Source organism: Mobula hypostoma, chromosome 18 (genome assembly GCF_963921235.1).
Source record: "Mobula hypostoma chromosome 18, sMobHyp1.1, whole genome shotgun sequence".
NCBI classification, from domain to species: domain Eukaryota; kingdom Metazoa; phylum Chordata; class Chondrichthyes; order Myliobatiformes; family Myliobatidae; genus Mobula; species Mobula hypostoma.
In genome coordinates this window covers 60,256,195-60,544,552 of record NC_086114.1, presented here as the reverse complement: position 1 = coordinate 60,544,552, position 288,358 = coordinate 60,256,195, and the positions used below count along the sequence as shown (strand labels likewise).

The 288,358-nt window shown below is 47.3% G+C and overlaps 1 protein-coding gene across 2 annotated transcripts; it reads left to right on the top strand.

Annotated features, from left to right (window-relative positions):
• Positions 1-141,600: 141,600 nt before the first annotated feature.
• roraa (RAR-related orphan receptor A, paralog a) lies at positions 141,601-271,986 on the top strand. 2 transcript variants are annotated; one of them, XM_063070971.1, is made up of 11 exons: positions 141,601-141,754; positions 185,748-185,825; positions 234,594-234,679; positions 247,918-248,059; positions 254,681-255,067; positions 262,257-262,378; positions 262,459-262,591; positions 263,164-263,271; positions 264,817-264,927; positions 266,672-266,784; positions 271,794-271,986. In XM_063070971.1, the coding sequence occupies exons 1-11, from the start codon at positions 141,724-141,726 to the stop codon at positions 271,956-271,958; spliced, it is 1,476 nt and encodes a 491-aa protein (XP_062927041.1). In that variant the 5' UTR covers positions 141,601-141,723; the 3' UTR covers positions 271,959-271,986. The 2 variants fall into 2 exon arrangements, with proteins under 2 accessions (XP_062927041.1, XP_062927042.1); XM_063070972.1 differs by lacking the exon at positions 185,748-185,825.
• The last annotated feature ends 16,372 nt before the right edge of the window (positions 271,987-288,358 follow it).

Below are 288,358 nucleotides of genomic sequence, written 5' to 3'. Positions count from 1 at the left end.
ATATGATATAATTCACCCTACAGTTTGCGAAGGAGAAACTGAAATTAGATGTGTCATGATTACAATGGAGTAAAGGGAATTACAGAGCCATGACAGAGGCGCTGGCCAAAGTTAATGGGAAGTGGAGACTATCAGGGATGACGACAGAACAGCAATGGCTAGAGTTTTGGGGGGAAATTCGGAAGGTGCAGGATAAATACTATACATCCAAAAGATGAAGAAGTATTCCAAAGGGAGAATGAGGCAACTGTGGCTGACAAGGGAAATCAAAGACAGCATAAAACCAAAAGAGAGGGCATAGAATGTACAAAAATTAGTGGGAAGTTAATGGAATGGGAAGCTTTTAAAAACCACGTTATATATATATATATTTCTGGAACTAGCAGCGTACCAGAAATTTGACGATAGATAAATCACCTGGTCCAGATGGACTACACCGCAGGTTTCTGAAAGAGGTAATTGAAGAGATTGTGGAGTCGTTGGTAATGAGCCTTCAAGAATCACTAGATTCTGGAATGATTCTGGAGGACTGGAAAATTACAAATGTCACTCCATTTCTTAAGAAGGATAGGAGGCAGAAGAAAGGAAATTACATGTCTGTTAGCCTGACTTCTGTGGTTGTGAAGATGTTGGAGTCCATTATTAAGGATGAAGTTTCGGGGTTCTTGGAGTGACATGACAATATAGACCAAAGTCGGCATGATTTCCTTAATGAGAAATCTTGTCTGACAAATCTGTTGGAATTCTTCAAGGAAATAACAGGCAGGATAGACAAAGGAAAGTCAGTGAATATTGCTTACTTGGATTTTCAGAAGGCCTTTGATAAGGCGGCATCAGTGAAGCTACTCAACAAGGCAAGAGCCCATGTTTTTGCAGGGAAGATAGTAACATGGATAGAAGATTGGCTGACTGGCAGGAGACAAAGTGTGGGAATAAAGGGAGCCTTTTCTGGATGGCTGCTGATGACCAGTGATGTGCTGCGGGAATTGGTATTGGGACCAACTCTTTCCACATTATCTGTCAACAATTTGGAAGATCGAATTTGTGGCCAAGTATGCAGAAGATACAAAGATAGGTGGAGGGACAGGTAATACTGAGGAATCAGAGAGTCTGCAGTTGGACTTCAACAGATTGGGAGAATGGGCACAGAACTGGCAGATGGAATACAGTGTCAAGAAGAGTGAATTGCCATGCCACTTGGTAGAAGGAATAAAAGCATAAAATATTTTCTCAGTTGGAAGAAAATTGAAAAATCAGAGGTGCAAAGGGACGTAGGAGTCCCTGTGCAGGATTCCCTAACGGTTAACTTACAGGTTGAGTCAGTGGTAAGGAAGGCAAATGCAATGTTAGCATTCATTTCGAGAGGACTAGAATATAAGAGCAAGGATGTAATGCTAAAGATTTGTAAGACATTGGTCAGCCCACACCTGGAGCATTGTGAGCAGTTTTGGGCTCCTTATCTAAGGAACAGTGTGTTGACATGGAGAGGGCACAGAGGAGGTTCATGAGAACGATTCCGGGAATGAACGGTAAATGTATGAGGAGTGTTTGTAGGTTTGAGCCTGTACTCACTGGAGTTTAGAAGAATGGGAGGGAGGTTCAAATATTGAAAGGGCTGGATACTGTGGATGTGGAGAGAATGTTTCCTCTAGTGGGCGAGTGTAGAACCAAACAGCATAGCCTCAGAATAACAGGATGGTATTTTCGGATAGAGATAAGTAGGACTTTCTTTAGCCAGTGGGTGGTAAATCTGTGGAATTCATTGTCACAGACAGCTGTAGAGGCCAAGTCATTGAGTATATTTAAAGCAAAGGTTGCTGGTTCTTGATTTGTCAGGGTGACAAAGGTTAGGGGGAGAAAGCAGAGGAATGGGGTTGAGCGGGATAATAAATCAGCCATGATGGAACAGTGGAGCAGACTCAATGGGCCAAATGACCTAATTCTGCTCCTATGTCTTATGGTCTAATGATCTCAATCTGAATCAACAATTTTACCTCCATAGATGCTGCATAACCCTCTGAGTTCATACAGCTTTTCTCTGTTAATCCAGAATCAATCCAATGCGACAGCATTCTTTCCACGTCCCTTGATCCCTGCAGCCCCAAGAACAATATCTAACTTCTTGCAAATATTTAATGATTTGGTTTCAACTGCTCCCTGTGGGAGAGAATTCCACAGCTTCATCATTCTTTTGGAGAAGGAACTTCTTCCCTTCTCGGTCTCAAACAGCTGACTCCTGACCTTTGATCTGTGACCCCTGGTCCTGAACTCCCTGGTCATATGGAACATACAAACATCCTTCCTGTATCCAGTCTGTGCAGTCCTGAAAGAATCCTGCATGTTTCAAAACTTCAGTGAATATTCATCGAATCAACCCAATCTCTTATGCATCAACCCTGCTTTCCCTGTACCAGTCTGGTGACCCCCCATTGAACTCGCTCCATGGCAAGTACATCCTTCCTCAAATGACAGAACCCAAACTTCATACCCTCCTCAAGGTGTGTCCTCACCAAGGCCCTGAACAATGGCAGACACCCTTACTCCTGTACTTGAAACAGCTCACTGTGAAGGCCAACACCCCATGAACCATACTAATCACCTGCTGTACCTGCATGCTCACCTTCGGTGACTCGTGTACATATACACCCAGATCTCCTCTTTCCCATCTGCCACCATCCAGCTATTGTACTGTGGTACTGTGTTTACACCTTAGCCCCAGAGAAACAAATGGTCAAAGGCCTTGATAGAGTGGATGTAGAGAGGATGGTTCCTGTGGTGGGAGAGTCCAAGACCAGAGGACACAGCCTCAGAATAGAGGGGCATCCTTTTAGAACGGAGGTGAGGAGGAATTTCTTTAGCCAGAGAGTGGTGAATCTGTGGAATTTATTGCCACAGGCAGCTGTGGAGGCCAAGTATTTAAGTATATTTAAGGCAGAGGTTGATAGATTCTTGATTAGTGAAGGCATAAAGGGATACGGGGAGAAGGCAAGAGTTTGGGGCTGAGAGGAAAACTGGATCAGCCATGATTGAATGGCAGAACAGACTTGATGGGCCAAATGGCCTACTTCAGCTCCTATATCTTATGGTCTTATGGTCTAACGTGTTTCGTTTGGCTGTATTCATGGGTATTCATCTGCGGTTGAATCACAATTAAACTTGAACCTTCCTTTTTGTGGTTCTCACTCTTATCCACATTATTCTACATCTCCCACTTCCTCAGTCTGGAGCTGTCCTCCAACCTCAAGGTCCATCCTCCACTCTCCATCTTCTTTCCAGCTGTAAACATGGAGATCTAAAATTTAATTCCCTCATCTGAATCACGAGCATATACATTGTGAACAGGTGGGGTCCCAGCACTGGTTTTCCTCATTGCCACATTGGGGAAAAAAAATCTTTTATTTGTGTTCTTTTCTATTCTATTCTCCTGTTCCAGCTCTTTAGTTTTGCTGATGTTGAGCAAGAGCTTATTATCGTGGATACACTCAACAAAGTGTCCAGCCTTGCTCCAGTAAGCTGATTCCTCACCATCTGGGATTTGTCCAGCAACAGTGGAGTCACTGGCAAATTTGAAGATGGCATTAGAGCCGTGCTTGGCCAAACAGTTGTGTGTGTACAGAGTAGAATGGGGGAGCTAAGCCCGCTGCCTTGATGTGCACCTGTGCTGATGGTGTGCGAGGAGGAGATGTTGTTACCAGTCTTTAGATTGAGCTTTTCTGATGAGGAAATCAAGCATCCAATCGCAGAAGGAGGTACGGAGGCCCAGGTTGTAAAGTTTGATGATGAGTTTGGCTGGGGTGATTTGTGTTGAATGCCAAGCTATCGTTGATGAACAGCAGCCTAAGAGTTATTTTAGTGCAGATGGTCCAGGGCAGAGTGAAGAGACAGAGCAATTGAATCTGCCTGTATAAACACCTTTTGTGGCAGTAGTCAGTCTGGATCTGATCCAGGTCATCTCTGAGACACGCGTTAGTTCATGCCATAAACAACATCTCAAAGCAATTCATTGCAGTTAATGTAAACACCATTGGATGGTGGTCATTAAAGCCGGTGCCCTGTGCTTTAAATTTGTTGCTAATCTCTTACTTGGGACGTTAACAAAAGCCTCCCAGATACACCATATCCACTGAATATTCTTCATCTGTTAGCTAGTCGCATCCTCCAAAAACTCCAGCTGATGTATTCATCGTGATTCGTGTTGACTTTGCCAACACTGCTACTGTCTACAAGAGCTGGCAGAATGTATGGTTATGGCCCAAGTGTGGAGAGAAAGACATTGGAGCGGATCAACAGTTCTCTGACCTGAATGGGAACTGTGCAGAAATAAAAGAAAAACAATAAATGCTTCACCAGCAGGGCCGTTAACTAGAACTGTTGATCTAAAGCTAACACTGTTACAGCAGCTCGTCAGTAGTCGGCAGGTTGAGCTGGGAAACATGGAACACTGTATGAATCGTCATCTTCATTGATGATGGTAGGCACACTCTAACTTGTTGATAGCCTTCTCCACCATGAATGGTCTCACGTAACATGGGGCCAACTTGTGGTTCTCGGCTTTCAAGGGAAGATACTTTGATGCCAGCCAGACTTTCTCCCATAGCTTGAGAGGCCTCACCTGTCAGTGGAGCCAATCAATCTGGGCATGTTGTTTCTGTGCCCGCAGCAGAGCAGCTCTGGTCCATCTCCACAAGCACTTGTAGTGTTGGACCAACTGTTCAGCAGCAGGAGCCATCATGTCAATCTCCCGGGCAAGGAAGACCAGTAGCTGGAATCCCTCTTGGCATTTGAAGCGGCACATGCCAGTGGAAAACAACTGGAGGTTATTGTGGGCAATCTCTGCGCAAATCAGTTGGGAGCTCCAGGATGAGGCAAGGCAGCACAAGGTTGTCTCCTGCTCCTGATTCACTCTCTCAGTCTGCCCGTTAGATTGGGGATGCAAACCAGATGAAAGGCTGGCTATGGCTCCCACAAGAGACAGAAGGCCTTCTGAAAAAAGGGGATGTAAACCGTGGTCCTCAATCAGCCACTGTTCTGAGCAAAGCCATGCAGTCTGAACGTGTGCTAAATCATGAGGGTGGCAGCCTCATGAGGGTGGCGGGAGCTTAGGGAGAGCAATGAGGTGGGCAGCCTTGGAAAATCGACCCACAACTACCAGAATGGTATTGTTTCCATTAGACAGGGGCAGACCAGTGAGGAAATCCACTAAGAGTTGGGGTGGTGAAGCACAGGCAGCAGACATAACAGTGTAGGACACTGGCATGATATCTTGTCCTGGGCACAAAAAGGACAGGCAGAATCAAAGTTGTGGGTGTCCTGGGACATAGATAGCCACCAGGATCATCTCTTGATAAATTCCAGGATTCGTTGAATTCCTGAATGGCCAAACAGGAGGAGTGACCCCATTCCAACACGGTGGGGTGCACCATGGCAGGGATAAGCAGCTGGTTTGAATCTCCACTACCCGGGCCTGGATCCGACTGTTGGATGGCCCTCAACTCTGCCTCTATTCCCCAAAATTACCAGATCAGCAATGCACAAGAGAGGAAGGTTGGCCTCTCGATCAGCATTGTCTTTAGATATGTCAAACTGCTGGGAGAGAGCATCGGCCCCTGTATTCTGGCTGCCGGGACAGTAGGTGGGGGTGAAATTAAACCGGGTGAAAAAGATACCTCTACGGGCTTGATGGGAGTTGAGTCCGTTTGAGTCCCGAATGGAGGAGAAGTTCTTGTGATCTGTCTAATCCTAAAGGGGGTGCTCTTCACCCTCTGGCTAGTGTCATCATGTTTCTAGGACCCCCTTGAAAGCCAGAAGTTCTCAGTTCCTGACGAGGTAGCTACACTCAGTTAGAGTCAAACGATGGGAAAGAAAGGCACAGGTGTGAAGCACCTATCCACAGAAGAGCACTGGGAGAGTCGAGCTCCAACGCCAACCATCCACCTTGACAACTAGTGGCCAGGATGGGTCTGGATGTTGCAGCACTGGGGCAGTGGCAGAGTATAACGTTAGTTCTGAGAATGTTTGGCCTGCTTCACTCGTCCAAAGGAATCCTGCAGATCGCAGCTTAGTGAGTGCATTAATGTGTGCACCATAGCACTGAAGTTTCTGATGAAGTGATGAGAAAAGTTTGCAAAACCCATGAAGCGCTACATCTATTTGACCATAGATGGTTTGTGCCACTCTGTGACTGCCTGAACTTTACACGGGCCCATTTGGACACTATGGGTGAGGACATAGCCCAAAAACGACAGCTGCTCTTTATGGAACTCACACTTCTCAGGCTTGGTGTAGAGGTTATTCTCGAGGAGCCGTCTGAGAACTCTCCAGACATGCTGGACGTGTTCCTGGTGAGAGCAGGAGTAGATGAGAATGTTGTCCAAGTACATGAAAGCAAACCGATTCTACATGTTCCTGAGCACAGCAGGGGCATTGGCCAGACCAAAGGGCATCACAAGATACTCACAGTGGCCAGCGGAAATGCTGAAGGCTATCTTCCACTCATTCCCTTCTCGGATACAAACCAGGGTATAAGCATTGCACAGATCTATCTTGGACAATATGGTTGTCCCTGGAGATGTTCAAATGCAGAGGCAAGCAACAGAAGAGGGGAGAGTTTCTTCACTGTGATGTTGTTCCAGGGCTGATAACCAATGCAGGGACAAAGCTTGCCTTCGTTCTTGCTATCAGAAAAGAAGCCCACCCCTGCTGGAGAGATTGATGGATGGATAAACACCAAAGCCAATGCCTCCTTGATGTATTCTTCCATGGCCACCATTTCAGAATGGGTGAGGGAAAAGAGCTGACCTTGGGGAGGATGAGTACCAGGTAAGGGGTCAATGGGTCAGTGGTATGGCCAGAATGGAGGCAAGAATGTGGCCTTCTTTTTACTGAAGGCCTCAAAAAGACTAGCACACTCAGCTGGAATGCCAGACAGGTCACATTAGCAGTTGACACAGGAGGGGATTCACGGACTGAAGCTTGAACTGGACCCAGACAGGTAGAAGGGCATGCTGGTCCCCACTCTTAGAGTGTCTTTAGGGTCCAGTCAACTCGTGGGTTGTTTCGAGGTAACCAGGGAAAGCCAAGCACCAGCAGCAGTTCGGGCAAATCAACCAGGATGAAGGAGAGCTGTTCCCTATGGCTCCTATTGGCCAGCACAAGCTGGAAGGGTTCTACTGAAAGGCGGACCTTGTCAGTGCCCAGAGGTCGACCACCCAGAGCCTTGATGTCACTATTTTCTCTTTGCTGGGCCCTTTCTCGTGGTTGAGATTTGCTGACAGGATGTGTGGTTATGGCCCAAGTGCGGAGAGAGACACTGAAGTACATCAGTAGTTCCCTGACTTTAATGGGAACTACGCAGAAATAAAGGAAAAACAATAAACACCAGGCCAACAGGGCTGTTAACATGGCATTGCGAGGGGTAGGATGTGTCTTACCAACTTGATTGAGTTTCTTGACAAGGTGTTGAAAGAGATTGATGAGGAAAGGGCAGTGGATGTTGTCAAAATGGATATTAATAAGCTGTTTGACAAAATCCCTCATGGGAGGCTAATCCAAAGGATTAAGTTGCATGGGGTCCATGGCCAATTGGCTGTCTAAATTCAGAATTAGCTTGCCCATAGAAGGCAAAGGGACTTATTCAAGCTGGAAGTCTGTGATTAGTGATGTTCTGCAGGGATCGGTACTGAGACCTCTGCTGTTTGTGATATATATAAATGACCTGGATGAAAATGTCGATGGGTGGGTTAGTAAGTTTGTGGATGATACCAAGATTGGTGGAGTTGTGGATAGTGTAAGACTGGCAAAGAATACAGCACAATATAGATCAGTTGCAGATATGGGGCAGAGAAATGATTGATGAGCTTAACGCAGGTAAATGTGAGGTGTTGCACCTTGGTAAGGCAGATGCAAGGAGACAGTAGTGAGCAATTGCTAAGCAGAGAGATCTTGGGATCCAAGTTCATAGCTTTTTTAAAGTGGCTACACAGATTGATAGAGGTGATTAAGGCTTATGGAATACTTACTTTTATTAGTTGAGGCACTGAGTTCAAAAGTCAGGAGGTTATGTTGCAACTTGACACTGGTTAGGCCACATCTGGAGTATTGCACACAGTTCTGGTCGCCCCATTATAGGAAGAATGTAGAGGCTTCAGAGAGGGTGCAGAAGAGGTTTACCAGGGCAGGTGCTCTCATGAGAGGCTGGATAAACTTGGGCTGTTTTCTCTGGAGCAATGGAGGCTGAGGGGAGATCTGATAGAGGTTTATAAGACTATGAGAGGCATAGATAGAATAGACAAGGAATATCCATTTCCAGGGTTGAAATGTCTAATATCAGAGGGCATGCATTGAAGGTGAGGGAGGGTAGGGTCAAGGGGAATGTGAGGGGTAAATTTTTTTTACTCAGGAAGTCATGGATGTCTAGAATGCGCTGCCTGATGTGATGGTAGAAGCAAATACACTGGAGGCTTTTAAGAGACGTTTGGATAGGCACATAGATGTAAGGGAGGTGGAGAGATATGGACATTGCGTAGGTTGGCGGGATTAGTGTTAGTATGTTTTTGATTTGGTTTTTAGTTGGTTCGGCCCAACATCGTGAGCCGAAGGGTGTGTTCTGTACTGCGTTATGCTCCTGTTCTAACTGTCAAATTAAAGCTAACGCTGATACAGTGATAGTAGTATCTTAATACTGAATAAATACCTCTCCTTAGTAGCGTTAGTTCCACCTAGTCTTCTTTCCTGGAACCAGGACAGTGGTAAGCAGGGAGTGATGACATTTCTCTGCTTTTGGTCAAGTCTGGAATGAGAGGAAGGGAGTTAAGTACCACCACAATGGAACACTAATTGGCTGTAACATGCATACTCACGAACATCTTTCCTGAACCTGTACTGCAGCTCGCCTACGAGGTCACGCAGACCCCCACGACAGAGTCTGTCATCCTGACAAGGGCTCTGCTATCACATCTGTCATAATACTCCAGCCTTTCCCCCACCATTGATGCCCGAATTTTACAGTCTGTCATGCGCCTTGTGGCCCACCTTATGCCGGTTTCCATGGCGTGAAGCGACTGAGAGTGTGAGACTGCCCCCCCCCCCGATAGGACACCAGTCTATCGTGAGGGTGACCCCCAGCATTTTTGCCAGTAGCCATTCTCAGCTGGGTAGACTGGAGCCTTGCTCAAGGACACACATGCTGCCCCGGCCGAGGCTCGAACCCACGACCTTCAGATCGCTAGTCCAATGCCCTAACCACTTGGCCACGCGACACACTATTGATGCCCGGATAACCTGTCTGTAATTCCTTATTTTATTCTCCATCGCCTTGCTTAAATAGTGGGAACACTTTGAAGGAGGCCATTTGGCCCATTAAGCATACTGGCTCTGTGTGGGTGTAATCTAACTCGTCACATTCCCATCCTTGTCTCACTGCCCTGCCAAACCTTTCTTGTCAGAAAATTACCCAGCTGCACTTTGAACATTGCAATGGAACATTCCTCCATTAATCCCCCATCGGTGCATTCCCACCACCACTTGCTGTGGACAAAGTTGTTCTTGATGTCACTTTTGCTTCATTAGTCAGCATGTTTGTTCCCTGTGTCCTGGTTTTTCACTATTTTGCAAATGGCAACAGTTTCGCTTCTATTTCTACATGCTTCATTATTTTAAGTCCCTCCATAAGATCCCCGACAATCTCCTCAGTTCCATGGAGAACAATCTTAGCTTCTCCAGCTGTCTACGGAGCTAAAAGCCCTCATCCCTGGAACCATTTTGCTGAGTTGCTTCTGCACTCCTCCAAAGCTAACCTGAGGCGTATGGAACTGGAGTCAGTTCACTAGCTGAACCAGTGTTTGAAAAGGTTCAGCATGTCTTGCTGACTTCTTTAATCAGTGCCTCTAGTTATACACCCCGTGATCCCAAAAGTTTTTTTAAACACCTTCCCCACCTGCTCACCACTTTCATCTATCCACATGCCCCCAGATCTCTCAGTTCTCGCAGCTCTTTTAGAACCATGCCATTCGGTTAATACTGTCACTTCTCATTCTTCCCTCTGAAGTGTACTTCTCAGCATTGAACTTGATCTGCCACCTTCTCATCCCACGAGCTTCTCCTTTATAAATCCTCCCTGATTCACCACACCCCAAGTTTTCTGTCATCTGGAGGAAATTGCAAAGAGTTGTGGACACCGTTCAATACATGAGGGAAATGAATCACCCTTCTATGTACTCTGTCTACACTTCTCGCTGCCTCAGTACAGCAGACAGCAGAATCAAAGAGGCCACCCAACCCAGACATTCTCTCTTCTACCCCTCTTGAATCAGGCAGAGGAGACTAAAGCCTGAAAACACACAACACCAGGCTCAAGGACAGCTGCTATCCCACTGTTATCAGACTCGTGAATGGACCTCTTGTACAATAAGATGGACTCTTGACCTCACAATCTATCTGGTTATGATCTTGCACTTTATTGTTTACCTGCACTGAGTTTTCTCTGTAGCTTTTACTCTCCATTCTGCATTGTTATTGTTTTACCACGTTCTTCCCCAATGCACTGTGTAATGATTTGATCTCTATGAACACAGTGTAAGAAAAGAAACCGTGCCTTTGCACATACGACACAATTCCATAATCTGGATACACAAGAGCAACATGCAGACTCCACACTGCCGCATCGCAGGCACACGAGGACAGGCTGCACACAGAATGTAAATTTTTATATGTAAATTATACAATAAAGAGTGAAAAAAAAAACAACAGCAAAAACTAGACAGTGCACAAACATGCTACAATCAGATACCTGTCTTTGCACGTCAATGGGAGTGCAAGAGGTGGTCCATAATGTTCCACAGCTAAGGTAAAGTTATGGTTGTGCAGAACATCAACCTGACGGGATGGAGAAATAGCTCATCCTGTTCCTGGCGGGATGGGGAAGTAACTGATCCTGTACCCAGTGGGATGGGGAAGTAACTGATCCTGTATCTGACAGGGTGAGGAAGTATCTGATCCTGTAGCTGGTGGGATGGGTAAGTAGCTGATCCTGTTCCTGGTGGGATGGGGAAGTAGCTGATCCTGATCCTGGCGGGATGGGGAAGTAGCTGATCTTGTACCTGGTGGGGTGGGGAAGTAGCTGATCCTGTATCTGGTGGAATGGGGAAGTAGTTGATCCTGTATCTGACGGTGTGAGGAAGTAGCTAATCCTGTACCTGGCTGGATGGGGAAGTAGCTGATTCTGTACCTGGTGGGGTAGGGAAGTAGCTGATCCTGTATCTGACGGGATGGGGAAGTAGCTGATTCTGTATCTGTCGGGATGGGGAAGTTGCTGATCCTGTACCTGGCAGGATGGGGAAGTAGAAGATCCTGTATCTGACGGGATAGGGAAGTAACTGATCCTGTAGCTAGTGGGATGAGGAAGTAGCTGATCCTGTACCTGGCGGGTTGGGAAGTAGCTGATCCTGTATCTGACGGGGTGGGGAAGAAGCTAATCCTGAATCTGGTGGGATGGGGAAGTAGCTGATCCTGTATCTGGTGGGATGAGGAAGTAGCTGATCCTGTTCCTGTTGGCATGGGTAAGTAGCTGATCCTGTTCCTGGTGGGATGGGGAAGTAGCTGATCCTGATCCTGGCGTAATGGGGAAGTAGCTGATCTTGTACCCGGTGGGATGGGGAAGTAGCTGATCCTGTATTGGGTGGAATGGGGAAGTAGTTGATCCTGTATCTAACGAGGTGGGGAAGTAGCTGATTCTGAAACTGATGGGGTGGGGAAGTAGCTGATCCTGTGGTTGGTGTGATGGAGAAGTAGCTGATCCTGTATTGGATGGGATGAGGCAGTAGCAGATCCTGTATCTAACGAGGTGGGGAAGTAGCTGATCCTGTAGCTGGTGGGATGGAGAAGTAACTGATCCTGTATCTGGTGGGATGGTTAAGTAGCTGATTCTGTATCTGACGAGATGGAGAATTAGCTGATCCTGTATCTGATGGGATGAGGCAGTAGCAGATCCTGTATCTAACGAGGTGGGGAAGCATCTGATCCTGTAGCTGGTGGGATGGGGAAGTAGCTGATCCTGTATCTGGTGGGTTTGGAAAGTAGCTGATCCTGTATCTGACGCGATGGGGAAGTAGCTGATCCTGTTCCTGGTGTGGTTGGGAAGTAGCTGATACTGTACCTGGCGGTGTTGGAAGTAGCTAATCCTGTACCTGGCGGGATGGGGAAGTAGCTGATGCTGTGGCTGCTGCAATGGGGAAGTAGATAATCCTGTTCTTGGCAGGATGGGGAAGTAGCTGATCATGTACCCAGTGGGATGGGAAAGTAGCTGATCCTGTATCTGACAGGATGAGGAAGTAGCTGATCCTGTTCCTGGTGGGATGGGGAATTACCTGGTCCTGCAGCCAGTGGGATGGGGAAGCAGCTGATCCTGTACCTGACAGGATGGAGAAGTAGCTCATCCTGTATCTGATGGGATGAAGCAGTAGCAGATCCTGTATCTGACGGGGTGGGGAAGTAGCTGACCCTGTCGATGGAGGGATTGGGAAGTAGCTGATCCTGTATCTGGTCGGATGGGGAAGTAGCTGATCCTGTATCTGATGAGATGGGGAATTAGCTGATCCTGTATCTGATGGGATGAGGCAGTAGCAGATCCTGTATCTAACGAGGTGGGGAAGTAGCTGATCCTGTAGCTGGTGGGATGGGGAAGTAGCTGATCCTGTAGCTGGTGGGTGAGGGAAGTAGCTGATCCTGTATCTGACGGGACACAGAAGCAGCTGATCTTGTACCTGGTGGGTTTGGGAAGCAGCTGATCCTGTATCTGATGGGATGGGGAAGTAGCTGATCCTGTTCCTGGCGGAGTTGGGAAGTAGCTGATGTTGTACCTGGCGAGATGGGGAAGTAGCTAATCCTGTATCTGACGGTATGAGGAAGTAGCTGATCCTGTTCCTGGTGGGATGGGGAAGTATTTGATCTTGTAGCCAGTGGGATGGGGAAGCAGCTGATCCTGTACCTGACAGAATGGGGAAGTAGCTGATCCTGTATCTGATGGGATCAGGAAGTAGCAGATCCTGTATCTGACGGAGTGGGGAAGTAGCTGATCCTGTAGCTGGTGGGAGAGAGAAGTAGCTGATCGTGTATCTGACGGGATGGGGAAGTTGCTGGTCTTGTACGTGGCAGGATGGGGAAGTAGCTGATCCTGTATCTGACGGGATGGGGAAATAGCTGATTCTGTATCTGGAGGGATGGGGAAGTAGCTGATCCTGTCGCTGGTGCAATGGGGAAGTAGATAATCCTGTTCTTGGCAGGATGGAGAAGTAGCTGATCATGTACCCAGTGGGATGGGGAAGTAGCTGATCCTGTATCTGACGATATGGAGAAGTAGCTGATCTTGTACATTGTGGGGTGGGGAAGTAGCTGATCCTGTATCTGGTGGAATGGGGAAGTAGTTGATCCTGTATCTGACGGTGTGAGGAAGTAGCTAATCCTGTACCTGGCTGGATGGGGAAGTAGCTGATTCTGTACCTGCTGGGGTAGGGAAGTAGCTGATCCTGTAACTGACGGGGTGGGGAAGTAGCTGAACCAGTTGCCGGTGGGATGGGGAAGTAGCTGATCCTGTATCTGACGGCATGAGGAAGTAGCTGATCCTGTTCCTGGTGGGATGGGGAATTACCTGGTCCTGCAGCCAGTGGGATGGGGAAGCAGCTGATCCTGTACCTGACAGGATGGAGAAGTAGCTCATCCTGTATCTGATGGGATGAAGCAGTAGCAGATCCTGTATCTGACGGGGTGGGGAAGTAGCTGATCCTGTACCTGACAGGATGGAGAAGTAACTCATCCTGTATCTGATGGGATGAAGCAGTAGCAGATCCTGTATCTGACGGGGTGGGGAAGTAGCTGACCCTGTCGATGGAGGGATTGGGAAGTAGCTGATCCTGTATCTGATGAGATGGGGAATTAGCTGATCCTGTATCTGATGGGATGAGGCAGTAGCAGATCCTGTATCTAACGAGGTGGGGAAGTAGCTGATCCTGTAGCTGGTGGGATGGGGAAGTAGCTGATCCTGTAGCTGGTGGGTGAGGGAAGTAGCTGATCCTGTATCTGACGGGATGGGGAAGTTGCTGGTCTTGTATGTGGCGGGATGGGGAAGTAGTTGATCCTGTATCTGACTGGATGGGGAAGTAGCTGATCCTGTATCTGACGGGATGGGGAAATATCTGATTCTTTATCTGGAGGGATGGGGAAGTAGCTGATCCTGTGGCTGGTGCAATGGGGAAGTAGATAATACTGTTCTTGGCAGGATGGGGAAGTAGCTGATCATGTACCAGTGGGATGGGAAAGTAGCTGATCCTGTATCTGATGGGATGGGGAAGTAGCTGATCTTGTACATGGTGGGGTGGAGAAGTAGCTGATCCTGTATCTGGTGGAATGGGGAAGTAGTTGATCCTGTATCTGAGGTGTGAGGAAGTAGCTAATCTTGTACCTGGCTGGATGGGGAAGTAGCTGATTCTGTACCTGGTGGTGTAGGGAAGTAGCTGATCCTGTATGTGACGGGATGAGGAAGTAGCTGATCCTGTTCCTGGTGGGATGGGGAATTACCTGGTCCTGCAGCCAGTGGGATGGGGAAGCAGCTGATCCTGTACCTGACAGGATGGAGAAGTAGCTCATCCTGTATCTGATGGAATGAGGCAGTAGCAGATCCTGTATCTGACGGGGTGGGGAAGTAGCTGATCCTGTCGATGGAGTGATTGGGAAGTAGCTGATCCTGTATCTGACGGGATGGGGAAGCAGCTGATCCTGTATCTGGAGGGATGGGAAAGTAGCTGATCCTGTGGCTGGTGCAATGGGGAAGTAGATAATCCTGTTCTTGGCAGGATGGAGAAGTAGCTGATCATGTACCCAGTGCGATGGGGAAGTAGCTGATCCTGTATCTGACGGGATGGGGAAGTAGCTGATCTTGTACATTGTGGGGTGGGGAAGTAGCTGATCCTGTATCTGGTGGAATGGGGAAGTAGGTGATCCTGTATCTGACGGTGTGAGGAAGTAGCTAATCCTGTACCTGGCTGGATGGGGAAGTAGCTGATTCTGTACCTGGTGGGGTAGGGAAGTAGCTGATCCTGTAACTGATGGAGTGGGGAAATAGCTGAACCAGTTGCCGGTGGGATGGGGAAGTAGCTGATCCTATATCTGACGGCATGAGGAAGTAGCTGATCCTGTTCCTGGTGGGATGGGGAATTACCTGGTCCTGCAGCCAGTGGGATGGGGAAGCAGCTGATCCTGTACCTGACAGGATGGAGAAGTAGCTCATCCTGTATCTGATGGGATGAAGCAGTAGCAGATCCTGTTCCTGTTGGCATGGGTAAGTAGCTGATCTTGTACCCGGTGGGATGGGGAAGTAGCTGATCCTGATCCTGGCGGGATGGGGAAGTAGCTGATCTTGTACCTGGTGGGGTGGGGAAGTAGCTGATTCTGTATCTGGTGGAATGGGGAAGTAGTTGATCCTGTATCTGACGGTGTGAGGAAGTAGCTGATCCTGTTCCTGTTGGCATGGGTAAGTAGCTGATCCTGTTCCTGGTGGGATGGGGAAGTAGCTGATCCTGATCCTGGCGGAATGGGGAAGTAGCTGATCTTGTACCCGGTGGGATGGGAAAGTAGCTGATCCTGTATCGGGTGGAATGGGGAAGTAGTTGATCCTGTATCTGACGGTGTGAGGGAGTAGCTGATTCTGAAACTAACGGGGTGGGGAAGTAGCTGATCCTGATCCTGGCGGAATGGGGAAGTAGCTGATCCTGTATTGGATGGGATGAGGCAGTAGCAGATCCTGTATCTAACGAGGTGGGGAAGTAGCTGATCCTGTAGCTGGTGGGATGGAGAAGTAACTGATCCTGTATCTGGTGGGATGGTTAAGTAGCTGATTCTGTATCTGACGAGATGGAGAATTAGCTGATCCTGTATCTGATGGGATGAGGCAGTAGCAGATCCTGTATCTAACGAGGTGGGGAAGTAGCTGATCCTGTAGCTGGTGGGATGGGGAAGTAGCTGATCCTGTATCTGGTGGGTTTGGAAAGTAGCTGATCCTGTATCTGACGCGATGGGGAAGTAGCTGATCCTGTTCCTGGTGTGGTTGGGAAGTAGCTGATACTGTACCTGGCGGTGTTGGAAGTAGCTAATCCTGTACCTGGCGGGATGGGGAAGTAGCTGATGCTGTAACTGACGGGGTGGGGAAGTAGCTGATCCTGTGGCTGCTGCAATGGGGAAGTAGATAATCCTGTTCTTGGCAGGATGGGGAAGTAGCTGATCATGTACCCAGTGGGATGGGAAAGTAGCTGATCCTGTATCTGACGGGACACGGAAGCAGCTGATCTTGTACCTGGTGGGTTTGGGAAGCAGCTGATCCTGTATCTGATGGGATGGGGAAGTAGCTGATCCTGTTCCTGGCGGAGTTGGGAAGTAGCTGATGTTGTACCTGGCGAGATGGGGAAGTAGCTAATCCTGTATCTGACGGTATGAGGAAGTAGCTGATCCTGTTCCTGGTGGGATGGGGAAGTATTTGATCTTGTAGCCAGTGGGATGGGGAAGCAGCTGATCCTGTACCTGACAGAATGGGGAAGTAGCTGATCCTGTATCTGATGGGATCAGGAAGTAGCAGATCCTGTATCTGACGGAGTGGGGAAGTAGCTGATCCTGTAGCTGGTGGGAGAGGGAAGTAGCTGATCGTGTATCTGACGGGATGGGGAAGTTGCTGGTCTTGTACGTGGCAGGATGAGGAAGTAGCTGATCCTGTATCTGACGGGATGGGGAAATAGCTGATTCTGTATCTGGAGGGATGGAGAAGTAGCTGATCCTGTGGCTGGTGCAATGGGGAAGTAGATAATCCTGTTCTTGGCAGGATGGAGAAGTAGCTGATCATGTACCCAGTGGGATGGGGAAGTAGCTGATCCTGTATCTGACGGGATGGGGAAGTAGCTGATCTTGTACATTGTGGGGTGGGGAAGTAGCTGATCCTGTATCTGGTGGAATGGGGAAGTAGTTGATCCTGTATCTGACGGTGTGAGGAAGTAGCTAATCCTGTACCTGGCTGGATGGGGAAGTAGCTGATTCTGTACCTGCTGGGGTAGGGAAGTAGCTGATCCTGTAACTGACGGGGTGGGGAAGTAGCTGAACCAGTTGCCGGTGGGATGGGGAAGTAGCTGATCCTGTATCTGACGGCATGAGGAAGTAGCTGATCCTGTTCCTGGTGGGATGGGGAATTACCTGGTCCTGCAGCCAGTGGGATGGGGAAGCAGCTGATCCTGTACCTGACAGGATGGAGAAGTAGCTCATCCTGTATCTGATGGGATGAAGCAGTAGCATATCCTGTATCTGACGGGGTGGGGAAGTAGCTGATCCTGTACCTGACAGGATGGAGAAGTAGCTCATCCTGTATCTGATGGGATGAAGCAGTAGCAGATCCTGTATCTGACGGGGTGGGGAAGTAGCTGACCCTGTCGATGGAGGGATTGGGAAGTAGCTGATCCTGTATCTGGTCGGATGGGGAAGTAGCTGATCCTGTATCTGATGAGATGGGGAATTAGCTGATCCTGTATCTGATGGGATGAGGCAGTAGCAGATCCTGTATCTAACGAGGTGGGGAAGTAGCTGATCCTGTAGCTGGTGGGATGGGGAAGTAGCTGATCCTGTAGCTGGTGGGTGAGGGAAGTAGCTGATCCTGTATCTGACGGGATGGGGAAGTTGCTGGTCTTGTATGTGGCGGGATGGGGAATGAGCTGATCCTGTGGCTGGTGCAATGGGGAAGTAGATAATCCTGTTCTTGGCAGGATGGGGAAGTAGCTGATCATGTACCCAGTGGGATGGGAAAGTAGCTGATCCTGTATCTGACGGGACACGGAAGCAGCTGATCTTGTACCTGGTGGGTTTGGGAAACAGCTGATCCTGTATCTGATGGGATGGGGAAGTAGCTTATCCTGTTCCTGGCGGAGTTGGGAAGTAGCTGATGTTGTACCTGGCGGGATGGGGAAGTAGCTAATCCTGTATCTGACGGTATGAGGAAGTAGCTGATCCTGTTCCTGGTGGGATGGGGAAGTATTTGATCTTGTAGCCAGTGGGATGGGGAAGCAGCTGATCCTGTACCTGACGGAATGGGGAAGTAGCTGATCCTGTATCTGATGGGATCAGGAAGTAGCAGATCCTGTATCTGACAGAGTGGGGAAGTAGCTGATCCTGTAGCTGGTGGGAGAGGGAAGTAGCTGATCGTGTATCTGACGGGATGGGGAAGTTGCTGGTCTTGTACGTGGCAGGATGGGGAAGTGGCTGATCCTGTATCTGACGGGATGGGGAAATAGCTGATTCTGTATCTGGAGGGATGGGGAAGTAGCTGATCCTGTGGCTGGTGCAATGGGGAAGTAGATAATCCTGTTCTTGGCAGGATGGAGAAGTAGCTGATCATGTACCCAGTGGGATGGGGAAGTAGCTGATCCTGTATCTGACGGGATGCGGAAGTAGCTGATCTTGTACATTGTGGGGTGGGGAAGTAGCTGATCCTGTATCTGGTGGAATGGGGAAGTAGTTGATCCTGTATCTGACGGTGTGAGGAAGTAGCTAATCCTGTACCTGGCTGGATGGGGAAGTAGCTGATTCTGTACCTGGTGGGGTAGGGAAGTAGCTGATCCTGTAACTGACGGGGTGGGGAAGTAGCTGAACCAGTTGCCGGTGGGATGGGGAAGTAGCTGATCCTGTATCTGACAGGATGAGGAAGTAGCTGATCCTGTTCCTGGTGGGATGGGGAATTACCTGGTCCTGCAGCCAGTGGGATGGGGAAGCAGCTGATCCTGTACCTGACAGGATGGAGAAGTAGCTCATCCTGTATCTGATGGGATGAAGCAGTAGCAGATCCTGTATCTGACGGGGTGGGGAAGTAGCTGACCCTGTCGATGGAGGGATTGGGAAGTAGCTGATCCTGTATCTGGTCGGATGGGGAAGTAGCTGATCCTGTATCTGATGAGATGGGGAATTAGCTGATCCTGTATCTGATGGGATGAGGCAGTAGCAGATCCTGTATCTAACGAGGTGGGGAAGTAGCTGATCCTGTAGCTGGTGGGATGGGGAAGTAGCTGATCCTGTAGCTGGTGGGTGAGGGAAGTAGCTGATCCTGTATCTGACGGGACACGGAAGCAGCTGATCTTGTACCTGGTGGGTTTGGGAAGCAGCTGATCCTGTATCTGATGGGATGGGGAAGTAGCTGATCCTGTTCCTGGCGGAGTTGGGAAGTAGCTGATGTTGTACCTGGCGAGATGGGGAAGTAGCTAATCCTGTATCTGACGGTATGAGGAAGTAGCTGATCCTGTTCCTGGTGGGATGGGGAAGTATTTGATCTTGTAGCCAGTGGGATGGGGAAGCAGCTGATCCTGTACCTGACAGAATGGGGAAGTAGCTGATCCTGTATCTGATGGGATCAGGAAGTAGCAGATCCTGTATCTGACGGAGTGGGGAAGTAGCTGATCCTGTAGCTGGTGGGAGAGAGAAGTAGCTGATCGTGTATCTGACGGGATGGGGAAGTTGCTGGTCTTGTACGTGGCAGGATGGGGAAGTAGCTGATCCTGTATCTGACGGGATGGGGAAATAGCTGATTCTGTATCTGGAGGGATGGGGAAGTAGCTGATCCTGTCGCTGGTGCAATGGGGAAGTAGATAATCCTGTTCTTGGCAGGATGGAGAAGTAGCTGATCATGTACCCAGTGGGATGGGGAAGTAGCTGATCCTGTATCTGACGATATGGGGAAGTAGCTGATCTTGTACATTGTGGGGTGGGGAAGTAGCTGATCCTGTATCTGGTGGAATGGGGAAGTAGTTGATCCTGTATCTGACGGTGTGAGGAAGTAGCTAATCCTGTACCTGGCTGGATGGGGAAGTAGCTGATTCTGTACCTGCTGGGGTAGGGAAGTAGCTGATCCTGTAACTGACGGGGTGGGGAAGTAGCTGAACCAGTTGCCGGTGGGATGGGGAAGTAGCTGATCCTGTATCTGACGGCATGAGGAAGTAGCTGATCCTGTTCCTGGTGGGATGGGGAATTACCTGGTCCTGCAGCCAGTGGGATGGGGAAGCAGCTGATCCTGTACCTGACAGGATGGAGAAGTAGCTCATCCTGTATCTGATGGGATGAAGCAGTAGCAGATCCTGTATCTGACGGGGTGGGGAAGTAGCTGATCCTGTACCTGACAGGATGGAGAAGTAACTCATCCTGTATCTGATGGGATGAAGCAGTAGCAGATCCTGTATCTGACGGGGTGGGGAAGTAGCTGACCCTGTCGATGGAGGGATTGGGAAGTAGCTGATCCTGTATCTGATGAGATGGGGAATTAGCTGATCCTGTATCTGATGGGATGAGGCAGTAGCAGATCCTGTATCTAACGAGGTGGGGAAGTAGCTCATCCTGTAGCTGGTGGGATGGGGAAGTAGCTGATCCTGTAGCTGGTGGGTGAGGGAAGTAGCTGATCCTGTATCTGACGGGATGGGGAAGTTGCTGGTCTTGTATGTGGCGGGATGGGGAAGTAGTTGATCCTGTATCTGACTGGATGGGGAAGTAGCTGATCCTGTATCTGACGGGATGGGGAAATATCTGATTCTTTATCTGGAGGGATGGGGAAGTAGCTGATCCTGTGGCTGGTGCAATGGGGAAGTAGATAATACTGTTCTTGGCAGGATGGGGAAGTAGCTGATCATGTACCAGTGGGATGGGAAAGTAGCTGATCCTGTATCTGATGGGATGGGGAAGTAGCTGATCTTGTACATGGTGGGGTGGAGAAGTAGCTGATCCTGTATCTGGTGGAATGGGGAAGTAGTTGATCCTGTATCTGAGGTGTGAGGAAGTAGCTAATCTTGTACCTGGCTGGATGGGGAAGTAGCTGATTCTGTACCTGGTGGTGTAGGGAAGTAGCTGATCCTGTATGTGACGGGATGAGGAAGTAGCTGATCCTGTTCCTGGTGGGATGGGGAATTACCTGGTCCTGCAGCCAGTGGGATGGGGAAGCAGCTGATCCTGTACCTGACAGGATGGAGAAGTAGCTCATCCTGTATCTGATGGAATGAGGCAGTAGCAGATCCTGTATCTGACGGGGTGGGGAAGTAGCTGATCCTGTCGATGGAGTGATTGGGAAGTAGCTGATCCTGTATCTGACGGGATGGGGAAGCAGCTGATCCTGTATCTGGAGGGATGGGAAAGTAGCTGATCCTGTGGCTGGTGCAATGGGGAAGTAGATAATCCTGTTCTTGGCAGGATGGAGAAGTAGCTGATCATGTACCCAGTGCGATGGGGAAGTAGCTGATCCTGTATCTGACGGGATGGGGAAGTAGCTGATCTTGTACATTGTGGGGTGGGGAAGTAGCTGATCCTGTATCTGGTGGAATGGGGAAGTAGCTGATCCTGTATCTGACAGTGTGAGGAAGTAGCTAATCCTGTACCTGGCTGGATGGGGAAGTAGCTGATTCTGTACCTGGTGGGGTAGGGAAGTAGCTGATCCTGTAACTGATGGAGTGGGGAAATAGCTGAACCAGTTGCCGGTGGGATGGGGAAGTAGCTGATCCTATATCTTACGGCATGAGGAAGTAGCTGATCCTGTTCCTGGTGGGATGGGGAATTACCTGGTCCTGCAGCCAGTGGGATGGGGAAGCAGCTGATCCTGTACCTGACAGGATGGAGAAGTAGCTCATCCTGTATCTGATGGGATGAAGCAGTAGCAGATCCTGTTCCTGTTGGCATGGGTAAGTAGCTGATCTTGTACCCGGTGGGATGGGGAAGTAGCTGATCCTGTATCTGACGGGACACGGAAGCAGCTGATCTTGTACCTGGTGGGTTTGGGAAGCAGCTGATCCTGTATCTGATGGGATGGGGAAGTAGCTGATCCTGTTCCTGGCGGAGTTGGGAAGTAGCTGATGTTGTACCTGGCGAGATGGGGAAGTAGCTAATCCTGTATCTGACGGTATGAGGAAGTAGCTGATCCTGTTCCTGGTGGGATGGGGAAGTATTTGATCTTGTAGCCAGTGGGATGGGGAAGCAGCTGATCCTGTACCTGACAGAATGGGGAAGTAGCTGATCCTGTATCTGATGGGATCAGGAAGTAGCAGATCCTGTATCTGACGGAGTGGGGAAGTAGCTGATCCTGTAGCTGGTGGGAGAGGGAAGTAGCTGATCGTGTATCTGACGGGATGGGGAAGTTGCTGGTCTTGTACGTGGCAGGATGAGGAAGTAGCTGATCCTGTATCTGACGGGATGGGGAAATAGCTGATTCTGTATCTGGAGGGATGGAGAAGTAGCTGATCCTGTGGCTGGTGCAATGGGGAAGTAGATAATCCTGTTCTTGGCAGGATGGAGAAGTAGCTGATCATGTACCCAGTGGGATGGGGAAGTAGCTGATCCTGTATCTGACGGGATGGGGAAGTAGCTGATCTTGTACATTGTGGGGTGGGGAAGTAGCTGATCCTGTATCTGGTGGAATGGGGAAGTAGTTGATCCTGTATCTGATGGTGTGAGGAAGTAGCTAATCCTGTACCTGGCTGGATGGGGAAGTAGCTGATTCTGTACCTGCTGGGGTAGGGAAGTAGCTGATCCTGTAACTGACGGGGTGGGGAAGTAGCTGAACCAGTTGCCGGTGGGATGGGGAAGTAGCTGATCCTGTATCTGACGGCATGAGGAAGTAGCTGATCCTGTTCCTGGTGGGATGGGGAATTACCTGGTCCTGCAGCCAGTGGGATGGGGAAGCAGCTGATCCTGTACCTGACAGGATGGAGAAGTAGCTCATCCTGTATCTGATGGGATGAAGCAGTAGCATATCCTGTATCTGACGGGGTGGGGAAGTAGCTGATCCTGTACCTGACAGGATGGAGAAGTAGCTCATCCTGTATCTGATGGGATGAAGCAGTAGCAGATCCTGTATCTGACGGGGTGGGGAAGTAGCTGACCCTGTCGATGGAGGGATTGGGAAGTAGCTGATCCTGTATCTGGTCGGATGGGGAAGTAGCTGATCCTGTATCTGATGAGATGGGGAATTAGCTGATCCTGTATCTGATGGGATGAGGCAGTAGCAGATCCTGTATCTAACGAGGTGGGGAAGTAGCTGATCCTGTAGCTGGTGGGATGGGGAAGTAGCTGATCCTGTAGCTGGTGGGTGAGGGAAGTAGCTGATCCTGTATCTGACGGGATGGGGAAGTTGCTGGTCTTGTATGTGGCGGGATGGGGAATGAGCTGATCCTGTGGCTGGTGCAATGGGGAAGTAGATAATCCTGTTCTTGCAGGATGGGGAAGTAGCTGATCATGTACCCAGTGGGATGGGAAAGTAGCTGATCCTGTATCTGACGGGACACGGAAGCAGCTGATCTTGTACCTGGTGGGTTTGGGAAGCAGCTGATCCTGTATCTGATGGGATGGGGAAGTAGCTTATCCTGTTCCTGGCGGAGTTGGGAAGTAGCTGATGTTGTACCTGGCGGGATGGGGAAGTAGCTAATCCTGTATCTGACGGTATGAGGAAGTAGCTGATCCTGTTCCTGGTGGGATGGGGAAGTATTTGATCTTGTAGCCAGTGGGATGGGGAAGCAGCTGATCCTGTACCTGACGGAATGGGGAAGTAGCTGATCCTGTATCTCATGGGATCAGGAAGTAGCAGATCCTGTATCTGACGGAGTGGGGAAGTAGCTGATCCTGTAGCTGGTGGGAGAGGGAAGTAGCTGATCGTGTATCTGACGGGATGGGGAAGTTGCTGGTCTTGTACGTGGCAGGATGGGGAAGTGGCTGATCCTGTATCTGACGAGATGGGGAAATAGCTGATTCTGTATCTGGAGGGATGGGGAAGTAGCTGATCCTGTGGCTGGTGCAATGGGGAAGTAGATAATCCTGTTCTTGGCAGGATGGAGAAGTAGCTGATCATGTACCCAGTGGGATGGGGAAGTAGCTGATCCTGTATCTGACGGGATGCGGAAGTAGCTGATCTTGTACATTGTGGGGTGGGGAAGTAGCTGATCCTGTATCTGGTGGAATGGGGAAGTAGTTGATCCTGTATCTGACGGTGTGAGGAAGTAGCTAATCCTGTACCTGGCTGGATGGGGAAGTAGCTGATTCTGTACCTGGTGGGGTAGGGAAGTAGCTGATCCTGTAACTGACGGGGTGGGGAAGTAGCTGAACCAGTTGCCGGTGGGATGGGGAAGTAGCTGATCCTGTATCTGACAGGATGAGGAAGTAGCTGATCCTGTTCCTGGTGGGATGGGGAATTACCTGGTCCTGCAGCCAGTGGGATGGGGAAGCAGCTGATCCTGTACCTGACAGGATGGAGAAGTAGCTCATCCTGTATCTGATGGGATGAAGCAGTAGCAGATCCTGTATCTGACGGGGTGGGGAAGTAGCTGACCCTGTCGATGGAGGGATTGGGAAGTAGCTGATCCTGTATCTGGTCGGATGGGGAAGTAGCTGATCCTGTATCTGATGAGATGGGGAATTAGCTGATCCTGTATCTGATGGGATGAGGCAGTAGCAGATCCTGTATCTAACGAGGTGGGGAAGTAGCTGATCCTGTAGCTGGTGGGATGGGGAAGTAGCTGATCCTGTAGCTGGTGGGTGAGGGAAGTAGCTGATCCTGTATCTGACGGGACACGGAAGCAGCTGATCTTGTACCTGGTGGGTTTGGGAAGCAGCTGATCCTGTATCTGATGGGATGGGGAAGTAGCTGATCCTGTTCCTGGCGGAGTTGGGAAGTAGCTGATGTTGTACCTGGCGAGATGGGGAAGTAGCTAATCCTGTATCTGACGGTATGAGGAAGTAGCTGATCCTGTTCCTGGTGGGATGGGGAAGTATTTGATCTTGTAGCCAGTGGGATGGGGAAGCAGCTGATCCTGTACCTGACAGAATGGGGAAGTAGCTGATCCTGTATCTGATGGGATCAGGAAGTAGCAGATCCTGTATCTGACGGAGTGGGGAAGTAGCTGATCCTGTAGCTGGTGGGAGAGAGAAGTAGCTGATCGTGTATCTGACGGGATGGGGAAGTTGCTGGTCTTGTACGTGGCAGGATGGGGAAGTAGCTGATCCTGTATCTGACGGGATGGGGAAATAGCTGATTCTGTATCTGGAGGGATGGGGAAGTAGCTGATCCTGTCGCTGGTGCAATGGGGAAGTAGATAATCCTGTTCTTGGCAGGATGGAGAAGTAGCTGATCATGTACCCAGTGGGATGGGGAAGTAGCTGATCCTGTATCTGACGATATGGGGAAGTAGCTGATCTTGTACATTGTGGGGTGGGGAAGTAGCTGATCCTGTATCTGGTGGAATGGGGAAGTAGTTGATCCTGTATCTGACGGTGTGAGGAAGTAGCTAATCCTGTACCTGGCTGGATGGGGAAGTAGCTGATTCTGTACCTGCTGGGGTAGGGAAGTAGCTGATCCTGTAACTGACGGGGTGGGGAAGTAGCTGAACCAGTTGCCGGTGGGATGGGGAAGTAGCTGATCCTGTATCTGACGGCATGAGGAAGTAGCTGATCCTGTTCCTGGTGGGATGGGGAATTACCTGGTCCTGCAGCCAGTGGGATGGGGAAGCAGCTGATCCTGTACCTGACAGGATGGAGAAGTAGCTCATCCTGTATCTGATGGGATGAAGCAGTAGCAGATCCTGTATCTGACGGGGTGGGGAAGTAGCTGATCCTGTACCTGACAGGATGGAGAAGTAACTCATCCTGTATCTGATGGGATGAAGCAGTAGCAGATCCTGTATCTGACGGGGTGGGGAAGTAGCTGACCCTGTCGATGGAGGGATTGGGAAGTAGCTGATCCTGTATCTGATGAGATGGGGAATTAGCTGATCCTGTATCTGATGGGATGAGGCAGTAGCAGATCCTGTATCTAACGAGGTGGGGAAGTAGCTGATCCTGTAGCTGGTGGGATGGGGAAGTAGCTGATCCTGTAGCTGGTGGGTGAGGGAAGTAGCTGATCCTGTATCTGACGGGATGGGGAAGTTGCTGGTCTTGTATGTGGCGGGATGGGGAAGTAGTTGATCCTGTATCTGACTGGATGGGGAAGTAGCTGATCCTGTGGCTGGTGCAATGGGGAAGTAGATAATACTGTTCTTGGCAGGATGGGGAAGTAGCTGATCATGTACCAGTGGGATGGGAAAGTAGCTGATCCTGTATCTGATGGGATGGGGAAGTAGCTGATCTTGTACATGGTGGGGTGGAGAAGTAGCTGATCCTGTATCTGGTGGAATGGGGAAGTAGTTGATCCTGTATCTGAGGTGTGAGGAAGTAGCTAATCTTGTACCTGGCTGGATGGGGAAGTAGCTGATTCTGTACCTGGTGGTGTAGGGAAGTAGCTGATCCTGTATGTGACGGGATGAGGAAGTAGCTGATCCTGTTCCTGGTGGGATGGGGAATTACCTGGTCCTGCAGCCAGTGGGATGGGGAAGCAGCTGATCCTGTACCTGACAGGATGGAGAAGTAGCTCATCCTGTATCTGATGGAATGAGGCAGTAGCAGATCCTGTATCTGACGGGGTGGGGAAGTAGCTGATCCTGTCGATGGAGTGATTGGGAAGTAGCTGATCCTGTATCTAACGAGGTGGGGAAGTAGCTGATCCTGTAGCTGGTGGGATGGGGAAGTAGCTGATCCTGTATCTGGTGGGTTTGGAAAGTAGCTGATCCCATATCTGACGGGATGGGGAAGTAGCTGATTCTGTACCTGGTGGGTTTGGGAAGCAGCTGATCCTGTATCTGGTGGGATGGGGAAGTAGCAGATCCTGTATCTGACGGTGTGAGGAAGTAGCTAATCCTGTACCTGGCTGGATGGGGAAGTAGCTGGTTCTGTACCTGGTGGTGTAGGGAAGTAGCTGATCCTGTATCTGACTGGATGAGGAAGTAGCTGATACTGTACCTGATGGGATGGGGAAGCAGATAATCCTGCTCTTGGCGGGATGGGGAAGTAGCTGATCATGTACCCAGTGGGGTGGGAAAGTAGCTGATCCTGTATCTGACGGGATGAGGAAGTAGCTGATCCTGTTCCTGTTGGCATGGGTAAGTAGCTGATCTTGTACCCGGTGGGATGGGGAAGTAGCTGATCCTGTATCGGGTGGAATGGGGAAATAGTTGATCCTGTATCTGACGGTGTGAGGGAGTAGCTGATTCTGAAACTGATGGGGTGGGGAAGTAGCTGATCCTGTGGTTGGTGTGATGGAGAAGTAGCTGATCCTGTATTGGATGGGATGAGGCAGTAGCAGATCCTGTATCTAACGAGGTGGGGAAGTAGCTGATCCTGTAACTGGTGGGATGGAGAAGTAACTGATCCTGTATCTGGTGGGATGGTGAAGTAGCTGATCCTGTATCTGACAAGATGGGGAATTAGTTGATCCTGTATCTGATGGGATGAGGCAGTAGCAGATCCTATATCTAACTAGGTGGGGAAGTAGCTGATCCTGTAGCTGGTGGGATGGGGAAGTAGCTGATCCTGTATCTGGTGGGTTTGGAAAGTAGCTGATCCTGTATCTGAAGCGATGGGGAAGTAGCTGATCCTGTTCCTGGTGTGGTTGGGAAGTAGCTGATACTGTACCTGGCAGTGTTGGGAAGTAGCTAATCCTGTACCTGGCGGGATGGGGAAGTAGCTGATGCTGTAACTGACGGGGTGGGGAAGTAGCTGATCCTGTGGCTGGTGCAATGGGGAAGTAGATAATCCTGTTCTTGGCAGGATGGGGAAGTAGCTGATCATGTACCCAGTGGGATGGGAAAGTAGCTGATCCTGTATCTGACGGGACAGGGAAGCAGCTGATCTTGTACCTGGTGGGTTTGGGAAGCAGCTGATCCTGTATCTGATGGGATGGGGAAGTAGCTAATCCTGTACCTGGTGGGATGGGGAAGTAGCTGATCCTGATCCTGGCGGGATGGGGAAGTAGCTGATCTTGTGCCTGGTGGGGTGGGGAAGTAGCTGATCCTGTATCTGGTGGAATGGGGAAGTAGTTGATCCTGTATCTGACGGTGTGAGGAAGTAGCTAATCCTGTACCTGGCTGGATGGGGAAGTAGCTGATTCTGTACCTGGTGGGGTAGGGAAGTAGCTGATCCTGTATCTGACGGGATGGGGAAGTAGATGATTCTGTATCTGTCGGGATGGGGAAGTTGCTGATCCTGTACCTGGCAGGATGGGGAAGTAGAAGATCCTGTATCTGACGGGATAGGGAAGTAACTGATCCTGTAGCTAGTGGGATGAGGAAGTAGCTGATTCTGTACCTGGTGGGTTTGGGAAGCAGCTGATCCTGTATCTGGTGGGATGAGGAAGTAGCAGATCCTGTATCTGACGGGGTGGGGAAGTAGCTGATCCTGTCGATGGAGGGATTGGGAAGTAGCTGATCCTGTTTCTGGTGGGATAGGGTAGTAGCTGATCCTATTCCTTGTGGGATGGGGAAGTAGCTGATCCTGTTCCTGGCGGGGTTGGGAAGCAGCTGATACTGTACCTGACATGATGGGGAGTAGATGATACTGTACTTGGCGGGGTTGGGTAGTAGCTGATACTGTACCTGGCAGGGTTGGGAAGTAGCTGATCCTATATCTGACAGGATGAGGAAGTAGCTAATCCTGTTCCTGTTGGCATGGGTAAGTAGCTGATCCTGTTCCTGGTGGGATGGGGAAGTAGCTGATCCTGATCCTGGCGGGATGGGGAAGTAGCTGATCTTGTACCTGGTGGGGTGGGGAAGTAGCTGATCCTGTATCTGGTGGAATGGGGAAGTAGTTGATCCTGTATCTTACGGTGTGAGGAAGTAGCTAATCCTGTACCTGGCTGGATGGGGAAGTAGCTGATTCTGTACCTGGTCGGGTAGGGAAGTAGCTGATCCTGTATCTGACGGGATGGGGAAGTAGCTGATTCTGTATCTGTCGGGATGGGGAAGTTGCTGATCCTGTACCTGGCAGGATGGGGAAGTAGAAGATCCTGTATCTGACGGGATAGGGAAGTAACTGATCCTGTAGCTAGTGGGATGAGGACGTAGCTGATCCTGTTCCTGGTGGGGTTGGGAAGTAGCCGATCCTGTTCCTGGCGGGGTTGGGAAGTAGCTGATACTGTACCTGGCAGGGTTGGGATGTAGCTGATCCTGTACCTGGTGGGATGGGGAAGTAGCTGATCCTGTTCCTGGTGTGATGGGGAACTAGCTGATCCTGTACCTGATATGATGGGTAAGTAGCTGATCCTGTTCCTGGTGGTGTTGGGAAGTAGCTGATACTGTACCTGACATGATGGGGAATAGCTGATACTGTACTTGGCGGGGTTGGGTAGTAGCTGATACTGTACCTGGCCGGGTTGGGAAGTAGCTGATCCTGTTCCTGGTGGGATGGGGAAGTAGCTGATGCTGTACAGGGTGGGATGGGGAAGTAGCTGATCCTGTGGCTGTTGCGATGGGGAAGTAGCTGATCCTGTATCTGACGGTATAAGGAAGTAGCTGATCCTGTTCCTGGTGGGATGGGGAAGTATTTCATCTTGTAGCCAGTGGGATGGGGAAGCAGCTGATCCTGTATCTGACGGGATGGGGAAGTAGCTGATCCTGTGTCTGATGGGATCAGGAAGTAGCAGATCCTGTATCTGACGGGGTGGGGAAGTAGCTGATCCTGTAGCTGGTGGGAGAGGGAAGTAGCTGATCCTGTATCTGACGGGATGGAGAAGTAGCTGATCCTGTACCTGACAGGATGGGGAAGTTGCTGGTCTTGTACGTGGCGGGATGGGGAAGTAGCTGATCCTGTAGCTGGTGGGATTGGGAAGTAGCTGATCCTGTATCTGACGGGATGGGGAAGTAGCTGATCCTGTATCTGACGGGATGGAGAAATAGCTGATTCTGTATCTGGTGGGATGGGGATGTAGCTGATCATGTACCCGGTGGGATGGGGTAGTAGCTGTTCCTGTACCCAGTGGGATGGGGAAGTAACTGATCCTGTATCTTACGGGATGAGGAAGTAGCTGATCCTGTTCCTGTTGGGATGGGTAACTAGCTCATCCTGTTTCCTGGTGGTATGGAGAAGTACCTGATCCTGTTCCTGGTGGGGTTGGGAAGTAGCTGATCCTGTTCCTGGTGGAGTTGGGAAGTAGCTGATACTGTACCTGGCAGGGTTGGGAAGTAGCTGATCCTGAACCTGGCGGGAAGGGGAAGTAGCTGATGCTGTACAGGGTGGGATGGGGAAGTAGCTGAGCCTGTATCTGACGGGATGGGGAAGTAGCTGATCCTGTATCTAACGGGATGGGGAAGTAGCTGATCCTGTATCTGACGGGGTGGGAAAGAAGCTGATCCTGTATCTGACGGGATGGGGAAGTAGCTGATTCTGTATCTGATGGGATGGGGAAGTTGCTGATCCTGTACCTGGCAGGATGGGGAAGTGGCTGATCCTGTATCTGACGAGATGGGGAATTAGCTGATCCTGTTCCTGCTGGGATGGGGAAGTAGCTGATTCTGTTCCTGGTGGGATGGGGAAGTAGCTTATCCTATTCCTGGTGGGGTTGGGAAGTAGCTGATACTGTACCTGGCGGGATAGTGATGTTGCTGATTCTGTACCTGGTGGGATGGGGAACTAGCTGGTCCTGTACCTGATAGGATGGGGAAGTAGCTGATACTGTACCTGGTGGGGTTGGGAAGTAGTTGATACTGTACCTGGCGGGATGGGGAAGTAGCTGATCCTGTATCTGACTGGTTGGGGAAGTAGCTGATCCTGTATCTGACGGGATTGGAAAGTAGCTGATCCTGTACCCAGTGGAATGGGCAAGTAGCTGATCAAGTATCTAACGGGATGGGGAAGTATCTGATCCTGTTCCTGCTGGGATGGGCAAGTAGCTGATTCTGTTCCTGGTGGGATGGGGAAGTAGCTTATCCTATTCCTGGTGAGGTCGGGAAGTAGCTGATCCTGTATCTGGTGGGATGGGGAAGTAGCAGATCCTGTATCTGACGGGGTGGGGAAGTAGCTGATCCTGTTCCTGCTGGGATGGGGAAGTAGCTGATTCTGTTCCTGGTGGGATGGGGAAGTAGCTTATCCTATTCCTGGTGAGGTTGGGAAGTAGCTGATACTGTACCTGGCGGGATAGTGATGTTGCTGATTCTGTACCTGATGGGATGGGGAACTAGCTGGTCCTGTACTTGATAGGATGGGGAAGTAGCTGATACTGTACCTGGCGGGGTTGGGAAGTAGTTGATACTGTACCTGGCGGGATGGGGAAGTAGCTGATCCTGTAGCTGGTGGGATGGGGAAGTAGCTGATCTTGTAACTGGCAGGTTGGGGAAGTAGCTGATGCTGTTCCTGGTGGGATGGCAAGTAGCTGACCCTGTACCAGGTGGGATGGGGAAGTAGCTGAACCTGTACCTGTGCGATAGGGAAGTAGCTAATCCTGTTATTGGTGGGATGTGGAGGTAACTGATACTGTACCTGGTGGGATGAGGAAGTAGCTGATCCTGTATCTGACGGGATCGGGAAGTAGCTGATTCTGTATCTAACGGGATAGGGAAGTTGCTGATCTTGTGTACCTGGTGGGAAGGGGAAGTAGCTGATCCTGTATCTAATGGGATGGGAAAGTAGCTGATCCTGTTCCTGCTGGGATGGGGAAGTAGCTGATTCTGTTCCTGGTGGGATGGGGAAGTAGCTTATCCTGTTCCTGGTGGGGTTGGGAAGTAGCTGATACTGTACCTGGCGGGAAGTGATGTTGATGATTCTGTACCTGATGGGATGGGGAAGTAGCTGATCCTGTAGATGGTGGGATGGGGAAGAAGCTGATCCTGTTCCTGGTGGGATGGGGAAGTAGCTGATCCTCTTCCTGGTGGGATGGGGAAGTAGCTGATCCTGTTCCTGGTGTGATGGGGAACTAGCTGGTCCTGTACCTGATAGGATGGGGAAGTAGCTGATACTGTCCCTGGCGGGGTTGGGAAGTAGTTGAAACTGTACCTGGCGGGATGGGGAAGTAGCTGATCTTGTAACTGGAAGGTTGGGGAAGTAGCTGATGCTGTTCCTGGTGGGATGGCAAGTAGCTGACCCTGTACCTGGTGGGATGGGGAAGTAGCTCATCCTGTATCTGGCAGGATGGAAGGAAGCTGATCCTGTATCTGGTGCGATGGGGTAGTTGCTGATCCTGTACCTGACAGGGTGAGGAAGTAGATGATCCTGAATCTGATAGAGTGGGGAAGTAGCTGATGCTGATCCTGTTCCTGGTGGGAGTGGGAAGTAGCTGATCCTGTACCTGGTTTGATGGGAAAGTAGCTGAACCTGTATCTGTGCGATAGGGAAGTAGCTAGTCCTGTTATTGGTGGGATGTGGAGGTACCTGATACTGTACATGGTGGGATGAGGAAGTAGCTGATCCTGTTGCCTGTGGGATGGGGAAGTAGCTGAGCCTGTACCTGGTGGGGTTGGGAAGTAGCTGAGCCTGTACCTGGTGGGGTTGGGAAGTAGCCGATCCTGTACCTGGTGGGGTTGGGAAGTAGCTGATACTGTACATGGCGGGGTTGGGAAGTAGCTGATCCTGTACCTGGAGGGATGGGTAAGTAGCTGATCCTGTTCCTGGTGGGATGGGGAAGTAGCTGATCCTGTTCCTGGTGTGATGGGGAACTAGCTGATCTTGTGCCTGACAGGATGGCGAAGTAGCTGATCCTGTACCTGGTTTGATGGGGAAGTAGCTGAACCTGTACCTGTGTGATAGGGAAGTAGCTAATCCTGTTATTGGTGGGATGTGGAGGTACCTGATACTGTACCTGGTGGGATGAGGAAGTAGCTGATCCTGTATCTGACGGGATCGGGAAGTAGCTGATTCTGTATCTAACGGGATAGGGAAGTTGCTGATCTTGTACCTGGTGGGAAGGGGAAGTAGCTGATCCTGTATCTGACGGGATTGGAAAGCAGCTGATCCTGTACCCAGTGGAATGGGCAAGTAGCTGATCAAGTATCTAACGGGATGGGAAAGTAGCTGATCCTGTTCCTGCTGGGATGGGGAGGTAGCTGATTCAGTTCCTGGTGGGATGGGGAAGTAGCTTATCCTATTCCTGGTGGGGTTGGGAAGTAGCTGATACTGTACCTGGCGGGATAGTGATGTTGCTGATTCTGTACCTGATGGGTGGGGAAGTAGCTGATCCTGTAGATGGTGGGATGGGGAAGAAGCTGATCCTGTTCCTGGTGGGATGGGGAAGTAGCTGATCCTGTTCCTGGTGGGATGGGGAAGTAGCTGATCCTGTTCCTGGTGTGATGGGGAACTAGTTGGTCCTGTACCTGATAGGATGGGGAAGTAGCTAATACTGTCCCTGGCGGGGTTGGGAAGTAGTTGATACTGTACCTGGCGGGATGGGGAAGTAGCTGATCCTTTTCCTGGTGGGATGGGGAAGTAGCTGATCCTGTTCCTGCTGGGATGGGGAAGTAGCTGATCCTGTACTGTTGGGATGGGAAAGTAGCTGATCCTGTTCCTGGTGGGATGGGGAAGTAGCTGATCCTGTACTGTTGGGATGGGAAAGTAGCTGATCCTGTTCCTGGTGGGATGGGGAAGTAGCTGATCCTGTTCCTGGTGGGATGGGGAAGTAGCTGATCCTGTTTCTGGTGTGATGGGGAACTAGTTGGTCCTGTACCTGATAGGATGGGGAAGTAGCTAATACTGTCCCTGGCGGGGTTGGGAAGTAGTTGATACTGTATCTGTCGGGATGGGGAAGTAGCTGATCCTGTACTTGATGGGATGGGGAAGTAGCTGAACCTGTACACATTGGGATAGGGAAGTAGCCGATCCTGTATCTGACGGGATGAGGAAGTAGCTGATCCTGTTCCTGTTGGGATAGGTAAGTAGCAGATCCTGCAGCTGGTGGGATGGGGAAGTAGCTGAACCTGTTCCTGGCAGGATGGGGAAGTAGCTGATCCTGTACCTGCTAGGGTGGGGATGTAGCTAATCCTGTATCTGTCAGGATGGGGAAGTAGCTGATTCTGTACCTGGTGGGGTAGGGAGTAGCTGATCCTGTATCTGATGGGATGGGGAAGTAGCTGATCCTGTTCCTGCTGAGATGGGAAGTAGCTGATCCTGTTCCTGGTGGGATGGGGAAGTAGCTGATCCTGTTCCTGGTGTGATTGGGAAGTAGCCAATCCTGTATCTGTCGGGATGGGGAAGTAGCTGATTCTGTACCTGGTGGGGTAGGGAGTAGCTGATCCTGTATCTGATGGGATGGGGAAGTAGCTGATCCTGTTCCTAGTGGAATGGGGAAGTAGCTGATCCTGTTCCTGCTGAGATGGGAAGTAGCTGATCCTGTTCCTGGTGGGATGGGGAAGTAGCTGATCCTGTTCCTGGTGTGATTGGGAAGTAGCTGATCCTGCACCTGATGGGATGGGGAAGTAGCTGATCCTGTAGCTGGTGAGGTTGGGAAGTAGCTGATCCTGTACCTGGCGGGATGGGTAAGTAGATGATACTGTTCCTCGTGGGATGGGGAAGTAGCTGATCCTGTTCCTGGTGCGATGGGGAAGTAGCTGATCCTGTACCTGGTGGGGTGGGGAAGTAGCTGATCCTGTACCTGGTGGGATGGGGAGGTAGCTCATCCTGTATCTGGCAGGATGGAAGGAAGCTGATCCTGTATTTGGTGCGATGGGGTAGTTGCTGATCCTGTACCTGACAGGGTGAGGAAGTAGATGATCCTGAATCTGATAGGGTGGGGAAGTAGCTGATGCTGATCCTATTCCTGGTGGGAGTGGGAAGTAGCTGATCCTGTACCTGGTTTGATGGGGAAGTAGCTGAACCTGTACCTGTGTGATAGGGAAGTAGCTAATCCTGTTATTGGTGGGATGTGGAGGTACCTGATACTGTACCTGGTGGGATGAGGAAGCAGCTGATCCTGTATCTGACGGGATCGGGAAGTAGCTGATTCTGTATCTAACGGGATAGGGAAGTTGCTGATCTTGTACCTGGTGGGAAGGGGAAGTAGCTGATCCTGTATCTGACGGGATTGGAAAGCAGCTGATCCTGTACCCAGTGGAATGGGCAAGTAGCTGATCAAGTATCTAACGGGATGGGGAAGTAGCTGATCCTGTTCCTGCTGGGATGGGGAAGTAGCTGATTCAGTTCCTGGTGGGATGGGGAAGTAGCTTATCCTATTCCTGGTGGGGTTGGGAAGTAGCTGATACTGTACCTGGCGGGATAGTGATGTTGCTGATTCTGTACCTGATGGGATGGGGAAGTAGCTGATCCTGTAGATGGTGGGATGGGGAAGAAGCTGATCCTGTTCCTGGTGGGATGGGGAAGTAGCTGATCCTGTTCCTGGTGGGATGGGGAAGTAGCTGATCCTGTTCCTGGTGTGATGGGGAACTAGCTGGTCCTGTACCTGATAGGATGGGGAAGTAGCTGATACTGTCCCTGGCGGGGTTGGGAAGTAGTTGATACTGTACCTGGCGGGATGGGGAAGTAGTTGATCCTGTAGCTGGTGGGATGGGGAAGTAGCTGATCTTGTAACTGGAAGGTTGGGGAAGTAGCTGATGCTGCTCCTGGTGGGGTGGCAAGTAGCTGACCCTGTACCTGGTGGGATGGGGAAGTAGCTCATCCTGTATCTGGCAGGATGGAAGGAAGCTGATCCTGTATCTGGTGCGATGGGGTAGTTGCTGATCCTGTACCTGACAGGGTGAGGAAGTAGATGATCCTGAATCTGATAAGGTGGGGAAGTAGCTGATGCTGATCCTGTTCCTGGTGGGAGTGGGAAGTAGCTGATCCTGTACCTGGTTTGATGGGGAAGTAGCTGAACCTGTAGCTGGTGGGGTTGGGAAGGAGCTAATCCTGCCTTGGCGGGATGGGGAAGTAGCTGATCATGTAACCGGAGGGATGGGGAAGTAGCTGACCCTTTTCCTGGTGGGATGGGGAAGTAGCTGATCCTGTTCCTGCTGGGATGGGGAAGTAGCTGATCCTGTACTGTTGGGATGGGAAAGTAGCTGATCCTGTTCCTGGTGGGATGGGGAAGTAGCTGATCCTGTTCCTGGTGGGATGGGGAAGAAGCTGATCCTGTACCTGGTGGGGTGAGGATGTAGCTCATCCTGTATCTGGTGGGATGGGGAGGTAGTTGATCCTGTATCAGACATGTTTGGGGAAGTAGCTAATCCTGTAATTGACGGGATGGGGAAGTAGCTGAACCTGTACACATTCGGATCGGGAAGTAGCCGATCCTGTATCTGACGGGATAAGGAAGTAGCTGATCCTGTTCCTGTTGGGATAGGTAAGTAGCCAATCCTGCAGCTGGTTGGATTGGGAAGTAGCTGATCCTGTTCCTGGCAGGATGGGGAAGTAGCTGATCCTGTACCTGGTGGGGTAGGGAGTAGCTGATCCTGTATCTGATGGGATGGGGAAGTAGCTGATCCTGTTCCTAGTGGAATGGGGAAGTAGCTGATCCTGTTCCTGCTGAGATGGGAAGTAGCTGATCCTGTTCCTGGTGGGATGGGGAAGTAGCTGATCCTGTTCCTGGTGTGATTGGGAAGTAGCTGATCCTGTAGCTGGTGAGGTTGGGAAGTAGCTGATCCTGTACCTGGCGGGATGGGTAAGTAGATGATACTGTTCCTCGTGGGATGGGGAAGTAGCTGATCCTGTTCCTGGCGCGATGGGGAAGTAGCTGATCCTGTACCTGGTGGGGTGGGGAAGAGGCTGATCCTGTATCTGGTGGGATGGGGAGGTAGTTAATACTGTTTCTGGCTGGATGGAGAAGTTGCTAATCCTGTATCTGACGGTGTGGGAGGAAGCTAATCCTGTACCTGTCGGGATGGCTAAGTAGCTGTTCCTGTACCTGATGGGATAGGAAAGTAACTGATACTGTACCTGGCGGGGTTGGGAACTAGTTGATACTGTACCTGGTGGGATGGGGAAGTAGCTGATCCTGTTCCTGCTGGGATGGGGAAGTAGCTGATCCTGTACTGTTGGGATGGGAAAGTAGCTGATCCTGTTCCTGGTGGGATGGGGAAGTAGCTGATCCTGTTCCTGGTGGGATGGGGAAGAAGCTGATCCTGTACCTGGTGGGGTGAGGATGTAGCTCATCCTGTATCTAGTGGGATGGGGAGGTAGTTGATCCTGTATCAGACATGTTTGGGGAAGTAGCTAATCCTGTAATTGACGGGATGGGGAAGTAGCTGAACCTGTACACATTGGGATCGGGAAGTAGCCGATCCTGTATCTGACGGGATAAGGAAGTAGCTGATCCTGTTCCTGTTGGGATAGGTAAGTAGCCAATCCTGCAGCTGGTGGGATTGGGAAGTAGCTGATCCTGTTCCTGGCAGGATGGGGAAGTAGCTGATCCTGTACCTGGTGGGGTAGGGAGTAGCTGATCCTGTATCTGATGGGATGGGGAAGTAGCTGATCCTGTTCCTAGTGGAATGGGGAAGTAGCTGATCCTGTTCCTGCTGAGATGGGAAGTAGCTGATCCTGTTCCTGGTGGGATGGGGAAGTAGCTGATCCTGTTCCTGGTGTGATTGGGAAGTAGCTGATCCTGTAGCTGGTGAGGTTGGGAAGTAGCTGATCCTGTACCTGGCGGGATGGGTAAGTAGATGATACTGTTCCTCGTGGGATGGGGAAGTAGCTGATCCTGTTCCTGGCGCGATGGGGAAGTAGCTGATCCTGTACCTGGTGGGGTGGGGAAGAGGCTGATCCTGTATCTGGTGGGATGGGGAGGTAGTTAATACTGTATCTGGCTGGATGGAGAAGTTGCTAATTCTGTATCTGACGGTGTGGGAGGAAGCTAATCCTGTACCTGTCGGGATGGCTAAGTAGCTGTTCCTGTACCTGATGGGATAGGAAAGTAACTGATACTGTACCTGGCGGGGTTGGAAAGTAGTTGATACTGTACCTGGTGGGATGGGGAAGTAGCTGATCCTGTTCCTGGTGGGATGAGGAAGTAGCTGATCCTGTACCTGGTGGGATGGGGAAGTAGCTGATCCTGTTCCTGGCTGGTTTGGGAAGTAGCTGATCCTGTTCCTGGCAGGGTTGGGAAGTAGCTGATACTGTACCTGGCAGGATAGTGATGTTGCTGATTCCGTACCTGACGGGATGGGGAAGTAGCTGATCCTGTACCTGGTGGGATGGGGAAGTAGCTGATCCTGTTCCTGGCTGGGTTGGGAAGTAGCTGATCCTGTTCCTGGCGGGGTTGGGAAGTAGCTGATACTGTATCTGTCGGGATGGGGATGTAGCTGATTCTGTACCTGGTGTGATTGGGAAGTAGCTGATCCTGCACCTGATGGGATGGGGAAGTAGCTGATCCTGTAGCTGGTGGGGTTGGGAAGTAGCTGATCCTGTACCTGGCGGGATGGGTAAGTAGCTGATACTGTTCCTCCTGGGATGGGGAAGTAGCTGATCCTGTTCCTGGCGCGATGGGGAAGTAGCTGATACTGTACCTGGTGGGATTGGGAAGTAGCTGATCCTGTATCTGGTGGGATGGGGAGGTAGTTAATACTGTTTCTGGCTGGATGGAGAAGTTGCTAATCCTGTATCTGACGGTGTGGGAGGAAGCTAATCCTGTACCTGTCGGGATGGCTAAGTAGCTGTTCCTGTACCTGATGGGATAGGAAAGTAACTGATACTGTACCTGGCGGGGTTGGGAAGTAGTTGATCCGATATCTGATGGGGTGGGGATGTAGGTGATCCTGTTCCTAGTGGAATGGTGAAGTAGCTGATCCTGTTCCTGCTGAGATGGGGAAGTAGCTGATCCTGTTCCTGGTGTGATTGGGAAGTAGCTGATCCTGCACCTGATGGGATGGGGCAGTAGCTGATCCTGTAGCTGGTGGGGTTGGGAAGTAGCTGATCCTGTACCTGGCGGGATGGGTAAGTAGCTGATACTGTTCCTCGTGGGATGGGGAGGTAGCTGATCCTGTTCCTGGCGCGATGGGGAAGTAGCTGATCCTGTACCTGGTGGGATGGGGAAGTAGCTGATCCTGTTCCTGGTGGGATGAGGAAGTAGGTGATCCTGTACCTGGTGGGATGGGGAAGTAGCTGATCCTGTTCCTGGCTGGGTTGGGAAGTAGCTGATCCTGTTCCTGGTGGGGTTGGGAAGTAGCTGATACTGTACCTGGCAGGATAGTGATGTTGCTGATTCCGTACCTGACGGGATGGGGAAGTAGCTGATCCTTTACCTGGTGGGATGGGGAAGGAGCTAATCTTGTTCTTGGTGGGATGGGGAAGTAGTTGATATTATACCTGGCTGGATGGGGAAGTAGCTGATCCCGTATCTAACAAGATAGAGAAGTAACTGATCCTGTATCTGGTGGGATGGGGAAGTAGCTGATACTGTACCTGGTGGGATGGGGAAGGAGCTGATCCTGATCCTGGCGGGGTTGGGAAGTAGCTGATACTGTACCTGGCAGGATAGTGATGTTGCTGATTCCGTACCTGACGGGATGGGGAAGTAGCTGATCCTCTACCTGGTGGGATGGGGAGGAGCTAATCTTGTTCTTGGCGGGATGGGGAAGTAGCTGATATTATACCTGGCAGGATGGGGAAGTAGCTGATCCCGTATCTAACAAGATAGAGAAGTAACGGATCCTGTATCTGGTGGTATGGGGAAGTAGCTGATACTGTACCTGGTGGGATGGGGAGGTAGTTGATCCTGTATCAGACATGTGTGGGGAAGTAGCTAATCCTGTATCTGTCGGGATGGGGAAGTAGCTGATCCTGTATCTGGTGGGATGAGGAAGTAGATGATCCTGTATCTGGTGGGATGGGGATGTAACTGATCCTGTACTTGACGGGATGGGGAAGTAGCTGATCCTGTATCTGGTGGAATGGGCAAGTAGCTGATACTGTACCTGGTGGGATGGGGAAGGAGCTAATCCTGTTCTTGGCGGGATGGGGACATAGCTGATCATGTACCCGGTTGGATAGGGACATAGCTGATCATGAACCCAGTGGGATGGAGAAGTAGCTGACCCTGTACCTGGTGGGGTTGGGAAGTAGCTGAGCCTGTACCTGGTGGGGGTGGGAAGTAGCCGATCCTGTACCTGGTGGGGTCGGGAAGTAGCTGATACTGTACCGGGCGGGTATGGGAAGTAGCTGATCCTGTACCTGGAGGGATGGGTAAGTAGCTGATCCTGTTCCTGGTGGGATGGGGAACTAGCTGATTTTGTTCCTGGTGTGATGGGGAACTAGCTGATCTTGTGCCTGTCAGGATGGGGAAGTAGCTGATCCTGTTCCTGGCGGGATAGTGATAATGCTGATTCCGTACCTGACGGGATGGGGAAGTAGCTGATCCTGTACCTGGTGGGATGGGGAAGGAGCTAATCCTGCCTTGGCTGGATGGGGAAGTAGCTGATCCTGTTCCTGCTGGGATGGGGAAGTAGCTGATCCTTTTCCTGGTGGGATGGGGAAGTAGCTGATCCTGTTCCTGCTGGGATGGGTAAGTAGCTGATCCTGTACTGTTAGGATGGGAAAGTAGTTGATCCTTTTACTGCTGGGATGGGAAGTAGCTGATCCTTTTCCTGGTGGGATGGGGAAGTAGCATATCCTGTTCCTGCTGGGATGGGGAAGTAGTTGATCCTGTACTGTTGGGATGGGAAAGTAGCTGATCCTGTTCCTGGTGGGATGGGGAAGAAGCTGATCCTGTACCTGGTGGGGTGAGGATGTAGCTCATCCTGTATCTGGTGGGATGGGGAGGTAGTTGATCCTGTATCAGACATGTGTGGGGAAGTAGCTCATCCTGTATCTGTCGGGACGGGGAAGTAGCTGATCCTGTACTTGACGGGATGGGGAAGTAGCTGAACCTGTACACATTGGGATAGGGAAGTAGCCGATCCTGTATCTGACAGGATGAGGAAGTAGCTGATCCTGTATCTGATGGGGTGGGGAAGTAGCTGATCCTGTTCCTAGTGAAATGGGGAAGTAGCTGATCCTGTTCCTGCTGAGATGGGGAAGTAGCTGATCCTGTTCCTAGTGAAATGGGGAAGTAGCTGATCCTGTTCCTGGTGTGATTGGGAAGTAGCTGATCCTGTATCTGTCGGGATGGGGAAGTAGCTCATTCTGTACCTGGTGGGGTAGGGAGTAGCTGATCCTGTATCTGATGGGATGGGGAAGTAGCTGATCCTGTTCCTAGTGAAATGGGGAAGTAGCTGATCCTGTTCCTGCTGAGATGGGGAAGTAGCTGATCCTGTTCCTGGTGGGATGGGGAAGTAGCTGATCCTGTTCCTGGTGTGATTGGGAAGTAGCTGATCCTGTATCTGTCGGGATGGGGAAGTAGCTCATTCTGTACCTGGTGGGGTAGGGAGTAGCTGATCCTGTATCTGATGGGATGGGGAAGTAGCTGATCCTGTTCCTAGTGGAATGGGGAAGTAGCTGATCCTGTTCCTGGTGGGATGGGGAAGTAGCTGATTCTGTACCTGGTGGGGTAGGGAGTAGCTGATCCGATATCTGATGGAGTGGGGAAGTAGCTGATCCTGTTCCTAGTGGAATGGTGAAGTAGCTGATCCTGTTCCTGCTGAGATGGGGAAGTAGCTGATCCTGTTCCTGGTGTGATTGGGAAGTAGCTGATCCTGCACCTGATGGGATGGGGAAGTAGCTGATCCTGTAGCTGGTGGGGTTGGGAAGTAGCTGATCCTGTACCTGTCGGGATGGGTAAGTAGCTGATACTGTTCCTCGTGGGATGGGGAGGTAGCTGATCCTGTTCCTGGCGTGATGGGGAAGTAGCTGATCCTGTACCTGGTGGGATTGGGAAGTAGCTGATCCTGTACCTGGTGGGATTGGGAAGTAGCTGATCCTGTATCTGGTGGGATGGGGAGGTAGTTAATACTGTATCTGGCAGGATGGAGAAGTTGCTAATCCTGTATCTGACGGTGTGGGAGGAAGCTAATCATGTACCTGTCGGGATGGCTAAGTAGCTGTTCCTGTACCTGATGGGATAGGAAAGTAACTGATACTGTACCTGGCGGGGTTGGGAAGTAGTTGATCCGATATCTGATGGGGTGGGGAAGTAGCTGATCCTGTTCCTAGTGGAATGGTGAAGTAGCTGATCCTGTTCCTGCTGAGATGGGGAAGTAGCTGATCCTGTTCCTGGTGTGATTGGGAAGTAGCTGATCCTGCACCTGATGGGATGGGGCAGTAGCTGATCCTGTTCCTGGCTGGGTTGGGAAGTAGCTGATCCTGTTCCTGGTGGGGTTGGGAAGTCGCTGATACTGTACCTGGCAGGATAGTGATGTTGCTGATTCCGTACCTGACGGGATGGGGAAGTAGCTAATCCTTTACCTGGTGGGATGGGGAAGGAGCTAATCTTGTTCTTGGTGGGATGGGGAAGTAGCTGATATTATACCTGGCTGGATGGGGAAGTAGCTGATCCCGTATCTAACAAGATAGAGAAGTAACTGATCCTGTATCTGGTGGGATGGGGAAGTAGCTGATACTGTACCTGGTGGGATGGGGAGGTAGTTGATCCTGTATCAGACATGTGTGGGGAAGTAGCTAATCCTGTATCTGTCGGGATAGGGAAGTAGCTGATCCTGTATCTGGTGGGATGAGGAAGTAGATGATCCTGTATCTGGTGGGATGGGGATGTAACTGATCCTGTACTTGACGGGATGGGGAAGTAGCTGATCCTGTATCTGGTGGAATGGGCAAGTAGCTGATACTGTACCTGCTGGGATGGGGAAGGAGCTAATCCTGTTCTTGGCGGGATGGGGACATAGCTGATCATGTACCTGGTTGGATAGGGACATAGCTGATCATGAACCCAGTGGGATGGAGAAGTAGCTGACCCTGTACCTGGTGGGGTTGGGAAGTAGCTGAGCCTGTACCTGGTGGGGGTGGGAAGTAGCCGATCCTGTACCTGGTGGGGTCGGGAAGTAGCTGATACTGTACCGGGCGGGTTTGGGAAGTAGCTGATCCTGTACCTGGAGGGATGGGTAAGTAGCTGATCCTGTTCCTGGTGGGATGGGGAACTAGCTGATCCTGTTTCTGGTGTGATGGGGAACTAGCGGATCTTGTGCCTGTCAGGATGGGGAAGTAGCTGATCCTGTTCCTGGCGGGATAGTGATAATGCTGATTCCGTACCTGACGGGATGAGGAAGTAGCTGATCCTGTACCTGGTGGGATGGGGAAGGAGCTAATCCTGCCTTGGCTGGATGGGGAAGTAGCTGATCCTGTTCCTGCTGGGATGGGGAAGTAGCTGATCCTTTTCCTGGTGGGATGGGGAAGTAGCTGATCCTGTTCCTGCTGGGATGGGTAAGTAGCTGCTCCTGTACTGTTGGGATGGGAAAGTAGTTGATCCTTTTCCTGCTGGGATGGGAAGTAGCTGATCCTTTTCCTGGTGGGATGGGGAAGTAGCATATCCTGTTCCTGCTGGGATGGGGAAGTAGTTGATCCTGTACTGTTGGGATGGGAAAGTAGCTGATCCTGTTCCTGGTGGGATGGGGAAGAAGCTGATCCTGTACCTGGTGGGGTGAGGATGTAGCTCATCCTGTATCTGGTGGGATGGGGAGGTAGTTGATCCTGTATCAGACATGTGTGGGGAAGTAGCTCATCCTATATCTGTCGGGATGGGGAAGTAGCTGATCCTGTACTTGACGGGATGGGGAAGTAGCTGGACCTGTACACATTGGGATAGGGAAGCAGCCGATCCTGTATCTGACAGGATGAGGAAGTAGCTGATCCTGTATCTGATGGGGTGGGGAAGTAGCTGATCCTGTTCCTAGTGAAATGGGGAAGTAGCTGATCCTGTTCCTGATGTGATTGGGAAGTAGCTGATCCTGTATCTGTCGGGATGGGGAAGTAGCTCATTCTGTACCTGGTGGGGTAGGGAGTAGCTGATCCTGTATCTGATGGGATGGGGAAGTAGCTGATCCTGTTCCTAGTGGAATGGGGAAGTAGCTGATCCTGTTCCTGGTGGGATGGGGAAGAAGCTGATCCTGTACCTGGTGGGGTGAGGATGTAGCTCATCCTGTATCTGGTGGGATGGGGAGGTAGTTGATCCTGTATCAGACATGTGTGCGGAAGTAGCTAATCCTGTACTTGACGGGATGGGGAAGTAGCTGAACCTGTACACATTGGGATAGGGAAGTAGCCAATCCTGCAGCTGGTGGGATGGGGAAGTAGCTGATCCTGTTCCTGGCAGGATGGGGAAGTAGCTGATCCTGTACCTGGTGGGATGGGGAAGTAGCTGATCCTGTTCCTGGTGGGATGAGGAAGTAGGTGATCCTGTACCTGGTGGGATGGGGAAGTAGCTGATCCTGTTCCTGGCTGGGTTGGGAAGTAGCTGATCCTGTTCCTGGCGGGGTTGCGAAGTAGCTGATACTGTACCTGGCAGGATAGTGATGTTGCTGATTCCGTACCTGACGGGATGGGGAAGTAGCTGATCCTTTACCTGGTGGGATGGGGAAGGAGCTAATCTTGTTCTTGGTGGGATGGGGAAGTAGCTGATATTATACCTGGCTGGATGGGGAAGTAGCTGATCCCGTATCTAACAAGATAGAGAAGTAACTGATCCTGTATCTGGTGGGATGGGGAAGTAGCTGATACTGTACCTGGTGGGATGGGGAAGGAGCTGATCCTGATCCTGGCGGGGTTGGGAAGTAGCTGATACTGTACCTGGCAGGATAGTGATGTTGCTGATTCCGTACCTGATGGGATGGGGAAGTAGCTGATCCTCTACCTGGTGGGATGGGGAGGAGCTAATCTTGTTCTTGGCGGGATGGGGAAGTAGCTGATATTATACCTGGCAGGATGGGGAAGTAGCTGATCCCGTATCTAACAAGATAGAGAAGTAACGGATCCTGTATCTGGTGGTATGGGGAAGTAGCTGATACTGTACCTGGTGGGATGGGGAGGTAGTTGATCCTGTATCAGACATGTGTGGGGAAGTAGCTAATCCTGTATCTGTCGGGATGGGGAAGTAGCTGATCCTGTATCTGGTGGGATGAGGAAGTAGATGATCCTGTATCTGGTGGGATGGGGATGTAACTGATCCTGTACTTGACGGGATGGGGAAGTAGCTGATCCTGTATCTGGTGGAATGGGCAAGTAGCTGATACTGTACCTGGTGGGATGGGGAAGGAGCTAATCCTGTTCTTGGCGGGATGGGGACATAGCTGATCATGTACCCGGTTGGATAGGGACATAGCTGATCATGAACCCAGTGGGATGGAGAAGTAGCTGACCCTGTACCTGGTGGGGTTGGGAATTAGCTGAGCCTGTACCTGGTGGAGGTGGGAAGTAGCCGAACCTGTACCTGGTGGGGTCGGGAAGTAGCTGATACTGTACCGGGCGGGTTTGGGAAGTAGCTGATCCTGTACCTGACAGGATGGGTAAGTAGCTGATCCTGTTCCTGGTGGGATGGGGAACTAGCTGATCCTGTTCCTGGTGTGATGGGGAACTAGCTGATCTTGTGCCTGTCAGGATGGGGAAGTAGCTGATCCTGTTCCTGGCGGGATAGTGATGATGCTGATTCCGTACCTGACGGGATGGGGAAGTAGCTGATCCTGTACCTGGTGGGATGGGGAAGGAGCTAATCCTGCCTTGGCTGGATGGGGAAGTAGCTGATCCTGTTCCTGCTGGGATGGGGAAGTAGCTGATACTTTTCATGGTGGGATGGGGAAGTAGCTTATCCTGTTCCTGCTGGGATGGGTAAGTAGCTGATCCTGTACTGTTGGGATGGGAAAGTAGCTGATCCTTTTCCTGCTGGGATGGGAAGTAGCTGATCCTTTTCCTGGTGGGATGGGGAAGTAGCTGATCCTGTTCCTGCTGGGATGGGGAATTAGTTGATCCTGTACTGTTGGGATGGGAAAGTAGCTGATCCTGTTCCTGGTGCGATGGGGAAGAAGCTGATCCTGTACCTGGTGGGGTGAGGATGTAGCTCATCCTGTATCTGGTGGGATGGGGAGGTAGTTGATCCTGTATCAGACATGTGTGGGGAAGTAGCTCATCCTGTATCTGTCGGGATGGGGAAGTAGCTGAACCTGTACACATTGGGATAGGGAAGTAGCCGATCCTGTATCTGACAGGATGAGGAAGTAGCTGATCCTGTATCTGATGGGGTGGGGAAGTAGCTGATCCTGTTCCTAGTGAAATGGGGAAGTAGCTGATCCTGTTCCTGCTGAGATGGGGAAGTAGCTGATCCTGTTCCTGGTGGGATGGGGAATTAGCTGATCCTGTTCCTGGTGTGATTGGGAAGTAGCTAATCCTGTACTTGACGGGATGGGGAAGTAGCTGAACCTGTACACATTGGGATAGGGAAGTAGCCAATCCTGCAGCTGGTGGGATGGGGAAGTAGCTGATCCTGTTCCTGGCAGGATGGGGAAGTAGCTGATCCTGTACCTGCTAGGGTGGGGCTGTAGCTAATCCTGTATCTGTCGGGATGGGGAAGTAGCTGATTCTGTACCTGGTGGGGTAGGGAGTAGCTGATCCTGTATTTGATGGGATGGGGAAGTAGCTGATCCTGTTCCTGCTGAGATGGGAAGTAGCTGATCCTGTTCCTGGTGGGATTGGGAAGTAGCTGATCCTGTTCCTGGTGTGATTGGGAAGTAGCTGATCCTGTACCTGGCGGGATGGGTAAGTAGATGATACTGTTCCTCGTGGGATGGGGAAGTAGCTGATCCTGTTCCTGGTGCGATGGGGAAGTAGCTGATCCTGTACCTGGTGGGGTGGGGAAGTAGCTGATCCTGTATCTGGTGGGATGGGGAGGTAGTTAATACTGTATCTGGCTGGATGGAGAAGTTGCTAATCCTGTATCTGACGGTGTGGGAGGAAGCTAATCCTGTACCTGTCGGGATGGCTAAGTAGCTGTTCCTGTACCTGATGGGATAGGAAACTAACTGATACTGTACCTGGCGGGGTTGGAAAGTAGTTGATACTGTACCTGGTGGGATGGGGAAGTAGCTGATCCTGTTCCTGGTGGGATGAGGAAGTAGCTGATCCTGTACCTGGTGGGATGGGGAAGTAGCTGATCCTGTTCCTGGTGGGATGAGGAAGTAGCTGATCCTGTACCTGGTGGGATGGGGAAGTAGCTGATCCTGTTCCTAGTGGAATGGTGAAGTAGCTGATCCTGTTCCTGCTGAGATGGGGAAGTAGCTGATCCTGTTCCTGGTGTGATTGGTAAGTAGCTGATCCTGCACCTGATGGGATGGGGAAGTAGCTGATCCTGTAGCTGGTGGGGTTGGGAAGTAGCTGATCCTGTATCTGGCGGGATGGATAAGTAGCTGATACTGTTCCTCGTGGGATGGGGAGGTAGCTGATCCTGTTCCTGGCGCGATGGGGAAGTAGCTGATCCTGTACCTGGTGGGATTGGGAAGTAGCTGATCCTGTATCTGGTGGGATGGGGAGGTAGTTAATACTGTATCTGGCAGGATGGAGAAGTTGCTAATCCTGTATCTGACGGTGTGGGAGGAAGCTAATCATGTACCTGTCAGGATGGCTAAGTAGCTGTTCCTGTACCTGATGGGATAGGAAAGTAACTGATACTGTACCTGGCGGGGTTGGGAAGTAGTTGATCCGATATCTGATGGGGTGGGGAAGTAGCTGATCCTGTTCCTAGTGGAATGGTGAAGTAGCTGATCCTGTTCCTGCTGAGATGGGTGAGTAGCTGATACTGTTCCTCGTGGGATGGGGAGGTAGCTGATCCTGTTCCTGGCGCGATGGGGAAGTAGCTGATCCTGTACCTGGTGGGATGGGGAAGTAGCTGATCCTGTTCCTGGTGGGATGAGGAAGTAGGTGATCCTGTACCTGGTGGGATGGGGAAGTAGCTGATCCTGTTCCTGGCTGGGTTGGGAAGTAGCTGATCCTGTTCCTGGTGGGGTTGGGAAGTAGCTGATACTGTACCTGGCAGGATAGTGATGTTGCTGATTCCGTACCTGACGGGATGGGGAAGTAGCTGATCCTTTACCTGGTGGGATGGGGAAGGAGCTAATCTTGTTCTTGGCGGGATGGGGAAGTAGCTGATATTATACCTGGCAGGATGGGGAAGTAGCTGATCCCGTATCTAACAAGATAGAGAAGTAACTGATCCTGCATCTGGTGGTATGGGGAAGTAGCTGATACTGTACCTGGTGGGATGGGGAAGGAGCTAATCTGGTTATTTGCACGATGGGGAAATAGCTGATCACGTACCCAGTGGGATGGGGAAGTAGCTGATCCTGTACCCAGTGGGATGGGGAAGCAGCTGATCCTGTATCTGACAGGATGAGGAAATAGCTGATCCTGTACTATTGGGATGGGTAAGTAGCTGATCCTGCTCCTGGTGGGATGGAGAAGTAGCTGATCCTGTTCCTGGTGGGATGAGGATGTAGCTCATTCTGTATCTGGTGGGATGGGGAGGTAGTTGATCCTTTATCAGACATGTGCGGGGAAGTAGCTAATCCTTTATCTGTCGGGATGGGGAAGTAGCTGATCCTGTATCTGGTGGGATGAGGAAGTAGATGATCCTGTATCTGGTGGGATGTGGATGTAACTGATCCTGTACTTGACGGGATGGGGAAGTAGCTGATCCTGTATCTGGTGGAATGGGCAAGTAGCTGATACGGACCTGGTGGGATGGGGAAGGAGCTAATCCTGTTCTTGGCGGCATGGGGGCATAGCTGATCATGTACCCGGTTGGATAGGGACATAACTGATCATGAACCCAGTGGGATGGAGTAGTAGCTGACCATGTACTGGTGGGGTTGGGAAGTAGCCGATCCTGTACCTGGTGGGGTCGGGAAGTAGCTGATATGTGCCTGGCGGGGTTGGGAAGTAGCTGATCCTGTACCTGGAGGGATGGGTAAGTAGCTGATCCTGTTCCAGGTGGGATGGGGAACTAGCTGATCCTGTTCCTGGTGTGATGGGGAACTAGCTGATCTTGTGCCTGTCAGGATGGGGAAGTAGCTGATCCTGTTCCTGGCGGGATAGTGATGTTGCTGATTCCGTACCTGACGGGATGGGGAAGTAGCTGATCCTGTACCTGGTGGGATGGGGAAGGAGCTAATCCTGCCTTGGCGGGTTGGGGAAGTAGCTGATCATGTACCCGGAGGGATGGGGAAGTAGCTGATCCTTTTCCTGGTGGGATGGGGAAGTAGATGATCCTGTTCCTGCTGGGATGGGGAAGTAGCTGATCCTTTTCCTGGTGGGATGGGGAAGTAGCTGATCCTGTTCCTGCTGGGATGGGGAAGTAGCTGATCCTGTACTGTTGGGATGGGAAAGTAGCTGATCCTGTTCCTGGTGGGATGGGGAAGAAGCTGATCCTGTACCTGATGGGGTGAGGATGTAGCTCATCCTGTATCTGGTGGGATGGGGAGGTAGTTGATCCTGTATCAGACATGTGTGGGGAAGTAGCTCATCCTGTATCTGTCGGGATGGGGAAGTAGCTGATCCTGTACTTGACGGAATGGGGAAGTAGCTGAACCTGTACAAATTGGGATAGGGAAGTAGCCGATCCTGTATCTGACAGGATGAGGAAGTAGCTGATCCTGTTCCTGTTGGGATAGGTAAGTAGCAGATCCTGCAGCTGGTGGGATGGGGAAGTAGCCGATCCTATATCAGACAGGATGAGGAAGTAGCTGATCCTGTTCCTGTTGGGATAGGTAAGTAGCTGATCCTGCAGCTGGTGGGATGGAGAAGTAGCTGTTCCTGTTCCTGGCAGGATGGGGAAGTAGCTTATCCTGTACCTGCTAGGGTGGGATGTAACTAATCCTGTATCTGTCGGGGTGGGGAAGTAGCTGATTCTGTACCTGGTGGGGTAGGGAGTAGCTGATCCTGTATCTGATGGGGTGGGGAAGTAGCTAATCCTGTTCCTAGTGAAATGGGGAAGTAGCTGATCCTGTTCCTGCTGAGATGGGGAAGTAGCTGATCCTGTTCATGGTGGGATGGGGAAGTAGCTGATCCTGTTCCTGGTGTGATTGGGAAGTAGCTGATCCTGTATCTGTCGGGATGGGGAAGTAGCTGATTCTGTACCTGGTGGGGTAGGGAGTAGCTGATCCTGTATCTGATTCGGTGGGGAAGTAGCTGATCCTGTTCCTAGTGGAATGGGGAAGTAGCTGATCCTGTTCCTGCTGAGATAGGAAGTAGCTGATCCTGTTCCTGGTGTGATTGGGAAGTAGCTGATCCTGCACCTGATGGGATAGGGAAGTAGCTGATCCTGTAGCTGGTGGGGTTGGGAAGTAGCTGATCCTGTAGCTGGTGGGGTTGGGAAGTAGCTGATCCTGTACCTGGCGGGATGGGTAAGTAGCTGATACTGTTCCTCGTGGGATGGGGAAGTAGCTGATCCTATTCCTGGCGCGATGGGGAAGTAGCTGATCCTGTACCTGGTGGGGTGGGGAAGTAGCTGATCCTGTATCTGGTGGGATGGGGAGGAAGTTAATATTGTATCAGGCTGGATGGAGAAGTTGCTAATTCTGTGTCTGACGGTGTGGGAGGAAGCTAATCCTGTACCTGTCGGGATGGCTAAGTAGCTGTTCCTGTACCTGATGGGATGGGAAAGTAGCTGATACTCTACCTGGCGGGGTTGCGAAGTAGTCGATACTGTACCTGGCGGGATGGGGAAGTAGCTGATCCTGTTCCTGGTGGGATGGGGAAGTAGCTGATCCTGTTCCTGGCTGGGTTGGGAAGTAGCTGATCCTGTTCCTGGCGGGGTTGGGAAGTACCTGATACTGAACCTGGCAGGATAGTGATGTTGCTGATTCTGTACCCGACGGGATGGGGAAGTAGCTGATCCTGTACCTGGTGGGACGGGGAAGGAGCTAATCCTGTTCTTGGCAGGATGGGGTAGTAGCTGATCCCGTATCTTATGAGATAGAGAAGTAACTGATTATCTGGTGGGATGGGGAAGTAGTTGATCCTGTTCCTAGTGGAATGGGGAAGTAGCTGATCCTGTTCCTGCTGAGATAGGAAATAGCTGATCCTGTTACTGGTGGGATGGGGAAGTAGCTGATCCTGTTCCTGGTGTGATTGGGAAGTAGCTGATCCTGCACCTGATGGAATGGGGAAGTAGCTGATCCTGTAGCTGGTGAGGATGGGAAGTAGTTGATCCTGTACCTGGCGGGATGGGTAAGTAGCTGATACTGTTCCTGGCGCGATGGGGAATTAGCTGATCCTGTACCTGGTGGGGTGGGGAAGTAGCTGATCCTGTATCTGGTGGGATGGGGAGGAAGTTAATACTGTATCTGGCTGGATGGAGAAGTTGCTAATTCTGTATCTGACGGTGTGGGAGGAAGCTAATCATGTACCTGTCGGGATGGCTAAGTAGCTGTTCCTGTACCTGATGGCATAGGAAAGTAACTGATACTGTACCTGGCGGTGTTGGGAAGTAGTTGATCCGATATCTGATGGGGTGGGGAAGTAGCTGATCCTGTTCCTAGTGGAATGGTGAAGTAGCTGATCCTGTTCCTGCTGAGATGGGGAAGTAGCTGATCCTGTTCCTGGTGGGATGAGGAAGTAGGTGATCCTGTACCTGGTGGGATGGGGAAGTAGCTGATCCTGTACCTGGTGGGATGGGGAAGTAGCTGATCCTATTCCTGGTGTGATTGGGAAGTAGCTGATCCTGTATCTGTCGGGATGGGGAAGTAGCTGATTCTGTTCCTAGTGGAATGGGGAAGTAGCTGATCCTGTTCCTGCTGAGATAGGAAGTAGCTGATCCTGTTCCTGGTGTGATTGGGAAGTAGCTGATCCTGCACCTGATGGGATGGGAAAGTAGCTGATACTGTTCCTCGTGGGATGGGGAAGTAGCTGATCCTATTCCTGGTGTGATTGGGAAGTAGCTGATCCTGTATCTGTCGGGATGGGGAAGTAGCTGATTCTGTACCTGGTGGGGTAGGGAGTAGCTGATCCTGTATCTGATGGGGTGGGGAAGTAGCTGATCCTGTTCCTAGTGGAATGGGGAAGTAGCTGATCCTGTTCCTGCTGAAATAGGAAGTAGCTGATCCTGTTCCTGGTGTGATTGGGAAGTAGCTGATCCTGCACCTGATGGGATGGGGAAGTAGCTGATCCTGTAGATGGTGAGGTTGGGAAGTAGCTGATCCTGTACCTGGCGTGATGGGTAAGTAGCTGATACTGTTACTCGTGGGATGGGGAAGTAGCTGATCCTATTCCTGGCGCGATGGGGAAGTAGCTGATCCTGTACCCAGTGGGATGAGGAAGTAGCTGATCCTGTACTGTTGGGATGGGGAAGTCGCTGATCCTGTTCCTGGCGGGGTTGGGAAACAGCTGATCCTGTACCTGGCGGGATAGTGATTTTGCTGATTCCGTACCTGACAGGATGGGGAAGTAGCTGATCCTGTACCTGGTGGGATGGGGCAGGAACTGATCCTGTTCTTGGCGGGATGGGGAAGTAGCTGATCATATACCTGGTGGGATGGGGAATCAGCTGAACCTGTACACATTGGAATGGGGAAGTAGCTGATCCTGTATCTGACGGGATGAGGAAGTAGCTCATCCTGTACCTGGTGGGATGGGGAAGTAGCTGATCCTGTTCCTGGCAGGATGGGGAAGTAGCTGATCCTGTACCTGCTAGGGTGGGATGTAGCTAATCCTGTATCTGTCGGGAAGGGGAAGTAGCTGATTCTGTACCTGGTGGGGTAGGGAGTAGCTGATCCTGTATCTGATGGGGTGGGGAAGTAGCTAATCCTGTTCCTAGTGGAATGGGGAAGTAGCTGATCCTGTTCCTGCTGAGATAGGAAGTAGCTGATCCTGTTCCTGGTGGGATGGGGAAGTAGCTGATCCTGTTCCTGGTGTGATTGGGAAGTAGCTGATCCTGCACCTGATGGGATGGGGAAGTAGCTGATCCTGTAGCTGGTGAGGTTGGGAAGTAGCTGATCCTGTACCTGGCGGGATGGGTAAGTAGCTGATACTGTTCCTCGTGGGATGGGGAAGTAGCTGATCCTATTCCTGGCGCAATGCAAAAGTAGCTGATCCTGTACCTGGTGGGGTGGGGAAGTAGCTGATCCTGTATCTGGTGGGATGGGGAGGAAGTTAATATTGTATCTGGCTGGATGGAGAAGTTGCTAATTCTGTATCTGACGGTGTGGGAGGAAGCTAATCCTGTACCTGTCGGGATGGCTAAGTAGCTGTTCCTGTACCTGATGGGATGGGAAAGTAGCTGATACTGTACCTGGCGGGGTTACGAAGTAGTCGATACTGTACCTGGCGGGATGGGGAAGTAGCTGATCCTGTTCCTGGTGGGATGGGGAAGTAGCTGATCCTGTACCTTGTAGGATGGGGAAGAAGCTGATCCTGTTCCTGGCTGGGTTGGGAAGTAGCTGATCCTGTTCCTGGCGGGGTTGGGATGTAGCTGATACGGTACCTGGCAGGATAGTGATGTTGCTGATTCCGTACCCGACGGGATGGGGAATTATCTGATCCTGTACCTGGTAGGACGGGGAAGGAGCTAATCCTGTTCTTGGCAGGATGGGTAGTAGCTGATCCCGTATCTTATGAGATAGAGAAGTAACTGATACTGTATCTGGTGGGATGGGGAAGTAGCTGATCCTGTTCCTAGTGGAATGGGGAAGTAGCTGATCCTGTTCCTGCTGAGATAGGAAGAAGCTGATCCTGTTCCCGGTGGGATGAGGAAGTAGCTGATCCTGTTCCTGGTGTGATTGGGAAGTAGCTGATCCTGCACCTGATGGAATGGGGAAGTAGCTGATCTTGTAGCTGGTGAGGTTGGGAAGTAGCTGATCCTGTACCTGGCGTGATGGGTAAGTAGCTGATACTGTTCCTCGTGGGATGGGGAAGTAGCTGATCCTATTCCTGGCGCGATGGGGAAGTAGCTGATCCTGTACCTGGTGGGGTGGGGAAGTAGCTGATCCTGTATCTGGTGGGATGGGGAGGAAGTTAATACTGTATCTGGCTGGATGGAGAAGTTGCTAATTCTGTATCTGACGGTGTGGGAGGAAGCTAATCCTGTACCTGTCGGGATGCCTAAGTAGCTGTTCCTGTACCTGCTGGGATGGGGAAGTAGCTGATCCTATTCCTGGCGCGATGGGGAAGTAGCTGGTCCTGTACCTGGTGGGATGGGGAAGTAGCTGATCCTGTAGCTGGTGAGGATGGGAAGTAGCTGATCCTGTACCTGGCGGGATGGGTAAGTAGCTGATACTGTTCCTGGCGCGATGGGGAATTAGCTGATCCTGTACCTGGTGGGGTGGGGAAGTAGCTGATCCTGTATCTGGTGGGATGGGGAGGAAGTTAATACTGTATCTGGCTGGATGGAGAAGTTGCTAATTCTGTATCTGACGGTGTGGGAGGAAGCTAATCATGTACCTGTCGGGATGGCTAATTAGCTGTTCCTGTACCTGACGGGATAGGAAAGTAACTGATACTGTACCTGGCGGTATTCGGAAGTAGTTGATCCGATATCTGATGGGGTGGGGAAGTAGCTGATCCTGTTCCTAGTGGAATGCTGAAGTAGCTGACCCTGTTCCTGCTGAGGTGGGGAAGTAGCTGATCCTGTTCCTGGTGGGATGAGGAAGTAGGTGATCCTGTACCTGGTGGGATGGGGAAGTAGCTGATCCTGTACCTGGTGGGATGGGGAAGTAGCTGATCCTATTCCTGGTGTGATTGGGAAGTAGCTGATCCTGTATCTGTCGGGATGGGGAAGTAGCTGATTCTGTACCTGGTGGGGTAGGGAGTAGCTGATCCTGTATCTGATGGGGTGGGGAAGTAGCTGATCCTGTTCCTAGTGGAATGGGGAAGTAGCTGATCCTGTTCCTGCTGAGATAGGAAGTAGCTGATCCTGTTCCTGGTGTGATTGGGAAGTAGCTGATCCTGCACCTGATGGGATGGGGAAGTAGCTGATCCTGTAGATGGTGAGGTTGGGAAGTAGCTGATCCTGTACCTGGCATTATGGGTAAGTAGCTGATACTGTTCCTCGTGGGATGGGGAAGTAGCTGATCCTATTCCTGGCGCGATGGGGAAGTAGCTGATCCTGTACCCAGTGGGATGAGGAAGTAGCTGATCCTGTACTGTTGGGATGGGGAAGTCGCTGATCCTGTTCCTGGCGGGGTTGGGAAACAGCTGATCCTGTACCTGGCGGGATAGTGATGTTGCTGATTCCGTACCTGACAGGATGGGGAAGTAGCTGATATTGTACCTGGTGGGATGGGGAAGGAACTAATCCTGTTCTTGGCGGGATGGGGAAGTAGCTGATCATGTACCCGGTGGGATGGGGAAGCAGCTGACCCTGTACACATTGGGATGGGGAAGTAGCTGATCCAATATCTGACGGGATGAGGAAGTAGCGGATCCTGTACCTGGTGGGATGGGGAAGTAGCTGATCCTGTTCCTGGCAGGATGGGGAAGTAGCTGATCCTGTACCTGCTAGGGTGGGATGTAGCTAATCCTGCATCTGTCGGGAAGGGGAAGTAGCTGATTCTGTACCTGGTGGGGTAGGGAGTAGCTGATCCTGTATCTGATGGGGTGGGGAAGTAGCTAATCCTGTTCCTAGTGAAATGGGGAAGTAGCTGATCCTGTTCCTGCTGAGATAGGAAGTAGCTGATCCTGTTCCTGGTGGGATGGGGAAGTAGCTGATCCTGTTCCTGGTGTGATTGGGAAGTAGCTGATCCTGCACCTGATGGGATGGGTAAGTAGCTGATACTGTTCCTCGTGGGATGGGGAAGTAGCTGATCCTATTCCTGGCGCAATGCAAAAGTAGCTGATCCTGTACCTGGTGGGGTGGGGAAGTAGCTGATCCTGTATCTGGTGGGATGGGGAGGAAGTTAATATTGTATCTGGCTGGATGGAGAAGTTGCTAATTCTGTATCTAACGGTGTGGGAGGAAGCTAATCCTGTACCTGTCAGGATGGCTAAGTAGCTGTTCCTGTACCTGATGGGATGGGAAAGTAGCTGATACTGTACCTGGCGGGGTTGCGAAGTAGTCGATACTGTACCTGGCGGGATGGGGAAGTAGCTGATCCTGTTCCTGGTGGGATGGGGAAGTAGCTGATCCTGTACCTGGTGGGATGGGGAAGTAGCTGATCCTGTTCCTGGTGGGATGGGGAAGTAGCTGATCCTGTTCCTGGCTGGGTTGGGAAGTAGCTGATCCTGTTCCTGGCGGGGTTGGGAAGTAGCTGATACTGTACCTGGCAGGATAGTGATGTTGCTGATTCCATACCCGACGGGACGGGGAAGTAGCTGATCCTGTACCTGGTGGGACGGGGAAGGAGCTAATCCTGTTCTTGGCAGGATGGGGCAGTAGCTGATCCCGTAGCTTATGAGATAGAGAAGTAACTGATACTGTATCTGGTGTCATGGGGAAGTAGCTGATCCTGTTCCTGGTGGGATGGGGAAGGAGCTGATCATGTACACGGTGGGATGGGGAAGTAGCTGATCCTGTACCTGGTGGGACGGGGAAGGAGCTAATCCTGTTCTTGGCAGGATGGGTAGTCGCTGATCCCGTATCTTATGAGATAGAGAAGTAACTGATACTGTATCTGGTGGGATGGGGAAGTAGCTGATCCTGTTCCTAGTGGAATGGGGAAGTAGCTGATCCTGTTCCTGCTGAGATAGGAAGTAGCTGATCCTGTAGCTGGTGAGGATGGGAAGTAGCTGATCCTGTACCTGGCAGGATGGGTAAGTAGCTGATACTGTTCCTGGCGCGATGGGGAATTAGCTGATCCTGTACCTGGTGGGGTGGGGAAGTAGCTGATCCTGTATCTGGTGGGATGGGGAGGAAGTTAATACTGTATCTGGCTGGATGGAGAAGTTGCTAATTCTGTATCTGACGGTGTGGGAGGAAGCTAATCATGTACCTGTCTGGATGGCTAAGTAGCTGTTCCTGTACCTGATGGGATAGGAAAGTAACTGATACTGTACCTGGCGGGGTTGGGAAGTAGTTGATCCGATATCTGATGGGGTGGGGAAGTAGCTGATCCTGTTCCTAGTGGAATGGGGAAGTAGCTGATCCTGTTCCTGCTGAGATGGGGAAGTAGCTGATCCTGTTCCTGGTGGGATGAGGAAGTAGGTGATCCTGTACCTGGTGGGATGGGGAAGTAGCTGATCCTGCACCTGGTGGGATGGGGAAGTAGCTGATCCTATTCCTGGTGTGATTGGGAAGTAGCTGATCCTGTATCTGTCGGGATGGGGAAGTAGCTGATTCTGTACCTGGTGGGGTAGGGAGTAGCTGATCCTGTATCTGATGGGTGGGGAAGTAGCTGATCCTGTTCCTAGTGGAATGGGGAAGTAGCTGATCCTGTTCCTGCTGAGATAGGAAGTAGCTGATCCTGTTCCTGGTGTGATTGGGAAGTAGCTGATCCTGCACCTGATGGGATGGGGAAGTAGCTGATCCTGTAGCTGGTGAGGTTGGGAAGTAGCTGATCCTGTACCTGGCGTGATGGGTAAGTAGCTGATACTGTTCCTCGTGGGATGGGGAAGTAGCTGATCCTATTCCTGGCGCGATGGGGAAGTAGCTGATCCTGTACCCAGTGGGATGAGGAAGTAGCTGATCCTGTACTGTTGGGATGGGGAAGTCGCTGATCCTGTTCCTGGCGGGGTTGGGAAACAGCTGATCCTGTACCTGGCGGGATAGTGATATTGCTGATTCCGTACCTGACAGGATGGGGAAGTAGCTGATCCTGTACCTGGTGGGATGGGGCAGGAACTGATCCTGTTCTTGGCGGGATGGGGAAGTAGCTGATCATGTACCTGTTGGGATGGGGAATCAGCTGAACCTGTACACATTGGGATGGGGAAGTAGCTGATCCTGTATCTGACGTGATGAGGAAGTAGCTCATCCTATACCTGGTGGGATGGGGAAGTAGCTGATCCTGTTCCTGGCAGGATGGGGAAGTAGCTGATCCTGTACCTGCTAGGGTGGGATGTAACTAATCCTGTATCTGTCGGGAAGGGGAAGTAGCTGATTCTGTACCTGGTGGGGTAGGGAGTAGCTGATCCTGTATCTGATGGGGTGGGGAAGTAGCTAATCCTGTTCCTAGTGGAATGGGGAAGTAGCTGATCCTGTTCCTGCAGAGATAGGAAGTAGCTGATCCTGTTCCTGGTGGGATGGGGAAGTAGCTGATCCTGTTCCTGGTGTGATTGGGAAGTAGCTGATCTTGCACCTGATTGGATGGGGAAGTAGCTGATCCTGTAGCTGGTGAGGTTGGGAAGTGGCTGATTCTGTACCTGGCGGGATGGGTAAGTAGCTGATACTGTTCCTCGTGGGATGGGGAAGTAGCTGATCCTATTCCTGGCGCGATGCGAAAGTAGCTGATCCTGTACCTGGTGGGGTGGGGAAGTAGCTGATCCTGTACCTGGCGGGATGGGTAAGTAGCTGATACTGTTCCTGGCGCGATGGGGAATTAGCTGATCCTGTACCTGGTGGGGTGGGGAAGTAGCTGATCCTGTATCTGGTGGGATGGGGTGGAAGTTAATACTGTATCTGGCTGGATGGAGAAGTTGCTAATTCTGTATCTGATGGTGTGGGAGGAAGCTAATCATGTACCTGTTGGGATGGCTAAGTAGCTGTTCCTGTACCTGATGGGATAGGAAAGTAACTGATACTGTACCTGGCGGGGTTGGGAAGCAGTTCATCCGATATCTGATGGGGTGGGGAAGTAGCTGATCCTGTTCCTAGTGGAATACTGAAGTAGCTGATCCTGTTCCTGCTGAGATGGGGAAGTAGCTTATCCTGTTCCTGGTGGGATGAGGAAGTAGGTGATCCTGTACCTGGTGGGATGGGGAAGTAGCTGATCCTGTACCTGGTGGGATGGGGAAGTAGCTGATCCTATTCCTGGTGTGATTGGGAAGTAGCTGATCCTGTATCTGTCGGGATGGGGAAGTAGCTGATTCTGTACCTGGTGGGGTAGGGAGTAGCTGATCCTGTATCTGATGGGGTGGGGAAGTAGCTGATCCTGTTCCTAGTGGAATGGGGAAGTAGCTGATCCTGTATCTGTCAGGATGGGGAAGTAGCTGATTCTGTTCCTGGTGTGATTGGGAAGTAGCTGATCCTGCACCTGATGGGATGGGGAAGTCGCTGATCCTGTTCCTGGCGGGGTTGGGAAACAGCTGATCCTGTACCTGGCGGGATAGTGATGTTGCTGATCTCGTACCTGACAGGATGGGAAAGTAGCTGATCCTGTACCTGGTGGGATGGGGCAGGATCTGATCCTGTTCTTGGCGGGATGGGGAAGTAGCTGATCCTGTTCCTAGTGGAATGGGGAAGTAGCTGATCCTGTTCCTGCTGAGATAGGAAGTAGCTGATCCTGTTCCTGGTGGGATGGGGAAGTAGCTGATCCTGTTCCTGGTGTGATTGGGAAGTAGCTGATCCTGCACCTGATGGAATGAAGAAGTAGCTGATCCTGTAGCTGGTGAGGTTGGGAAGTAGCTGATCCTGTACCTGGCGTGATGGGTAAGTAGCTGATACTGTTCCTCGTGGGATGGGGAAGTAGCTGATCATATTCCTGGTGTGATGGGGAAGTAGCTGATCCTGTACCTGGTGGGGTGGGGAAGTAGCTGATCCTGTATCTGGTGGGATGGGGAGGAAGTTAATACTGTATCTGGCTGGATGGAGAAGTTGCTAATTCTGTATCTGACGGTGTGGGAGGAAGCTAATCCTGTACCTGTCGGGATGGCTAAGTAGCTGTTCCTGTACCTGATGGGATGGGGAAGTAGCTGATCCTATTCCTGGCGCGATGGGGAAGTAGCTGATCCTGTACCTGGTGGGGTGGGGAAGTAGCTGATCCTGTAGCTGGTGAGGATTGGAAGTAGCTGATCCTGTACCTGGCGGGATGGGTAAGTAGCTGATACTGTTCCTGGCGCGATGGGGAATTAGCTGATCCTGTACCTGGTGGGGTGGGGAAGTAGCTGATCCTATATCTGGTGGGATGGGGAGGAAGTTAATACTGTATCTGGCCGGATGGAGAAGTTGCTAATTCTGTATCTGACGGTGTGGGAGGAAGCTAATCATGTACCTGTCGGGATGGCTAAGTAGCTGTTCCTGTACCTGATGGGATAGGAAAGTAACTGATACTGTACCTGGCGGGGTTGGGAAGCAGTTGATCCGATATCTGATGGGATGGGGAAGTAGCTGATCCTGTTCCTAGTGGAATGCTGAAGTAGCTAATCCTGTTCCTGCTGAGATGGGGAAGTAGCTGATCCTGTTCCTGGTGGGATGAGGAAGTAGGAGATCCTGTACCTGGTGGGATGGGGAAGTAGCTGATCCTGTACCTGGTGGGATGGGGAAGTAGCTGATCCTATTCCTGGTGTGATTGGGAAGTAGCTGATCCTGTATCTGTTGGGATGGGGAAGTAGCTGATTCTGTACCTGGTGGGGTAGGGAGTAGCTGATCCTGTATCTGATGGGGTGGGGAAGTAGCTAATCCTGTTCCTAGTGGAATGGGGAAGTAGCTGATCCTGTTCCTGCTGAGATAGGAAGTAGCTGATCCTGTTCCTGGTGGGATGGGGAAGTAGCTGATCCTGTTCCTTGTGTGATTGGGATGTAGCTGATCCTGCACCTGATTGGATGGCGATATATCTGATCCTGTAGCTGGTGAGGTTGGGAAGTGGCTGATTCTGTATCTGTCGGGATGGGGAAGTAGCTGATTCTGTACCTGATGGGATAGGAAAGTAACTGATACTGTACCTGGCGGGGTTGGGAAGTAGATGATCCGATATCTGATGGGGTGGGGAAGTAGCTGATCCTGTTCCTAGTGGAATGCTGAAGTAGCTGATCCTGTTCCTGCTGAGATGGGGAAGTAGCTGATCCTGTTCCTGGTGGGATGAGGAAGTAGGTGATCCTGTACCTGGTGGGATGGGGAAGTAGCTGATCCTGTACCTGGTGGGATGGGGAAGTAGCTGATCCTATTCCTGGTGTGATTGGGAAGTAACTGATCCTGTATCTGTCAGGATGGGGAAGTAGCTGATTCTGTACCTGGTTGGGTAGGGAGTAGCTGATCCTGTATCTGATGGGGTGGGGAAGTAGCTGATCCTGTTCCTAGTGGAATGGGGAAGTAGCTGATCCTGTATCTGTCGGGATGGGGAAGTAGCTGATTCTGTTCCTGGTGTGATTGGGAAGTAGCTGATCCTGCACCTGATGGGATGGGGAAGTAGCTGATCCTGTAGCTGGTGAGGTTGGGAAGTAGCTGATCCTGTATCTGGTGGGATGGGGAGGAAGTTAATATTGTATCTGGCTGGATGGAGAAGTTGCTAATTCTGTATCTGACGGTGTGGGAGGAAGCTAATCCTGTACCTGTCGGGATGGCTAAGTTGCTGTTCCTGTGCCTGATGGGATGGGAAAGTAGCTGATACTGTACCTGGCGGGGTTGCGAAGTAGTCGATACTGTACCTGGCGGGATGGGGAAGTAGCTGATCCTGTTCCTGGTGGGATGGGGAAGTAGCTGATCCTGTACCTGGTAGGATGGGGAAGTAGCTGATCCTGTTCCTGGCTGGGTTGGGAAGTAGCTGATCCTGTTCCTGGCGGGGTTGGGAAGTAGCTGATACGGTACCTGGCAGGATAGTGATGTTGCTGATTCCGTACCCGACGGGATGGGGATGTATCTGATCCTGTACCTGGTGGGACGGGGAAGGAGCTAATCCTGTTCTTGGCAGGATGGGTAGTCGCTGATCCCGTATCTTATGAGATAGAGAAGTAACTGATACTGTATCTGGTGGGATGGGGAAGTAGCTGATCCTGTTCCTAGTGGAATGGGGAAGTAGCTGATCCTGTTCCTGCTGAGATAGGAAGTAGCTGATCCTGTTCCTGGTGGGATGGGGAAGTAGCTGATCCTGTTCCTGGTGTGATTGGGAAGTAGCTGATCCTGCACCTGATGGAATGAAGAAGTAGCTGATCCTGTAGCTGGTGAGGTTGGGAAGTAGCTGATCCTGTACCTGGCGTGATGGGTAAGTAGCTGATACTGTTCCTCGTGGGATGGGGAAGTAGCTGATCATATTCCTGGTGTGATGGGGAAGTAGCTGATCCTGTACCTGGTGGGGTGGGGAAGTAGCTGATCCTGTATCTGGTGGGATGGGGAGGAAGTTAATACTGTATCTGGCTGGATGGAGAAGTTGCTAATTCTGTATCTGACGGTGTGGGAGGAAGCTAATCCTGTACCTGTCGGGATGGCTAAGTAGCTGTTCCTGTACCTGATGGGATGGGGAAGTAGCTGATCCTATTCCTGGCGCGATGGGGAAGTAGCTGATCCTGTACCTGGTGGGGTGGGGAAGTAGCTGATCCTGTAGCTGGTGAGGATTGGAAGTAGCTGATCCTGTACCTGGCGGGATGGGTAAGTAGCTGATACTGTTCCTGGCGCGATGGGGAATTAGCTGATCCTGTACCTGGTGGGGTGGGGAAGTAGCTGATCCTATATCTGGTGGGATGGGGAGGAAGTTAATACTGTATCTGGCCGGATGGAGAAGTTGCTAATTCTGTATCTGACGGTGTGGGAGGAAGCTAATCATGTACCTGTCGGGATGGCTAAGTAGCTGTTCCTGTACCTGATGGGATAGGAAAGTAACTGATACTGTACCTGGCGGGGTTGGGAAGCAGTTGATCCGATATCTGATGGGATGGGGAAGTAGCTGATCCTGTTCCTAGTGGAATGCTGAAGTAGCTAATCCTGTTCCTGCTGAGATGGGGAAGTAGCTGATCCTGTTCCTGGTGGGATGAGGAAGTAGGAGATCCTGTACCTGGTGGGATGGGGAAGTAGCTGATCCTGTACCTGGTGGGATGGGGAAGTAGCTGATCCTATTCCTGGTGTGATTGGGAAGTAGCTGATCCTGTATCTGTTGGGATGGGGAAGTAGCTGATTCTGTACCTGGTGGGGTAGGGAGTAGCTGATCCTGTATCTGATGGGGTGGGGAAGTAGCTGATCCTGTTCCTAGTGGAATGGGGAAGTAGCTGATCCTGTTCCTTCTGAGATAGGAAGTAGCTGATCCTGTTCCTGGTGTGATTGGGAAGTAGCTGATCCTGCACCTGATGGGATGGGGAAGTAGCTGATCCTGTAGCTGGTGACGTTGGGAAGTAGCTGATCCTGTACCTGGCGTGATGGGTAAGTAGCTGATACTGTTCCTCGTGGGATGGGGAAGTAGCTGATCCTATTCCTGGTGCGATGGGGAAGTAGCTGATCCTGTACCCAGTGGGATGAAGAAGTAGCTGATCATGTACTGTTGGGATGGGGAAGTCGCTGATCCTGTTCCTGGCGGGATAGTGATGTTGCTGATTCCGTACCTGACAGGATGGGGAAGTAGCTGATCCTGTACCTGGTGGGATGGGGCAGGAACTGATCCTGTTCTTGGCGGGATGGGGAGGTAGCTGATCATGTACCTGGTGGGATGGGGAATCAGCTGAACCTGTACAAATTGGGATGGGGAAGTAGCTGATCCTGTATCTGACGGGATGAGGAAGTAGCTGATCCTGTACCTGCCAGGGTGGGATGTAACTAATCCTGTATCTGTCGGGAAGGGGAAGTAGCTGATTCTGTACCTGGTGGGGTAGGGAGTAGCTGATCCTGTATCTGATGGGGTGGGGAAGTAGCTAATCCTGTTCCTAGTGGAATGGGGAAGTAGCTGATCCTGTTCCTGGTGGGATGGGGAAGTAGCTGATCCTGTTCCTGGTGTGATTGGGAAGTAGCTGATCCTGCACCTGATTGGATGGGGAAGTAGCTGATCCTGTAGCTGGTGAGGTTGGGAAGTAGCTGATTCTGTACCTGGCGGGATGGGTAAGTAGCTGATACTGTTCCTCGTGGGATGGGGAAGTAGCTGATCCTATTCCTGGCGCGATGCGAAAGTAGCTGATCCTGTACCTGGTGGGGTGGGGAAGTAGCTGATCCTGTATCTGGTGGGATGGGGAGGAAGTTAATATTGTATCTGGCTGGATGGAGAAGTTGCTAATTCTGTATCTGACGGTGTGGGAGGAAGCTAATCCTGTACCTGTCGGGATGGCTAAGTAGCTGTTCCTGTACCTGATGGGATGGGAAAGTAGCTGATACTGTACCTGGCGGGGTTGCGAAGTAGTCAATACTGTACCTGGCGGAATGGGGAAGTAGCTGATCCTGTTCCTGGTAGGATGGGGAAGTAGCTGATCCTGTTCCTGGCTGGGTTGGGAAGTAGCTGATCCTGTTCCTGGCGGGGTTGGGAAGTAGCTGATACGGTACCTGGCAGGATAGTGATGTTGCTGATTCCGTACCCGACGGGATGGGGAAGTATCTGATCCTGTACCTGGTGGGACAGGGAATGAGCTAATCCTGTTCTTGGCAGGATGGGTAGTAGCTGATCCCGTATCTTATGAGATAGAGAAGTAACTGATACTGTATCTGGTGGGATGGGGAAGTAGCTGATCCTGTTCCTAGTGGAATGGGGAAGTAGCTGATCCTGTTCCTGCTGAGATAGGAAGTAGCTGATCCTGTTCCTGGTGGGATGGGGAAGTAGCTGATCCTGTTCCTGGTGTGATTGGGAAGTAGCTGATCCTGCACCTGATGGAATGGGGAAGTAGCTGATCCTGTAGCTGGTGAGGTTGGGAAGTAGCTGATCCTGTACCTGGCGTGATGGGTAAGTAGCTGAGTAGCCTGTACCTGGTGGGGTGGGGAAGTAGCTGATCCTGTATCTGGTGGGATGGGGAGGAAGTTAATACTGTATCTGGCTGGGGATGGAGAAGTTGCTAATTCTGTATCTGATGGCGTGGGATGGGGAAAGCTGATCCTGTACCTGTGGGATGGCTAAGTAGCTGATCCTGTACCTGATGGGATGGGAAAGTAGCTGATCTATACCTGGCGGGGTTGGGAGTAGCTGATCTGTACCTGGCGGGATGGGGAAGTAGCTGATCCTGTTCCTGGTGGGATGGGGAAGTAGCTGATCCTGTTCCTGGTGGGATGGGGAAGTAGCTGATCCTGTCCTCCTGGGAGTAGCTGATCCTGTTCCTGGGTTGGGAAGTAGCTGATACTGTACCTGTGCAGGATGGGGAAGTTGCTGATTCCATACCCGACGGGACGGGGAAGTAGCTGATCCTGTACCTGGTGGGACGGGGAAGGAGCTGATCCTGTTCTTGGCAGGATGGGGAAGTAGCTGATCCCGTAGCTTATGAGATAGAGAAGTAGCTGATACTGTATCTGGTGGGATGGGGAAGTAGCTGATCCTGTTCCTGGTGGGATGGGGAAGTAGCTGATCCATGTACACGATCTGTATTTGACGGGATGGGGAAGTAGCTGATTCTGACCTGGTGGGTTTGGGAAGCAGCTGATCCTGTATCTGACAGGATGGGGAAGTAGCTGATCCTGTCGATGGAGGGATTGGGAAGTAGCTGATCCTGTATCTGACAGGATGGGGAAGTAGCTGATTCTGTATCTGTTGGGATGGGGAAGTTGCTGATCCTGTACCTGGCAGGATGGGGAAGTAGAAGATCCTGTAACTGACGGGATAGGGAAGTAACTGATCCTGTAGCTAGTGGGATGAGGAAGTAGCTGATCCTGTACCTGGCGGGTTGGGAAGTGGCTGATCCTGTATCTGACGGGGTGGGGAAGTAGCTGATCCTGTAGCTGGTGGGATGGGGAAGTAGCTGATCCTGTAGCTGGTGGGAGAGGGAAGTAGCTGATCCTGTATCTGACGGGATGGGGAAGTTGCTGGTCTTGTATGTGGCTGGATGGGGAAGTAGCTGATCCTCTATCTGACTGGATGGGGAAGTAGTTGATCCTGTATCTGACGGGATGGGGAAATACATGATTCTGTATCTGGAGGGATGGGGAAGTAGCTGATCCTGTATCTGACAGGATGGGGAAATAGCTGATTCTATATCTGGAGGGATGGGGAAGTAGCTGATCCTGTGGCTGGTGCAATGGGGAAGTAGATAATCCTGTTCTTGGCAGGATGGGGAAGTAGCTGATCATGTACCAGTGGGATGGGAAAGTAGCTGATCCTGTATCTGACGGGAAGGGGAAGTAGCTGATTCTGTACCTGGTGGGCTTGGGAAGCAGCTGATCCTGTATCTGATGGAATGAGGCCGTAGCAGATCCTGTATCTGACGGGGTGGGGAAGTAGCTGATCCTGTCGATGGAGTGATTGGGAAGTAGCTGATCCTGTAGCTGGTGGGATGGGGAAGTAGCTGATCCTGTATCTGGTAGGTTTGGAAAGTAGCTGATCCTGTATCTGACGGGATGGGGAAGTAGCTGATTCTGACCTGGTGGGTTTGGGAAGCAGCTGATCCTGTATCTGACAGGATGGGGAAGTAGCTGATCCTGTTGATGGAGGGATTGGGAAGTAGCTGATCCTGTATCTGACAGGATGGGGAAGTAGCTGATTCTGTATCTGTTGGGATGGGGAAGTTGCTGATCCTGTACCTGGCGGGTTGGGAAGTAGCTGATCCTGTATCTGACGGGGTGGGGAAGTAGCTGATCCTGTTACTGGTGGGATGGGGAAGTAGCTGATCCTGTAGCTGGTGGGATGGGGAAGTAGCTGATCCTGTTCCTGGCGGGGTTGGGAAGTAGCTGATACTGTACCTGACATGATGGGGAGTACCTGATACTGTACTTCGTGGGGTTGGGTAGTAGCTGATACTGTACCTGGCAGGGTTGGGAAATAGCTGATCCTATATCTGACAGGATGAGGAAGTAGCTGATCCTGTTCCTGTTGGCATGGGTAAGTAGCTGATCCTGTTCCTGGTGGGATGGGGAAGTAGCTGATCCTGATCCTGGCAGGATGGGGAAGTAGCTGATCCTGTATCTGGTGGAATGGGGAAGTAGTTGATCCTGTATCTGACGGTGTGAGGAAGTAGCTAATCCTGTACCTGGCGGGATGGGGAAGTAGCTGATTCTGTACCTGGTGGGGTAGGGAAGTAGCTGATCCTGTATCTGACGGGATGGGGAAGTAGCTGATCCTGTATCTGGTGGGATGGGGAAGTAGCTGATCCTGTTCCTGGTGGGATAGGGAAGTAGCTGATCATGTACCCAGTGGGGTGGGAAAGTAGCTGATCCTGTATCTGACGGGATGAGGAAGTAGCTGATCCTGTTCCTGTCGGCATGGGTAAGTAGCTGATCTTGTACCCGGTGGGATGGGGAAGTAGCTGATCCTGTATCGGGTGGAATGGGGAAGTAGTTGATCCTGTATCTGACGGTGTGAGGGAGTAGCTGATTCTGAAACTGATGGGGTGGGGAAGTAGCTGATCCTGTGGTTGGTGTGATGGAGAAGTAGCTGATCCTGTATTGGATGGGATGAGGCAGTAGCAGATCCTGTATCTAACGAGGTGGGGAAGTAGCTGATCCTGTAGCTGGTGGGATGGGGAAGTAGCTGATCCTGTATCTGGTGGGTTTGGAAAGTAGCTGATCCTGTATCTGAAGCGATGGGGAAGTAGCTGATCCTGTTCCTGGTGTGGTTGGGAAGTAGCTGATACTGTACCTGGCGGTGTTGGGAAGTAGCTAATCCTGTACCTGGTGGGATGGGGAAGTAGCTGATGCTGTAATTGACGGGGTGGGGAAGTAGTTGATCCTGTGGCTGGTGCAATGGGGAAGTAGATAATCCTGTTCTTGGCAGGATGGGGAAGTAGCTATTCATGTACCCAGTGGGATCGGAAAGTAGCTGATCCTGTTTCTGATGGGACAGGGAAGCAGCTGATCTTGTACCTGGTGGGTTTGGGAAGCAGCTGATCCTGTATCTGATGGGATGGCGAAGTAGCTGATCCTCTTCCTGGCGGGGTTGGGAAGTAGCTGATGCTGTACCTGGCAGGATGGGGAAGTAGCTGATGCTGTAACTGACGGGGTGGGGAAGTAGCTGATCCTGTGGCTGTTGCGATGGGGAAGTAGCTGATCCTGTATCTGACGGTATGAGGAAGTAGCTGATCCTGTTCCTGGTGGGATGGGGAAGTATTTGATCTTGTAGCCAGTGGGATGGGGAAGCAGCTGATCCTGTACCTGACAGGATGGAGATGTAGCTCATCCTGTATCTGATGGGATGAGGCAGTAGCAGAACCTGTATCTGACGGGGTGGAGAAGTAGCTGACCCTGTCGAAGGAGGGATGGGGAAGTAGCTGATCCTGTATCTGACGAGATGGGGAATTAGCTGATCCTGTATCTGACGGGCTGGGGAAGTTGCTGGTCTTGTATGTGGCGGGATGGGGAAGTAGCTGATCCTGTATCTGACTGGATGGGGAAGTAGTTGATCCTGTATCTGACGGGATGGGGAAATATCTGATTCTGTATCTGGAGGGATGGGGAAGTAGCTTATCCTGTACCTGGCGGGATGGAGAAGTAGCTGATGCTGTAACTGACGGGGTGGGGAAGTAGCTGATCCTGTGGCTGGTGCAATGGGGAAGTAGATAATCCTGTTCTTGGCAGGATGGGGAAGTAGCTGATCCTGTATCTGACAGTACAGGGAAGCAGCTGATCTTGTACATGGTGGGGTGGAGAAGTAGCTGATCCTGTATCTGGTGGAATGGGGAAGTAGTTGATCCTGTATCTGACAGTGTGAGGAAGTAGCTAATCCTGTACCTGGCTGGATGGGGAAGTAGCTGGTTCTGTACCTGGTGGTGTAGGGAAGTAGCTGATCCTGTATCTGACTGGATGAGGAAGTAGCTGATCCTGTTCCTGGTGGGATGGGGAATTACCTGGTCCTGCAGCCAGTGGGATGTGGAAGCAGCTGATCCTGTACCTGACAGGATGGAGAAGTAGCTCATCCTGTATCTGATGGAATAAGGCAGTAGCAGATCCTGTATCTGACGGGGTGGGGAAGTAGCTGATCCTGTCAATGGAGTGATTGGGAAGTAGCAGATCCTGTATCTGACGGGATGGGGAAGCAGCTGATCCTGTATCTGGTGGGATGGGGAAGTAGCTGATCCTGTATCTGACGAGATGGGGAATTAGTTGATCCTGTATCTGATGGGATGAGGCAGTAGCAGAGCCTGTATCTAACGAGGTGGGGAAGTAGCTGATCCTGTAGCTGGTGGGATGGGGAAGTAGCTGATCCTGTATCTGGTGGGTTGGGAAAGTAGCTGATCCTGTTCCTGGCTGGGATGGGGAAGTAGCTGATCCTGTTCCTGGTGGGTGGGAAGTAGCTGATCCTGTATCTGGTGGGATGGGGAAGTAGTTGATCCTGTATCTGACGGTGTGGGGAAGTAGCTAATCCTGTACCTGTCGGGATGGGGAAGTAGCTGATCCTGTACCTGATGGTGGGGAAGTAGCTGATCCTGACACTGGGATGGGAAGTAGCTGATCCTGTACCTGGTGGGATGGGGAAGTAGCTGATCCTGTTCCTTGTTGGATAGGGAAGTAGCTGATCATGTACCCAGTGGGGTGGGAAAGTAGCTGATCCTGTATCTGACGGGATGAGGAAGTAGCTGATCCTGTTCCTGTTGGCATGGGTAAGTAGCTGATCCTGTACCTGGTGGGATGGGGAAGTAGCTGATCCTGTACCTGGTGGGATGGGGAAGTAGTTGATCCTGTACTGACGGTGTGAGGGAGTAGCTGATTCTGACTGGTGGGTGGGGAAGTAGCTGATCCTGTGGTTGGTGTGATGGAGAAGTAGCTGATCCTGTATTGGATGGGATGAGGGAGTAGCTGATCCTGTATCTGAAGGTGGGGAAGTAGCTGATCCTGTAACTGGTGGGATGGGAAGTAGCTGATCCTGTTCCTGGTGGGATGGGGAAGTAGCTGATCCTGTTCCTGGATGGGGAAGTAGCTGATCCTGTTCTGTGGGATGGGGAAGTAGCTGATCCTGTCCTTGGGATGGGGAAGTAGCTGATCCTGTTCCTGGTGGGATGGGGAAGTAGCTGATCCTGTATCTGGTGGGATGGGGAAGTAGCTGATCCTGTATCTGGTGGGATGGGGAAGTAGCTGATCCTGTTCCTGGTGGTTGGGTAAGTAGCTGATCCTGTTCCTGGTGGGGTTGGGAAGTAGCTGATCCTGTACCTGGCGGGATGGGGAAGTAGCTGATGCTGTAACTGACGGGGTGGGGAAGTAGCTGATCCTGTGGCTGGTGCAATGGGGAAGTAGATAATCCTGTTCTTGGCAGGATGGGGAAGTAGCTGATCATGTACCCAGTGGGATGGGGAAGTAGCTGATCCTGTATCTGACGGGACAGGAAAGCAGCTGATCTTGTACTTGGTGGGTTTGGGAAGCAGCTGATCCTGTATCTGATGGGATGGGAAAGTAGCTGATCCTGTTCCTGGCGGGGTTGGCAAGTAGCTGATGCTGTACCTGGCGGGATGGGGAAGTAGCTGATCCTGTCCTGTTGGGATGGGGAAGTAGCTGATCCTGTATCTGGTGGAATGGGGAAGTAGTTGATCCTGTATCTGACGGTGTGAGGAAGTAGCTAATCCTGTACCTGGCTGGATGGGGAAGTAGCTGATTCTGTACCTGGTGGGGTAGGGAAGTAGCTGATCCTGTATCTGACGGGATGGGGAAGTAGATGATTCTGTATCTGTCGGGATGGGGAAGTAGCTGATCCTGTACCTGGTGGGATGGGGAAGTAGCTGATCCCTGTATCTGACGGGATAGGGAAGTAACTGATCCTGTAGCTGGTGGGATGAGGAAGTAGCTGATCCTGTACCTGGTGGGATGGGGAAGTAGCTGATCCTGTACCTGGTGGGATGGGGAAGTAGCAGATCCTGTATCTGACGGGGTGGGGAAGTAGCTGATCCTGAATCTGGTGGGATGGGGAAGTAGCTGATCCTGTATCTGGTGGGATGGGGAAGTAGCTGATCCTGTTCCTGGTGGGATGGGGAAGTAGCTGATCCTGTTCCTGGCGGGGTTGGGAAGCAGCTGATCCTGTACCTGTGGGATGGGGAAGTAGCTGATCCTGTACCTGGTGGGATGGGGAAGTAGCTGATCCTGTACCTGGCTGGGATGGGAAGTAGCTGATCCTGTCCTGCTGGGATGGGGAAGTAGCTGATCCTGTCCTGTTGGGATGGGTAAGTAGCTGATCCTGTTCCTGGTGGGATGGGGAAGTAGCTGATCCTGTTCCTGGCGGGATGGGGAAGTAGCTGATCTTGTACCTGGTGGGGTGGGGAAGTAGCTGATCCTGTATCTGGTGGGATGGGGAGGTAGTTGATCCTGTATCAGACGGTGTGGGGAAGTAGCTAATCCTGTACCTGGCGGGATGGGGAAGTAGCTGATCCTGTACCTGGTCGGGATGGGGAAGTAGCTGATCCTGTATCTGACATTGGGATGGGGAAGTAGCTGATCCTGTATCTGTCGGGATGGGGAAGTTGCTGATCCTGTACCTGGCAGGATGGGGAAGTAGAAGATCCTGTATCTGACGGGATAGGGAAGTAACTGATCCTGTAGCTAGTGGGATGAGGAAGTAGCTGATCCTGTACCTGGCGGGTTGGGAAGTAGCTGATCCTGTTCCTGGCGGGATTGGGAAGTAGCTGATCCTGTACCTGGCGGGGGGGAGTAGCTGATCCTGTACCTGGTGGGATGGGGAAGTAGCTGATCCTGTCCTGGTGGATGGGGAAGTAGCTGATCCTGTACCTGATGGGATGGGGAAGTAGCTGATCCTGTCCTGGTGGGATGGGGAAGTAGCTGATCCTGTACTGCAGGATGGGGAAGTAGCTGATCCTGTACCTGGTGGGATGGGGAAGTAGCTGATCCTGTACCTGGTGGGTGGGGAAGTAGCTGATCCTGTTCCTGGTGGGATGGGGAAGTAGCTGATCCTGTACCTGGTGGGATGGGGAAGTAGCTGATCCTGTGGCTGGTGGGATGGGGAAGTAGCTGATCCTGTTCCTGGTGGGATGGGGAAGTAGCTGATCCTGTCCTGGTGGGATGGGGAAGTAGCTGATCCTGTACCTGTGGGATGGGGAAGAGCTGATCCTGTATCTGACGGATGGGGAAGTAGCTGATCCTGTACTGTGGGATGGAAGTAGCAGATCCTGTATCTGACGGGGTGGGGAAGTAGCTGATCCTGTAGCTGGTGGGAGAGGGAAGTAGCTGATCCTGTATCTGACGGGATGGGGAAGTAGCTGATCGTGTATCTGACGGGATGGGGAAGTTGCTGGTCTTGTACGTGGCGGGATGGGGAAGTAGCTGATCCTGTATCTGGTGGGATGGGGAAGTAGCTGATCCTGTATCGGGTGGAATGGGGAAGTAGTTGATCCTGTATCTGACGGGATGGGGAAATAGCTGATTCTGTATCTGGTGGGATGGGGAAGTAGCTGATCATGTACCCGGTGGGATGGGGAAGTAGCTGATCCTGTACCTGTGGGATGGGGAAGTAGCTGATCCTGTATCTGGACGGGATGAGGAAGTAGCTGATCCTGTTCCTGGCTGGTGGGATGGGGAAGTAGCTGATCCTGTTCCTGGTGGGATGGGGAAGTAGCTGATCCTGGTGGGGTGGGAAGTAGCTGATCCTGTTCCTGGTGGGTTGGGAAGTAGCTGATCTGTCCTGGCGGATAAGTGTACTGCTGGGGGGAAGTAGCTGATCCTGTACCTGGCGGGATGGGGAAGTAGCTGATCCTGTACCTGGTGGGATGGGGAAGTAGCTGACCTGTATCTGGGGATGGGGAGTTAAGCTATCCTGTGGAAGTTCTGCTGGGATGGGGAAGTAGCTGATCCTGTACCTGATGGGATAGGAAGTACTGATACTGTATGGGATGGGATGGGGAAGTAGCTGATCCTGTTCCTGGTGGGATGGGGAAGAGCTGATCTGTCCGGGGGATGGGGAAGTAGCTGATCCTGTACCGTGGGATGGGGAAGAGCTGATCCTGTATCTTCCTGACGGGATGGGGAAGTAGCTGATCCTGTTCCTGCTGGGATGGGGAAGTAGCTGATCCTGTTCCTGGTGGGATGGGGAAGTAGCTGATCCTGTTCCTGGTGGGGTTGGGAAGTAGCTGATCCTGTACCTGGCGGGATAGTGATGTTGCTGATTCCTGTACCTTGGGATGAAGTAGGATGTACCGTGATGGGGAAGTAGCTGATCCTGTACCTGGTGGGATGGGGAAGTAGCTGAACCTGTACACATTGGGATGGGGAAGTAGCTGATCCTGTATCTGACGGGATGGGAAGTAGCTGATCCTGTCGTGATGGAAGTAGCTGTGGGATGGGGAAGCTGATGGGATGGGGAAGTAGCTGATCCTGTCCTGGTGGGATGGGGAAGTAGCTGATCCTGTTCCTGGTGAGGATGGGGAAGTAGCTGATCCTGTACCTGGTGGGATGGGGAAGTAGCTGATCCTGTATCTGCGGGGTGGGATGGGGAAGTAGCTGAGTGGGATGGGGAAGTAGCTGATCCTGTTCCTGGTGGATGGGGAAGTAGCTGATCTGCTCTGTATGCTGACTGTCTGTGGGATGGGGAAGTAGCTGATCCTGTACCTGTAGCGGGACTGGCTGGGAAGTAGCTGATCCTGTACCTGATGGGATGGGGAAGTAGCTGATCCTGTACCTGGTATGGGAAGTAGCTGATCTGTACTGGTGGGATGGGGAAGTAGCTGATCCTGTTCCTGGTGGGATGGGGAAGTAGCTGATCCTGTACCTGGTGGGATGGGGAAGTAGCTGATCCTGTCCTGTGGGATGGGGAAGTAGCTGATCCTGTCCTGTGGGAGTGGGAAGTAGCTGATCCTGGGTATCCTGACCTGGGATGGGGAAGTAGCTGATCCTGTATCTGACTGGGGAAGTGGGATGGGAAGTAGCTGATCCTGTCCTGGTGGGATGGGGAAGTAGCTGATCCTGTACCTGGGGGGATGGGAAGTAGCTGATCCTGTTCCTGGAAGTAGCTGATCTGTCCTGGGGGGTTGGGAAGTAGCTGATACTGTACCTGGCGGGATGTAGCTGATTCCTGTACCTGAGGGATGGGGAAGTAGCTGATCCTGTACCTGGTGGGATGGGGAAGGAGCTGATCCTGTTCCTGGTGGGATGGGGAAGGAGCTGATCATGTACCTGGTGGGATGGGGAACCAGCTGATCCTGTTCCTGGTGTGATGGGGAACTAGCTGATCCTGTACCTGACAGGATGGGGAAGTAGCTGATCCTGTTCCTGGCGGGGTTGGGAAACAGCTGATCCTGTACCTGGTGGGATGGGGAAGTAGCTGATCTTGTAACTGGAAGGTTGGGGAAGTAGCTGATGCTGTTCCTGGTGGGATGGCAAGTAGCTGACCCTGTACCTGGTGGGATGGGGAAGTAGCTCATCCTGTATCTGGCAGGATCCTGAATCTGATAGAGTGGGGAAGTAGCTGATGCTGATCCTGTTCCTGGTGGGAGTGGGAAGTAGCTGATCCTGTACCTGGTTTGATGGGAAAGTAGCTGAACCTGTATCTGTGCGATAGGGAAGTAGCTAGTCCTGTTCTGGGGATGGGGAAGTAGCTGATCCTGTAAGTAGCCTGTCCTGGTGGGAAGTAGCTGATCCTGTTCCTGGCGGGGTTGGGAAGTAGCTGATACTGTATCTGTCGGGATGGGGATGTAGCTGATTCTGTACCTGGTGGGATGGGGAAGTAGCTGATACTGTACCTGGCGGGGTTGGGAAGTAGCTGATCCTGTACCTGGTGGGATGGGGAAGTAGCTGATCCTGTTCCTCCTGGGATGGGGAAGTAGCTGATCCTGTTCCTGGCGCGATGGGGAAGTAGCTGATATCCTGTACCTGGTGGGATTGGGAAGTAGCTGATCCTGTATCTGTGGGATGGGGAGGTAGTTATACTGTTTCTGGCTGGTGGAGAAGTTGCTAATCCTACTAGTTGATACTGTACCTGGGGATGGGAAGTATCTGACGGTGTGGGAGGAAGCTAATCCTGTACCTGTCGGGATGGCTAAGTAGATGTTCCTGTACCTGATGGGATAGGAAAGTAACTGATACTGTACCTGGCGGGGTTGGGAACTAGTTGATACTGTACCTGACGGGATGGGGAAGTAGCTGATCATGTACCCGGAGGGATGGGGAAGTAGCTGATCCTTTTCCTGGTGGGATGGGGAAGTAGATGATCCTGTTCCTGCTGGGATGGGGAAGTAGCTGATCCTTTTCCTGGTGGGATGGGGAAGTAGCTGTTCCTGTACCTGGTGGGATGGGGAAGTAGCTGATCCTGTTCCTGGTGGGATGGGGAAGTAGCTGATCCTGTACCTGGTGGGATGGGAAAGTAGCTGATCCTGTTCCTGGCTGGGATGGGAAGTAGCTGATCCTGTTCCTGCTGGGATGGGGAAGTAGCTGATCCTGTACTGTTGGGATGGGAAAGTAGCTGATCCTTTTCCTGGTGGGATGGGGAAGTAGCTGATCCTGTACTGTTGGGATGGGAAAGTAGCTGATCCTGTTCCTGGTGGGATGGGGAAGTAGCTGATCCTGTTCCTGGTGGGATGGGGAAGAAGCTGATCCTGTTCCTGGTGGGGTGAGGATGTAGCTCATCCTGTATCTGGTGGGATGGGGAGGTAGTTGATCCTGTATCAGACATGTGTGGGGAAGTAGCTAATCCTGTATCTGTCGGGATGGGGAAGTAGCTGATCCTGTACTTGACGGGATGGGGAAGTAGCTGAACCTCGACACATTGGGATAGGGAAGTAGCCGATCCTGCAGCTGGTGGTATGGGGAAGTAGCTGATCCTGTTCCTGGCAGGATGGGGAAGTAGCTGATCCTGCAGCTGGTGGTATGGGGAAGTAGCTGATCCTGTTCCTGGCAGGATGGGGAAGTAGCTGATCCTGTACCTGCTAGGGTGGGGCTGTAGCTAATCCTGTATCTGTCGGGATGGGGAAGTAGCTGATCCTGTACCTGGTGGGGTCGGGAAGTAGCTGATCCTGTACCTGGAGGGATGGGGAAGTAGCTGATCCTGTTCCTGGTGTGATGGGGAACCAGCTGATCTTGTGCCTGATGGGATGGGGAAGTAGCTGATCCTGTACCTGGTGGGATGGGGAAGTAGCTGATCCTGTTCCTGGCAGGATGGGGAAGTAGCTGATCCTGTACCTGGTGGGGTAGGGAGTAGCTGATCCTGTATCTGATGGGGTGGGGAAGTAGCTGATCCTGTTCCTAGTGAAATGGGGAAGTAGCTGATCCTGTTCCTGCTGAGATGGGGAAGTAGCTGATCCTGTTCCTGGTGGGATGGGGAAGTAGCTGATCCTGTTCCTGGTGTGATTGGGAAGAGCTGATCCTGCACCTGATGGGATGGGGAAGTAGCTGATCCTGTAGCTGGTGAGGTTGGGAAGTAGCTGATCCTGTACCTGGCGGGATGGGTAAGTAGCTGATGCTGTTCCTCGTGGGATGGGGAAGTAGCTGATCCTGTTCCTGGCGCGATGTGGAAGTAGCTGATCCTGTACCTGGTGGGGTGGGGAAGTAGCTGATCCTGTATCTGGTAGGATGGGAAGGTGGTTAATACTGTATCTGGCTGGATGGAGAAGTTGCTAATTCTGTATCTGACGGTGTGGGAGGAAGCTAATCCTGTACCTGTCGGGATGGCTAAGTAGCTGTTCCTGTACCTGATGGGATGGGAAAGTAGCTGATACTGTACCTGGCGGGGTTGGGAAGTGGTCGATACTGTACCTGGCGGGATGGGGAAGTAGCTGATCCTGTTCCTGGCTAGTTTGGGAAGTAGCTGATCCTGTTCCTGGCGGGGTTGGGAAGTAGCTGATACTGTACCTGGCAGGATAGTGATATTGCTGATTCCGTACCTGACGGGATGGGGAAGTAGCTGATCCTGTACCTGGTGGGACGGGGAAGGAGATAATCCTGTTCTTGGCAGGATGGGGTAGTAGCTGATCCCGTATCTTATGAGATAGAGAAGTAACTGATACTGTATCTGGTGGGATGGGGAAGTAGCTTATCCTGTATCTTATGGGATAGGGAAGTAGCTGATCCTGTTCTGGTGGGATGGGGAAGTAGCTGATCCTGTTCCTGGCGGGGTTGGGAAGTAGCTGATCCTGTTCCTGGCGGGGTTGGGAAGTAGCTGATACTGTATCTGTCGGGATGGGGATGTAGCTGATTCTGTACCTGGTGGGATGGGGAAGTAGCTGATCCTGTAGCTGGTGGGGTTGGGAAGTAGCTGATCCTGTACCTGGCGGGATGGGTAAGTAGCTGATACTGCACCTGGTGGGATGGGGAAGTAGCTGATCCTGTTCCTCGGTGGCTGGGGAAGTAGCTGATCCTGTACCTGGTGGGATTGGGAAGTAGCTGATACTGTACCTGGCGGTGGGATAGTGCTAATCTGTTGCTGAGCTTCCTGTACCTGACTAGTAATGGGATGGGGAAGTAGCTGACTGTCCTCCTGATCTGTACCTGGTGGGATGGGGAAGTAGCTGATCCTGTACCTGGTGGGATGGGGAAGAGCTGTCCTCTTGGCGGGATGGGGAAGTAGCTGATGTACCCGGAGGGATGGGGAAGTAGCTGATCCTTTCCTTGGGATGGGAAGTAGATGATCCTGTTCCTGCTGGGATGGGGAAGTAGCTGATACTGGTGGGATGGGAAGTAGCTGTCCTGTCCTGGTGGGATGGGGAAGTAGCTGATCCTGTTCCTGGTGGGATGGGGAAGTAGCTGATCATGTACCCGGTGGGATGGGGAAGTAGCTGATCCTGTACCCAGTGGGATGGGGAAGCAGCTGATCCTGTATGTGACGGGATGAGGAAGTAGCTGATCCTGTACTGTTGGGATGTGTAAGTAACTGATCCTGTACTTGACAGGATGGGGAAGTAGCTGATCCTGTTCCTGGCGGGATGGGGAAACAGCTGATCCTGTACCTGGGGCGGGATGTAGCTATCCTGTATCTGTGGGATGGTGATTCCTGTATCCTGATCCAGGATGGGGAAGTAGCTGATCCTGTACTTGACGGGATGGGGAAGTAGCTGAACCTGTACACATTGGGATAGGGAAGTAGCCGATCCTGTATCTGACGGGATGAGGAAGTAGCTGATCCTGTTCCTGTTGGGATAGGTAAGTAGCAGATCCTGCAGCTTGTGGGATGGGGAAGTAGCTGATCCTGTTCCTGGCGCGATGGGGGAGTAGCTGATCCTGTACCTGGTGGGGTGGGGAAGTAGCTGATCCTGTATCTGGTAGGATGGGGAGGTAGCTGATCCTGTTCCTAGTGAAATGGGGAAGTAGCTGATCCTGTTCCTGCTGAGATGGGAAGTAGCTGATCCTGTTCCTGGTGGGATGGGGAAGTAGCTGATCCTGCACCTGGCGGGATGGGGAAGTAGCTGATCCTGTTCCTGGTGGGATGGGGAAGTAGCTGATCCTGCACCTGGCGGGATGGGGAAGTAGCTGATCCTGTTCCTGGTGGGATGGGGAAGTAGCTGATCCTGTTCCTGGCGCGATGGGGAAGTAGCTGATCCTGTACCTGGTGGGGTGGGGAAGTAGCTGATCCTGTATCTGGTAGGATGGGGAGGTAGTTAATACTGTATCTGGCTGGATGGAAAAGTTGCTAATTCTGTATCTGACGGTGTGGGAGGAAGCTAATCCTGTACCTGTCGGGATGGCTAAGTAGCTGTTCCTGTACCTGATGGGATGGGAAAGTAGCTGTTCCTGTTCCTGTCTGGGTTGGGAAGTAGCTGATCCTGTTCCTGGCGGGATTTGGAAGTAGCTGATCCTGTTCCTGGTGGGATGGGGAAGTAGCTGATCCTGTACCTGGTGGGATGGGGAAGTAGCTGATCCTGTTCCTGGTGGGATGGGGAAGTAGCTGATCCTGTACCTGGTGGGATGGGGAAGTAGCTGATCCTGTTCCTGGTGGGGTGGGGAAGTAGCTGATCCTGTACCTGGTGGGATGGGAAGGAACGGGAATGTTGCTGATTCCGTTGGCTGACAGGATGGGGAAGTAGCTGATCCTGTACTTGACGGGATGGGGAAGTAGCTGAACCTGTACACATTGGGATAGGGAAGTAGCCGATCCTGTATCTGACGGGATGAGGAAGTAGCTGATCCTGTTCCTGTTGGGATAGGTAAGTAGCAGATCCTGCAGCTGGTGGGATGGGGAAGTAGCTGATCCTGTACCTGCTAGGGTGGGATGTAGCTAATCCTGTATCTGTCGGTATGGGGAAGTAGCTGATTCTGTATCTGGTCGGGTAGGGAGTAGCTGATCCTGTATCTGATGGGGTGGGGAAGTAGCTGATCCTGTTCCCAGTGGAATGGGGATGTAGCTGTTCCTGTTACTGCTGAGATGGGGAAGTAGCTGTTCCTGTTCCTGGTGGGATGGGGAAGTAGCTGATCCTGTTCCTGGTGTGATTGGGAAGTAGCTGATCCTGCACCTGACGGGATGGGGCAGTAGCTGATCCTATACCTGGTGGGATGGGGAAGTAGCTGATCCTGCACCTGACGGGATGGGGAAGTAGCTGATCCTGTTCCTGGCGCGATGGGGAAGTAGCTGATCCTGTACCTGGTGGGGTGGGGAAGTAGCTGATCCTGTATCTGGTGGGATGGGGAGGTAGTTAATACTGTATCTGGCTGGATGGAGAAGTTGCTAATTCTGTATCTGACGGTGTGGGAGGAAGCTAATCCTGTACCTGTCGGGATGGCTAAGTAGCTGTTCCTGTACCTGATGGGATGGGAAAGTAGCTGATACTGTACCTGGCGGGGTTGGGAAGTGGTCGATACTGTACCTGGTGGGATGGGGAAGTAGCTGATCCTGTTCCTGGTGGGATGGGGAAGTAGCTGATCCTGTACCTGGTGGGATGGGGAAGTAGCTGATCCTGTTCCTGGCTGGGTTGGGAAGTAGCTGATCCTGTTCCTGGCGGGATTTGGAAGTAGCTGATCCTGTTCCTGGTGTGATGGGGAACTGGCTGATCCTGTACCTGACAGGATGGGGAAGTAGCTGATCCTGTACTGGTGGGATGGGGAACTGGCTGATCCTGTACCTGACAGGATGGGGAAGTAGCTGTTCCTGTTCCTGGCGGGGTTGGGAAACAGCTGATCCTGTACCTGGTGGGATGGAGAAGGAACTAATCCTGTTCTTGGCGGGATGGGGAAGTAGCTGATCATGTACCCGGTGGGATGGGGAAGTAGCTGATCCTGTACCTGGTGGGGTTGGGAAGTAGCTGATCCTGTACCTGGCGGGATGGGTAAGTAGCTGATACTGTTCCTCCTGGGATGGGGAAGTAGCTGATCCTGTTCCTGGCGGGATGGGGAAGTAGCTGATCCTGTACCTGGTGGGATGGGGAAGTAGCTAATCCTGTATCTGTCGGTATGGGGAAGTAGCTGATTCTGTATCTGGTCGGGTAGGGAGTAGCTGATCCTGTATCTGATGGGGTGGGGAAGTAGCTGATCCTGTTCCCAGTGGAATGGGGATGTAGCTGTTCCTGTTACTGCTGAGATGGGGAAGTAGCTGTTCCTGTTCCTGGTGGGATGGGGAAGTAGCTGATCCTGTTCCTGGTGTGATTGGGAAGTAGCTGATCCTGCACCTGACGGGATGGGGCAGTAGCTGATCCTATACCTGGTGGGATTGGGAAGTAGCTGATCCTGTACCTGGCGGGATGGGGAAGTAGCTGATCCTGTTCCTGGCTGGATGGGGAAGTAGCTGATTCTGTTCCTGGCGGGATTGGGAAGTAGCTGATCCTGTACCTGGTGGGATGGGGAAGTAGCTGATCCTGTTCCTGGTGGGATGGGGAAGTAGCTGATCCTGTACCTGGTGGGATGGGGAAGTAGCTGATCCTGTTCCTGGCAGGGTTGGGAAGTAGCTGATCCTGTTCCTGGCGGGGTTGGGAAGTAGCTGATACTGTATCTGTCGGGATGGGGAAGTAGCTGATTCTGTTCCTGGCGGGATTGGGAAGTAGCTGATCCTGTACCTGGTGGGATGGGGAAGGAGCTGATCCTGTTCCTGGTGGGATGGGGAAGTAGCTGATCCTGGTGGGATGGGGAACCAGCTGATCCTGTTCCTGGTGTGATGGGGAACTAGCTGATCCTGTACCTCACAGGATGGGGAAGTAGCTGATCCTGTTCCTGGCGGGGTTGGGAAACAGTGATCCTGTACCTGGCGGGATAGTGATGTTGCTGATTCCGTACCTGACAGGATGGGGAAGTAGCTGATATTGTACCTGGTGGGATGGGGAAGGAACTAATCCTGTTCTTGGCGGGATGGGGAAGTAGCTGATCATGTACCCAGTGGGATGGGGAAGCAGCTGACTGACCCTGTACACATTGGGATGGGGAAGTAGCTGCTCCAATATCTGACGGGATGAGGAAGTAGCGGATCCTGTACCTGGTGGGATGGGGAAGTAGCTGATCCTGTTCCTGGCAGGGTTGGGAAGTAGCTGATCCTGTTCATGGCGGGGTTGGGAAGTAGCTGATACTGTATCTGTCGGGATGGGGATGTAGCTGATTCTGTACCTGGTGGGATGGGGAAGTAGCTGATCCTGTAGCTGGTGGGGTTGGGAAGTAGTTGATACTGTACCTGACGGGATGGGGAAGTAGCTGATCCTGTACCTGGTGGGATGGGGAAGGAGCTAATCCTGTTCCTGGCGCGATGGGGAAGTAGCTGATACTGTACCTGGTGGGATTGGGAAGTAGCTGATCCTGTATCTGGTGGGATGGGGAGGTAGTTAATACTGTTTCTGGCTGGATGGAGAAGTTGCTAATCCTGTATCTGACGGTGTGGGAGGAAGCTAATCCTGTACCTGTCGGGATGGCTAAGTAGCTGTTCCTGTACCTGATGGGATAGGAAAGTAACTGATACTGTACCTGGCTGGGTGGGGAACTAGCTGATCTTGTGCCTGACGGGATGGGGAAGTAGCTGATCCTGTACCTGGTGGGATGGGGAAGTAGCTGATCCTGTTCCTGGCGGGATGGGGAAGTAGCTGATCCTGTACCTGGTGGGATGGGGAAGTAGCTGATCCTGTACCTGGTGGGATGGGGAAGTAGATGATCCTGTTCCTGCTGGGATGGGGAAGTAGCTGATCCTTTTCCTGGTGGGATGGGGAAGTAGCTGTTCCTGTACCTGGTGGGATGGGGAAGTAGCTGATCCTGTTCCTGGTGGGATGGGGAAGTAGCTGATCCTGTACCTGGTGGGATGGGAAAGTAGCTGATCCTGTTCCTGGCTGGGATGGGAAGTAGCTGATCCTGTTCCCGCTGGGATGGGGAAGTAGCTGATCCTGTACTGTTGGGATGGGAAAGTAGCTGATCCTGTTCCTGGTGGGATGGGGAAGTAGCTGATCCTGTTCCTGGTGGGATGGGGAAGAAGCTGATCCTGTTCCTGGTGGGGTGAGGATGTAGCTCATCCTGTATCTGGTGGGATGGGGAGGTAGTTGATCCTGTATCAGACATGTGTGGGGAAGTAGCTAATCCTGTATCTGTCGGGATGGGGAAGTAGCTGATCCTGTACTTGACGGGATGGGGAAGTAGCTGAACCTCGACACATTGGGATAGGGAAGTAGCCGATCCTGCAGCTGGTGGTATGGGGAAGTAGCTGATCCTGTTCCTGGCAGGATGGGGAAGTAGCTGATCCTGTTCCTGGCAGGATGGGGAAGTAGCTGATCCTGTACCTGCTAGGGTGGGGCTGTAGCTAATCCTGTATCTGTCGGGATGGGGAAGTAGCTGATCCTGTTCCTAGTGGAATGGGGAAGTAGCTGATCCTGTTCCTGCTGAGATGGGGAAGTTACCGATCCTGTACCTGGTGGGGTCGGGAAGTAGCTGATCCTGTACCTGGAGGGATGGGTAAGTAGCTGATCCTGTTCCTGGTGTGATGGGGAACCAGCTGATCTTGTGCCTGACGGGATGGGGAAGTAGCTGATCCTGTACCTGGTGGGATGGGGAAGTAGCTGATCCTGTTCCTGGCAGGATGGGGAAGTAGCTGATCCTGTACCTGGTGGGATGGGGAAGTAGCTGATCCTGTACCTGGTGGGGTAGGGAGTAGCTGATCCTGTATCTGATGGGGTGGGGAAGTAGCTGATCCTGTTCCTAGTGAAATGGGGAAGTAGCTGATCCTGTTCCTGCTGAGATGGGGAAGTAGCTGATCCTGTTCCTAGTGTAGGATCCGTGAAATGGGGAAGTAGCTGATCCTGTTCCTGCTGAGATGGGGAAGTAGCTGATCCTGTTCCTGGTGGGATGGGGAAGTAGCTGATCCTGTTCCTGGTGTGATTGGGAAGAGCTGATCCTGCACCTGATGGGATGGGGAAGTAGCTGATCCTGTAGCTGGTGAGGTTGGGAAGTAGCTGATCCTGTACCTGGCGGGATGGGTAAGTAGCTGATGCTGTTCCTCGTTGGATGGGGAAGTAGCTGATCCTGTTCCTGGCGCGATGTGGAAGTAGCTGATCCTGTTCCTGGCGCGATGTGGAAGTAGCTGATCCTGTACCTGGTGGGGTGGGGAAGTAGCTGATCCTGTATCTGGTAGGATGGGAAGGTGGTTAATACTGTATCTGGCTGGATGGAGAAGTTGCTAATTCTGTATCTGACGGTGTGGGAGGAAGCTAATCCTGTACCTGTCGGGATGGCTAAGTAGCTGTTCCTGTACCTGATGGGATGGGAAAGTAGCTGATACTGTACCTGGCGGGGTTGGGAAGTGGTCGATACTGTACCTGGCGGGATGGGGAAGTAGCTGATCCTGTTCCTGGTGGGATGGGGAAGTAGCTGATCCTGCACCTGGTGGGATGGGAAGTAGCTGATCCTGCACCTGGTGGGATGGGGAAGTAGCTGATCCTGTTCCTGGCTAGTTTGGGAAGTAGCTGATCCTGTTCCTGGCGGGGTTGGGAAGTAGCTGATACTGTACCTGGCAGGATAGTGATGTTGCTGATTCCGTACCTGACGGGATGGGGAAGTAGCTGATCCTGTACCTGGTGGGATGGGGAAGGAGCTAATCCTGTTCTTGGCAGGATGGGGAAGTAGCTGATCCCGTATCTTATGAGATAGAGAAGTAACTGATACTGTATCTGGTGGGATGGGGAAGTAGCTGATCCTGTTCCTGGTGGGATGGGGAAGGAGCTGATCATGTACCCGGTGGGATGGGGAAGTAGCTGATCCTGTACCCAGTGGGATGGGGAAGCAGCTGATCCTGTATGTGACGGGATGAGGAAGTAGCTGATCCTGTACTGTTTGGATGGGTAAGTAGCTGATCCTGTTCCAGGTGGGATGGGGAACTAGCTGATCCTGTTCCTGGTGTGATGGAGAACTAGCTGATCTTGTACCTGACAGGATGGGGAAGTAGCTGATCCTGTTCCTGGCGGGGTTGGGAAGTAGCTGATCCTGTACCTGGCGGGATAGTGATGTTGCTGATTCCGTACCTGACGGGATGGGGAGGTAGCTGATCCTGTATATGGTGGGATGGGGAGTTAGTTAATACTGTATCTGGCAGCATGGAGAAGTTGCTAATCCTGTATCTGACGGTGTGGAAGGTAGCTAATCCTGTACGTTTCGGGATGGCTAAGTAGCTGTTCCTGTACCTGCTGGGATGGGAAAGTTGCTGATCCTGTAGCTGGTGGGGTTGGGAAATAGCTGATCCTGTACCTGACATGATGGAAATTAGCTGATACTGTACCTGGCGGGGTTGGGAAGCAGTTGATACTGTACCTGGCGGGATGGGGATGTAGCTGATCCTGTTCCTGGTGGGATGGGGAAGTAGCTGATCCTGTACCTAGTGGGATTGGGAAGTAGCTGATCCTGTTCCTGGCTGGGTTGGGAAGTAGCTGATCCTGTTCCTGGCGGGGTTGGGAAGTAGCTGATACTGTACTTGGCGGGATAGTGATGTTGCTGATTCCGTACCTGACGGGATGGGGAAGTAGCTGATCCTGCAGCTGGTGGGATGGGGAAGTAGCTGATCCTGTTCCTGGCTGGATGGGGAAGAAGCTGATCCTGTACCTGCTCGGGTGGGGATGTAGCTGATCCTGTAGCTGATCCTGTATCTGTCGGGATGGGGAAGTAGCTGATCCTGTTCCTGGCTGGATGGGGAAGAAGCTGATCCTGTACCTGCTCGGGTGGGGATGTAGCTGATCCTGTATCTGTCGGGATGGGGAAGTAGCTGATTCTGTACCTGCTAGGGTAGGGAGTAGCTGATCCTGTATCTGATGGGGTGGGGAAGTAGCTGATCCTGTTCCTAGTGGAATGGGGAAGTAGCTGATCCTGTTCCTGCTGAGATGGGAAAGTAGCTGATCCTGTTCCTGGTGGGATGGGGAAGTATCTGATCCTGTACCTGACATGATGGAAATTAGCTGATACTGTACCTGGCGGGGTTGAGAAGCAGTTGATACTGTACCTGGCGGGATGGGGAAGTAGCTAATCCTGTTCCTGGTGGGATGGGGAAGTAGCTGATCCTGTACCTGGTGGGATGGGGAAGTAGCTGATCCTGTTCCTGGCTGGGTTGGGAAGTAGCTGATACTGTACCTGCCAGGATAGTGATGTTGCTGATTCCGTACCTGACGGGATGGGGAAGTAGCTGATCCTGTACCTGGTGGGATTGGGAAGTAGCTGATCCTGTTCCTGGCTGGGTTGGGAAGTAGCTGATCCTGTTCCTGGCGGGGTTGGGAAGTAGCTGATACTGTACCTGGCAGGATAGTGATGTTGCTGATTCCGTACCTGACGGGATGGGGAAGTAGCTGATCCTGCAGCTGGTGGGATGGGGAAGTAGCTGATCCTGTTCCTGGCTGGATGGGGAAGAAGATGATCCTGTACCTGCTCGGGTGGGGATGTAGCTGATCCTGTATCCGTCGGGATGGGGAAGTAGCTGATCCTGTTCCTGGCTGGATGGTGAAGAAGCTGATCCTGTACCTGCTCGGGTGGGGATGTAGCTGATCCTGTATCTGTCGGGATGGGGAAGTAGCTGATTCTGTACCTGCTGGGGTAGGGAGTAGCTGATCCTGTATCTGATGGGGTGGGGAAGTAGCTGATCCTGTTCCTAGTGGAATGGGGAAGTAGCTGATCCTGTTCCTGCTGAGATGGGAAAGTAGCTGATCCTGTTCCTCGTGGGATGGGGAAGTAGCTGATCCTGCACCTGATGGGATGCGGAAGAAGCTGATCCTGTAGCTGGTGGGGTTGGGAAGTAGCTGATACTGTACCTGACATGATGGAGAGTAGCTGATACTGTACTTCGCGGGGTTGGGAAGTAGCTGGTACTGTACCTGGCAGGGTTGGGAAGTAGCTGATCCTGTACCTGCTAGGGTGGGGATGTAGCTGATCCTGTATCTGTCAGAATGGGGACGTAGCTGATCTTGTTCCTGGTGGAATGGGAAAGTAGCTGTTCCTGTTCCTGGCTGGGTTGGGAAGTAGCTGATCCTATTCCTGGCGGGGTTGGGAAGTAGCTGATACGGTACCTGGCAGGATAGTGATGTTGCTGATTCCGTACCTGATGGGATGGGGAAGTAGCTGATCCTGTACCTGGTGGGATGGGGAAGTAGCTGATCCTGTTCCTGGCGCGATGGGGAAGTAGCTGATACTGTACCTGGCGGGATAGTGATGTTGCTGATTCCGTACCTGATGGGATGGGGAAGTAGCTGATCCTGTACCTGGTGGGATGGGGAAGGAGCTGATCCTGTTCTTGGCAGGATGGGGAAGTAGCTGATCCTGTACACATTGGGATGGGGAAGTTGCTGGTCCTGTACCTGACAGGATGAGGAAGTAACTGATCCTGTTCATGTTGGGATAGGTAAGTAGCTGATCCTGCAGAGGGTGGGATGGGGAAGTAGCTGTTCCTGTTCCTGGCAGGATGGAGACATAGCTGATCCTGTACCTGCTAGGGTGGGGATGTAGCTAATCCTGCATCTGTCGGGATGGGGAAGTAACTGATCTTGTTCCTGGTGGAATGGGGAAGTAGCTGATCCTATTCCTTGTGAGATGGGGAAGTAGCTGATCCTGTTCCTGGCGGGGTTGGGAAGTAGCTGATCCTGTTCCTGCTAGGGTGGGGATGTAGTTGATCCTGTATCTGTCGGGATGGGGAAGTAGCTGATCCTGTTCCTGGCTGGGTTGGGAAGTAGCTGATACTGTACCTGCCAGGATAGTGATGTTGCTGATTCCGTACCTGACGGGATGGGGAAGTAGCTGATCCTGTACCTGGTGGGATTGGGAAGTAGCTGATCCTGTTCCTGGCTGGGTTGGGAAGTAGCTGATCCTGTTCCTGGCGGGGTTGGGAAGTAGCTGATACTGTACCTGGCGGGATAGTGATGTTGCTGATTCTGTACCTGACGGGATGGGGAAGTAGCTGATCCTGCAGCTGGTGGGATGGGGAAGTAGCTGATCCTGTTCCTGGCTGGGTTGGGAAGTAGCTGATCCTGTTCCTGGCGGGGTTGGGAAGTAGCTGATACTGTACATGGCGGGATAGTGATGTTGCTGATTCCGTACCTGACGGGATGGGGAAGTAGCTGATCCTGCAGCTGGTGGGATGGGGAAGTAGCTGATCCTGTTCCTGGCTGGATGGGGAAGAAGCTGATCCTGTACCTGCTCGGGTGGGGATGTAGCTGATCCTGTATCTGTCGGGATGGGGAAGTAGCTGATCCTGTTCCTGGCTGGATGGCGAAGAAGCTGATCCTGTACCTGCTCGGGTAGGGATGTAGCTGATCCTGTATCTGTCGGGATGGGGAAGTAGCTGATTCTGTACCTGCTGGGGTAGGGAGTAGCTGATCCTGTATCTGATGGGGTGGGGAAGTAGCTGATCCTGTTCCTAGTGGAATGGGGAAGTAGCTGATCCTGTTCCTGCTGAGATGGGAAAGTAGCTGATCCTGTTCCTCGTGGGATGGGGAAGTAGCTGATCCTGCACCTGATGGGATGCGGAAGAAGCTGATCCTGTAGCTGGTGGGGTTGGGAAGTAGCTGATACTGTACCTGACATGATGGAGAGTAGCTGATACTGTACTTCGCGGGGTTGGGAAGTAGCTGATACTGTACCTGGCAGGGTTGGGAAGTAGCTGATCCTGTACCTGCTAGGGTGGGGATGTAGCTGATCCTGTATCTGTCAGAATGGGGACGTAGCTGATCTTGTTCCTGGTGGAATGGGAAAGTAGCTGTTCCTGTTCCTGGCTGGGTTGGGAAGTAGCTGATCCTATTCCTGGCGGGGTTGGGAAGTAGCTGATACGGTACCTGGCAGGATAGTGATGTTGCTGATTCCGTACCTGATGGGATGGGGAAGTAGCTGATCCTGTACCTGGTGGGATGGGGAAGTAGCTGATCCTGTTCCTGGCGCGATGGGGAAGTAGCTGATACTGTACCTGGCGGGATAGTGATGTTGCTGATTCCGTACCTGATGGGATGGGGAAGTAGCTGATCCTGTACCTGGTGGGATGGGGAAGGAGCTGATCCTGTTCCTGGCTGGGTTGGGAAGTAGCTGATCCTGTTCCTGGCGGGGTTGGGAAGTAGCTGATACTGTACCTGACGGGATAGTGATGTTGCTGATTCCGTACCTGACGGGATGGGGAAGTAGCTGATCCTGCAGCTGGTGGGATGGGGAAGTAGCTGATCCTGTTCCTGGCTGGATGGGGAAGAAGCTGATCCTGTACCTGCTCGGGTGGGGATGTAGCTGATCCTGTATCTGTCGGGATGGGGAAGTAGCTGATCCTGTTCCTGGCTGGATGGGGAAGAAGCTGATCCTGTACCTGCTCGGGTGGGGATGTAGCTGATCCTGTATCTGTCGGGATGGGGAAGTAGCTGATTCTGTACCTGCTAGGGTAGGGAGTAGCTGATCCTGTATCTGATGGGGTGGGGAAGTAGCTGATCCTGTTCCTAGTGGAATGGGGAAGTAGCTGATCCTGTTCCTGCTGAGATGGGAAAGTAGCTGATCCTGTTCCTGGTGGGATGGGGAAGTATCTGATCCTGTACCTGACATGATGGAAATTAGCTGATACTGTACCTGGCGGGGTTGGGAAGCAGTTGATACTGTACCTGGCGGGATGGGGAAGTAGCTAATCCTGTTCCTGGTGGGATGGGGAAGTAGCTGATCCTGTACCTAGTGGGATTGGGAAGTAGCTGATCCTGTTCCTGGCTGGGTTGGGAAGTAGCTGATACTGTACCTGCTAGGATAGTGATGTTGCTGATTCCGTACCTGACGGGATGTGGAAGTAGCTGATCCTGTACCTGGTGGGATTGGGAAGTAGCTGATCCTGTTCCTGGCTGGGTTGGGAAGTAGCTGATCCTGTTCCTGGCGGGGTTGGGAAGTAGCTGATACTGTACCTGGCGGGATAGTGATGTTGCTGATTCCGTACCTGACGGGATGGGGAAATAGCTGATCCTGCAGCTGGTGGGATGGGGAAGTAGCTGATCCTGTTCCTGGCTGGGTTGGGAAGTAGCTGATCCTGTTCCTGGCGGTGTTGGGAAGTAGCTGATACTGTACCTGGCGGGATAGTGATGTTGCTGATTCCGTACCTGACGGGATGGGGAAGTAGCTGATCCTGCAGCTGGTGGGATGGGGAAGTAGCTGATCCTGTTCCTGGCTGGATGGGGAAGAAGCTGATCCTGTGCCTGCTCGGGTGGGGATGTAGCTGATCCTGTATCTGTCGGGATGGGGAAGTAGCTGATCCTGTTCCTGGCTGGATGGGGAAGAAGCTGATCCTGTACCTGCTCGGGTGGGGATGTAGCTGATCCTGTATCTGTCGGGATGGGGTAGTAGCTGATTCTGTACCTGCTAGGGTAGGGAGTAGCTGATCCTGTATCTGATGGGGTGGGGAAGTAGCTGATCCTGTTCCTAGTGGAATGGGGAAGTAGCTGATCCTGTTCCTGCTGAGATGGGAAAGTAGCTGATCCTGTTCCTCGTGGGATGGGGAAGTAGCTGATCCTGCACCTGATGGGATGCGGAAGAAGCTGATCCTGTAGCTGGTGGGGTTGGGAAGTAGCTGATACTGTACCTGACATGATGGAGAGTAGCTGATACTGTACTTCGCGGGGTTGGGAAGTAGCTGATACTGTACCTGGCAGGGTTGGGAAGTAGCTGATCCTGTACCTGCTAGGGTGGGGATGTAGCTGATCCTGTATCTGTCAGAATGGGGACATAGCTGATCTTGTTCCTGGTGGAATGGGAAAGTAGCTGTTCCTGTTCCTGGCTGGGTTGGGAAGTAGCTGATCCTATTCCTAGCGGGGTTGGGAAGTAGCTGATACGGTACCTGGCAGGATAGTGATGTTGCTGATTCCGTACCTGATGGGATGGGGAAGTAGCTGATCCTGTACCTGGTGGGATGGGGAAGTTGCTGGTCCTGTACCTGACAGGATGAGGAAGTAGCTGATCCTGTTCATGTTGGGATAGGTAAGTAGCTGATCCTGCAGAGGGTGGGATGGGGAAGTAGCTGTTCCTGTTCCTGGCAGGATGGAGACATAGCTGATCCTGTACCTGCTAGGGTGGGGATGTAGCTAATCCTGCATCTGTCGGGATGGGGAAGTAACTGATCTTGTTCCTGGTGGAATGGGGAAGTCGCTGATCCTATTCCTTGTGAGATGGGGAAGTAGCTGATCCTGTTCCTGGCGGGGTTGGGAAGTAGCTGATCCTGTTCCTGCTAGGGTGGGGATGTAGCTGATCCTGTATCTGTCGGGATGGGGAAGTAGCTGATCCTGTTCCTGGCGGGGTTGGGAAGTGGCTGATCCTGTTCCTGGTGGGATGGGGAAGTAGCTGATGCTGTACAGGGTGGGATGATAAAGTAGCTGATCCTGTATCTGACGGTATGAGGAAGTAGCTGATCCAGTTCCTGGTGGGATGGGGAAGTAGCTGATCTTGTAGCCAGTGGGATGGGGAAGCAATTGATCCTGTGCCTGACGGGATGGGGAAGTAGCTGAACCTGTATCTGATGGGATCAGGAAGTAGCAGATTCTGTATCTGACAGGATGAGGAAGTCGCTGATCCTGTTCCTGTTGGGATGGGGAAGTACCTGATCCTGTTCCTGGTGAGGTTGGGAAGTAGCCGATCCTGTTCCTGGCAGGGTTGGGAAGTAGCTGATACTGTACCTGGCAGGGTTGGAATGTAGCTGATCCTGTACCTGGTGGGATGGGGAAGTAGCTGATCCTGTTCCTGGTGTGATGGGGAACTAGCTGATCCTGTACCTGATATGATGGGGATGTAGCTGATCCTGTACATGGCAGGGTTGGGAAGTAGCTGATCCTGAACCTGGCGGGAAGGGGAAGTAGCTGATGCTGTACAGGGTGGGATGGGGAAGTAGCTGATCCTGTATCTGACGGGATGGCGAAGTAGCTGATTCTGTATCTGATGGGATGGGAAAGTAGCTGGTCCTGTACCTGACGGGATGAGGAAGTAATTGATCCTGCTCCTGTTAGGATAGGTAAGTAGCTGATCCTGCAGAGGGTGGGACGGGAAAGTAGCTGATCCTGTTCCTGGCAGGATGGAGACATAGCTGAACCTGTACCTGCTAAGGTGGGGATGTCGCTGATCCTGTATCTGTCGGGATTGGGAAGTAGCTGAACTTGTTCCTGGTGGAATGGGGAAATAGCTGATCCTATTCCTTGTGAGATGGGGAAGTAGCTGATCCTGTTCCTGTCGGGGTTGGGAAGTAGCTGATCCTGTACCTGACATGATGCAGAGTAGCAGATACTGTATTTGGCGGGGTTGGGAAGTAGCTGATACTGTACCTGGCAGGGTTGGGAAGTAGCTGATCCTGTTCCTGGTGGGATGGGGAAGTAGCTGATGCTGTACAGGGTGGGATGGGGAAATAGCTGATCCTGTAACTGATGGGGTGGTGAAGTAGCTGAACCTGTGGCTGTTGCAATGGGGAAGTAGCTGATCCTGTACCTGACAGGATGGGGAAGTAGCTGATCCTGTTCCTGGTGGGATGGGGAAGTAGCTGATCCTGTTCCTGGTGGGATGGGGAACTAGCTGATCCTGTTCCTGGTGGGATGGGGAACTAGCTGATCCTGTACCTGACAGGATGGGGAAGTAGCTGATCCTGTTGCTAGCGGCGTTGGGAAGTAGCTGATACTGTACCTGGCGGGATAGTGATCTTGCTGATTCTGTACCTGACGGGATGGGGAAGTAGTTGATCCTGTACGTGGTGGGATGGGGAAGGAGCTAATCCTGTTCTTGGTGGGATGGGGAAGTAGCTGATCATGTACCTGCTCAGGTGGGGATGTAGCTGATCCTGTATCTGTCGGGATTTGGAAGTAGCTGATTCTGTACCTGGTGGGGTAGGGTGTAGCTGATCCTGTATCTGATGGGGTGGGGAAGCAGCTGATCCTGTTCCTAGTGGAATGGGGAAGTAGCTGATCCTGTATCTGATGGGATCAGGAAGTAGCAGATTCTGTATCTGACGGGATGAGGAAGTAGCTGATCTTGTTCCTGGTGGAAAGGGGAAGTAGCTGATCCAGTAGCTGGTAGGAGAGTGAAGTAGCTGATCCAGTTCCTGGCTGGGTTCGGAAGTAGCTGATCCTGTACCTGACATGATGGAGAGTAGCTGATACTGCACTTGGCGGGGTTGGGAAGTAGCTGATACTGTACCTGGCAGTGTTGGGAAGTAGCTGATCCTGTTCCTGGTGGAATGGGGAAGTAGCTGATGCTGCACAGGGTGGGATGGGGAAGTAGCTGATCCTGTGGCTGTTGCAATGGGGAAGTAGCTGATCCTGTATCTGACAGTATGAGGAAGTAGCTGATCCTGTTCCTGGTGGGATGGGGAAGTAGCTGATCTTGTAACCAGTGGGATGGGGAAGCAGTTGATCCTATGCCTGATGGGATGGGGAAGTAGCTGATCCTGTATCTGATGGGATCAGGAAGTAGCAGATTCTGTATCTGACGGGATGAGGAAGTAGCTGATCCTGTTCCTGTTGGGATGGGGAAGTAACTGATCCTGTTCCTGGTGGTGTTGGGAAGTAGCCGATCCTGTTCCTGGTGGGGTTGAGAAGTAGCTGATTCTGTACATGGCAGGGTTGGGAAGTAGCTGATCCTGAACCTGGCGTGAAGGGGAAGTAGCTGATGCTGTACAGGGTGGGATGGGGAAGTAGCTGCTGCTGTACAGGGTGGGATGGCGAAGTAGCTGATTTTGTATCTGATGGGATGGGGAGGTAGCTGATCTTGTTCCTGGTGGGATGAGGAAGTAGCTGATCCTGTTCCTGGCGGGGTTGGGAAGTAGCTGATACTGTACGTGTCGGGGTAGTGATGTTGCTGATTCTGTACCTGACAGAATGGGGAAGTAGCTGATACTGTACCTGGTGGGGTTGGGAAGTAGCTGATCATGTATCTGGTGGGATGGGGAAATATCTGATCCTGTACAGGGTGGGATGGGGAAGTAGCTGATCCTGTAACTGATGGGGTGGGGAAGTAGCTGATCCTGTTCCTGGTGGGATGGGGAAGTAGCTGATCCTGTACCTGGCGGGTTGGGGAAGTAGCTGATCCTGTTCCTAGTGGAATGGGGAAGTAGCTGATCCTGTTCCTGGTGTGATTGGGAAGTAGCTGATCCTGCACCTGATGGGATGGGGAAGTAGCTGATCCTGTATCTGATGGGATCAGGAAGTAGCAGATTCTGTATCTGACGGGATGAGGAAGTAGCTGATCTTGTTCCTGGTGGAAAGGCGAAGTAGCTGATCCAGTAGCTGGTAGGAGAGTGAAGTAGCAGATCCAGTTCCTGGCTGGGTTCGGAAGTAGCTGATCCTGTACCTGACATGACGGAGAGTAGCTGATACTGTACTTGGCGGGGTTGGGAAGTAGCTGATACTGTACCTGGCAGTGTTGGGAAGTAGCTGATCCTGTTCCTGGTAGAATGGGGAAGTAGCTGATCCTGCACCTGATGGGATGGGGAAGCAGTTGATCCTGTGCCTGATGGGATCAGGAAGTAGCAGATTCTGTATCTGACGGGATGAGGAAGTAGCTGATCTTGATCCTGGTGGAAAGGGGAAGTAGCTGATCCTGTAGCTGGTGGGAGAGGGAAGTAGCTAATCCAGTTCCTGGCGGGGTTCGGAAGTAGCTGATCCTGTACCTGACATGATGGAGAGTAGCTGATACTGTACTTGGCGGGGTTGGGAAGTAGCTGATACTGTACCTGGCAGGGTTGGGAAGTAGCTGATCCTGTTCCTGGTGGAATGGGGAAGTAGCTGATGCTGTACAGGGTGGGATAGGGAAGTAGCTGATCCTGTAACTGATGGGATGGTGAAGTAGCTGATCCTGTGGCTGTTGCGATGGGAAAGTAGCTGATCCTGTATCTGACGGTATGAGGAAGTAGCTGATCCTGTTCCTGGTGGGATGGGGAAGTAGCTGATCTTGTAGCCAGTGGGATGGGGAAGCAGTTGATCCTGTACCTGATGGGATGGGGAAGTAGCTGATCATGTATCTGATGGGATCAGGAAGTAGCAGATTCTGTATCTGACGGGATGAGGAAGTAGCTGATCCCGTTCCTGTTGGGATGGGGAAGTATCTGATCCTGTTCCTGATGGTGTTGGGAAGCAGCCGATCCTGTTCCTGGCGGGGTTGAGAAGTAGCTGATACTGTAGCTGGCAGGGTTGGGATGTAGCTGATCCTGTATCTGACATGATGGAGAGTAGCTGATACTGTACTTGGCGGGGTTGGGAAGTAGCTGATACTGTACCTGGCAGGGTTGGGAAGTAGCTGATCCTGTTCCTGGTGGGATGGGGAAGTAGCTGATCCTGTAACTGATGGGGTGGTGAAGTAGCTGATCCTGTGGCTGTTGCGATGGGGAAGTAGCTGATCCTGTACCTGACAGGATGGGGAAGTAGCTGATCCTGTTCCTGGTGGGATGTGGAACGAGCTGATCCTGTTCCTGGTGTGAAGGGGAACAAGTTGATCCTGTACCTGACAGGATGGGGAAGTAGCTGATCCTGTTGCTGGCGGCGTTGGGAAGTAGCTGATACTGTACCTGGCGGGATAGTGATGTTGCTGATTCCATACCTGACGGGATGGGGAAGTAGCTGATCCTGTACCTGGTGGGATGGGGAAGGAGCTAATCCTGTTCTTGGCAGGATTGGGAAGTAGCTGATCATGTACCTGCTCAGGTGGGGATATAGCTGATCCTGTATCTGTCGGGATTTGGAAGTAGCTGATCCTGTACCTGGCGGGATGGGTAAGTAGCTGATACTGTTCCTTGTGGGATGGGGAAGTAGCTGATCCTGTTCCTGGTGGAATGGGGAAGTAACTGATCCTGTTCCTGGTGTGATTGGGAAGTAGCTGATCCTGCACCTGATGGGATGGTGAAGCAGTTGATCCTGTGCCTGATGGGATGGGGAAGTAGCTGATCCTGTTCCTGGTGTGATGGGGAACTAGCTGATCCTGTACCTGATATGATGGGGATGTAGCTGATCCTGTACATGGCAGGGTTGGGAAGTAGCTGATCCTAAACCTGGCGGGAAGGGGAAGTAGCTGATGCTGTACAGGGTGGGATGGGGAAGTAGCTGATCCTGTATCTGACGGGATGGCGAAGTAGCTGATTCTGTATCTGATGGGATGGGAAAGTAGCTGGTCCTGTACCTGACGGGATGAGGAAGTAATTGATCCTGCTCCTGTTGGGATAGGTAAGTAGCTGATCCTGCAGAGGGTGGGATGGGAAAGTAGCTGATCCTGTTCCTGGCAGGATGGAGACATAGCTGATCCTGTACCTGCTAGGGTGGGGATGTCGCTGATCCTGTATCTGTCGGGATTGGGAAGTAGCTGAACTTGTTCCTGGTGGAATGGGGAAATAGCTGATCCTATTCCTTGTGAGATGGGGAAGTAGCTGATCCTGTTCCTGTCGGGGTTGGGAAGTAGCTGATCCTGTACCTGGTGGGATGGGGAAGTAGCTGATGCTGTACAGGGTGGGATGGGGAAATAGCTGATCCTGTAACTGATGGGGTGGTGAAGTAGCTGAACCTGTGGCTGTTGCAATGGGGAAGTAGCTGATCCTGTACCTGACAGGATGGGGAAGTAGCTGATCCTGTTCCTGGTGGGATGGGGAAGTAGCTGATCCTGTTCCTGGTGGGATGGGGAACTCGCTGATCCTGTTCCTGGTGGGATGGGGAACTAGCTGATCCTGTACCTGACAGGATGGGGAAGTAGCTGATCCTGTTGCTAGCGGCGTTGGGAAGTAGCTGATACTGTACCTGGCGGGATAGTGATCTTGCTGATTCTGTACCTGACGGGATGGGGAAGTAGTTGATCCTGTACGTGGTAGGATGGGGAAGGAGCTAATCCTGTTCTTGGTGGGATGGGGAAGTAGCTGATCATGTACCTGCTCAGGTGGGGATGTAGCTGATCCTGTATCTGTCGGGATTTGGAAGTAGCTGATTCTGTACCTGGTGGGGTAGGGCGTAGCTGATCCTGTATCTGATGGGGTGGGGAAGTAGCTGATCCTGTTCCTAGTGGAATGGGGAAGTAGCTGATCCTGTTCCTGGTGTGATTGGGAAGTAGCTGATCCTGCACCTGATGGGATGGGGAAGCAGTTGATCCTGTGCCTGATGGGATGGGGAAGTAGCTGATCCTGTATCTGATGGGATCAGGAAGTAGCAGATTCTGTATCTGACGGGATGAGGAAGTAGCTGATCTTGTTCCTGGTGGAAAGGGGAAGTAGCTGATCCAGTAGCTGGTAGGAGAGTGAAGTAGCTGATCCAGTTCCTGGCTGGGTTCGGAAGTAGCTGATCCTGTACCTGACCTGATGGAGAGTAGCTGATACTGTACTTGGCGGGGTTGGGAAGTAGCTGATACTGTACCTGGCAGTGTTGGGAAGTAGCTGATCCTGTTCCTGGTGGAATGGGGAAGTAGCTGATGCTGCACAGGGTGGGATGGGGAAGTAGCTGATCCTGTAACTGATGGGATGGTGAAGTAGCTGATCCTGTGGCTGTTGCAATGGGGAAGTAGCTGATCCTGTATCTGACAGTATGAGGAAGTAGCTGATCCTGTTCCTGGTGGGATGGGGAAGTAGCTGATCTTGTTCCTGGTGGGATGGGGAAGTAGCTGATCTTGTAGCCAGTGGGATGGGGAAGCAGTTGATCCTATGCCTGATGGGATGGGGAAGTAGCTAATCCTGTATCTGATGGGATCAGGAAGTAGCAGATTCTGTATCTGACGGGATGAGGAAGTAGCTGATCCTGTTCCTGTTGGGATGGGGAAGTAACTGATCCTGTTCCTGGTGGTGTTGGGAAGTAGCCGATCCTGTTCCTGGTGGGGTTGAGAAGTAACTGATACTGTACCTGGCAGGGTTGGGATGTAGCTGATCCTGTACCTGTTGGGATGGGGAAGTAGCCGATCCTGTTCCTGGTGTGATGGGGAACTAGCTGATCCTATAGCTGAAATGATGGGGATGTAGCTGATCCTGTACATGGCAGGGTTGGGAAGTAGCTGATTCTGTACATGGCAGGGTTGGGAAGTAGCTGATCCTGAACCTGGCGTGAAGGGGAAGTAGCTGATGCTGTACAGGGTGGGATGGGGAAGTAGCTGCTGCTGTACAGGGTGGGATGGCGAAGTAGCTGATTCTGTATCTGATGGGATGGGGAGGTAGCTGATCTTGTTCCTGGTGTGATGAGGAAGTAGCTGATCCTGTTCCTGGCGGGGTTGGGAAGTAGCTGATACTGTACGTGTCGGGGTAGTGATGTTGCTGATTCTGTACCTGACAGAATGGGGAAGTAGCTGATACTGTACCTGGTGGGGTTGGGAAGTAGCTGATCATGTACCTGGTGGGATGGGGAAATATCTGATCCTGTACAGGGTGGGATGGGGAAGTAGCTGATCCTGTAACTGATGGGGTGGGGAAGTAGCTGATCCTGTTCCTGGTGGGATGGGGAAGTAGCTGATCCTGTACCTGGCGGGTTGGGGAAGTAGCTGATCCTGTTCCTAGTGGAATGGGGAAGTAGCTGATCCTGTTCCTGGTGTGATTGGGAAGTAGCTGATCCTGCACCTGATGGGATGGGGAAGCAGTTGATCCTGTGCCTGATGGGATAGGGAAGTAGCTGATCCTGTATCTGATGGGATCAGGAAGTAGCAGATTCTGTATCTGACGGGATGAGGAAGTAGCTGATCTTGTTCCTGGTGGAAAGGCGAAGTAGCTGATCCAGTAGCTGGTAGGAGAGTGAAGTAGCAGATCCAGTTCCTGGCTGGGTTCGGAAGTAGCTGATCCTGTACCTGACATGACGGAGAGTAGCTGATACTGTACTTGGCGGGGTTGGGAAGTAGCTGATACTGTACCTGGCAGTGTTGGGAAGTAGCTGATCCTGTTCCTGGTAGAATGGGGAAGTAGCTGATCCTGCACCTGATGGGATGGGGAAGCAGTTGATCCTGTGCCTGATGGGATCAGGAAGTAGCAGATTCTGTATCTGACGGGATGAGGAAGTAGCTGATCTTGTTCCTGGTGGAAAGGGGAAGTAGCTGATCCTGTAGCTGGTGGGAGAGGGAAGTAGCTAATCCAGTTCCTGGCGGGGTTCGGAAGTAGCTGATCCTGTACCTGACATGATGGAGAGTAGCTGATACTGTACTTGGCGGGGTTGGGAAGTAGCTGATACTGTACCTGGCAGGGTTGGGAAGTAGCTGATCCTGTTCCTGGTGGAATGGGGAAGTAGCTGATGCTGTACAGGGTGGGATAGGGAAGTAGCTGATCCTGCACCTGATGGGATGGGGAAGCAGTTGATCCTGTGCCTGATGGGATAGGGAAGTAGCTGATCCTGTATCTGATGGGATCAGGAAGTAGCAGATTCTGTATCTGACGGGATGAGGAAGTAGCTGATCTTGTTCCTGGTGGAAAGGCGAAGTAGCTGATCCAGTAGCTGGTAGGAGAGTGAAGTAGCAGATCCAGTTCCTGGCTGGGTTCGGAAGTAGCTGATCCTGTACCTGACATGACGGAGAGTAGCTGATACTGTACTTGGCGGGGTTGGGAAGTAGCTGATACTGTACCTGGCAGTGTTGGGAAGTAGCTGATCCTGTTCCTGGTAGAATGGGGAAGTAGCTGATCCTGCACCTGATGGGATGGGGAAGCAGTTGATCCTGTGCCTGATGGGATCAGGAAGTAGCAGATTCTGTATCTGACGGGATGAGGAAGTAGCTGATCTTGTTCCTGGTGGAAAGGGGAAGTAGCTGATCCTGTAGCTGGTGGGAGAGGGAAGTAGCTAATCCAGTTCCTGGCGGGGTTCGGAAGTAGCTGATCCTGTACCTGACATGATGGAGAGTAGCTGATACTGTACTAGGCGGGGTTGGGAAGTAGCTGATACTATACCTGGCAGGGTTGGTTAGTAGCTGATCCTGTTCCTGGTGGAATGGGGAAGTAGCTGATGCTGTACAGGGTGGGATAGGGAAGTAGCTGATCCTGTAACTGATGGGATGGTGAAGTAGCTGATCCTGTGGCTGTTGCGATGGGGAAGTAGCTGATCCTGTATCTGACGGTATGAGGAAGTAGCTGATCCTGTTCCTGGTGGGATGGGGAAGTAGCTGATCTTGTAGCCAGTGGGATGGGGAAGCAGAAGATCCTGTACCTGATGGGATGGGGAAGTAGCTGATCATGTATCTGATGGGATCAGGAAGTAGCAGATTCTGTATCTGACGGGATGAGGAAGTAGCTGATCCCGTTCCTGTTGGGATGGGGAAGTATCTGATCCTGTTCCTGGTGGTGTTGGGAAGTAGTGATCCTGTTCCTGGCGGGGTTGAGAAGTAGCTGATACTGTAGCTGGCAGGGTTGGGATGTAGCTGATCCTGTATCTGACATGATGGAGAGTAGCTGATACTGTACTTGGCGGGGTTGGGAAGTAGCTGATACTGTACCTGGCAGGGTTGGGAAGTAGCTGATCCTGTTCCTGGTGGGATGGGGAAGTAGCTGATCCTGTAACTGATGGGGTGGTGAAGTAGCTGATCCTGTGGCTGTTGCGATGGGGAAGTAGCTGATCCTGTACCTGACAGGATGGGGAAGTAGCTGATCCTGTTCCTGGTGGGATGTGGAACGAGCTGATCCTGTTCCTGGTGTGAAGGGGAACAAGCTGATCCTGTACCTAACAGGATGGGGAAGTAGCTGATCCTGTTGCTGGCGGCGTTGGGAAGTAGCTGATACTGTACCTGGCGGGATAGTGATGTTGCTGATTCCGTACCTGACGGGATGGGGAAGTAGCTGATCCTGTACCTGGTGGGATGGGGAAGGAGCTAATCCTGTTCTTGGCAGGATTGGGAAGTAGCTGATCATGTACCTGCTCAGGTGGGGATATAGCTGATCCTGTATCTGTCGGGATTTGGAAGTAGCTGATCCTGTACCTGGCGGGATGGGGAAGTAGCTGATCCTGTTCCTGGTGTGATGGGGAACTAGCTGATCCTGTACCTGATATGATGGGGATGTAGCTGATCCTGTACATGGCAGGGTTGGGAAGTAGCTGATCCTGTACATGGCAGGGTTGGGAATTAGCTGATCCTGTATCTGACGGGATGGCGAAGTAGCTGATCCTGTACCTGGTGGGATGGTGAAGTAGCTGATCCTGTGGCTGTTGCAATGGGGAAGTAGCTGATCCTGTATCTGACGGTATGAGGAAGTAGCTGATCCTGTTCCTGGTTGGATGGGGAAGTAGCTGATCTTGTAGCCAGTGGGATGGGGAAGCAGTTGATCCTGTGCCTGTTGGGATGGGGAAGTAGCTGATCCTGTATCTGACGGGATAAGGAAGTAGCTAATCCTGTTCCTGTTGGGATGGGGAAGTACCTGATCCTGATCCTGGTGGTGTTGGGAAGTAGCCGATCCTGTTCCTGGATGGGTTGAGAAGTAGCTGATACTGTACCTGGCAGGGTTGGGATGTAGCTGATCCTGTACCTGGTGGGATGGGGAAGTAGCTGATCCTGTTCCTGGTGTGATGGGGAACTAGCTGATCCTGTACCTGATATGATGGGGATGTAGCTGATCCTGTACATGGCAGGGTTGGGAAGTAGCTGATCCTGTACATGGCAGGATGGGGAAGTAGCTGATCCTGAACCTGGCGGGAAGGGGAAGTAGCTGATCCTGTTCCTGCTGGGATGGGGATGTAGCTGATCCTGTTCCTGCTGGGATGGGGAGGGAGCTGATCCTGTTCCTGGTGGGATGAGGAAGTAACTGATCCTGTTCCTGGCTGGGTTGGGAAGTAGCTGATCCTATTCCTGGTGAGGTTGGGAAATAGCTGATACTGTACCTGGCAGGATAGTGATGTTGCTGATTCTGTAGTTGACGGGATGGGGAAGTAGCAGATTCTGTATGTGATGGGATGGCGGAGTTGCTGATCCTGTTCCTGGTGGTATGGGGAACTAGTTGATTCTGTTCCTGGTGTGATGAAGAACTAGCTGATCCTGTACCTGACAGGATGAAGAAGTAGCTGATCCTGTTCCTGCTCGGGTGGGGATGTAGCTGATCCTGTACACATTGGGATGGGGAAGTAGCTGATCCTGTACACATTGGGATGGGGAAGTAGCTGATCCTGTACCTGACAGGATGGGGAAGTAGCTGATCCTGTTCCTGCTAGGGTGGGGATGTAGCTGATCCTGTATCTGTCGGGATGGGGAAGTAGCTGATCTTGTTCCTGGTGGAATGGGGAAGTAGCTGATCCTATTCCTTGTGAGATGGGGAAGTAGCTGATACTGTTCCTGGTGGGATGGGGAACCAGCTGATCCTGTACCTGACAGGATGGGGAAGTAGCTGATACTGTACTTGGCGGGATAGTGATGTTGCTGATTCCGTACCTGACGGGATGGGGAAGTAGCTGATCCTGTACCTGGTGGGATGGGGAAGGAGCTAATCCTGTTCTTGGCGGAATGGGGAAGTAGCTGATCCTGTTCCTGGAGTGATTGGGAAGTTGCTGATCCTGCACCTGATGGGATGGGGAAGCAGCTGATCCTGTGCCTGATGGGATGGGGAAGTAGCTGATCCTGTATCTGATGAGATCAGGAAGTAGCAGATTCTGTATCTGACCGGATGAGGAAGTAGCTGATCTTGTTCCTGGTGGAAAGGGGAAGTAGCTGATCCTGTAGCTGGTGAGAGAGGGAAGTAGCTGATCCAGTTCCTGGCGGGGTTCGGAAGTAGCTGATCCTGTACCTGACATGATGGAGAGTAGCTGATACTATAATTGACGGGATTGGGAAGTAGCTGATACTGTACCTGGCAGGGTTGGGAAGTAGCTGATCCTGTTCCTGGTGGAATGGGGAAGTAGCTGATGCTGCACAGGGTGGGATGTGGAAGCAGTTGATCCTGTGCCTGATGGGATGGGGAAGTAGCTGATGCTGTACAGGGTGGGATGGGGGAGTAGCTGATCCTGTGGCTGTTGCAATGGGGAAGTAGCTGATCCTGTATCTGACGGTGTGAGGAAGTAGCTGATCCTGTTCCTGGTGGGATGGGGAAGTAGCTGATCTTGTAGCCAGTGGGATGAGGAAGCAGTTGATCCTGTGCCTGATGGGATGGGGAAGAGGCTGATCCTGTATCTGATGGGATCAGGAAGTAGCAGATTCTGTATCTGACGGGATGAGGACGTAGCTGATCCTGTTCCTGTTGGGATGGGGAAGTACCTGATCCTGTTCCTGGTGGTGTTGGGAAGTAGCCGATCCTGTTCCTGGCGGGGTTGAGAATTAGCTGATACTGTACCTGGCAGGGTTGGGATGTAGCTGATCCTGTTCCTGGTGTGATGGGGAACTAGCTGATCCTGTACCTGATATGATGGGGATGTAGCTGATCCTGTACATGGCAGGGTTGGGAAGTAGCTGATCCTGTACAGGGTGGGATGGGGAAGTAGCTGATTCTGTAACTGATGGGGTGGGGAAGTAGCTGATCCTGTACCTGACAGGATGAAGAAGTAGCTGATCCTGTTCCTGCTCGGGTGGGGATGTAGCTGATCCTGTACACATTGGGATGGGGAAGTAGCTGATCCTGTACACATTGGGATGGGGAAGTAGCTGATCCTGTACATGACAGGATGGGGAAGTAGCTGATCCTGTACCTGACAGGATGGGGAAGTAGCTGATCCTGTTCCTGCTAGGGTGGGGATGTAGCTGATCCTGTATCTGTCGGGATGGGGAAGTAGCTGATCTTGTTCCTGGTGGAATGGGGAAGTAGCTGATCCTATTCCTTGTGAGATGGGGAAGTAGCTGATACTGTTCCTGGTGGGATGGGGAACCAGCTGATCCTGTACCTGACAGGATGGGGAAGTAGCTGATGCTGTACTTGGCGGGGTTGGGAAGTAGCTGATACTGTACCTGGCGGGATAGTGATGTTGCTGATTCCGTACCTGACGGGATGGGGAAGTAGCTGATCCTGTACCTGGTGGGATGGGGAAGGAGCTAATCCTGTTCTTGGCGGAATGGGGAAGTAGCTGATCCTGTTCCTGGAGTGATTGGGAAGTTGCTGATCCTGCACCTGATGGGATGGGGAAGCAGCTGATCCTGTGCCTGATGGGATGGGGAAGTAGCTGATCCTGTATCTGATGAGATCAGGAAGTAGCAGATTCTGTATCTGACCGGATGAGGAAGTAGCTGATCTTGTTCCTGGTGGAAAGGGGAAGTAGCTGATCCTGTAGCTGGTGAGAGAGGGAAGTAGCTGATCCAGTTCCTGGCGGGGTTCGGAAGTAGCTGATCCTGTACCTGACATGATGGAGAGTAGCTGATACTATAATTGGCGGGATTGGGAAGTAGCTGATACTGTACCTGGCAGGGTTGGGAAGTAGCTGATCCTGTTCCTGGTGGAATGGGGAAGTAGCTGATGCTGCACAGGGTGGGATGTGGAAGTAGCTGATCCTGTAACTGATGGGATGGTGAAGTAGCTGATCCTGTGGCTGTTGCAATGGGGAAGTAGCTGATCCTGTATCTGACGGTATGAGGAAGTAGCTGATCCTGTTCCTAGTGGGATGGGGAAGTAGCTGATCTTGTAGCCAGTGGGATGAGGAAGCAGTTGATCCTGTGCCTGATGGGATGGGGAAGTAACTGATCCTGTATCTGATGGGATCAGGAAGTAGCAGATTCTGTATCTGACGGGATGAGGAAGTAGCTGATCCTGTTCCTTTTGGGATGGGGAAGTACCTGATCCTGTTCCTGGTGGTGTTGGGAAGTAGCCGATCCTGTTCCTGGCGGGGTTGAGAAGTAGCTGATACTGTACCTGGCAGGGTTGGGATGTAGCTGATCCTGTACCTGGTGGGATGGGGAAGTAGCTGATCCTGTTCCTGGTGTGATGGGGAACTAGCTGAACTTGTACCTGATATGATGGGGATGTAGCTGATCCTGTACATGGCAGGGTTGGGAAGTAGCTGATCCTGTTCCAGGTGGAAAGGGGAAGTAGCTGATCCTGTAGCTGGTGGGAGAGGGAAGTAGCTGATCCAGTTCCTGGCGGGGTTCGGAAGTAGCTGATCCTGTACCTGACATGATGGAGAGTAGCTGATACTGTACTTAGCGGGGTTGGGAAGTAGCTGATACTGTACCTGGCAGGGTTGGGAAGTAGCTGAACCTGTTCCTGGTGGAATGGGGAAGTAGCTGATGCTGTACAGGGTGGGATGGGGGGTAGCTCATCCTGTAACTAATGGGATGGGGAAGTAGCTGATCTTGTAGCCAGTGGGATGGGGAAGCAGTTGATCCTGTGCCTGATGGGATGGGGAAGTAGCTGATGCTGTACAGGGTGGGATGGGGGAGTAGCTGATCCTGTGGCTGTTGCAATGGGGAAGTAGCTGATCCTGTATCTGACGGTGTGAGGAAGTAGCTGATCCTGTTCCTGGTGGGATGGGGAAGTAGCTGATCTTGTAGCCAGTGGGATGGGGAAGCAGTTGATCCTGTGCCTGATGGGATGGGGAAGAGGCTGATCCTGTATCTGATGGGATCAGGAAGTAGCAGATTCTGTATCTGACGGGATGAGGATGTAGCTGATCCTGTTCCTGTTGGGATGGGGAAGTACCTGATCCTGTTCCTGGTGGTGTTGGGAAGTAGCCGATCCTGTTCCTGGCGGGGTTGAGAATTAGCTGATACTGTACCTGGCAGGGTTGGGATGTAGCTGATCCTGTTCCTGGTGTGATGGGGAACTAGCTGATCCTGTACCTGATATGATGGGGATGTAGCTGATCCTGTACATGGCAGGGTTGGGAAGTAGCTGATCCTGTTCCTGGTGGGATGGGGAAGTAGCTGATCCTGTAACTGATGGGGTGGGGAAGTAGCTGATCCTGTTCCTGGTGGGATGGGGAAGTAGCTGATCCTGTACCTGGCAGGTTGGGGAAGTAGCTGATCCTGTACCTGACAGGATGGGGAAGTAGCTGATCCTGTTGCTGGCGGCGTTGGGAAGTAGCTGGTACTGTACCTGGCGGGATAGTGATGTTGCTGATTCCGTACCTGACGGGATGGGGAAGTAGCTGATCCTGTACCTGGTGGGATGGGGAAGGAGCTAATCCTGTTCTTGGTGGGATGGGGAAGTAGCTGATCCTGTATCTGTCGGGATTTGGAAGTAGCTGATTCTGTACCTGGTGGGGTAGGGTGTAGCTGATCCTGTATCTGATGGGGTGGAGAAGTAGCTGATCCTGTTCCTGGTGTGATTGGGAAGTAGCTGATCCTGCACCTGATGGGATCAGGAAGTAGCATATTCTGTATCTGACGGGATGAGGAAGTAGCTGATCTTGTTCCTGGTGGAAAGGGGAAGTAGCTGATCCTGTAGCTGGTGGGAGAGGGAAGTAGCTGATCCAGTTCCTGGCGGGGTTCGGAAGTAGCTGATCCTGTACCTGACATGATGGAGAGTAGCTGATACTGTACCTGGCAGGGTTGGGAAGTAGCTGATCCTGTTCCTGATGGGATGGGGAAGTAGCTGATCCTGTACCTGGTAGGGTTGGGAAGTAGCTGATCATGTATCTGGCGGGATGGGGAAATATCTGATCCTGTACAGGGTGGGATGGGGAAGTAGCTGATCCTGTAACTGATGGGGTGGGGAAGTAGCTGATCCTGTTCCTGGCGGGGTTGGGAAGTAGCTGATACTGTACCTGGCGGGATAGTGATGTTGCTGATTCCATACCTGACGGGATGGGGAAGTAGCTGATCCTGTACCTGGTGGGATGGGGAAGGAGCTAATCCTGTTCTTGGCGGGATGGGGAAGTAGCTGATCATGTACCCGGTGGGATGGGGAAGAAGCTGAACCTGTACACATTGGGATGGGGAAGTAGCTGATCCTGTATCTGACGGGATGAGGAAGTAGCTGATCCTGTTCCTGTTGGGATAGGTAAGTAGCTGATCCTGCAGCTGGTGGGATGGGGAAGTAGCTGATCCTGTTCCTGGCAGGATGGGGAAGTAGCTGATCCTGTACCTGCTAGGGTGGGGATGTAGCTGATCCTGTATCTGTCGGGATGGGGAAGTAGCTGATTCTGTACCTGGTTGGGTAGGGAGTAGCTGATCCTGTATCTGATGGGGTGGGGAAGTAGCTGATCCTGTTCCTTGTGGAATGGGGAAGTAGCTGATCCTGTTCCTGCTGAGATGGGGAAGTAGCTGATCCTGTACCCAGTGGGATGGGGAAGCAGCTGATCCTGTATCTGACGGGATGAGGAAGTAGCTGATCCTGTACTGTTGGGATGTGTAAGTAACTGATCCTGTTCCTGGTGGGATGGGGAACTAGCTGATCCTGTTCCTGGTGTGATGGGGAACTAGCTGATCCTGTACCTGACAGGATGGGGAAGTAGCTGATCCTGTTCCTGGCGGGGTTGGGAAACAGCTGATCCTGTACCTGGCGGGATAGTGATGTTGCTGATTCTGTACCTGACAGGATGGGGAAGTAGCTGATCTTGTATATGGTGGGATGGGGTGGTAGTTAATACTGTATCTGGCAGGATGGAGAAGTTGCTAATCCAGTATCTGACGGGATGAGGAAGTAGCTGATCCTGTTCCTGTTGGGTTGGGTAACTAGCTCATCCTGTTCCTGGTGGTATGGGGAAGTACCTGTTCATCCTGTTCCTGGTGGGGTTGGGAAGGAGCCGATCCTGTTCCTGGCGGGGTTGGGAAGTAGCTGATACTGTACTTGGTGGGGTTGGGATGTAGCTGATCCTATACCTGGTGGGATGGGGAAGTAGCTGATCCTGTTCCTGTTGTGATGGGGAACTAGCTGATCCTGTACCTGACGGAATGGGGATGTAGGTTATCCTGTAGCTGGTGGGATGAGGAAGTAGCTGATCCTGTATCTGACGGGATGGGGCAGTAGCTGATCCTATACCTGGTGGGATGGGGAAGTAACTGATCCTGTTCCTGGTGTGATGGGGATCTAGCTGATTCTGTACCTGATATGATGGGGATGTAGCTGATCCTGTACATGGCAGGGTTGGGAAGTAGCTGATCCTGAACCTGGCGGGAAGGGGAAGTAGCTGATGCTGTACAGGGTGGGATGGGGAAGTAGCTGATCCTGTATCTGACGGGATGGCGAAGTAGCTGATTCTGTATCTGATGCGATGGGAAAGTAGCTGGTCCTGCAGCTGGTGGGATGGGCAAGTAGCTGATCAAGTATCTAAAGAGATGGGGATGTAGCTGATCCTGTTCCTGCTGGGATGGGGAAGTAGCTGATCCTGTAACTGATGGGGTGGGGAAGTAGCTGATCCTGTTCCTGGTGGGATGGGGAAGTAGCTGATCCTGTACCTGGCGGGTTGGGGAAGTAGCTGTTCCTGTATCTGACGGGATTAGGATGTAGCTGATCCTGTATCTGACGGGATTGGGAAATAGCTGATTCTGTATCTGACGGGATGGGGAAGTTGCTGATTTTGTACCTGGTGGGAAGGGGAAGTAGCTGATCCTGTATCTGATGGGATTGGAAAGTAGCTGATCCTGTACCCAGTGGAATGGGCAAGTAGCTGATCAAGTATCTAACGGGATGGGGAAGTAGCTGACCCTGTTCCTGCTGGGATGGGGAAGTAGCTGATTCTGTTCCTGGTGGGATGGGGAAGTAGTTTATCCTGTTCCTGGCGGGGTTGGGAAGTAGCTGATACTGTACCTGGCAGGATAGTGATGTTGCTGATTCTGTAGTTGACGGGATGGGGAAGTAGCAGATTCTGTATGTGATGGGATGGCGGAGTTGCTGATCCTGTTCCTGCTGGGATGGGGAACTAGCTGATCCTGTTCCTGGTGTGATGGGGAACTAGCTGTTCCTGTTCCTGGTGTGATGGCGAACTAGCTGATCCAGTACCTGACAGGATGGGGAAGTCGCTGATCCTGTTCCTGGCGGGGTTGGGAAGTAGCTGATACTGTACCTGGCGGGATAGTGATGTTGCTGATTCCGTACCTGACGGGATGGGGAAGTAGCTGATCCTGTACCTGGTGGGATGGCGAAGGAGCTAATCCTGTTCTTGGCGGGATGGGGAAGTAGCTGATCATGTACCCGGTGGGATGGGGAAGTAGCTGAACTTGTACACATTGGGATGGGGAAGTAGCTGATCTTGTATCTGACGGGATGAGGAAGTACCTGATCCTGTTCCTGTTGGGATAGGTAAGTAGCTGATCCTGCAGCTGGTGGGATGGGGAAGTAGCTGATCCTGTTCCTGGCAGAATGGGGAAGTAGCTGATCCTGTACCTGCTAGGGTGGGGATGTAGCTGATCCTGTATCTGTCGGGATGGGGAAGTAGCTGATTCTGTACCTGGTTGGGTAGGGAGTAGCTGATCCTGTATCTGATGGGGTGGGGAAGTAGCTGATCCTGTATCTGACGGGATGGGGCAGTAGCTGATCCTATACCTGGTGGGATGGGTAAGTAGCTGATACTGTTCCTCGTGGGATGGGGAACTAGCTGATCCTGTTCCTGGCGCGATGGGGAAGTAGCTGATCCTGTACCTGGTGGGGTGGGGAAGTAGCTGATCGTGTTTCTGGTGGGATGGGGAGGTAGTTAATACTGTATCTGGCAGGATGGAGAAGTTGCTAATCCTGTATCTGACCGTGTGGAAGGTAGCTAATCCTGTACCTGTCGGGATGGCTAAGTAGCTGTTCCTGTACCTGATGGGATGGGGAAGTAGCTGATCCTGTACCTGGTGGGGTTGGGAAGTAGTTGATACTGTACCTGGTGGGATGGGGAAGTAGCTGATCCTGTACCTGGTGGGATGGGGAAGGAGCTGATACTGTACCTGGCAGGATAGTGATGTTGCTGATTCCGTACCTGACGGGATGGGGAAGTAGCTGATCCTCTACCTGGTGGGATGGGGAAGGGTCTAATCCTGCCTTGGCGGGATGGGGAAGTAGCTGATCATGTACCCGGTGGGATGGGGAAGTAGCTGATCCTTTTCCTGGTGGGATGGGGAAGTAGCTGATCCTGTACCTGACAGGATGGGGAAGTAGCTGATCCTGTACCTGTTGGGATAGGTAAGTAGCTGATCCTGCAGCTGGTGGGATGGGGAAGTAGCTGATCCTGTTCCTGGCAGAATGGGGAAGTAGCTGATCCTGTACCTGCTAGGGTGGGGATGTAGCTGATCCTGTATCTGTCGGGATGGGGAAGTAGCTGATTCTGTACCTGGTTGGGTAGGGAGTAGCTGATCCTGTATCTGATGGGGTGGGGAAGTAGCTGATCCTGTATCTGACGGGATGGGGCAGTAGCTGATCCTATACCTGGTGGGATGGGTAAGTAGCTGATACTGTTCCTCGTGGGATGGGGAACTAGCTGATCCTGTTCCTGGCGCGATGGGGAAGTAGCTGATCCTGTACCTGGTGGGGTGGGGAAGTAGCTGATCGTGTTTCTGGTGGGATGGGGAGGTAGTTAATACTGTATCTGGCAGGATGGAGAAGTTGCTAATCCTGTATCTGACCGTGTGGAAGGTAGCTAATCCTGTACCTGTCGGGATGGCTAAGTAGCTGTTCCTGTACCTGATGGGATGGGGAAGTAGCTGATCCTGTACCTGGCGGGGTTGGGAAGTAGTTGATACTGTACCTGGTGGGATGGGGAAGTAGCTGATCCTGTACCTGGTGGGATGGGGAAGGAGCTGATACTGTACCTGGCAGGATAGTGATGTTGCTGATTCCGTACCTGACGGGATGGGGAAGTAGCTGATCCTCTACCTGGTGGGATGGGGAAGGGTCTAATCCTGCCTTGGCGGGATGGGGAAGTAGCTGATCATGTACCCGGTGGGATGGGGAAGTAGCTGATCCTTTTCCTGGTGGGATGGGGAAGTAGCTGATCCTGTACCTGACAGGATGGGGAAGTAGCTGATCCTGTACCTGTTGGGATTGGGAAGTAGCTGATCCTGTACCTGACGGAATGGGGGAGTAGGTTATCCTGTAGCTGGTGGATGAGGAAGTAGCTGATCCTGTATATGACGGGATGGGGCAGTAGCTGATCCTGTATCTGGTGGGATGGGGAAGTAGCTGATCCTGTTCCTGGCAGGATGGGGAAGTAGCTGATCCTGTACCTGCTAGGGTGGGAATGTAGCTGATCCTGTATCTGTCGGGATGGGGAAGTAGCTGATTCTGTACCTGGTGGGGTAGGGAGTAGCTGATCCTGTATCTGACGTCGTGGGGAAGTAGCTGATACTGTACCTGGTGGGATGGGGAAGTAGCTGATCCTGTACCTGGCGGGGTGGGGAAGTAGGTGATCCTGTACCTTGCGGTGTGGGGATGTAGCTGATCCTTTATCTGTCGGGATGGGGAAGTAGCTGATTCTGTACCTGGTGGAGTAGGGAGTAGCTGATCCTGTTCCTGTCGGGATGGGGAAGTAGCTGATCCTGTACCTGGTGGGATGGGGAAGTAGCTGATCCTGTACCTGGTGGGATGGGGAAGTAGCTGATCCTGTACCTGGTGGGATGGGGAAGTAGCTGATCCTGTACCCAGAGGTTGTATTGAGAGCATCCTGAGCAGCTGCATCACTGCCTGCTTCGGAAATTGCACCATCTCAGGATCACAAGACCCTGCAGCGGATAGTGAGGTCGGGAGGAAGATCATCAGGGTCTCTCTTCCTTCCATTACAGACATTTACACCACACACTGCATCCGCAAAGCAAACAGCATTATGAAGGACCCCACGCACCCCTCATACAAACTCTTCTCCCTCCTGCCATCTGGCAAAAGGCAACAAAGCACTCAGGTTCTCACGACCAGACTATGTAACAGTTTCTTCCCCCAAGCCATCAGACTCCTCAACACCCAGAGCCTGGACTGACACCAACCTACTGCCCTCTACTGTGCCTATTGTTTTGTTTATTATTTATTGTAATGCCTGCACTGTTTTGTGCACTTTATGCAGTCCTGGGTAGGTCTGTAGACTAGCGTAGTTTTTACGTAGTGCTGTGTAGTTTTTGTACTGTTTCACGTAGCACCATGGTCCTGAAAAACGTCTCGTTTTTACTGTGTACTGTACCAGCAGTTATGGTCGAAATGACAATAAAAAGTGACTTGACTTGACTTCACTTCACTTAATATATATGTTGTTGTGCACAGACACAACAAACTGGTGACTAGCACAAATTTGAATGTCAGAAAATATAACGAACTGCACCAACAGTCATGGGACTAAACAGCACAAGAACACAGAAGGATGCGTGAGTAACAGTGAAAGACGCACTGAATTTAAAGTGACTAATGGTTTCATTTGTGAAAGTTGAAGAATTTGATAGCACTAATAAAGGTTGGGAGTTGTATATCAAGAGAGTTGAACCGTAACATAACGCGAACAACGTGGAGGAGCAAAAGAAAGCCCCTACACTTCTTAGCTTAACGGGTGCAAGGACATAGTCTCTTATGCAAACTGGAAACCCCTGAAAAATCAGCAAGCAATATGTTCGACGAAATTGCTACAATTTTACAACTTCACTTGAGACCTAAACTGCTGGGAATAGCTGAGAAACTTAGATTTTACAAAAACAAAGGTCAAAAGATGAAAGCATTTCTGAATACATTGCAGAACTGTACTAACTTTCCCAGCACTCTGACTTTAGAGATGGATTAAGGGATAGGTTTGTATGTGGTATGCCTAGTCAAAGCACTCAAAAGAGGCTATTATCTGAAAGAGACCTAACCTTAGAATGGGCATTGACCATTGTAATATCATTAGAGACTGAAGCAATAGATAAAGCAGAATCTCAGAAGAGGGGGTTAGAGTATGAAATACACAAGATGTCCCTGAATGGTGCAAAAAGCCAAAAATGTAATCGATATGGCAAATCCTCCCATGATAAAAATGACTGTTGGTTCAAAGAAAACGTCTGCAGAAAGTGTCACAGACAAGGTCACATAGAGAGAGTGTTCAAGGCAGACGAAAAGCACAGCCAAGTGAAAAGTCTCAAACACAAAATTAAGCAAATGCATAAGGATACCGAATGTAAAACAGAATCAGACCACATAGAGTCTGACAAAGGTGAACTGTCGTGCCTAGAAACGCATAGGATTACTGAAGCAGATCACAATAGATGTGTCCGGTGTAAAACTGAAAATGGAGCTGGATACAGGGTTAGCTTTGTCTATAATTCCAAAGGCTGACTACAACAGACCATTTTCTAAGATACCATTAGAGAATACCTCAGTGATGCTAAAGATCTACACAGGCGAAAAAGAGTCTCCCAAAAGCAAACTGTATTTGGGGACCTTTTATTCGATATTTTCATTTAATGTAATATTTACCCTTCTTGTTTTTTTTCACTGTTTTTAATGGAGGTCGGGATTGAGGACGTGATTTTAAGTTTAACTCTGTTTGGTTTCAAGTTAGCCCATTGCTTTGCTTTGCTTTTAGTTAGTTGCACGGTGGGTTTTTTTGGGGGGGTTTTTTTTCTTTTTTTCCATTGATATATATAAAATTTAGTATACTATTATGTTATCTTGGTTTCTTATGTTTAAATTACATTGTTTGTAGTATTTTTTTTGGTATTGATACCTTCTGGAATTTAATTATACTTTAACATTGTATTAATGTTTAGATGGCTTACCTTTTTTGTATACTTATTCAATAAAAAGATTTTTAAAAAAAGCAAACTGTAAGTAAATGTGACGTACGGAGGCCAAACACAACTGTTAGTGCTTTATGTGTTGAAAGTGGCAGGCCAGCACTTTTTGGACGTGAATGTTTGAGAAAAATCCATCAGGACTAGTATTCAATCAAAGCTTTCAGTGTGGCAACGTCAGCCCAAATGATGGCAATAAGCAGTGACTGGCACTGCTGCTTAATGCTACTGAGAAGGTGTTTGAGAAGGGGATTGGTAAACTCAAAGGCAGGAAGGTTAGAATTGAAATGGATGAAGCAGCAACACCAAGATTCCGTAAAGCATGCCCAGTGCTTTACGCACTACGTCCTAAAGTGAATGTTGAACTGCAGAACATGGAGGCGTCTAGAATTCTTTCCGTGGTTGAGTGAAGTGATTGGGCCAAGCCCATTGTCCCAGTGATCAAGAAAGGGAGGGTCGGAGCTGTTCACATATGTGGGGATTTCAGTGAGCATCAGCCCAGTGCTGTGTACTGTCAATACCCTCTGCCGCAAACAGAGACACTTTTGCACCTGTGGCAGGCGGGGTGAGGGTTTCAAAGATTGACTTGTCACAAGCCAATCTGCAAATGAGATTGAGGAGTCAAGCAGGAAGTTCCTCACAATCAACACACACAGGGGACTGTTCCAAATAATCGTCTCCCCTTTGGCGTCACATCAGCTCCATCAATTCGGCACAGAGCAACAGACCAAGTTCTCCAAGATATCACAGAAACACAATGTTACCTTGATGACATCATTGTGCTGCAAGAATGATGAATAGCACCTGCAGAATCTCCAGCTTACCAGGCTGAGTGAGTATGGTCTGTGCAGAGAGAGAGAGAGAGAGAGAGAGAGAAATGTGAGTTTTTCAAGAACGAAATCTCATATTGTGGGCATGCATTGACAAGCATGGCTGACATAAGTCACAAGAGATTGAAGCCGTGCTACAGGCACCCAAACTGGAAAATGTGTCACAACTCAGGCCATTCTTGGGCCTTGTAAACTATTACCACTGGTTTCTCCCAAACATTACTGCAGTGTTGCATCCATTGAACACACTGTTACAGACAGGAGCAAAGTGAGAATGGTCAGAAAGGTGTGAAAAAGCATTCAAGGAAACAGAGAGACTAATAACATCTGAGAAACTGCTCACTCATTATGACCTATCCCTGTCCATCAGACTGACGTGTGATGCAAACCCTTATAGCATTGGAGCCATTTTGTCACACAGTATGAAAGATGGATCTGAACACCTGATTGTATTTGATTCAAGATTGCTGATGAGTGCAGAACACAACTACGTCCAGATAGACTGAGAGCCCCTTAGTCTAGTATGGGGAATGAAGAAATTCCACCACTACCTCTATGGACAAAAGTTTACACTGGTGACAAATCACCAGCCCGTTGTGTCCATTTTCAATCGCAGGAAGGGAATTCCAGTGATGACTGCTATCCGGTTACAATGTTGGGCACAATTCCTCAGTGCCCACTCTTATGACATAGAGTTCAAGGGTACCAAACGACACAGCTATGCTGATGGCTTGTCACGTCTTCCACTGCTGGCAACTGAAGAAGAAAAGTCTTCATTCTGTGACCCAGCAGAAGTGTTCCACACCGCATTGGTGGACAAGTTGTCAGTAACAAATTCCAAAATACAAAGGGAAACAAGAAACATTGTCAAAAGTCTATGAAATTACTATGCAGTGATGGCCACCCTCAGGGTAACCTTATGTTTCCAGAGTTCTCAGTGAGGCGAGACCAACAGTTGGTATGTCGAAGAATGCTGATGTGTGGATCTTTTGTAGTCATTCCCTCTGAACTGCACACCAGAGTTTTAGAAAATCTGCATGAAGGACACCAGGGTACAGTCAAGATGAAGCATCTTGCTCAGACCTACATGTGCTGGCTGGGAATAGATAAACGTATTGAAGACTTGGCCAAAAGCTGTTCAGAATGCCAAAAAGTGCAAAATGCACACCCACAGGCACCGTTATGCCCATGGGAGTAACTGTCATCACCGTGACAAGAGTACATATCGACTTTTCTGGGCCAGTCATGGACACCATGTTTCTGGTTGCTGTGGAAACTCATTCAGAGTGGCCGGAGGTCATACCAATGAAGTCAACCACCTCAGCAGGGACTGTCTCCACCCTGAGGACTACCTTCACCTGAAACGGCTTACACGAACAAATTGTGAGTGACTATGGCCCACAATACACGCCAAAGAATTCTGACTGTTCATGAAGGAAAATGGCATCAGGCATTTCAAGTTAGCTCTTCACCACCCAGCAACAAATGGGATTGCTGAAAGGTTGATCCAAACCTTCAAGAAGTCCATTAGAGTGATGGACAAGGAAAACATTTCTCTACAGCACACGGTGGACAACTTTCTTTTTGTGTAGTGGAACTCTGTTTATGCAATGACAAATCAAACACCTGCAATGCTGTTCATGAAAAGGAATCTGAGATCTCGCATAGACCTCCTGAAACCAGATCTCTGGAGGGAAGTACAGAATAAACAGTTCAGCCATTTGTTAATGAAGCAACAAGGGGCTCTGAGATCAGACAGGAAGTGGACACCCAGTAGGATAGCTACAAGAACTGGACCACTGATATACACAGTGGACATTGGAGATCAAACATGGAGGCATCATGTGGACCAGACACTGGATGCTCAACTGAAGAACATATCTGAGTTGATTGCATCCGACAAGATGGACACATTACAGTCACCGGACTTACCTCTCAGTGATGACCTCACTGACAGCAACATGACACTGGAAATGGAGAAACGTTGTCTTAGCAAACCTGATGCCACTCCACAGGCTCAGAGGTGCTATCCTGAAAGAAACAGAAAAGACACCCAAAAGATTGAATATTTAGAACAGTAAAGTTAGTTTTGGACTGTTATTGTGGAAGCATGTTCATTTGGAATATGGGTTTATGAAAAGAAAATTGATTGTTTTGTACATTTACAGTTTTATATTACATTGATATAATGGGGGAGGAAACGTAATGCATGGATCTATTTCTTTCAGAGCAATGACCCCACCCCTTAGCACTATGTATTGATCTGTTGTCTGCACATCACATTGTCCTCTCTCTCACTGCAATGTGAATACACCAGTAAATCCATCTCCCGTGTGCATGCCTTTATTTAAGCCTATATATGTAGTCGTGCACAGACACATCCCCTATCACTATTGCTCTCTCTGACTTCACCCTTCCCTGCTGAGCCTCAGAGCCGTCCACATGCTTTTGGCATCATGGATAATCCTGAGTGCATCCAATGTTCCCTCAAATTTGTAATCACCAGTGTGCACAAAAATTGTGTGCTGCGCGACATGTGCGCACTGCAGCTTATTTATAGACGTATTTATTTTAACAGCTAGCAAAACACTCTCAATAAGAATTTTGATCTCCTCTAGGTTTGATCATTTTTGCTCTCATCCATCTGCCTCTCACAAAACATATGTAGCAAGCCAGTAGCGGGTAATGAAGGATTTTCTCACCAGAGCTTTTGCACACCATCCATGTGTGATTTGCTTGTTAAATGATGCTTTAAGAAGTCAAGTTTCCAAATATCACTCCACTTCTTTTCACTTACAAATTCTCCAGCAACATTTGCATCGCAACAATACATGCGGGTAACACCAGTATCTCTACCACACATAAATATTTCTCATCGCTGCGTGTTCCTGAGCTCATGAACTTTTGGTGTAGCAGTGTCTACTGCTTCAATAAGCCATTCCACTTTAAATGAACTTTCGCACTTCACGCCCTTTGCTTCTTTGGAATTCGTCATAGTGAATCAATAATCCCTTCAATTAAAAACAGTATAAATAATCCAGTTCTAAAATCATCACAAACTTCACATTGTCAACACCATCCACATCAGAAACAGGAAAAGGAAATGTGATTGTGTGTGATCATAAAAGTTACTTAACATGCCAACGAGGTAGAGGATGATAACCTTTTGTGCACAGTCTAAGTTCCTTTGTGTACCAGTAACAAAAGGAAATGTGATTGTGTACGATCATGAAATTTACTTAACATTTCTTAAATCAGTATGTAGATAGTTTAACAAGTGGACACATTGAACATGATCTTGGGTAATGAGCTTGTCCGGATGACTAACCTTTCAGTGGCTGAATATTTTGGGAACAGTGCCCACCACTCCTTTGTTTTTAGTCTAGCTGTAGATGAAGGATAAGCATGGACATTGTGGGAGAGCAAAGCAAATTACAGGATGATGAGGAGAGTTAATTGGGAAAGCTGTTTTTGAGCAAGTCCAGTACAGAGTACTGTGCAGGTATATTCCAGTCAGAAGGAAGGATGAAGATTGAAAGGTAAGAGAACCCTGAAAGGCAAGAGAAATTGTAAATTTAGTGAAGAAGAGTAAGAAAGCGTACGCACAGTTTAGGAAGCAAAAAGTCTAATTGACTCCTTGGGGATTGTAAAGATGCTAGAAAAGAACTCAGAATGGGAATTAGGAATGCCAGAAAGAGGACATGAAAAGTCACTGGCAATTAAGATTAAGGAGAATCCCAAGACATTTTATACATTCGTCAAGAGCAAGTGGATAATGAGGGAGAATATAGGCACTCCAGAATAAAGGAGGGGGACATGTGCTTGGAAGCGAAGGATGGGAGTAAAGTCTTAAATTAGAACCTTGCATCACTATTTATCAAGGAGTAGGATATAGAAGAATAGTGAGATCAGTGTGGAACATACTAATATGTGAGGGCATTTTGAGACAGAAAAAAGAGGTTGGAACTCTTAAAGAACATTAAGATGGAGAAGTCCTGGGGCCCGATGGCGTATACCCAAGGTCATTCAGAGAGCCGAGAGATAACATTTTGGAGCCTGCGCTAAGATCGTTGTGTTCCCTCTTGCCACACTTGAAGTAAATGGTAAATTGGTTTATTATTGTCACAAATACTGACAGTGAAAAACTTGTCTTGCAAATCATCCATTCAGATCAGCTTATAACAACAGTACAGGGCAAAACAATAACAGAGTGCAGAATACGGTACAGAGAAAGTGCAGTGCAGGTGTACAGTAAGGTGCAAGGTCACAACCAGCCCGAGAAGAACGGCAAGTAGCTAATGTTCTGTTATTCAAGAAAGGAAATGAGGATAATCCTAGAAACTATAGGCTGGTAAACCTCACTTCAGTGATGGATAAGTCAGTGCAGAAGATTCTTAGAGACAGGAAAATTTTACTGATGGTTGAAAAACCATTGCCTAATTAGGGAGAGCCAGAATGGCTTTGTGCAAGGCAGGTCGTGTCTTACTATGTTGATTGAGTTTTTTGAAGGAGGTAATGACAGTGATTGATGAAGGTAGACTTGTAGACGTTGTCCACATGGATTTTAGTAAGGCATTTGACAGAGTAGCTCATCCAGAAGATGAAGATGTATGGGATCCAAAGTGGCTTGGCCATTTGAAATCAGAATTGGCTTGCCATAGATGATCGAGCATGAATGGGGCTTATTCTAGCTGAAAGTCTGTGGCTAACGGTATTCCACAGGGACACCTGCTGATGTATATGCTGGAAATACTTTGCAGGTAAGGCAGCAACTGCGGAAAGATAAACAGTTAACACTGGGCCTAAAAAAGTTTCTTGTGAATGCAGTAGGCCAGGCAGCATCTCTAGGAAGAGGTTGGTAGATGATACAAAGATTGGTGGTGTTCTGGATAGCATGGCAGATTTCCAAAGATTACAGTGAGGTATAGATCAATTGCAGATATGGGTGAAGAAATAGCAGGTGGAGCTGGATCTGGCCAAATGGGAGGTTTTGCATTTTGGGAGATCAAATATATAGGGACAGCACACTGTTAACAGAAATATCCTGAACAGGCCTGATGTACAGTGGGATTCTGAGGCCCAAGACCATAGCTCCCTGAAAGAGACCGCACAGGTTGATAGGATGGTAAAGAGGGTCAATATCCTACTTTATTAGTCGAGGCAATGAGTTCAAGTGTTGTGAAGTTAGGCTACAGATTTAAAAAGCTCTACTTGGGCTGCATCTGGAGTATTGCATCCAGTTGTCATTGCTCCATTACAGGAAGGATGTGGAGGCTTGGACAGGATCCAGAAGAGGGTTACCAGGATGCTATATGAGGCATGCTATAAGGGTTGGCCAAACAAATTTGAGTCGTGTCCTCTGGAGCAACAGAGGCTGAGAGGGGACCTAATAGATATTTATAACATTATGAAAGGTGGAGATAGATAGATAACTGGACCCTTTTCCCCAGGGTTGTAATGTCTAATGCTAGAGGGCATGCATCTAAAGGGAAGGGAATAAGTTTGAAAGAAATTCATGGGCATGGTTTTTACAGAGATTGGTGCGTGCCCGGAGAGTGCTGCCAGGGGGTGATGGTGGTGGAGGTAAATGTGATAGGGGTGTTTCAGAGACTCTGAGGCTACGTCCACACTAGACTGGATAATTTTGAAAATGCCAGTTTCGGGTTAAAATGACAGGCGTCCACACTAGACATTTTTTAAAATACCTCTGCCTACATTAAAATGGATATTTGGGCGAATCTCTTCCTACTGGGCATGCACAGGACACAGAAAGCAAGCAAAGAGGGAACGAGTATACTTGGTGCACGTTTGTCCAGTTACAGACTAGAAAAACTGAAAAGGAAATTGCCAAACAAAAGACCTGGTGCACATTTGTCCCAAAACATTTCCTACAGCCATAGTCTCTTCACCGATGAAAGGGACGACAGCTACAACTAAATGCAATAAGGCTTGTTACTGGGCAAAAGTGAAATTTGCTGTTACTTCATTTGTTTGCCTTTACTTCTGCCATGTCTTTCTGTATTATTTTGCTGTATTTAACATGTGCAATAAAACGAGTCACTGGGCAAAAGTGACAATTGCATCTATTGAATGTTTGCACAAGCAATACATTAATAAAGCAACCTTGTTAAATGTATAAAACGTGTCTGCATCAGTGTTATCTTGTATTTCCATACAATGTTACATCAGGCTGTTACACATCTATTGTCAGATATTGTTGTGGTGTTGGAGGTTGCGATCAAGAAAACAATGAAATGCCGCGCTGTTGCCACCATTTGTTCCGGCACGCCATGAGAGCGTTTTTAAAAATAGCCGGTTACCCCGTACACACTACGCCGGATGTTAGGCGTTTTCAGATTTATTCACTCTGCAGAGCATTTCTGAAAATCTCAGTTTTTGGGGGAGGAAAACGCTGTTTCAGTGGACGGAGGGTCAAAACGAAGAGGAAAAGCTTCAGTTACAGATTTATCCATTCTAGTGTGGACATAGCTTTTGACAGGCACATAAATATGCAGAGAATGGAGGGATAGAACACTGTGCAGGCAGAAGGGATTAATTTAGTTAGGCATTTAATTATTAGTTTAATTAGTTCAGCACAACATCATTTATGTTGTATGGAGAGAGATAGTGCTTGGAAGGACCTGGGTATGCTTGTACTGAAGACTAACATGCAGGTGAAGCAAGCATTAGGAGAGCCAGTGATCTATTAGCCCTACTTATGAGTAAAAGGCAGAACATGCTGGAAATACTCCACAGGTAAGGCAGCAACTGCGGAAAGATAAACTGTTAACACTGGACCTAAAAAAAAATTGCTGGTGAATGCAGCAGGCCAGGCAGCATCTCTAGGAAGAGATACAGTCGACGTTTCGGGCCGAGGCCCTTCGTCCTGTAGCTCTTCCTAGAGATGCTGTCTGGCCTGCTGCGTTCACCAGCAACTTTTATGTGTGTTGCTTGAAATTCCAGCATCTGCAGATTTCCTTGTATTTGAGGCTAAGAAAAATTGTTTCTTTTTCTATAAATTCATGCGAGTGTGCTGATAGTTTCCAGGAATTTCATTTTTATTTCAGATTTTCAACATTTACATATAAGTATTTTATTACATGATGGTTTGATTACAGGAGTAATGATGTCTTATTACAATGGTATGGAGTTTGATGAGATTACACAGAGGGAGTGAAGTGAAGATTCAGCAGAATAGTCCTGGAGATGGTGGACTTGCTGCAGGCAGAGAGATTGAGTAGACTGGAACACTATTCTTTAGAATTCAGAAGAACAGAAGCACATTTAATAAAAATCTACAGGATTATTTTGAGGCTTGACAGGCTATGTACAGGGAAGATACTTCCTCTGGGAAATCTAAGACCAGTTTGGGAACAAAAGGCAGGACGTCCAAGACTGAGATGGGGAAAACCTTGGGAAAAACACTCTGCAAATGTCAGTCCCGTCCCAATCCCGCAGAGCCGGAGTGGAAGGAAGTCAGATCAATTCCTAAGGAAGGCCAAAGAGGGAAAGTGCTTCAGTGTGTGTGTGTGTGTGTATGTGAGTTTGTGTGCGCGTGTGCGTGTGCGTGTGTGTGCATGCATGTGTGTGTGTGCGCGCGTGTGCGTGCGTGTGTGTGTGTGTGCATGCATGTGTGTGAGTGTGTGTGTGTGTGAGTGTGTAAATGAGTGTGTGTGTGCATATGTGTGTGTGGATGAGTGTGTGTCTGCATGCATGTGTGAGTGTGTGCGTGCGTGTGTGTGTATGTGAGTGTGCGTGCGCGTGTGCGTGTGTGTGTATGCATGTGTGTGAGTGTGTAAATGAGTGTGTGTGCATATGTGTGCGGATGAGTGTGTGTCTGCATGCATGTGTGAGTGTTTGTGTGCGTGTGTGTGCATGCGTGTGTGTGTGTGTGCATGTGTGCATGCGTGTGTGCGTGTATGCGCGCATGTGTGTGCATGTGTGCACGCGTGTGCATGTGTGTGTGCATGCATGTGTGTGTGTGCATGCGTGTGTTTGCATGTGTGTGTGTGAGTGTGTGTTTGTGTGTGTAAGCGTGTGTGTGTGCGTGTGCGTGTGTGTGTGCATGTGCGTGTGTGCGTGTGCGTGTGTGTGTGCGCGCGCGCATGCGCGTGCATGCACATTTCAAAAGTTTCTTGTAACTGGCTCAGATAGGCATAGAACATAGAAATCTACAGCACATTACAGGCCCTTCGGCCCACAATATTGTGCCAACCATGTAACCTACTCTAGAAGCTACCTAGAATTTCCCTAGCACATAGCCCTCTATTTTTCTAAGCTCCATGTACCTATCTAAGAGGTTCTGAAAAGACTCTATTGTATCTGCTTCCACCACCACTGCTGGCAGTACATTCCATACACCCACCACTCTTTGTGTGAAAAACGCATCCTGATACAGTATCTCCTTGGTACCTATTTCCAAGAACCTTAAAACTATGCCCCCTCATGCTAGCCATTTCAGCCCTGGAAAAAAGCCTCTGGCTATCCACATGATCAATGTCTCTCATCATCTTATACACCTCTATCAGGTCACCTCTCATCCTCCGTCGCTCCTAGGAGAAAAGGCCAAGTTCAATCAACCTATTCTCCAATCCAGGCAACATCCTTGTAAATCTCCTCTGTACTCTCTCTATCGTATCCATATCCTTCCTGTAGTGAGATGACCAGAACTGTACACAGTACTCCAAAGTAGAAAGACATAAACTCCAATTACATACTTGGAACTACAAAACGTTGTTTAAAAGAACAGAATAACAAGTATTAAAATACTTACCTGGGTGTGCATGGGCCCCTCTCACTACAGCACACCTTCCACTCGATCTGCGGTGCTGTTCACAACCAGCCCATCAAAGAACAACCCTGAAGCCCCCTAAGCACTCTACTTTTACACCCTTTAACTAATATGTAATGCCACAGTAAGTGGACCAATGCTTAGCACCAGCTCAAACCACCAAATCAGACCCAATCATCACCTGTCGCCACTCTTCACAAGTCCCACCCATGTATTAACTTCCACGTTCCCACAGTTGTTGCCAGAGTTAGGTTTCAAGGTTTCAAAGGTACATTTAATGTCAGAAAAATGTATACAATATACATCCTGAAATGCTTTTCCTTCACAACCATCCACGAAAACAGAGGAGTGCCCCAAAGAATGAATGACAGTTAAATGTTAGAACCCCAAAGTCCTTTCCAGCTCCCCTGGCATGTAGGCGGCAGCAAGTAACGATCCCCACTTCTCCCACCAGCAAAAAAAAAGTGTCAGCACCTGTCACCGAGCACTCAAGCCTGAGTTACTTTGCAACCTCATGGTATTATTCTCACCCTAGTAATCAAAGTTCTGTAATGTCCAAGGCACAGGGGTGGTAAGACGTTCAACAAGCCAAAGATTAAACCTTTACGATATGTGTGTGTGTGTGTGTGTGTGTGTGTGTGTGTGTGTGTGTGTGCATGTGTGTGTGTGAGTGTTCCACAGTCTGTGAGGTGTCTAACTGTACGTACTGTCTCACCATGTGACTGTCACTATTTTCCTGTTATCTCAGTGGGCATCTTCTCTGTCACTGTACGTGGACTCTCACACTCTGTGGTTTCATCAGTTTCTGAACGGAGCAATGTGTCTGCTGCCTCACTATGTGTGAATTCTTAATACGTGCTATTGTACTGTCAGTGGTTCCCTCTGTGTGTGTGTGTGTGTGTGTGTGTGTGTGTGTGTGTGTGGGTGGGAGTGCTGTTGTTTGAGTGGTGTGATCTTTGTGTGGTTTCACATTCTGTATTGTCTCAGAATACGGTACACTGTTTGGCCCATCAAGACTGTGCTAGCCCCCAGCGCAATCCCATCAGTACCAGAAGTTATTTCTCTGTAATTGATTCTTTCTTCCAAGCTCATCAACTCCTCCTGTCTCTCCCAACACCCACCTACTCTAACGGTAATTTCTAACCAATTCATCCTTGGAATGTGGGAGGAAACTAAAGCTTCAAAGGAAACCCAATTGGTCACAGGGAGAATGTGCAAACTCCACATAGACAGTCCCTGTGGGCAGGATAGAACCGTGGATCTATGAAGCAGCAGTACCATTTGTTGCAGTGTGTCTCCATGTAAACACTTTCGCACAAGGACTGTGGAAAGCATAACATTGGATTATTCATATAAAATAGTGCAAATGGGATCCTAGTGGTTAACACAGATTAATCTCGTCATTCTTAGAGTGTTAAATACAAAAGATTCTACTAACTCAGAGTTTCATAGTTCCCTTACCCCACCTCCTACCCAAGATCCACAAACCTGACTGTGCAGGTAGGCCCATTGCCTCTACCTGCTCTGGCCCCACTGATCTTGCGTCCACTCACCTCAACTCCATTCTATCCTCCTTGGTTCAGTCCCTTCCCACCTACACCCACGATGTTTCTCATGCTCTCGATTTCCTTCACAACTTTTAATTCCTGCCCTGACCATCACATCTTCACCATGAATGTGCAGTCCCTATAGGACCATAAGACCATAAGATACAGGAGCAGGAGTAGGCCATTCAGCCCATCGAGTCTCTCCGCCATTCAGTCATGGGCTGATCCAATTCTTCCAGTCATCTCCACTCCCTTGCCTTCACCCCATACCCTTTGATGCTCTGGCTAATCAAGAACTTATCAATCTCTGCCTTAAATACACCCAATGACTTGGCCTCCACAGCCGCTCGTGGCAACAAGTTTCACAGATTTACCACCCTCTTATGAAAGAAATTTCTCTGCATCTCAGTTCTAAAAGGACGTCCTTCAAAGTTGAAGTCATGCCCTCTTGTCCTAGACTCCCCTACCATGGGAATTAACTTTGCCATATCTAAGAAGAGGGCTTTAAGAAGGCCTTAAAGCCCTCTGCTTCTTTCTCAATGAAAACCCAGCCAGTTCCCACCCAACTACCACCCTCCTTCGTCACCTTCAATAATTTCTCTTTTGGCGCTTCCCACTTTCTCCAAACCCAAGAGGTGGCCATGGGTACCCACATGGGCCCCAGCTGAACCTGGATTCTTCAATGTGAATACACCAGTTACGGCCATCTCCTGTGTGTATGTTCTTACTTAATTGATATGTGCACAGAAATTGGCGACGTGTGTGAACCTGAATGTCAGAGAATATCACGAACTTCACCTGCAGTTAAGGGATGAAACAGCGAGAGTTAAACTGCTCTAGAAAGCTGAAGGACCCATGAGTAACAGTGAAAAATGCGCTGAATTTAAAGTGAAAATAACATAGCGATGGCTTCAGTAGGGAAAGTTGATGAATTTGATAGCAGGAATGAAGGCTGAGAGTCGTTTATCAAGAGGGTTGAAGTGTATTGTAATGTGAACAACGTGGAGGAGATAAAGAAAGCCCCTACACTTTTGAGATTAATGGGTGCAAGAACGCAAAGTCTTTTATGCAAACCTAGTAGCCCCTGAAATGCCAGCAAGCAAGACGTTCGATAAAACTGTCACAATTTTACAAAATCACTTGAACCCTAAACCGCTGGCAATAGTTGGGCAATTTAGATTTTATAAAAGAAACTAGTCACAAAATGAAAGCATTCACAGAACTGCACAAACTTTCCCAGTACCTTGGACTTCAGAGATAGATTTTCTGATGCATTAAGGGACAGGCTTGCATGTAGCATGCACAGTCAAAACACTCAAAAGAGGCTACTATCCGAAAGAGACCTAACCTTAGAATGGGCATTGACCATTGCAATATCATTAAACACTGCAGCAAAGGATGCAGCAGAACTACAGAAAAGGAGTTTAGAATGTGAAATGCAGAAAATGTCCCTGAATGGTGCAAAAAGCTGAAAATATTATTGATGTGGCAAATCCTCCCATGATATAAATGACTGCTTGCACAGACAAACTGAAACTAAATGTAACGTATGGAGCCAACCACAACAGTTAGAGCTTTATGTGTTGAAAAGTGGAGAGCCAGCACTTTTCGGATGTGAATGATTGAGAAAAATCCAACTAGACTGACACCTAAACAAATCTCTCAGTGTGAGATTAGCAGGCAACTGCAGTCCAAACAGTAACACTAACCAGAGACTGTCACAGCTGTTTAATGCTAATGAGAAGGTGTTTGAGAAGGGTATTGGTAAAATCAAAGGCATGAACGTCAGAATTGAACTGGATGAGGCAGCAATACCAAGATTCCATAAAGCATGCCCAGTGCTTTACGCACTATGTCCTAAAGTGGATGTTGAACTGCAGAGCTTGGAGGTCTCTGGAATTCTCTCCATGGTTGAGTGGAGAGATTGGGCCATGCCCATTGTCTCGGTGATCAAGAAAGGGAAGGCTGGGGTCATTCGCATATGCGGGGATTTCAAGGTGTGCATTAACTTGGTGTTGCGTACTGTGCAGTATCCCCTGCTACAAACAGAAGACACTTTCGCATCTTTGGCAGGTGGAGTGAGGGTTTCAAAGATTGACATGTCACAAACCTATCTGCAAATGAGATGGAGGGGTCAAGCAGGAAGTTCCTCACAATCAGCACTCACAAGGGACTGTCCCAATATAATCGTCTCTCCTTTGGTGTCACATCAGCTCCATCAATTCGGCAAAGAGCAGTGGACCAAGTGCTCCAAGATATCCCAGGAACACAATGTTACCTTGATGACATCATTGTGCTGCAAGAATGATGAAGAGCACCTGCAGAACCTTGGTAAAGTGCTTACCAGGCTGAGTGAGTATGGTCTGTGCGCAAAGAGAAAGAAATGTGAGGTTTTCAAGAGTGAAATCTCGTATTGTGGATATGTCATTGACAAGCATGGCTTACATAGGTCACAAGAGAAGACTGAAGCAGTGCCACGTGCACCCAAACTGGAAAATGTGTCACAACTCAGGTCCTATTTGGGCCTTGTAAACTACTACCACCGCTTTCTCCCAAACATTACTGCAGTGTTGCATCCATTGAATGCATTGTTACAGACAGGGGCAAAGTGGGAATGGTCAGAAAGATGTGAAAAAGCATTCAAGGAAACAAAGAAACTAATAACATCCAATCAACTGCTCACCCATTATGATCCATCCCCGACCATCAGACTGGCGTGTGATGCATCCCCTTATGGCATTGGAACCATTTTGTCACACATTCTGAAAGATGGATCCGAACGCACAATGGTGTGTGCTTCAAGATCACTGATGGGTGTAGAACGCAACTATGCACAGATCAACCAAGAGGCCTTTAGTCTAGAATGGGGAATAAAAAAGTTCCGCCACTATCTCTATGGACAAAAATTTACACTAGTGACAGATCACCAGCCCCTTGTGTCCACTTTCAATCCCAGGAAGGGAATTCCAGTGATGACTGCTACCCGATTACAACGTTGGGCACAATTCCTCAGCGCCCACCCTTATGACATAGAGTTCAAGGGTACCAAACGACACAGCTATGCTGATGGCTTGTCACGTCTTCCACTGCTGGAAGAAAAGCCTTCATACTGTGACCCAGCAGAAGTGTTCCACACAGCATTGGTGGACAAGTTGTCAGTAACAAATTCCAAAATACAAAGAGAAACAAGGAATGACCCGATATTGTCAAAAGTCTATGAAATCACCATGCAAGGTTGGCCAGCCCATTGTACCCCTACGTTTCCAGAGCTCTCAGCAAGACAAGACCCATTGTCGGTATGTCAAAGTGGATCTCACGTTGTGGTTCCGTTTCACCTACGCACCAGAATTTATGAATCTGCATGAAAGACACCTGTGTATAGTCAAGATGAAGAATCTCACCCAGAGCTAAGTGTGGTGGCTGGGAATAGATAAACAGATTGAAAACTTCACCAAAAGCTGTTCAGGATGCCAAAAAGTTCAAATTGCACCCCCACAGGCATGGTTACACCCATCCCATGGGAGTGGCCGTCATCAGCATGGCAAAGAGTATATATTGACTTTTTTGGGCCATTCATTGACTCGTTTCTGATAGCTGTGGATGTTCATTCAAAGTGGCCGGAGATTATACCAGTGAAGTCAACCACCTCGACAAAGGCTGTCTCCACCCTGAGGACTATCTTTGCCAGAAATGGTTGAACAGAACAAATTGTGAGTGACAATGGATCACAATACATGTCAGAAGAATTTCAATTGTTCATGAAGAAAAATGGCATCAGACATTAAAAGTCAACTCCTCACCACCCAGCAATGAATGGGTTAGTTGAAAGGTTTATTCAAACCTTCCAGAAGACCATTAAAGCAATGGGCACAGAGGACGTTTCTCTACAGCACAAGGTGGACAGCTTTTTTTTGTGTATCAGAACTCTGTTCATGCACAACAAATCAAGCACCTGCAATGCTGTTTGTGAGCAGGAACCTGAGATTTTGCGTAGACCTCCTGAAACCAGATCTATGGAAGGAAGTGCAGAATAAACAGTTCAGCCAGTGGCCAAGTGAAGCAGCAAGGAGCTTCAAGATTGGACAGATGATCACTGAGAAGACAAGTGGACACCCAGTAGGATAGCTACAAGAACTGGACACTGATGTACACAGTGGATATTGGAGATCGGACATGGAGATGTCGTGTGGATAAGATACTGGGTGCTCAGCTGAAGAACACACTGGAGTCAATTGTATCCAACAAGATGGACACATTACACTCACCGGACTGAGCTCTCAGTGATGATGTCACTGACAGCAGCATGACACTGGAAACCGAGAACGTTGTCTTAAACAAGATACCTATCAAACATGATGCCACTCCACGGGTCCAGAGGCTCTATCCTGGAGGAAACAGAGTGCTACCCAAAAGATTGAAACTTTAGAACTGTGAAGTTAGTGATGGACTGTTACTACGAAAGCATGTTTACTTGGTATGTGAAAGGGAATGTTTCGTATATTCATAGTTTTATGTTGCATTGATCTAAAGGGGAAGGAAGCATAATGTTTGGATCTATTTCTTTTAGAGCAATGACCCCTGCCCACCCAGCACTAGATCTTGATCTGGTGTCTGCGCTTGCGTTGCTGTCTACGCATACGCATTTCTCTTTCCCGCTGCAATGTGAATACACCAGTTAAAGCCATCTCCCGTGTGCATGCTTTTATTTAATTGATATGTAGTTGTGAACAGACCCAACACTGCCCTCACCTGCATCTCCTCCATTTCCCGAACATCCAAACTTATCGTATCTTCCCTCTTTTCCTCACCTCTCACCCCACGAGCCTCCACATCCAACAGATCGTTCCCCGCAACTTCCTTCATCTCTAATGGGAAACTACCACCAATACATCTTTACCACACCCCCCCCCCCGCCACCCTACACACACTCCGATTCCTGCAGGATTCGCTCCATCCGTGATTCTCTTGTCCATTCATCCCTCCCCATTAACCTCCCTCCTGGCAAATATCCCAGCAAGCGACAGAAATGCTAAACCTGTCTGTTCACCCCCTCCTTTCTTCTTCTTCTTCTTCAGTTGTCCATCAAAATCCGATGACGACGTCCACTCCTTAAACGGTGAGATCTTTGATGACTATACAGTCCTATCCTGGACCCACATGCTCTATTGCAGGTGGGACATGTATATGTAGTAGTGGTAGCAACAATGACTGCATTTCTCCTGGCTCTCCTCTGCTGTCTTCTGGTTGTTCTTTCCATCTACAGAGTATGAATCCCATCCCTACACAGCTGTCACCAAATGGTACGGTCAGCAGCAACCTCCTCCAGGTCCTCAGGTCTGATCTTGCACTTCCTTAAAGCATTCTTCATCTGATCCTTACAGCGCTTCTCCGGCCCTCCAGCTAAGCGTCGACCATGATGTAGCTGGCCGTATAACACTCTGCGGGGTAGCCGACATGGGGGCATCCTTATCACGTGCCCCAGCCACTGCAGCTGACGCTGGGTGATCATGGCCTCAATACTTCTGCGGTTGGTCTTTACAAGTATTTCAGTGTGAGGCACCGGCTCACGCCAGGTAATTCCCAGGATGTGCTGGAGGCAGCTTATGTGGAAGTGCTCCAAGGACTTGATGTGACGGCTGTAGGTTACCCAAGCTTCACAGTTATAAGGGAGGCTGGTGACACAGGCCGCTTGGTATACAGGCAACCTTTGTGGAAGGACGAAGGCTCCTGTTCAGAAAGATTGTACGCCGAAGCCTCCCAGAGGCAGCTGATGCCTGTTTAATGCGGCTCTGGATGTCGTTGACAATGCTGCTATCCTCAGAGCGAATGCTCCCCAGATCTCCCCCTTTACTTTCATTCAAGGCTCCAGACAGTCCTTCCAGGTGAGGTGATACTTTACCTGTATATCTGTAGGGATCATCTGTTGCATCCTGTGCTCCCAATGCAACCTCCTCTACACTGGTGAGATCCGACGTGGACTGGGAGACCGCTTTGTCAGGCACATCCGCTCCATCCGCAAAAGTGAAATTTCCCAGTGGCCAAACATTTTACTTCCTATCCCCATCCCTGTTCTGATATGCCAATCCATGGGCTCCTCCTCTGCCACGATGAGGCCACTGTCAGGACGGAGGAACAACACCTCATATTCCATCTGGATGGGCTCCAACCTGATACCATGAGCACTGAATTCTCCTACTGGTAATTTTTTCCTCCCCCTTCCCACTTCTTTTATTCCCTACTCTAGCCTCTTACTTCTTCTCCTCATCTGTCTATTACCATCACCTGGTGCCCCTCCTCCCTTTTCTCCCATGGTCCACTGTCCTTTCCTATCAGATTCCTTCTTCTCCAGCCCTTTACTTTTCCCACCCACCTGGCTTCACCTAACTCCTTCTAGTTAGTGCTCCTTCCACACTCCCCCCTCCAAAACTTTTATTCTGGCATCTTCCCCAGTCCTTTCCAGTCCTGAAGAAGAGTCTCAGGCCAAAACACTGACTGTTTATTCATTTCCATGATGCTGGCTGACCTGCTAAGTTCCTCCAGCATTTTGTGTAAATTGCTCTTTTAGAGTGTTGTCGCCAAAACTGCCCAGAATACTCAAGAGCAATGTCACCGACTTCTGGTAGAGGAGTTACATTATGTCCCAACTCTTGTAGTCAATGCCTTGTCTGGTATATGTGTGTGCTGTTTCATTGCAGTGTTTTAGAGTGAAGGGTATTTCAGAGATTACATAGCTTTATTGTATATATTGTTCAGTATGCTCAGTTTTTTATACATTGTTTCATTACATTTTGTGTTAGTGTTTACTATGTTTCAGTTCATGTGGTGGTTTAGTGTTTACAGAATTTCAGTGTGCAATATCTACAATTTTCTAATGTAGATCTGTCTCTTTTGTCTGCTATGCAGCTAGTGTTTAGGGCAACAATGAAGGTCCTCCATCTCTGGAAGTGTTTGCAGCTTCTTTTGTCATGTCAGCAGCTTCCTAATGTAGATAGCGTTGTGTTTTTAACATTTCAGTAGTATTTGTAAATCCATTGTTTGATAAAGCATTCTTATTTGTTTAAATATTTTATAAGTTTTATGTAAAAAAAGTAAGTGTATTGCATATGTCATGATGCTACCACATCATACATGTGTGCTTCACTTAATGCTAAAACAAAACTAAGATCTGTTACTCCTGGCTCTGTGCTCTTGCTTTTGGTTAGTTTAATACTGAATTAGAAGTTTGAATGCTCCAACAAAATCAACTGAAATGAGCATTGCTGTATTGTGAAAGTAATGCAGAACCAAAACCATTGTTGTTTGCAGAACACTTCAGGTTTTGTAAGTGGAATTAAAAGAAAGGGCAGACCGGTATAGTGCATGTGGCTGAACTGAAGAGATTATCTGAGCATTGTCAGTTCAGTAATGGGATTAATGAGGCACTAAGAGATAATTTAGTTTGTTGAACCTTACAAGAAAGCATGCAAAAACAGCTCCTAACTGAAGCACAACTTACATTTAAAAGCGCAGTTCAAATAGCTGTATCAATGGAAACAGCAGAGACACAATTGAGTTGCAGTCAGAAATGAAAGTGAGCATCAACACAGAAACTGGCCTGGCCAAACAAATTGTGATACCATTCTATCAGGGACTCAAATACACCAGACCAAAGGTTTAAAGGTGAAACTTGCAAAAAATGCAACCAAGTAGGACACATATGATGAGCATGTATGGCAGACAAAGATAAACGGACTGCACAGGGAACAGAAAAAGATAAAAAGTCAAGTTGTAGTTTCAAAAAGAGCACTAGTCTGCATGGTGCTGAGGAAAAATTTGATAATGATGAGAGTGACACAGAACCGAGTAGCCTTAAGATTTACAATGTGAAAACTAACAAGAGACATGCAATATGGTTGACACCTGAAGTGACAGCCAAATTAATTAAAACAAAATTGGACACTGGCTCGGCTGTTTCAGCCATTCCATAAAATAAGTTTGAACGGTATTTCAAAGATACTAAACTAAAGTCTACAATTATGAAGCTATGAACCTATTCTGGAGAAAAGATCATTCCTGTGGCAATGACATTCTTAACTGTGAAATACAACAACCACAGGCCATATTGGGTTTGTATGTGGTAAAAACAGAAGGACCAGCATTGTGGGGACGTGATTGGCTGAGACAACTACTACTTGATCGAGATCCATCCACCATTTGCATACCACATCCCCTGCAATAGAGTCAACTGAAAGCAAATTAATAAAAGTACTCGATGATGCCACAGCAGGGATCAAAGAGGGCATTGGAAAACTCAAACATACCAGGGGCAAAATAGAGCCAAATGAAAATGCCATACCCAAGTTTATCAAAGCCCATCCAGTTGCTTGTACATCCGTGATAGAGGAGCCAGTGAGCTACATCACATGGAGGCTGAAAGAATTCTTTTCAAGGTTGAGTGGAGCCCATGGGTAATGCCAGTGGTCTCAGTAACCAAGAAGAATGGGTCTGTCAAGATCTGTGGTGATTTTAAGGTCATTATCAACCCAGTACTGAAAGTAGATCAATACCCTCTGCCCAGAATAGAGGATATCTTTGCATCCCTTCTAGAGGGAAACACTTCAGCAAAGTGGACTTAGCTGATGCCTACCTACAGATGGAGATGGAAAGAGTCCGAAGTGTTTCTCACCACAAACACTCACAAAGGGATTTATCACTATAATTGGCTTATTCTTGGAGTAGCATCTGCGCCTGCATACTCTGGCTGAAAGCTATGGACCAGGTGCTACAAAGCTATCCGGATACTCAGGGTTACCTAGATGACATTATTGTTCCAGGAGGTATGACTAGGATCATCTCCAAAATCTAAAGACGGTGTTAAAAATGATTAGAAGATTATGGGCTCAGAGTTCAACACACCAAGTGTGAATTCTTTAAACCAAGAACCACTTACTGTGGTCACACCATTACTGCACAAGAATTACACAAGTATGCTGAGAGAATTCAAGCAGTGTTGGATGCCCCAAGGCCAAAGGAAGTGTCACAGTTATGGTCCTTTTTGGACTGCAACCCAAGGAATTGCTTCAGTTACGAGAGGATTTTCAGAAACAGGATCGATCTGCATTTGGAAAGGCAAGAACTGATTAGGGATAGTCAGTGTGGCTTTGTGCATGGGAAATAGTGACTGAGCTTTTTGGAGATGCGACCAAGAGGATTAACAGGGCAGGGTGATGGACATTGTTTACATGAAGTTCAGAAATGCAAGGTTACACATGATAATCTGGTCCAGAAGGACAGATCTAATGGGATCCAATGTGAACTAACCAAATGGATAAAATATTGGCTTTGTGGTAGGAGTCAGAGGGTGGTAGTGAAGAGATGTTTCTCAAGTGGTTTTTCACTGTGCCAGTGGGGTGCTGCAGGGGTGATTGCTGGGTCCTCTGTTATTTGACATCTGTATAAACAATCTGGATGAGAATGTAGGTGATATGGTTAGTAGGTTTGCGGATGACACAAAAATTACCGTTTGATTGACATTGAAGCAGGTTGCCTAAGGTTACCATGGGATCTAGATCAACTGAGAAAGTGAGCAAAGGAACGGCAGATGGAGTTTAATTCAGACAAGTTTGCAATGATGCATTTTGGGAAATTTAACCAGGGCATGACTGGCAGAGAAATAATAGGGCCTGGGTAATGATGTAGAGCAGAGAGATCCAGGAGTATAAGGGAATAGTTACCTGAAAGTGGCAACACCAGTAGGCAGGGTTGTAAAGAAGGCCTTCATTGGTTAGGGCATAGGATTCCGGCACTGGGATGTCATGTTACGCCTGTACAAGTCAATGGTGAGATGGAATCATTGTGCAGAGTTACTGCTTATTTGTTTTTTTCTTTATTTTTTTTCTCAGCTCAAACTGGTAAAACACAAGGTATGGGCATAGTCAAGCATGCTCATTTGTCAATTGCTAGGAACTTTTGGACTATTCTAGTGGTGTTCAGTATTATGGTTTTCTGGTGTTTACATAAATATTGCTATTAAATGCTAATTGTTTAATTCTATTGTGTAGTGCCTTTGGGATGATACCAGTTGTAGATATTACTATTCTGACAATGTATACTCTGTTCATATTCCATAGTCTTTCAATTTCCTCTTCTAATTCAGCATATTTCTGGTGTTTTCACTTACTTATTTCTGTTTTTTTTTAATGTTTGTTTGGAATGCCTATATCTATTAAGTAAGTTGTCTTGCTTGCTTAATCCTGTATTATTGTATCCTGCCAGTTATTATAGAGTGTCCTATCTGTATAACGGATCAGTCATAATATAATTTGTAGGACTCTGACTCTAAAACTGGATCAGGCTTGTATTTTTATTTGGGTGTCTTTTCAGAGTTTGTATTTTAAAGCAAGATTTTGGTGAATGATGTTTGCTACTTGATTGTGCCTGTGTAAGTAATCAGATTGAGTTAAACTGCTACAGGATCCTTTAATGTGTCGGTTTGTTTCTGGTTTCTCTTGGCACTTTCTGCATTTATCAGCTTCAATTTGTTGAATTTATCATTTTTTTTTGTATTTGCACAGTTTGTTGCTTTTTGCACACTGGTCTCCACCCTGTTGGTGTGGTCTTTCTTTGCTTTGTTTATTTATTTATTTATCGAGATACAGTGCAGATTAGGCACCTCTGGCCGTTCAAGTTGCTCTGCCCAGCAACCCCCAATTGAATCCTAGCCTAATCACAGGACAATTTACAATGACCAATCAACCTACCAACTGGTACATCTTTGGGCTGTGGGAGGAAACCGGAGCACCCAGAGGAAACCCACACAGTCAAGGGGAGAACGTACCAACTCCTTGTAGGGTTATTGAATTTATTGAATATGACCACAAGAAAATGAATCTCAGGGTTGTAAATGGTGACTTATATGTACTTTGATAATAAATGTACTGTGAACTTTGAACTTTGGTTACCATATCACTGGAAGGATGCCATTAAGCGAGAGAGGGTACAGAAAAGATTCACAAGGTTGTTGTCAAAATTGGTTCACTTGAATTGACTGGGTAGACCAGTACTGTTTTGTCTAGAGTGAAGAAATTTGAGGGGTAAGTTGATGGAAGTACATAAAATCATGAGGGGCATAGTCAAGGTGCATGGTCACAGTCTTTTTCGCAGGGTAGGGGACTCTAAAACTAGTTGAAGCTGAGAAGGGAAAGATCTAAAAGAGATCTGAGACTTTTCACACAGGGAGTAGTGGACAGATGAATGAGCTGTCAGAGGAAGTGAGGACAATAACAAAGTTCAAAAGACATGCTGACAGGTACATTGATAAGAAAGCTTTGAGGAATATTGGGCCAAGTGCAATCGAAGGGGACTAGCTTAAGAAGGCATGGAAGAGTTGGACCAAAGGGCTTTCTTCAGTGCTAGAGAACTCCGTAACTCAGACAAGTGGACTACAGTGCAGAAACCCACAGCAACTGCAGAATTTTGAGCTGCATTAAATAATTTCTAGTATTTCAAGTGATGGGCAAAAAACTATTGGGTTTTTATAGAGCTCAGAAGCCATCTATAAATATGCCAATGGCATAAATGTCATGGCAGTTTCTCAGGTGGTTACGAGGAGGCATACAGGAGGGAGATAGATCAGTGTCACAAAATAACAACCTTGTACTCAACGTTAATAAAACCAAGGAATTGATGGTGGACTTCAGGAAGGAGAAATTCGAGAACACACAGCATTCCTCATTGAGCGGTCAGCAATGGAAAGGGTGATCATCTACAAGCTTTTGGGTGTCAACATCTCAGAAGGCCTATCCTGGGCTCAATATCTTGATGTAGCCACAAAGAAGGTACACCAGTGACTAAACTACATTAGGAGTTTGAGAAGATTTGGTATGTTACCAAAGATTCTAGCAAATTTCTACGGATAGACTGTGGACAGCATTCTAACTAGTTGCATCACTATCTTGTATGGAGGCTCCAGTGCTCAGGATCAGAAAAAGCTGCAGAGGGTTGTAAACTCAGCCAGCCCCATCACAGGTTCCAGCCTCACCACCAGCAAAGATACCTTCAAAATGTGATGCCTCTTGAAGGCAGCATCCTTCATGAAGGCCCTCACTATCAACATTACAACTGTGCTTTTGTATTCTAGTCCTCTCAAAATAAATGCTAACATTGCATTTTCTTTACTTCAAGTTAACCTTTAGAGAATCTTGCGGTTCTGAAGTTCATAAGTATGCCCTCTTCTCATCATTATCAGCAGGAATGAGGCACGGGAACCTGAAGATACACATTCAGGAACAGCTGAATGTTTCAGGAACAGCTTCTTTCACTCCGCTATCTGATGTCTGAACAGTCCATGAACCCATAAATGCTTCCTCACTATTTTGCTGTCTTTTTGCACTAATATTTCTATATGTTCTTATCATTACTTACAAAAATGTTGATGTATTGCATTGTACTACTACCACAAAACAACAAATTCCTCAATGTATGTTAGTGATAATAAACTTGAATCTGATTCTGATTTTGGTTATCGTCAAACACCAATTGATTTGTTTATGAACTTCAGAACTGCAAGATCCCCTAAAGGTTAACTTGAAGGCTGAGTCGGTGGTAAGTAAAGAAAATGCAATGTCAGCATTTATTTCGAGAGGACTAGAATACAAAAGCACAGTTGTAATGTTGAGGCTTTATAAGGCATCGATCAGACTGTATTTGGAATACTGTGAGCAATTTTAGGCCCCTTATCTAAAAAAAAAGTGCTTGCATTGGATAGGGTCCAGAGGAAGTTCATGAGAATGATCCTAGAATGAAAGTAACATTTCATGGGTTTCGGTTGGTACTCATTGAAGGTCAGAGGGGGGGATCTCATTGAAATCTATTGAATATTGAAAGGCCTGGATAGAATGGATGTGGAGAGGATGTTCCCTATATTGGGGGAGTATAGACCAGAAGGCACAGCCTCAGAATACAAGGATGTTTCTTTAGAACAGAGGTGAGTAGGATTTTCTTTAGCCAGGGGGTGGTGAAAATGTAGAATTCATTGCCACAGCTGGTTGTGGAAGCTAAGTCATTGGATACAGTATATTTAAAGCTGAGGTTGATAGGTTCTTTGATTAGTAAGGATGTCAAAAGTTATGGGGAAAAGGCAGGGGAATAAGAAATCAGCCATGCCTGAACGGCAGAACAGGGTCGATGGGCTGAATGGCCTGATTCTGGTCCTATGTTTTATGGTCTTTTCCAGTCTGGCCTGTGCACCAGAAGAAGAGTATTACTGGGCAGAGCAACTGACATTGACCTCAGTGCCAAGTGTGGCCATAGCAAACTTCTTTCAGTAGATTGCTCCTCACCTGGAGCGATTGATCACAGAGTCCAGGAAGTTAATCTTACCAAAGTGGAATCTAGGGGAAAAAGTGTTAATTGTGAGTTCGAATTATCCATGCCTGCAGTTTGAGCTTGCTGTGTCAGGTGTCATTAATCCTGGTGGCAGGATATGAGCAGTACACTAATCCCAGAGCAGTGAGTGCTGACTGTACCCAGAATTGTATGAACTGTTAATTGTACCGATTCTGGAACACAGGATGTAACTCAGTATGTCCCAGTGTGATTGAACTGGGCCACAAGAGGTTCTGCAGATGCTGGAAATCTTGAGCAACACACACACACAAAATGCTGGAGGAGCCCAGCAAGCCAGGCAGCATCTATGGAGAGGAACAAGCAGACAACAGCCAATTCATGATGAAGGGTCTCAGCTGAAAATGTTTATTTCATGCCACAGATTGAACCAGGAGCTCAGTCAGTAACAGTATCAGGTACTTAGTCTAGGGGGCCTGTGAGTATGTTTAAATGATCCCAGACTACAGGAAATAATCTTAGTGCCAGATGTTTCTGATTAGCAAGCAGGATGTGTTAATTGTACCTGGTGTGCTTCTTTGCAGAGCACAATATTAGTGGTGCATTGTGTGAATGCTTCCTGGAGTGCAGTGAATATTAATCAAAAACATTATGAATGATCCAGAGGCATAGATTATTAATTATGCCCAATGTGAATAATTTGGGAGCACAGTGATACGAATTGTTCCCATTGTGAATTACACACCTGTACACTGAATGCTAATCATCTTTATGTAAATGACCCAGAAGCGTTGTGAGTGTTAACTACATGACTTTAATTGCGCGTTGCCTGAATGATCTGGAAGCACAGAGTGCGAATCCTGTCTGCCATGGATGGCACATGTGCGCTATAAATGTTATTCTTGCTCAGTGAATGTCCAGCATCATCATTCTGTGCCGTGTCATATGACGTGGGCGATCAGAGTCCCGTGACCATGGTTGATCTTGGCAAATTTTTCCACAGAAGTGGTTTGCCATTGCCTTCTTCTGGGCAGTGTCTGAACAAGATGGGTGACTTCAGCCATTATCAATACTCTTCAGAGATTTGTCTGGCTGGTGTCAGTGGTCACAGAACCAGGACTTGTGACGTGCACCAGCTGCTCATACGACCATCCACCACCTGCTCCCATGGCTTTACTTGACCCTGACTGAGGGGGCTAAGCAAGCACTACACCTTGTGCAAAGGTGACCTGCAGGCTAGTGGAGGGAAGGAGTGCCTTACACCTCCTTTGGTAGAGATGTCTCTCCAACCTGCCACCCGCTAGTGTATGTTAATTGTGTCAAATATGAATGATGATGGAGTAGAGATGTTTACTGGTGACCAGCTGTGAATAAAGTGGGAGCATGGTTTATGAACAGTAGTCCAGATGCAGGGTTTTAACCCAAAGCACTAACAATTCCACCCTACCCTCCAGAGATGATGCTGGAACTGCTGAGTGCTTCCAACAGATTTTTGTTAGCATTATTGCCTTAGGCCACTTTGAACTTGGTGAGTTGATACTCTGCCCGGTTTGAATGATCCTTGCTGGATCGTGAAATGTAATTGTGCCCACTGTGAATGATGCTGGAGCCAGTCACATTCGAATGTTCACTATGCTGACTCTGAGGACAGTGTACATGGGTTGGGTCCAGAAGTTCACAGGGATATAGAAAGTTACCTTTCTGCCCAGGGGGAGTTTAGTGAGGTCTAACATGTCAAACTGTGTGGTGAGTGGAAGTGATTCACAGTGAGCTTACACAGAACACAGAACAGTACAGTACTGGAGCAGACTCTTCAGCCCACCATGCTCGGTGAGCTTCTCAGCTTCATCCCCGTATATGCCCAGCTCAATCAATTCTAAGCCTGGCATAAATTTGGAATGTTTTTCTGTTACCCCTCCCTGTTTACCTGCTTCTTTGGTCAAGAGTCTTTATATAGAGTAGATGCAGGAAAGTTTTTCCCATTGCAGAGGTGGCCTTAACCAGAGGGCCTCAGAAGACATATTTCTTTGTGTCATTCTTCTCAATTATTCCTCCCTTGATCAGTCCTATCCCACTTTCATCCATGACCTCTAATGCCCTTCACCGCTCTGATAGTTGACAGTTTCTAGATTTTAACCAGCTCATTTTGACCATGGGCATATGAATCTTCATCCTTCATGAGGGTAGCTGGAGGGTCATCCTTCAGTTCTTTCTTGAGCAGAAAACCAACTGGTGCTCACATGAGCAACGTTGCCATTAAAAATCCTCACTCGCTCAGTCTGGGAGCTGTAAGTCCTTGTGTAGGATTTCCTAAATGTTAACTTGCAGGTTGTGCTGGTGTTGAGGAAGGTAAATGCAATGTTAGCATTCATTTTGACAGGACGAGAACACAAGAGCAAAGATGTAATGCTAAGCCTGTATAAGATATTGGTCAGACCACACCTGGACTTTTGTAAGCAGTTTTGGGCCCCCATATCTAAGAAAATATGTACTGGCATTGGAGAAGGTCCAGCGGAGGTTCATGTGAATGATTCTGTGAATGAAAGGGTTAATGCGTGAGGAGTGTTTGAAGACTCTGGGCCTGTACTCACTCAGGTTTATAAGATTGAGGGGAGATCTCTTTGAAACCAATCAAATACTGGAAGGCCTAAATAGAGTGGATGGAGAGAGGGTTTTCCTAAAATCAGTGAGTATCAAACCAGAGGCGACAGCCTCAGAATAGAGGGGCATTCATTTAGAACAGAGATCAGGAGGAATTTCTTTAGCCAGAGGGTGGTGAATCTGTATAATTCATTGTCATGGATGGTTGTGCAGGACATCATTGAGTATATTTAAAGTGGCGTTTGAGAGGTTCTTGATTAGTCAGGGTGTCAAAATTACGGGGAAAAGGCAGGAGAATGGGGTTGAGAGGGAAAATAAATCAAACATGATGGAATGGTGGAACAGATGGGCCAAATGGCCTAATTCTGCTCCTATGCCTTATGATCTGACATCAGAAATCTCACTGTAAAAATCTGCCCCTGTCCAAACTAGGACAGAAATCAAAAATGCTGCAACGCCTTCCTCAGTTGCCTTCAACAGGAAGCGTTGACTCTTTTTCTCTGTCCACGGATGCTGCCTGACCTGCTGAGTATTTCCAGCATTTTCTCTTTATAAAAGCACAGGAAGTTGCTGGAGCCCAGTGTGAGTGATGCAGTGCCACAGTGATTGGGGGTTAACCTTGTGAATCAAGGAGAACAGCATGGCTCTTATCACTAGACTGACTAGCGGATACAGAGATTGACCAATTGGTAACCTTGTGTATGTTCAAATTCCGTATTAGCATGATCGGTCACCAATCACACCATGATAGTGCAAAGTTCAAGTAGAATTTCCATGTTAAATGCCAATAATATTTTAGAATTAGTAAAGTAACTGACCATTAGAAAGTGTAATCTTAGAGTTGTTGTTGTGCATTCTTATCTTGTCTGGACATGCCAAATGGCTCCACTCCCCTGTTGTGCAAAGGGAAGCTAAGCTCTTCAAACACCTTTCTTGTCCAGGTTGATTCACGCTATCTGTAAACTAACCTTGACTTAACCCATTACCTTAATCCTTGCCTTAACCCATTACTTTAACCCTCGCCTTGCTACAACTTTCACACCACCACCAGCCCCACCACCCCCCAACCTCTCCGCAAATGCCAGCCCTTCAGATACTTATCCAGCTCTCTTTTAAACACAACAATTCTATCTCATGAGCCCTCCCTGGACACTTGGTTTGGAAGAACTTGCTCCCTCACGTTAGTGAATTTAAACTCTTCCACCAGATTTCCTCACATTCTCTGGTGTTCTAAGATCAACCCTATTAAAAAAAAAACAAACAGTTGGAGGAACTCAGTAGGCCAGGGAGAATCTGTGGAGGCAGAAACAGTTAACATTTTCAGTGGAAACCGATTATTTTCATTATAGATTTTATTTAAATAATTTAAAATGAAAACTAGATGGGTAATAACCAATATTAACAGTCCTTATATTGACTCTGTACCAATCTAGATGAAGAGTCTCGACTGCAAACATTGCCTGTCTTTCTCCATCAAAGATGCTACCCGACCTGCAGTTTGTTATTTTTGCTCCGGCTCTGCAGTCTGTCCACATTCCTGCAACTTCCCATCCCTGGAATCAGACTGGTAAATCCCGTTTGCAACCCCTCCATAGCTTCCCTCAGGTATGCCGCCTGGAACGGGACACATTGCTCCAGCCGTGGCTGTCCAGTGTTTGACAGTTCTATGGGTGAGACTGGAACAATGTTGTGTGTTCTGTGCAAACGTGAGGAGAGCGCAGAGTGCACGGTGCGCGTTATCCCAAGTCCAGTGCGGACATGCCGGGGCACTCAATGAATCACGTCTTTCACCTCACTCCTCCAGTCGGCCTGTGCCCGCTGTCAGCGGGGGCTCCCGGTTCAATTCACCTTAAGGGTAGCGCCGCTGAAAGAATTAATCGGTGATGTTGCTCAGCGATGTACACTGAGGAGAGCAAGGAGACTCCGCTGTCACCGGGAGGGTGCTGCCATCAGAACTCGGGCTGAGCCAGCAACCGATCTGGATGGGTCTCGGGCGGGTCTGGCGGAGCCCCGGCGACAACGGCGAAGCGCCGCGGAGCCCGGCGAACGGCGAAGCCCCGGGGACGGGAGTGCGGTGGGCGGCGGATCCTGTCAGCTTGCGACGGGGAGCGGTGTGCCGCGTCGCTCCGGAGGAGTGGCGGCATCGCCCGGGGCTGGGGAACGGCGAATGTCGAGCGGCGGAGGCCGGAGGGACTGCGGCGAGCGGCGGCGCGAGCGCCGGGGCAGCCCGCGAGCTGCCAATCAGGCGCGGGGCGGCGGCAGACGGCGGCCGGGTCACGTGCTGCTAAGCTGGCCGCGCCGTCGGCGGGGCTGCAGCTGCGGGAACGGCGACAGCAGGCGCGGGGATACGCTAAGCCCCTCGCCCCGGAGCAGATGATGCATTTCTTGTGCTCAGCGATGAAAGGTACGTGTGGGGCGGGCGGAGGGAGGGAGGGAGCGGGAGCTGCGTCTGCAGCCCGGGCTCCTGTGCTGCTGCTGCTGCTGCTGCATCAGAAAGCAGCCGGGCTCCGGCCGTGGGGCAAGGTGCCGGCGGTGGGAGGGTGCCCGCCGCTGCTGGAGCTATTGTGGGATGACACTGGTCGCAGATCCTGCAGCATCTGGCTACCTGCTCACCCTGGCCGTAGACAGACAGCATTGCACCGGCCAGAGTGGAGGCACACCCACACGGAGCCAGCGTCCCGCGACCGGCTTATATAAGGTGCCAACACGCAATGTATCGGTCACCTAATGAGGCAGAAAATGGGCTGAGGGCAGATTCAGCCCCTCCAAGTGGGGGGAGGTCGGGCACACCTGCACTCCTGAAACTCTGGTCTGTACAGGATGTGTGGGTGCTGAACGGCAGGGTGTTTTTGTAAATCGGTCAGTCCATTGTCTCAGTTGACAAATTTTAAGGGTCAGAAGGGTCGTTGACTGAGGTGGGTTGCTGGGACTTGCGTGGGATCTGGTGGAGAGGGTGCTGTCAGAGGAGGGAAGAGTACCAAAAGGTGTGGGGCCAAGTCTGTGATTTCAAGGGTTAAGGTGCTGGGTCTGGAGAGTTTCTCGCTGAAGAGTGGCTTTGCCGTTGAACTGTTGATTTGTCATTAGGCATATAGAATTGTATACTCTCAACACCCTTGTCTGGGTCACCTCCAGAGCAAATGTCCTCTGCTTTCTGGATGCCCTTCCAGTGATCTGGATGCCTACCACTTTTCATCTACCACAGGCCACAGAACGTGCTTCAATATCCCCATTTCGGTCCTGCAGACATACATCACCCCTTCTCTTCCCTACACCTTACGTTCAAAGTTCTCATCCTCATCTTTAAACTTCCCTCCCCTCTCTGCCTTGCTTTGTAATCTTCTCCAGCCCAGGAGCTCTCTCAGTGTTGCCGTTGCTTTAGCCCCAGTGACATTCTTTTTGTCCCCTATGGTGAGTCTGTATCCTCCCTCCACTTAAACTCCTCCCTGAAGCTTCATTCATTGAACACAGCCTTTGACCTTTCCTTCTAACATCTGCCTTGACACCTCTGGTTTTGACAGTTCAGGATGGGTTTACTGACACAGCCCAGGGCCCAAACACAGGAAGTTCTCTGTCTTAATTAGGTGCAGCAAAATTGTTCACCTGTGTTGTTCATGGCAAAACATTTTCAGCAGAAGAAGCTTCTGTGAGTGCCATGATAGCATAACAAGTGTATTACAGCTTGTGGCTTTTTGGAACCCGGAGTTCAATTCCAGCCACGTTCTGTAGTGTGTCTCCCTGTGGAATGTGTCGGTTTTCACTAGGTGCTCCGGTTTCCTCTCTCAATGCAAAGTAGTACCAAGTAGGTCAATTGGTTATTGTAAATTGTCCCGTGATTAGGTTAGGATTAATTAGGGTGCTGTGGTTTGAAGGGCTGGAAGGGTCTGCTCAGTGCTGTATTGCTAAATAAATAATTAAAATAAAAATCTCCCCATGCTACCTCCTGTCATCCTTTCTCTATTCCATCCTGCTCTGTTCTTCCCACCTTGTCTCCATCCTGTCTTTTCAACACTCTGTCCTCCACCCTCTTTTCCCACCACCCACCTCTCATTCACACCTCTTGTTCCAGCCTCTGTCCCCCTCCCCTTTCTTCCTGTCGTTCCTCTCTCCCCTTCCCTTCCATGGTGGAGTCCTCCAGTGGACATGGATGATCATTCCCTAGCATCAGGCAGTTATGTCAAACCTTCAGCCAAGTTCTCTCCACCTCAGGCAAAGGAGAACTCCTTCCACACTGACCTGCTTTGGCAGAGTCCAGTTTCCTCAGCCTCCTCGTCAGCTTGCCACCTGGCCATCTGCCTCAGGCCATCCAGCCGCACGTTGGGGCTGCTTCCACACTGGATGTCTCGGTTGGATCCAAGAGGCAAAAGTCAGTGGGGTGGGCCTGTGGGAGGAGTGCTGGGTTCTTCAGATGATGTTGTAAACAAGTAATATATCTTCAGCTTCATGGTCTGCTTTTGAGTGTTACAGTTCTCGAATGTACATGTAGAAATTGTTTGAGAATATCTTGTTAATTTGACAAAAAGGGTCTGTTATTTACACTTTTTGTGTCGAAATCCAGAGAAGACTTGCTGTGAAGGCAGGACATATTTCGTCTATCCTAACGTCTGTCATTACTGTTGGATTTTGGCAGGTCAGCTCAGTGGTTGTAAGGCTATTCCTGTACTACACCTGGCTTTAATAAAATATTTGTGTGCTTTCTGCATGAAACAATGATTATCACGATGATGAATTTGAGCAATGTAATTTGTGTGCTGATGTTGCCCAGGAGACCTTTCAGTGCTTCTTTTGGATTTTGAACACAAATTCCTGCAAATACATCACAGATCAAAGTGCAACTACTCTTTAACTTCTCAAATTTAAGAACTTCATTTCAGAAGCTTAGTGGAAAAAAGAAGGGAAGAAGAAAGTTAAATCTTGGAAAATAACTACTTTCACTCAGTGAGGACAAAAATTCCATATTGTTCACGTCAGGATGTTCCAGAGAGATTTTCACATCTAATCATTTTCCTTTGAAGTTCTGCTTACACCTAGTCTAATGGATTTAGAGAGTTAGAGTGTGATGTGTTGTGAAGGGTGTGTTATGATGCATTGTGATGGTAGAGTTAGAGACCCAGAGAGAGAGTGAGGCTCATTTGCCTGATCTACTGAAGCCTTTTGCAGTGTTCATTACATAATCCTCAATTTCAAAATATTGCCAGAATTGAATCTAAATTATATTCCTACTAAATCTAAATGAAATTCAATCTAATTCAAATTTCCTAAATTTATATTGAGCCTATTTTGCACGTAGAGATTGGCACCTGGGATGAATGCAGTGTGAATCAAGTGCATGCTATGTCAGTTCATAGTAAATCCCATCAAAGGTCTCCACCTCTTACACAGTAATCACAGAAAGATTAAGAGTAATTTCAATGACAAACAAATTACTTAAAAAAAACCTGTGTGCCAAGAGTCAAATCAGTGTTGATTATTGTGTGAGTTGAAGGGAGCTTGGAGCCTTTGTTAATCAGGTGTACATCATAATGTCTGCAGTGATTGCAGCAAAATTCGTGAAGTTACAACTAGCCGTGGTAATAATTGTAGCAATAGGTAAATGCGAGCAAGAACTAAAGCAGCTGGCATGGCATTAATCTCAGCAGGATTTGTGGCAAAACCAATACCAATAATCCACCAGTTACAAGATCTAAAGGCATCCAGTCCTTACAGCCTGCTTTACCCTTCACCAGGATGAAGCTGATCTAACTTAGTGCCATTTTAAACCCATAAAACGTAGGAGCAGAATCAGGCCTTGCAGCCCATCGAGTCTGCTCTGCCATTTATTTAGAATCCCTTTCAGCCCCAATTTCCTGCCTTCTCCCTGTAACCAATGCCTTTACTAATCAGAAACCTATCAACTTCTGTCTCAAATATACCCAATTACTTGGCCTGCACAGCCACCTGAGGTAATGAAGTCTATAGATTCACTACCCCTCTGGCTAAAGAAATTTTTCCTCCTCTCTGTTCTAAATTGACGTAGCTCAATTCTGAAGCAGTGCATTCTGGTCCTAGACTCCCCCACTGTAGTAAACATCCTCCCCACATCCATTCTATCCAGATCTTTCAATACTGGATAGGTTGCAACAAGATTCCCCCTCATTCTTCTAAACTCCAGTGAATACAAGCCCAGAGCTTTTCAAACGCTCCTCATATGTTAACCCTTTCATTCCCGGGATCATTCTCATGAACTTCCTCTGTACCCTTTCCAATGTCAGCACATCTTTTCTTAGATAAGGGGCCCAAAACTGCTCTTAGTACTCCGTGCAGTCTGACCAATGCCTTATAAAGTTTCAGCATTACAGCCTTTCTTTTGTATTCTTATCAAAATGAATGCTAATATTGCATTTGCCTTCCTTACCACCGACTCAACCTGCAAGTTAACCTTTAAAGAAGCCTGCATGAGAACTCCCAAGTCCCTCTGCACCTCTGATTTTTGAATTTTCTCCTCATTAGTGCATGCCTTTGATCATTGTGCCAAAGTGCATGACCATGCACTTCCCTACATTATATTCCATTTGCCATTTCTTTGCTCATTTCCCCAATCTAAGTCCTCTTGCAGGTACCTGTTTCCTCAACACCACCTACCTTCAGATCATCCTCAAACTTGGCCTTAAAGCCATCAATTCCTTTATTTAAATCATTAACATAAAACATGAAAATAAGCAGTCCCAGCACTGTCTCTGCTAGTATCCTTCCTATAATACCGTGGACACTTATCTTGTTAAGGACCCTTGTCAAAGGCCTAGAAAATCCAAATAAACAACATCTACTGACTCTCCTTTGTCTATCTTGCTTATTATTTCCTCAAAGAATTCCAAAAGATTTGTCAGGCAAGAATTCCCCTTTAGAAAAGCATGCTGTCTTTGGCCTATTTGCAATTTTCCATTCCTCAGGAACCATTCCAGAATCTAGTGATTCTTGAAAGATCATTACTAGTTCCTCTATAATCTCTTCAGCTACCTCTTTAAGAACCTTGGGGTGTAGTCCATCTGGTTCAGGTGACATCTACCTTCATGCTTTTTTGCTTCCAAAGCATCTTTGCTTAGTAAAAACAACACTCACTTCTGCCCCCGCAACTCTTGCATTTCTGGCAATCTGCTAGTGTCTTCCATAGTGAAGACTGACACAAAGTACTTGTGTTCCTTTGCCATTTCTTAGTGCCCCATTACAACCTCTTCAGTGTCATTTCCAGCAGTCTGATAGCCACTCTCATTTCTCTTTAACTCTTTGTATATCTGAAAAAACTTTTTGTATCTTCTTTTATATTATTGGCTAGCTTATCTTCATATTTTGTTTTTTCGTCTCTTTATTGCTTTTTTTTATTTGCCATCTATTTGTTTTTAAAAGCTTCCCAATCCTCTACCTTCCCACTAATTGTTGCTATATAATATACCCTTCCTTTTGCTTTTATGCTATCTTTAAGTTCCCCTGTGAGCCATGGTTGCCTCATCTTACCTTTAGAATCCTCCCTGGGATCATCTATCTGCGCATTCTGAATTTTCCCTAAAAGCACAAGCCGTTGCTGTTCTGCCGTCATCTCTGCTTTTGGTCCCTTCCAGTCAACTTTGGCCAGCTCCCCTTGCATGTCTCTGTAACTTCCTTTACTCCACTGTAATACCGATGCATTCAATTTTATCTTTTCCTTCTGAAACTGCAGGGTGAATTCTATCATATTATGATCACTGTCTCCTAAAGGTTCCTTTACCTTAAGCTTCCTAATCAAATCTGGATCATTACATAATGCCCAATCCAGAACTGACATTCCCCTAATGGGCTCAACCACAAGCAGCTCTAAAATCCCATCTCGTTGGCATTCTACAAAATCCCACTTGGGATCTAGTGCCAACTGGATTTTCCCAATCTACCTGCATATTGAAATCCCACAGGATTATTGCAACATCGGCCTTTTTACATTCCTTTTCTATCTCCCATTGTTATTTGTATCCCATATCCTGGCTTCCATTTGGAGGCTTGTATATAACTCCCATCAGTATCTTAACTCTACCCACAAGCATTATACATCTTCCAACCCTAAATCAGACATCCCACCTCTCCCGGAAGTTCTGGGAGTCTCCCACAAATTGATAGTGGCTCCCTGACACCCGGAAATTATATACAATATCCCGGAAATCGATTTTTTTGAGAGGGAGAGGGAGAATGAGAGCGAGAGCGAGCATCCTGATTGGTCACTCTTTGTGCTAAATAGACCTATCAGTTTTCTCTGTGGGTGGGCTTTACAGCTGACCTCAAAATAATGACAGTGTTGCTCACTGCACTGTTTGCAACAGTGACTTTTCTATTGCCTATGGTGGGTTAAAATGTAAAAGACATGTTGAGGTGAGTTTAACAGGTGTCATTCATTCATCAGCATAGCTAACGTTATTTAAACTAGCTGGCTAGCTGCGAAGGAGCTACGCTATTGATGTCCCACGTGATGAGGCCAAACTCCCTGTAGCCTTGCTTAAAGTTGTAATAGAATAAACATGATAATATAATATAATATATACTATTACTATGCTGTTACTAATAGTACATATAGTATGGGGTTGCGGGGTCGGGGGTGCTACCTCCCTGAAATGAGTTTTTGCAGGGTGGGATGTTTGCTAAGTCACCCCTTTCCAAGGATTTGATTTTTTTTTTACCAATAGAGCCACCTCACCCCCTCTATATACCTACCAACCTGTTCTTTTGGTACAATGTGTAACCTTTGATGTTAAGCTCCCAACTGTGACCTTCTTTCAGCCACGACTCAGAATCCCACAGTATCGTACCTGTCAATCTGTAACTGTACCACAAGGTCATCTACCTTATTCCATATACTGCATGCATTCAAATGTAACATCTTCAGTCCTGTATTCATCACTCTTTCTGATATTGGCTCCTTGTTATATTGCAACTCATCCCACTCACTGCACTTTTGCCTATCATCTGTCTGTTCCTCATAGCCTCACTACACACTTCACCTACTTGTACACCAACTGCCCCATCCTCAGTCCTGCCACTCCGCTTCCCATCCCCTTGCCAAATTAGTTTAAACCCTCCCCCACATAACTAGCAAACCTACCCGCAAGGATATTGGTCCCCCTTGGTTTCGGGTTTAACATGCCCTTTGTGTTTGGGTCATACCATCCCCAGAAGAGATCCCAATGATCCAGAAATAGAAACATAGAAAATCTACACCTCAATACAGGCCTTTCGGCCCACAATGCTGTGTTGAATATGTACTTACTTTAGAAATTACCTAGGGTTACCCATAGCCCTCTATTTTTCTAAGCCCCATGTACCTTTTCGAGATCTCTTAAAAGACCTTATCGTATCCACCTCCACCACTGTTGCCAGCAGCCCATTCCACGCACTTACCACTCTCTGAGTTAAATTAAAAAACTTGCCCCTGTTATCTCCTTTGTGACTACTTCCAAGCACCTTAAAACGGTGCCCTTTTGTGTTAGCCATTTCAGCCCTGGGAAAAAGCCTCTGACTATCCACATGATCAATGCCTGTCATCATCTTGTCCACCTCTATCAGGTCACCTCTCATCCTCTGACATTCCAAGGAGAGAAGGCCGAGTTCACTCAACCTATTCTCATAAGGCATGCTCCCCAATCCAGGCAACATCCTTGTAAATCTCCTCTGCACCCTGTCTATGGTTTCCACATCCTTCCTGTAGTGAGGTGACCAGAACTGAGTACAGTACTCCAAGTTGGGACTGACCAGGGTCCTATATAGCTGCAGCATTACCTCTCGGCTCTTGAACTCAATCCCATGGTTGATGAAGGCCAATGCACTGCATGCCTTCTTAACCATAGAGTCAACCTACGCAGCAGCTTTGACTATCCTGTGGACTCGGACCCCAAGATCCCTCTGATCCTCCACACTGCCAAGAGTCTTACCATTAATACTATATTCTGCCATCATACTTGACCTACCAAAATGAACCACTTCACACTTATCTGGGTTGAACTCCATCTGTCACTTCTCAACCCAGTTTTACATCCTATCGATGTCCCGCTGTAACCTCTGACAGCCCTCCACACTATCCACAACACCCCCAACCTTTGTGTCATCAGCAAATTTACTAACTTATCCCTCCACTTCCTATCCAGGTCATTTACAAAAATCACGAAGAGAAGGGGTCCCAGAACAGATCCCTGAGGCACACCGCTGGTCACCGGCCTCCATGCAGAATAGGACCTGTCTACAGCCACTCTTTGCCTTCTATGAGCAAGCCAGTTCTAGATCCACAAAGCAAGGTTCCCATGGCTCCCATGCCTCCTTACTTTCTCAATAAGCCTTGCATGGGGTACCTCGTCAAATGCCTGGCTGAAATCCACATACACTACATCTACTGCTCTACCTTCATTAATGTGTCCAGTCACATCCTCAAAAATTCAAACAGGCTTGTAAGGCACGACCTGCCTTTGACAAAGCCATGCTAACTATTCCTAATCATATTATGCCTCTTCAAATGTTCATAAATCAGGCCTGAGATCCTGTCAGGATCTTTTCCATCAGCTTACCAATCACTGAAGGAAATCTGAAGCCTTGCCCCCTTGCACCAATTTCTGAGCTATGCATTCATCTGCCAAATCATCCTATTCTTGCCCTCAGTGGCACATGGCACAGGCAGCAATCTGGAGATTACTACCCTGGAGGTTCTACTTTTCAGCTTAGGTCCTAACTCTCTATATTCGATCTTCAGGACCCCCTCCCTTTTCTACCTATGTCATTGGTATCAGTATCCTATGCTGTCCCTGTATTCCTTGCTATGATTATGCCACTAGCTCTGACAGTAGATACTTTGTGCTAGTTGTGACACTTCTCATGCAGTATTTAGCACAAGAACAGCTGGAGTAATTTGGCAGTAAAGCTGAGCTTTGAGCTCACCATTGATGTCCATGCCTTCAACTGCCAAGGTCCTAAAATCTGTAATTCCCTTCCTTAGTCTCTGTATCTCTCTGTTCCACAGTATGATTAGAATATCTGCCCTGTCTTCCTCTTTATGTGGCTTGGTGTTGGGTTCATTTTACTAAGACCTTATTAAGACACCTTAGACAAAATTGTTCATCAGAGATACTTTGAGGTGGTGGAAATATGAAATAAAATCAGAGAACACTGGAAGTCCTGGGGTTTGGGGGGTGGTATTGAGAAGAGAGGAATGGCTGTGGTTCCAGGTCACAGACCTATCAGTAAGTGGGAGTTGTTATTGTTATCCGTCTGGGTAGCCTCCAACCTGATGGCATGAACATTGACTTCTCTAACTTCTGTTAATGCCCCTCCTCCCGTTCTCACCCCATCCCTTATTTGTTTATTTATTTATTTATTATTTTCCTTTATTTCTCTCTCTCTTTTTTTCTCTCTCTGTCCCTCTCACAATAACTCCTTGCCTGCTCTCCATCTTCCTCTGGTGCTCCCCTCTGCCTTTCTTTCTCCCTTGGCCTCCCGTCCCATGATCCTCTCCCTTCTCCAGCCTTGTATCCCTTTTGCCAATCAACTGTCCAGCTCCTAGCTCTATCCCTCCCCCTCCTGTCTTCTCCTGTCATTTCTGATCTTCCCTTCCCCCTCCCACTTTCAAATCTCTTACTATCTCTTCTTTCAGTTAGTCCTGACGAAGGGTCTCGGCCTGAAACGTCGATTGTGCTTCTTCCTGTGGATGCTGTCTGGCCTGCTGCGTTCCACCAGCATTTTGTGCGTGTTGCTTGAATTTCCAGCATCTGCAGATTTCGTCGTGTTTGCGTTGTTATTGTTGAACTGGTGTCATTGCTGTGCCACAGGCTAGGCTGCAGTTTTTAACTAATCACAATTTATAATTGTGGATGAATCTCGGAGGGAATTATGGAAGAATTTGAGTAAGATTTGGCAGTATCCATGATGAGAAATGTTTCCATTACCGTGGTTGTAACTGCATCAATGGACAGAGCATCACCGTTATAGTGACAGCTATTACAGAGGTGAACACTCAGTAAGCTGTACAGGATTAGAGCAAGATCTGAGGCTATGATCATACCTCTGATAACAGATGTGGGGGCGGCAGTAGCTTGGATCGAAATTGTTCCAATTGTACTTGGCATTGTGACAGAAATCCTGGAGAATGTTGTGGCAATAGACATGGCTGGGTTTGTAGAAACGATTCCAGCAGGAGAGCTGGGAGGGATTGTTCCAGGAATCTTTAGTTCATCTGCAAACTCCATAATCACGTCCATTAATTAATCATTTAACACTAATAGCAGTACCTTGTTTCATCAGTCCCTTCAGTAAAAGATGATCTGCATCTTTATTAATTGGCTTACCAAGTATCAGAACAGACCAGTCTGCGACATTACACTGGCTGTGACTTTGGGTCTTGGCAAGACAGTAATAGAGGTAATAGAGCAACACACAGAAAAATTCTGGAGGAACGCAGCAGCTCAGGCAGCATTGGGGAGTTGATATTGGATAATGAGGAAACGGCAGAGGCAGAGGCTTTGAATGACTATTTCGATGGAGGACACATGTAACATGCCAGAGTGATGTTACGGATACGAAGGGAGGTGAGGACCTCGATACAATAGCTATCACTAAAGACGCAGTGCTGAGCAAACTTGTGGGCCTAAAGATTGGCAGGTCCTCTGCTCCTGATGGAATGCATCCCAGGGTATTGAAAGAAACAGCAGAAGTTATAGTAAAGGTTTTGGTAATAATTTACCAAAATTCTCTGGTCTCTGGGCAGGTCCCGGAGGATTGGGAGGCAGCAGGTGTCACACCACTGTTCAAACAAGGATGTAGGCAGAACGCTGGTAACTATAGGTCAATTAGTTTAATATCTGTAGTTGGGAGAATGCTTGAAGCTATCATTAAAGATACAGGAACGAGATTTATCAGTGTAACCCCCAAGTTCGGCAGGCTGCCTTAGTCTAGGGGAAGACTGTGGCTGCCCCTGCCAAACTGATGAAATCTCGCTTGTGTGGATGCTGCGTGATGTGTTCCCCGTTACACTCAGTACCACGAAAGATCAGACGGTACACCATATGCAATTAAACAATTGAGCTTTATAATTCTTAAGTTGGCTATAGGGTTATTTCAGAAAACAAAAAGAAAAAGGCCCCATTTTAATGAAACGTCTATTGTGCACGTTGGAGCTCACAATTTTCTGTTCTTGAATTATCCATCGATTTCCTCTGATCGTTGCCCTGGACCCTCACTCCAAGTCCACTCTGCCCTGCGGTTTACCCGCTTGCTGCTCTCATGTCTTCTCTCTTCATCTCTCGCTGACAAAAGACTGTGAATACCTCCTCTCAGACACACAAGAAAGAAACAGCACACCTCTCATTGGATGGCGCACATTCGAAAGCCCCGTTATCTCTAGTCACAACCCAAACACTGCTGTTACAGAGAAACTATTACGTTAGCAGTGAAACCTTACAGAGCGTTAATCTGTTAGTTGAGTGGTGTCGTAGCAACAATCTTGCACTCAATGCCAATAAGACCAAAGAACTGACTGTAGACTTCAGAAAAGGTAAAACGAGGGTAAGACACCAGTCCTCGTAGAGAGATCAGAAGTGGAAAGAGTGAGCAATTTCAAGTTCTTGGGTGTCAATATCTCTGAGGATCTAACCTGGTCCCAACATATCGATGCAGCTACAAAGAAGGCATGACAGCAGCTATATTTCATTAGGAATTTGAGGAGATTTGGTATAGTATGTCACCAAAGACACTCACAAATTTCTGTAGATGTAACATGAGAAGCATCCTAACTGGTGGCATGACTGTCTGGTATGGGAGGACTACTGCACAGGATTGAAATAAGCTGCAGGGAGTTGTAAACTCAGTCAACTCCATCATGGCCACTAGCCTCAGTAGTAACCAGGACATCTTTGAGGAGTGATGCCTTGAAAAGGTGGTGTACATTATTAAGGACCCCCATCACCCAGGTCATGCCTGGTTCTCATTGCTACCATTAGGAAGGAGGTACAGAAGTCTGAAGGCACACACTCAATGATCCAAGAACAGCTTCTTTACATCTGCCATCCAATTTCTGAATGGACAATGAACCCATGAACACTACCTCACTTCTTTTTAAAATTTCTATTTTTGTACTATTTACTTAATTTTTCTATTTGATGTATACTTACTATATTTCATTTTTTTCCTCCATTATTATGTGCTGCATTGTACTGCCACCACAAAGACAACAAATTTCATGACATATGCTGGTGATATTAAACCTGATTCTGACTCTAATTCTGTATGACTCTAGGTCATTGAAAAGCCATTTTTAACTAGGATTTTCCCCCCAAGTTACACATTGCTAGTAACTTGTAGAGGATAAATGGTTAGTCACACAGAGGGTGGTCAGTATATGGAACAAGGTCCCAGAGGAAGAGAAAGCAGTGGGTACAGTTTCAACATTGAAAGACATTTGGACAGGAATGCAGATAGGAAAGGCTTAGAATGATATGGGCCAAAAGCAGGCAAATGGGACTAGCTCGGTTAGACAACTTGGTTGGCATTGATGAATTGGGCCAAAGGGCCTGTTTTCCAGACTGTACAACTCTGTGACCATAGTGTAACTGTGGTGAAAATTGTGCACTGTCTGGTCAGTTGATAAGTGGACTGATTAATGAGAGGGCTCAGAGAGGCTTACAGTTTGAGGGGCAAGATAACCATCAGAGATGGTTCTTTGTCCATTGTGTAATGTGGAGTGGCGATCGTGAATTTAGCAGGCAGTGCTTGGGTCTGTGACTGTGTCCGAGCTCCCTCCAGTCTGTGAGGCACTCAGTTCATTGGAGGGGTAACCACCACCCCTGTTGTTTAAGGTGGGATAGCCAGAGGATGGTGAGTGGTACAGATGTAAATCACTCCAGGCTGGTTTGCAATGTGTACAGGCTGCTGTTCATTACTGTTCCAGTGGGAAGCTGTAGTGTTGTTCGGTGGCTTGACAAGACTGGCAATTCAATATTCCAGGGTACAGAATCTCCAGGTATGCTAGATGATGGATGTAAAAGAGGAAAGGGCATTGCAGTATTGATTAAGGAGTCCATCACTGTAGTAACAAAGGAGAATATCTTGCAAGGTTCTTTAACTGAGTTCATATGGTTAGAACTTCAGAACAAAAAGGGGTGATTATTTTGAGGTATACTACAGGCCTCCTAAGAGTCAGCAGATGATGAAAGAACAGATATCAAAGTTCAAAGTAAAGTTATTATTTAAGTACATACAGTGCCCGTAAAAAGTATTCACCCCTCCCCTCCACCGGAAGTTCTCATGTTTTATTGTTACACCACATTGGATCACAGTGGATTTAATTTGGCTTTTTTTCGACACTAATCAACAAAAAGGACTCATTCGTGTCAAATTGAAAACAGATCTCTACAAAGTGTTCTAAATTAATTACAGGTATAAAATACGAAATAATTGATTGCATAAGTTTTCACCCCTTCAAGTCCGTATTTAGTAGCTGTACCTTTGGCAGCAATTGCAGCTTGAATCTGTGTGGATAGCTCTCTAACAGCTTTGCATGTCTGGACACTGCAATTTTTCCCCATTCTTCTTTACAAAACTGTTCAAGCTCTATCAGATTGCATGGGGATCATGAGTGAACAGCCCTTTTCAAGTCCAACTACAAATTTTCAATGGGATTGAGGTCTGGACTCTGACTTGGCCACTCTAGGACATTAACTTTGTTTTTAAGCCATTCCTGTGTAGCTTTGGCTTTATGCTTGGAGTCATTGTCTTGCTGGAAAACAGATATTCTCCTAAGTCGCAGTTCTCTTGCAGACTGCATCAGGTTTTCCTCCAGGATTTCCCTGTATTTTGCTGCAATTATTTTATCCTCTACCTTCACAAGCCTTCCAGGGCCTGCTGCAGTGAAGCATTCTCACAGCATGATGCAGCCATGCTGTGGCCCCAGCAATCTTGGTAGGGATTGTGCATTTTTGGTGATGTGCAGTGTCTGGCTTATGCTAAGCATAGCATTTAGTCCGATGGCCAAAAAGCTCAATTTTGGTTTCATCAGACCATAGAACCTTCTTCCAGTTGAATTCAGTCTCCCACATGCCATCTGGCAAACTCCAGCCGAGATTTCATGTGAATTTGTTTCAACAGTGGCTTTCTCTTTTTGCCACTCTCCCATAAGGCTGTGTCTGGTGAAGCACCCAGGTAACAGTTGTTGTATGTGCAGCCTCTCCTATCCCAGGCACTGAAGCTTGTAGCTTCTCCAGAGTCTTCATAGGTCTCTTGATGGCCTCCCTCACTAGTTCCCTTCTTGCACGGTCACTCAGTTTTTGAGGATGGTCTGCTCCTGGCAGATTTACAGCTGTGCTATATTCTTTCCATTTCTAGATTGACGCAGCTACTCCAAGGGATATTCAGTGACTTGGAAATTTTCTTGTATCCATCTCCTGTTTTGTGCTTTTCAATAAACTTTTCACAGAATTGCTTGGATTGTTCTTTTGTCTTCGTGGTGTAGTTTTTACTAGGGTACTGGCTCACCAGCAGTTGGACCTTCCAGATACAGGGGTATTTTTACTACAATCAATTGAAACACCTGGACTGCTCACAGGTCTCCAAAAACAGATCTCCTTTTAACTAATTATGTGACTTCTAAAACCAATTGGCTGTATCAGTGATGATTTGGTGTGTCATATTAAAGTGGGTGAATACTTATGCAATCGATAATTTTGTGTTTTATGTTTGTAATTAATTTAGATTGTTTTGTAGAGATCTGTTTTCATTTTGACACAAATGAGTCTTTTTCTGTTGATTAGTGTCAAAAAAGCCAAATTAAATCCACTGTGATTCAATGTTGTAAAACAATAAAACAGAAAACTTCCAAGGGGGTGAATACTTTTTATAGGCACTGTATATGTCACCATATACTACCCTGAGATTGAGTATAGGGAAGAGGACAGTAATATCCTGAAGCATATTAATATTAGCAAGGAGGAGGTGTTGGCAGTTCTGTAGTGAATACAATTGGATAAATCTCCAAAGCCTGACCAGACATATTCTAGGGTATTGTGGGAAACAAAGAAGTAAATTGCTGGGGCCTTGGCAGAAATTTTTGTATTATATTTAGTAGCAGATAGGGTACCAGAAGATTGAAGTAGGACTAATGTTGTAGATTTATTTAATTTTATTTAAGAAGGGCTGTAGTAATGAGCCAAGGAACTGCACACTGGTGAGCCTAACATTAGTGTTGGGAAAGTTACTGGAAGAGATTTTGCAAGATAGGATTTCTTCGCATTTGAAAAGGCAGGGACTGATTCTGGATAGTCAGCATGGCTTTGTGCATGCAAAATTGTTTCAGATTTGATTATGTTAAGGAGGTAACCAAAGATTGATGAGAGTAGGCAGTGGCTATTGTCTACCTAGAACTTGTCAAGGCCTTTGACAAGTCCCGAAGGAGGCATAGTAATGGGGCATAGGTTTAAGCCGAGGATTCCCGACCTTTTTATGCCCTGGACCCCTACCATGAACTGAGGAGTCTGTGGACCCCGGGTTGGGACCCTGACAAAAAGATCTGGGAGTCTTCAACCATTTCACTTTGTATGGCACCAAACTTAGTTCAAAGTTTACAACCCTGAGATTTATTTTTCATATCGAGAGCAGGAGGTATGTAGAACCAGCCAAGGAAAGTGTTTGAGGTGGGCATAGTTATGATGTTTAAAATATATTTGGGTAATTACATGAAAGAGATAGGTTTAGAAGAATATGGGCCACGGGCAAGGCTTGGTGTACATGGGTATCTTGGTCAGCATGGGCAAATTGGGCTGAAGTGCCTGTGTCCATCCATGCTGTAGGACTCTGACTCTATGGAAAAGTAACAGATGTGTACACGCAATAGGGTTTCAATTTACCAAATATTAACTGGGGTCCTTTCTGTATGAAAACCACAGATGAAGTAGTTTTTTTTAAAAGTCCTTGTTGAGCCCCCACTCTCCCCACACAGGGTAAATATCATGCGGAAAACTTCAATCAGGCACCGAGACTCCAACACCATAGAAAGATTGAAGCAGTGCAGAGAGTGGATAGATGAAACCAGACAGGAAAATCAGAGGACATATATATGCAAATATGTATTTTATAAATACCTCACGAGCAAAGGAAAGAGTAGCGGCAATTTGAGAGAAACCACAGAGGCTCCAAATGAAGAATGTGAGCTTGTCTTCACGAGAGGGAAATGTTCAGTTGTGGAGGCACTGGATTCATACAAGAAATAGAGAAGGGGTACCTAAAGTTAAACCCAAACCTGTCTTGATGTGAGCAAGAGAGGACAGAGTGGAGGGGTGATTGAGGGAGACAGTGTAGAACTCTGGGCTCTGCAGCCACAGGTGTTACTATACTGTCGCTCAGGAAGCAGGAAGCAGGAAGCAGGAATGGACTCGAACATCCTTTCCTTGATGACAGGCAACCATCAGCTCACAGCGGTGGCTGGCACAACAACGTATCAGGAGTGATGCCACTTGCTTCAGTTCACACACTCAATATAATCGTGTCTATTCCTTAAAAAGGGCAAAATTCATATTAATGAAACATCTTTACCTCTGTTGCAACATGTACTCAATTAACTATTTATGTATAATAATTACATATCAGTTGTATATTTACAAATTACTAATTAATTAACTGCTACAAATTTGGCTAATTTCAAATTTCCTTCCCGTCTGCCACCTCTTCACCTGTAGAAGTGCTTTAGTTCCCTATGGCATTTACTCCATAGGTGGTTATCTCCTCTTTGTAGACATTGTGGTGGGAATGGGTTCAACAGGACTAAATGTACCAGGGCAGATTTACAGCTAGGCTTTGCTGTACACAGCTTGCATGCCCTGGGACCAGGCACTCCTGTTGTTTAACAGTTTGTGAAGAAGTCTCAATGTGACAGGCAATCCTGGTTAGAACTGTACATAAATATCTTCAGACTGCAGCGACGTTCATGACATTAGTCAGCTCTCCTCCACTGTTGGCATCTCTGAAGACCAGACTCTTCCCATGCTGATCTTCCCCAGAGCATGCTGCTGTTTCAGCTGCTCTTGTGGTAGGCAATCTGCCACACACATTCCTCAGAGGCATGTGCTCCTGTTGGGTCACCGTGACAAGAAGACTGGACTGTACAGCAACATTTCACTTATTATAGACTGAGCCACAGAATCATTCGATATGGAGGCAGGCAATTCAACCCAACCATGGGCAATCCCATCTCCCAACATTTGGTCCCCAGCCCTTCTTCCTAAGCGATTCAAGTGCTCACTTAGACACTTCTTAAATGCTGTCCACAGCTCAGCTTCAATCACTCTCTCTGGCATTCCATCCAGGTACTCGCCACTTGCTGGGTGAAGAGCATTCCCCTTCAGATCTCTCTGGGTGAAGAGCGTTCCCCTTCAGATCCCTCCTAAATCTCTCTGGGTGAAGAATCTAAATCTATGTCTTCTAGCTTTATTTACCTTTGACATTGGGAAATGTTTCTTGCAGTCTACCCTACCTACACTGCTCATGATCTTGTATACTTCAGTCAATCACCTCGGATCAGCACAGACCAAGTTTTTAAAGTCTCCTGTACATCATCCAGGACAAAATCTTGGTAAATCTGCTCTGTAGTCTCTCCAGCACGATCACATCCTTCCTACAGTGTGTTGACCTGAACTGCTCGCAGTTTTCCAGCTGAAGTCTGGCTGAGAGTTTATAAAGCTGGAGCATATCCTTCCGCTTTTGTACTTGATACAGAGATTAATGAAGTACAGTATCCCATTGCCTTCTAACCATGTTATCTACCCATGTTGCCATCTTCAAAAATCTTTGGACATTCTCCAAGTTCCCTCTGTTTCTCAGTACTCTCTAGGACCTTACATTTCCCAGCCTGATTTGTATTTCCAAAATGCATCATCACACATCTGTCAGTATCTATCAGCCATTTCACCAGCACTTCAATATGTCTCAGTAGTCTTGACTACCCTCCACGCTGTCAACAACTCCGCTGATATTTGTGTCACCTCAGAACATACTGGTTGTGCCTCCCACATGCACATCCAAGTCATTCTTGTATATGAACAGCAAGGTTCTGATCACTAAAACAGCCCTCTACCATTATCCTCTGTCTCCTATTACAAAGCCAACTTTGGATCCAATTTCACAATTCTCATGGGTCCTGACATTTTGAAACAGTTTCCCACGTGGGACCTTGTTAAAGGCCTTAATAGAATCCACATCTATCACTGTCCTGCTTTTTATCAATATGCTTCCTTGCCTCTTCAAATAATTCAATCAGATTGATCAGATAGGACCTGCTGTTGACAAGGCTATGTTGACTGTCTCTGATTAGTCCCTTGCCTTTTGAAAAAAAAAATTAAATCTCTTCCTCGGAATCTTCCCTACCATTGAAGTGAAGCTTACAGGTCTTTCCCCTGCTGCCTTCCCTGGGGGGAGAAAGGGGGCACGTTTGCTGTCCTTGAGTCATCTGATACCTCATGTAACAGGGAAGATTGAAAAAATCTCAGCCAAAGCACCAGCAGTCTATTCCATTTCTTAAGGAAAGCAGCCTGGGATAAATCCCATCCTGTCCAGGGGATTATCCACCTTTAAACCCATTAAGGAATTAAATACCTCCTCTTTATGGAGACCTTCACTAGACTTTCTCCTTTGCTGAGTTCTCTGACCACAAACCATTTCCTTGTGAATACTGATGAAAAGTGTTCATTTTGGGCTTCCCCTGTACCTTCGGGCTCCGCGTACAGACAGCCCCTGCTGTCTCCAATGTCTCCAATGGGTTCTGCACTTTGCCTGGGTATTCTTTTTGTCTTTGCTGTACTTATAAAATGCATAGGATTTATCTTAATCCTGTCTGCCAGTGATATTCGGTTACTGCTCTTTGCCTTCCTGATTTCTTTCTTAAGCGCCTCACTACACTTGTTATACTCTTGTTGGGCCTTGTCTGTCATTCATTTCCCACACAGACACAAACGATAAAGAGCGCAGTAATAATAATAAAATGCACAATAAATATAAATACATAAGATAGTTTAAATGCACAGATTGATTGTATGTTCATAAAGTGATGCTAGTCTGGTGACTGACAGGAGATAATCAAGCAGTAGTGGTGTTAGTGGGTGGAGCTGTTGATCAGCCTTACTGCTTGGGAAAAGTAACCGTTTTTGAGTCTGGTGGTCCTGGCGTGGATGCTACATAACCTCCTCCCTGATGGGAGTGGGACAAACAGTCCATGAGCTGGGTGGGTAGGATCCTTCATGATGTTACCGTCACATTGAATCACACCACTGTCGTGTCATTGGCGAATTTGACGATGTGATTGCTTGGGTGTTTGGCCGTGCAGTCGTGTGTGAGCGGAGTGTACCGCTATTAGCTCAGTACATAGCCCTGGGAGGCACTGTGTTGAGGATCATAGGAAGGGAGGAGTGGTTTTGCGTCCTGTCTCACTGTTGACCCTAATTTTTATCACCAGCAAAATACTTTAGAGCTGTTAAATTGTGAAAAGATGCAACGGAAAGGAAGTGTCCATTACCCATCCTCACTTCCTGCTGCTAAGCCAATTTGCTGCTCTCCCTCTGATCCCAGATGCCTTTACCTTAGGATTAGCCAGCCATGTTGTATTTTATTTGAATAGACTATATTGGCCATATAGTCGGCATTGTGTTCATTGTCCTCATCCACCCTTATTGCTACCTTCCCAAGATATTCATTCAGATTAGTCACAACTTCCCCTTAACAAATCTATGCTGACTGTCCCTGGTTAATCTGTGCCCTCCTAAATGGAGGCTTATATTGTCTCTGAGAATTTATCTTCCATTCAAGATAAACTAACCAGTCTGTAATTACTTGTCCATCTTTTCCTTTTTAGAATGCACTATGTTTGTGCTCCACAACCCCTGGGTACTTCTCCTGTAATTAAGGTGGATCAATGTTGCAATCTCACCACACTGAATGTAACAACGACGCTAAGCTATGTGCAGCTATTGCTGGCGGCTTTAATCTGTAGGGCTGTCTCCAGGACTCTCCAGCCGTTGGGGAAGGAGTCCAGTTCTCATATTTCACATTTTCTTATTATATAAAGGCCATTCAGCCCATCAAGTCTAACTTGATCTACAGAGCAATGCTGTTGATGCCCTTATTTCCCTATAACCTGTTCTCCCTCACCTACACTGGGGCTGGGATTTGCAACCATCTGTTATCCACCAACCGGGCAACTTTGGTACATATGAGGAAACTAGAGCACCCATGGGAAACCACACACTCGCAGAAAAAAGGTGCAGACTCCACATGAGCATCAGCAGAGGTTGGCATCAAACTGAGGTTGCCAGGAGCTGTGAAGCAGTGGCTCCCATCAGCTGAATCACTGGAAGCTGTGTGATAGACTTGCCAGGAGTCAGCTGGATTGGGGAGGGGTCGAGAACCCAGCAGTGTCACTGATTGACATCAAAGAGTTGTAATTGGTTTGCCATTATGATTGGCTTTGCCATTAAAGTAAACCTTTCTAACACTTCACTTCAGTGTCGGTACAGAGGCAGTGCCTGCAGGTGTCCATGGATTGGAAAGGCTGAATGGAGCCCTTATTGTTCATAGAGTCATGGAGCACTACTGCACCGAAACAGGCTCTTCGGCCCATCTAGTCCAAGCTGAATTGTTAATCTGCCCATTCCCATCGACCTGCATTTGGAATGTAGTCCTCCTTACCCTTTCCCATTCATGTACTGTAGCTGTCCAAATTTCTCTTAAGTCTTGAAATTGAACCTGCATTTGTAGTAAACTTGCTGGAAGTTGCAGGGTTTGTTCCAAACTGTGTGCACTCCCTTTCCTTGGCTAAAGGAGAATACAAGGCTCTGGGAATCAGATTCTGATTTAGGTGTCTTATCACTGACATGTCTTGTTGAAAACAGATTTCACAAGCTAGGTCAGTGCTAACAAACCTGATACTGATTCTGAGAGCCTTGCATTCCCCCTCAGAGAGGTAAGGGACCTGTGTCGATAAGGTGAAGGGCAGTGGGAGGTGGTGGGGGGGAGGGGTTGATTGTCACTCACCAGGGACCTCAGTGTTGACAGAAACTAGGGTAACTGGTGGTCTTCTCAGCTGACGAACTGATCCCCTCTCTTGGCTCTCCACACGTTTGCAGTGCTTGTAAGGATTGCCCGACACTTAGCCCTGGACTTGAGAATGTTCTGGAACATTGCATGTTGACAGTAAATGCCTGGAGCTGGAGATGACCACCTACAGCTTGTCTCACCCTTTGCTGTGCCACAAGTGTCCTGAGGAGTGTGAATGGTCAGCACACTGCTGGTCTCTGATCTCTAGACGTCCTTTGGATGTGAATCGGCCCACAGGCACGCTGCCAGCAGTGCAGAGAACCCAAGCAAGATTCCCCTCCACCCCCACATCCCCCTACTCCCTGCTCCCTGGCTAGCCGAGCTACCCTTTTGTTGCCACCTCAGCAGGAGTTCAGGAGAGGCTGCCCGCTGTTAATGGCAGGAGGTGGCAACGGTCTCCAGACCAGCCTGAGTCACGCTGATGGTTGGTTGAATGGTGCAGGGACTGCGAATGGCCCTCGGGAAGCCCACTGGGACCCTTTCACAGCTGATCATGTTCAAGTTGGGGGGGAGAGGGTTACGTGGGGTGGGGTCTAGAGTGGAGATACGATGGGCTGTGCAGATCACCAAGCGATAAACTCCAACCCCTCAGTTGTGGTGTTGACTGTGGGAAGTACCGTTACTGGCAGGATACAGCACTGATGTACAGAGAGATCCAGTCCATAACTCCCTGAAAATGGCAAACTAGGTCAATAAGATGGTAAAGAAAGTGTATGGCATGCTTGCTGTCATTGGTTGGGATTATTGTGTACGAGAGTGAGGAAGTCATGTTGTAGCTGTATAAAGCTTGGAGTATTCTGTTGAGTTTTGTACATCCCATTACAGGAAGGGTGTGAAGACTTTGGAAAGTCTGCAGAAGATGTTTACAGCAATGCTCCTTGGATTTAGCTGTAAGAGTCTGGACAAACTTGGGTTGTTTTCTCTGGAATGGTGGAGGCTCACAGGGAGACTAGATAGAAGTTTATAAAATTATGTAAGGATAGATAGTAGTCACTATCTTTTTTTTCTTCAGGGTAGAAATGTTGTACCAAAGGACATACGTTTAAATGAGGGGGAGAAAGTTTATTGGAGATGTGTGGAGTGTTTCTTTTACACAGAGTATTGGGTGCTTGGAAAGGGCTGGTACTGGTGGTGGAAGCGTATATGGTGGTGGTGTGCAAGAGGCAATGAGATACTCAAATGAATATGCAGAGAATGGAGGGCAATGGATCATTGAGGGGAGGTGGGGAGAGTGTAGGGGAATGATATTACTACGGGTCCGTTTACAGACAGAATGGATTTACTTTAATTTGACATTGTAGAGATTGTGGGCCAAATAGCCTATCCTGCACTATACAGTGTTCTTATCCGTTCCTTGCTTATAAAATGAATTCTCAGAGAAATCTGGGTTCTGCAGTGCAGCACCACTTTTCTTTAAATATTCATTTATGGGATCTGGACGTCACCGACAAGATCAGTGTGAATGGATTCTCTCTAATTAACCTTGAAGGTGGGGTGAGGAGCCACTTTGAGCTTCTGCAATCAATGGACAATAGGTGCAGGAGTAGGCCATTCAGCCCTTCGAGCCAGCACCACCATTCACTGTGATCATGGCTGATCATCCACAATCAGTACCCTTTTCCTGCCTTCTCCCCATATCCCTTCACAGTAGGGTCACCTTCATCTGATGCTACAGTGAAGGGGTGGAGTTCAGATCCAGTGATGGCGAAGGACCGACTGGTGGTGTGTTTTTCAAGACAGGGTGTGTGACTTGGAGGAAAACCTCCAGGTGATGGTTCTTCCCTGTGCCAACCACCCTCCTCCTCCTTGCTGATGGAGGTTGCAGGTTTGGGAGGGATGTTGAGGAAGCCTGGCTGAGTCAATGTGTGTCTTATTGGGGGTACAGACTGCAGCCGTAGTGAATGGAGGGAGTGTTGAGACTGTTTTTAAAGCATGGATTGCTTTCACCTGGATGGTGTGGAGCTTGTTCAGAGCGTTGGAGCTACACTCATCCACAAAGTGTTTTGTAGATGTTTTGTGCAAAGGCCTTGGATCATTGGGAGGTGAGCCAGCTACTGCCAGACACCCAGCCACTGACCTGCTCTGCAACTCTGGTGTTGGTGGCTGGTCCTGTTGGGTCTCTGGTCACTGGTGACTCCCCCAGGACTTTGATACCATTTGATTTCCTACAGGCATATAGTAACAAAATCAGGCCCTTCAGCCCACCTGGTCCATGCTGACCACAGCATCCTCCCTGCTAGTCCCAGTTGCCCACCTCTGGCCCAAAACCCTCCAAGCCCCTCTTCTCCATGTACCTATCCAAATGCCTCTTGGGTGTTGCTATTGTACTCACCCCAGCCACTTCCTGTGGCAGCTCACTAGCCTCTCTATAAAGTTACCTCTCAGATCTCTTTTAAATTTCTTCCCTCTTGTCTCTGTGCTCTGGGAGGTGGTTACATTCCTGTGGAAGTGACTGGAGACTGACTGCCAGAGCCGTAGCACTATGTAACATCCTTTCCCTTCCAGGCTGTCTGAGCTGGAAGCACCCAGATGTCGGAGGTTGGGGTTGCTGGTGACTATGAGCCCTGCGGACACATCTCTCAAAGCTCAAAGTAGATTTATTTATCATCTAATTGCATGCGCTGTATGTTGAGATCCATTTTCTTGAAAGCATTTATAGTAAAAAAAAAGCAATTGAATTTTACAAAAAACTATACATAAACAGAAAAAAATCTGACAAACAACCAATGAGTATAAGAAATCAAACTGCGAATAAAAAATACTGAGAATATGAGATGTAAAGAGTCCTTGCAGTTCTGTGGAGAGTGTGGAGGAGATGTTGTTGCCAAGTTGAATTAACTGGGGGCTGCAAGTTGATTCAGACTGGCAACAAGTTGAGGACCAGGTCTTGCTGCTTGGTGATGAGTTTTATGGTAGAGTTGAATGCTGAGCGCTAGTCAATAAAAGGCAATGAGATTGGCTTGCGTGGCTGGCCCCGTGTCTTCATGGAGATGGGCTTCCTCCCCATTGAGGTCACAAGCAGTGTGTCAATGGGACCACCACAGCACCTCCCTCACCACCCCACAGGAGGCAGTGTGCAGGAAGGCAGTGCCCACTGCCAGCCACAAGAGCCCTAGGAGGAGGCAGTGGGGGTTGTGGGGAGATGGTCATCATCAGCTGTGGTGGGTGGGCTGGAGGGCCATGAACATGTGACAACAGCAGTGTTGCCCGTGACCTGTCGTGACCACACAGCCCTCACCATTCACCACGTCTGTGCAGCTTTGGCCCAAGTTACCTCAGCAATAGTGGGCCTGTTTGTAAGTGGTAATGGTTAAGGGATGGAAGTGGGTGAAGGAGTAATGGAGGCTTTACTGAGGTGAGGGGGACATGTGGTACAGGGAAGGCTGCTCTGGCCTGCATCGATGGCTGGGAGGGCCAGCAGCCCACACTGTTTCCACTGTGTCTTTCTGTTATTTGCCATCAGAGTCATTCTGGAACTGGGATTCTGTATAAAATCTGTCTTTGGTCTATCTGCAGTACAAGGCCACAAACCATAAAGGGCGTGGAGCCCCGTACCGTGCCGGCCCAGGGTTTAGAGCCAGTGGGCAGCAGAATGCTTTGGCTCACTGAAATACTCCTTCCTGTGGCTGGACCAGCGGTTTTGGGCCGCGTGGTTGGTGTTCAGCCTGGGTTGAGTCTCCTGGAGGGAGCTGAGTCCTGGGAGAGGAGGACTGACCCAACACTGAGCTGTCATTTCATCTGTTTGCTTTCTTCTGTCATTTCAGTGAAGTGCGATAAGTTTAACTTGATCAGCAGGCAAAACTTTAGCCAGAACCACAGGATTTCAATGCCTGCATCACCACTTCTGGTGGTACAGACACATACAAAATCCTGCCATTTAACTTCATACTCCTTCCCCCTTGTTGCTGTTTCATTACTGGAACCGTGTTTGTCTGCAATAGATGATAAAAGCTTTTTGATTTGGGAGAGATGAGGTATCAACATCTGTGACTGCTTTTAATTCCATCTGTAGAGTATTTTAGGTGTCTGTCCTTGTGCAACTGGATCCTGGATTTCCTCACTTGCAGACTCCAGTCAGTTCAGATTGGCAACAACTTCTCCATGATCTCCCTCAGCACAGGTGCACCACAGGGCAGTGTGCTTAGCCCCCGGCTCTACTCATTTTACACTTATGACTGTGTGGCTAAGCACAGCTCCGATACCACGTTCAAGTTTGCTGATGACAAACTGTCGTCAGCTCAATCAAAAGAAGTGATGGATCAGCGTATAGGAGGGAGACTGAAAATCTGGCTGAGTGGTACCACAGCAACAATCTCTCACTCATTGTCAGCAAGACCAAGGAACTGACTGTTGACTTCAGGAGGAGGAAATCGGAGGTCCATGAGCCAGTCCCGGCTGGGGGATCAAAGGTGGAGAGGGTCAGCAATTTAAAATTCCTCAGTTCAGGGGATCTGTCCTGGGTTTTGGGATTTGTGAGTTTTGTTTCTTTTTCTTTCTTTTCGTTTTTCATGCCGGGTGGCAGGGGTGGGGGGGAGTTGATGTCTTTTCTTTCAACAACACCCATGGTCTTTCTGTATTTCATGGCTATCTAGTGAAGAGGAATACCAGAGTTGTATGTGAATACTTTGGTAATAAAATTAACCTTTGAACCTTTAAGTGCAATTATGAAGAAAGCACAGCAGCATCTTTACTTCCTTAGGAGTTGGTGAAGTTTTTGCATCTCAGAGAAAACTTTGACAAGCTTCCATAGATGGGTGGTGGAGGGTATACTGACTGGCTGCATCACAGCCTGGTATGCAAACACTAATACCCTTGAACAGAAAATCTTACTAAAAGTAGTGGATATGGCCCAGTCCATCATGGGTAAAGCTCTCCCCTCCATTCAGCACACCTACATGGGGCACTGTTGCATGAAAGCACCATCCATCCTGGGGGACCTCCATCACCCAGGCCATGCTTTCTCCTCACTGCTGCCACCAAGAAGAAAGTACAGGAACCTCAGGACTCATACCACCAGCTTCAGGAACAATTACTACCCCTCAACCATCAGGCTCCTGAACCAGTGGGAATAACTTCATTTATCTTCACTTGCCCCGTCACTGAACTATTCCCACAATCTATTTACTCACTTTTAAGGACTCTTCATCTTATGTTCTTGATACTTATTGCTTATTTGTTTATTGTTATTTCTCTTTTAATATTTGCGCAGTTTGTTGTCTTTTGCACATTGGTTGTTTGTCCTTCTGGGTGCGGTCTTTCATTGATCCTATTGTGTTTCTTGAATTTACTGAGTATGCCAGCAAGAAAATGAATCTCGGGGTTTTATATGGTGCCATATGTACTTCGATAATGTCTTTACTTTGAACTTGAATGTGTACGCAAGTAGCCAGCTGCCCACTCTGGACAGGAGAACTTTGTCCGGTCCACTTCATCACACCAGGTTCAAGGACAGCTTCTATGCTGCCATTGTAACATTGTTCCCTAGTATGATAAGGTGGACTCTTCACCTCACACTTCATCTCTAAGTGGCCTCACACCTTATTGTCTACCAACACGACACCTTCCCTGTAGCTGTTATGCATTATTCTTGATTCTGGTTTTGTTCTTCCCTTGTGCTACCTCAGTGCGCTGCTGTTTCAGTGACCTGTATGGATGGCATGTGAAACAGTTTTTCACTGTACCTGTGCAAAGGTAAGCCAATTTACCAGTTGATTCTGCAGGGAGGTCAATCTTCTTTGTGGCCTGGCAGCCCAGAGTTTAATTTCAGCCCCCGATGAGTGGAACAGTTTTGAACTGCAGTTGATGTCTTGCCTGCATTTCCCGGTGCTTGCTGGCAGTGGTCTGTGTAGTCATTTACTACTTTGTCCAGACACTAGCTGTAAGGGACTGCTCTGGACTGCGGTATCTAGTTGTCCCTGTCTCTGTCCTCTTGTTTCCTTCTGTGCACAGAGACTGTAAAGTGTAGGTGCTGTCTGGTGTAACCGTAATGCACATTTGGTCAGCTTGTCATACTTCAGTTCTCTGAGGCTGTCAGGGGTTCCTGGGCAACCAGGAGCTGAGGCTGACTGTTTTGCTCGTGACCACAGACGAGTGCATCTATACACTATGGTTCACATGTTTGTCTACCAATTCATGCTAACTACATCTGCTATTTATTTAGCACCTTGATTGAAAGGTAAAATGACTAAATTTTCCAACAAAATAATTGTTCAGTCTTTATCGAAAATGAGAGCAATAAAAAAAATTCTGTTATTGGCATTGGTTTAACTGTGTTTGCTGGGAGCTCTCTGCCCTCTCTTGTGTGCACAATGCTGGTTTTCCCCATTTCTGTCCTTTGACTAGATGTTGGTCTGGGCAGCCTTTGATAGGTGTGGGGGTGGGGGAAAGGTGTGCTGAGGGTCCTGGCCTCTGATCTTTCTGTCTTGTTGTTTCAACACTGGCGAGTTCTCCTTTCACTGCATGATGGGGGTGATCACTTTTCACTCGTCCTTCCCCATGCACTGCCACTTTACAGTTACACTCCACACCTCATAGACATGCTGACACCAGTCACTGTTCCAATGTGTTTTCAATGTCCTGCTGCTACCTCTTGGCAAGCAGCACTTTGTTAACTTTATCATTGTGTTTTATAGGATTGCATTTATATTTGTTTTAATTGCGTTTTTTAAATGCTTACTATGTTTTTTCATGCTACTTCAGATCCAGAGTAGCAATCTCCTTTGCACTTGTGTACCGAAGAACAACAATAAAGAATCTTGAACCTTGAATTTTGTATAAGCCATTGGCGAGGCCGTGCTTGGTGTACTGTGTACAGTGTTGGTCACCCTGTTGTAAGAAAGGCTGCAGAGAAAATTTATGAGGATTTTTCTAGGAGTAGAGAGCCAGGGTTTTAGGGAGAGGTTGGCCAGGTTAGGTCTTCACTCCTTGTAACATGGAAGGATGAGGGCGACCTTATAAGAATATTTAAAATTATGAAAGGAACAGTTAAGGTGGATGGTCGTTTCCTCAGGGTAAGGCAGTCCAGAACTAGTGGGCGTATGTTGAGGATAAGAAGGAAAAGATTTAAAAGGGAACTGAGGGTCAAATTTTTTCATGCAAAGGCTGGTGAGTATATGGAATGAGTTGCCCGAGGAAGTGGTTGAGGCAGGTACAACGGTATCGTTAAGAAGCACTCGGATAGGTAGATGGAGGCATGGGGGCTTAGACGTGTATGCCCAATGCAGGAAATTGGAATGTGTTGGCTGGTTGAGCTAAAGGACCTGTATCCGTGCTTTATTGATCTGATTTTAATTTGTGCAGAACATTATGGAGGTCTCCTGTGATTCTTGATCAGAGGCCCAGCTTGCTGACCAAGTTGCCGACCTGATCTAGTCCCATTTGCCTGCATTTGTTACATAGCCCTCTAAATCCTTTCTATCCTTGTATCTGTCTGAACGTTGTCATTGTACCTGCCTCTACCACTTGCTCTGGAAGGTCCAGTTCTGTTGTGTGACCTGAGAAGGCCTGCAGTTAATTTGCCAACTTGTTGATCCAGCCAGAAAGTGGGGAAATTGAGACCCTGGATCTCAGTGGCTAGATTGGTAACATCTCTGCTTCCACTGCCCATCTCAGGTGTCAGAGGAATGCTTGGGGGGGGGGGTGAGGCGGGCTGTGCATGCATCACCTTTATCTCTACCATTCTCGTCTAGCTGAACAAAATCATCCCTTGTCCCCTCTTAAGTCTCTCATTCTTGGCCTTAGATCTGCACAATCTGGTTATAAACCTCTGCTAAGGGTAAAATAATTTCAGATTTATGACCCTTATAACTCTGTATGTAGTACTATGCAAAAATCTTAGGTACATATATATACTTAGTGAGCCTAAGAATTTTGCACAGAACTGTCGTCATTTTTATATATTGCTCTGTACTGCTGCACCAAAAAAACTAATTTCATGACATACGTGAGTGACGGTAAACCTGATTTTGATATGTGTCTCTATTGTGAACTGAGGGAGGGGAAATTATAGTTGGGAAAAGGGGAATAGAAAGGAGAGGGAGCGGGAAGCACCAGAGAGACATTCTGAAATGATCAGTAAAGCATTTGTTTGAAATCGAATATCCTTGCCTGGTGTCGCAGACTGGGTGTGTCTGCACCTGTGCCACCCCTTGCCCCTCGCACTCCTTCTCTGCCATCTGTCCCACACCCCTCCCACGACGTTCCACCCTCGCCATTCCTAACCTCCTTTGCACTCTATTCCCATGTTGACAAATGCTGTACTGTGCAAAAGTCTTCGACTCCCTAGTTATATTTATGTGCCTAAGACTTTTGTGCGACACTGTACCTCAGTCAGTCGCCTCCCCTCCAAAGAAAACAAACCCAGTTCATCCATTCTCTCCTCATAACAAAATGCTCCATCTCAGACAACAAACTGATGAATCTCCTCTCCAGCACCCTCTATCTTGGAGTGACCAGAACTGCACACTTAATCCCACTGTGGCCAAACTGATTTTTATGTAGTTGTAACTTGTAGAGGAATCTACTGTTTAATGCTGCAAACATTCCTCTCTCCTGGAGAGGTAAAACTATTTCAAGCAATGTGTTAATCGTGGTGGCGGATTAAATCGTTACAGAATTGATTTTAAATATACAGTATTGCAAAATAACACTGTAAATTTAAAATCAATTCTGTAACAACTTTGCAATGCTTATGATGTTGCACAATTACTGTAATATGGGAGATTCCAAAAGGTGTGTGTGACTGGCAGGGAAACTGGTGGTGTTCTGTGTGCCTGCTGCCCTTGGTGGTTGGTGAGACGTGTTGTCAGGGTTTTGTGTTTTGTTGACGGTCTGGACTGAAGTCAATGCACACGTCCTGGAGGGAAGGAACGTTCATGGTGGTTGGTGGGTGCTCGTAGAGTAGATTTTATTGCACTGGATAGTGCTGATCTTCTTGTGAGATTTGCATTCATCCGGGCAAAATGACAGTATTCCAACAGGCTCTGGGCTTGTGCCTCATAGAAATGCCTTGGCATTGCCCTCATTGCAAAATTCTTTGAATGTGGAAGCAAGGATGTCTTGCAGCAGATGCCCAGAACCTTGGCGAGACCATGTTTCAGTCCCTTTATATGAGTATGTATTGCTAACGTTTGCTAGACTGGTTCCTAGGATGGCAGGCCTGACCTTAGAGCACAGATTGGGTTCATTAAGGTAATGTTCCTAGAGTTTCTAATTGCAATGCAAGATGGAGAAGGAATTTCAGAAACACATAAAATTCTAACAGGACTGGAGAAACTATGCACAGGGATAATGTTCCTGATGGTGGGAGGTCAGAACCAGGGGTCTCAGACGTAAGACATGGGGTATGCAGTGTATAATGGAGATCATGTTTAGATTTCTTCACCCAGTGGGCAGTAAACCCATGGGATCTCCTCAAGAGTGGTGAAGGCAGAGGAGGCAGATAGAGTTATGCAACAGGGAAAGAGGCCATTGCCCACTAAGACATTAATTCGATCTGTTGTCCCCACATTCCCGTCAACTTCCTTCAGGTTCTACCACCGGACCAGGAGCAATTTACAGTGCCCAGTTAGACTACCTCAGAATCAGAATCAGGTTTATTATCATCGCCATGTGGCATGAAGTTTGTTAACTTAGCAGCAGCAGTTCAATGCAATTCATAATGCAGAAGAGAAAAAATAAATAAGTAAATCAATTACAGTATATGAATATTGAATATATTAAAAATATGCAATAAACAGAAATACTATATATTTAAAAAAAGTGAGCTAGTGTTCAAAGATTCAATGTCCATTTAGGAATCGGATGGCAGAGGGGAAGAAGCTGTTCCTGAATCGCTGAATGTGTGTCTTCAGGCTTCTGTACCTCTTACCTGATGGTAACAGTGAGAAAAGGGCATGCCCTGGGTGCTGGAGGTCTTTTCTAATGGACGCTGCCTTTCTGAGACACCGCTCCCTGAAGATGTACGGGGTACTTTGTAGGCTAGTACTCAAGATGGAGCTGACTGGATTTACAACGCTTTGCAGTTTCTCTCAGTGCTGTGCAGTAGCCCCCCCTGTACCAGACAGTGATGTAGCCTGTCAGAATGCTCTCCACGGTACATCTATAGAAGTTTTTGAGTGTATTTGTTGACATGCCAAATCTCTTCAAACTCCTAATGAAGTATAGCCGCTGTTTTGCCTTCTTTATAACTACATCAATATGTTGGGACCAGGTGAGATCCTCAGAGATTTTGACACCTAGGAACTTGAAGCTGCTCACTCTCTCCACTTCTGATCCCTCTGTGAGGATTGGACCTTATTCAGAATCGACCTGAGTTGCTGCAACTTATTGTCAAAGGGATGAAAGGATAGAGGAGAAAGCAGGAGATGGGTACTAGAGTGAATCGTGCAGGAAATTCCAGTGATCTTCTCCATCCATCTCCTCGTTCTATGTTCCTGTGTGTCAGGAGGCGGCTCGCTCACCACAAATACACGGTCATTGACTTACCCATGGGCCTTGTTGTTAGTCCAGTTAATTTCCTAGTCAATGGATGTTAATGGAGGGCAGTGATTTGGTGACGGGAATGTCATTGAATATCAGTGTTAAGTGAATGGGCTCCTTTTTGTTGGAGATGGACATTGATTATCAATTTAGCAACACTAATGTTCGTTGCTACTTCTCTGTCATTGATCTTTTGTGCTTAATCCATAGATGGTTTTAATGGTTTGGAATTGGAGGTGAATGGCTGTGTGCCTGTCCTGAATCCACCCGTCTCCTCCATGAATCACCAATCGACTTAGTAACATTGGACACTGTGTCAGTGTCGAACTTCCACCCCTCGTTGACTTTTGTCCTTTTCCATAACTAACCTGAACTGAAGAGCATTATTGTCACTGCCTCCCAGGCTCCATTCCCGTTGTCATCCTTTCCATATCTGGGCTCCTTCCATAAACGTAGTCCAACTATGCCCCCGCCTCCCCATTTGACTTCTTATGCACTGATTAAAGTCATCTCTCGAAGGCGCATCAAGGATCCTGTTCTGTCAGTAACCTTGCCCCGTGACAATTTGAGCAAACGTTGAAATCCCTGACTGCAATCACCTTGCTGTCTTCACACTTACCAGAAACTTATGTACATATTGTTTTATATTGATTTTTGAGGGTGCCGATGTGTTTCTGACAAGATCAGAAGATATTTCCCATCTCTCCTAACTGCTGGAGTGTTTTGCCAGGCCCTTCGGGGGCATTTCTGATTGGACCACTTTTCTGTGGTCTGTAGTTGACTCTGTGAGGGCTCTAAACACTGTAAAGGCAGCATACTTCCTCCCTGAAGGGACGTTTTTGAGCCAGGTGAGTTTTCACAAGAATCCTTTGGTTTCTGGCCACTGTTGCTCAGAACAAAAGTATTTTCAAACTGAGTTGATATTTCATGGCTGCCATGGTGCGATTTGAACTCGTGTCTCTGGATTGTCACTCCTGGCCTTGGATGACTACTCCCAGCTTGAGTCCACCACACTTTCTGTTCTTCAGACAACCCACATTATCTTAATTATTGAAAATTTAAAACAAAATACTGTAGGTACTAGAAATCTGAAATAAAAACAGAAAATGTGGGAACTATTCAACAGGTCAGATAGCATCTATAGAGGGATTATAATCTTTCATCAAAAATTATCTTTCTGATGTATCTTCTTTCCCCATTTCTCTAACCCCCACCCCAGACATACAGTAGATGGAGATAGAATTCTCCTTGTCCTCAGCAACAACATCATGAGCCTACATATCAAATATCTTATTCTCTGCCATTTCTGTCACCAAGAATGGGATCCCATGACCAGGCACATCTTCTCTGCTCTCTGTCCTCTCCTTTGTCCTCTCCTCCTTCCCCACCAATCCCCCTTCATGTACTTATCCCTACAATCAGACAAAGTGTTACAGCTTCCTGTACACCTGCTCCCTCTCACACTTCAGGGCCCTAAACATTACCTCCAGGTGAGGCAGTCCTTCATATTGTATGTGAATGCGTCTGTGTTATTTATTCTATCTGGTACTCCCGGTTCAGCTGCCTCTACGTTGGTGAGACTTGATGTGAATTGGGGGAATTGCTTTGATCACATTTTGCTCCTGATCCCACCCGCTTCCATCACATCATCTCTTTTCTCTGCCCCACCCTCTCTATCTGCTCATTACTCACACATTCCCTCCTCCAGTTCCCCCCACCTCCTTCTCTTTATTTATTTGTCCTTTCCTATCAGATTCAATCTTCTTTAGCTCTTTGCCACTTCTACCCACCACCTCACAGTTTCTTGCAACATTTCCACTCTCCTTTCTCACCTGGATCCTCTGATCACATGCCAGCTCTTGCTCCACCCCTTCTCTCCACTGGCTCTTCCCTCTTTCTTTCCATTCCTGTTAAAAGACCCAACTGGAATCTTAACTGTCCATTTTCTCTCCACAGATGCTGCTTGATCCACAAGTCCAACATTTTGTGTGTTGCTGCCTTCCATCCTCCTACCTCATATTGTTTCTCTAACATGCTCTGTGCTCTTTGTAGAATACCAGAGATCTGATCATCTCTAAACCACAATAATATCTATAAGGTTCAAAAGTTTCAAACAAGGGTGGGTAGTTTCCTCTTGCCTAACAACAAGTCAACTACTGTGAAATTTCTGGTGCTCACACTGTGCTTGACTTATTTACAGAATAATCTCTTTCCCTTTTTGAAACATTACATTGCCCTGTTTTCAGCTTCCTTAATCAATTCACCTCACCAGCTATGCTTGGTCCTGATGCAGAAACTGAATGCTTGTAGCTTCTTGTTCTAGCAAAGAGTCCAAAACAAAACATAACTGCAGATGCTGGAAATCTGCAATAAAAGCAGAGCATGCTGGGAACATGTTCAAGCAGCATCTATGCAAAGAGCACGAGCAGGAGTCAGCCGCTCAAACCAGCCCCATTATTCAGTGAGATCATGGCTGATGTCTGCTGGCCTCAACTCTTCTGTGCCAGTTCCCCACGGCCCTCATTTCCTCATTTGAAATATTATCTATGTCCATGTCCAAAGATCTGGCCTTCCTCCACTTCCCTCAGGGGGCAGCAAATTCCAGTGATTCACTATGCTCTGAATGAAGGGATTGCTAAACATCACGGGTTTAAATGACCATTCTGTAATCAAGTAACTGTGACCCCTTGTTTGTGACATCCCCACTGGTGAAAACATCCTGACATCCATCCTATCACGTCTCCTTAGGATGTTAGACATTTGAATGAGGTTACTCCTCATTTCAAGAAAGACAGACCCAGACTGTCTAGCTTCTCATGATAGGATGATCTCTCATTCAAGGGCTGAGCCTGATGAATCTCCTTGTATTGCCTCTAAACATTTTTAGATAGGGGTACCAAAACCAAAAAAGGTTTAGCAATGATTACAGCATCACATTATTACAATACCTCAAAATTCCATAACTTACATTCAAGTCTTTAAATTACCGCACAACTGTCTCTATTCAGAACATACTCGAGCACCTGTGGAAAGCCCCCAGTGTACCTGCAGATACTGCGAGCTCTTTATCTGGCACGGACGTAACCCGGGAAGAGGAGCAGGTAGTTGGCTCTGGTAGACACTGCAAAGGCCCACTGCTCAGTCCTATGAATGGCCAGCTTGTCCAAGCCCAGGGACAAACTGACCAGGAGATTGCCTGGCTGACCCATCCCTCCACATTATGTGACTGAAGATCAAGAGGGTGAGGCTTAAGTGCAGCCCGAACTTGAGGATTAGCCCCTTCAGATACCCAATTAGAGACTGCAGCCTCCAGTTTTATACATAAAACAGCAACTCTTTCCGGCCACAGAAATAGCAGGTGGTGGGGAGTTTGTAAACCAAGTGCGGTGCTTGGTAAAACTCCCCACCTCAGGTCCCCAATATTAAAGGAGAAGACACAAAGAGACTTCCATTGGGGGTCCTGTCTCATTGTGTGTGCACCCTTAACTCCTGGTGGAGTCATCGGGCGCTGTCATGACAAGCTTTTTTGCAACGATTTTTTTTGGTATGCTCATCGTACGACACGCCTTGGGCATCTGAAACCTGGCAGAGCCCATCCAGCTCCAGGTTTTTTTTTACCAGATCGAGTTGTTAGCTCGACATCCAACCCAGGGATGGATGGAAAGCATGCAAGGGAGCTGGCCAGATTCGAACTCTTGTCCCGAAGTCCAGCGCTGATGCCACTACGCCACCATCCGGCACATCCTGCCTGATTACCGGATGGCAGAACAGAATGCTACACTATGTCCAGACAACGTTGAGGGCAAGGAAGTGTATAGTGTGCAGGAGCAGCCTGAAGCAAGAGCTGCCAACGTACATTATGAAGTGGCACATTGAGTATCTCTGAAATACAGCTCAAGCTTTTGGGACCAGCTCCCGAGAGAGCTTTTGGGGCTTGTGTTCGGTGAGCATTTCTGGCTGAGCAAGGGTTAGCACAGCTGGAATCACTCCACTCTCACAAGATCCCTTGGACAGGATGAGAACCAGACATACTCACATTCCACTGGCAGAGGAACACTTAGACTGGAGATAACTGTGTCCCAGACTCTTAACAGTCGATGGAAGCCAAGCAGCTCTCACAGAGCAGCATGTCTCACTCCAACTCCAAGCACGGCAGCACCTCTACTTCCTTAGGAGTTTGAAGATTTGGCATGACATCCAAAACTTTGACAGACTTCTGTAGATGTGTGGTGTAGAGTATATTGACTGGCTGCATCATAGCCTGATATGGAAATACCAATGCCCTTGAACAGAAAGTCCTCCAAAAAGTAGTGGATACTGTCCAGTCCACCTTGGGTAAAGCTCTCCCCTTCTTTGAGCGCATCTACATTGAACATTGTTGCAGGAAGGCAGCATCCATCATCAGGGACCCCCACCACCCAGGTCATGCTCCCTTCTCGCTGCTGCCATCAGGAAGAAGGATCAGGAGCTTCATGACTCACCACCACCAGGTTCAGGAACAATTATTACCCCTCAACTATCAGACTCCTGAACCAAGGAGGAAAACTTTATTCACCCTTACTGAACCCATCACTGAACTGTTTCCATAACCTATGGACTCACATTCAAGGACTCTTCATCTCATGCTCTCGATATTTATTCACTGGTATTTTTATCTCTTTTGTATTTGCACAGTTATTTTTTGCATATTAGCTGTTTGTCGGCCTCATTGGGTGCGATCTTTCATTGATCCTATTATGCTTATTATTCTGTTATGGACTTACTGAATATGCCCGCAAGAAAGTGAATCTCAGGGTTGTATATAGTGACATGTATGTACTTTAATTATTTCCTTTGAAATTTTTACAATGAAAATTTGCCTTTTGCCTCCTTAATTACTTGTTAGACATCCCTGCTAACTTTTTGTGGAAGTGCCAGAAAGCCTAGATCTCTTTGAGCTTCAGTCGACAAAGTCATTGATGGGGGGCTCATCTAGGAGACTAAGAAGCATGGGGTAGTTTGGTTCAACATTAGCTTACCCGTAGAAGACAGTGGGTAGTGGTTCAATGGGTCTCATTCTGGCTGGTCCATTACTGGTAGTGTTCCATAGAGACCAGTACTGGAACCTCTGTTGTTTGTGAAATACATAAGTCGCATGGTTGAAAATGAGGAGAGGTAGACTGGCAGATTGGCAAGTGACACAATGCTTGGTGGTATTAGGGGTAATGGAGAAGATGGCCAAAGGATACAGCCGGATGTAGAGCAGCTGCACGTATGGTTGGAAAGTATGGAATTAATGGCAGGACTGTTAACAGCACTGATATATAGAGAGATCTTTGGTGTCCAAATCAATAACTGCCTGAAAGTGGTCAATAAAGTAAAGAAGACATATGACACATTGCCTTTATTAATCGAGTCGTTGGGATCAAATATCAGGGAGTTAAGTTGTGACTTTAGGCCGCGTCTGGAGTATTGCATACTACTCTGTTTGCCACATTTTAGGAAGGTATGGAGGTTGTGAAGAGGTTTCAGAAAAGCTTCACAAGCAAGCAGCTTCGATTAGAAGGCAGATGACAGAAGGAGTGGTTGGACATATAGGGTGGTTTACTCTGAAATGGCAGAGAGTAAGAGGAGTTTTGATAAACTTGATATGCCTATAAAATCAATATCTTTTTCCCTGCATCAAAATGTTTAATACTAGGGAGCATGCATTTAGGAGAGATGGGGAAAGTTTAAAGGAATGTGTGAATGAAGTTTGTTTTATTGTAGTGGTAGGTGCCTGGAATGCATTGCCAGAATGGTGGTGGAGGCAGATACGATAGAGCTGTAGGCAGAAGGAAGTAAGTTTCATTAGCTTAGTTTGGCACATTATTGGTGGGCTGAAGGGCCTGTTCCTGTTCTGTTTTATTTCTTTATTTTAAAGATACAGTGCAGAACAGATCCATCTGGCCTAGTGAGCTATGTGGCCCAGCAACACACCTACTTCACACTAGCCTAGCCATGGGACAGTTTACAATGATCAATTGATCTGCTTACCAGTATGTCTGTAGAATGTGGAACGAAACTGGGGAATCCGGAGGAATCCTCCACATGCGCAGGTAGAAGCGTACAAACAAACCTCTTGCAGATGACATTGGAATTGAACTCTGAACTTCAATGTCCTGAGCTGTGCTACCGTGACGCCCGTGCATTTCAAGCATTAGCAATCTCTTTCAATTTGCATGATATCCCACCTTTTGATTCCTCTTGCCAAAGTGCATGGCGTCACACTTCCCCACATGTGCCTGTTCACTCAGTCTATCTATTACCCTTTGCGAAATGACAATTTCATCACCACATGCTCTTCCACATTCCTTTGTTTCATTGGTTGATTTGGAACCCGTGCTTTCCTTTCCTGTTTGCAGGTCATTTATATGAACAATTGTCGGCCAGGAACTGATCCCTAGGGCAATTATCTAGTTAAATCCTGTAAGAGGCTTATTGATTCCAACTCTTTATTTTCTATTTGGCAGCCAGTTTTCAACTCACTCTAGCACACTTCCTCTGATATCTTGGGCCTTTAATTTATGCACCAGCCTTGTGATTTGAACACAGACTGTTTCCATGTTTTGACTCCAATTACACTGGACAGCAATTTTTTTTTCGAAAGTGTTACTTCCTCAGAATTTCTTTTTCTGTTTATGATAGACCACTTGAAGCTGAACACAAAAATAATTTCAGAATACTTGTATCACTTAGGAATTTGTAGGAACAAGAAATTAACTTTTATTGAATATTATATGTTTAATTGCATGATGGTGTTGAGGCTTTGCAACAGTTCAACTAAGCTAAAAACATTTTTTTGATGATTTTCATTTGTACTTGGTGTCTGAGACTTCTTGCTTAAGTGTCCAACAATAATCAGCCAGCATTGATGGATTCCAGTTGCCCTGATACCATTTCTCCATGACCGCGATGTCCTGGTGAAACGTTTCACAATTCTCATCACTGACTGAAGTTGCTCTCTAGTTGCCAAGAAAATTTTCCACAACATCCTTGAATGCCTTCCATGTGATTTTCTTCAGTCCCACTAGAAGCTCTTTGAATTGCCTGTCATCCACAATAGGTCAACGGCAGACGCAATCTCAATGGCTCTCCACGTGGCTTTAGACCACCTGGACAACACAACCACCTACATCAGAATGCTGTTCATTGACTATAGCTCAGCATTTAATACCATTATTCCCACAATCCTGATTGAGAAGTTGCAGAACATGGGCCTCTGTACCTCCCTCTGCTATTGGAACCTCGACTTCCTGACTGGAAGACCACAGTCTGTGCGGATTGGTGATGGCATATCCTCTTCGCTGACAATTAACACTGGCACACCTGAGGGGTGTGTGCTTAGCCTACTGCTCTACTCTCTATATATAACTGTGTGGCTAGGCATAGCTCAAATATCATTTGTAAATTTGCTGATGATACAACCACTGTTGGTAGAATCTCAGGTAGTGACGTGAGGGCGTACAGGAGTGGGATATGCCAGCTAGTGGAATGGTGCCACAGCAACAACCTGGCACTCAATATCAATAAGATGAAAGAACTGATTGTGGATTTCAGGAAGGGTAAGATGAAGGAACACATACCAATCCTCCTAGAGGGACCAGAAGTGGAAAGAGTGAGCAGCTTCAAGTTCCTGGGTGTCAAGATCTCTGAGGATCTTACATGGTCCCAACACATTGATGTAGTCATGAAGAAAGCAAGACAGCGGCTATACTTTATTAGGAGTTTGAAGAGATTGGTGTGTCAACAAATAAACTCAAAAACTTCTGTAGTTGTACGGTGGAGAGCATTCTGACAGGCTGCATCACTGTCTGGTATGGGGGGGGGGGCTACTGCACAGGACCGAAAGAAGCTGTAAAAGGTTGTAAATCTAGTCAGCTCCATCTTGGATACTAGCCTACAAAGCACCCAGGACATCTTCAGGGAGCGGTGTCTCAGAAAGGCAGCGTCCGTTATTAAGGACCTCCAGCACCCAGGGCATCCCCTTTTCTCACTGTTACCATCAGGCAGGAGGGACAGAAGCCTGAAGGCACACACTCAGTGATTCAGGAACAGCTTCTTCCCCTCTGCCATCCAATTCCTAAATGGACATTGAATCTTGGACACTACCTCATTTTCTTTTAATATACAGTATTTCTGTTTTTGCACATTTTAAAAAATCTATTCAATATATGTAATTGATTTACTTTATGTATTATTACTTTTATTTTATTTTTTTTCTCTCTGCTAGATTATGTATTGTATTGAACTGCTGCTGCTAAGTTAACAAACTTCATGTCACAAGCTGGTGATAATAAATCTGATTCTGATGACCTGTTTGATTTGTGGATCAGCAAAAATGCCTTCAGTTATTCTGACTTGAATTATGAATTGTAGTAACAAATATAGGTGATTAAAAAAATGGTGCTTGATAGAGAAATTTATTGGCGAATTTCATGATCAGCAACCCAAAATCCCTATGATACACCCTGAAGTATTCAGGAAGCAAAATCTTTGTTGTCAAGTGTTATCTGCTGTCTTTATACCACAACTCAGCAATGCTTTAGTGCTTTCCTTGATTAACACCTGCACCCCACCTCCTTTGCTTCTGGCCTGTTGTCTTGGGACAGTGTAAAACCAGGAGCACTGAGCGCTCGCTCCCTGTCACCCCTCAGCCGCATTTCTGTAATAGTTATTACACCAAGCTGTATGTTGCTGTCCATATCATTAGCTTGTCTGTTTTGTTATAAATGACATTAATTGCCCCAAGCTCCTCATAATCCTTCAGCGGAACCTGCTTCCTTGTGCTTCCCAAGTGGTTGGTGCTCATGTGGACCATGACCACTGATCCTCCCCCTCCTCCATTCCAGAGGAGGCAGCACAGCTTTAAGTGCAGAGAGCTGTGTACCTTTCCCTAACTCTGCGACTACACCATTTCTCTTCTCTCTCCCCATCCACTTGAATGGCTTCCTGTGCTGTGGTGCTGTGGTGCTGTGGATAGTTTGAACATCCTCTCCCGCAGACCCTACCTTTACGCTAACTGCAAGAAAGAGGCCAGGTCATAACAGGAGCCAAAGGAATGGCAGATGGTTTACATAAAGATTTTGCATCAGTCATAATCATGGGCACTGTTGTCCAATATTTTATCTGTTACGGTTCAGATTTTTACAAGTTTTTAAGAATAAATTTTGCAGCTTTTAATCAGTTCTTTGGAATTGGCCCAACTGTTGTCTCAGGGATATTTTCAGTGTCCTCCATGGAGACAACTGATGCAACAATTTGATTTAACATAACTCATTTCTTTGTTTCCTGCTATTAATTAACCAGTTCAGCCTCTAGATGACCCACTTACCTTGGCTAACTCCTTATTTATCTATCCATGGCAGCCTCTTACTGTTGTTTGACATTACGCAAATGTTTACTCTCAAAAATCAATTTTCCCCTGTATGGTTTAGTCCTTTGCTGCAAGATCCTACAAACTTCTCAATCCTCTGGCCCACCACCAGTTCTTGCTACTTTGTGTATAGTTACAAGAGACTGAAGATGCTAGAATCTGGAACGATAAGCAATTTGCTGGAGGTACTCAGTGGATTGTGCAGCATCTGTGGGTGGGGAGGAATTAAACACCAGTTCCAGTACATTGTTTGTTGCTATTTTGTATTGCCCGCTTTTCATTTAAATCTTATTCTTGACCATGAGGGTTAACACAGCTTGTGCCTCTTCTCATGAAATCCTTCTTTCTAGTTGCATTAAATTTCTACAGAGTGTTGTGGACTGGCTGTTTGAATATCGTCCATTGATCATCTTCTGACCTGTAGCTCATCTTAGTTTCCCAGCCTGCCTTGGTCAACTCCACCTTCACACCATAGCCTGCATCTAGAATTCTTTCATAATGTGGTCTCTGCCTCTTTGGGAATCTTTAACCACAAATCTCTTACCAATTTTTCCTCAATATTCATGACCAAATATCAAATCTTTTCCTGAGTAGGCTCCATAACATACCGTTCTTGGAAGCAATCACTGATGCACTGCACAGATTCTTCTACGATACACTTGCCAGCTTGGTTCATTCCATCATCCTGTTGATTAAAATGTCCATGAGAATCAAACATGTCCTAGATATTTCCCCATTTATACTATATCCAATGGAAAAGTCACACTTTGGGGATCTATAGACTACCACTATCCATGGAATCTTACTTCCTGATTCGTGATTTAGTCCAAACTGATTCTCCATCAATATCCATGGCATTTGTATATTGACTTAGCATTCTTCTGAATCCTCCTTTGTTTTGCAATGTACCTTGCCTTCTTTCCCTTTTGGCCTCTTTTGGAACATTGTCTAACCTGGAGTGTTGAGCACCTAGTACTTGTCACCAAGGAACCAAGTGTCTGCAATAGCCATCAGATTGTTGTTCTTAAATATTGGTGCTAAATGTTAGAAACAGGAATAGCCAAGAACGACAAGTCATTGCAACTCAAACATGAGATTCTGCAGATGCTGCCTGACTCAGCAAGTTAGGCAGCATCTTTTGGGGGGGTGGGGGGGTGGGATAAATGATGAAGTTTTCAACTATTTAATCCCGTCCATAGATGCTGTCTTGTTTGAGTTCCTCCAGAATTTTGTGTGTGTTGCTCATTGCAACTCATGTTTGCAGTTTTTAAAAATTTTCCCATTGGTTGATTATTGAATTCAGGAGGGGGAAAACCAGAGGTCCATGAGCCAGTCCTCATCAGACCATCAGAGGTGGGGAGGATCAACAACTTTAAATTCCTTGATGTTATCGTTATGATGAATATTCCCTGGGCCCAGCATGTAAGTGAAATTACAAAGAAAGCACAGCAGTGCCTCTACTTCCTTAGGAGTTTGTGAGTATTTGCCATGACATTCAAAAACTTCGACAAACTTCTATAGATGTGTGGTGGAGAGTATATTGAGAGTATATAGCCTAGTATGGAAACACCACTGTCCTTGAACAGAAAATCCTACAAAATGCAGTGGATACGCCCCAGTCCATCACAGGTAAAGACCTCCCCAGCATTGAGCACATCTACACGGAGCGTTGTCGTTGGAAAGCAGCATTCATCATCAGGGACCCCCACCATCCAGGACATGCTGTCTTCTCGCTGCTCCATCAGGAAGGTGCAGGAGCCTCAGGACTCAGACACAGTCATTACCCCTCAACCATGAGGCTCTTAAAGCAAAGGGGATAACTTTAGTCAACTTCACTTGCTCCATCATTGAAATGTTCCCACAACCTGTGGACTCACTTTCAAAGACTCTTCGTCTCAAGCTCACAATATTTATTGCTTACTTATTTGTATCTGCACAGTTTGTTGTCTGTTGCACACTGGTTTAATGTCTACGTTTGTGTGGTCTTTCATTGGTTCTGTTATGCTTATTATTCTATTATGGATTTATTGAGTATGCCTGTAAGAAAATGAATCCCAAACTAGTATATAATAACATGCTAATAAATTTACTTTGAGCTTTGAATTCTGAAAGGAGTGAAGCCCTGCTTTGTTCTCTGGTGTTTCCCCTTCACAGTAACATTATAGTTTGATTATAGTAGGTTTCAGTTTTTTAGCATGGACCTGCTAGTGGGGATACATTGGTTCCTGCTCTGCAAATGCACCACTTTATCTCCACAGTATGATGAAGCTGTTTCATTATTTCCCTTTTTTTTGGTTGTACAGACAGCTGTTAGTGTCTTGCAGGGTTTTATCCATGGTGGACTGAGGGACCTTAATGATAATTTGTCCCCAGATGTGGGCATGTGCTTTCATGATGTGGAGCTCCTAATGTGCAGCAGAGGTGCACCAAAGCTTAGTAAAACACTTAATCCTGCCGGGTGTGTATATGGGGCTTGGAGAGAAGGGTTCTGTTCATCATCAACTGTGTGAATTAAAGTTACTTCTCAGTGTACTGTTTTATCCACCTTAACTATAACATCTTTCAGAGTGTTATCAAGGAGTGTTAGTGATCCTGACCAAAACTCAGTTCTTCTGTTTCTAGAGCACTTCATCTACCAGCTCCCTCAGAATAGATTGGTTTGTCTGTGTCAGTGCCGTGCATCCACCCAGCTCCCCCAGAATAGTTTGGTTGGTCTGTGTCAGTGTCATGCATTCACTCAGCTCCCCCGGAATAGATTGGTTGGTCTGTGTTAGTGCCGTGCATCCATGGCATCTTTGTTTCGCTTGTGGAAAATGGTATTTTCATCTCTCTGCAAACACTAATAAGATTCTTTCAACCAAGTTCTGTTTCGCCAGACCATCTTTGTCCAATAGAGGCTGATATTCTGTATAATCTGCTATAATTATTGGTAACTCTAGTCTGTGACTATCACAGCACTCTATGCGTGGCATCAGTCCTAAGACGATGTATGACCTCCAACCCCAACACACACAATATGGTATAAAGCACAAAAGCTAACTGTCAAGTGCTCATCTGTACTATTTCAGTTCATTAGCCCTTGGTCTATAACTTTGAATCTTTGCCTTGGTGATTCAAGTGTTTTTCCAAATACTTCTAAAATGTGAAAATACATGCTTCCAGCACCACCTCAGGCAATGTGTTTCAGTTTAATGCCATCTGCTGTGTGAAGCTATTTTCCCTTGGATCACCTCTGACCCTCTTACTCCTCTCATAAATCTATGCCCTCTGATATTAAATGTCCCATTATGAGAAGAAGTTTTCTACCATCTAACCTATCTGTGCTGCCTACTTTTAGAGAGAGATGACCGCTCAGCCTTCTTTGCTTTAGTGAATATAAACCAAACCCATCCAGTCTGTTCATAACTGAAATCTTTCATCCCAGGCACCTTCCTGGCCATCAGGCTTCACTACGGAAGACACGAGCAGTATGCCACAAATTCGAGAGTGGCAGGGGGCAGAAGTAAGTGTTGTTCCTTCCTTACTAGGGAAAAGGTGGTTGGGAAGCTGAAAGGTCGGAAGGTAGATAAGTCACCTGGACCAGATGGACTACACCCCAGGGTTCTGAAAGAGATTATTTCAAAGGTTTATTTATTATCAAAGTATGCAACTCTGAAATTCTTCTTCTCTAGGTAGCCATGAAACCAAGAAGGAAAGAAAGGCAGCTTGATCCTCAATCCCCAAATCCCACCACCCTTCACAAAAAAAAAACAAAACTGGACCAAGCATATCAATCCCTAATTCCCTCCTTCCCGCACAAAAAGAACAAGCAAAACGTAACGGCGTGTCGACCCCCAAATCCCCCTGCCCCGCAAAAAACTAAGAAAGAAAGATCGGGTGAAAAACATGATGTAAAAACCAGAAGACTGGGAAAAAAAGTATATAGTCCAAATTCAGATGCAATATGCAGAAAACCTGGGGCACAGCGGCAGGCACTGTCATCTCTGGTAGTAGAGCGATCAAAAAGCAGGTAGCCGGTGCTCAAGTTCTGCATTCACTTCATTGCTTCAATCTCCCTTGTTGCTTTAATCGGTGAAATGAAGTCAGACATTGGCTTGTGTCCCGTCTCGCAGCCTACTAACCATGAGATTTCAGGCACGTTTCCTCTGTCTCCCAAAATCCTCGGAGACTGCAGAGCACTGAAGCACCTAAGCGATCTCTAAACTACCACTTTCGGCTCAGTGATTCAATCTCCCTCGTTGCTTTAAATGGCGAACAATGGAAGCTTTAATTGGCAAAATTGAGTTGAATATCAGTTTGTACTCCGTCCCACAGCCCACCCACCATGAGGTTTGCGCACGCTGCCTCTGTCTCCTGGAATCCTTCAGAGACTGCAGAGTGTTGGAACAACCAAATGACATCCAAACAGCAAATCACAGACTCCATCATTTCCAGAATCACATCCAAGATGAAAAACAAATGCAAAATACATAAAAGAAGTGAAATATATGGTTTTGTGATTTATCCAGAAGATGCCTTTAGAAGGACTGTTGTACGCAATGCAGGATTATGGAGGCATTAGTGATAATCTTTCAAGAATCAATAGTTTCTAGCACAGTTCTAGTAGACAGAAAAATTGCAAATATCACTCTACTCGTAAAGAAGGGAAGGAGACAGAAGAAAGGAAATGAGCCTGACTTCAGTAGTTGGGAAGATGTCAGAGTCCATTATTAATGATGAGGTTTCCAGGCACGTGGAAGCACATGATAAAATAGGCCAAAGTCAGCATGGTTTCCTTAAAGGGAAATCTAGCCTGACAAACCTGTTGGAATTGTTTGAGGAAATAACAGATAGGATAGATAAAGGAGAGTCAGTGGATGTTGTTTACTTGGATTTTCATAAGGTGCCATGCACAAAACTGCTTAACAAGATAAGAGCCCATGGTATTGCAGAAAAGGTACTAGCATGGATAGAAGATTGGCTGACTGGCAGGAGGCAAAAAGTGAGAATAAGGCCACTAGTGACTATCTGGTGACTAGTGTTCCACAGGGGTCGGTGTTGGGACTGCATTTCATGTTATATTTGAATGATTTGGATGATGGAATTGATGGGTTTCTGGCCAGGTTTGCAGATGATATGAAGATAGGTGGAGGGGCAAGTAGTGTTGAAGAAGCAGGGAGTTTGCAGAAGGACTTGGACAGATTGGAATAATGGGCAAAGAAGTGGCAGGTGGAATATAGTGTAGGGAAGTGTTTGGTAGGAGGAATAAAGGCATAGACTATTTTCTCAACAGGGAAAAATTTCAGAAATCAGAGGTGCAAAGGGACCTGGGACTCCTTCTGCAGGATTCCCGTAAGCTTAACTTGCAGGTTGAGTTGGTGGTAAGGAAGACAAATGCAATTTTAGCATTCATTTCAAGTGGAGTAGAATATAAGGCAAGGATGGAATGCTGTGGCTTTATAAGGCATTGGTCAGACCGCACTCGAGGTACTGTAAGCCGTTTTGGGCCTCTTATCTAAAAATGTGCTGGCCTTGGCAAGTGTTCAGGGGAGGTTCAAAAGACCGATTCTGAGAATGAAAATGTTAACTTATCAAGAACGTTTGATGGCTCTGGACCTGTACTCACTGGAGTTCAGAAGAATGAGGGGATATCTAATTAAAACCTATTGAATGTTGAAAGGTCTGGATAAAGTGAATGTAGGGAGGATGTTTCCTATAGTGGGGAAGTCTAGGACCAGAGGACATAGCCACTGACTAGAAAATGTGTCCATTTGGAACAGAGATGAGGAGGAGTGTATTTAGCTGGAGGGTAGTGAATCCGTGGAATACATTGCCACAGGAGGCTGTCGTAGCCAAGTCATTGAACAGGGTTTGATAGGTTCTTGATTAGTCAGAGCATCAAAGGTTATGAGAAGGCAGGAGAATGGGGTTGAGAGGGATAATAAATTCGCCATGATGGAATGGTGGGGCAGACTTGATGGGCCGAATGGTGTAATTCTGCTCCTGTGTCATATGGTCTTATGAAACCCCTCTGTATCATCTTCAGAGCTGTACACAACACTCCAGGTGTGGCCTAACCAACATTTCATAGAATTGCACCCAGCCCTCATATTGTGTTCTGCACCCTGGATAATGAAGCCTGTCTGCTCTATGTCTTAGATACTACCCAACTCAGTGGCAATTGGGCATGGGAAGTAAGTGTTGATATCACCAACGATGAATGAACAAAGAACTTAAAACATCATTGGAGTAAATCTTTAGCCTGCTTTCCTCCATGCAGTAAGTGATAGAGCTGGCTAATATACTTGTCATTCCCCACATGGGGCAGCCGGTCAGGATGCTAATCAATATTTGGACCACCTGAAGGATATGGCGAACTTAACTCTCGAGAGTGCAGATACAGCTGTTACCGGGACAGCAAGTCACCGGGTGCCAATGCTGCATTACCTGTGCTCAGCTCCATTGCTCTGCGCTGGTTAAAGCGATGAGCAAGATTAAAGCAAAGTGGAAAATGAACAGGTGCTCTTCTCAGTGCCAGCCAAAATCCCCCACCTGAGGCCGTCCTGTCTGTCTGCATTTGACACGTTTACTTCTCTTCTCACTACTACAGTCGGGCAGAAGGTGCAGGAGTCTTGGTCCTACACTGCCAGGTTCGAGAGCAGTTGTTCCCCTACAGCCATCGGGCTCCTGGACCGGCTTCACTCATCTCAGCACTGAACTGACTTTGCTTTCAGGACTGTGCAGCTCATGCCGACATATTACTGTATTTGTTTACTTTTTTTAACTATTTGCTCAATTTGTCCTGCTTTTGCACTTTGGATGTTTGTTGTATGTGTGTGTTTGTGGATCCCGTTAGTTCCCACTACATTGGTGGCTTGCACAGGATGGAATCTCTGGCATTCATGGCTGCCATCTCCATGCAAGTCTCAATCTTATCTTGCAGTCAAACGTAAGACCCTAGCTGAATTCTTTTCTCCACAAACCACACACAGATCTGCCTCTATATAGCGATGATGACGACTGGTTCTTCACTTGTGAAGATCAGGAGGGAAGAAGAGACCGATGGCATGATGGTTGATGACTGTAAAGATCTCTATATATGTAATCTAAAACTCTCCGAAATTGCAGTGATTGATAGGCTGTTCGGAGCAAGGACACAACCAGTCACCGGGACCCCAACTTCTCTTTGTCCGTGTCACATTTATAGCTTGCCACAAGGTTAGATGCCTGTAAACTGAGGTACTCCCAACTTCCGAACCACCTCTTCAAAGGGATGTCTTCAGCTTTCCACCGATAATAAGTGAGAATTGGAGACTTGGTTTCTGCAAACAACATAACTTGCATTTTCTCACCATGACATTCACCATGCTCTCAATGCCATCTAACACACTGAGAATGTCTTCCCCCTTCCCAGTCCTGAAGAAGGGTCTTGGCCTGAAATGTCGACTGTTTATTCATTTCCATAGATGCTGCCTGACCTGCTGAGTTCCTCCAGCATTTTGTGTGTGTGTTGCCAGTGAGTGTGCCCTGCCCTGTGTGACACACTGACACTATTGCTTTGTTCCTGAGGTGTTACTGTAAAGCTGTTTGGTGTTTCTCTGAGGTCTGTTGTTACTTTTGGATGGGTTGGTCCATCAGTAACAGTGGAACATAAAGGAACAAGGTTATCGCATTAAATGTTACACCTGGGCTATCAAACCATTGGAAAGTTTCATTATGATTAATCAAGCAGCTTTTAAAAACATGAGTAAATTCTGATCTTTGTTGCAATATAAAACTACTGCAGAATGCCAATACTTTTGAATAGTACAGAAACAAAACCATTAAAACCTTTTAAGTATCTATGTCAGCTTTTGGCATTGAAGGATACTGGTAAATAAATAAAGAAGTACTGGTAAATGGGATTACTGTGCATGGGTACATGATGGTCAGTCTGGATGTGGTGGGCCAGAGGGCCTGTTTGTGTTGTATGACTGTTTTTGAGAAGGGGAGAGGGAGTTGGTGGGGAACGGTGTATGAATGCTATGTCAGAGAAAGGAGGAGGAAAGTGTGGATCCGGTGGGGCCCAGGCCTAATCAGTGTTTGAGACTGAGTGCTTTGAACCTAGTCACTACCTTCACTTGAGTCAGCCCTTCTTTCCTTTGTCTTTCTTCTTATCTGCCCCATTTCTCTCCCTACTGTAACTTGCCCCTTCCCCAAAACTGATTTCCCTCAGCTCTGTCTCACCCTTTTCTAATTCCTCCCTCCCTGCTTCTCACTTTCTCTTTCCCTTCCATTTCCTCTAGCCTCTTTTTATTTCTTCCAGTATCCCCTCCCTACTTGCTCTTCCAGTCCCTCCCTCTCACTTTCTGACCCTTTCATTCCCCCTTCCACTCCCTTATTCTCCACCCCTTGCAACCCCACCCCCTCACGATCTCACCCTTTCTCAGTTCCCTTTTTTTACAGCTGTTCACCAACCACTGTCCCTGCTCACTCTCCATTCACCATCCTTGGTAGCGCATCACCATTCGTTCATCCTGCTACTCCCTGCCCTGAAGCACTGTGAAAACTGTAGTGGTTCAAGAAGGGAACTGACCCTCACCTTCTCAAGGACATTAAGCACTGGCAACAAGCACTGGTATTTCAGGAATGTGCATGTCCCAACGTGCAGTAAATTCACCGAATGCCAGGCCTGATCTGTGTTTCCTTACTTGATGTGCGTTCACTGAGATAATGATGTCCCAGGCCCTGTTGTTGAGCTTGTGTGAGTGAAATGATTGATAGCTTCTCCAGTTCCTCTGTCAAATAGCTGAAGAAGTTTTCCCTTCAGTCAGCAGTGTGGCTGAGGCTTTGACAGGAAGCTGAGTGATGTTTGTTTGAAAGGTTTGCAATGTGCAGAGAGCGCAGTCTTCACTTGTGGTCATACAGGAGACTTTCTGATGCATCTGGTTGAGTGCCGTCCCAATTAGTTTGCAAATGTCAGGGAAAACTTTGCAGTAGGATGTTTTCATCCATCCACTCTGTGAATTAAATGACAATACAGTTCCAGCCAGGCTGGGTGAACTCACACCAGCTGTGAACTTATAAGGTAGATGTCGCAAATTTTAGGGCATGTTGTACATGTTAAAACTCACCAGCAAATCGGTACAGATTGCAGGAAGTGTTACTGAGTGTATTTAGAAAAGTTAAGCACATAATCTTATGCACATGAAATGACTGTAGCAAATTACCGTTTCTGCTCTGCAGATGTTTGGTATATCAGCTTCTTGTTGGCCGTTACTTCCTTGGCTTTTCCTGGGGTGGAGAATCTCAGTTTCAGGAGCAGCAAATCTTCTTGCATTTATCCAGCATGCAGTGCAAACATCCGTGTTTAAGCTTGAAGGCTCTGTGGGCTATGACAATGACCGATCTGACTGCTTGGGCCGGGCTAGGTGCTGTGGCTCACTGCTGTGTGTTTACACAGTCTGCCTGGTGTGGGATTTCCAGCCCTGTTCCTGAGACCAGAACTGAGTGATGGAGCCAAGGCAAATCACTGCTGGAAGTCTGAAACAAAACCAGTAGACACTAGTCAGGTTGCTTCTCTGTATCGAGAACCAGATCTCACTCTCCATCAGAACCGCAAACATTATGAAATTATGAAAGCAGCACAAACCCGTCACTTGTCTGTGATGAATGCATTGTCTGTCACTCCACTGTCTCATTTCCTGGAGAATTTTCTGTTTGTTTGAAATCCTGATATACCTCAAGATGTTCCAAGGTACCTTACATCTAGTCTAGCACATAGGGATGGCAAGGCATGCAGCCAATTTGTGCACAGCTGTGAGATTTTTAACATTTTTATTTACAGGCACTAGGGATCACAGGCTAGGGAGGGGGCAGTGTTTATTGCCCATCCCTATTAATCTCCTAAGAAACCCTGACGACCACATAGATACAGGCCAATGACTTTACCCGTCCTCACTGTTCCTAGTTGCCTGCACTAGGTCCCTCTCCTACTATTTCAGTGCCTGCTCTAAATCTCACTTAAAGGTAGTGCTTGTTCCTGATTCCACTTCCTCCTCTGGCAAAGTATTCCAGTTATTAACCACTCTGCAAAAATCCCTTTTTAAAACTCCTTCCTCTCACTTTTAAACCTGTACTCTCATGATACCCCTACCTCGGGAGGAAAAAAATTTTCACCATAAACCCTATGTCTTTCATCTTATAAAGCTCCATCAGGTCACCCTCAGCCTCCTTTGCTCCAAGGAAATCGAGCCCTGCCTGTCCACTCTCTCCTCATGACTAAGGTCCTCCAATCCAAGCAACATCCTGGTGAATCTCCTCTGCACTCTCTCCAGCAGATTCACACCCTCCCTATAGTGTGGTGACCAGAAATGCACACAGCACTATATTGTCCACTTATCGTCTGTGCCATACCTAAGAAAGCAAGCATGCTTCTACACCACCCTACCTACCTGTGTTGCCACTTACGAAGAAAGCACAGCAGCACCTCTACTTCTTTGGGAGTTTACGAAGAATTGGCATGATATCTAAAACTTTGACAGAAACTTCTATCGATGTGTAATGGGGGGTATATTGACTGGCTGCATCACAGTCTGGTATGGAAATGTCAATGGCCTTGAATGGAAAATCCTACAAAAAGTAGTGGATATGGCCCAGTCCATCACAGGCAAGTCCCTCCCCATCGTTGAGTACATCTACATGAAATGTTGTTGCAGGAAAACAGCATCCATCATCTGGGACTCCCAGCACCCAGAACATGCTTTCTTTTCACAGCTGCCATCAGGAAGAAGGTACAGGAGCCTCAGGACTCACACCATCAGGTTCAGGAACAGATACATGTATTACCCCTCAGGCTCCTGAACCAGAGGGGATAATTTCACTCAACTTAACTTGACTCATCATTGAAATGCTCCCACAGCCTATGGACTCACTTTCAAGGACTCTTCATCTCATGTTCTCAATATTTATTGCTTATTTATTATTATTATTAATTCTTTCTTTTTGTATTTGTACAGCTTGTGCCTTTGGCATACTGGTTGAACACCCATGTTGATGCGGTTTTTCCATTGACTCTATTGTGGTTATCATTCTGTTATGGATTCATTGAGTATTCCTGCAAGAAAATGAATCTCAGGGTTGTATATGGTGATGTATATGTACATTGATAATGAATTCACTTTGAGGGGCTGATCCATTCTCTGAAGATTGCATCAAGCTCTGCATTCATCTAGTAGAGTGTATGCCATTAATATCCTTGTAGGTAACAGAAAAGCTTGGAGTATTATGAGTCGAGTCAGCTGGTCTTTGACCTGTTCTTGTAGCCATGTTATTTAGTGGTCTTGCTGAGTTTCTGTCAATTGATGAAGGTAGACTTGATAATGGCATTGGAGGTCCAAATCAGGTCATTCAATTCTCAGACCATTGCCTGGCACTTTTGGGGCCCAATTGTTATTTGACACTGCGCAGCTGTTATATTGGTTTTGTGGCATGAAGGCATGGGTGCTTCATTGTCTCAGGAGTTGTGCATGGAGTGGAACGGTAAGCAATCTTCAGTCAGCATCCCGCTTCTGACTGAAAGGCCAAGAGGGTGGTGGATGGGATTGTTGTGTGTATGTGCGCCAGTGAGAGTCTGTACCCCAGTACGTGCACATGACAGACAGAGGCTCTTTTTGTGTTGAACTAATCACCTTGAATTAACCACATTTGGCCCAGCTAGTGTTGGTGTAGTGGCATCAGTACGGAACTTCAAGGCAGATGGTGCTGAGTTCGAATCCGGCTGGGTCCCAACCTCGGCAGCAGCAGTATCTGTGCGGAAGAACGGCCAAGCAATCTACCACAATTCTTGCCATGGAAACCCTATGGACAACTACAGTATCTATAGGGTCACTATGAGTCAACAATGACTCGACGGCACTCCACAACAGCAACAATCACATTGATAACTCTTGGGCGACTTGTGCGAGGGAGGCATTTTACTACAACATGGCTCCATGGTGTGGGCACCCTCAGTCCTACCCAGGCTATTCCTGCCAACCCCTGCCAGGCTCTTTGAGCATACTGCTCCCATCTGTAGCTCTGCTGCCATAGGGCCACGTCTCGTGGAGTTTCTATGCCGTAGTTCCCAAGGTCAGGATTGAACCTCTGGAGCTGTGAGGCAGGAGTTCTACAAACTGTGCTACAGTGCTTCCACATTATCTGCTCCTAATAAAGCAGCGATGAGCAAACTATGGCTTCCTTTTGAGGATAACAATGAGTTAGAGAACAGAAGGCGGGCATTGCTGAGCTACCTCTGCTCGGCGCACTCTGCAGTTATGGTTGCTCTGTAAAACTCCATTCCAGTCCCTGCAGCTTCTGAAATAAGATTGCTGGAGACACTCATCTGCTAGGGGAAACACTGCTTGATCCAGCTGAGCATTTTTGGCATTTTCTGCTTTGATTTCAGATTTCTAGAATCTGCAGGTTATTCTACTTTTTAGCTTGCCAGTATCTGTTGGCTGCTCTGTTCATGCATGTTAAAACAAACTTGTGAAGGGAGTTATAAGGTGTGAAAATTGCAAAGCCTGTGGAACTGTTTCTCAGGAAAAGGTGCAGTGTGTTACAGCAGCACTGATGTTGGGAAGATAGGAAGGCTTTGTGAGCTGTTTGGCTGGCCTGCCTGTGTGAATACCAACACTCGAGAGTTTATTCTTTGAATGAGTTAGAGCTGTCATGGTATTTTGAGTGATTACTGGAGCTGACCATGGCCATGTTTACCAGCTGGATATCTTGCAGCAAGATCATACAAGCATGCTGGTCACATTGTGGAATTTTGCTTTCAAGCAATCTGGGACCTGTGCCAAATGCCTGCGACTGGCCTGGAGTCACAGACTGACTGTTGGTGACTAACTTCTGCTTAACTTCTTGTAATTTAACTATTTAGATATAAGTATGTGTGTGTATATGTATGTGTGTGTGTGTGTGTGTGTGTGTGTGTTATTTATTTATTTTAGAGTTTTTTTTTCTCTCTATTACCATGTGTTGCATTGTACTGTTGCCACAAAGTTAACAAATTCCATAACATATGCTGGTGATATTAAACCTGATTTTGATTCTGAATAAGAGAAAAAGAGCAATGTCTACCAGGACGAAATGGTGCTGTAGATTCACACTGAGAATGAACAAATTCACAGATTAGAACAGTCTCATGCATTTCATGTGCCTTACATCAGGAGTGTATCTGGCCGGTTAAAAATACAGAGTGACTGTACCGTTGGCACTGTTTACTGATGAATGTTACCTTAAATGCTCTCAAGAGGTCAGGCAATATCTTATCGCAATGCAGCTAAATAAAGCTCACTCCAGCATTCTGGAATGCAGAGTAGGTGGTACGCTAAGGGAAGTCAACTTTATTATCATCTCCACAAGTACATGTGTGCACAGGTGTAATGTAAAAACTCATCTGCAGCAGCATCACAGACAGTCAGCATCAGGTACACGGCATTCAGAAGGAAAACATCAATTAACACAAGTTTTATATGTATAATGCAAGAACAAAAAAAACACAGAAGGGACAGTGTTGCTATACTGAGGTAGTGCTTAGGATTGTGCAGGTGGTTCAGGAACCAGATGGTCGAAGGAAGGTAGTTATTCCTGAACCTGGTGGTGTGTGACTTCGGACATTAGAGTGTAGAGATGCATTGTCACAACAAAAAGAATATTCAACCATTTCTACACAGGACAAAGGCACGTTCTTCAATCAGTGCACTATCTTCCTTTTGACAGCTGTGTGACACGGTTTGACAGTGGATTTGTGCCAGTTACAGATCAGGTTTTCAGCCACTGATTTCCTGTACTTGACTGAAGGTGTTGGTCGTGTACTGTAGTGTATTTGTTCTCTGATACAGCAGCACGTGGTTGCTTACAGCAGAGAATGCTTTGACCCTGAAAGAGCAAACTTGTGGCTCATCCTTCCTAAATGTAAGAGCTGACTTTTAACGGTCAATAGCAAAACTGGCTGTTCAAATGGTTCAATTTAATATCAGATAATGTATGCAGTATACAACTTGAAATTCTTACTCTTCATACTCTTCACAGACATCAACAAAACAAGAAACCCCATAGCATGAATAAGAAACCCAAAGTTAAGTTCAAGTTTATTGTCATCTGACGACATATCTACAACCAAACGAAACCACGTTCCTCTGGACCGCAGTGCGTCTACACATTTATCGCACACAGCACATAAACCAAAATTTTATACTATAAATAATTAAATAAAATATAATTCAAAACGAATGTAGTGAAGCACAGCGCAGGTGAACAGTAAACAGCTCACTGCCCTAGTGATGAGAACACGGTGGTGCATTGAGGAAAGAAGCTGTTACTCAGTCTGGCAGTCCTAGTCCTGATGCTTCTGTACCTCCTTCCTGATGGTAGTGGGTCAGAGAGATTGTGGGATGGGTGGCAGGGATCCTCAACAATGCTTTGGTTCGTTCACCTGTAATGCTGCTGATCGATGTCACAGATAGGGGAGGGATGGAGATCTCGGCAGATTTTACTATCCTCTGTAGGGTCCGATGCCTTGCAGCTTCTGTACCACACAATGCAGGCAGACAGGACACCCTGGATGGTGCTCCTGAAGAAAACTGTTAGAATGGGGATAGGGAGCCTTGCATGTCTCAATCTCTTCAGAAAGTATAGACACTGCTGTGCCTTCTTGACTGGTGAGGAGGTGTTGTGGGTCTAGGTTATGTCATCCATTATATGCAAACCGAGCAACTTTGTGTACTTCGCTCTCCACAGCAGATCCATTGAAGTGCATTGGAGAGTAGTTGACCTGTGCCTTCCTGAAGTCCACAATCATCCCTTTTGTCTTGTCCAAGTTGAGAATCAGTTGTTCTCACACCATTTGACAAACCTCTCTGCCTCCTCTCCATATTATGACTCATTATTGTTGCTGATGAGGTCAACCACTGTTGTATTATCAGCGAACCTGATGATGCATTTTGAGCTGAATCTGGCAGTGCGATCGTGAGTCAGCAGCGGACTGAGCACTCAACCCTACAGTGGCACCAGTGCTCAGCATCATGGAGTTTGAGAACTGGAAACTCGAACTGACTGGGGTCTTATCTTCAAGAAATCCAAGATCCAGTTTCAGAAATGGGTGTTGAGTTCTAAAGAGGACAGTTTACCCACCAGCCTGTAAGGGATGACTGTGTTAAACACTGAGCTGAAGTCGATGAACAACGTCCTGGCCCACGAGGATGTTTCTAGGTGGGACAAGATGGAGTGGAGGGCTGAGGCTAAGGCATCATTAGAGGGCCAGTTTGAGTGGTAGGCGAACTGCAAAGGGTCCAATGTAGCAGGAAGGTGGGATTTTATACGATCCATTACCAGCCACTCAAAGCAGTTCATGGTCGTTGAAATCAGTGCCAGGGGACGGTAATCATTTAGGCCATTGACTCTTGATCTCTTGGGCACTGGAATGGTGGTGGCTGCTTTGAAGCCTGTAGGGACAGTGAACTGTTTTAGCGAGATAGTAAAGATGTTTGTTGAGACCTCTGTTAGCTGGGCCACACGGTCCCTCAGAACCTGACCAGGTACGTTGTCCGGCTGTGCAGCTTTGCGTGGGTTCACCCTCATTAGGGTCATCCTTGCCTTGGCTGTGGCCAGGCAGGTTGCCTGTTTCTCAGGAAGAGAAGCGGCTTTCCTCAGTCACATCATTCAGTGCGTCAGATCATGCATAGAAAGCACTTACCCTGTCAGGAAGGGAGGCGTCGCTGTCATTGACGCGCAGGGTGGAATTGTAATCGGTTACGGTTTGTATACCTTGCCATGTGTACCGCGTGTCCCTGGTGTCACAAAGGTATCTGCGGAGAGTGCTCTCACTTTGGGTTCCTGATGGTATGGGAGAGCACGGCTCTTGCTGACTTTAGTCATCCTGTTCCCTGATCTGAAGGTGATATCCCAATCTCTAAGGAATGCACGGACCTCTGCAGTCAGCCATGGTTTCTGGTTTGCCCTAGCAGTGCAGTGTTTAATCACGGAAACGTCCTCAATGCATCTTATGTAGCCAGCCACCAATCCTGCATATTTATCAGTCTTGATGTGATGATCATATGTAGCCAGCTCCCTGAATATTCTGCAGTCCTGCAGCACTAAGGTGGCACTTTCTGGCCAGACCCTGATCTCCCTAAGATCTGGTTTGACTTGTTAAACCAGTGGTCTATATGCAGGGATTAACAATATGGAAATATAGTCTGAGTATCTGAGCTGAGGACGAGGGATAGCCTTGTTAACTTCAAGGACATTGGTATAAAGCAGGTCTAATATATTCTCTCCTCTGTTTGGAAAATTTCTTATGTTGTACCTGCAGTACAGCACAAAGACAAAAAATTGCTATGAATTAGAAAATAAACACTACAAAACAAAAGGAGGAGTGATGTAGTGTTCATAGGTCCATGGACTGTTCGGAAATCCAAAGGCAGAGGGGAAAAGGCTATTCCTGAATCGTTGAGACTCCTGTACCTCCTCCCCAATGGTAGTAATGAGAAGAGAGCATCTCCTGGATGGTAAGCATTGTTGATGATGGATGCTGCCTTCTTGAGGCACTGCCTGTTGCAGATGTTCTCGGTGATGAGGGTTATGCCTATGATAGGACTGGCTGAGCCTATGGCCTCTAGTGATCCTGTACGTTGGAGCCTCCATATGAGGCGGTGATGCAATCAGTCGGACTACTCTCCACTGTACACCTGAGAAATCTGCAAGGGTCTTCGGTGATGTACCAAATCCCCTGAAACTCCTAATGTGGTAAAGCCACTGGCACGCTTTCTTCATGGTTACATCGATGTATTGGCCCGGGTCTGATGCCCTGGAACTTGAAGTTGAAGCTCTGAAGGAGTTGAAAGAATTTGAAGCCTGAAGCTCTGAGGAGAGGGTGCAACCTCCCCACTGGTTCCAGAGAATCCATTTCCCACGGTTACTCTCAGTATTCACACAGAGCCTTGCGTGGGTGTGTTGGGAACATGAGACCCAATGGCAACATGAAAAGACTGCACTGCCTCACAAACCTCTTACCCCCTCACTCACTGAACCCTCATCCTGCACGGGCAGAGTCTGTGACCTCCACAGACCGCCAGAGGAGCAACTAATTGATTAAATTTATTATCAGGGTACACACATGTCACCATATACAACCCTGAGATTCTTTTTTCCTGCGGGCATACTCAGCGAATCTATAGAATAGTAACTGTAAATAGGATCAATGAAAGAGCAGGAACATAGAAGACAACAAACTGTACAAATGCAAATGTAAATAAATAGCAAGAACATGAAATAACAAGATAAAGAGTCTTTAAAGTGAGTTCATTGGTTGTGGGAACATCTCAAAAGATGAGTGTAGTTATCCCCTTTTTTCAAGAGCCTGATGGTTGAGGAGTTGTAACTGTCCCTGAACCTGGTGGTGTGAATCCTGAGGCTATAGTACCTTCTACCTGATGACAGCAGCGAGAAAAGATCATGGCCTGGGTGGTGAGGACCTTTGATAATGGATGCTACTTTCCTACGACAGCATTTGATTAAGATGTGCTCAGTGGTTGGGAGAGTTTTACCGTGATGTACTGGGCTGAATCCACTACCTTTTGTAGGATTTTCCACTCAAGGGCATTGGTGTTCCCATGCAGCCAGTCAGCACACTTTACAATACTGTACGCACCTATGGAGGATTGCCAAGGTTTTTGATGACATGCCGAATCTCCACGGATTCCTCAAGAAGTAGAAGCGCTGCAGTGCTTTCTTTGCAATTACATTCATATGATGGGTCCAGGACAGGTCCTCTGAGATAGTGACACCCAGGAATTTAAAGTTACTGACCCTCTCCACCTCTGATCTTCCGATGATTTACTGGCTCATGGACCTCTGGCTTTCCTCTCCTGACATCTACAATCAGTTCCTTTGTCTTGCTGACATTCAGTGAGAGGTTGTTGTTATGGCACTACTCAAGCAAATTTTCAATCTCCCTCTTGAATGTTGATTCATCACCACCTTTATACAGCCCACAACAGTGGTGTCATCAGCAAACCTGTATATGGTATTGGAGCTGTGCTTAACCACAGTCACAGGTGTAAAGCGAGTAGAGCAGGGGGCTAAGCACACATCCCTGAGGTGCACCTGTTCTGATGGAGATTGGGCCATTCAATAGAGACAAGAGGGAGAGAGAAAACCTACCATTTGTAAGAACGAGTGTGCATTCTTGTATTGGTCTTTTAAATTTGGGAGCATTCTGGGAGCTTGTTCGAAAGCTGGGCGTTTGTATCCAGTGATGGCCTGTATGATGCTTTGTTGAGTAACTGAATTTTTGGAGTTGCACAGTAGGTCATGCAGTGTGCAAAAAGAGGGAGACAGTCTGTATCAGTGACCTTTCATTAGAAAGGACATTATTTTCCAGCTAAAGGCAATGTGATACTGGATCACTACAGCAGCTAAACTGTTAACACTTGCAAACTATCTGAAGCCTGAGATTTAATTTTCCACAAACTATATATGCTGGAAGTGTTTATTTGCTGTAGACCGCAGACTGAGCAATCATATGGTTTCCTTTGCAGAAAGTGCACAGATGTAGTACTGAATATATTGGATATACAGTATTCAATACCATTGATTGGGGAAAGGCCTCTCAGCAGACAGCAACAACAACCAAGCGTAGCACCATAGTTGGCTCTGCTGCACTGGAGAGGGAAAAGGCTCGGTTATGCTGGAACCTGAGGGGACTCGATAGTGAAGGGAGCAGTCAGTCATTTCTGTGGCTGCAAACGATTCTGCTGGGTAGTATGTTGCCTTCTTGGTACCAGGAGATATAATGTCTCAGAGTGAACTGCAGGACATTCTGAAAGGGGAGGGTGAATAACCAGCGGTTGTGGTACATGTCAGTGTCAATGTTATGGGTAGAGGAAGGGGGGGGGCCTCTTGCAACAGGAATTTAGGGAGCAAGGTAGTAGCTGAAGGCCCCTAAAGTTTAAACTTCCAGATTACTTCTGGTGCCACGTGTTCCTAAGTGCAGGAACAGGAGGAGAGGTCGGATGATTGTGTAGCTAAAGGGATGGTGCAGGAAGGAGGGCTTTAGAGTTCAGGATAATTGGGAATGTTTCTGAGGTAGGTGAGACCCGTACAAGCAGGACAGATGGGACCTGAGCTAGAACTGGTCCAATAGCTTTTATTTAACAGAGGGATGGACAGAGATGTTTAGCTTGTAAAGTTCAGTCAGATATATAAGGAAACTGGGTCAGTTGTAGGGCAGACAGGCATCAGCACAAGAGGACACATGGGAAGATTGGAAGGGAAGTTGTATCTATTCAAGGAGCCTGAGTGGTAAGGTTCAATGAAGTTAGATCATTGATCGCTATGTGAGAATATGATATTGTTGGAACCATTGTGACGTAGTTGAGTGGCAGCTCAGCATTCCAAGATGTAGTCTAAGGGGTGGAGAAAGGAAGACGTGACTGGTGGTGGAATCTCATTGAAGGTGGCAGAAATTGTGAAGAATGATCTCTTGAATATGGAGGTTGGTGGGGGGGAAGGTGAGGACCAGGGACACTCTATTCTTGTTTTGTCTGGGGGAGAGAGGTTCAGAGCAGGGGCATGAAAAATGGATGAGATTTGGTCAAGGATTTTGTTGACAATAAAAATGGTAAGGTTATGGTTTAAGATGAAGGAAGATGTTTCAGAGGCATCTGTGTGGAAAGGTATGATTGGAGCAAATAGGATGGAGTTGGGGGACCTGGGAAAATGGAATAGGCTACTTACACGAGACAGTACAACAAAGAATAGTCACATTATGTGTGAACGTCTGTTGGCGTACTCCAGCAGCCTCCATATTTAACAGGTCATTCTGTACTATTTACATCCACTGTAAAGAAATTCCATCACCAGACGCATCTCCTCTCTCCTGTCCTTTGAGCATTTCACTGAGACTGTTCCCTCCACATCCACTCTTCCATCTTCGTCCTTTCATCTCTTTCCAGTATCCAAGGATGAAAATGGTCTTTCCAGGTGAGACAATGTTTCACTTGCATTTCCTCAGTCCCGTGTCCTGCATTTGGTGTTCTCAATGTGGTCTCTTCCTCACAGGAGAAACCAAATGCACACAGGGTGATCATAGAGCCAGAGAGAAGTACAGCACAGAAACAACCCTTTGGCCCATCTAGTCCATGCCAAAACCGTTTAAACTGCCTATAACCATCTACCTGCAGCGGGACCATAGCCCCCCCCCCCACCACCACCGTATCCATGTACCTGTCCAAACTTCTCTTAAATGTTGAAATCGAGCTTGCATGCCCCACATACTGGCAGTCCATTCCACACTCTCACGACCCTCTGAGTGAAGACGTTTCCTCTCATGTTTCCCTTAAACTTTTCACCTTTCACTCATAACCCATGACCTCTGGTTGTAGTCCCACCCAACCTCAGTGGAAAAAACCTGCTTGCATTTACCCTATCTATACCCCTCATAATCTTGTATACCTCCATCAAATCTCCTCTCAATCTTGTATGTTCTAAAGAATACAGTCCTAACCTATTCAATCTTTCTTATAACTTAGGTCCTCCAATCCTGGCAATATACTTTTAAATTTTCTCTGCACTCTTTCAACCTTACTTAGACCTTTCCAGTAGGTAGGTGACCAAAGCTGCACACAATACTCCAAATACTTCAACAATGTCTTGTACAACTTCAACATAACATCCCAACTTCTGCAGCTAATACATTGATTTATGAAGGCCAATATGCCAAAAGCTTTCTTTACGACACTATCTGCCTGTGAAGACACTTTCAACGAATTGTGGACCTGTATTCCCGGAGACTCTTTGTTCTACACACTCCTTAGTGCCCTACCATTCTCTGTACAAGACCTACTCTGGTCGGTCCTACTGAAGTGTAACACCTCGCAATTGTCTGCATTAAATTCCATCTGCCATTTTTCAGCCTATTTTTCCACCTGATGCAGGTCCCTCTGCAAGCCATGATAGCCTTCTTCATTGTCCACTACATCCACAATCTTAGTGTCATCTGCAAATTTGCTGATCCAGTTAACCACATTATTATCCAGATCATTGATGTAGATGACAAACAACCAAGGACCCAATACCATTCCTTGCAGTGCACCATGAGTCACAGGCCTCCAGTCGGACAGGCGATTGCCTACTACCACTCTCTGGCTTCTCTCACAAACCCAATGTCTAATCCAATTGACTACCTCAGCCTGAATGCTGAGTGACTGAACCTTCTTGACCAGCCTCCTCCCTGATGCCTGTGGCCATCAAACTTTACAACTCCTCCCTTGGAGGGTCAGACACCCTGAGCCAATAGGCTGGTCCTGGACTTATTTCCTGGCATAATTTACATATTACTATTTAATTATTTATGGTTTTATATTGCTATATTTATACTCTATTCTTGGTTGGGGCAACTGTAACAAAAATCAATTTCCCTCGGGATCAATAAAGTATGACTATGACTATGACAAAGCGGGACCTTGTCAAAGATCTTACTAAAGTCCATGTAGACAACATCCACTGTCTTGCCTTCATCCACTTTTCTGGTAACTTCCTCGAAAAACTTTCTATGATTGGTTAGACATGACCTACCATGCATGAAGCCATGCTGACTATCCTTAATCAGTCCGTGTCTATCCAAATACTTATATATCTGGTCCCTTAGAATACTATCCAATAACTTTCCCACAACTGATGTCAGACTCACTGGCCTGTAATTTCCTAGTTTCTGTTTGGAGCCATTTTTAAACAGTGGAACAGCATTGACTATCCTCCAGTCCTCAAGTACCTCTGCCATTGCTAAGGATGTTTAAAGTATCTCTAAGGGTCCCGGCAATTCCTGCACTTGCTTCCCGTAGGTTCTGAGGGAACACCTTATTTGACCTAGGGATTTATCCATCCTGATTTGCCTCAGGGTAGCAAACACCTCCTCCTCTGTAATCTGTACAGGGTCCATGAAGTTGAGGCCGCCTTACCTCACTTCTATAGACTCTGTATCCATCTCCCGAGTGAATACAGATGCAAAGAATGCATTTAAGGTTTTCCCCCATCTGTTTAGGCTCCTCACACGGATTACCATTCTGGTCTTCAAGGGGACCAATTTTGTCTCTTGCAATCCTTTTGCTCTTAACGTATCTGTAGAATCCCTTGGGATTCTCTTTCACCTTGTCTGCTAGAGCAACTTCATGCCTTCTTTTAGCTTTCTTGATTTCTTTCCAAGGTTCCCTACATTTCCCTGAGTCCTGACGAAGGGTCTCGGTCCGAAACGTCGACTGTCCTTCTTCCTATAGATGCTGCCTGGCCTGCTGCGTTCCACCAGCATTTTATGTGTGCTCCCGACACTTGTTATCTTTACCTTTTTATTCTGACAGGCGCATACAAGCTTTGTACTCTTAAAACTTCATTTTTGAAGGCCTCCCGCTTTCCAAATACACCTTTGCCAGAAAACAGCCTGTCCAAATCGACACTTGCCAGATTTTTTCTGATACCATCAAAATTGACCATATTTTTGCATGTTCACTTTGAAATTAATAGCATTGTGGTCACTGGATGCAAAGTGTTCCACTACACAAACTTCTGTCACCTGCCCTGCCCTCATTCCCTAATAGAAGATCCAGCATCATACACTCTCTCATTGGGACTTCTGTGTACTGTTGAAGGAAACTTCTCTGATCACATTTGACAAACTCCATCCCATCTAGTCCTTTTACAGTATGGGAGGCCCAGTCAATACGTGAAAAGTTAAAATCACCTACTACAATAACCTTATGTTTCTTTTTTTTAATATAATTTTTATTAAATTTTCAAAATGATTACATAATAACCTTATGTTTCTTGAAACAGTCTGTGATCTCTGTACAAATTTGTTCCTCTGAATCTTGCCGACTGTTGGCTGTCTGTAATATAGCATTAACAAGGTCATAACTTTCTTATTTCTCAGTTCCACTCATAACGCCTCACTAGTCAAGTTCTCAGAATCAGAATCAGGTTTATTATCACCGCATGTGACGTTAAATATGCTAACTTAGCAACAGCAGTTCAATGCAATACGTAATCTAGCAGAGAAAAAAAAATAAGCAAGTAAATCACTTACGTATATTGGATAGATTTTAAAAATGTGCGAAAACAGAAAAACTGTATATTTTTAAAAAAGTGAGGTAGTCCAAATATTCAATGTCCATTTAGGAATCGGATGGCAGAGGCTGTTCCTGAATCGCTGAGTGTGTTCCTTCAGGCTTCTGTACCTCCTACCTGATGGTAACAGTGAGAAAAGGACATGTCCCTTTGTGCTGGAGGTCCTTAATAATGAACGCTGCCTTTCTGAGACACTGCTGCCTGAAGATGTCCTGGGTACTTTGTAGGCAAGTACCCAAGATGGAGCAGAGTAGATTTACAACCTTCTACAGCTTCTTTTGGTCCTGTGCAGTAGCCCCCCCCCCCCAATACCTGACAGTGATGCAGCCTGTCAGAATTCTCTCCATGGTACATCTGTAGAGGTTTTGAGTGTATTTCTTGACATGTCAAATCTCTTCAAACTCTTAATGAAGTATAGCTGCTGTCTTGCCGCCTTTATAACTATGCGGTGACCAGGTTAGATCCTCAGAGATCTTGACTCCCAGGAACTTGAAGCTGCTCATTCTCTCCACTACTGATCCCTCTATGAGGATTGGTATATGTTCCTTCATCTTGCCCTTCCTGAAGTCCACAATCAGCTCTTTCGTCTTACGTTGAGTGCCAGGTTGTTGCTGCGGCACCACTCCACTAGCTGGCATATCTCACTCCTGTACACCCTCTCGTCACCACCTGAGATTCTGCCAACAATGGTTATATTGTCAGCAAATTTATAGATGGTATTTGAGCTGTGCCTAGTCACACAGTCATGTGTATACAGAGAGTAGAGCAGTGGGCTAAACACACACCTCTGAGGTGCACCAGTGTTGATCATCAGCGAGGAGGATATGTTATCACCGATGCACACAGATTGTGGTCTTCCGGTTGGGAAGTCGAGGATCCAGTTGCAGAGGGAGGTACAGAGGCCCAGGTTCTGCAACTTCTCAATCAGGATTGTGGAAATGATAGTATTAAATGCTGAGCTACAGTCGATGAACATCATCCTGACGTAGGTGCTTGTGTTGTCCAGGTGGTCTAAAGCCGTGTGGAGAGCCATTGAGATTGTGTCTGCCGATGATCTATTGCGGCGAAAGGCAAATTGCAATGGGTCCAGATCCTTGCTGAGGCAGGAGTTCAGTCTAGTCATGACCAGCCTCTCAAAGCATTTCATCACTGTTGATATCAGTTCTACCGGGTGATAGTCATTAAGGCAGCCCACATTATTCTTCTTAGGCACTGGTATAATTGGTACCTTTTTGAAGTAAGTGGGAACTTCCGCCCATAGCAGTGAGAGGTTGAAAATGTCCTTGAATACTGCTGCTAGTTGGTCAGCACAGGTTTTCAGAGCTTTACCAGGTATTCCATCGGGACCTTCCACATTGCAAGGGTTCAGTCGAACATCGGCCTGTAAGACGGCGATCACAGGGTCATCAGGTGCAGCAGCTGTAGTTGTGTTCTCCCTTTTAAAGCATGCATAGGTAGTGTTGAGTTTATCTGGTAGTGAAGCATTGCTGCCATTCATGCTATTGGGTTTCGTTTTGCGGAAGTAATGTCTTGTAGACCCCGCCAGAGTTGCCGTGCATCTGATGTTGCCTCCGACCTCGTTCGAGATTGTCTCTTCACCCTTGAAATAGCCCTCCGCAAATCATACCTGGTTTTCCAGTACAGGCCTGGGTTGACAGACTTGAATGCCACAGATCTAGCTTTCAACAAATGATGTACTTCCTGGTTCATTCATGGCTTTTGGTTTGGGAATGTACAGTAAGTCTTTGTAGGCACACACTCATCCACATAGTTTTTAATGAAGTCGATAACAACTGCAGCGTACTCATACAGGTTCGAAGATGAATCCCTGAAAACAGTCCAGTCCACCGATTCAAAGAAGTCCTGTAGCCACTCCTGTGCTTCCCTTGTCCATACCTTCTCGGTCCTCACTGCTGGTGCTGCAGTCTTCAGTCTCTGTCTATACGCGGGGAGCAGAAGTGCGGCAAGGTGATCAGACTTCCCAAAGTGAGGGCGTGGAATAGCACCGTAGGCATTCTTGTGGTGGTGTAGCGATGGTCCAATGTATTGTTTCCTCTGGTATTGCAAATGATCTGTTGATGGTAGTTGCTTAGTGATTTTTTTACAGACTGGCCTGGTCTTTAGTCTTTCCTGACGGAGCACTGATGTGACATATTCCCTGACTGTTAATGCCCTCCCTCCTCCTTTAATCCCTCCAGCTCTGTTACGTCTAAAACAATGGAATCCCAGATTATTGAGCTGCCAGTCCTGCCCCTTCTCACTAATGGCTACAGTGTCATAATTCCAGGTGTTGATCCATTCCCTGAGCTCACCTGTCCTTCCTACACTTCTTGCATTGAAATATACGCAACTCAGGACACTAGTCGCACCATGCTCAACCTTCTGATTCCTGACTTTGTCTGAGGTCTTAGCAACATCTGCCTCCACAACCTCTCCAATAACTCAAACACGAGGAAATCTGTAGATGCTGGAATTTCAAGCAACACACATAAAAGTTGCTGGTGAACGCAACAGGCCAGGCAGCATCTCTAGGAAGAGGTACAGTCGACATTTCGGGCCGAGACCCTTCGTCAGGACTAACTGAAAGAAGAGCTGGTAAGAGATTAACTTTTATGTGTGTTGCTCTCCACTAACTGTTCTGGCACTCTGGTCCACATCCCCCTGCAAACCCCACCATGCAGCACTAACAAACCTTCCTGCTAAAATATTACTCTCCGTCCAGTTCATGTGCAAATTGTCCTTCTTTACAGGTCCCACCTTCCCTGGAAGAGAGCCCAATGATCTAAAATTCTAATGTCCTCCTGCCCCAACTACTTAGCCATGTATTAAGCTGCATAATCTTCCGAGTTCTGGCCTCACAGGTAGCAATCCTGAAATCACATCCCTGGAGGTCCTGCCTTTTAACTTGGCACCTAACTCCCTGAACTCCCTATGCAGACCCTCGTCACTCGTTCTACCCATGTCATTGGTACTTACGTGGACCACGACCTCTGGCTGTTCACCTCCCACTTAAGAATGCTGAGGCTTGATCCGAAATGTCCTGGGCCCTGGCACCTGGGAGACAACATACCTTCCAGGAATCTCTTTCTCACCCACAGATCTTTCTGTCCGTAATGAATCTCTTATTGCCGCAGCGTGTCTCTTCTCCCCCTTTGCCTTCTGAGTCACAGAGGCAGACTCATCAAGAGATGGACAGGCAAAAGTTTTGAAGAGCTGATTAGAGCTTCTCAGATTAAAGGCAGATTATCACCAATGTCATATGAAGTGGCATATAATGACGTTGATGAATGGAATTAAGAGGATTTTAGAACATAGAATGGAGAGATGTGGATCATGCAAGGCAGAAGAGATTGAGTTTGGGATCATGGTCAGTGCAGACACTGTGGGCTGAAGGGCCTTTATCTTTGCTGTATGGTCGATGTTTTACAAGCTAAACAAGCTCAGCCAGATGAAAGCACCTGCTGGACTCCCACTGCTAAGTCTCAGGGTCCAATCACTTGTCGTCTTTGCTGCCCCCTCTCTGTCTCCTTGTTCCCTCTCCCTGTACTTTTGCAGTCTCTCACTACACCCCCCCCCATCTCTCTACAGAACAGAGATCAAACACGTCACAAGAAAACACTTTTCTGAGATCCTTGGTAGAGGTGGCAGAAGGAAACAACTGTTGCTGAGCTGTGACGGGATTGTCCGTTGAGTGCACAGAACCAGCAGAGTATTGTGAGGTGCTGACTACTGATCCCCAGGAAGCCAGGAGACTGTTGACTCACGCTGACAATACGAGTGCAAATCTCCGGTTTGGTGTGCTGAAGCGTAGCAGTGGGGGGGGGGGGCGGTGAGGGGGAATGTGTCCGAACGGAAACTTGCCACTGATGACTTCAGAACAAAAAAAGGTGAGAGGTGACTCATAGTAACAATGAACTCAAATGGCAATGACAGGAGCATGTCTGCTGTCAGGAAAGGCAGAGACCCGCTGACAATCAGAGGGAGGCTGACCAGTTAGTGATGGGCACTGAGGAAGCAAAGGACTGGCTGCTGATTGGAGGGAGTGTTGGGGACCACTAATCGGAGGTACCAGAAGAACATGATTTAGTTTAAGGTAAGCTAGAGGGTCCATATTTTATGGGAACAAGAGGGGCTAATTTCACTTTAACTGAAGGACTCTGACTTTGGGACCACTATTAGAAGAAACTGAGAAAGATACTGATTTCAGACAAGGAGGGAGAGCGACTGACGTTGATTCTGTAAACATTTGTGTGAGCTGAAACAGAGACCCAGTTCAGGGCACACCATAAACACAAGAGAATCAACAGATGCTGGGAATCTTGAGTAAAGTACACAAAATGCTAGAGAACTCAGCAAAGCAACACACACAAAATGCTGGAGGAACTCAGCAGGCCAGGCAGCATCTATGGAAAAGAGTACAGTCAACGTTTCGGGCCAGCATTTTGTGTGTGTTGCTTGGATTTCCAGCATCTGCAAATGTTCTCTTGTTTGTGGTTGGAGTACTTGGCAAGTCAGGCAGCATCTTATGCGAGGAAATAAATTTGGTGGTTTGGGCCCGAGACTTCTCATAGAAGCTGAATAATTTGCTGAGTTCCTTCAGCATTTTGTGTATTTCGACAAATTCCAAGTAATTCAATAATGAATTTGAAAAGGGAATTGATTAAATGTTGGAAAGGAATTGTTGTCATTTGTAAAAAAAAAAGAAAGCAACAGCTTTTTCAAAGAGCCAGGTTAAACATGATGGGCTGAATGGCTTTTGCAGTGTCATTTTGTGGTTGAGTGAGTTTTGCAGAAACTGTGTGCTGTGTGTGGTGTCTGCGGGTTGATCTGAGGGGATTATGATGGCGTTTACAATATGCCGTCATCCCAGTGAGCGAGGCTGGATTAACCTGATCCGATGATGATCAGCTGCTGCCATCTGGTTCACAAAACAGAAAGAGAGTCTGAAATTCCATCATCCGGTTTCAGAAAGCTGATTGATTTATGCTGGAATGCCTGGTTGGTACGATGGGGCAGTATCTAGGAGGCAGGGAATTCAGCACAATTTGCATCCTCTCACTAAGTTGAGTCACCTTACTTTTGGCAAAACACTGTCAACCAGTGGCTTTAGCATAAATCTACAGAATCTGATGGCAAAAGGTGCCATTTTCTGAAGCAGCATCCACTCAAGGATTGAACCCCACCCACACCCCAAGCCCCCCACCTCCCACACCTCACCTGACCTCTCTCCTCCTTCCCCACTCCCTCCCCACTACCACACACTCCCTCTCCACCACACCCCCCCGCCACACCCGCACACCCCCTCTGCCGCACTCGCCTTCTGCCGCACACCCCCTCTCTGCCGTACACCCCCTCTCTGCCGCACACCCCCTCTGCCGCACACTCCCTCTGCCGCACACCCCCTCTCTGCCGCACACCCCCTCTCTGCCGCACACCCCCTCTGCCGCACACCCCCTCTGCCGCACACCCCCTCTCTGCCGCACACTCCCGCCACGCACCCCTCTGCCACGCACCTCCTGCCACACACACACACCCCTGCCACACACACCCTTGCCACACACACCCCCTGCCACACACCCCCTGCCACACATACACCCCCTGCCACACACACACACTCTCCGCCACACACACACCCCCTCCGCCACACACCCCTCTGCCACACACACACACACACACACACACACACCCCTGCCACACCACGCACCCCTCTGCCACGCACCCCCCGCCACACACACACCCCTGCCACACACCCCTGCCACACACCCTCCGCCACACATACACCCCCCGCCACACATACACCCCCTGCCACATACACACTCTCCGCCACACACACACACACTCTCCGCCACACACACACACACACACACACACACACACTCTCTGCCACACACACACCCTCTGCCACACACCCCCTTCACCACCACAGCCCCCACCTCACCCCTCCCCCCACCATCGCCCCTCCACCTACCCCCTCCAACCCACCCCACCCCTTCCTCCACCACATCTCGCTGCAACCCCTTTTGCCGCCGGCCCACCCCCACCTCCAAATCCCTCTTAACCACGCCTCTCTCCCCCCCCCACCTTTTTTCTTCCCCTCTCACTCCCTCTCCACTCTGCCATCTCCTCCCACACCTCCCCCCACCCCTCTTCCTTCCACCACATTGCCCCCCTCGATCCCATCCCCCACTTGCTCCCAACCTCAACCCTCACCCCTCTCCCCCCCCAGAGATTCTGATGAATCTCCTCTGCACTCCCTTCATCATAACCACATCCTTCCTGTCTTTCATTAACTAGAACTGTCACTGTGGTCTAACCAGTGTTTCAAAATCACAATGGAACATCCAGTTTTTGTAGCCCTTCGAAGGGAATTTCTTCACCACCTGCGTTGTCACTTTTGTGGAACTCTGGTCTTGAACTCCAAGGTCTCTCTGTTTACCAATATTACACAGTTTCAAAGGCAGCTGGTAAATGTGGGCGATGAGTGGAGAGGCTGGATTCCTGGGATGAAAGAGATCTCTCTGGGCTGTGATGATCACCCATATCTGTTGATGGAGAGTACGTGCTTTGTACATCAGCAAGAAGGGGTGGGCTCACTGACATTGGTATCATTCTCTGAGACTGCCCTCCCCGTTGCTGACAGCGTGTGGTGTCCCGGAGTGCTAGCATCTGCTTGCTTCAGCCTTGGGTACCTTCAGCAATTGCTCAGTGTGAAGGGCAAAGGGGCAGCATGGGAAAGGATGATCACTATTAACAAGAATCCACAGTATTTAAATATGACACTGATGGTTCAGGATGGGGTCACTTATGATGCTGATTGTACCCTCGGCAGACGAGGATGGAGAGTAGGATTGTAATGTGTGCTACGCTTTTGTTTCACGTGCCCTTGATTTGTGTGCAAGTACAAACCCCATTTCCAGAAAAGTTGGGATATTTTCCAAAATGCAATAAAAACAAAAATCTGTGATATGTTAATTCATGTGAACCTTTATTTAACTGACAAAAGTACAAAGAAATGATTTTCAATAGTTTTACTGACCAACTTAATTGTATTTTGTAAACATACACAAATTTAGAATTTGTTGGCTGCAACACACTCAACAAAAGTTGGGACAGAGGCATGCTTACCATTATGTTACATCACCTTTCCTTTTAATAACACTTTTTAATCATTTTGGAACTGAGGGTACTAATTGTAGTAGATTTGCAATTGGAAATTTTGTCCATTCTTGCTTGATATAAGACTTCAGCTGCTCAACAGTCCGTGGTCTCCGTTGTCTGATTCTCCTCTTCATGATGCGCCATACATTTTCAATAGGAGATAGAACTGGCCAGTCAAGCACATGCACTCTGTGTCTACAAAGCCACACTGCTGTAGCCCGTGCAGAATGTGGTCTGACATTGTCCTGCTGAAATAAGCATGGACGTCCCGGGAAGAGACGTCGCCTTGATGGCAACATATGTCTCCCTAAAATCCTAATATACGCCTCAGAGTCAATGGACCCTTCACATACATGCAACTCACCCATGTCGTGGGCACTGATTCACCCCCATACAATCACAGATGCTGGCTTTTGCATCTTTTGCTGATAACAATCTGAATGGTCGTTTTCATCTTTGGCATGGAGAACTCGACACCCGTTTTTTCCGAAAACTAGCTGAAACGTGGACTCATCTGACCACAGCACACGGTTCCACAGTCTTTTGGTCCATCTGAGATGAGCTCGGGCCCAGAGAACTCGCCGGCGTTTCTGCATAGAGTTGATGTATGGCTTCCTCCTTGCGTAATACAGTTTCAAGTTGCATTTCTGGATGCAGCGACGGACTGTGTTGAGTGACAATGGTTTTCCGAAGTACTCCCGAGCCCAGGTGGCTATAATTGTCACAGTAGCATGACTTTACTGTGCACTTTTCAATCTTATTTTAACTCTGTCCCAACTTTTGTTGAGTGTGTTGTAGCCATCAAATTCTAAATTCATGTATATTTACAAAATACAATTAAGTTGGTCAGTAAAACTATTGAAAATCTTTTCTTTGTACTTTTGTCAGTTAAATAAAGGTTCACGTGAATTAACATATCACAGATTTTTGTTTTTATTGCATTATGGAAAATATCCCAACTTTTCTGGAAATGGGGTTTGTACATCAAGGTGATAAAAAGAAGCTGGATTGCTCAATATGGTATTACAGTTACAGAGAGAGTGCAGTGCAGGTAGGTAAACCAAGAGTCTGTCTTAATTTTTATAAAGAATTAATAAGGGGTCCTTGATAACAGCAGGATAGGAGCTGTCCTTGAGTGTGGTGGTATGAGCTCATAGGCTTTTGAGCTCCTTTCATCTGGAAGAGGAGAGGAAAAAATGACTGGGAGGGATGGCATTTTGAATACATTGTCTGCATTCCTGAGGCAGTGTGAAGTGTAGACAGAGCCCATGGAGGGGAACCTGGTTTCTGTAATATCCTGAGTTGTGCTCACAGCTTCCTGTGAAGTTTCTTTCAGTTTTACGCAGAGCGGTTGCTGTACCAAGCCATGATGTGTCCAGGTTGATGCCCCTTAGAAAGCACCTAACAACAAGGGTCATCTGAGACAAGCCAAATTTCCTCAGCCTTCTGGAGTGAATGTTAGTGTGGTACTGGTAGGATGGTCTACTTGGAGATTGATATGGTACTGGTTGGATGGTCTAATCAGAGATTGATATATGGTAGGATAGTCTAATCAGAGACTGATGTGGTACTGGTAGGATGATCTAATCAGAGATTGACATGGTACTGGTAGGAGAGTCTACTCAGAGACATGTCCCACCCTAGTCTGGATTGTGGGGAGGGATGATGTGGTACGGTTGCTATGGCACTCTCCATTATATTCCACTCTTCCCAAGATACAGGAGAACTGGCGGAGGTGGGGGAAATGGGAAGTGCCCTGTTCAGGGGAAAGTGTGAATCCCTTCTCCATATTGCAACCAGTCAGTCTGACATCAGTGATGGAGATCTTTTTCAGCAATTCACACCCACTTATGAATTCGAAATAGGAAGATAGCTCAGTTTTGTTCAAGGCACATCATGTCAAACTAAATTGATTTCAATGTTTTGACAAGTTAACAGAGAGGGCTGATGTGTGTAATGTAGTGGAAGAAAGCATTTTCAGAAGCAGTTGGCAATATCTCCCATAAGAGGCTGGTGTGGAGTCTTGACACTATGGAATAAGGGTGTCAGGATAGAGGTTCCTGAATATTAGAGGAATTGAGGGACAGGGCAGTAAGGTCAAAGAGCAGGCACAATATAATCAAGAGCACTACAGCATGGAGGCCAGGCCCTTCACATTCGTCCAAATTACCTGCACCCAGATTATATCCCTCCAACCCCTCCCATCCAGTACCTATTCAAAATTCTCTTAAATGTTACCATAAGACATAGGAGCAGAATTAGGCCATTTGACTCATTGAGTCTGCTTCATCATTCTATCGTGGCTGATTTATTATTCCTCTCAACCCCAATCTCCTGCCTTCTCTCCATAACCTTTGATGCGTTGACTAATCAAGAACCTTTCGACCTCCGCTTTAAATATATCCAATGATTGGCCTTGACAGCTGTCTGTGACAATGAATTTCACACATTCACCTAAAGAAATTCCTCCATATCTCTGTTCTAAAGAGTCATCATTGTGTTCTAAGGCTGTCCCCTCTGGTCCTAAACTCCCCTACTATAGGAAACATCCTCTCCACATCCACTCATTCTAGGCTTTTCAGTATTCGATAGGTTTCAATGAGATTTTACCCTCATTCTTCTAAACTCCTGTTAGAACAGGCCCAGAGCCATCAAACATTTTTCATATGTTAACCCTTTCATTCTTGGGATAATTCTGGTGAACCTCTTCTGGACCCTCTCCAATGCTAGCACATCCTTTCTTAGATAAGGGGCCCAAACCTGCTCACAATACTCCAAGTGTGGTCTGACCAATGCCTTATAAAGCCTCAGCATCGCACCCTTGCTATTATATTTTAGTCCTCTTGAAATGCTAACATAAAATTTGCCTTCCTTACCACCGACTCATCCTGCAAGTTAAACTTTAGGAATTCTTGCAAAGGACTCCCAAGTCCCTTTGTATCTGAATTCTGAATTTGTCTTCCATTTAGAAAATAGTCTATGCCTTTATTCCTTCTACCAAAGTGCGTGACCGTACACTTCCCTACACTGCATTCTATATACTACTATTTTGCCCATTCTCCTAATCTGTTTAAATCCTTCTGTAGAATCCCCACTTCTTCAACACTACTTGCACCTCCATATATTTCCGTATCCACAAATTTGGTCACAAAGCCATCAATTTCTGTCATCCAAGTCATTGACATATAACGTGAAAATGGGCTGAACACTGACCCCTGTGGGACACCATTAGTCACTGGCAGCTACCATGAAAGGCCCCCTTTAATCCCCCTCTTTACTTCCTATCCATGCTAGTAGCTTTCCTGTAATACTATGGCCTCTTAACTTTTTTAGCAGTCTCCAAGTGAACAATATCCACTGACTCTCCTTTGTCTATCCTGCCTGTTATTTTCTCAAAGACTTCCAACAGATTTGTCAGTTAAGATTTCCTCTAAAAGAAACCACGCTGATATTGCAAACACAAGGAAATCTGCAGATGCTGGAATTTCAAGCAACACACATAAAAGTTGCTGGTGAACGCAGCAGGCCAGGCAGCATCTATTGGAAGAGGTATAGTCAACGTTTCGGGCCGAGACCTTTTGTCAGGACTAACTGAAAAAAGAGCTAGTAAGAGATTTGAAAGTGGGAGGGGGAGATCCGAAATGATAGGTTCTCCTATCATTTCAGATCTCCCCCTCCCCCTTCCACTTTCAAATCTCTTAGTAGCTCTTCATGCTGATATCGGCCTATTTTATCATGTGCTTCCAAGTACCTGAAACCATCCTTAATAATGGACTCTTAACAACTTACCAACAACTATGGTCAGGATAACTGACCTATAATTTCCTGTCTTTTGCCTCCCATCTTTCTTAAAGAGTCGATTGACACTTGCAATATTCCAATCCTTCAGAACCTTTCCAGAATCCATTAATTCTTGAAATATCATTACTATTGCCTCCACAATCTCTTCAGCCACCTCTTTCAGATCCCTGTGGGAGTAGTCCATCTAGTCCAGGTGACTTATCTACCTTCAGACTTTTCACCTTCCCAAGCAACTTCACCTTGGCAATGGCAACTAAGCTTGCATCTGCACTGCCCCCACCCCCCACCCCCCTGACACTGTCAGATTTCTGGCATACTGCTGGTGTCTTCCATAGAAAAGACTGATGCAAAAAGCTTAGTGAGTTTGTCTGCCATTTCTTTGCCTCCCCCCCATTATTTCCTCTCTTGTGTCAATTTCCAGAAGTAGAATATCCACTTGCGTTTCTCTTTTACTCCATAGATCTGAAAATACTTTTGGTATCATCTTTTATATTATTGGCCATCTTGCCTTCATGTTTCATTTTTTCTCTCCTTATTGCCTTTTAATTGCCTTTTTTGGTTTTTAAGGCTTCCCAATCCTCTACTTTCCCATTAATTTTTGCTCTATTATATGCCCTCTCTTTTCCTTTTGTGCTGTCTTTGACTACCCTTGTCAGCCATGGTTGCCTCGTCCTCCCTTTCAAAAACTTTTTCTTTGAGATGTGTCTTCTGAAATGCTCCCAGAAACTCCAGCCATTGCTGTTCTGCTGTCATCCCTGCTAGTGTCCTCTTCCAATCAACATTTTGCCAGTTCCTCTCCAATTGAAAGTTCAAAGTAAATTTATTATGAAAGTACATATATGTCACCGTATACAACCCTGAGATTCACTTTCTTGTGGGTGTTCCAATGTGGAAAAGATAGTAGACTGAGGAAATACAAAAAGAAAGAAAAATAATGAACAAGCAGCAAGTATTGAGAACATGAGATGAAGAGTCTTTGAAATTGAGTCCATAATTTGGGGGAACAGTTCATTGTTGGGGTGAATGAAGTTGAGTAAAGTTATCCCCTCTGATCCAAGAGGCTGATGATTGAGGGGTAATAACTGTTCCTGAACCTGCTGATGTGGATCCTGAGGCTCTTTTACCTCCTTCCTGATGGCAGCAGCGAGAAGAGAGCATGGCCTGGGTGGTGGTCCTTCTTGATGGATAGTCGTGGGGAGGGCTTTACCTGTGATGGACTAGGCTGTATCCACAACTTTTGTAGGCTTTTCCATTCAAGGGCATTGGTGTTTCCTTACCAGGCCGTGATGCAATCAGTTGGTATACTGTCAACCATGCATCTATAGAAGATTGTCAAAGTTTTAGATGTCATGCTGAATCTTTGCAGACTGCTTAGGAAGTAAAGGTACTGCTGTGTGCTGGTCCCAGGACAGATCCTCTGAAATGATTACACCGAGGAATTTAAAGTTGCTGACCCTCTCCACCTCTCATTCCTTGATGAGGACTGCACCTGGACATCTATTTTCCTCCTGTAGTCAATAATCAGCTCCTTGGTCTTGCTGATATTGAGTGAGTTGTTGTTGTTGTAACACCACTCAGTAAAGGAACGTTTTGATGACATTGAGTGAGAGGTCGTCGTTGTGGCACCACTCAGCTAGATTTTCAATCTCCTTCCTATATACTGAATTTGTCGCCACTTTTGATTTGGCCAACGACAGTGATGCTGTCAGCAACTTAAATATGGCAATTTGAACTGTGCTTAGCCTCACAGTCATAAGTATAAAGTGAGTAGAGCAGGGGCTAAGCACACAGCCCTGTGGTGCGCCTGTACTGATGGAGATTGTGGAGGAGATGTTGTAACCAATCGAAGCTGACTGGAGTTTGCAAGAGAGTAAATCAAGGATCCAGCTGCACAAGGAGGTGTTGTGGCCAAGGTCTTGAAGCTTATGTTTAGTTTTGAGGGGATGATGGTACTGAATGCTGAGCTGTAGTCGAGGATGAGCATCTTCACCATCCAGGTGTTCCTTTGTTGTGTGAAGAGCCGATGAAATAGCATCTGCTGTTGACCTGTTGCACTAGCAGGCAAATTGGAGTGGATCCAAGTCGCTCCTCAGGAAGGAGTTGATAAGTTTCATCACCAATCTCTCAAAGCACTTCATCACAGTGGATGTAAGTGCTACTGAACTTAACGCATTCTTTTTAGGCACTAGTATAATTGAAGCCTGCTTGAACCAGGTGGGTACCTCAGACTGTTGAAGCAAGAGGTTAAAGATGTCAATGAACACTCCAGCCAATTGATCAGCAGAGGGCTTTACTTTTTGGCCAGGTACCCCGCCTGTGCCACATGCTTTCCATGGGTTCGCCCTTGTGAAGGATGCTCTCGGTGACTGAAATCACAGGGTCATTGGGGGCTATGGGAGTTTGTGAGGGTGCCTCCATGTTTTGATGATCAATGTGAACGTAAAAGGCATTGAGCTTATCTGGGAGTGAAATCCTATTGTCACCTGCTGTAAACCTCTGTAGTTCCCCTTAACCCACTGTAATACTGATAAGTCTGAATTTAGCTTCTTTTCTCAAACTGCAGAGTGAATTCTATCAAAGTATAATCATTTCCCCTCCTAAAAGTTCCTTTTCCTTTAGCTCCCTTTACCTTGAGCTCCCTAATCAAATCTGGTTCATTACACAACACCAAATCCAGAATTGCCTTTTCCCTACTGGGCTCAATCACAAGCTGTTCTCAAAAAGCCGTTCTAACCACTGGTTCTACAGATACCTTCTCTTAGGATTGAGCACCAACCTGATTTTCCCAATCTACCTGCATATTGAAATCCCCATGACTAAATGCATGCCTTTTCTATCCCCCATTGTAATTTGTACCCCACGTCCTGGCTATGCCTGTGTATAACTCCCATAAGGGTCTTTTTACCCTTGCATTTCTTAACTCTACCTACAAGCATTCTACATCTTCAGATCCTATGTCAGTCTTTCTGAGGTTTTGATTGCATTTTGTTTCAATTGAATTCGTCATTTACCACTTTTGCTCATTGCTCACTCACACCACACTTTTGAGTGAAGAAGTTCCCTGACGTTCCCCTTAAATATTTCCCCTTTCACCCTAGATCTGTGAACTCTTGATCTAATCTTATCCAACCTCAGGGAAAAAGTCCTATCTATACCCCTGATAATTTTGTATAACTTTATCAGATCTCCTCTCTTTCTCCTGTGCTCCAAGGAATAAAGTGCTAACCTACATTCCTGTACCTAATAAAGTGGCCACTGAGTGTATGTTCATGGTCTTCTGCCTTAATAGCCCCATCCGCTTCAAGGTTCAACATGTTGTGCTTTCAAAGATGATCACTGTTGTAATGCATGGCTATTTGAGTTACTATCACCTTCCTGTCGGTTTGAACCAGTCCGGCCATTCTCTGACCTCTCTCATTAACAAGGCATTTTTGCCCACCGAACTGCTGCTCATTGCATTTCTTTTTGTTTTTTGTTACATTCTCTGGAAACTCTGGAGATTATTATGTGTGAAACCCCTACAAATTAGCATTTTCTGAAATACTCAAATCACCCCATCTGGCACCAGCGATCATACCACAGTGAAAGTCACTTGATCGTATTTCTTCCTCATTCAGAACCACACTGCCACCTCTTGCCAGCTCATGAACTGCAAGAAATGCAGTACAGAGAGATAGTGTGCAAGCATAACTGGGAGTGACCCCAAAAGTGAAATAGTTGGTTCAATTGCTTATTACAGCTCATCCCTGGCCCTCATTCCTTATTTTCTGAGTGTAAATGTACATTTTGTGTGTGTCTGCATGTGTGTGAGAGAGAGAAAGAGGGTGTGAGCACTCCAGGAGAAATGCATGGGTCGGCAGTGAATACTAAGCATGTTCGTTTAAGATTTCACTAAAACCTTTCACTCTGGGACTACAGAGCAGCCTTCTCAAGTTTGGTTGCTTCCATAAATTGTCTCCATCTAATGTCGTCTTGCTGGTGGCATGTGAGATGTGGTTTTGACGACTGGGTCCACAAGAGCCAGCACTAGTTGGACTGCGATAGAGGAAGTCATGGTGCTTGGCTATTCTCATCAGGATACCTCAACTCCAACAAACTTCATTCTGGAATGAAGCTGAATTGGGTTCAGAATCCTCTCCTAGGCTGACGGCCCCCTCTACTGAGACCCTAATCACCTCCGCCAGCAGCCATCTCATTCACATTTCTGAAACCAAACTCCTGAACTCCTGGAAAAAGATGGGCTCCACCATGGCTAGAGATCCCCAGGTTGTCAGAGGAAATGATTCAAGGATGTTCTTAGAGCCTTCTGGTTCCTGGGAATCCCTGGTCCTTTAGTGCTGAAAGTAGACAAGGAATATTTGGGAAGGCAATGGGATAGATGACAGCAGAAGGTTTTGGAAAGGGAGGAGGGGAAAAATTAGATGCTGAGGGAGAGGAGGAGGGATAGGAGAGAAGGGGGTGGAGTAAGCCCCCCACACGCAGTAGTTCTTCAGGGAATTTTTGCCCTGCCAGCTGGTCTTGGAGACCTGTTTCCGAGAGTGAGTGAGTGTCACTGTAGAAGGTGCTGGAGGTGGAATATTTTGCCCCAAGTGATTCCTGTGTTCCCTCTCGACAAACTGAGTGAGTGATGATACTGTTGAGGATCAGATCTGCTGTCCATTTATTGAATGGAAGGCTTGAGAGACTGAATGGCCACCTTCCTGGTTCTGTTCCTCATGTTGTTTGGTGTAAGATACTGTTGGAATAGTTTCTGCACCTAGTTAATACATGGTTTTAGTTTAGATGTTGGATCATGATGGAGCTTGTTAAGTACAAGTGGGTTGGTTCTGCTCTCGCAGTTGTTGAGGGCTCAAGGACCTTGGATGTCATAAAATAAAAATAAAAAGTTCTGGTATCACAGCATGTTTTAACACCTGTGGACAGAGACAGACAATGACCCTCTTTCAGAACCTGCCCATTTGTTTTGATGTTCAGGAATAGCTGTATTTTGAGGGCCGGAAGATATGGTTGGAAGGAGGCTCCACCACCACCGGTCCTGGTGCTGAGTGGTCACAGAGGAACTGTACAGCGACTGACCTGTGGGCTGGATGTTTGGATTTCTGCAAGGAACCCCTCTCATGAGCTGAGACTGTGCAAGCAAGTGAGCAAAGTCAGTCTGCTTGAGTTGGTCTGATTCTCCACAGATCTCAGGCAGTTAGGGTATACTCCGCACCAGACCAAGCAGACATGAACTCTGTGTCGGAGACCCAACACACAACTCCGTTACTTCGAAATGTCCTAGCGTAGTAATACACTTTGCACTGTTCTCCCTATTCTCCACATCCTTCTCCTTGCTACATACTGATGTAAAGTACTCATTAAGGACCTCACCCACATCCTCCACATCCAACCAAATGTTTCCCCCATTATCCCTGAGTGGTCTTGTCCTCTCCCTGGTTATTCACTTGCTGTGGATCAGGGTTTCAGACCCCTGCTGTAGAATCAAACAAAGCCTTTGAGGATTACAAAGAAGCCAAAAAGGAACTCGGGAATTAGGAAGGGAATTAAGATAATTCTACTTGCCAAGTACTTTTCATGGCTCCTCCTGGCCTTCTAATTCCCTTGAGTTCCTTTTTGGCTTTTTTGTAATCCTCAAAGGCTCTGTTTGATTCTAGCTTCCTAAGCTTTGCATACTTTTCCTTTTTCTTCTTGACTAAATTTATTACCTCTCTAGACATCCGAGGTTCTCTTTCTTACCTTGCTATTCTTGTCCTTCATTCTGGCTGGAACACACCTGTTATCTACTTCTGCAGCTGGTCTTCAAACAACTTCCATATGCCAGATGTGGACTTGTCCACAAACAGCTGCTCCCAATTAACTCTCCCTAGTTCTTGCCTAATGCTCTTGTATTTTGTCTCTACTCCAACTTAATACTCACCCTCATGATCTATACTTATCCTTATCTACAGCTATCTTAAACATTAAGGAGTTGTGGTCAGTGTTCCCTAACCGCTCACCCACTGAAAGGTTGGCCACCTGGTCAGGTTCATTACTCAACACCAGGTCCAGTACAGCCTCTCCTCTTGGACTATTTATCTACATGTTGATTTAAGAAACCTGCCTGGATGCACCTAACAAATTCTAAACCTCTTGCACACAGAAAGTCCCAATTTATATTAAGGAAGTTGAAGTCCCTCATGACAACGACCCCACTGGTTTTACACCTTTCCTTAGTCTGCCTCAGTGTCCCAGTGGCTATTGTAGTACAATCCTATCAGAGTAATTGCCCCCTTCCTGTTTTTGAGTCCTACCCATATAATCTCAGTGAATGAGCCCTCTATTATGGCCCCCATGAGTGCAGCTGTGATAATGACCCTGCTTAGTAGAGTTTAACACCCTGGTTAAGATTTTAACTGCTATGCTGTAGGTATTTCATTTTAGCAGTTCTGTAAGAGCAGTCCGTTCTGCTTTCAGCCTGTTTGGGTTTGAGCTGAGATAAGGAGCTTTGTTGTTCGGCTTAGGGATGTGGTGTCAGCCATTCAGGATGGTGGAATTGGGAGAAGGTTCTAGAGAGCATTGGGCAGAGAGGGACACTGGTGTGGGTCGAGGTCTTTTTTGGTGGGAGCTTGGAGAAGACAGGAGGGAAGATGGCTGAGGATGCCATCCCTGTTGCACAAGGTGCTTTGTGCAGATGAATGGCTTCAAGGAGGATGGACCAATACTCCCGTGGGAAACCCCATCTATTTGAGATGGATTTCAAATGTCATTGGGAAGGAGATGTGTGTTTTCACGCAGATGAGGGTCCGGTGCACGAGTTACAGACAACTTCAAGATGAGCTCTAACTTACGTGCACATCTGACCATTTAATTATAATTTTTTTTCTTTTGTTTAATAACTCTTTGGTTAAATTAATGTTCATAAATATACTTTCTTTATAATTGTATGGTATGTACGTTCTGTTATTTCTTGCCAACAGAAGATTGCCGGGGGCAGTAAATCACACAGCATTCACACAAACCTGTGTTTGGGTGGGCAAGCCATGCCAATCTCACAGGTGTGGTGCAGCCAAAGTCGCATAGACCCTAGACACATGTATCCTGAGAAACTTGGGTTTCTCACCGCAGAATCCAGTGGCTGTTAGCGAGAGGCTAATGAGCTGTATTTCCAGAGATACCCAGTAAAAAAGGGTTTCAAGAGTAGCTCAAGAGATTAGGAGTTTAAGATGTCCAAAGTTCAAAATGAGTTTATTTTCCAAAGTACCGTACGTGTAGGTTGTTATATACTGCCCTAAGATTAATATTCTTGTGGGCATTCACGGTAAATACAAAGAAACACAATAGAATCAATGAAAAACTGCACACAAGCAAAAATGACAAACAACAAATGTGCACACGGCAACAAATTGTGCCAATAGAAAAAAAACTAAATAATAATAACAAATTAGTTTTAAATACGAAGGTATTTAGGAGATCCAGAAAAGTTTATGAGAAGTCTGTGGTGAGTAGGATTAAGGAAAGCTGCAAGGCATTCTGCATGTACATGAAGAACAGGAGGTTGACTAGAGTAAGGGTAGGATTGATCAGAGATAAAAGAGGAAAAGTGCCTGGAGTCGGAAGAGGTAGGGAAGGTCCTTAATGAATATTCACTTCAGTGTTCACCGGTGAAAGGGACCTTGATAAATGTGAGATGACGGAATGGAAGGGCGGATTAATAAATTTTTCAGATGATGCAAAGGTTAGATAGAAAGATCATTGATCCCAAAGGAAATTACAATGTCACAGTAACATTACAAGTGCATGCATGTAAATATTAGAAGAGGAACAGAAAGAAAAAAAAGTCTAACAGGAGGGGGTCATCACTTCCCTGGCTATAGGTTGACACATTATAGAGCCTGAAGGCCGAGGGTAAGAGTGACCTCATATTGTGCTCTTTGAAGCAGCGCAGTTGTCTTAGTCTGTTATTAAAAGTGTTCCTCTGTTCAGCGAAGGCAGCATGCAGAGGGTGAGAAAGATGGTCCAGATTTGCCAGGATTTTCCATAGGGTCCTTTGTTGTACCACAGTCTCCAGTGTGTCCAGTTTGACTCTTATTACAGAGTCAGCCTTTCTAATCAGTTTATTGAGCCTATTGGCATCACCTGTGTTGATGCCTTTGCCCCAGCACACCACCACATAGAAGATTGTACTGGTGACAACAGGCTGGTAGAACATGTGAAGAGAGGCCTTTATACTCCAAAGGACCCCAGTCTCCTCAGGAAGTAGAGGCAACTCTGGCCCTTCTTGTACACAGCCTCTGTGTTGATGCTCCACTCAAGTCTGTCATCCAGGTGCGCCCCCAGATACGTGTAGGTCCTCACCACATTCATGTCCCCACCATCAATAGTAACAGGAAGCAATACACATAAAAGTTGCTGGTGAACGCAGCAGGCCAGGCAGCATCTCTAGGAAGAGGAGCAGTCGACGTTTCAGGCTGAGACCCTTCGTCAGGACTAACTGAAGGAAGAGTGAGTAAGGGATTTGAAAGTGGGAGGGGGAGGGGGAGATCCAAAATGATAGGAGAAGACAAGAGGGGGAGGGATGGAGCCAAGAGCTGGACAGGTGATTGGCAAAGGGGATACGAGAGGATCATGGGACAGGAGGTCCGGGAAGAAAGACGGGGGGGGGGAGAGACCCAGAGGATGGGCAAGGGGTATATTCAGAGGGACAGAGGGAGAAAAAGGAGAGTGAGAGAAAGAATGTGTGTATAAAAATAAGTAACAGATGGGGTACGAGGGGGAGGTGGGGCATTAGCGTAAGTTAGAGAAGTCGATGTTCATGCCATCAGGTTGGAGGCTACCCAGACGAAATATAAGGTGTTGTTCCTCCAACCTGAGTGTGGCTTCATCTTTACAGTAGAGGAGGCCGTGGATAGACATGTCAGAATGGGAATGGGATGTGGAATTAAAATGTGTGGCCACTGGGAGATCCTGCTTTCTCTGGCGGACAGAGCGTAGGTGTTGAGCAAAGCGGTCTCCAGTCTGCGTCGGGTCTCGCCAATATATAAAAGGCCACATCGGGAGCACCGGACGCAGTATATCACCCCAGCCGACTCATAGGTGAAGTGTTGCCTCACCTGGAGGACTGTTTGGGGCCCTGAATGGTGGTAAGGGAGGAAGTGTAAGGACATGTGTAGCACTTGTTCCGCTTACACGGATAAGTGCCAGGAGGGAGATCAGTGGGGAGGGATGTGGGGGACGAATGGACAAGGGAGTCACGTAGGGAGCGATCCCTGCAGAATGCAGAGAGAGTGGGGAGGGAAAGATGCGCTTAGTGGTGGGATCCCGTTGGAGGTGGCGGAAGTTACGGAGAATAATATGTTGGACCCGGAGGCTGGTGGGGTGGTAGGTGAGGACCAGGGGAACCCTATTCCTAGTGGGGTGGTGGGAGGATGGAGTGAGAGCAGATGTATGTGAAATGGGGGAGATGCGTTTAAGAGCAGAGTTGATAGTGGAGGAAGGGAAGCCCCCTTCTTTAAAAAAGGAAAACATCTCCCTCGTCCTAGAATGAAAAGCCTCATCCTAAGAGCAGATGCAGCAGAGACGGAGGAATTGCGAGAAGGGGATGGCGTTTTTGCAAGAGACAGGGTGAGAAGAGGAATAGTCCAGATAGCTGTGAGAGTCAGTAGGCTTATAGTAGACATCAGTGGATAAGCTGTCTCCAGAGACAGAGACAGAAAGATCTAGAAAGGGGAGGGAGGTGTTGGAAATGGACCAGGTAAACTTGAGGGCAGGGTGAAAGTTGGAGGCAAAGTTAATGAAGTCAACAAGCTCAGCATGCGTACAGGAAACAGCGCCAATGCAGTCGTCGATGTAGCGAAGGAAAAGTGGGGGACGGATACCAGAATAGGCACGGAACATAGATTGTTCCACGAAGCCAACAAAAAGCAAAAACAGGAAGCAATATAGGCTTAGTCTTCCTCAATTCCATCACCATCTCCTTTGTCTTACTAATGTTGAGCTGCAGATGATCCAGCTTGTACCATTTGACAGGTTGGTGGAATTGTGAGTGGTGTAGAATGTTGTTGTAGAATACACGGGACTTTGAAAGGATGTAGAGTTGGCCAGAGAGTGGCAGATGGAATTCAGTCCAGAGAAGTGTGAAATTATGTTCATTGGAAGGTCGAATTTGAAGGCAAAATAAAAGGTTAATGGTAGGATTCTTATCAGCATGTAAGAATAGAGGAATCTTGCGGCACCATATCCATAAATCCCTCAGTTGCTGTACACATTGATAGGGTGGTTAAGAATGTGTATGATATGTTGCTTTTCATTAATTGGGGGGATTGAGTTCAAAAGCCACAGGTAATATTGCAGTTCTATGAAACTGGTTAGACCACATTTGGAGTGATGTGTTGTACCTTCCCATCCTGCTTGCCATGAAATTCTGTAACACAACTCTCCTGCTAGTCTCCTTGTTACATCTCAGTATGTGTTACTATAGATCATCACACTACTTAATCCAGCCATAATAATTAGGTGAAACTCATTTAGCAGCAAAAGGAAAAGAAAAACACTTGTATTGATATATTGCTTACTTATTATGACATTGTGTTCTGTTCTGGTGGCCTCATTATGAGAAGGACGTGAAAGCTTTAGAGAGGGTGCAGAGAAGATTTACCAGGATGCTGCCCCGATTAGAGTACATGTTTTATGAGGATAGGTTGAGTGAGATAGGTTTCTCTCTTTGGAGTAAATAAGGATGATGGTGTATAATAGTGGTCGCCATTCTTTTTAAGCCCAAGATCCCCTACCTTGGCCTTAGTGAAAGGCAAGATCTACCTACTAAATTGTTTATAGAAAAAACAATTCAGATTGTACTTCCAACTTGAGGCTTTTTATCTGGGCTAATTGTATTTGAATTACATAAAATGCTTTTGTGAAACTTTTAAGTTAATTCAACCAAGAAAACACTGTAACTAGCATACCAAACAGGCCATAGCTGTCTTTCTTTAAGAATATTACAATACTTCATATCTTTTGTAACAACTTCTACTTTGAAAAAGGACCACTCGACAACTTCATGTCCAAGGGAACAACTTCATCTGGGACGGCAAAACCAGTGCGGCAGAGGGGCTTATACACACGTGTGCAGAAAAGACCGGAAGTAAAACCCCGCAACCCCGGAAACAACCTCTGTTTACAAACAGCTTTCTGTAGTGGGAGTATTGCTATATTACCATTATCCTAATTGGTATTAACTTATCTTTATAATGCTCACATTACAACACTTCTCCCCCTTTAAATTCCAACATTCCCCAAATGTAAAAGAACTGGGAAACAAAAATCAGTGGTGTCATTAGCTTGTGTATCCCTGAAACCTATACTAGTGTCTCAGTAACAGTTCACCAATACTAAACACCTGAAAAACGTGGCAGATTCAACATTCAGTCCAACAAAGGAAGCCACCCATTCGGATATTCAGTCCGTCAGGAGGTTTGCGAGGGCGCTGTGCTGCAACCGTTTGTTGTCTTGCTGCCTGAGATAAGGAAACGAGCACGAGGAATTGTCAGAAGATGCATGGCTACTGGATTTAGGGTTTCTGACAGACCTAAGGGCTGAATTAAACGCACTTAACAGCGAGCTCATAGGAAAGACCGACACCTGCCCCACATGATAAGCGCAGTAAATGTGTTTAAGGCCAAGCTCGGTGTTTGGATTTCAAATTTAAAGAACGAGAGGTGGACACACTTTCCCAACTTGGAGAAACTGTTATAGGCCATCAAGGGAAAAAAATGCTTTTCGCCCTGAGCAGTACTGTGCTTACCTAGACAAACTGGCAATAGAGTTCGATTGGCGTTTTGGGGAGTTAAACGTCATAAAAGATATTGCTGCAATTATTTCAAACCCATTTCTACCGATCAATTTAGAACAGATAGCAGCCAAATTCCAGCAAGTATTTGGTGTGCCAAGTGATATTGAAATGGAAATAATTGATTTGCAAAATGACATTGAGCTTAAAGCAAGATCAAGGGACGGTGACTTTTGGGGGCCTGTCAGGGAGTCTTTCCTCATCTCAGCACATGTGCACTAAAAGTCAGTGTCTACTTCGGGTCAACTTATCTGTGTGAAATTGCATTTTCACAGATGAAAATTATTAAATCTAAGTATAGGAGCTGTCTTACTGACAGACACCTCACAGACTGTCTCAGATTGGCTGTCTGTAATTATGAGCCAAATTGCACAGAACTAGCAGAAAGTATTCAGCCCCAGTCATCACACTGAGTGCAACAGTCAATTTTTGTTCATTTATTTTTCATGTTACGATAAAATTAAATAATGAAACTTAGAATTAAAGGTGTTGTAATGTGAGCATTATAAAGATAAGTTAATACCAATTAGGATAATGGTGATATAGCAATACTGCTGCTATGGAAAGCTGTTTGTAAACAGAGGTTGTTTCCGGGGTTGCGGGGTTTTACTTCCTGTCTTTTTTGCACGTGTATATAAGCCCCTCCGCCGCATTGGTTTTGCTGTCCCAGATAAAGTTGTTCCTTTGGACATGAAATTGTGGAGTGGTCCTTTTTCAGCGTAGAAGTTACTACATATGACTCACATATGCGCTCTAGGGGTAAAATTTGCTTTTGCATCAAAAGGTTTATCAGGCATAATATATTTGTGTACTTATTTTTCTTTTCTTTTTCGGGATCTACTGGGAAAGTTTCAAAGATCGACCGGTTGGTGACGACTAGTGTATAAGATGATGAGGCATAGATAGAGTGGATAGTCAGTGTGTTTTCCCCAGGGCGGCAGTGATTAATATGTGATCATCATGAGAGGTCGTCAGTTGCTGAAGTTGTGCAAAGTTTAAAGAGAGCTTGGGGCCTTTCAGTGGGTTGCAATCATTGCAAAAGATCATGAGTTGGTGAGGTAGTGTGAGGTTTAAAAAGACCTTGGAGTTTTTGGGAACTTTTTGACAAGTTGCAATCATCACAAGAGGTCATCAGTGCTGAGGTTTTGTGAGGTTTAAAAAGAGCTTGGGGCCTTGGGGAAATTTTCTGCAAGTTGCAATCATCATGAGGGATTGTTAGTTGGCAAAGCTGTGCGAGGTTTAAAAAGAGCTCGGGGACTTCTGGAAGTTTTCAGCAGGCTACAATCTTCACAAGAGGTTGTTAGTTAGTAAGGCTGCACAAAGTTTTAAAAAAAAGCTTGGACTTCCAGAAGTTTTTGGTGGGCTGAATTATCGTAATCGTTTAGGCACTTGGCAAGGGCCTTTAAAAAGAAGTGGGTTGTTAGTGGAAAGGCCCTTGTGGGAGTGGATAATGCTGGAGTGGTCAGGCTCAGCAAGAACAGGCAGAGGCTAGAACTTAAGTTAGAGGTACAAGAAGTGTAGACAGGTTGGTACTTCAGGCAGTGGAATGCTTCTCCTGTGATGTGGGATTTCAGGATACCCAACAGTTTCCCTGATGACTATCTCTGTAGGATGTGCACCCAACTTCAGCTCCTGACTGACAAGCTCAAAGAGCTACATCTGGATGCACCCAGGACCATCTGGGAAGCCGAAAACCTGGTAGATGAGAGTTTTGCTGAAGTGGTCACACCCATACTGCAGGCTTCAGATGGTAAATGGGTGACCACTAGGAGGAGTAAGCAGTTAGTGCAGGGTTCCCCTGCGTCATTCCCTTCAGAAGCAAATATATCCCTTTGGATATTTGCTAGGAGAGGGATGACATATCAGGGCACAGCAGCAGCAGCCAGGCCAGTGGTACTGTGGCTGACTTCAAGGCTCAGCTGGGGAGTGTGAAGTCATTTAGAGCAACAGTGATAGGAAACTTGGGGGACAGACAGCAGATTTTTTGGCCACAAAAGAGAAGGCAGAGTGGTGTGTTGCCTTACAGAAGCTAGGGTCCAGGATGTCTCAGAGTGGCTGCAGAAGAGGGATGGAGAGCAGCCAGAGGTCGTGGTGTGCATTATTACCAGTGACATAGGGAGAAAGGGGAGGAGGTCCAATGTAGTGAGTACAGTGAGCAGGGAAGGGGCTAGAGAGCAGGACCTCCAAGCTGTAATATCTGGATTACTTCAAGTACCACATGCTCAGGTAGGAATAGAATGAGAGTACAGATAAATGAGTGGCTGAGGAAGTGATGCAGGGGGCAGGGTTTCAGATTCCTGGAACATGAGATCTCTTCTGGGGAATAAGGACAGGTTACACCTGAACCTGAGGGGGACCAATATCCTTGCAGGCAGGTTTGTTGGATCTGTTGGGGAGGGTTTAAACTAATTTGGCAGGAGGATGGGAACTGGAACGTTAGGGCTGAGGGTGGGGCAATTGGTATACATTGTGTAGTGAGGTTGTGACGAAGGACAGGCAGATGATAGGGCAAAACTGCAGTCAGTGGGATGAGTTGAGATGCCATGGGGATAACATTGAAAAAGGTGATAAATACAGGACTGAAACTGTTATATTTTAATGCACGCAGTATTTGGAATAAGGTACAATATATGATCTTGTGGTGCAGTTGGAGATTGGCAGATATGATGTTGCGGGCATCACTGACTCATGCCTGAAAGAAGATCCTTGTTGGGAGCTTAACATTATATCGATACACCTTGTATCGAAAGTACAGGCAGGTAGGCAGAGGGGGTGAGGTGACTCTTGGTAAAAAGTGAAATCAAATCCTTAGAAAGAGGTGACATAGGATTGGAAGATGTAGGATCCTTGTAGGTATAGTTAAGAAACTGTAAGGGTATAGAGACCCTGATGAGTGTTATATACAGGTCCCCTAACAGTAGCCATAAGTTGGGATATAAATTTCAACAGGGAATAAAAAAGGCAGGCAGAAAGGGCAATGTTACATTGGTCAAGATGGATTTTAATATGCAAGTAGATTGAGAAAAATAGGTTGGTACTGGCTCCCATCAGAGGGAATTTTTGTAGAATGCCTACGAGATGGCTTTTTAGAACAGCCTCTGGTTGAGTCCTCTAGGGGAAAGGCAGTTCTGGATTGGGTGGCATTAATGAACCAGATTTAATTAGGTAGCTTAAGGTAAAGGAACCCTTAGGAGACAGTGATCATAATATGATAAAATTCACCCTGCAGTTTGAGTGGAAGTAGATAAATTCAGATGTATCAGTATTACAGTGGAGTGAAGGGAATTCGAGGCAAGAGAAAGGAGCTGGCCAAAGTTGACTGGAAGGGGACACTAGCAGGGATGATAGCAAAACAACGATGGCTAGAGTTTCTAGGGGCAATTTGGAAGGCAGGATACATACGTACCAAAGATGGCGTATACTAACTGGAGGACGAGGCAACCGTGGCTGACAAGGGAAGTGAAAGCATAAAGGGAAAAGAGAGAGCATGGGAAATTGAAGGATTGGGAAGCTTTTAAAAACTAACAGAAGGCAACTAAGATAGCCATAAGGAGACAAAAGGTGAAATATGAGGGTAAGCTAGCCAATAATATAAAAGATGATACCAAAACTGTTTTCATAAATACAGTGCCTTGTAAAAGTATTCAGCCCCCAACCCTTTATTCACATAAATGACTATTACATCCAGGGATTTTGATAAATTTAACTGAGATTCTTTATTTGTGAACAATATGTCCCTTTGTTCACAGTAAAGCCAAAACTAAAACAGGGCAAATTCAAAAATTGAACTGTCAGCAGTCCAAAATTATTCATCCCCTTTAGCTCAGTGCCACCTCCCGCAGCTATTACAGACAGTAGTCTTTTCAATAAATCTCCATTAGTTTCGAACAACATGATGGGTAAGATTTGCCCATTCCTCTGCAAAATTGCTCAAGTTGTACCAGGTTAGTTGGGTAGCAGCAGTGGACAGAATGATGTTCAATCAGGTTCAGTTCAGGACTCTGACTGGGCCACTCAAGAACATAATTTTCTTCATTCGAAGCCACTCCATGGTTGATTTGGCAGTGTGCTTTGGGTTGTTGTCCTGCTGCTGAAAGATGAACTTTCTCTCCAGTTCAAGCTTTCTGGGAGAAGTTAGCAGATTTTTATCCAGATCTCCCCGTATTTAGCAGCGTTCATTTTCCCATCAATCCTGACCAGATTTCCAGTCCGTGCTGTTGAAAAGAAACCCCACAGTATATCTCCACCATACTTTACAGTAGGGATGGTGTTACCTGGCTGATGCACAGTATTAGATTTACGCTATGTGCCACTTCGTGTTGAGACCAAAATGTTCTACTTTAGTCTCATCTGACCATGGGACCTTCTTCCCCATCTTCACAGTATCTTCTAAGTAATGCTTTGCAAAGTATTTACAAGCAAGGATTTTTTTTTAGTCCGGGATATGAACAAATTGTTTAGGGGCTTAGTCAATTTGAGTGGGGAATATCCCAGACGAGCCCCCAATTTTGTTACGTACCCCGTAACAGATTAAAGATCCAGCAGAGATGGAACACATCTGGAGTCTGGTTTTGCTGTTAACTAATTTTATTTTATTAGTAACTACGTAATAAAATAACATAAAACCAGATAAATCAAACAGGTTAGCAGAGATTGTGCATATATGGGTGTGGAACTATAAACCCAAACTTCTTTAAGCTTAGGTGGTAATTGATATAGTCTTACGCTGGTGGGTAAACGAAGCCAGTTCAGTTCATGTTATTGAGTTGAGTAGAATTGAGGAGAGAGAGAGGTGGTTTGGTTGTCCACATAAGCCGATGCCATTGATCCTTCCCGTTGTCCTCCGAAACTTCCAAGTTAGCCAAACTTGACCAACTTAAGAGCGCCGTCTTCAAGTGATAATCTACCAACCCAGGCAAGGGTTACACTCTGGTAGGCTCCACAGGGTCACTCTTTCACACACTAATAATCACAGATAGATTCCTCTTAATTAATCCTCAGTCCCACACTCGTGGGCACCTGAAGGTGTAGTGGTAGTTTCACCACACCTTAGTGCATCTGCATGTCCTGTGAAACAAGCAACTACGCTGGTTTAAATACTGTTGTGTTGAACACCAGCTGTCCATTATGTAGCTCCTCCTCTTTCTCTCTGTAGGAAATCAGAAGCTGGCAGTGTCCTTGCAGAAATCCCAAACAAACTGTGAGCAGTCCTCACCCCTCCTCTCTCTCTCTGTAACAAGCTGTTTGTGCTGTACAGCTGCATGCTCTCTCTCTCTTTTTAAAGGCACGGTCCATAATGAATAACTCAGGACATCGTCACATACTGTCCCCTTTACTGCCTGCACCCACTCTACCCGGTGCCCCCTTTCACACTTCAGTCAGCAATTCTGATGGTGCTGCTGATGTCACTGACATCTCTCTCGGCAGTGTCTCCTGTGCATATGCCTGGACTCCTTGCAGTCGGGTGAGTTAGCAGCAGCAACATCTGGAAGTCACTGGACTCTTTGTGACCAGCTTAGATCACTCCTGTCCCTAAGTATGGAAGAAGCTCCAGAGCCTGACGTCTGGCACTTTGCTCCCACAGCCAGGTCTCAGTTGCCTCTGCAGCTCATCCTGCCTCCAGTGCTGAGTGAAATATCCATGCTGCCTTTTCTCCGTTAAGGTCCAGCTGCACAATGTGGCTGTATTACTTATATACTTGGTCACAGACCGACTCCCAATAGTGCACACTGGTTTAATAAACCTTGGGCAGGCTTCCTTCATCTACGAGGCTCTCGATTGTATCTGCAGACACAGATTCCCAGGGTTAGTGGACCCTTTTTGCAAACGTGAGAAACAAATAAAACTTCAGGTCTGGGATCGGCAACACTGGAAGAGCTCAGCCAGTCAATCAGAGACTGTGGAACGAGAAGACAAGATCATGTTTAAGGTGGAAAGCTGTTCATTGAGAGGATCCTTGGCATTCAAACTCCAGTCCCCTCTCTAGGAGCTAACTGACAAGAAAAAATCTTATTAAACTCAACCTAAAGCAGGTAAGAATCAGGTCAATAGGTGAACTGGTGCTGGGGACCTTGGTGCTCAGGAAAGGCATCTAGACATTGAAAACTTTTAGTAAGGTTTTAAAATGCTGAAACTTTGAGCTATTTGTGAATGGTTAGGGTCTTCTAAGAGCCTCTTAGGTTCATGGAGTTTAGTAAAATAGAGGACTATGCACTAGGGAAATTCTAGTGTAGGTTACATGGTCGGCACAACATTGTGGGCCGAAGGGCCTGTAATGTGCTGTAAAATTCTATGTTCTATGAATACTATTGTTCTAGGAATATTTCACAGAAAAATAGATTAATCATATTTTTTTCTCGTTTTCAGCTCAAATTGAAATCATCCCCTGCAAGATCTGTGGCGATAAATCATCAGGAATCCACTATGGTGTAATCACTTGTGAAGGTTGCAAGGTAGGTCTCATGGAGGGGTGTGGGTCATCTACTGAGCGGAGTGTGTGGGAGAGGTCTCTGCCTGTGACCCACAGTTGACTGCCTTTTGGGAGGGATGTTGATAAATTGAAGCTTTGGGATGACTGTGGTAGGACTGACTACTGGATGGACAAATGCTGATGTAAAACTCGTATAGCGTTTCAGTTGACAAAGCACCAGTTGTCATGTGGGAGCCGATGGGTGCTCAGTGTGAGTAGTGTCACATGGCAAAAAGTCCATAGACTCACCATCCACCTTAGATACACCAGCAGCCCATGGTCACATCACCTGGAAGTGTCCCTGATGGACTCCACTCACCCACCCATGATCACCCCTCCAGGGGTATGTCACTCATGGCATGGACACATCACCTTCAAATGGACATCTGCCCCCCTGCTTCCTCCTGGATTCCCCTGCTTCAGATTCAGATACCACATCTCCCTACACAAGCCCACCTCCTTCAAATGCACACCCCACAGATCACCCATTAACATGGGACCCCTTCCCTCCCATCTACTGATACATACCCCCTCAACCATTCACGTGTTCCTCCTATGTCCATATTCCGTAGGCACATCCTTGTGGATTCTCCTCTCTCTCCCACTTTTGTCCTGCTTACCTAGAGAAGGACGTACTTATCAGGAAAGGCTGGTTCCTAGGATGCTGCAAATAAGGATTGAGTCAGCCAGGGATCCCGTCTCTGGAGTGGATGAGAGGAAACGCCGAGACACACAGAGCAGGTCACTAGGACGTGCTGAGAGCTTAGAGGTTCCCAAATGGGGTGAGAGGTTGTAGTTTCTGCTGGAATGAATCCTGGGCAACACACACACAACGCTGGAGGAGCTCAACAGGTCAGGCTGCATCCGTAGAGGGAAATAAACAGTCAACATTTTGCATCAAGACCATTCCCCTCTATAGATGCTGCCTGACCTGCCAAGTTCTTCCAACATTTTGTGTCAATTGCTCAAGATTTCCAGTGTGGCCACCCTCAGGGTCGCTTGGCTCCCTGTCGTCTAGGGAAACAACCCTTGGCCCCGCCAAACTGGGTAATCAGTTTGTGTGGATGCTGTGTGATGTACCCCAACCCGCCCAAATAACAGACAATACACCAGATACGATTAAATGATTTACAGTTTATAGATATTACTGGAACTATATAATTAATAGGGAATAAAATATAAAAGGAAAATAAAAGGCGCCACACTTATCAAAGTTCAATCTCTTCGTGCACAAAACAGTTGGAGCTCAGGACTCTTCTTCTTCACCCTGCGACCCCTCGGACCACCTCGACCGGCCGCCTGGGACCGACAACGGTGGTCGACCAGACGCTCCACACGAGTCCTTCTCTGTCTCCTCGCCGAACGCCCTCCTCGGGGTCCGACCCCGTTAGCGGACATCACAGCACCTGGTCCATCCTCTGTCTCGCTCTCCCGCCTTCTGCCCCAAAACCCTGCGCATACAGTATCTTCAAATACACCAAAACCATAACAACTATCCCAATTGATTAATAGCACCCTGCTATCTGTACTAACCCAAGCAAATATCTAGCTGGAGACTTTCTCAGCATTTAACATAAGAAAGAAGCATTCCCGAGTATAACATACCAAAGAAGCCCTTTTAATTAGCCTACGCAGTAAGAGACGAAACCCCCTTACACCAGCATTTGCGGAATCTCTTGTACCTCTGAAGAAGAATCCTGCGAGTGGTTTTGCTTGCTGGTGAAGAGGATGCAAATTTGAGATTGACATTAAGATTCTTGAGTAGTTTGAAGCGACTCACTATGGATAGTTCACAGGCAAGCAATGGTTTTCATGGAAGCTTACCTGTGGGTTCAACCTGTATTTTTTTTTTCAGGTCTCACCTCACTTTAAGTACCTTTTCAATCTTTGTACAGATTGACGAGTTCACCATCATGGGCCAAAGGGCAAGTGCTTATTGTTCTATGTTCTGCGTACCTTTACACCTGTGTAAACCACAGAAATCTACTGCTCTGCTCTCACTACACTCACGGCTGTGTGGCTCAAACACCATTTATAAATTCACTGTTGACACAATGATTGTTGGGACAATCTCAGATGGTGACAAGGAGTTGCACAGGAGTGAGATAGGTCACAACAACAACATTGCACTCAACATCAGTAAGACCAAGGAACTGATTGTGGACTTTAAAACGGGGAAATCGGAAGAAAACACACCAATCCTCATCGAGGGGTCAGTAGTGGAAAGGGTGAGCAGCGTCATGTTTGTGTATGTCAACATCTCTGAGGATCTGTCCTGCTCCCAATATATTGATGCGGTCATGAAGAAGGCATGCTAATGGCTCTACTTCACAAGGAGTTTGAGGAGATTTGGTATCTCACCAAAGACTGGAAAATTTCTACTGATTTACTATTGGAGAGTATTCTGACTGATTGCTCCACCATCTGGTATGGCGGCTTCAATGCGCAGGAACGAGACAAGCTGCAGAGAGTTGTAGATACAACCAGCTCCATCATGGGCACTAGCCTCACCACATTCCAGGATGTCTTCAAAACACAGCGCCTCAAGAAGGTGGCATCCATCATTATAAACTCTCATCATCCATGACATGCCCTCTTCTCATTAATACCATCGGGAAGGAACTACGGGAGCTCGAGGACAGACACTCAACTATTTAGGAATAGCTTCTTCCCCTCCACCATCAGATTTCTGAACACTACCTCCCTATATGCTCTCTTTTTTTGTACTATTTTTAAAATATATTTCTTATTGCAACTTACAGTGATTTTTATGTATTGCTCTGTATTACTGCCATTAAAATTTCACAACATACGGTTTGTCATGGATAATAAACCTGATTCTGATTTTGAGGTACGTCACACCCTGTGCTCACTGCCATGCCTACACTGTTCCCTCGGCTTCCTGCGGAAGAAGGGTAAATTATGGGAAATTCCAGCGAGGTTCCAGTAGCTTTGGTTCCGAAAACCTTCGTCCACAGGTTAGACTCCTTAGACTCTTCTAAGTAGAAGAAAGTTGGAAAGTCATCTCAGCTGGGAAGATCAATAGCTATTGAAAACTGTCCATTAATAAGACCATAAGATCTAGGAGTAGAATTAGGCTATTTGGTCCATCGAGTCTGCTCTGTCATTTTATCATGGCTTATCCATTTTCCCTTTCATCCCTAATCCCCTACCTTCTCCCTGTATCCATTCATGCCCTGATGAATTAAGAATCCATCAACCTTCTGGTCTTGAGTTCCAGTCAAGATGGCGCCAGCGTACAACGCTTCCTCAGTCGACATCTTCCAGATTGCTCAAGAAAGTGTCTTTTTTACAACTTTTATATCTGTTTTTTGCCTCAAAAGTGTTGCTGAGACTGTTAGAGCCTGCGAGTTGCAGTTTGGAGATTGAGTGATCGAGCGCTTTGCTGTCTCTGAGAAGATTCCAGAAAGCAAGTGTGCACTTGAACGGCTTCAATATGAAGAAACTTCGAAACGGGGCACGAACCGATCTTCATTTCGCCTGTTAAAGCGACCATTAATTGCTGATTATAGCATCGAGAAAGATTGAGACATTGAGGCGAATATGGAACGCAAGTGAAAGTTCAGTGCCGACTGCCTTCGTTTTGAGAAGGAATCTGTGGGCGGTCTATCGCCCTGTGGCTTGCTGTGGCAGGCATGTAGGGCTCTGTGCCTCGTGTGGTGTGTCTCTCTCTCTAGATATTGTAGGATGATATCATGGTTCAGCATTTACGGATTGGACTTTTGCATCTTTCGAGTGTGAACTTTATCAGACTTGTGGTTTTTATATTCTGTGTGTTTTATTGCACGTTCCTTTTCTGTTTTGTTCTGTGAGGGGAGGGTGTTTGTGGGTCTGTTGTGTTCTGTTAGTTTGTTTGTGCAGGGTTGGATTATTTTTGGGGGTTGATGTTCCTGTTCTGTTTTGTGTGTGTGGGGGGAGGTGTGGTTGATGATCAGGATGCTGTTATTTTTTGTGTGGCAGGGGGTGGGTTTGATGTTTCTCTCTGAATGACTTTCATGTTCTTTCTTTGTTCCATGGCTATCTGGAGAAGACAAATTTCAGAGTTGTATCTGAATACATGCTTTGATAATAAATGAACCTTTGAACCCCTTCCTTAAGTATACCTAGTGATTTGGCCTCGAGGAAGACCTCGACACCATTAGTCACCTTGAGACTGGATACGGTGTCCGAAGATGACTGGTCAGGCCAATTCGGGCACAGAATGTCCTGGCACATGTTGGGCAGACGTGTAGGCACTGCAGTTGTTGCGCTGGTGGGTCTGGACTTGTGCAGCTCACGCTTATGTTGTGCTTCAGCAATGCGCCTTGCTTTGTAAGCTTGGCATCCCTTGTGGATGAGGCCGTGCCAGGTAGGGCGGTTTTGTGCCAGCATTTCCCAGGAGGTTGTGTCTATGTCAAATGACTTCAGGGAGACCTTTAGTGTGTCTTTGTAGCGTTTCTTCTGCCCTCCATGGGAGCGTCTTCCAGCAGAGAGTTCCCCAAAAAGGAGCTGCTTGGATATGTGCTCGTCCGGCATGCGGATGACATGACCTGCCCACCGGGTCTGTGCTGTCATCAGCAGTGTGTGGACTGATGGCAGACTTGCTGTAGAGAGAACTTCAGTGTCTGGTACTTTATCTTGCCATCTGATGCCTAATATTCTGCGAAGACAAGTCATGTGGAAATGGTTGAGCTGTCTTGCATGCCTTCGATACACAGTCCACGTTTCACAGGCATACAGGAGGGTAGTGAGTACCGCGGCTCTGTAGACCTTCAGTTTTGTTGCTGGACTGAATCCTCGACGTTCCCATACAGTCTACCGAAAGCAGAACTTGCCTTTGCTATTCTGCAGTTAACTTATGTATCAATAGTCACTGCTCGGGAGAGGGTGCTGCCAAGGTAAGTAAACTCCACTGCCTGTAGTTTCTGTCCTTTGACTGTGATTTTCAGTTCTGTGTATGGTGCATGAGGGGCAGGCTGGTGCATGACTTCAGTCTTTTTGATGTTGATGGTGAGTCCAAAGTTATCACAAGCTGTGGAGAATTTGTCCATATTGACTTGCATCTCTGGCTCTGAACCAGCATACAGGGCGCAGTCATCGGCAAAGAGGAAGTCTCTCAGAACAGTCTCCTTCTCTTTGGTAATAGCTTGAAGTCTTCTCAGGTTGAAGACCTTCCCATCCACTCTGGACTTGAGGCTGATTCCAGCATCACTGTCCTGGAAGGCATCATTCAGCATGGCAGTAAACATCATGCTGAACAGTGTGGGTGCGAGTACACAGCCCTGTTTGACGCCATTGGTGACTGGGAACACCTCAGAGGATTCTCCACCGTCCAGCACTCTTGCCATCATGCCATCATGGAACTGGCGTACAATCTGAATGAATTCGGCGGGGCAGCCGAACTTTGACATGATCCTCCACAGGCCTTGTCGGCAGACAGTGTCAAAGGCTTTCGTGAGGTCAACAAAAGTTGTGTAGAGTTCGCGATTCTGCTCCTGACACTTCTCCTGAAGTTGGCGTGCGGCAAAAATCATGTCAATAGTCCCACGACCTTTGCGAAAGCCACAGCTGTTGATGTCGACTTGGGGAATCTTGTTTATCGCCTCATCGTTAATAGATGATGGTCGGTTGAGGACGGCTTCAGAGTGTTCAGCCCATCTCTGCAGGATCTGAGCCTTCCCTGTAATGAGAGTTGTACCATCTATACTCAGGAAGGGGGAACTCCCGAGGGACTGAGGTCCGTAGAGAGTGTTGAGGGCTTCATAGATTTGTTTCAAATTGTTTCTGTCAGCCTATCCCTGTATTTCATCTGCCTTGGTAGTCAGCCAGGCATCTTGCATTTTACGCAGTTTATTCTGGACTGTCCTGCGAGCACTGGTAAAGGCGTTTTTCTTGGCAACTGATGATGAGTTGTTCTGATGGGCACGATGAAGACGGTGCTTTTCAACAAGTAGAGCCTGTGTCTCCTCATCATTCACATCGAACCAGTCATGCTGCTTGCGGGCAGAGAGCTCGAGCATCTTCAGTGTAGATGAATGGACAGCATCCCTGAAGCGATCCCAGTCATCCACAGCGCTGCCTGCAAGGTGTAGGTCAGCAAGCTTGATTTCTAGATCTTCAGCCAGTGCTGAAGCTATGCTGGAGTCTTCAGCCTAGCCACATTGATTCTTTTCATAGCCTTGCTTCCTTGTGGTCACCTCTTGGGTCTGATATGGAGCTTCATTTTGGAGACAATGAGCCTGTGATCTGTCCAGCAGTCAGTACATGGATAGGAAAGGTTTAGAGGATTATGGATTAATTGGTCTATCTGTTGGTTAATTGGTCCATCATTTGGAGTAACTCTTAAAGGTTAATTGGTCCATTTGTTACTTGGGACAGCTGTTTATTTGGAACAACTCTTAAAGAAAAAAATATTAATTAAGAAAATACCTGGGATTCTCTTTGTTTATTTGGGACACTATGCTGCTTAATTGGGACAGGACACTTGCCATACAGTTTCTAACTTGCATCAATTGTGTGAATCTGTGTGGCCATTAGACACTACATCATGCTCAGAGTGAACAGTTTTTAAATAGCGTCATTTATATGCATCTGTGTTCAAAAGGCAGTGACTTTTGTCACTGATTGTTGGTGAGAAATAAGCAGAAGGAACATTTAAAATCATTTTCCTCACTGCGGTTTCAATTATTGATGCTTGGAGATACCAGGAACAGCTGGGAGAGAAAATGAAATTATTTCACTTCTTCAACAAGTTAGAAACTACAAAGAAGTTGAAGGTATTGATAATCAGCTTGAATGTTAAAATGAAGAATTGGAAGATACAGTCATCAAATGCATTGTATGAAGGCAATCCATTATCTGTACTAGGTATCTACGCTAATTTGTTCAATTATAGTCAGTCTAAAGAACATGGCAGCATGTTGGTTAATAGAACATAGAACATAGAATAGTACAGCACAGTACAGGCCCTTTGGCTCACAATGTTGTGCCGACCCTCAAACCCTGCCTCCCATATAAGCCCCCACCTTAAATTCCTCCATATACCTGTCCAGTAGTCTCTTAAACTTCACTAGTGTATCTGCCTCCACCACTGACTCAGGCAGTGCATTCCACTCGCTGAGTAAAAAACCTTCCTCTAATATCCCCCTTGAACTTCCCACCCCTTACCTTAAAGCCATGTCCTCTTGTATTGAGTAGTGGTGCCCTGGGGAAGAGGCGCTGGCTATCCACTCTATCTATTCCTCTTATTATCTTGTACACCTCTATCATGTCTCCTCTCATCCTCCTTCTCTCCAAAGAGTAAAGCCCTAGCTCCCTTAATCTCTGATCATAATGCATACTTTCTAAACCAGGCAGCATTCTGGTAAATCTCCTCTGTACCCTTTCCAATACTTCCACATCCTTCCTATAGTGAGGTGACCAGACCTGGACACAGTACTCCAAGTGTGGCCTAACCAGAGTTTTATAGAGCTGCATCATTACATCGCAACTCTTAAACTCTATCCCTCGACTTATGAAAGCTAACACCCCATAAGCTTTCTTAACTACCCTATCCACCTGTGAGGCAACTTTCAGGGATCTGTGGACATGTACCCCCAGATCCCTCTGCTCCTCCACACTACCAAGTATCCTGCCATTTACTTTGTACTCTGCCTTGGAGTTTGTCCTTCCAAAGTGTACCACCTCACACTTCTCCAGGTTGAACTCCATCTGCCACTTCTCAGCCCACTCCTGCATCCTATCAATGTCTCTCTGCAATCTTTGACAATCCTCTACACTATCTACAACACCACCAACCTTTGTGTCGTCTGCAAACTTGCCAACCCACCCTTCTACCCCCACATCCAGGTCGTTAATAAAAATCGCGAAAAGTAGAGGTCCCAGAACAGATCCTTGTGGGACACCACTAGTCACAATCCTCCAATCTGAATGTACTCCCTCCACCACCACCCTCTGCCTTCTGCAGGCAAGCCAATTCTGAATCCACCTGGCCAAACTTCCCTGGATCCCATGCCTTCTAACTTTCTGAATAAGCCTACCGTGTGGAACCTTGTCAACTGCCTTACTACCCTCATTTATATGCCTGGTCACCTCCTCAAAGAACTCTATCAGGCTTGTTAGACACGATCTGCCATTCACAAAGCCGTGCTGACTGTCCCTGATCAGACCATGATTCTCTAAATGCCTATAGATCCTATCTCTAAGAATCTTTTCTAACAGCTTTCCCACCACAGACGTAAGGCTCACTGGTCTATAATTACCTGGACTATCCCTACTACCTTTTTTGAACAAGGGGCCAACATTCGCCTCCCTCCAATCCTCCGGTACCATTCCCGTGGACAACGAGAACATAAAGATCCTAGCCAGAGGCTCAGCAATTTCTTTTCTCGCCTCGTGGAGCATCCTGCGGAATATTCCGTCAGGCCCCGGGGACTTATCTGTCCTAATGTATTTTAACAACTCCAACACCTCCTCTCCCTTAATATCAAAATGCCCCAGAACATCAACCTCACTCATATTGTCCTCACCATCATCAAATTCCCTCTCATTGGTGAATACCGAAGAGAAGTATTCATTGAGGACCTCACTGACTTCCACAGCCTCCAGGCACATCTTCCCACCTTTATCTCTAATTGCTCCTACCTTCACTCCTGTCATCCTTTTTTTCTTCACATAATTGAAGAATGCCTTCGTGTTTTCCTTTACCCTACTTGCCAAGGTCTTCTCATGCCCCCTTCTTGCTCTTCTCAGCCCCTTCTTAAGCTCCTTTCTTGCTTCCCTATATTCCTCAATAGACCCATCTGATCCTTGCTTCCTAAACCTCATGTATGCTGCCTTCTTCCACCCGACTAGATTTTCCACCTCACTTGTCACCCATGGTTCCTTCACCCTACCATTCTTTATCTTCCTCACCAGGACAAATTTATCCCTGACATCCCGCAAGAGATCTCTAAACATCGACCACATGACCATAGTACATTTCCCTGCAAACACTCTGCCCTGAAGAGTGTTTGATGGCTCTGGGCCTGTATTCACTAGAATTCAGAAGAATGAGGGGTGACCTAATTGAAACCTATCAGATGGTGAAAGGTCTTGATAGAATGGATGTGGAGAGGATGTTTCCCATGGTGGGAGAGTCTAAGACCAGAGGACACAGCCTCAGAATATAGGACGTCCTTTTAGAATGGAGCTGAGGAGGAATTTCTTTAGCCAGAGGGTGGTGAATCTGTGGAATTCATTGCCACAGGCAGCTGTGGAGGCCAAGTCTTTATGTATATTTAAGGCAGAGATTGATAGATTCTTGATTGGTCAGGGCATGAATGGACACGGGGAGAAGACAGGAGATTGGGGCTGAGTGTGATAATGGATCGGCCATGATGAAATGACAGAGCTGACTCAATGGGCCAAATAGCCTAATTCTGCACCTTTATTTTAAAAGGAGACCACAGGCTCTTCAGCTCTAGTGCCCTTGCTAACCTTTAAGTACTCATTTACAAGGTCCTGCATGAGAGGTTGGTCAGAAAGGTTCAGTCGCTTGGCTTTCAAGATGAGATAGTAAATTGGTTTAGACATAGTCTTTGTGGGAGAAGCTAGAGAGTGTGAATAAATGGTTTCCTCTGACCAGAGGCCTGTGACTAGTGGAGTGCCACAGGGATCGGTGCTAGGTCCTTTGTTGTTTGTCATCTGTATTAATGACCTGGATGATAATGTGGTTAGCTGGATCAGCAAATTTGCCGATAACACCAAGATCAGGGGTGTAGTGGACAGAGCTGGCAGCAGGATCTGTACCAGCCAGAAAAATGGGTTGAAAAATGGCAGATGGAATTTACTGCAGACAAGTGTGGGATGTTAAACTTCGGTCAGACCAACACGGGTAGGTCTTACACAGTGAATGTTAGGGCACTGAAGATTGTGGTAAAACAAAGGGATCTGGGAATACAGGTCCCTAATGCATTGAAAGTGGCAGCACAGGGTCATAAAGAAAGGTTTTGGCACATTGGCCTTCGTAAATCAAGGTATTGAGTACAAGAGGTGGAATGTTATGTTGAAGTTGTATAGGACGTCACTGAGGCCTAATTTGGTGTATTGTGAACAAAAGAAAATCTGCAGCTGCTAGAAATCCAAGCAACACACAAAATTCTGGAGGAACAGGGTCTATGGAAAAGAGTACAGTCGATGTTTCAGGCCGAGACTGAGTCCTAATGAAAGGTCTCGGCCCGAAACGTCAATGTACTCTTTTCCATTATGCTGCCTGGCCTGCTGAGTTACTCCAGCATTTTGTGTTGGGTATTAATGCAATTTTGGTCACCTACCTATAGGAAAAATGTAAGTAAGATTGAAAGGGTACAGAGAAAATTTTCAAGGATGTTGTCGGGTCTAGAGGACCTGAGTTACAAGGAAATATTAAATAAGTTAGGACTTTATTCCTTGGAATATAGAAAATTGAAGGGAGGTTTGATAGAGGTATATAAAATTATGAGGGGTATAGATAGGGTAAATGTAAACAGGTTTTTTCCACAGAGATTGGGCGGGAATACAACTGGAGGTCATGGGTTAAGGGTGAAAGATTTAAAGGGAATATGAGGGGGAACTTCTTCACTCAGAGAGTTGTGAGAATGTGGAAGGAGCTGCCATTTCAAATGGTGCATGCAAGCTCGATTTCAACATTTAAGAGAAGTTTGGATATGTACATGAATAGTAGGGGCATAGGGTGCAGATCAATGGGACTAGGCAGTTTAGTTGGTTCAGCATGGACTAGATGGGCTGAAGGACCTGTTTCTGTGCTATACTTTTCTCTGATTTTATGACTGTTTTTACGCTAATTTCCTTTGCCAGCAATCTCTTTTGTCTGTAATTTTCAGTGGCTTGGTGATTTAAGTGCACATCTGGATATTTCAAAGTTTAGGCAGTGCAGTTGAGATTCCAACCACTCTGGAGTGGAAAACATTGTTCCTGAGATTCCATCGAAACATCTTACCCTTGTCTCTAAACCTATGCCATCTGCAGTGGAGAAATGTTCTGTATTATCTGCCCTATCCATGCCCCTCATTTGCAGCAGGATGATCATAATGATGGGGAGGGATAATCCATGGTTCACATCTCCCCGCTCTTCTCCGCAAACACAAGTTCTGGATGTGTCTTGGCAGCTGTCAGCTGTGTTCTCCTAATTAAACAGCAAGCGTCTCACTGATTAAAACATATGGGTCTGTTGTGGCAGGACCCCATGATAATTAGCTGTTAGTGTCAATTCGTTTAGCTAATATCATTAGTCTAGCGAACAATGTCAACTTTTAACCCTTCATTTATCAGACATCCCAGCCCTCCACGTTTGAGTGGGCAGGTGTTCATCTCGCAGGATCAGCTGGAGAAAGTGGTGCAGTTGATGGTGCCTCTGCTCACAGCTCCAGCGATCCAGGTTCAATGCTGACTGCTGGTGCCAGCTATGTGCAACTCACATCTTGTCCCTGTGACAGTATATGTTTCCCCAGGTGCTCCAGTTTCCTCCCCCGTGTCAAAGATGCACAGGCTGGTGGGTTAGTCAGCCGCTATAAACCACCCTCAATATGTAGGTGAGTGGCAGAGTCCGGGAGAGAATAAAGTAGGATGCGTCTAAATCTGTTCTCAGGGGACTTGGTAAGCTGATGGCCCCTTTCCATATTTAATGACTCGATATTTCAGTGAAGTTCTTCAAGAGCGAGGATAGCACTGTGGGAAAAACAGAGTGAGAGGTAGGTGGTTAGGGTGATGAGGTCTCCCACTGTGCAGTTGTCAGGCATCAGGGCAATGAGGTCAACGCGACTGATGGGCAATGCACACAAAATGCTGGAGGAAGGCCCTCGGCTTGAAATGCCGACAGTTTATTCCTCTCCATAGATGCTGCCTGACCTGCTGAGTTCTTCCGGCATGTCGTATATGTGTCACTCTGGATGTCCAGCATCTACAGGATCTTTTGTGCTTTTGAAATGCTGGAGGAACTAAGCAGGTCAGTCATTTCAGGCTGAGACTCTCCATCAGGGCCCAACCTGAAACATTGACTATCCGTTTCCTGATTTGCTGAGTTCCTCCAGTATTTTGTGTGGATTGCTCAAGATTTCCAGCATCTGCAGAATGCCTTGAGTCTCCATGTAACAGTCATTGATCTGATTAGAAGTGAGAGTGGGGGAATTGGGATCACAGGTTCATTGTGATCAAGGTGGGGTTCAGTGAGTCGGGATTAATAGGTCAGCAGGGCAGGATGATAGGATCAGTGTGATAGACTGCGGGTCAGAGTGAGTGAGTGCTGTGTGCCTGTGATGTTGTTGCAGGTAAATTTTTCGTTGTGCATTAGGGTGCAGTCGTGCACATGCCAGTATACCTTGACTCTGATTCAGAGGTCATTGCCTTGAAATCGTAGGATGAAAGGATGACTGTGAACAAGATAAGGTGTCAGAGGAGTTGCAGGATCCAAGATATGGGGTCAGTGAGTCAGAGATGGTAGGGGTCAGAGTGAACCAGTGGGGAGATCAGCGTGGAGAAAGATGAAGGTTCACTAAGGGGGTGACGTGGGTCAGGTTGAATGGGCGGTGGGGTCAGCAGGCCAGAGAGCAACTCTCAGAACAGGGGTTCCCAAGCTGGGGTCCACGGACCCTTTTCTTAATGGTATTGGTCCATAGCATAAAGAAGGTTGGGAACCCCTGGCCTCAGAGGATTACTGATGATAAAAATACCATGGGTGCATTAATTTGAAAATGATGGAAACAATCAGCAGGTCAGACAGCATCAGAAGAGAAACGGTTATCATTTCAGGTCTGAGATCATACACAAGGGAATGATGTGTTCAGTGGGAAGGCATGAAAAACTTGGGGGGCCAAGGCACCAGTTAGGTGAGTTCAAGAGGTCAGAATAGTGTCACCAGGTGAAAATGAAGCAGGTCTGAGTGCTCAAGGAAATCCAGTGTCCAAAGAACTTGTGGAGTTGAGTTGAAAGTAAATATATAGAAACCTGAGTACCCTTGTTACTCAGGTTGGAGGAGATATGGAACAGCTTTCCTGGATGAGTCCAGAACTAATGGAGAACATGAGTTGATCTGCAGTGAATACAGAGCAGCCTTCCCCTACCTCCTCCCTTACTGCTCTGTGCTCCCGCCAAATACCACTTTGAGCATTCGTTTGCTGGTGGGTCACTATTGTTGGTCCATGTGTGACCCATCTAATAATGGTCTCTTGTTTGCTTTAAACAAAGGGGTTCTTCCGGAGAAGCCAACAGAGTAATGCCACCTACTCGTGCCCGCGGCAGAAGAACTGTCTGATTGACCGAACGAGCCGGAACCGGTGCCAGCACTGTCGATTACAGAAGTGTCTGACGGTGGGAATGTCTCGTGATGGTAAGCTCTAAATCTCAGTGACGTAAAGGCCCTTTGCATCCTAATCCCTCGTGGATCACCCTCGCTTGGGGCACCATGTTTAATGGTGAGAGGCAAGATTAAGTCAGTGAGCAATGCCTAAGTAAAATTTAGAGCCCCAGAATCTGTGCTTCACTCACGCTGTCCTGCCTGGTTTTCTGAAAAAGAATTGAAACACTATTTACAGAAGAAAAACAAGAGATTCTGCAGATACTGGAAATTCAGAACAACACACACAAAATGCTGAGGGACTTAATGATTCAGACAGTATCTATGGAGAGGAATAAATAGTTAATGTTTCAGCCCGGTCCTGATGATGGGTCTCAGACTAAAACATTGACTGTTTATTCCTCTCCTAGATGCTGTCTGACCCATTGAGTTCCTCCAGCAATTTTGTGTGTGTTTTAAAAAAAAACAACTCATCTCTTTCTATGTCGAGTAAAGCTTCTCTTAAAGCCTATGGATTCAGTAATATGGGAGATGAGAGGATGAGGGTTGGGAATCGTATGGATAAAGAGGACATTGTAACCTTGAACACGTGTTCCTGGTGGCTGACATATATGAAAGAAGTTTAGAGCTTCCTTCCTAAAAACACTGTGGCTGAGCACAGCTCTGTACAGCAACGTTCCAGGCAATTCAGCATCGTAAAAATATCACCATGTTTTAGCATCTTTAATTACCTTCATGAAAGGCATTTTGGAATAATCAATAAGTTGATGTAGTCTGCAGAGTAAATTAACTTAACGCTGATTTACAAGTCAGGGACTACTGTCAGTGATCTGGTTAATGTGTTGCTGTTGGGAATGTGCTTGAGAAGCTGTTTGTGAGGATTGTAGTTGACAATCCACTTCAAAGGTCATTTTATGCCCTCACTAATCTGATAGTCCCACAGAGATATTCTTCTCACGGAGGCAGTGTGGAAATTGGAGAATTAGTTCAATCTATTGCTATGTGAAATAGCAGATGTTACAAAATCTAAAGAGAATTGTAGAGCAGGAGAAACTATAGTGTTATGTTGAAAGATTTATCCTGTCCATCCCCTTGGGAACGTTGTATGTTTCAATGAAATTACATGTCACTCTTCTAAACTGGAGAACAAAGAGCAGATTGTTCAATCTCTCTCAGAGTACACATCCTCCATCCCAGGAATTAATGTGCTGAACCTCTGTTACATTCCCTCAGTCACAGTATATTCTTCTGCAGGTGGAGCAGGCCTGTGTCATTGGATCCACGCTGGATCAGAAGAATAATCCCACCAATCCCACTCCCCTTCTTCATCTTTCCCTGCATTGCTGTCGCTTTTCCTCTTTCGCACGTGGTCATCAGCGCCACCTCGATTCTCTTTTTTTGCCATAGCTTTGAAATGTGGGAGGAAATCGGTTCACCCTGTGGAAACCTGCTCTCTGATCAGATGGAGGAAGCACAGCAGCAAAAGTGGAACTTGAATGCAAAAAAGTTGGACTTCACCTAAACGCTAAAAAGACAGAGTACATGGCATTTAACTGCGACGAAGGTACTCTCAAGACCATAGAGAATGAGACCATTAAGAAAGTCTTTGACTACAAGTACCTCGGGTCAAGAATGATGAGTTCGGAGAAGGACATAAAGATACGGAAGGCGCTGGCGTGGAGGGCTATGAACGACATGAAGGAAATCTGGAAGTCGAACCTGACCAGAGGGCTTAAAAAGAGGATTTTCATAGCAGTCATAGAGTCCATTCTCACGTACGGATGCCAGATATGGACACTCACCAAGACAATCTGAAAGTCTGCAGATGGTTGCTATACATGAATACTCCAGATAGCTCTTAATGTGAGTTGGCAACAGCACATGACGAACGTCGAGCTCTATAACAACCTACCGATGCTCTCCACTAAAATCGAGGCAAGAAGACTGCAACTAGCAGGGCACTGTCTACGCCACCCCGAGCTACCTGCCAGCCTAGTCATCATATGGGAGCCCAAGCACGGGAGGATAAACCCTGGGCGCCCTCCCAAGACTATGGTCAACACGCTCCCGCTCCTAGAAGACAGCGGCGCGGCTAATGTAGATGAACTGAACACACTGATGAGGGAGAGAGCGAAGTAGAGAGTCCGTCATCGTGCCCGATGCCGGCCCCCTAGGCCTGAGTCGACGTAGCAGTAGTAGTAGTAGTGTGGAAACCTAGAGGGCCACGGAGGACGTGTAAATTCCATACAGACAATGCTGGTGGTCAGGATTGAATTAGGGTTCCTCGAGCAGTGAGCCACAGACCCAATGTGCCAACATCTCTTGGGAGAAAAGATGTCTCTCATTTTGTCCTCAAACTTAGGTGAATTCTTAAACAATACATAGATGGGGAGCTTTGGACTCCCTAACCCTGGGGAAATGTTACATTATTCATACCCCCCATGATTTTATAAACTTCCATGAAGTCATCCCTTATTCTCCTGTACTCTAAGGAATAAAGATCTGGTGTGACCAACCTCTCCCAATAACTTATTGGGAGATCCAGTTGCCTCTATCTATAGCGTAAAGTAACTGGTATGGACAAATTCCGCACCATCCAGGCCACTTGCACTCCGGGTGGTGCGGCCAATACTGAGAAAATTAAAATCTCCCACCACTACTACCCCATCATTGTCACAACTGTGTCCAATTTCTCAACACATCTGTCTCTCAAATTCCCACTGACTACTCGGGGGTGGGGGGGGGTGGTGTGGGGAGCTCTGTGATATATTCCTACCAAGGTGACCATCCTTTTTTATTTCTAAGTTCTACCCAAAAGGCTTCGGTAGGAGACCCCTCAAGAATAGCCTCTCTTAGCACTGATGTATGTCCACCATTATCAGAAAGGCAACACAGTCCCCACTCCTACCTGTTTCCTTGTCATGCCTAAAGCATCAGTACCCTGGAACACTGAGCCGTCAGTCCTTCCCTTGTCCTAACCATGCCTTTGTTACGGTCATAATATCTCAGTATGTAGAGAAAATCCATTCCCACCATTTGTCTGCCTTGCCTGTTAAACTATTTGCATTAAAATGGATGCAATTTAAACCAGTGGCCCTTTCTACCCCTTTACAGTAAACATAGCTATCCTGATTGCTAGGCTCACAATCTTTGGTTGCTGCATGTACACCCCTCTTAGAGTCATAGCACAGAAACGGGCCCTTCAGCCCATCTAGTCCATGCCGAATGATTTCAACTGTCTACACCCATCGACCTCCATACCCCTACACCTGTTATCTTTACCTTTTATTCTGACAGACACGTACAAGCTTTGTACTCTCAATATTTCACTTTTGAAGGCCTCCCACTTAACATGTACACTTTTGTCAGAAAACAGCCTGTCCCAATTCACACTCGCCAGATCCTTTCTGATGCCATCAATATTGGCCTTTCTCTACTTTAGAATCTCAACCTGCGGATTAGACCTATATTTTTGCATATTTACTTTGAAACTAATGGCATTGTGATCACTGGATGCAAAGTGTTCCCCTACTCAAACTTTGGTCACCTGCCCTGTCTCATTCCCTAACAGGAGATCAAGTATCACACACTCTGTCATTGGGACTTCTACGTACTGACTAAGGAAACTTTTCTGAACACATTTGACAAACTCTATCCCATCTAGTCCTTTTACAGTGTGGGACTCCCAGTCAGAAAGTGGAAAGTTAAAATCGACTACTATAATAGCCTAAAGTTTCTTGCAACAGTCTGTGATCTATTTTCAAACTTGTCCCTCTAAATCCCTGGGACCGTTGGGTGGTCTGTAGTATAGCCCCATTAACATGGTCATACTTTTCTTATTTTTCAGTTCCACCCATAAAGCCTCACTGGACAAGTTTTCCAGTCTGTCCTGACTAAGACTGCTATGACATTTTCCCTGACCAGTAATGCCACTCCTCCTCCTTTAATCCCTCCGACTTTGTCACGTCTAAAATCACAGGACCCTGGAATACTGAGCTGCCAGTCCTGCCCTCCTGCAACCAAGTCTCACAAATGGGTTCGATATCATAATTCAAGTGTTATTCCATGCCCTGAGCTCATCTGCCTTTCCTACGATACTTCTTCCATTGAAGTATACGCAGCTCAGGACATGAGTCGCACCATGCTCAACCTTTTGATTCCTGACTTCGTCTGAGGTCATAACAATATCTGTCTTCTCAATCCCCCTGCAACTCTAGTTTATCCCCCCTCCCAGGCAGCACTAGCACACCTTCCCGTTAGGATATTAGTCCCCGTCCAGTTCAGGTGCAAACTGTCTCTTCTGTACTGGTCCCACGTTCCCTGGAAGAGAGCCCAATGATCCAAAAATCTTATGAGTTCCTTAGCCACGTGTTAAACTGTATAATCTTCCTATTTCTGGCCTCACTAGCATACAGCATGGGTAGCAATCCTGAGATCACAGCCCTGGAGGTCCTTTAACTTAGCAGCTAACTCCCTGAACTCACTCTGCAAAACCTCGTCACTCTTCCTACCTATGTCATTGGTACCTCTGTGGACCATGACCGCTGGCTGTTCGCCCTCTCGCTTAAGAATGCTGAAGACTCAATCTGAGCTGTCCTGGACCCTGGCACCTGGTAGCAACATATAATCCAGGAATCTAGTTCTCGTCCATAGAGCCTCCTTTCTGTTCTCCTGACTAATGAATCCCTTATCACCACAGCGTACCTCTTCTCTCCCCTTCCCTTCTGAGTCACTGAGACATACTCAGTGCTGGCGATCTGACCGCTGGGACTTTCCTCTGCTGGGTTATACCACCGCACCCCACCACCAACGGTATCCAAAGTGATATACCTGTTGTTGAGGGGGATGACCATAGGTGTACTCTGCACTGGCTCCTTAACCCCTTCCTGACTATCACCAGTTTCCTGTGTCCTGCACTTTGGGTGTATTTGCCCTAACTATCACCCCCTCAGCCTCCCAAATGATCCGGAGTTTATCCAGTTCCAGCTCCAACTCCTTAACGCGGATTGTTAGAAGCTGCAGCTGGATGCACTTCTCACAGGTGTAATTGCCAGGGATACTGGAGATCTCCCTGCCTTCCTGTATCCCACAAGAGGAGCATTCCACTATCCTGCCTGACGCCTCGACTGTTCTAACTGAGCAACTAAGGAAAGAAGAACTATAAACTGTGGGGGTTGTGGGAGGAAGCTCTAGCTGCGGCTGTTTTTTTTTGCCTTCTCTGTCTGAAGCCTCTCCTTGCTGAAGCCTCAAAGAGCTAAAGCCTCCAAATCTCCACTCTATCTCTGTCCACTCCAATGATGTCCAATCCGTTTGCCCCACTTTACTTAATTTATTCCTGGCAATTAATCCCTAATGCTGCCTGGGCGCTTCTCAAAGATCCAAACTGCTAGGAGTTGCTGCCTTTTCTCCTTAGTCTTCTCATTGACTTAGCTCCCTCGAGTCCTACCTCCTGCCATTCTAGTTTAAATTCCACCTGGTGGCAAAAGTAAGTTTGCCTCACAGAATGTTGGTCACCCTGCAGTTCAAATGTGCCCCACCCCTTTTGTGTAGGTCACCTCTACTCCAGAAGAGATCCCAACGATCTAAATGGGGAAAAGCAACTGCAAGCATCCACAAACTAATGACCTCTGACAGCAAGGACACATTCCCTGGGCCGATTGGCCTCCTTCTGTGCCATAAGAAAGTACAATGCTGAACTTTTCCCACCTGAGTAGAAGACAGCACCTCTGTTAACATCACACGTACAAGACAGTACCGTTGACAGTGCAATGCTCTCTATGCTCTACACTGGACATATGTGTTTAAATATCCCAGAATGAGGTGCAGTATTGTGGGTTTTCCCCAGTTCCTTTCTGTAAATTATGTTAATTTTGTTTAGAATTAAAGTGCCGAGATGGGAGAGTTTGAATTCATGCAAAATTGTCCCCATCAGTAAGTCAACAGAAGAACTTTAAAACTCTGAGAGTAAAATGTCAGATGAGAATGTATTTATAGCTGCAAAGGGACTTTGTGGAAAGCCCGTGCTTTTGAAAGATTGCCCTAAAGCAGAGGCATTGTAATAAAACCTGAAGGTGCAGGTTAATTTTTCAAATCCGAAACATTACCTCTGTTCCTCTCTCCACAGAGGCTGCCTGACCTGCTGAATGCTTCCAGCAGTTTCATTTCAGATTTCCAGCATCTGCAGTCTTCTTGGTTTTCATAGACTTTTTGCAATACAGCAGAGAGCATGTCTGATACAGAGCTGTGTGTTCCTCGCCGCGTCTGGCACCGAGGCGCGCGCTCCCCGTGGCGTCTGACACCGAGGCGCGCATTCCTCGCCATGTCTGATACTGAGGGGCACATTCCCAGCATGTCTGACACCGAGGCGCACGCTCCCCGCCGTGTCTGACACCAAGGCACGCACGTTCCCTGCGGCATGTGTTCCCCGCTACGTCTGATACTGAGGCGCGCATTCCCCGCCACATCTGACACCAAGGCACACGTCCCCAGCACGTCTGACACCAAGGCACACATGTTCCCAGCGGCATGTGCTCCCCGCCGCGTCTGATACAGAGGCGCGTGCTCCCCGCCGCATCTGATACCAAGGCACGCACGTTCCCAGCTGCATGTGTTCCCTGCTGCATCTGACACCGAGGCATGCGTTCCTTTTTGCAGCTGTCAAGTTTGGTCGGATGTCCAAGAAGCAGAGGGATAGTCTGTACGCTGAGGTACAGAAGCATCGCCTGCAGCAACAACAGAGGGACCACCCCCAGCCCCCTGGCGAAGCTGAGCCCCTAACCCCACCTTATAGCAGCCTGGCAGAACTGAACAACGACCTCAGCAACCTGTACATGGATGGGCAGGCAGCGGAACTGGGCAAGGCAGACTCAGCGATGAACAACCTCTACCTGGACATCCAGCCGTCTCCTGACCAGTCCGGTCTAGACATTAACGGCATTAAACAGGAGCCCATTTGTGAATATGCAACAGCCCCAGACTTCTTTCCCTACTGCTCCTTCACAGATGGTGAGACGTCTCCGACTGCCTCAATGGCAGAGCTAGGTAAGGTGGGCACCCGGAGGGCATAGTGAATGCCTGCAAGAACTTTGATAGGGTATCTGGAGAATGGCGCATCTAATTCAGTGGGTGGTGATGTTACAGGGGAACGCGCATCTGTGGGATCCTGAACTGCCCAGTTCCATAGACACAGGAGCAGGATTAGGCCGTTCAGCCCATCAAATCTGCTCCACCATTCAATCATGGCTGATTTATTTTCCATCTCAACCCCATTCGTCTGCCTTCTCCCTGTTACCTTTGACACCCTTACTAATCAAGAACCTGCTTTAAATATACCTAATGACTTGACCTTCACAGCCATCTATGTCACTGAATTTCACAGATTCACCACCCTCTAGCTAGAATGATATTGAAGTACAGCACAGAAACGGGCCCTTCGACTCATCTAGTCCGTGCCAAAACCATTGAAACTGTCTACTCCCATTGACCTGCACGGGACCATAGTCCTTCATATCTCTGCTATCCATGCAGTTATTAAAACTTCTAAACGTTGTAATCTAGCTTGCTTGCACCACTCGTGTTATGCTCACTCCATATTCTCATGACCCTCCGAATGAAGAATTTTTCCCTTATGTTCCCATTAAACTTTTCACCTTTCGCCCTTAACCCATGACTCTGGTTGTATTCCCACCCAACCTCAGTGGAAAAATCCTTCTTGCATTTACCCTATTTACACCCCTCATAATTTTGTATACCTCCATAAAATCACCTCTCAATCTTCTGCATTCTAAAAAATACAGTCCGAACCTATTTAATCTTTTCTTCTAACTCGGGTCTTCCAGACCCAGCAAATACTTGTAAGTTTTTTCCATGCTCTTTCAACCTTGTTTACATCTTTCCTGTAGGTAGGTGACCAAACCTGAGCACAACTTCACCATAACATCCCATCTCCTGTACTCAGTACATTTGGCCAAGGTGCCAAAAGCTTTCTTTATGACCCGATCTACCTGTGATGCCACTTTCAATGAATTATGGACCTGTATTCCTAGATCTCTTTGTTCCATCACACTTCTCAGTGCCCTATAAGACATGCCCTTGTTGGACCTACCAAAGTGCTAAACTTTGCACTTGTCTGCATTAAATTCCATCTGCCATTTTTCAATCTATTTTTCCAGCTGGTCCAGATCCCACTGCAAGCTCTGATAATCTTTCTTGATGTCCACTGCACCCCTAATCATGAAGTCATCAACAAATTTGCTGATCCAGTTAAGCACAGTATCATCCAGAACTTCCTCTTCCTCTCTGTTCTAAAGGGGCACTCTTGTATTCTGTGCTCTCTGGTCCTGGATTCTCCCACTATTGAAAACATCCTCTCCACATCCACTCTATTTTGGCCTTTCAATATTCGATAGGTTTCAATGAGATCCCCCTCATTCTTCTAAACTCCAGTGAGTACAGGCTCAGAGTCATTAAAAAGTGTTAACCCTTCATTCTGGGATCATTCTCATGAACTTCCTGTGGATCGTCTCCAATGCCAGAGCCCCAAAACTGCTCATTATACTCCCAAGTGAGGCCTCGCCAGTGCCTTATAAAGCCTCAGCATTACATGCTTGCTTTTATACTCTAGTCTTCTTGAAATTAATGCTAACGTTGCATTTGCCTTCCTTACTACTGACTCAACCTGCAAGTTAACCTTTAGGGAATACTGCACTGGGACTCCCAAATCCCTTTGCACCTCTGAGTTCTGAATTTGCTCCCAGTTTATAGAATAGTCTACACTTCTATTCCTTCTACAAAATGTGTGACTAGACACGTCCCTGCACTGTATTCCATATGCCACTTCTTTACCCATTATTCTAATCTGTCCAAGTCCTTCTGGAGACTCCCGGCTTCATCAGCACTGCTTACTCCTGCACCTATCTTCGTAGCATCTTCAAACTTGGCCATAAAGCCATCAATTCCTTGTGTTTGAGCAGCTGTTCTCAGAAGCCGTGGGTGGTAGAGACAAGTCTGTGATGGTGGCATTGCCTGTGCTGATCTTAGGTTCTTCTGTGAAGAATGTGCTTAACTGCTAAGGACAACGGTTGAGCTTGTCTGGATGGTCAGCTATGTTTAAGCACCCCATGGGATTGTTAGAAACAGGACCTCATCTCCATTTTCCTGTGTGTTGCCCACTTTACTCATGAGAGACTAGAAACTTCTTTTGGCCTTGAAGATAATACAATAGGTCAGAGATAGACCGAAGACGAGGCTCCTCTGGCCAGCTCCGCCATTTTGTGTGATCATGGCTCATCTTTTACCTCAGTGCCACTTATCTGCAGTAACCCCTGACCTATTGATTCCCTGAAGATTCAAAATTCTTTCAATTCCTGCTGTGAACTCAGTGACTGACGCTCTGCAGACTCTTGAGTAGAGACACCAAAGATTCTTCCATCTCTAGCTGAAGGATTTATCCTCATCTTCCCCATGCGTGGCTAACAATTATACTGACCTTACTATTGAGCTGTACAGCATTGTCCAGACAAGCTCTACCTGTTGGCCTTAGCAGTGACACATTCTTCACAGGAAAAATCCCAGATCACCACAGGCAATGCCACAATCACAGACTTGTCTCTACCACCCACAGCTTCTGAGACCAGCTGCTCAAACAGAAGGATGTTCAAAGTCTCTTTACCACTCTTGTGCCATCACTTTCAAGGGACTATGAATTTCTACCTTTTGGTCTCTGTTCTACAGCACTCCCCAATGCCCTGCCGTTCACTGTCTGTCCTGGCCTCTTGGAATGCAAAACTCCATTGCTCTAGGTAATTCCATCTGCCATTCCTTTGCCCATTTTCCCAGTTAGACCATAAGACATTGGAGCAGAATTATGTGATTTTAGCCCATCAAGTGTGCTCCGCCATTCTGTCATGGCTGATTTATTATCCCTCTCAACTCCACTCTCATGCCTTCTCTCTGTAACCTTTGATGCCCTGACTAATCAAGAAGCTATAAACCTCAGAATTAAATATACTCAATAACTTAAAGACTTGGACTCCACAGCCATCGGTGGTAGATTCACTACCCTCTGGCTAAAGAAATTCCTCTTTATCTCTGTTCTAAATGGACCTCCCTCTCTTCTGAGGCTCTGCCCTCAGCTGCTAGACTCACCCATTAGAGGAAACATCCTCTACCCAAGTCTTTCAATGTTCGATAGATTTCCTTGAGATCCCCCTTATTCTAAACTCCAGCAAGTACAAGCCCAGAGCCATCAAACCCTTCTCATATGGTAACCCTTTCCAGAATCATTCTTGTGAACTGCATCTGGATACTCTCCAATGCCAGCATATCTTTTCTTAAATAAGAGGACCAAAACTGCTCACAATACTTCAATTGCGATCGGACTAATATCTTGTAGAGCCTCAGCATCACATCCTAGTCCTCTTGAAATGAATGCTAACATTGCATTTGCCTTCCTCATCACTGACTCAATCTGCAAGCTAACTTTTAGGGAATCCTGCACACAGACTCCCAAGTCGTTTTGCACCTCTGATTTTTGAATTTTCTTCCTCCTTAGAAAATAGTCTATGCCTTTTTGCTTTTACCAAAGTGCATGACCATACATTTCCCGACACTATATTCCATCTGCCACTTCCTTGACCATTCTTCCAATCTGTCTAAGTCCTTCTGCAAACACCCTGCTCCCTCAACACTACCTGCCCCTCCACCTATCTTTTATCATCTGCAAACTTGGTCACAAAGCCATCAATTCCGTCATCCAGATCATTGGCATATAACATGAAAGGAAGGGTCCCAACACCGGCCCTTGTGGAATATCATAAGTCCCCAGAAGCCCTGTTTATTCCCACCCTGTTGCCATCTGCCAGTCAGCAGTGCTAGTATCTTTCCTGTAATATCATGGGCTCTTATCGTGTTAAACAGCTTTTTATGTGGCACTTTATCAAAGGCCTTCTGAAAATACAAGTAAACAACATCCCCTGACTCTCCTTTCTCTTTTCTGCTCATTATTTCTTCAAGTAATTCCAACAGATTTGATAGGCAAGATTTCCCAATGAGAAAACCACGCTGACTTTCGCCTACCTAGAGGTACTTGTGCCTCCAAGTACCCCGAAACATCATCCTTAAAAAACGTCTACAATATCTTTGCAACCAGTTAGCCTTCAGACTAACTGGATTACAATTTCTTTTCTTCTGCCTCCATCCCTTCTTAAAGAGTGGAGTGACATATGCAATTTCTCAGTCCTTAAGTCAAGTCAAGTTTATTGTCATTTCGACCATAAGCTGCTGGTACAGTACACAGTAAAAATGAAACAACGTTCTTTCAGGACCCTGGTGTTACATGAAACAACACAAAACTATACTAGACTATGTGAGACAGCAAAAGGCTACGTAAAACAACATAAAAACTGCACTAGACTACAGACCTGCACAGGACTACATAAAGTGCACAAAACAGTGCAGGCCAGTACAATAATTAATAAACAAGACAATAGGCACAGAGGACAAATTACAATATAATAATGGAACCATACTAGAATCTTGAAAGATCATTACCAATGCCTCCACTATCTTTTCAGCCAGCTCTTTCAGGTGGAGTCCATCTGGTTCAGGTAACATATCTACCTTCAGAGCTTTCAGCTTCCCAAGCACCTTTTTCTTAGTAATAGCAGCTACACTCACTTTGCCTCCTGACATCCTTGAACTTCTTGCATGTTGCTAATATCTTTCACAGTGAAGACTGATGCAAAATACTCATTACATTCTTCTGTCACTTTGTCCCTTGTTACTGCCTCTCCGTCATCATTTTCCAGCGATCCAATATCCACTCTCTCCTCTCTTTTACTCTGTGTATATCTGAAAATACTTCTGCTATTTTCTTTTATATTATTGGCTAGCTTACCTTCATATTTCATCTTCTATCCTTGTGGCTTTTTAGTCGTCTTCTGTTGGTTTTTGAATGCTTCCCAATCCTCAAACTTCCCACTAATTTTTGCAATATTATATGCCTCCTCTTTTCCTTTTATGCTCTGTTTGACTTCCCTTGTCAGCCATGTTTGCCTCAAACTCCCTTTAGAATACCTTTTCATCTCTGGTATGTATCTACCCTATGCCTTCCGAATTGCTCCCAGACTCTTCAGCCATTGCTTTCCTGCTGACACCCCTACTAGTGTCCTCTTCCAATCAACTTTGACCAGCTCCTCTCTCATGCCTCTGTAATACGCTTTACTCCACTATACTACTGATACATCTGACTTTATCTTCTCCCTCTCAAACTGCAGGGTGAATTCTATTATATTAAGATTTCTTGTACCTTAAGCTTCCTAATCAAACCTAGTTCATTACACAACACCCATCCAGAATTTCCTTTCCCTGAGAGGAGTCAACCATGAGCTGCTCTAAAAAGCCATCTTGCAGGCATTCTACAAATTCCCTCCCTTGGGATCCAGCGCCAACCTGATTTTCCCAATTGACTTGTGTACTGAAATCCCCCATGACTTTCGTAACATTACCCTTTTGAGATGGTTTCTAAATGTCCCGTTGTAATTTGTAGCCCAATCCTGGCTACTGTTTGGAGGCCTGTATATAACTCCCATCAGGGTCTTTTTACCCTTACAGTTCCACCAGACTTCCAATTTTGGAGTCATATCAGGCAAATTGTTAATTTGTGTGACAAGCAACAGGAAAAAGTTCGAAGGAGATGTGTAAGACAGGTTTTACAGAGGGTGGTGGGTGCCTGGAATGCACGGGGGGGGGGCGGGTAGGAGACTGTGGTGGTAAATATGATGGAAGCATTAAATAGGCACATGATGCTGCTTGGCCTGCCAAGTTTCTCCACCAGTTCGGTGGTGGTTCTCAATTCCTGGGATGGTGTCGTAGAAGGAGAGATAAAGCAAACCAGGCCCGTGCTGCTTTGAGTTCAGAAGCATGAGAAATGATCTCATTGGCATGTACCTAATCACAAACAAAGAGAAGAGAAAATCTGCAGATACTGTTGTGTGTGTGTGTGTGTGTGTGTGTTTTTTTCTTGCTTGGGATGTACCCAGTTGTCCTAGGGTTAGACCGGGTGGGTGTGGGTGGATGTCTGGAATCAGCAGGGGTCAGTGGGTGACACTGCTACACCTTGGGAAGATGACTTGGTTGAGGAGATGGTAGGGGTTGTGGTATTGGAAGGTTGGTGGATTGGCTGAGGGAGTTGGAACCTGCAGCACTGGGTTGGAGACTAGTGGCTGGTTGGGAACAGAATTGGGAGGACCAGAAGGTAGGAGTGGGTTCCACTGCGGCACTGTAAGTAGGTGATTTGTTCTAGCAGGATAGCCCAAATATAGGACCCACCGTACCCACTGAGGCTCTGATCAGGTCACTGAACACTGGGCGTCCCTTTTCCTGACCTCCTAAGGTTGGGCCTTGTCCATCCCAGAGTATCTAGGGAACTATGGAGTGCCCGTCCGGTAAAGTCTTTGGCCATGAGCTCTGCCACAGATTAAGTATGGGCACATACTAATGGATCTGGTTTGGCGTTGCCATGGCTACCAGCACATGAATATAGTCAGGCCTCCAGGCATGGCTCCTGGGAGAACAGGGCTGTAGGGACCAGCAGCAGGATGTAGGGTAAAGGATTTCATTCTACGCTCTGACCCTGGTGCACTCCCTAGCGGGGTGTGGAGACCATCAACACCAACATAGGGTTGTGGAGACATGGATAACTCTGCACATAAACAGAAACTTCGGCTTACCAAGTGCACCCTGACTGCCATCCGGTCACTCACACTAATCCTGAATTAATTATATTTTTTATTCTCCCCACATCCCCTGCAGCTCTCCCCAGACTTTACCTCTCACCTTACAGTGACCTACCTGCACATTGAGGTGTGGGGAGTAAACCGGAGTATCCAAGGGTCACAGAATATGCCAACTCCACGCAGATGGTGTCCATGGTCAGGACTGAACCTGGGTCTCTGGCACTGTGAGGCAGCGGCTCTACTCATTGTGCCACTGTGCCCCCTTGGTTAGATGATGCCCTGTACTTGAGTGGGGCTGTGTTCTCAGTTCCACTCTCCTCTGTGTCCCATGTCATTGTTTTAAGGCATTGCTCAGAAGGGCAGGCAGCGGCTGTGGAGAGAGAAACATTAACCTATCAAGTCAGTTATTAGTTTGGCATCGTTGACCATTTAGTTCTGTGACCTTTGGCCTGATTGTCCACTCTTCCTTCAGTAGCTCCCTTTTCCCTCTCTAGAACACCTTGCACAGAACATTGCCAAATCCCACATTGAGACCTGCCAATACCTCCAGGAGGAGCTGCAGCAACTAATGTGGAAAACGTACATGCAGGAGGAGCTGGAAATTTATTTGAACAAGGTAAGGTGAGCTGCCACTGACTCTGGAACAAACTTTGTGTCCTCAAGCATACATAATAACATGCTGATCTTCTCTCCCAGCCCAGGGAGGTGATGTGGCAGCTATGTGCGATCAAAATCACAGAAGCAATTCAGTATGTGGTGGAGTTTGCCAAGCGCATCGATGGATTCATGGAGTTGTGTCAAAATGACCAGATCGTACTTCTGAAAGCAGGTACCTTTTCATGGCCAAAACCAATTTTTCACACCTGGCCCACTTTCTTTGAGGGAGGAGGAGAAGAACAGTAGATGAGAGGGAGGAGAGAAGGGGATGGCAGTTGGAATAGGGAATGGGAGTAAGGGCTTTACGAAGGATTTCCAGGTGTGTTCATGGGTAGCAGTACAGCCCAAGATGATATCGAACACAAATTAATCCAGTAAATCAGAAGAATTCATACATTGGTGAGAATGTGGAATAGAGTGGCCTAGAGGGGAAGTATGGCTGAATTCAGAACAATCAGGTTATGTAGAACAGAGAATAAAGAATAGGCAGACCAGTGCTGAGCGTAGACTAGTGTATGGGTTGTTGCCCCACTCTGCTACCCCCATTTTGTCCCTCTTCCCCCAACTCCCTCCGCCCCCCAGCTCCCTTCATCCCAGCATCCTCTGCCCCCCTCTCACTCCGCCCCCCCCCCACCCGGTCTCGCTCCCCACCCACTCTCCTCAGAGAGTAACTCTCCTGTGCTGGTGTGACTGGGTGTTGCTGAGATCGGTGCTACATTTTTGACCTTCTCTCCATGTCCTCAGGTTCTTTAGAAGTTGTGTTTGTCCGAATGTGTCGAGCGTTTGACTCCCAGAACAACACCGTGTATTTTGACGGGAAATTTGCTGGACCTGATGTCTTCAAGTCGCTGGGTAAAGAAAGACCCCGCACATTGTTTGTCTGCTTCTTCCCCCCCACCATTCTGCCCTCCACTCCCCTGACCCAATGATCCCACAGACCCCTCCATTCCTTCAAGCCCCTCAGAATCTTCTGTCACCACTTCCATTACCTTTCACCCTTTCCTCTCCTGCATCGTCTTCCTTCCATTTTTTACCTCTCCTCCACCCTCTCCACTCCGCTTCGCCCATCTCTCTACTTGCATCTCCTCCAGCTTCCATCTCATCTTCTCACCTCCAACCCCTGTTTCATCTATTCCTTCCTCTCCCTGCCACTCTTCTCCAGCACCTTGCATGTATGGTTGCGTGTACTGATTTAGTTTCAGGATGTGGATGTTGAAGCCCAGCAGAGGTTATGTCCCAAGAGGTTGACTGAACCCACATCTTCAACTCTTCTGGTGATGTGCTTCCAGGGAGGGAGTTCGCAGGTTTATACTGAAGGGCAATGAAGAACTGTAGATATATTTCCAAGTCAGCATGGTCAATTTGGAGGTGAAGCTACAGATGCTGGTGTTCCACTGCATCCTTCACCCTTGTTCTCCTTGGTTCTATGTTTGAGAGGTGCTGTGAGGGTGGCTGGGTGAGAAACTGCAATACATTTGTAGATGGTGCACAGTGCAGCCAACGTGTGCCATTGATGGAGGTGATAGTGGGGGCCAGTGCTTCTTGAGCCCACAAACAGCCCTCCTCTCACCCAACACTCTTCCCACCATCTCCATCTCTCCTCCCATCCCTGACTCACTCACCCCTCATTGTCTTTTCAACATCATCACATCACCACTAGTATCAAAGGAAAAATGGGAAGCAGTTAGGAGGCACAAGTATAGGGCTTCCTGAAGGATCCATGTCCAGCCAAGGCAGGAACAATATTCCACAAGCCAGAAAGACTTGTGTCCTCTCTGCAGCTGGTTATAGTCCTGTCTGGTTCAGTGTTTGCCACAGGTCACTGATACCATGTCCCCAGTAACTTCCACACTACTTGCCACAGAATAGTGTAAGCTTCCATGTCTCTCTGCTTGAGTGCAATCTTGCAGGAGAGCAGATAGAGTGAATGAGCAGTTAGGGAGCGGGATGTGTGGCCAGCAACCAGCAAGCTCTGTGGGCTGAAACAAAGCTTAGATTTTAAAAGGGAATTAATTCGCAAGTGCAACAATTTTTTTTTATAACTAGAACAGGGTAATGTATAAACAGTGGAAATGTTTGTACAATGTGTGGAGATCTGCAAACTGCACAGAATCTCTGAATTGTCTGAATCCATCAGATGAATAATGCACTAACAGCATTATTGGCCTCATCGTTGGTTTAATATGCAAGAGAAGCATTCATGGTTTCATGTACACTCCCCTCCCATTGGTCAGTTCTGTGTTGATTGATGAATTATATTCTGAGTGATTTATCTGGATCATTTTGGAGTTCCAGCAGTCACACCAGTCTGCCACGACAGCGCCCCATGGGCCAACTGTGAAGAAAAGGTCGCTTGCTGGGTTCAGCCTCATTCTCTTTTCATCCCCTCTCCTACAGGTTGTGATGACTTGATCAACTCTGTCTTTGAAACTGGCAAAAGTCTGTGTGCGCTGCACTTGGTGGAGGATGAGATCGCCTTGTTTTCTGCTTACGTATTGATCTCAGCTGGTGAGTACCTCAATAGGAAAGGACGATCAGCTTTAGTGACAGTGTGACTATCTCACACTGATTCCCTTTTGCACTTTAGTTACCCTTGCACCCTCTTCACTAACCGTGTTTCTAAAGCCATAAGGGTATAGGAGCAGCATTAGGCCCTGTTTGCTCCGCCATTCCATTGTGGCTGATTTATTATCCCTCTATAAGGTAGATAGATGGGCCACTCAAAGAATTAAAAAGCCTGGATCAACTGGCGTTTGAAACCATAGACGAGGACGTGTATTCCATTGCTGCAGGAAGGGCGATTCACTTTGGCCAGTGAGATTCCAGATTGTACTGGAGAGGGCGCAAAATAGATTCCCCAGGAAATTGCTTAGGGTGGAGTGTTTCAGTTAAGAGCCGAGACCAGAGAGGCTGGGTCTGTTTTTCCTGCAGTGGGGGTGACTGATGGTGGGGTACAAAATTTGCAGGGATACAGTTGCAGAGGTTTCATAATCTAGAAAGACCAAAGTCATAGGAGCAGAATTAGGCTATGTGGCCCATCAAATCTGCTCTATCACTTGATCATGGCTGATTTATTTTCCCTCTCAACCCCATTCTCCTGTCTTCTCCCCATTACATTTAACGTCCTTACTAATCAAGTGCCCATCAACCTTTGCTTTAAATGTGCCCAATGACTTGGCAAAGAGCATAAGCCTCGGGTAAGTGGTAGGATGGGATCTGAGGAAGAACCTTTTCTCTGCGTATATAGTGGAGCAGGCATCCTGGCAATACTCAGCTATCAAGATGAATAGTTAAACCACCAAGGATTGGAAGATTACAGACCAAGTGCTGGTAACTGAAATTAGATTAGATAGATACTTCATTATGGATGATAGACCTGTTCACCACTGAAACACCCGCCAGAAATAGGTCCCCATGGGTTTACTTCTTGGTCAGTAATGACAAATATGTGTCTAGGTGTCTATGGCTGGACTGACACGCAGAAAATGGGGGGTTGTATGTCTCACTGGATAGAGCAAGTCAAGGTTCTGAAGAGATTCAGTAATAGAGATGGGAACTATTATAACTGCACTGACATGGTCCCTCTCCAATTGAGGGCTCCAGCGTTCGAGTTCCACAGTGTGATCCCAGTGTGTTGAAAATTCCATGGTGTGACCATGTTCCCTGGAGAACCAGCTGTGGTGCCAGTTAAACCACTTTGTGGATTTGTAGCTTGCTCCACTATTTGGGTCACCCTGTTTGCACGATGTAAGATTTGAACTGGACCACGTACTGGTGTTCAGGAACCAAAGGTATTTCTCTAATATTCCACACAGTAGGTGATCACCATTCTGATTCTCGTAACTACTGATTAACTTCACTGACTGGACTCCTGCAAGCATGGTGACAGATACTCAGTCTGCTGTGGACTTCCAGTAACATGCCCACTCTACTCTTATTCCCACTGTCCTGTACACCTTTGTTCTGTTTCAGTTCTGCAGCATTGATCAGGTGATTGTAGTGTGCGTGTGTGTATGGGGCATAGGGTGTGTGTAAAGGCACATATACACATAGGGTGTGTGCATTGGTGTGTGTACATTGGTATCGGGTGGGCAGAGGAGGGTGTCCCATGTCTCCCCATGTCCTTGGTAGTGCACAGAGTGGGTGAGCAGTCTTTGGTCCCGTTCACGTCTGGGTTAATGCTGTGAACATAATCAGAAGAGCCTTAGCTACCTACTGCCAGGTTGACGGTGCTGCCATCTGAAATTCCTAGATCGTCTATGGCTTCAGGAGAAGATTAAAGTTGAGAAGTTGCAGCAGAGGATCCAGCTGGCCCTTCAGCACCTTCTACAGAAACATCACCGAGAGGATGGCATTCTGACCAAGGTACCCTGCTTCTCAGTCCACTTGTGGGTTGTGGACATCATGGACAACTTAGGAATTTATTGCCACTCCTCTTTCTGTCCCCCCTCTGAGAGTCAACCTCATTCTTGTGTATGCCCAGGTTAGGGCAGAGAGCTCCTGGCTGAGGGAATGAGAGAACCCAGTGGTTAGCACTCCAGATTCTGGTTTACTTAAAATTCCAGAACAATTTAACATCATTAAATTTAAATTACCAGCTGTCACAGTCTCCTCTTCAGCGATCTGAACTTTAGCTCCTGGTACATTAGCCTCCATGCTACAATACCCAGGAGAGGAGGTGTGGGATTTACACTCTGACTTCTCCCACCTTAGCCCTCTGAGTTACAGTTAAATAATTCACATCCAGACATATCAAGAGCAGAGATTAATACAAATTGTGGGCTTAACAGGATGCACAGCCATCGTCCCCCATCACCATAGCAGCATCATGGTTTCTACAGATTCCCACCACGGACTGTGGCTCCAGCACTCAGATTGTCAGGGCATCACTGTGCCTCTGGAGTATTGGTCCAAAGGATCCAGTATTCCGCCTCTCCCGTTTGCTGCTGTTCCCACTGTTTGTTACTCAGTGCCATCTCACTGGCTAGGCGGAGACACGGTGCCTCTGTCTGCCACTCAGCTACGTGAGGATCGCCTGTAATTCTGATGTATGGATGCTCCCCAGATTACCTGTGGGCTCCATTCCTGTGAACAGTCATGAGCTGATTTCCCTTTAAGTCAGAAATGACTATCTTATGGTGACCTACAGTGTACATAAACGTACTGTAACACTTTCATACAGGAATAATCACAGAGCAATATTGCATGGATACAGGCCCAACGGCCTAATGAGTCCAAGCTGACCGTGGTGCTCACCAACAGGTCCCGGTGTTCAGCCCATATCCCACTATAGCTGCTCCTTTTCCCTACGCAAATGCTTCTTAAATGATGCAGTTGTATTTGCCTCAACCTCTTCTTCTAGCAGCTTGTTCCATATATTCTCAACCCTCTATGTGAAAACGCTGCCCCCTCAGGTCGCTTTTAAATTGTCCCGTTCTCTCTCTAAACTTGTGCAGACTAGTTTTGGACTCACCTACCCTGGGAAAAGACTGCTACATCCACCTTATCTAAGCTCCCTGTAATTTTAAACACTTCCTCTAACGTTCTCTTATGTTCCAAGGAGTAAAGACCTCTAGCCTGACCAACCACACTTTATAAGTTAGGCTGTCTAGTCCTTGTAAAACTTTTTTTCACTCTGTCCAGTGAAATCTTTCACTAGGAAGAGGTACAGTCGACGTTTCAAGCCGAGACCCTTCCTCAGGACTAACTGAAGGAAGAGTTATTAAGAGATTTGAAAGTGGGAGGGGGAGGGGGAGATCCAAAATGATAGGAGAAGACAGGAGGGGAAGGGATGGAGCCAAGAACTGGACAGGTGATTGGCAAAAGGGATATGAGAGGATCATGGGACAGGAGGCCCAGGCCAAAGAAAAGGGGGGGGGTGCAGAAAAACCCAGAGGATGGGCAAGGGGAATAGTCAGAGGGACAGAGGGAGGAAAAGGAGAGAGAGAGAAAGAATGTGTGTATAAAAAAAAGCCTCATCCTGAGAGCAGATGTGGCGGAGACGGAGGAATTGAAAGAAGGCGTTTTTGCAAGAGACGGTGAGAAGAGGAATAGTCCAGATAGCTGTGAGAGTCAGTAGGCTTATAGTAGACATCAGTGGATAAGCTGTCTCCAGAGATAGAGACAGAAAGATCTAGAAAGGGGAGGGAGGTGTTGGAAATGGACCAGGTAAACTTGAGGGCAGGGTGAAAGTTGGAGGCAACTCCAACTATTCCTCTTCTCACCCTGTCTCTTGCAAAAATGCCATCCCCTTCTCGCAATTCCTCTGTCTCTGCCGCATCTGCTCTCAGGATGAGGCTTTTCATTCCAGGATGAGGGAGATGTCCTCCTTTTTTAAAGAAAGGGGCTTCCCTTCCTCCACCATCAACTCTGCTCTTAAATGCATCTCCCCCATTTCATGCACATCTGCTCTCACTCCATCCTCCCGCCACCCCACTAGGACTAGGGTTCCCCTGGTCCTCACCTACCACCCCACCAGCCTCCGGGTCCAACATATTATTCTCCGTAACTTCCGCCACCTCCAACGGGATCCCACCACTAAGCACATCTTTCCCTCCCCCCCCCCCGCTTTCCGCAGGGATCGCTCCCTATGCGACTCCCTTGTTCATTCGTCCCCCCCATCCCTCCCCACTGATCTCCCTCCTGGTACTTATTCTTGTAAGCGGAACAAGTGCTACACATGCCCTTACACTTCCTCCCTTACCACCATTCAGGGTCCCAGACAGTCCTTCCAGGTGAGGCGACACTTCACCAGTGAGTCGGCTGGGGTGATATACTGCGTCCAGTGCTCCCGATGTGGCCTTCTATATATTGGCGAGACCCGACGCAGACTGGGAGACCGCTTTGCTGAACACCTACGCTCTGTCCGCCAGAGAAAGCAGGATCTCCCAGTGGCCACACATTTTAATTCTTCTTCCCATTCCCATTCTGACATGTCTATCCACGGCCTCCTCTACTGTAAAGATGAAGCCACACTCAGGTTGGAGGAACAACACCTTATATTCCGTCTGGGTCGCCTCCAACCTGATGGCATGAACATTGACTTCTCTAACTTCCGCTAATGCCTCACCTCCCCCTCGTACCCCATCCGTTATATATTTTTATACACACCTACTTTCTCTCACTCTCCTTTTTCTTCCTCTGACTATTCCCCTTGCCCATTCTCTGGGTCCCCCCCTCCCTCTTTTCCTTCTCCCTGGGCCTCCTGTCCCATGATCCTCTCATATCCCCTTTGCCAATCACCTGTCCAGCTCTTGACTCCATCCCTCCCCCTCCTGTCTTCTCCTATCATTTTGGATCTCCCCCTCCCCCTCCCACTTTCAAATCTCTTACTAACTCTTCCTTCAGTTAGTCCTGACGAAGGGTCTCGGCCTGAAATGTCGACTGTACCTCTTCCTAGAGATGCTGCCTGGCCTGCTGCGTTCACCAGCAACTTTGATGTGTGTTGCTTGAATTTCCAGCGTCTGCAGAATTCCTGTTGTTTGCGTTTTTAAAATCTTTCACTGTCCAGTATTATCTTTCCTATAATAGTGTGCCCCAACTACACAATACTCCAAGTGTGGCCTTACCAACTTCTTATATAACTTCAACACAATGTCCCAACTCCAGCATTCTTTGTCCTGACTGATGGAAGACCAGCGTGTTAAATGCATTCCTTTACTACCCTCTCTACCTATGATGCCACTTTCAACAAGCTGTGTACTTGTGCTCCTAAGCCCCTCTGTTCAGTTACACTGACTAGCCTCTATCATTTATTCTATGAGTCTTACACTGATTTGACTTTCCAAAGAGCTTCACCTCACACTTACCAGTATTGGAATCCATTTGCCATTCCTTGGCCCACTTCCCTAACTCTTAATGATCCCCTGTAATCTACAGTAACCTTCATTATCAACAACCTCTTCTAATTTTATGTCATCTGCAAGCCTCCTGATCAAGTCTTGTGCATCCAGATCACTTACAAAAATAAACCCTGCACCACACCATCAGTTTAGGTCTCCATTCTGAGAAACAATCTTTCGTCACCAATCTTTGGTTCCTAACTCTGAGACAACTTCGAATCCACCCAACTACCTCTTCCTGGATTCCATGGGACCTCACCTTCCAGCCCAGCCTATCATGCAGGACCTTGCTGGTTATCTCTTCAAAAGAACTCTTAAAATGTTTGTCAAGCATAACTTCCCATGCTGACCCCTCCAAATCAGACTCTGTCTATTGGAATGCTGGTAGGTCCTGTTCCTCACAACTTCTTCCAGTAACTTTTCTCTGCAGATGTCAGGCTGACCAGATTGTTGTTCCCCGACTTTCCTTGCTACCATTTTTAAATAACAGAACTACATTAGCCATCCCCTGGTCTTCTCCAGAGGCAGTCATGAAGCAAATGAGAGCCTGCACAGTTTTTCTTCTAGCCTCCCTTGATGTCTGAGGATGCACTCAGTAAGGCCCTGGGGATTTATCCACCTTAATGCGCTGCAAGGCTGCAGAAACCTCCTTCCTGGTAACATGAATGTTTCATAAAATAATCACCTTAGCTTTACCCATAATTACATTAGTGGAAAATGTACTGTATCCGGTCATTAATAGCATGAAATATTTTAACATTTTTTTTACTCCTACTTCAAAAATACTTGAAAAATGTATGACAGGTTTAGTAAAACTGCATTTCTGTAAGTCATTTGTCTGTAACCAGGAAGCTTCTGTATTAACAGACAGTTCATTTCCTGCTGCTTTGAAACTGCCATTTCCGTTTCTCTTGACATGTCCTCAGCAGGTGCCTGATACACCAATGTGGTACGATCGTCTGTCCCTTCATCACCTTGACACAAGCCATCAGTCCACACTAGTTGTTTCACAGTGATGTGACGTTTAAGGGTTTCTTCATTCTGTCCAGCAACAATTCATTTCAGTGCATGTGTTCTCACTTCATGCGTGGTGATAGGAGCTCTCTTCAGCTTCGGTGTCTGCTCTCCTCTGCCTTGTGCCTGAGCTCTGCCACTGAACACCAGCATCTTCCCTTCAGCTTTGGTTGATGATACATTTCTCTGTCCACAGTGTTGTACTTCTGAGGATTATCTGAAGATAAATAAAAATAAAAATTGCCCGGAAACCTCAGCGGGACAATCACCAACTGCGAAAAGAGAAATTGTCAATGTTCCAAATCTGCAGCCTGTCATCATGCCTAAGATGTTAACTGTTTCTCTCCATAGATGCTGCCTGACCACTTGAGTATTTTCCTACTTTATTTCAGATTTACAGCATCTGTGGTTATGATTGCCATGATTTTAACTGTTCATCCTGCTGTTTCTTCTCCTGCTGGCTTTCCATTCAGAATGACAAAGGGAATGTTCTCTAATTGTTTCTCCTTCTCTTTCCAGCTCCTATCTAAAGTGACCATGTTACGAGCACTGTGCAATCGACACACTGAGAAGCTCTCCTCATTTAAAGCAATACACCCAGACATTGTGCGCGTGCATTTCCCTCCACTGTACAAGGAGCTGTTCAGCTCTGAGTTTGAGCAAATTATGCCAACAGATGGATAATCACTGGCACCAGTAGACATCGCAACTTGGAAGTCCTGCCGCGGGTCACGTAATGAGATTCTGTTGCTCAGTGCATCAGCCGTGTGCACGGCCCAGGAGATCAAAGAGGCGGCAAGGTCCTGGGTGACTTTAGAGGCTTGGGGCGGGGGGATTAACATTAGTTTCCTAGTGAGAGTTGAACCTGTTTTTCTCATGCATTTAGTTTGTGTAGAGCACAGCGTACAGTGACATTATAATGCTGAGAAGCTTCTTTAGAGCAAATCTTTTACAGGGTATATTGAGTAAATACAGTGACTATAACATTTAATATCAGTATATCATTTTAACTTTGATGTGCTGTGAGATGATATATAAATCTATATTTTAAGCACCTTTTCCCAGTTTGTACATGATATGTTGGTATTTATTAAATCTGTTAAAGGACATGCACAAGAAATACAAGTTTAATTGTTGAGTGTACAGGAGAGGGTGCGAGTTTCAGATGCTGCTGTTTAAATTGATATTTGTGTGTTGTAGGAATGCCCACACGATTTGTCTGGTTTACAATCGCACTCCAGTTTCCATTGTCTGTGTGGCTGAATAATGTGCAACAGATCCAGAATAGTATGGTGAAAGGTGGCGGGATCAAATGATTTATAAAATACAAAGCCTTGTCTGGACCACTTAAGAAAGAGTTCTATTTTTATAACCCTTGTATGACTATTAGGAAGCACTTAAATATTCCGGCAATAAAAGAGAAGTGATTTGTGTAAGATGCTTTTTTGTAAGGCAAGACAATAATAGAAAGAAATATTATTTTCTAAAAGCTTGGTATTATTTTCTTCTGAGACCATGTCTGGTTCTGTCTAGTGAGATATTTCATCTGATGTGCCACACTGTTTATGTTTTTTTGGCAAATATCCTTAAAATGGAGGTTTCCTTGTGAAACGACATTCCAAAAATGTGTGAATATGTAGAAATGTCTAAAGCACATGTCTGTTTTTTGGTGGGGAGAGTGGGTGTATGGCTGTGAGGTTTAGATGTTAGGTGTACATGGGGTGTGAGTGTGTGCAAATGGGAGTAATGGGTTATGTTTGTGTTTGACTGTGGGCATATGGGTGAAAGAATGTATGTATATGTATAGGTGAGTGTGAGTGTGCGTGTGAGTGTGCATGTGGCAGTGCAAATGTTTGTGGTGAGCCTGGTTCACTGTTGCTTTTTGCACGTCTCATTGCTTTGTAGTGCAATATGTAAAAGAGCACTCATTGGTGCACATTTAACCCCTCAGGGAAGTAAACCGTGTGTTTCTGCAGTCTCTTATTGTGCTAAGGGCTGTTATCTGTGTGTCTGTGTGTGAGGCAGTCCTGGAGTTAGTCTGGCTCCGGGGTGATCTGAATCTTGCAGTTTAGGCCAGTGTTTGTTTGAGTGTGGTGGGTTATCATTTGGCTGGCATTTGCTGTTACTGTGAAAACAATCCAGGATTCTGACTGCATCTGAAGACTTGTAGGAAGAAATTCCTCGTGGTCAGATGGAGGATTTGAAACTTTAGCTCAGGGAGCCTGTTTGGTTATAATGAGGGTATGAAAAATGGTCAGGTACTTCTGTTAACAGCAAAACAGCAAGGACATACAGGCTCAGAGAAGTTGCAAACTGACTTTACAATAAATTACCTACAGTTACTATTTAGTTACAAATCAATGTCTTTCAAAACCTCAGCCATTGTATAAGGATGGTTTAGGCTTTGTTTCTATTGTGGGACTGCTTTTTTTTTGTGGACTCTTCTATGGAATACTGATAGATGCCTAACTTTGTCATCACACTGTTCAGTAGGCAGATCTGTTCTCCCAGCTGTTTCTACCTAAGCGGCTGCCAGCTATACTATCGCATGATCTGAGAGTTTATACAGCTCACACCTTGCTTCCGTTCAGCCTGCTAGGGGAAAACAGAACACTGTCAGAGGGACATTCCCAACTGGGACAGGCAACTAAACCCTTGATCTAGTCTGACAAAAGGACAACTTGATCCCAGAGAACACGCTAGTACAGTAAAGCCCTTTAGAATAGCCATTAGCCTTCAGCTGAAGCACCCTTGGCACCTTCCCTGCCTACTGTGTACTGGGGCATTGCCACACTCTCTTTCCTCTAGAGGTGATAAGGTAGCAGGCTAGGCTGAAGTCCATACACTGAACCCCCTCACCAGGATTTTTTGTTGTGGTGTTCAGGAGCATCTATTCCTGGACTCTGCTGCACCCACTGCAAGTACCAAATTCCCATCCAGTCATTCACACAGGACTCCACTGCCACAAGTGTTTGATACCCCTCCTCATAGCTGGGTGACCTATCCACTGCTCCCCCTCACTTACTTTCTGGTTGCATTATCCCAGTGAGTGACTGTCAAGCAGATTCTTGTCCAAGCTACAATATTTCCATAATTAATAAACAAGAGTTCAAAGTAAATATGAAAAATCACAGCTGTTCTTTTTACTCCCTCAATGTTTATTTTTTCATTGTCCCAAGTGATTAGTCTTCATTTCTCGGAATCCTCAGGATAATCCCAATGATTTGTCAACTCCAATGGTGTTTAAGGTAATTAATTCCCGCATTCTCCCCAGATGTGTTTGTGCTCCAGATCAGTGTTCTGGCTGCCAAAGGTGTATAAGTCCTCAGAACTCTGTGTAAATACTGTCAAGCAGATCTTGCAGTGGCCTGCTTTCATCTGCACGAGGTCAGCTGGCTTCCTCAAGAACATGCCGTCTTTATTGTCACCACAAGGCAGGGTCTTCAAATAAATGAAAAACTGCAGATGCTGTAATTCTGAAATAAAAGGATAAAGTGCTGAAAATACCCAGCAGATCTCGCGGTGTCTGTAGAGAAACGGTTGACACATAGGAACTGATGAAAAAGCCTGCAACTGAAACGCTGACTGTTTCACCTTCCACAGATGCTGCCTCACCTGTTGATTGTTCTTAGCATTTGATGCTTTTATCTTTGAGTAAAAGACAACACCCTCCACTCACACTGTCCTGGTTCTCTGCCACTGTGCCCGCTCTTCCCCATCAAGGGTTAACACTTCGATCACGAAGTGCAACAAAATCAAAATGCTGGAAGACCATCACGGGTGGTCTGGATCAACAAAGGAAAAGGGTGGATTACTGATACAATTGAAACTTTGTTTAGAGCTGGTCCACAACAATCAACAAACTTAGAAACTAAACTTCCATTTCTCCACTCTCCCCTGTGAGACCTGTACAGATAAGGCCTCTGCGCCATCGGCAGTTTCTCTTCTGATCAATTACACAGAGAAAGACAGCTTCCCAAAAACTTTGTGCCATTTACGAGAGATCTTAGTTTCTTTCTTTTACCTTGGTGCCATGCAGAGTTATATTGCGTGCTTCCCAGACCCGGGGACAGTGCCTGGCTAGTGAAACAATTCATTTCAACGTGTACACAATCAGCACCAGTATTGCTCAGAAGGTCATCAATGTCCATTTCAGCTGCAGCTCAAGTGAGATACTATTCTGGGGTTGGCTGCCCTTGTGAGAGTCACCAGCCGGATCTGGGGGTGTGGGGTGCCAAATGTAAGACACTGTTGGCATAATTTAATGGGGCACAGCTTTTCCTTATTCACTACTCTGAATAAAACCTCATCTGTCTTAAGTGAGATTTTTCTACTACCTTACATCTATGATTGAAACTGCTTAGACATGGCCACCTGCACTTCAGTTGATGGTAAGCAGAGACTTGATGGGCTGAAGGGCCAGTTTCCCTGCTGTATCTTTCTGATTCTATCTTCCACTTTCCTCAGTATTTGCACCCACTCAGCAGGTACTCACTACTATTGATCCATTCCTTCTTGGTGATGTCTGTTCACTAACACATGCTCTCTGGACTGTGCAGTATCCATGGAAGTGTTCGCAGAGTTCATTTGCACAATTTAGTTCAGGCTCCTTTACATTGACAGGGAGTATGGATTTTTAGAACATTTGAAAGCAGTTTTTAATGTGCAAAACAATTTTACAATCACAAGCAATAAAAGGTATTTTATACGGTGAAAAAAATTTTCTTAAGAAGTTTTTACCGAGATATTTGTTTGAGTTGCTGTGTGCATTAATCTCATCCAAACAATGGCCTGGTGTTTGGACATTAATGTATCAGATTAAAGCGGACTGTGTCCCTTGTGTGTGTTCGTCCTCATTGAAGGAGGTGTTTTGTGTTGTGGGTTGGGCCAGTGTTGACCTTTGCAGCTGTATTATACTTCCCCAATCTAAAGAAAGTGTTAATGGGGCAAGCCCAGACAAGGCTTTTACTGTTAATGTCAGGTGGGAAAGTTTCAAATAGAATTTTATCCATTTTTATAAAATCTTAGCAATTTTTTGTCTCCAAAGTTCAAACAATAAAAGCTAAAACTCTAGCTATAAAATCATGTCAAGCAATAAAAGATTAAAAAAATAAATATCTGTGCATAGTAAATCTTAGACCTGGGCTTGTAAATGCTGCCTGCTCTGTATTACCTTCATCGCTGTAAATTACTGACTGTTTGGTACAGAAGAATTTGCAATGGCCCATTTAGAGTCCCTACGCTCTCCTTTTATCTTATAATATTTAATGTTGATTCACCATGTATACAATTATCCTTTTTAAAATTATTTGTTTCTATATAGGTAAGGAAGAAAATGGTATTATCAAGCTGCTCGGAGCAAATATTTAACTGTTTATTAAATAAAGCATTATAACTGTATAATATCTTTATGTATATGCTATTTTAGCCATAGTTACAAACTAAGGTGTACTGTTTTGTGTTTCCTGCTGTGTGGTGCTAGATGAGTTGCTTTTGAGAAGAAATATCATTGTTCCTAAATAATACCACCGTGCAGTCACCTTAATTTCACTAAGTAGGTCAGCCACAGTTACACGTGTTAAAAGGCAAAACTTGGGATACATACAAAGACTGGGATAATTTATTCCTCTTGATAAAGGACTGTGTTACTTCCTTTAGATGCATCTTTTTTGAATCTCTTTGCCTACGGTCTGTCAATCCGAGATAGTCTTGTTCCTTCACTGATTCCTAAATAAAACAAGTATTTTGATCTGTTTGTAAATAAAACTGTAAAAAGAGAGATTTAATGTTGTCTTTTAAAAATTCAGATTTTCATTCTAATATGAATGTTGTTATATTGTACTTAGAAACAGTTACCTTTAATAAAACCAATATGAAAACTGCAGTTGGCACATCAATTTCAGATGTGTTCATGTGCAGTTACCCTCACAATAAAATTATTGCTTATTATTGGCTCTGCCTGGCGTTATCTTTCTTTCCTCATTGATAAACTGTTATGAATCAAACTTCAAAGTAAATTTATTATCAAAGTACATGTATGTTACCACAGAAACCCTGAACTTCATTTTCTTGTGGGCTTGTAATCGAAGAAACGCCATAAAGTAGAATAATTGAAAACAGGAGGGACAAACTCTCAGTTTGCAAAAGACAGCAAACTGTGCAAATGCAAAAGAGAATTAATAATAACAAAATAATAAATGTATAAGCAATAAATATCAAGAACATGAGATGAAAGTGAGTCCATAGGTTATGGAAACAGTTCGGTGATGGGTGAATGAAGTTATCCCCTCTGGTTCAAGAGCCTGAAGGTTGAGGGGTAATAACTGTTCCTAAATCTGGTGGTGCGGGTCCAGGGGATCCTGTACTTCCTTCCTGATGGAGCAGTGAGAAGCGAGCGTGACCTGGATGGTAGGGGGGGTCCTTGATGGTGGATGCTGCTTTCCTGCGGCAGCACTCCATATAAATGTGCTTGATGGTGAGGAGAGCTTTACCTGTGATGAACTCGACTGTAGCCACAGGGTTTTCTGTTCAAGGGCATTGGTGTTTCCATACCATGATGCAAGCAGTCAATATACTATCCACCACTCAGATATTTGTCATAGTTTTAGATGTCATGCCAAATCTTCACAAACTCCTAAGGAGGCAGAGGCACTGCTGTGCTTGGGACAGGTCCTCTGATATGATAACACTGAATAATCTGAAGTTGCTGATCCTCTCCACCTCTGATGCCTGGTGAGGTCTGGCTCATGGTCCTCCAGTTTCCTCCTCATGAAGTCAATCATCAGCTCCTTGGTCTTGATGACATTGAGTGAGAGGTTGTTGTTGTGACACCACTCAGCCAGATTTTCAATCTCCCTCCTATATACTGATTCATCACCACCTTCCGGCCAATGGCAGTGGTGTCTTCAGCAAATTTAAATATGGCAGTGGTGCTGAGCTTATTCTCAGAGTCATAAGTATATAGCTGGTAGAGCAGGGAGCTAAGCACACAGCCTTGTGGTACACCCGGGTCGATGGAGATTGTGGAGGAGATGTCACTCTGAACTGACTAGGTCTGCAAGTGATGAAATCAAGAATCCACTGGCAGCATGGGATGTTGAGGAAATGATAGTATTGAATGCTGAGCATCGTGATGTATGTGTCTCTGCTGTCCAGATTTTCTGAGTCGAGTGAAAAGCCAGTGAAATGTAAGTGCAACTGGATGATAGGTTACCATGTTCTTCTTCGGCACCAGTATAATTGAAACCTGCATGAGCAGGCGGGTATCTCAGACTGCTGAAGTGAGAGGTTAGATATCCGTGAACACTCCAGCCAGTTGATCAGCACAGGTCTTTAGTGTTCGACCAGGTACCCTATCTGGGCCGGATGCTTTCCATGGGTTCACCCTCTGAAAGGATGCTGTCACTTCAGCCGCAGAATCTGCAATCACGGGGTCATCAGCGCTGTGGGAATTCGTGAAGATTCCTTCGGGTGAACATAGAAGGCACTGAGCTCATCTGGGAGCAAAGCTTTGTTGTCACCTATGTCATTGGGTTTCAATTTGTAAGAGGTAATGGCACTCAGGCCCTGCCACGACTGTTGAGCATTCTTCAGTTATTCAAGTTTGATCTAGAATTGTCACTTTGCACATGAGATGGCTTTCTGAAGGTCGTACCTGGACCTCTTGAATCTTACTTGGTCGCCAAACCTGAATGCCACTGATCTGTCCTCTCAACAGATTGTGGATATCATGGCTCATCCAGGGATTCTGGTTGAGGAAGACAATGATTTTGTGGGGACAGACTCTTCTACGACAGCTTTCTTTAAAGTTTGTGACAACCATGGAGTATTAATTGAGATCCTCTGATGAGTTCTCGAACATGGTCCAGTCCACCGACTTCAGCAATCCCATAGCCGCTCCTCTGCCTCCCATGACTACCTTTTTGTGGCCCTCATCTCTGGAGCCTTGTACTTCAGCCTCTGCTTGTATGCAGCAAGGAGAAGGACAGCCAAGTGATCGGGTTTCCTGAACTGTGTTCTGGGCATGGAATGGTAGACGATCTTAATAATAGTATAACAGTGGCTGAATGTGTTGGGACTCCTGGGGCTGCAGATTATATGTCGATGACAATTGGGCAGAGATTTCTTCAAATAAATCCGATTGAAGTCCAGTCTATGATTTGAAATGTGTTGGGGTGTGTTGTTTCTTGTTTGGTGATGGCAGCGTTAAATATCCAGAGTGCTTGATTAATGCCAGTTTTTGGCAGTACATACACTGCGGTATGGATCATGAAGGAGAACTTTATTGGTAAGTACATTGGGTGGCACTTAATTGTTAGATGTGCCAGGTCAAGGGAATAAGAGTGTGAAAAGACTGTGGCACCCGAGCACCACAAGGAGTTTATCATGAAACACAGACCCCATCTCTTGCCTTCTCTACATCAGCAGTCTGGTCCATCCTGTGCATTGAGAAGCCTTCCGGTCTTACTGGCGCATCCAAAGTGAGTCATATATCTGTGAAACACACAACACAGCAATTCCTTATTTCCCTCCAATACAGTAATCTAGCCGTTAAGTCCTCAATCTTGTTCTATTTTGCGAACAATATGCCTGGTAGAGGAACTTCCATATCTTGGTGTTACAACCTGACTTGGAGTCCTCTTCTCCTCCTCCTCCTCTTCCAGCCATGGCATGTACCTTTATCCGCTTAAAGGTGCCATACCTGCATGCTTGAGAGTTAAGTCCACTGAATCTTTCCGAAGATCATGAAATAGTTCATTAAGATGGTTCAAAAGTACGTTGCTTAAAGGGATATTATAGGTTGCAGATCGCAGTGAGAGTGATTCAGAAGAGATGTATTTATAAGTTTTGTAAGTGGCCTACAACATGTTGCCATCTTGCTAGGTCTGGATGGAAGTGGGGAGTGAGCTTCGTTCTGGAAGCCCACTCGTACTCTTAACCAATAAGCCTCCTGCATCACCCCTCTGATCCAACACAGCTGCTAACCATCTCACTTCCACACTACCTCACCCTCTTTCTGCCTCTATCTCCCATTTCTCATCCACTTCCCCCTTAATCTCTTCCTCCCTTCTCCTCGGTCTCTTTCTCCTCTCCTCTCACCATCTTCCTCATCACTTAGTCCATCTTGCCACTTATGCTTAACCCACTCCATATTTCACCCTCCTGTCCCATGCACCTTGCTGCATTACTCCTCCACATAGCTTGCCTTACCCATATCCCCTCACCCTCCCTACCTCCTCCTTCCTCTCCAGCTTCACTCTTTCCTCACCTTTTTCCCATCATCTATCTTGTCCTCTTCCTCTCCCTTCCCTTCTTGTGCCCATCCTTCTATCTTGCTCTTCCCATTTCACATTATTTCTCTCACACTCTAGGTCTGCCCCTCACCAGGTTAAGGAGTGCCAGTTTTCATTCAGCTGATTGTTCTGTGACATACTCCCTCCAGTGCCGGAGGAAGTAACATGCTGCTTCTAATTGTACAGTTCAACCTGGTGTTCTGTTCTCCCACTCCAGTCAACAGGTTATCTCTTCCTTAATTCATTTATTGTCTGAAATACTTGAATAACTTCATCATTTCTTTATATCTAAGGAACACATGAAAAAACATGTAATAAAGAGAGGAACACTCGCAAAATGCTGGAGGAACTTAGCAAGTCAGGCAGCTTCTATGGAAATTAATAAACAATAGACATTTTATGCTGAGACCCTTCACTAGGACAGGGTCTTGGCCTGAAACATCTACTGTTTATTAATTTCCAGAGATGCTGCCTGACTTGCTGAGTTCCTCCAGCATTTTGTGTGTGTTGCTCTGGATTTCCAGCATCTGCAGAATTTCTTGTGTTAATAAAAAAAGGATGTTGGAAATGCTCGACAGGTTAGGCAGCATCTGTTGGAGATAGGAAAAATCAGTAACCTTATGGGTTTTACATCAGAATATACCTAATTTGACACAAATAGGAAAGGCTGGCTACTTAAAATTGTTGTATTCAACATTAAATCTAGAGGTCCATACTGTACTTGAACAGAACATGAGAAGCTGTTGCCCAGCTTTACATTGGGCTTTATTAATAGTCCAGGAGACCAAAGGCAGAAGGGCAGAGTGGAAGATAAATGAGGTGTTCTGTAAAACAGTCATGCAGACTGCATTGGGTTGAACTTTTAAAGTTCATCCAGGAGAGGTCTTTGTGATAGAGTGTAGATAGTTCTACCAGGAAAGGGGCTGTGCTAAACTGAATCCTAGGGATTGAAACAGCCACACACACAAGGTGCTGGAGGAACTCAGCAGGACAGGCAGCATCTATGGAAAACAGTAAACAGTCAACGTTTTGGGCCGAGACCCTTTATCGCGACTGGAAAGGAGGGGAGAAGCCAGAGTAAGAAGGTGGGGGGAGGGGAGGAAGAAGTACAAGATGGCAGGTGATAGGTGACACCGGGAGAAGGGGAGGGGATGAAATAAAGAGCTGGGAAGTGGATTAGTGAAAGAGATAAAGGGCTGGAGAAGGGGGAATCTGATAGGAGAAGACAGAAGACCATGGAAGAAAGGGAAAGAGGAGGAACACCGGAGGAAGGTGATGGATACGTAAGGAGATAAGGTGAGAGAGGGAAACAGAAATGGGAATTGGTTAAGGTGAGTTGTGGGGGGGGGGGTCACTAATACCGGAAGTTTGAGAAATCTATGTTCATGCCAACAGGTTGGAGGCTACCCAATCAGAATGTAAGTTGTTGCCTCTCTAACCCGAGTGTGGCCTCATCGTGGCAGTAGAGGAGGCCTGACATGTTCGAATAGGAAAGGGAAGTAGAATTGTTATGTGTGGCCACTGGGAGATCCCACTTTTTATGGCAGATGGAGCAAAGGTGCTTGGCAAAGTGGTCTCCCAATCTATGACATGTCTCACCAATATACAGGAGGCCACACTGTGAGCACCAGATACAGTAGATGACCCCAACAGACTCGCAGGTGAAGTGCAAAAAGTGAGATCTCCCGGTGGCCACCCATTTCCATTCTACTTTCCGTTCCCATCGACATGTCAGTCCATGGCCTCTTCTGCCACAATGAGGCCACACTTAGTTTGGAGGAGCAACACCTTATAGTCTGTCTAGGAAGCCTCCAACCTGATGGCATGAACAGCGATTTCTTGAACTTCCAGTAATTGCCTCCCCATCCTTCAACATTCCACATTCCCGTTTCCCCCTCTCACCTTATTTCCTTACCTACTTATCACCTCCCTCTGGTGCTCCTCCCCCTTTCCTTTCTTCTATGGTCTTCTGTTCTCTCCTATTAGATACCTTCTTCTCCATCCCTTTATCTCTTTCACCAGTCAACTTCCCAACTCTTAACTTCACCCCAGCCCCCTCTCCCGGTTTCACCTATCACCTCCCCTCTTATACTTCTCCCTCCCCTCCCCCCACCTTCTTACTCTGACCTCCCCTTCCTTTCCAGTCCTGATGAAGGGTCTCGGCATGTCAACTGGTTACTCTTTTCAATAGATGCTGCCTGGCCTGCTGAGCTCCTCCAGCATTCTGTGTGTGTTGCTTTGGATGTCCAGCATCTGAAGTTTCTCTTGTGACTGAAATGGCCAAGTGGATGAGCACTTTGGGGATAGTCACAATAGACTGGTAAATTTCAAAGTAGTTCCAGGAAATACAAGGATAGTTCACAGTTTGATATGTTGGAATGTAACTTCAGTATCATTAGGCAGGACCTGGCTAATGTAGACTGGGAGCAGCTACTTGCAGATAAATTGACATTCCAGAAATGGGAGACATTTAAAAGTGAAATGGTTACATTTCAAGGACAATGTGTTCCCATAAGAGTGAAGTGAAAAAGAGGGCAAGAACAGGAACTCTGGATGTCAAGAGACATTGAGCATTTAATAATGAAATAAAGGGAAGCTTTGACGAGAACACTGAGCAGTAACTCACTGTAAATCAAGGTACATAGAAAGGATGGGGACTGAAGGACTTAAAGAAGAAACTGGGAAGCAAAGAAGAACCACAAAATGTCACTGGCAGGTAAGATTAAGGATTGTCCCAAAACATTTTATAAGCATATTACGAGCAAGATCAAAGACTGATTCAAAACGACGAATCAAAACCAAGTTGGCAAATTGGATCGAAAATTGGCTTGCTTGTAGGAGATGGGAGCAACACAGACAAAATGCTGGAGGAACTCAGCAGGCCAGGCAGCATCTTTGGAAAAAAGTACAGTCAACCCGTTTCAGTTCCTCCAGCATTTTGTGTGTGTTGCTTGGATTTCCAGCATCTGCAGATTTTCTCTTGTTTGTTATAGGAGGTGAGTTTTTTTTTGTGACCTTCAATGTTACAGCAGGAATTGGCACAAGATCCACACTATTTATTATGTACTTTCATGATTTAGCTATCATGTTGAAGATACGACTAATAAATTTGCAAATGTGTGCTTAAATTTGTGGTGGTATTGACAGTGAAGAGGGTAGTTTCAGGTTACAGAATGATAATAATCAGCTGTTAAATTGGGCAGAGTTAGAACAGAATTTAATCCTGAAAAGTGTGATGTGCATTTTGGGAAGTCTTAATAAGGGTATAACATATACCAGGGAGTACTGAGGAACAGCGGCACCTTTGTGTACAAGCCCGAAGGTCATTAATGGTGACAGCACAGATGGATAGGGTAGCAAAAGGGGAATTTGGGATGTTTTACTTCATTAGCTGAACCACAAAATATAAGAATAGGGAGATCTTTGTACAATTTTATAATTAATTAGGTCATAGCTAGAATATTGTGTACTATCAAAAGGATTTGATGATTCAGGAGAGGGAGCCAAGGAGATTCAAGAGGGAGAAATGTTTCAAATATGAGGAGAGGTGGGGTCGGTTGGGTTTGTTTTCTATAGAAAACCCATGGAAGGCTCCTTCAGAAAGTAAGGAGGCATGGGATCCAAGGAGACCTTGTTTTATGGATCCAGAATTGGCTTGCTCACAGAAGGCAAAGGGTTGTTGTAGATGCTTCATATTCTGTATGGAGGTCGGTGACCAGTGGTGTTCCACAGAGATCTGTTCAGGTACCCGTCCTCTTTTTGATTTTTATAAATGACCTAGATGAGGAAGTAGAAGGGTAGCTTAGTGAGTTTACTGATGACATAAAGGTTGGGGATGTTGTGGATAATCTGGAAGGTTGTCAGAGGTTACAGCGGGACATTGATAGGATGCAGAACTGGGTTGAGAAGTGGTAGATAAACTTCAACCCAGATAAGTGTGAAGTGGTTCATTTTGGTAGGTAAAATTTGAAGACAGAACATAATACTAATGGTAAAACTCTTGGCAGCGTGGAGGATCTGAGAGATCTTGAGATCCATGTCCATAAGGATATTCAAAGCTGTTGTGCAGAAGGCATATGGTGTGTTGGCATTCATCATTCGTGGGATTGACTTCAAGAGCATTGAGGTAATGTTACAGCTATATGAGACCTTGGTCAGACCTCTCTTGGAGTACTGTGTTCAGCTCTGGTCACCTCACTACAGGAAGGATGTGGATAGTATAGAGAGAGTGCAGAGGAGATTTACAAGGATGTCTGGATTGGAGGGCATACCTTATGAGAATAGGTTGAGTGAACTTGGCCCTCCTTGGAGCGACGGAGGATGAGAGGTGATCTGATAGAGGTGTGTAAGATGATGAGGGGCATTGACCATGTGGATAGCCAGCGGCTTTTTCCCAGGGCTGAAATGGCTAGCATGAGGGGGCATAGATTTAAGGTGCTTGGAAATAGGTACCAAGGGGCTGTCAAGGGTAAGTTTTTCACACAGAGAGTGGTGAGTGCATGGAATGCACTTCCGGTGGAGGTGGTGGAGGTGGATACAATAAGGTCTTTTAAGAGCCTCTTAGATAAGTACATGGAGCTTAGAAAAATAGAGGGCTATGTGCTAGGGAAATTCTAGGCAGTTTCTAGAGTAGGTTACATGTTTGGCACAATATTGTGGGCCGAAGAGCCTGTAATGTGCTGTAGATTTCTATGTTCTATGAAAAGAAGAGGGCGATCCTGGTAGATATATATGTAGCCCCCTGGTAAGCCTCAGGCTCGCTCAACTCGCTTTCGTCTAGGGGGAACAGCCTTCGGCCCCACCAAACTGGGTAATCAAGTTTGTGTGGATGCTGTGTGATGTACCCCACCCTGCCAAATAACAGACCATACACTATATGCGATTAAATGATTACACTTTATAAATCTTACTGGAACTATGTAATTAATAGAGATAAAATATGAAAGGAAAGTAAAAGGTGCCAAACTTATCAAAGTTCAACCACTTCGTGCATAACAGTTGGAGCTCAGTTAATGGAGTCTTGTTTCCACCATTCAATCCCCTCCGACCTCCTAGACCCGCCACCTGGGATTAACCACGGGGGTCGACCAGACGCTCCACACGAGTCTGTCTTCGTCTCCCCTCCCCACCGAACACCCTGTGCCTCGGACTCCCGCTCGGGGTCCGTTCCACCGCCCAGCTTACAGCATCGCGTCTCCTCTCTCTGTCCCCATCACCTGCTCCCAAAGCCTGCAAAACAATAGCTTACAGACACACAAGAAAGAATAACATCTATCCCCATTGGTTAGCAAATGAGTACAATGCTCTTATCAGTAATATAACCCAAACAAACTGCGAGAGAGAAGCACTTTCTCAGCAGTTAACATCACAAAGAAGCCATTTTATTCTAACATAACAAAGAAGCCATTTTCATTAGCCTTAGCAGTAACATAAAAGAAGAAACCCCTTACATATATATAAAATTATAGGAGGTGTAGATAGTAAGGAACCTTTCTCCATGACAGAGTTGGCCAAATCCAAAGGGTTTAGGGTTAAGTTGAGGCATAAGAGGTTAAAAGGGATCTGAGAAGGTCATGGAGGCAGGTACATTCACAACATTTAACAAGCATCTAGACAAACACATGAATCTCCAAAATTTAGTAAGTAAAGGCCAAGTGCAGTTGTAAGAGTTTAGTACAGATACTGTAAGTACTTGAAAGTCAGCACAGATACACTGAGATGAGGGACCCATTTCTGTGCTGTATGACTGTGTCTAATGCAGAAAATACAACTTTGTGAGCACTGAATGTAATACACTCAGATGGAAGAAGAACTTGAGTCACTATGTATTGGGCTGTACTAAGGAAGATATAATACGTACTGGGACTTGGGAAAGGTGACACAGTAGGTAACTGAAGTGGTAGTCAGGGAGCACTTTGATTCTAGTAATCATAATTCTGTTAGCTTTAAAATAGAGATGGAAAATGATGGACACGTCGAGAGGTTAAGATACAAAACTGGAGCAGAGCTGATTTTGGGGAAATTAGAGAGGATCTAGAAGAGGGTGAACCTGTCTGAAGGGAGAGGAATGAGTAACAAGTGGGAGGCTTTTAAGAATGTGATACCAAGAGTCCAGGAGCAGCATGGTCCTGTTAGGGCAAAGGGCAAACCTGGCTGGCAAGAGATGTTGAGGCGCTGGTCAGGAAAAGGAAAGGACACATTGGGTTTAGGAGATCAGGGACAAGTGAATTGCTTGATGACTAGAAAAAGATTAAGAATACACTTAAGAAAGAAATCAGGAGAGCAAAGAGGGTATGAGGAGGTAAGGTTAAAGAAAATTCCAAAGGGTTCTATAGATATAGTAAAAGGGTGGCGAGGGAGAGAGTAGATCAGTAAGGTTGCCTATGTCTCAAGCCACGGGAAATAGGTGGGATTTTTAACAAATATCTCTCGGGGTTTATTGAGGAGAAAATCACAGTTGCTTAAGAAATAAGGGAAACAAATGGAGATACTTTGGAGAATATTCATATAATCAGGAAGCAAGTATTTTTAGCCTTACAGTGCATTGAGGTAGATAAATCCCCAATGCCTGACAGAGTACACCCTCGGCAACACACACAAATTGCATCAGGAACTCAGCTAGTCAGGGGAATAAACATTTGATGTTCTGGTCCGAGACCCTTCATCAAGACTTATTGGTCTTGGCCCAAAACGGCAATAGTTTATTCCCCTCCGTAGAAGATTCCTGACTTACTGAGTTCGTCCAGCATTTTATGTACATTGCTCTAGGATCCCAGCATCTGCAGAATCTCCTGTGAGCACATCCTTAGACTTCTTGGGAAGCAAGAGGAGAATTGTGGATGCCCTTGTAGATAGACCTGCGTGATTGTTAGCCACTGGTGAAATTCCTGAAGAATGGAAGGTGCCTAATGTTGTTCTATTGTTTAAGAAGAGTAGCAGTCAGCCTTATGGTGGGGAAGTTACTGAAGAATTCTGAGGGACCGGATCTACCAGCATTTGGTTAGACAGAGTCTAATTAGAAGGAGTCGGCACGGTTTTGCGTGTGGAAAGTTATACTTGACAAACATTTTAGAGTTTGAAGAAATAACCAAACAGACAAATGAAGGTGGGGCAGTGGATATTGTCTACCTGGACTTTAGCAAGGCCTTCAAAAAAGTCCCGCATGGTCAACTGGTCTGGAAGGTTAGGTTCCGTGGAATCCAGAGAGAGGTAGTTAGGTGGGTTCAAAATTGGCTTGGAGATAGAAAGAACAGGGTGGATATTAAAGGTTGTTTCTTGGAATGGATGTTGGTAATTGGTAGTGTGCTGCAGGAGTGGTATTGGGACCCTAGATATTTATTATTTATATAGATGATTTTGATGCAAATGCACAAGGCTTGATCAGCAAGTTTGCAGATGACCTGAAATTAAAGGATTTTATTGCTAGTGAAGGATGTTATCATAGATTACAGGGATCTCGATCAGTTAAGGAAATGGGCTGAGGAGTGGCAAATGAATTTCAATACAGACAAATGTGAGGTGTTGCATTTTGAAAAGTCAGAGTAAGACTTGTACTATTAATGGTAAGGCATTTGGGGAGTGTAATGGAACAAAGGGTTCTCGGAATACAACAGCATAGTTCATTGAAAGCACTATCACAGGTAGACGGGGTAGTGAAAAGAGTGCTTAGCGTGATACCATTCATCGGGCCACTCAGTATAGGAGTCAGGGTATCATTGTGCAGTTGTATAAGTCATTACTGAGACTGGACTCAGAGTACTGTATACAGTTTTAGTCACTCAGTTATAGGAA

What these genes read in the sequence shown, in the direction of transcription:
- roraa (XM_063070971.1), top strand. Translation starts at nt 141,724, where the DNA reads ATGATGCATTTCTTGTGCTCAGCGATGAAAG. An exon ending in GGTGGGAATGTCTCGTGATG is followed by an intron (nt 248,060 to 254,680) that starts GTAAGCTCTAAA and finishes TCCTTTTTGCAG; the next exon opens with CTGTCAAGTTTGGTCGGATG. An exon ending in AGGATGGCATTCTGACCAAG is followed by an intron (nt 266,785 to 271,793) that starts GTACCCTGCTTC and finishes TTCTCTTTCCAG; the next exon opens with CTCCTATCTAAAGTGACCAT.